Genomic DNA, 288358 nt, shown 5'->3' with positions numbered 1-288358 from the left:
TCAAGTCACAATGGACAACTTTAAAAGTGTCCAAATGAAGCTCAGCAATGGACTGACAGAGATCTGTTTTGTCACCCTTACTGTGTAATTTATACATCGCGGATCTACCTGGGACAACTTCACAGAAATTTGGTTACGCTGACGACTGGGCCATTGCAGCAAGACATAATAACATGGATATTACAGAAACAATACTAACGGATGACCTTGCCGCTATGGGAGAATAAGCCATCAAAAAACTCTCAGTTCACTTTGAAAATAGACTGCTTACTCATAACTCAACACCAAAATATATTGGGAGTGACTCTGAACAGAACATTAAGTTTTAAAGAACACCTACAAAGAACGGCAGGAAAACTGAAAACATGAAATAATATAGTCCAAAAACTACGTGGCACCACAAGAGCATTGTTGTAGTCTAACAGATGACCGGTGTTTTTATAGTGCTCGACTACTGCACAAGTATTTTTTTTCTTTTTTTTTAAACAACGTATCACACAGCATAAAAGTGATTGCAGCTTAGGAAAAAATACTTGTGCAGTAGTCGAGCACTATAAAAACACCGGTCATCCGTTAGACTACAACAATGCGCGTATTTTGGCACAGACTGAAAATTACAAAAGTAGGTTATTTTTGGAGATGTACCACATTAACAAAAATAAACAAACTTTAAATTATAAAACAGACACAGGGCAATTAAGCAACATATATTGCAATATATTGAACAAAATTTAAAACTACACTCACCTTAATGATACTAACTAGCCTTAATGATTAATAATTAAAGAAATAACATTTCTCTAATGTTTTCTTACATTGTTATTTTTTGCATTTTGAAATAACTTTTACTTGTTCCATCTTATTTATTATTAACGAACGAGCTCAGATATTTAAATTTTAACATGCATTTTATTGGATGTACATATACATCAGCAATAATGTTATTTTAATGTTCAATTTTATTTATGTGTTTTTTATTTTTATTGTTACTACTATCTATAAGGAAATGGTCAATTTCCATTATCGTGTGGGAAAGAACTGAGACTCCCGCGTGACTCCCAGCTCCCTCTCTGGCTTGGTACTTCTTTGCTCTTTGCTCGGGAAAATATCGCCGCTCTGCTCCCCGCTTCCACTCTGAACGTAAACTTAGAAATCAGAGCCCGAATTGAATTGAAATGACCAGGACAAACAAAAAATAAGGTACAATTTTGGGAAGTACTGAACAGACTTCCATTGGAAACATTAAAGATACTAGTTATATAGACTAAGGTTACAAATATCTTGAACTTCCTGTACCACCTCGTAATTAAAAAAATAAAAACTGTTTAAAAACCCGTTTGTGTATTCTTTCATCAATTTGTGAATAAAAATGTTGTTCCTCCACTAGGCCATTTTTTGGGCTTTTGGATATAGTGGTTGGATTTTTATCAACACATTTGGTGTTGAATATTTTCATTTAATACTTTCATTTTCTTAGGTTGTTATTTCACTCACACTTTTTAATAAGTTCGTACATATTACATACAGTAAGCCACAGAGTTACCTCACGAATTTGAGTTCTGATTTCAGTTTTAAAGGGAACATTTAGTTGTTTCAGTTACGTCAAAAAGCAAAGAATGCTACATGAGTAGCATTATGTAGTATGAGCCAGTAGTTATGAAATATCGAAGTTCAGAATCATTGAAAGAATTTGTAAGTAAAGAAATTATTCTTCTACTTTCTTGAAGCTCACTTTTTTCTTAGCTTTCTTCGTTTACCATACCTTTTGAATTTCATCACTTGCTTTGCTATTCTCCCATCGAGATAGAATCTATGGAGAGGGCATCACGTGACTAAAAACGACCTCGCTTCGGCCATATTGTTATGATCGTTGTGTCAGATCGTGTATGATTGTTTACGTTTGTTGTTTTTAGAATATTTTTTAGTTTTCATAGTAACTGTAATATTATATTGTGACAGTGCATAATAATAGTTTAGTTTAATAATGGTTTATCTCAACGTAGTTGCAGTAGCAATGTTGATAAAAAATCTTCAGGAATAACGTTTCATAGGTTAGTATACAAATATTTAAACAAAGTAATGGCCCGTACTTCAGAGAATAAATTAATAGTATTCATAAAAAATCTTATCAGTAACCTAGATCAGTTTTTCGATCAAAAATTCTCAAATTATTGAGAGTACTCAAATATCTTAAAATTTCAATATTAATTGAACTATTTTTGGTCTAGTATGTAACGAACTTTGCACAGCGTTCAAGTTAACAAATACATAAGTTGTAAAACGAACGTATTTCTTTTATCTCATATCTTTAGTTTACCCTTTAAAATATTATTTATATTATTATCTCTTTCAGGTACAACTTGTTACTTGATTGTATTAATTATTCTTCATATATTATGTATATATGCCGTATTTTTAGTGTTTACAGGCGGAATATAATTCTCTTCTCTAGTCTTTTTGTTCCCGTCTAGTAACATCTGTATCTTTCTCGTATTGTTTTTGTCTTATTTTCATTCCGTTCTCGTCACTTTATATCTTTCATGTTATCGCTCTTATCTAATCTTCTATCCATTCTCGTATTTACTAGGTTTCTATATTCCTTCAAAAATAAGGTGGTGTCCAAAAGTTTCTTCTCTTACGTGTATTTACCTCACACAAGATACCTCTACCAGACTGAAGCCCATACCGTAGTACCCTTATTTGCGTAACGGTGTTGCCAATGATCAGAGCATTTTCCATCTTAGATTAAGCACAATTCTCCACAGCCTAACAGTGGCATTTATTACGCTACACTTTTAATCAATGTGCATCTTGTATTCCTACGTTTTAATCAATTTGTTTCCTACATGTTTTGTACTCGCTCAGTTAGTGAATTTAGTGTACATCACATTTTTTAATAGCTACCCAATGGCAACCCCTTTAATTTTGATTGAATAAATCATAGTTTATTAAAAATGTATTGCACTTTTTTAGATTATGTTTAAATCTTTTGAATAACTAGTCATAATTGTATAGTAGTTTTAATATTATTGAGTCCGGCCCTGATCCCACCGCCATATTGGTATGATCGTTAACCACACCTTCTGACGCCGTTTTTAGTATATTCGTTAATATGCTCATAGCTTCTTCATAGATTCTAACTCGATGTATTTTCTATTAGTCCATTGTGTTAATGTTTCATCTAGGTTTTTTGTTGTTTTTGAACTTTTAATAATATCGATTCGTGTTTTATGACTTTTCTAATATCCACAATTCTGATTCGGTTCAATTTTGTTTTTCCTGCTCTTTTTCTTAATTGATTCATCTCTATCACATACTTTTACTTATCAGATCTCTTTTGACAATAAAATAAAAATATTTTCTTATTATAATAATATACTGTGTGCACTGGACGCGCAGTATACACATTCAAACTGTGTGTGCTTGTGATCTTGAACGGAGAAGCAACGAATAATATAATATACGTGCCACGCATACACAAAATATCAGTTTCGAACATATGACATAAGAGTCGTTTCACATAAAAAGTTCCAACAAACCTTAAAAATGATACAAGTACATGTATAAAAAGTAAGTTTATTCAAGATACTGTACTTCATGGGCCACATTTTCTTAATATATACAAATTTAACCTAATATAATGTAAAGAGGCCACTATCTGACACTAAAATAATAAATAGTTAAAATTACATTCTAAATGGTTTAACAAAAATATTCGTTTAATACCATTGGCTTCAAAATTGTCTTTAATAGAGATTTGGGAGGTTGATGGTTTCAAGAGGAATAATTACATAAATACTCTAAAGACCCTGGTCCGATATGAAACAAATATTAAATAAGGCCCCGTTTCTTTTTGTAGTCCTGCAGATTTAGGCTTCGTTTAGGTGCTAAATCTTTTGTCATTGTCTTAGGAACCACGTTTACTGGTGTAGCTGAAACATAATATTCAAGTTTTACTATTTACATTATAAATAACGGTATTTATATTTATTGTATCTAAACTATAATAATTATACTCATGATTAAATAGTTGTTCATGGGTATTTAAGGATAAATGATGCGTCACAGGTGTGAAAAATTAGAAACTCGTAAGCCCCACAAAACTGTGAAATGTATAAGTGGGAGCATTTACAAGAATAAACTGAATAAATCGACTACAGAAGGAATAAGGTAGTCGGTCAAATTAATGTAGAAGGGGCACATAAATAATTTATGTTTACCTGGCCAAAAATTTATTAATGACAGTAGTAATAAAAATGACAAATTTGTGGAAGTGTTAACTTTACACAAACCAACTAAAGTTCTGCAATGAACTATATGAATGGTCACATACTGACAACAGACAATTGGAAATAAAAATATTGGAGCAATAATCGTCAAAAAACACATATCTTTCCAATTTTTGAATTTGCATGTGGATACAAAGTTTTAAGACATAATTTCAGTGTTAAATTGAAATTAGTAACATAATATGTGTACAAAACTTTTGGATAAAAGCAAAGACTATCTGCTAAATAATCATCAAATTAGAAATTTGAAGATTTCTTGGTTGACGAAACAAAAATTCAGATTTTTGCTTTAATCTGTATCTTTTATAAATTGCAAGGCAAAACGTCGATCTATTATAGTTAAATACAGAATAATGCTTTATAAATACTTGTTTCTTTAATAGACATATACAGGGTGTTTAAAAAAGGTATGTCATAAATTAAATCACGCATTCCGGGGACAAAAATAGTTACAGCTCTTTGAAGTTACAAAATAAAAATTGTTTTTTTGCATTATCTCCTAAACTACTTGACATTTTGTAATAAAAATGGACATATTACTTTCTTGTTCTGAAAGCAATTTTCATAAAAAAAAAAACAAGAAAATCTAAGCGCACAGAAAAATTTTAAGGGGTGTATGCAGCCCTAAATCCCCCCAAACTTTTGAGTACGTTCAAATCAAATGAATTTTGTGGCATCATTGTTTTTAAAATTTTTTTGACTTTTATCACTTTTTTCAAAAAACAGTTTTTATTGAGTTACAGCCCTTTTTATTAACCTTTAAAAAATTACATGCAACCAAATAAATGGCTCAAATGAATTAACAAGTACAAAAAATATCTATAACCTCTATAAATATGATATTACAATAAATGTTCAAAATGACCCCCATTTTCTTCAATAAACATTCGGTATCGTTCTAATAAGAAAAACCGAATGCGTTGAAAAATCATATTTTGCTGACTAAATTGATTTGCAGCTTCAATTATTTTACCCTCAATTGTTGTTCGTCCTCTATTGTTACAAAATACACTTTCTCTTTCATAAACCCCCCAAAGCAAAAGTCCATGGGATTAAGACCTGGACTTCTGGGTGGCCAAGAAATAGGTGCGTCACGACCCCTTCAAATCCACCGACCAGGATACTGCCTGCAAAGGTATTCCCGGACTTCATTACTGTAATGCGGTGGAGCGCCATCTTGTAGAAACCATATATTTTGCCTTATTGCAATATTCACTTCTTCCAAATACTCTTGTAAATCGTTTGCCAAGAACTGCAAATAATTATCACCATTTAAATTGTTGGGAAGAAATACTGGGCGTATTAGATTGTTATCCACAATTCCTGTCCAAACATTAACTTTGAAAGTCCTTTGGTGATGAGTCGTTTTTTTGGCGTGAGGATTTTCGTCGGCCCAAATGTGCTCGTTATAATGGTTTGTTATTCCATTTCTACTGAAACAAAAACATTTCTAATAAAATTAACATTTCGACTGTTTTCCATTAACAACCAATCGCAAAATCCAATCCTTTTAGGATAATCTTCAACCAATAACTCTTGAACCGTTGTTAAGTAATAGAGTTGAAGCAGCTGATCCTTCAAACGCCTCCAAACCCTTACGTGAGGAACATTTGGTTGAGCAGCTATTACCCTTGTACTTGTTCCAGGGACTTCTTCAATGATTTCTAAAATGTCTTCATCAGTTGCATCCATTATTGGACGACCACTATTGCCAGCAACTTGCGGTTGGAATGTACCCGTTTCCCGTAAACGACGATCAATGGTCAGAAATAATTGTCTATCGGGTGTATGTCGATTGGGGTATTTTACTGCATAACGCCTTGCGGCTGCTGCACTATTTCCTTGACATTCACCTACGATATACCCGATAATTTGTTGAAATCATAATTTAATCTGATCCAACTTACCCAAAGTTAAATGTATATCTGCCATTTCCTGAAATGTGTAGGTCATTGTAATATCAAAATTTTTAATATTAATCTTATTCACACAATAAATGATAGCTTCATATTATTGACTATTATGGAACTGTTTGTAATTATTGTATCCGTAGAAACTAATTGTAATTTTATGGCCAACTACGAAAAAACTAGTTTTTCAAAAAAGTGATAAGAGGCAAAAAAGTTTTAAAATCAATGTGTTAAAGTAATGATGCCACAAAATTCATTTGATTTGAACATACTCAAAAGTTTGGGGAGATTTAGGGCCGCACACCCCCCTTAGAATTTTTCTGTGCGATTAGATTTTGTTGTTTCTTTTGTATGAAAAATGCTTTCGGAACAAGAAAATAACGTGTCCAAGTGTCCATTTTAATTACAAAATGTCAAGTAGTTTAGGAGATAATGCAAAAAAACAATTTTTATTTTGTAACTTCAAAGGGCTGTAACTTTTTTTGTGTACACTTTTGTACTAAGGTAAGTTGATTTCACTCAATTTATTTTTGTCCCCGGAAGGCGTGATTTAATTTATGACATACCTTTTGAAACACCCTGAATAGGCATATAATTATTTATTATAGGTCTGATAAAAATAGTTTAATTTGACTATTCTTTAACACTACATGTTCATTAACGCTTTAGATAAGATTTAAATAAACGGTAAGAAAAATAAGTGCAACTTTTATTTCATTTGCATGTAAATAATAACAACAATTACTTAATACACTTACATAAAAATTTTTCCTTATATATAACATGCATTCCCCTTAAAAAGGATGTTATATTATTGGCAATTTTTCGCACTATTACCTAATTTTCACTTTTTGCCGGACTATCACTTGCATACTTTTCGGATTTGACACTTTGTGTCCGCCGATTTTCACACTATCACATAATTTACTCACTGCATATTAACACCACCCTCATCTTATCTATAATCACTATTACTGTCATCGCTATCACTGTCAACCGTCAGATTTATTACCACAAGACCAAAATCGTCCATCAACCCGTCAATAACCCAAAATTTTTGTTTTTCCAGTTGTCCACTATTACTACACCAAATGCATGTTTTATTAATTGTTCCATTCCGGCGGTCTTACGTTCTTTGTTATACACACCTTTTCAATTGGATTCAACTCACAATGGTATGGAGGTAGTATCAGAACGGCAACATTTTCTCTTTGTACATCTCGTCGATTATATATTTTATGTATTTTTCATTGAATGTATTTACGACTTCGATACGCCCTGATTTTAAATAATCTTCAAAAAATTATCTTTTTCCAGCAACCATGTCTTAATTTGATCTTTATTAAACGCTTGTGTCGGAATCACTTCTTCTTTTCTCGAATGGTACGAGGCGTTGTTCACCACAACAGTTTTCTCTGAAAGATTAGGAAGCAGCTTTTCCTTAAACCATTGTTCAAATATAGGACCATCCATCTCATCATGGTAGTACTCTAAGTTTTTTTAGCTAACAGCCAAAAAGCAGCACATTCAACAAAGCCCAATTCCTTTTCCGCATGCACTATAACAAATCGAGGGCCTCGAGTTGTGTCGGCTTTTTTAGGTCTGCTGACAACCCCTTAACAAACGCGTCCATAACTGAAGTCGTTGAGTCTCTTTCCTTGCATTCTTTGGAAATGTCCGACATTTGCCAAAGTTTTATCCAAATAAACGACGGTGTATCCTTGGGGACGAAATTTTTTATCTCACGCAAATACTGATGTCTCCATTTCAGAATATCCGGCCGTTCCATCATGGTCGACTTTACTTTTCGTTTGCAAAAAACTAAGTTCATTTCATGGAGTATTCTCCACATTGTTGTGCGTGACATGTTTGCTAAATATTTGTCTTTTTTCACCAGTGCAAAAACTTTGTTCAATGTCGGCGGCAAATTTTTAAAGAAAAAACTATGCACGATGGTACAGAGCTGCGTATGAACTACTGCGTCGTAAGTAAACTTTCTGCTGTTCACTCTACTTTTGGTACGTTTTCTTGTTTTTTTTTTTTACGGGCCTTAGTCCTCGTTCCGTAGCTTCTTTCTGTATTTTAGAAGAACCTACTCTCCTCTTAGCACTTACTTTATCGATTAAACTTTTAACACTTCCACCACTCCACTTTATCACCAAAAATAATTTGTTTATTAAATGAATGAATTAAATCATTCATTTTAAATCATTTCTGTGGAAAAGAGAATACAAATACAGCCCTGAATGATGCTTGTGCTCGTCGTGACATCGGCGCACTTTTATCGTCCATAAGAAATGCGTGGCCATATCTACGCAACGTTCCGTTCTTAAAGCGAAACGCTCTTTAGAATAATTGCAACCGAAAATCAAATCAATCAAACAACTGTTTGTAAATATTTAAAAAAGAAAAATGGTATCCATATAAAGCACAATTGGTACATGAACTGAATGAGGCTGATCCAGATCGCAGAATGGAGTTCTCTGTAACACAATCTTAAATAGATTTAACACTAATCCTAATTTTTTTAACCAAATCCTTATTTTCTGATGAAGCTAATTTCCATTTAAATGTCACGGTCAATAACTAAAACTGCAGATACTGATCAGACGAAAATTCGCATTGGATGGTGGAGGCACATAAGAAATATCAACAAAAAATAATGTTTGGGCAGGATTTATTAAAAATACCATTCTTCTTCAAGTGCCATCTTCGTTCCGAAGGTTGGCGAAAAATACCATTATTGGTTATCATTTATGGTAGATCAATTTGGTTTCAGCAAGATGGAGCACCTCCTCACTATCTTCGAGGCGTTCGGGAGTTTCTTGACAATACATTTAAAATTGTTAGATTGGAAGAAGAAGAGCTATCGAATGGCCAGCAAGATCCCCGATTTGACACCTCTTGATTATTTTTATGGGGTTATTTAAAAAACAAAGTGTATGTAAATAGGCCACATACTATCCAAGAACACATCGAACACCACCTTTAACTTTTTTCTTTAGGTGCCTTTCTGTTTATAGAGTAATTTTACAAAATAAAAATGTTTTTCCTAATTTCTGCATATTCATGGTAATACTGATATCGACAATAAAACAGATTATATGTTGCATCGGCAATAAAAAAATTTTAAGAAAACATTGTAAAATATACGTGTGGTCCCAATGAAAAATACGCTCATTATCCGTATATTTCAGAAACTGTACATTTGGCAACGCCGAAAATATAAAATTTGAAATTGCTGGTCCATATAATATACATAACCAACATTTTGTTACTACATCATACGGGGTGACGGGTGACACAAATATCTTTATGTTTTCATACTTTATGGGCGCACTGTATAACTGATATTGTCACCTCTATTATTAACACTTACTTTGAGGAAATTGTTTAGGAACCTATTGAATCAGAAACCATATATTAAAATGTCTGAATTCCCAACAATGTAAAATAAACATACGAACTTGACACATATTATCTTCTATTGAAAGGTAGTTGAAACCGTGACAGATGCATTATTTTTCGACAACTTGAACTTATAATTCTTTTATTACCAGGCGAAAATAAAAAAGTAAATTATTATAGTAAAATAAATAAAATAACCTACCGGCCAGAGGTACTTCAAGATCAATTTTAATATCAAAGTCATGGGCAGAAAACAAGTCGTCTTGAGAAACTTGAGCAGGTTGAGCGGATTTTTTGGTTTCAAGAACTGCTATTTTTTCATTCTTTTTTCGTTCGGCAGCCAATTTTGCAAGTTCAGCTTCCTTGATGGCACGTGCCTCTTTTTCTCCTGCTTTGAAGTTCATCCTAGGTTTGGTCGATCGTCTGGTGAACGGATCATCAGCCTGAAAATTGGACATTTTGTCATTACTATTAATTTTAATATTTTTCTGAAGCTATTTTCTTATGGCATCTTAAGTAATTACTATTTTATGGGAATAAGCCACAATTTATGTTTAAAATACAGTTGGTACAGTATAAATCCCGATGCACGTAATCCGAGTCATAATAAGTGACGTAACATGAAACCAACACAAAGTATTTAAGTGGTAGGCCTGTTCCTTCTTAGACGTATGGTCATGTAACTTTTAAAATATGTACTTCCATATATCGACTGTTAATTAAAGTCACGTTTGATACAGAATATAGCCAAAATAGAAGGCTAAGAAATTTGGGAATTGAGTTAATAAAAGAATAAATGAGATTCAGAGCCTCGACGTCAGGTTTACACTCATACATTCAGTCTGCAGTTGCCAAATACGGCATCTCTAAAGATCTAGTAGCTTTAAGTAACGCTGTAGACAAAACGACGTGAAATTCGCCTTTTCTGTAGCAAAACATAATCATATGCACTCATTATCACGACAGTCGCAGCCGCTGCAATTTCCATGTCGGACATGTTGACTCTGGGAACAGTATGCCTCTAGAGGGAACATACTGATATCGCCCAAATACTCAACCCAATGTGTGGATGCCCCAACGAACGTGGGAACACAGTTGACCCAACGTCGGCGCCAACGTAGGATCCCATGTGTGGAGCCGGCCTTACAATCGGCGTATAATTATGCGGTTCGCGCATAATTCAGTTGTTGGCGCGTAATTTTCGCATCCTGCATAAAATTACCTAATTTTGCACAATCTAGCATAGCAAAAGAAAATAAACCAGTGACAAGTCGCAGTTTATAAAAAGAGCCCTTGTCTTCTTTTTTCTTTTAAAACGCTTATGCGGCCATTTAACACAGCATTCTTTTTAGAAAATAAAAATTACTTTATCGAAGAAAATTTCCATTCCATGATGGCATTAAAAAACAAATTTACATGTAAGAATTGATCTTCGGCCACTTGAGTCACCTCCGTTGAGTTGTTTAGGATTAACACTCCGATACAAGCTGGTGGACTATCAAAACGGGGTTTTTGCTCAAAAGGCTATTTCTTAGATAAATAAATAATATACATATCAGGTTTTTTCAGTACCTTTCAAGCACCCAAAAAAATGTACTTATCTAAATATTTTACAAAAATATACTTATACTTTTTAAAATCTAGATCATTTTGTCCTAATAGACCATTGTCGTGTGGTTATGAACTTTTAAAATTTTTACTTCCATATATCGCCACCATTTTCTTCGACGAGGAGGCCTTCGGTTTTTTGTAGCAAAATATAATCATAAGCACTCATTATAACGACAGTCGCAGCCGCTATTTATGTCGTACATGTTGACGTTGGAGCCAACGTTGGGTCCGACTGTGTTACCACATTTGGTGAGGCATCCACACCTTGGATTGAGTATTGGAGCGATATCACATATCAGTCCGTTCCCTCTAGAGCCAACGCCAACATGTCCGACATGGAAATTGCAGCGGCTGCGACTGCCGTGATATTGAGAGCATATGATTTTATTTTACTAAAAAAAGGCGAAGGCCTCCTCTTCGAAGATGGTAAATGACAACAATAATTCATAAACTGAGAAATCAGTAAGTACTACTTTAAATACTGGTTATCTACTGGGGTCTTATTTAGTAGCACAAAACAATTTAGGTATACCTAATCAATATTTTAGATATGACGGACGTCAATTATTGAATAACTTATTGCGAGAACGTTCAGTAGAATTTGATAACTTTTGTCGAATGTTATCGACCGATTTTGAATATTTCTCCAGCTAATTGAACCAATAATAAAGAAGAAACACACGCGATGGAGAGAAGCAATACCTGCTAAAGTACGTTTAGCTGTAACACCCCGATTTCTTGCCACGGGAGACAGTTTCAAGAGCCCGCATTTCCTATTCAAAATATCAAGCCAAGTTATATCGCTAATAGTACCTGAAGTTTGTAAAGCCCTATGTGAGGCTCTAAGCAAATATGTTAAGGTAAGTTTATAGCTAATGGAACGTTAAGCTTGTTACTGACGGGGAGCTGTACTATAATATATATAATATCTCATATCGCTCACTATAGTAATGAGTGAGCCTGCATACACGGAACTATAATAAATATTACGGTTCCGTGTATGCAGGCTAACTCATTACTATAGTGAGCGATATGAGATATAATTTATATTATAGTATAGCTCTCTATGCGTGACAAGCTTTACACGAACTTTCATTTATAAACAAGCTGTAATAGTTAAATAGTTTTATTATAAAATTTACAAAGTTACATACTTATTTTAAATTAACTGAAAAACAATCTGGAAATATCAATGATCTAACTTAGTACAGGTGTTATCAGCCATTACAAAAGCTTGTCGAATTACTTGTCAATTATTATCATTACCGGAATAAATAATCCGGTTGCGTTTGTCCGTACGATCTGATTGAACATTGAGATTGGGAATTTGCCGAAGGAGAATGTGATGGAACTAAAATTGTCCTCGACTTGCAAATAAACTTCGTGATAATGGCCTCGTGATCATATTTTCCCGACGTTCCTGTAGCCTCTTATGGTATATAAGTTCATCAATATCATGCATGATCTCTTCTCTCATTTCTGAAGAAAAGCTTTTAATTTTTGCTGCCAGTAGTTTACAAAATAAGTCGACTTCACTGGTCTCACAATTTGACTTCTCCGAAATAGCTTTTATGACTTCTACTGCTTCAACCATTCGTTTTTTAGCATGTGCTACATCTGCCGTTGCAGCAGCACATCGCTTTCTAGTAGAAGTAGAGGCAGTGCTAGTATCTGAGATAATATTGTATTGTTTTTCGGCACTTGCGTTTTCTTCGGTACTCAATTTTGTCCCTTCATTTTGGTCGGACAACGTTACAGCCTAAAATTAAAAGAATAAATTAAGTTATCATATATATCTTAGTTTTGTCTTTTAAATTAAATTAGTTGCTTAAAATATATGTATATTTTCAGCTGATTTCGACGACAGAGGCGTGACTTGAGGTAGCAAAAGGATTTGAAAACACTTGGCAATTTTTACACTATTCAGAGGCACTTGACGGCAAACACGTCACGTTACAGGCCCTGTCAACAGTGGATCAGAGTTTTTCAACTACAAACATGATTTTAGTATAATATTGCTAGCAGTAGCCGACAGTGATTACAATTTTTTATTTGTATAAATGATGGTGGAGTTTTTAATGATAGCTTACTGTACCAACGGATACTTTCAAACAATGCTAATTTTCCAGAAGCAGTTCCACTGCCTGGTAGAAACATATGGGTACCATATGTTTTCGTAGCAGATGCCGCCTTCGCACTGGCAGGTAGTGTAATGAAACCATATCCAGGTGTTTCACCCTATGGCAGTCGAAACAGAATATTTAACCAACAATTATCTCGAGCCTGAGTAGTCATAGAAGGTACTATTGGAATCATGACATCAGTATTCAGGGTGTTTGCAAACCCTATGCTGCCACCACCCGAAAAAGCGGCAATTATAACTTAAACTTGTGTAATTCTTCACAACTTTTTTAAAAAAAGTAAAGCTTCGAGAAATATGTACATGGCAGAAGGTACAGTAAACCCCATTTTAACTGAACAACATGTACTACCGCCATTACAGCAAACTCCAAGACGATCAACTGACAATGCTAGAGAAATCCGAGATGAATTCACTAATTATTTTTCACTCATGTACACATTTGTAATTTTTTTACAGTTAGCCTGTTTATCAAAACATATTATACACACTGCAAAACAATAACGTGTTTTATTTCACTTACCTCTGTATTTATTGTACTGCTATTTAACTTGTTATATACTGGGGCCATAAAACTATCCATGAATTCATAGGCAAACCAGCTGGTTTTATAAACATCATCTGCTGATGAACCTGACCGAATTGAGTCTTTTTATTTTATTACTGTAGAGCCGATATGTAGACATCAAAGACTCTCTTTTCTTTTTTAATTCGGCAACTGAATAATTTACACTAAAACTGGCTTGTAAACTTTGCCATACATCAGCAATTGCATTTATCTTCCCTGACGATTGGATTCCATAGCACTCGTTCGGCTTCAAAAAGGTCCAGAAATTCAAGCACTTTATCACTGTCCCACACAATCTCAGATGTAGAAGACATTTTCTATCAAATAATATATATTTTGATACAACACTATTTCACACCGAAGAAGTGACAAAACTGTAGACGAATAATTTATTTTTTTTTTACAATTTGTGCCCTGAATTTGTGAAATCCCCGTAAATATAAATGTGAAATACCTACCTACCCAAATCTGTTTGAAACCTCTACTTCAATGTGTATTGAATAAATGCGAAAACCTTGATATTTTTACACTTTTATTTCAAAAAATTATAAAATTTTAACACTTTTTATATTAGGTATGAGTAAAAGTATATATGATAACATTAAGAAACGTAAAATATAAACAAAATTAAAAAGTGGCGCAGAAAATATAGTAGCACAAAATTACATAATGATTTTACGTCATTTTGTCTACAGCTTTACTTAAAGCTATTAGATCTTTAGAGGTGCCGTATTTGGCAACTGCAGACTGAATATATGAGTGTAAACCTGACGTCGAGGCTCTGAATACCATTTATTCTTTTAACTCAATTCAGAAATTTCTTAGCCTTTTATTTTGGCTATATTCTGCATCAAACGTAACTTTAATCCACAGCCGATAAATAGAAGTACATATTTTAAAAGTTACATGACCACACAACGGTGGTTTATTAGGAGAATTAGGATCTATGTTTCAAAATTAAAAACATATTTTTGTAAAATATTTAGATAAGTACATTTTTTTTTTGGGTGCCAGAAAGGTACTGAAAAACCAGATATGTATATTAATACTATGGGTATGTTAATACTAAACAACTCAGCGGAGGTGGCTCAGGTGGCGGAAGATCGATTTTTACATGTTGTAAATTTGTTTTTCTTCGATACCGTAATTTTTATTTTCTAAAAAGAATGCTTAACTGTGGCTTGTCATTGGATTATTTTCTTTTGCTTTGCTAGATTGTGCAAAATTAGATAATTTTATGCAGGATGCGAAAATTACGGGCCAACAACTATGCACAAATCGCATAATTAAACATCGATTGGAACACTTCTGTAGCGCCAATGTGTGGTCGGTAACGCCAGTATTGGCGCCAATCACTTTGATGTGTACGCAAAATCCGACAGGCCACGGAAAACTCCCAACGTTGGAGCGTCATAAAAACGTTGGCGCCAGCATTGGCTCCAACACAGTTTTGTCGGTACACACATTGGACGAACGCTGTTGAGGCCAACGTTGGCCCTCATGTGTGGAGCTGTCGTGAGAATCTGCCAACTACACTGGAATTACAGTTACTAGACATTATTTTATTATATACGCTTAGAAATAACCTATGAAGATTTCTATTAATGTAATCTTAAAGAAATACACCATAACTTATTTCATTTAATTTGTAAAGTGGATTATAAAGCGTTTTTATGAGACACACTTGTCCGGATCACACTTTACTGTAATCAAACGTCGGTGACATTTTGGCATACATTTTTAACACTTAGATGATAGTTGCGATGTTGACACTTCAGATTTGTTTTTATTATTAACTATTAATTAAATTCAGTTCTTTTTAAAACAACATTAGTGTGATTTAATTCTTCTTTGATCCATTATTATGAACAGGAACGAGATAATAACGTGTCCAATTCTACCGTTGACTGCTGTTAGGAAAGTACATAATGTATTTTTTATATGTTTATGTAGATACTTAAAATATAAATTCTTGTTTTAGCATGTAGCTGCAGCTTTAAATTTACGTTATTTCAACTGTGAGTTCTATCTCTCAGGCCGTAAAAACTAATACATCTCTAACATAAATACTCAAAAAACGTACTAGGTCTAAGAAACTTACTAATACTGAAATAATAAATACAAGCGAAATTCGTAATTCTTAATCTTAATAGAGTGTATTAAGTTAAACAGATTTGTTTAACATGAAATCAAATTTAATTCTTTTCAGAACATGTGACTTTGACCTCTTTATGGATTCAATTGAAGGAAAAAGAACTATTTAGTGGTTGTCGTATGTCACTCAGCATTGTACTGAGAGATATTGGTTTTAAATTTAAAATTAAATTTTTAAAAAAGATAATCCCCGAGTACCGAAAACGGTAATATATTTAATTATATTTAAAACATATAGGTGTTGAAATAAATTTATTTTGTAGATAACATGATTCTTCATGCCGGTAAAGAAAATGACTTCATTGAGGGTGCAGAGGCTATATTTTTCTCTAAATTGGCTTTAATGGACGAGCATGGGGAAATGAATCAAGAAAATTTTTTATCGGGGTTTGAAAATCAACTATATAAAAGTTTGTCTGAACCGTTCCTAATTATTCGGACCGTGTAAGTTCGGAAGAGCGACACCTGGTGTCGTAAATCAGCAAAATTTACTGCGCTTTCATGTTAGATCGAGGTTACCGGATAAATGTCCAAGGAGGTAGCCCCAAAAAAGAATAAGAAGAAAAAGTAAGATTGAGGTTATGTCGGTATGTTATTAAAAGGTAAACGTTGTATGTAGTGTAAATACAAATAAATATATTATTAAATTACAGCATTACTGTTAATATGGATGCAATAAATTTTTTCAGGGGAGACAAAAAACTTTTGGAAATTTTTGTTTTAGCAAATAGAAAAAACCAAGATATACATTTGTGTAGATATAACAAATTTGACATTTGAAGATATTTTTAAAAAGTTATTTGATCTTTTTTTAATGGCATAGATAATAATCATTCAGTCAGTCACAATCAGATTATAGTGTAATTATTGAGTAATTGTCTTGTTACTTAGCTGAGTAAACTTAACTTATTTATTCCTCACATTAACGAACAAAGCTTAAAAATAATGCATAAATTAGAAGGTTAAGCCCATGATATCATCATATTGGTTTGAACAATTAATTCTTTCCCTGTAAACTTTTGGACAGCGAATATATCTTAATGCATCTTCAGAAAAACTTGAACTTGATGCATTTTTGTAAACTTCAAAAAAATAAAATTTAAACATTAAACTTGATTTTTGGATTAAAGTGAACTCTAAGTGAGTGTTATGAAACTAAAATTTACACTTAAAAGTGAAATTTTATTTATTATTTATTTCAAACTGACTTTAAAATCGGACACAAGAATAATGCATAATTTAGGTTATGTTACTTATGCTTTTTTATGATATAAATCCACTTTTTCTTTGTAGTAATTTGTGCTTCGAAGTTGGAAACGAATAAAACAAATTGACAATTTTTTGTTGTATTTTTACAATTTATAACACAGCATTTACTAAATCTCATTTTCTTCAGTGACAGAAGGTGTAAATAAACACGAATATGAAATATGACAATTTGACAATATGAATTTATGAAATCTATGAAATGTGCAGTAAAAAATGTAAGATTTCTCCGCTACTCGCGCACGATCGTTTCTCGTATCATATCCAAGTACTTGCACGTCGCCAATAATGGATAACGCTCTATACCATAGCATGTTGTTAGAGAAAGCACCAGATCTCTTCAACCAATACTGAAATAAAAGATTGGTTGACTAACAATAAACTGCCTTTTAATGAGACAATGTCGAAAAACGAGCTTTTGCAGATTATTGCGCAATAAGTACGGCTAATAAGAGTTTGTATCAGGTTATCTCATATTCAGGTACTCTCCACTAAAATAATTATATTGTACAAGCAGCAGGAAATACTTTCAGGATCTCGGAAATCTTTGTACGGATGCCTCCAAAATATTGATAAAAACTATTAATGGGAAGGATACTAGTTTTTTTTGTTGTTTAACTTCGCAACTGTAGTATCCACTGCGGTATCGAATACATAGATTTTCATCGCCAGCAGATTTTCTTTCATCTAGTTCCTTTTTAGCTGCCTTGTAAGCGTCTCACTCCATCTTTGTTTGATCCTTAGAGATTATATAAGCAATATTTCGAAGTTTATAATTAGACTTAAAGAGCCAGTTTCACCGTGTTAGCACTACATATGATTTTGAGTGGTCTAGCTTGATTGTAATTGGACACTTTGCCAACTCGGACAACATGTGATATGGTGGATTCCTCCTGCAGTAAGCCAAGTAAACGAAAGACAGAAAGATTTTGAGCTCTCGCTATACGTTGTTGTACTTCATAAAAAGACAGAATTGGCTGTGGTCTGTGAATTGCTATTTTCCATTTTTGTAATCTTTTCTTTGAGACTGGTGATTTCTTCTTCCAGCTTGGCAAATTTTCGCAAAAACATATTAACATTCTTAAATGCAAAATAATTGTCGCATGCTATTATTTACTTTTCTTCAGTACCGAGATCTTGGGAACAAGCGCTACAATTATTGGTAACCTCAAAATTATATCTTAAAATATTTCAGCAATCCTCGGCTTTTTATGAGTATACGTTTTGATAACCTAACCTTATAATATACTTTGACTGCTCGCGCCTTCCATATTGCTCACAACGCTATAATACGTGTTCATTGCGTCGATATTTAATGAAATAATTAGACCGATTTCAGAATTTTATCTCATACCGAAAGATGTAATATTTTACAACCTGTCTTCGTTGTCGAAAAAAACTACTGTGTAAAAAATGTAAAATATTTACAATGTATTTATGTTAGTCATGTCCTGTTTAAAATCCACAAGGAAACTAAGTTCCTGTGTTTGGCTGTATACCATATATTAAAAATTTTGAATAAAATCCTTTATAAAAAGGTATATAAAAAAAAAAAAAAAAAAAAAAAAAAAAAAAAAAAAAAAAAAAAAAAAAAAAAAAATCCTCAATATCCCAGAAGACGTTTCACTCATCCACAATATCTCCCAAAAAAATTTCCTCAAATTAGATTTATACGAAGATCTTGAAATTCTTAAAGAAAAACAAAAAAGCCCAAATTGCGTTAATCGCCATGTTTCATTCAATCGAGATTTTCTCCCTCTCCATCGCCAACTATTCTCCTAACCCACATTCCCAATTTACTTCTATAATTAAAAATCCATATTCATTAATAGTCTACCATCCTCCTTAGTTAATTCTAATAACTTTTCTTCCAATACACTTTACTCTCCATTTATCACACTCTTTTCTTTTCAAACCAAATTTCATTTCTTAACCACTATAACCAATACTTTACATTCCTCTATTTCGTCATTTCCAAATTCAGATCAGATCACCCGTCATCCCCCCACCCCTTCCTGACTATTAAATTCTTATTTTACTTCTCTACACAATTCCCTCAGGGTTTGGCTTCGGTTCTCTGGGACCTCAGCCTTCCGTAGTCTATCCGTTTATCACAATTCTCTCTAAAAAACACCTTAATTTTTATCCTCTCTACTCAAATTCTACAGAGCCACCAACAACAATTTCAGTTTACTAATATATTCAATATAGACCAATAGTTCATTCAACCCACCAACTTATAACTTAATCTTTTATTTTCCTTATGTACCTAGTGTTGCTTTATAACAGATAGGGCCTTTTCTCAAGTTATAAGTTGAGTACTTTATGACCAGCACATTATAAAACCACTTCCAACCATCAATTTTTTGTCCATTTCAGATACCTGTAAACACTTAAAATATAAATACATAACTCAGTTTGTTAACACCCAATCAGATATTACATTTATGAACTTGCAACTCAAGAAATTCTACATTTTCCAGGTACCAAATGTTGTTTTTTGACATACAGGGCCTAATATAATTGAGTTATAAGTCAATTTTTTACATCTATCTTATACTACAATAGTTTTATTTCATTCATTGAATAACATTCTCACATATCAAACATATTAATTCCTATACTTTTCAAGAACCCAACTGTCCACCTGTGTCTAGTTTCCATTTTCCAGGTACCAGATGTTATTAAAACATAAAGGGCCTTATATTAGAATCTTCTCATCTCACCACTTGACACTGCATAGTTGGTTGCCTAACTTTAATCACATAATTTTCTCACCATAACTTTATCTTACATACATAATTCACAACAATAACATTGATGGTTGATACTGTTATAATTTTATTTTATTTCAATTCATTCACAATTTTTAAATAACGTTGGCTTTTGTCTTAAATAGACATATATAGTTACACTGACAGCTCTGTCACAACTTCCGTCATAACCTGCTAAGATTGTCATTTTAATCAGTTGCTTTATTGAAGTCCTCGTAGACATACCGTCTCAGGACTTGCAACTTATTGCAGAGTCATATGTCACCATGTTACCAATCCAACGGTAACTTTACCATCTAAATTGTAAAAAAAAAAAAAAAAAAAATTTTTATATACCTTTTTATAAAGGATTTTATTCAAAAAATGTCCTGTTTACTTCGATAGCAAAACAACTGAATCCCTGAGTTGCCAGCTTTCGTGCACTGCAAGAATTTACTGCGTACAATTGTGATTCTCGATTATAAAAAGAAAACAATGTGAAATAAATACATTAACAGAATAGAAGAGGGAACACTGTAACAATCGCTCGTGATAAGAACGATCGCGGTACGAAATAAGAGCATGAATCGAGCACAAAAGAAGCAAAGTCATAATCTAAATATTAATGGGACAGGAGTATGAAGATAAACACACATAAGTTTCGTAAATCAAAGAGGAAGAGTTCGTTAAATAATAAACATGAGTGACAACTTACTTTTTTGCCTTTATTTGCCCTAACTTCCTCCATAATAGCCTTTTCGGCTTCTTCTACATTCTTTTTCCTATTTCTATCGTTTATGTAAGAGATACTGGAAATGGTTGAAGTACGTAATTTGTCTAATTCTGAAGCTCTTTCTTCCAAGTCGGATAGCTTCTGAGCTAATTCCCTAGCAACATCTTCATCGCCTCTGCTTATAGCTCCATCCCTTTCTTTCATCAGCTGAGTCTTCCTCATAGCGTAGTTGTAAGGGTTTGCTTTGAAACGAGACTTTTCTTGAATCTAAAAATGCGAAGTTTTATTTTAGTAAATTGTAAATCTGACAAAAAAGATAAAAAAAATATTTAAATATTGTAAAGGTTTATCATTTATCCATTAGCTTATCATGTGATGAAGTTTATTAACAAGGACACCTTCGTGTAAAGTTCAGTGTCCATTAATTTTCATCGAAGACGGTTTCACTGTTTTCCGCCATGAACAAGCAATAGCTATTAGATCTATAATCCATCATATTAATTGTAATTAAGAGCAATTGACAAATTTTGAAGATAACTTTGGGAAAATACTCGTATAGTTCAATATAATACTACAGAAATATGTAAAACTTGTAATGTGCGAATTTAAGTCCAAAAAAGACTAAAAATATCTAATTTTGGTAAAAAATGATAAATAAAACAAATAAAAAGAAATAACTAACTACAAGAGAAAAGAGAAAAAAAATCCTATTAAGTTGAAATATTGTTTTTGTGCAGTACTTGTACATGTGGAAATACTGCTTTACTTAAAAAAATGACGCAAACATGGAACCAGATGACTTGATTGGTCGCTTAAGCATCCTATAGTTGAACTGGAATCGGAATCAAGGATTAAATTGAAGTAAGTCCGACTTAACGTGTTAACTGATTATAAAAAATAACCGGACGGCTGCTGGAGCTGAGCAAGAACTGGAGATGGATTTACTTGTATGGTGTACGGTAGAATCCAACAACAATTTCTAGCGTCTCAACACCATCTGATCAATTAATAAGTAACGCCGAGCCTTAAGTTCCTATATCTTATTATCCTACTCAGACATCAGATGACCCTATCAAAACTGTTTATATCAAATCGCAGATTTGACTGACTGGACTGGAGTGTTATTCAAATCAGGTACCCCCAATTAAATGATTATTAAACTACCCACAACAAAACGAGGTCTAAGAGGTTTATATTATAAACGTATAAATTCTTAATTTTCTGGTAAGCGCCTGATTTCAAGCACAAACCCACTAAACTACTTACATCAAGTGTTCTAGACTGCTGAGCCAACGGGCCAATAGATTGGGAGTAACATGACCGAATATCAGACTCTTAGTAACCATGGTGTGCGGAGAATAAGGTTCAACCACGAGTTCAACCCACTATAGCAAATTATGCAGAAATACAAAGACTGCGCTGAAGATCGCCTTGGATGGATAAATGGAGAATACCTACCAGAAACCTTAATGGTACTATGGTGGGGCGTCGGTCAGTGGGAGAGTATAAAAAGCAGAAAGGCAAATTTTTTGTTTTGTAGCTTCCTCCGTGGTTGTTAGTTGTTGCCCTGGACACCATCAGGGTCTTCTAACTCTAATGGCACAGATTGGTCGCATTGCTCCTGTAGTGATCCTTTCCCAAGTTAACATGCTCCTTTTCTAACTTGGCTGCACCGTACTGAAGACAACCAATAGTCAGAAATACGTATATACGGTTGCCTTCCATCGATATACCTTTTTTGGTTTTCTGTTTTCTCAGACATGCCATTACATTTTACTTAAATTGGGAAAGATATTTTGTTTTTTAAAATACACAAGTTCCTGTAGCTGGTTGGTCCACAAAAAAATTATTTAAAAATCCTTTATAAAAGGTATATAATTAAAACACCCAATCGGGCTACATCACAAAACGTTTTCAGAAACTATATTCCATCATCAGTGTATCAAGTGTACATGTTTTGAGCCACTAAATATTTGAGTAAAAACACGTTAACAAGTCCTCGTAGACACTTTGTCTCAGGACGAGCAACCTCCAGTGGAGTCTTACGTTGCCATGTGATCAATTCCAATTATAACTTAAACATCATAGCATATAAGATCCAATAACTTAAATTCAAATTAAAAACATTTAACACGTTTTTACCCAAATATTTAGTGGCTCAAAACATCTACACTTAGACACACTGATGATAGAATATAGATTCCGAAAACGTTTTGTGATGTAGCCCGATTGGGTGTTTTAATTATATATACCTTTTATAAAGGATTTTTATAATTTTTTTTTATTTTGTTTTTTGTTTCTTGGGAAGAATTCTTCTAATAATTTAACTTTATCTGACTCATTCATATTGACAATTCAGACATATACTTATTATACATTTTAAAGTAGACGACTTTAAAAAATGATACTGCCAATATTGCTGAGTTGCGTTCCTGAGGCGACTTTATTGTAAGATAGTTCATTCGATTACATGAAATCAACTTTATCTTGAGAATATTCGTCAGAAAAATCATAGCAAGTAATTCGTCTATAAAAAGGCAACCACATGCCACGATGACAATAGAAACCAGGAAAGAACTATAATTTATTATTATACATTACGTAGTTTTTATTTATTACCTAACATTTAAGTCGTATCTATTTCTGAGAATATAAGCTGGCTGGAATTAATTATATTTATAACAGTGTAATATTATTTTTAAATATTAAAGCATGTATTCTGTTCTTTTCTCAATTAAAACATATGCAGTGTTTAATACTGCAGTTATCAAAATTCATTAGCACAAGTTAATTGTTTGAAATCATATTCATAAAAAATGAAAACCGAGTTCGGTTCTGCATCGATAACTATAATGTTGTATTCAATATGGGCTCCGAATATTTTTAACATTAACAAAGTTTAATGTAAGTTATAAATTGTGAATTTTAGTGATATATTGAAATAAACTGTAAGTGTACAAACTCTTTACATAATATCCAGTTAAATTAGCATTAAAGTCAGCAAATTGCAATTATTTGTTATTGTTGTCAATAAACAAATCCAGTTTTACCAGCAAATAACCGCTTTTAGTAAAGACCGATATACCTGTTTTAGCAGGTGTACAGGGTCGGACTTACTTTTCACAAACGTTTATCGGAATGAATTCAAACATGGAATCACACAACAGTTCTACAATACAAGACCATCAAAATCAAATAAACACATCACAGTCATACTCTTCGGCAGCGTCGAGAGTGGAATTTCCTTTAAAGTCCCAAGCAATTATTTTTAGTGCCTTAGAAAACACCAAACTTCAAGACTACCTTCTCCCACTTGGAAATATAATTCAACCAAAAAATATAATCTTCTCTTCTATATTATCTAATAATCGCATATGTATGTATTTATCCAATAAACAAATAGTGGACGATTTTATGAATAATCATGGTCAAATAGAAATACAAGGTGAAATTGTCAGAGCAAGGTTAGTTACACCAGCGGAACGACTTGTGCTCTCCGGCGTATGTCCTTCAATACCGCACAACTTGCTAATCAATGAGCTACAAAAAATCAGCATAGTTCCTGTCTCCCCCATGACCTTCCTCAAAATAAGTGCTTCTATGCCTGAGTACAATCACATCCTTAGTTTTCGAAGACAAATCTATATCAGTCCTCACAATCTAACACTACCAGAGTTATTTACTCTTGTTTTTGACAACACGACATATAGAATATTCATTTCTCAAGACAGTTTAGTTTGCTTTAGATGCAAAAAGCCAGGACACATCGCTTCATAGTGCTCCGAACCACTAGCTCAACTAAACCCCAACCAAAACAATGAAGCATCGGTATCCAGCGCAACAAATATATCCTTGCAAGCATCCAATGACACAAACCCTTCTCAGTGTGAACAAATGTCCATTTCTAATATCCCGGAGATACCGAATAAAATAGATGCATCAAATAAGGACAGTCACATAATTAATCAACCAAAAAGAAACTTTGATGAAATTATTTCACCTGAAGCAGATCCATCTTCAAAAGAATGTAACATTTTTCCACCACCTAAAGTTCAAGCAAAATCTAAAAAAGCTAAAATTAGTTCAGCAAGCACTTCTGAATGCTCATTTTCTCTCTTACTTGATCCTGCTAAAAACTTCATAGAAAATCACCCTCTACCTTTCCCTCTAAACGTTGATCAACTTAACATGCTCCTAATGAATATCACGGGGTCAGCAGATCGTATAACCACAATTCAAGAATATACCACAGACCTACCAGCTTTGTCCCATATGCTCAGTCAAGTTTATCTCCATTTAAAGGAAAGATCCATAAAACGTAAATTCATGTCCATAAGGAAAAAATCCATAATTATATTAACAGTGAGGAATCGGAAGCGGAAAGTGACACATTTCAGTTAAGCCAACATTAATTAAAAACATCCCTTGTTGTCTAGTCCTTTCTGACTCTCTCAGCGCAGTCAAAGCTATGCAAAATGCATACCCTAAACACCCCATTGAGAAAATTATCAGGGCCGAATTAATGAAAGCTCAAGAAAATTTCAGAAGAGTCCACTTCCTATGGATACCATCTCGTATAGGCATAGAAGGGAATGAAGAAGCAGATACTAGTGCGCGTAACGCTATCACCAGTGACACATCAGAAACAGAGTGTCGGAGTATCGCAGGCGATCTAAAAGTTTATTTCAAAAATAAGCTGTTGAGTGCGTGGAATCGAGAGTGGAATGACTATTTCGAAACTCAGAACCATCAAAAGTAATATTTTTTCATGAAGTACACAGCCAGAAGTAGAAGATGCCAAACTATTATTACACGTCTACAACTTGGACACTGTAGGTATACTCATGCCTATCTCTTCTCAAATAGTGAATTTCCAAAATGCGAAACATGCAATACAGTAGACAATATAAAGCACTTCTTGATAGACTGTCCTAAATATGTAAATCAAAGACAGTCTTACAATTTGCCAAATAACCTGAAAGCACTCCTCAACAAAAGTTTAGTTTCGAACAATTTATTAGGTTACTTAAAATGTATAAATATGTTACACAAAATTTAACTTAATTAATTGTTACAAATTTTCAATTGTTCACAAATTGTAATTAATTGTTACAAATGTTAAATTTAATATTATTACAAATGTTACAGGAATGTCGCTAATAACCTTTGGGTGGATGCGACTTTATTTCTTTAAATAAAATTAACAAAAAAAAACCTTCAATCACTGAAACACTAATTTGTGAGCAACAATCAACGTTGCGAGTCAATGTTTAACCCACAACAAATGTTTTTGTTAATTCCAGTCAGCTAGATTCTCAGAAATAGATAAGACAATGTACATTAATAAATAAAACAAACTAAATAATTAAAATAATAATAGTCTCCCTTTATACCGCTGGTGCGGCTATGGGATTATAACAATATAGTTTGCTATCTCTTGAGCCTACGGTATACAAGGAAGGTAACAGGACCAGTAATACGCTTCAACCGCCTATTAGTATCCCTGGTTTTACCCAAGGTATTCATTTTATTGAGGCAGGGTCAACCTGGGGCCTTAGATATTTTTAAAAATATCCAGATGTTTTCTTCGGAGCTGCGAATCGATCCCCGGCCTTCCGCCTGAGCTATCCGGCCAGAATATCTCAAGCGGTAATAATTTAAAAAAAAATCAATATTAAACAAAATACAATGGACAAAAAATCTTGTAAGGTCGGGTACTTTTGCGAACATAGGCAAATAAAGAATAAAGTAGAATAATATATTTATATAACTTACTGTTTTAAAATCGATAGGGGGGTTGGGCGATAGGCCAGTAACCTATTCTTGTAAAAAAGTACTACTACGAAACCTTCAGATAGGCCTCGGAATGGACGGATATCAAGACGACGACTCTGGCAACGGAATATGGAATTTACGCTGGGAACATGGAATGTCAGAACGCTAAATAGACCAGGAGCACAGAGGATCCTTCTACACGAACTGAAAAGATATAAAATAGGAATCACTGCAGTACAAGAGACTAAATGGTTGGGAAAAGGTATCCGGGACACTAAAACACACACTATACTGTATAGCGGTAAAGATGAAGGAAATAAAGAATTTGGAGTAGCCTTTATCGTAGATAATAAAATGAAGCACCTGATAACAGACTTTCAAGCCATCAATGAAAGAATCTGCAAGCTTAGGATAAAAACGCATTTCTTTAACATAACCCTTATAAATGTACACTGTCCCACAAATGAACAGGAAGAAGACACTAAGGTAGCCTTTTATCAAGATTTAGAACGAATCTATGACTCAATACCAAGAAACGACATGAAAATGGTGATAGGCGACACAAACGCCAAGATCGGAAAAGAAGAAGAATACACAGGGGTAATAGGGAAACATATTTTGCATAGAGACACAAATGAGAATGGTCAGTTTCTAATAGATTTTGCAGCTGGAAAGAATATGATTATCAGTTCGACATGCTTCCCACATCGGGACATACATAAGGGCACCTGGATATCACCTGACGGAAATACGATCAATCAAATAGACCATATACTGGCTGAAAAAAGAATGGCGACGAGTATATTGGATGTAAAAAGCAGACGTGGTGCAAGCTGTGACTCAGACCATCTGCTAGTACAGGCACGGTTTAGATGCAAAATCAGTCGACAGGTAAAGGAAAAATATACAAAACAAGAAAAACTAAACTTAGACAACCTAAAAGTCTCTGAGGTACAAGAAAGATTTGAGAGAACAGTGGATGAAAAATTACTAGAAGAAAACAGAGCAGACTCCACAATAGAAAACCAATGGAACACAATAAGCAGTATCATACTCAACACAGCGAAAGAAGTCTTAGGAACAAAGACACAACGGAGAGAAGAAACATGGTTCGATGAAGAATGCAAACAAGCTATACAGGAAAGAAATGAAGCGCATAAGAATTACATACTCAGACGTACTAGAGAGAGAAAAACAGAACATGAGAACAAAAGACGAAGAGCAGATAAACTGTGCAGGCAGAAAAAGAGAAAGTATGAAAACCAACGGATACTAAACATAGAGAGAGAGTTTAAGGAAAACGAAACACGTAGCGCATACCAATTTATCAAACATCTAAGACAAGGATACAAACCGAGGACTAGCCTCTGCAAAAATAAGAAAGGTGAAATCATTAGCGATATGGACGAAATTAAGAGAACCTGGATGACATATTTTAAGGAATTACTAAACAAAGGGACACAACTACCATTACAACAACAGTGGCAGCAGCAGGCACGACAGGAGGTACAACAACAAGAACTGGGGAAAGATGGAGAAGAAAATGAATTCACTAGACCCCCAACGCTAGAGGAGGTCCAAACGGCAATCCACATACAAAAAAGCCATAAAGCACCGGGAATAGATAAAATACCGGCAGAACTACTCAAGCAAGGAGGAAGGAATTTGACACAACAGATGTACCAGCTAATACGAGAGATATGGATAGAAGAAGAAATTCCCCAACAATGGAAGAAAAGTATAATCTGCCCTATTCATAAAAAAGGAGACAAACTGTTGTGTCAGAATTATAGAGGCATCTCTTTACTTTGTTCGGGATACAAAATACTCACAAACATCATTAATCGAAGACTACAACCTCTCACGGAAAAAATCATCGGGGAATATCAAGCAGGGTTTAGGCAAAATAGATCTACCATTGACCAACTATTTACAGTTAAACAAATACTAGCCAAAGCATGGGAATATGACATGGACGTTTACAATCTCTTTGTAGATTTTAAACAAGCCTATGATTCAATAGATAGAACAATTCTACCTAATATACTGAAAGAATTTGGCATACCATCAAAATTAATACGACTAGTGCAAATGACAATGACAGAAACAGAAGCACAGGTATGTATTCGGGGACAGATCACTGATGCGTTTACGATAACGCAAGGACTGAAACAAGGCGACGGACTAGCTCCAACGCTCTTTAATCTTGTTCTGGAATATGTAATTAGACGGTTGACGGTGAGCGGAAATAACATACTTACAAACAAGTCTACCCAATTAGCAGCATACGCAGATGACATAAACATAATGAGCAGAACAATGAATGCAGCGGAAGAAACCTACGTTGAGTTGAAACAGAGTGCAGAAGCAGTAGGGCTAGCAATAAATACAAATAAAACAAAACTACTCATACAAACCAGATCAAATAGACCGGTGCAACAACACTTTATTGACGATATAGAACATGTAAATAGATTCACATACCTAGGAATGGATCTGGTCGCAAGCAATGAAGAAGAACCGGAAATAAATAGAAGGCTTGTGCTGGCAAATAAAGCCTATTTCGCGATGGGTCACATATTCAAATCGCGAGACGTACACCGGAAAACAAAACTCCGGGTCTATAAAACAATAATCAGGCCCATAGTAAGTTATGGTTGCGAAACATGGGTGGTGACACAGAAATCTGCCAATGCATTAGATGTGTTTGAAAGAAAAATATTACGTAGGATCCTGGGCCCAATAAGTGAAAACAACAACTGGCGAATTAGGTACAATAGAGAAATATACGAGCAATATAGCGAACCAACTCTAGCACAACATACTAAACTGCAGAGATTACGATGGGCAGGGCACGTGGTCCGCATGCATGAGAATAGAATCCCCAGAAAATTATTAAATGCAAGAATGCAGGGAAAAAGACCTGTTGGAAGACCTAAAAAGAGATGGGAAGATGAAGTCGATGAGGATGCCAGGAACTGCCTGGGAACGCGTTCATGGAAAAGAACAGCGGTAAATAGAGATGGTTGGAGAAGCCTGTTGAAGGAGGCCAAGGCCCGATTTGGGCTGTAGCGCCATTGGATGGATGGACTGTTTTAAAATATACTTACTATTCGTTCTACGTCTTGTTCGTTAAATTCGTAACTAATCGCTTCTTTAATATCAGCCTGTTTCTGTTCGATCTTTCCCTTTGTCGGTAACTCGTTACTTGCAGCTGTACTTGCTTCTATCCACTTCTGATATTCCCCTTCTGTGAACTCTTGATTTGAGATGAATTCTAACCGGAAAACTCTCTCTTGGGTACCGTGTCTCACTTTCAATCCCTACAATCATAAAATAACTACGTGAAAGAGTACAGAAAACAAGTTTAAACATCTAACAACTATTCTTTAAGTTCCATCTTCTATCGAAGGTTAAAAACCATCAAGGCTTTGCAGACCTCGTTCACCACTGCTCTAAACAGCTTTGCATTCATGCATCTGAACAATTCCCTCGGGTTAGGGATACAACTCGTTACTTACTCTTCGTGTTTTTCGAATTTTGCCTTGGATATGGATATATAATAATGCTCATTTCTACCTTCTCATCACATGTCCTAAGTACTCAAGCTTTCTTATTTTGATTGGCACTTTATTTCTGGTTCATTTTTGATCCTAATAATTTCTTCAACGTTTGACGTTCTTTCCATCCATGATATTAGTGGATTCTTCTGTAATACCAAAATTCAAAGGCAGCTAATTTATTTAAATGTACTTTTTTTAGTTGTGATATTTCCATTTCATAAAGAACCGTAGAGAACAAGTAGCGCCGAAGTATTCTTAGGCACAGTTTTAACCTCATATCTCGACAACATATCTCAAGTTTAATAAATGATGTATGGGCTACTTTAATACGTGTTTTCATTGTATACATTAAAGAGCAAAGGGACGGTACGCAAACCTTGCGGACTTCTCTTTGGCAAACATTCATCAACCAGCCTATATTTGTCCACTGCTGAACGTAGGCCTTCCGTAAAAAATTTTCCAACGATTTCTATCTTGAGCTTCTTGCATCCAATCTGTAATGATTCGGTTTATATCATACGTCCATCTAGTCGTCGATCGTCCTCTGTTTCGATATGCCTCTTGTCTTGGTCAACATTCAAGAATCTTTCTGGTCCATCTGGCAACATGCCCGGCCCAAGCCCATTTATCATGGCTATTTTTTCAACTGCATTCGTCCGAATGTGCAAAATTAGCAATTTTCGTCCGTTGGACTCAATAGGAACATTCCTTACTTTGGTGCAGATAACTTTTAATGTTACTTTATCTGGTAAGCAACTTAAAAAATAAGATTTAACATTTTTATGTTCTTAAATATATGAATATATAAATTTATACATAATTATTTTCATTTCATTCACATGCAAGTATCTTTCGAAAAGAATGTGTTTCAGAACCTCTGGCAGCGACAGAAAGTAGATAATAAAATTCAATATTAAAGCTATTTATATTTACTATACTATAAATACGCATATTTTCTTAAAACCATTTTCTGATGAAATTTGGCATCGTTGTCGGCTATAAAAGCCCGTACTGTAAAGTCAAGGTGAGACGGCCTATAGGTACATAGCGAAAGGAATGTGGCAAACACGGAAGGGGCCATAATGGCAAATAATGAAAGTTTAAAAAAACAAAGCAAAATCATTAATTATTTGCAAGCGAGAAAAAATTTCAATCCGATAAATTCTGATAAAGAACAAGTATTAGTAGCGGTGAAAATTGGATAGCTAATACAAAATGCATTATTCTTTACGATAATGGCTAACAGTTGAAAAAAAATGGATACAAATAATTTTCACATTAATATCTAGTAAGTTGGTCTGACTTTATAAAACAACTCATATTAAAGCTTACCTTATTTGTTTTTGTATTTCCAAGATTATATATCTTGGCCGTCTCATATACCCCAATTACTTCTGCCACTCTATAAACAGGTGCATTATTGTGTTGGCCGATTCCAACTCTCACGAAACAGCCTTTTGCAATTCTATCGAAAAAGGGCATGTGAACAAACCTATGGATATCGAAAGGGAAATTAAACATCGCTATTTATTCACAATCATACATTTACTACCTTTCCAACTTGTGTCTAGACAGTCTCACTAAGTTGAGATCGCTTCTGGCAGGAATATAAGCGGATTTTCGGTCATCATCCTCCTCTTCATTATCACTGGAACTTGAACTAGACGATGACCTCGATTTGGACCTAGAGCGTGATCTGGATCTGACAGAATCTGCTATTGTGGGCCTTTGTGGCGACGATGAAGATTTTTCGTCGTCTGAAAATGGAATTATTCTGTGTGAATTCTAAGACAAAATCAAAAATCCCAAGCTGTTAATATTAACTGTTTTATAAATTCCCATAAAGCTTTTGATAGTACAAACATCAAAGACACACAAATATATCACGGTTTTTATTGCAAAAGATACAACGGTCTTTATACAAGAGTATATAATTACTTTAATACTCTTGTATACGCTGAATATGAATATGCTGAAAACCCAAACCACATGTTTTGGGTTTTCAGCATTTTACAATAGACAAAAAGTAATACAAAGCCATTATAGAAACACTAGAAAAAGAGATAGAAAAGAGAAATTGCAAACATGATGACGGCCAACGTCTGAATACGGACACGGCACCTAAAGAAGATGAAGAATATTTTCTCCAATAAGACATTTAGCACCCATAACAAAGCATTTTGTGATGTTACATTATCATCTTTGAGTTGTTTTAATAAGAATAAACTATGAATTATGCTTCGTCTACAGGGTATTCAGTGTTTTACCGCACAAATATCAACTAACAGTTATTATGAAGCTGACTTATAAAATGCGATTATCTCGAAAACGGTTGAATTTTCAGGTTACTAACAAGTATTCTTTGTAAAAATAATGTATCTTTAATATTTTTTACCACAAATAGAGCTAACTTAAAGAGCAAAAAAATTTAAGCGCAAATTTATGCCACACATGTGGCGCCCTCTATTAGTTACATTAAAGTATGTAACAAAATTATAATTTATCCTACTCAATAGCATCCAACTGTAAATCTTTGTCCAAAAATATTTACAAACGTACAAGTTATAGCAAAAAATAAAATTTTAAATTTCCATTTTAACAACCTGTATCTTTCTTAATATCAACATTTTATTAAAGCAAGTTGGCTTAAATCGTAATATTTTAAAGTGCAGAATCTACGGTTTCTGTTTGAACAATTACTTAACGACCACCCTGTATATATATATATATATATATATATATATATATATATATATATATATATATATATATATATATATATATACAACAAATACTGGATATTATTGACTGTCGATATAAACGAACAACACAGTTTATTAGGGCTGCAGTCAGTAGGTTTGGCCGGGATGTTATAGAAACACTCTTTTGACTTTTGGTCGAGCTTTCGGAATTCTTTTATTCCTTCTTCAAGATACTGTAATTAGAAGAATGTGTAAATATTTACAACATATCACAAATTGTCATTGCAACTTACTAGTCGTTGAGATTATTTGTGTAAAGCTATGACACTCAACATTAAAAACACACATATAAAATATAACATGTAAAATAATGGACATTCCGCCCATTTTTTTGCCCAAATTTTTTTTTACTACGCTCATGGCTAACAAATCCAAATGACACGTCACGCACCGATTTCTTAATCACTGAAAGTGGCCTCGCATTGTGTTCTTAAGGACCATATCTTCTAAGAATATATTCAATGAATTCTTTTCTTTTTGTCCATTTAAGAAAAACACATTTCCTAAATCCCTTTCGCGTTACATAGAATATAACTTTCTCTAAACGTCGAGTTTCTAAAAAAAAAGACCCGCTGACATGAAATGCTTCCCTGTGCGTAACGTAGGTTTAGGCCTATTCTCGAATACATTCGAAACTCCTACTTAAAAGAAAATCTATGCCCTCTTAAGAAATTATCAATGTTTACTTCACTTGTGTACCAGTTCCCGAATGAGTCAGTTCAACTTGGCCGGTAAGTCATTTACTAAATATCATTTATATTGTAACTGCCCCTCTAATTTCAATTATGTATTATTAATTATAGACTTTGATGTCAATTCTATTTGCCTTGTTGTCTTGCCGTTTGTTTATTCTATCACAAAATCATTACCTGTCGCCCACGAGCACTGTAGGGTACCTTTTAACTGCTTCTGTACCGTCCACGGCGCCCATGGGTACACGTAAACTCATCACCAATTACCATAAATACCCTTGTACATAGTACAAACTCATCACCGCCATAAAAGTAGGGTTTTCAAAATAGACCCTAAGAGATTGGTAAACTGATCACTGGCCTACCTGCAGCCTGGATCAGGTATAGACCATAAAATCCCAGCAAACGGCTAGTTTTTGGTAATTTCACAGAATAATCCAAATCCAGATGTCTTAAATGCAACTGCAATTTATTGGTTTTTGAAAAATGATGGTTATCAATAATTTCAAATTTCAATTGATTGCGAAAGACTCTAAAAAAATCGAATTGTCTTTTGTGGACTTGTGCGACGAAAGGGTGTAAGGCTAAATGTCATACAACTGGTGAGTAGAAATGTTATACCGTTTTTGTTTAGTTGTTTCGCACTGGTTTTCGCGAATCATCCTGATCAAACAGAAAAAAATCAGTGTAATTAAGTTCTTTAAGTTAACTGTATATGATGATGCTGTAGATTACCTTTTCTGATATTATATTTTGAGATTTCTAATTAAATTGTTAAAGTCACATTGTTGTATATATATATATATATATATATATATATATATATATAATAAATTGTTGGCGTTGGTATAATTAATTAAAAAATTCACTACTTACAAACTTAATGAGGTTGTATCAACGAAGATGTATTATAATGTTGATAAAATTTATCATAGTCTCTCATCTTTTTTAATATATAAAACCTATTTTTATGTTTAAAAATTTAAAAAATTACTGTACATCCAAAAACACTTAATTATTCTAAATAAATACATGACATTATTGTGACAAAATTCTTTTAAATGTCAATTGATAAATTATTGTTTGTGTTATTATTGCATTTATCTAGTAGTAACAAATAGGAGAACATTTCATTTAGATGACCAATATCTGTTCTATGATTCATTGCATTATTATTTTGGCAAATGTAGGCCATTTCAAGAAAAAGTCTTTTGGTGATGTTACTTTCCTGTTCTACTACTTGTATTTGTTGTAATTATGATAATCGTTGTGTTATTATAATCTATCTGATGATCATTTTTAAATACATGTTCACCCAATTACATCCCACAAGTCAGATAATAGACTGCATCCTGAAAAAAGTGCATTGGGTGAACATGTATTTAAAAATGGACATCAGATAGATTATAATAACATCAAAGTAGTAGAACACGAAAGTAACATCACCAAAAGACTTTTTCTTGAAATGGCCTACATTTGCCAAAATAATAATGCAATGAATCATAGAACAGATATTGGTCATCTAAATGAAATGTTCTCCTATTTGTTACTACTATTTGGTTTCAAATGAGTGTAGAGTAATAAATCATGAATTGTCATAAAATTTGCCTGAACTTCGGTGTCGTCATGGGCGTAGGCAAATGGACGGATGTCAACTTCGTCGTCAAAAATTGATGTACCTCAAAATATCATATTTTGGATATTTTGTGATAACCAATTTTATTTAATTTTTCGATTAACTTATTCTTCAAACTCGTATTCCATTATATGGTCATTAAAGCTAATTACATTTTTATTTATAAAAACAAATTCACTTCCTTACTGAACGAATAAAAGCATTAGAAGACCTCCTAATATTACTCTTCTTCTTCTTCTAATGGCGCTACAACCCTTTGTGAGTCTTGGCCTGCTTAACAATGTTCTTCCATTCTGCCCTGTCGGATACTTTCCTAATATTACTAAGAACTAAAATAAATCAACATGAAGACTAATAACGCGTAATGAGGTTTTACTTACACTTTCATTATAATCCCTCTTTTATTTTATTATTATCATTCGACATTCGACATTCGAGTTAGTAATTGTTACTACACCAATTAAACGTACAGTAATATTGTGATATAGAAATAGTGAAAAAGTTATAAAATGGCGACATTTACTCCAAAGAAAAGAGGTGTAAAAAATTCTCCGCTATCTGTTAGTGAAAAAGTTATAATTTTAAATGTATATGATTGCATAAAACACGATCACCCTAGTTTGTCTGTGCAAGAAAGTGTTGAGCGATGTGCCCGAATGACTGGAATTGGACAGTCCACGATTTTTAAATTATTGCGAGAAAGAAAGATATCAGGCCAGTTAAGTCCATGCAAGAGAAAATCAGGAAGACCAATAAAAATCTTAGGTGAAGACACCAAACGTGACATTCGAAGAAAAGTTCATTCGTTTTATTTTAAAAAGGAAATACCCACCCTTGACAAAATACTAATGGAGATAAGCCAAGATAACGATATTCCTTTGATATCCAGAAAACTTTTATGGAAAACTTTAAAAAGTATGAATTTTTCCTGGGAAAAGCACAATCGAAAGGCACTATTACTGGAAAGTGATGAAATCATTTGCTGGAGACGAAAATATTTGAGAACTATAAAACAGTACCGCAGAGAGCACAAGAAATTTTTTTATCTTGATGAGACGTGGATAAACGAAGGTTATATAGTCCAAAAAATGTGGCAAGATAAAAATGTAACAAGTGCTCGCCAAGCTTTCATAGAAGGCCTTTCGACGGGTATTAAAGTGCCTTCGGGAAAAGGGAAGAGGCTTATAATTGCTCACATTGGAAGCGAAGAAGGATTTTTAAAAGAAGGTTTGTTAAGCTTTGAGTCGTGTCGGACGGGAGATTATCATGAGGACATGAATTCGGATGTCCTCGAAGACTACTTCGGGGAAATGTTAAAATTTCTTCCAGCTGATTCGGTCGTGGTTATGGATAATGCAAGCTACCATTCAAGGCGCATAGAGAAGGTACCAACTTCAGCTTGGAGAAAGCAAGAAATTATTAACTGGCTGTCAAATAAAGGTATTCAGTTTGAGACGAATTCAATAAAGAAGGAACTACTAGCCGTAGTAAAACAACATAAATCTCGCTTCATAAAATATGCCGTAGAAGATGTAGCAGAAAAGTATAAAGTAACTGTGCTACGCCTACCGCCATATCATTGCGAATTAAATCCCATAGAACTTATATGGGCACAAGTTAAAGGATATGTTGCAAGGCACAATACCACATTTAAAATGAAAGATGTCAAGGTATTGTTTGATCAAGCCATTATGGAAATCACATCAGAAAACTGGCAAAAAGCAATCCAGCATGTTTTAAAAGAGGAAGATAAAATGTGGGAACTGGACAACTTGGTCGATCAGGTGGTTGACCCTATAATTATAACACCAAGGGATGATGACAGTTCTTCGGATGAAGACTATAGTGATGTAGAATTGTAATAACGTATCCAGTAAAGTTTTTGTAGTTTTTGTGAATAAATTGATTTAAACTCCCCACAAGTGTTTCAATATGTAAAGTTCATTCGTGTGTGTTTGTGAGTATTTCCCGATTTCGGTTCGTATATATTTTATTGTTACATTTTATATTTTTTTAATAACACTGTTCTGCTGTATTACATTTTTATTTCCTTTAATATGATTTTTAAGAATGCATATTCTTTTGTCAATTAACCCACTAGCGCGCCTCTGGCTCAGTGTTTATCTGTCGATAACAATGGACTAATCCCTTAAAACAGGGTGATACCTACCTGCTCTTTATGAAACGACAGAATTTTGCAATGCGGACGGAATTTATTGACGGATTATTGACGGATTACCCTGTAGCGCTTTTGAATACTTCATGAGATTTTATTACTCTACACTCATTAGAAATAGATTATAGATAAATGCAATAATAACACAAACAATAATTTATCAATTGACATTTAAAAGAATTTTGTCACAATAATGTCATGTATTTATTTAGAATAATTAAGTGTTTTTGGATGTACAGTAATTTTTAAAATTTTTAAACATAAAAATAGGTTTTATATATTAAAAAAGATGAGAGACTATGATAAATTTTATCAACATTATAATATATCTTCGTTGATACAACCTCATTAAGTTTGTAAGTAGTGAATTTTTTAATTAATTATACCAACGCCAACAATTTATTCATCACATTTGTAGCTCCCTGATGAAGGACATAACCAATGTCCGAAAGCTTGGAATAAAAATTTAAAAGAGTACACGTTTCATTTTTTATTGCTGCAAACCCACTATTTAACGTTTACTTTAAGTCAGCACCATATGTGAAACCTTTTTATTTTTAGTTCTATGAATTTTGTTATATAAAATAATTATGTTACATAAAAAGTTTTGAATGATCTAAAACCTAGAATACAATGATCAGATATAAAAATTTTTTTAGTTGTATACGCGGTTTGTCAAAAAAAATGAATTGTGGATATTCTCAAGTCTTAATAAAATTCATGTTGTTTAACGAACCGCGTAAATGACTGAAGAATACTAATATCTGATTCTGATGACTGAAATTCTAGATCATTCAGAACTAGAGAATAAATTTTTTTTCATAAAACTAAAAATAAAAAAAATTTCCACATGGTACCAACTTAATTGGACCCCTTATATATATATATATATATATATATATATATATATATATATATATATATACTGAAAAAGCGATAAACGCTTGTAGTCAACGCTGATCAGTTAGACTACAAACACAACTATATATTTGGGTGTGCAGCCGAAGATAGGACAAAGAAGTACTCTTTTTAAACTACCAAGCTTTCGCAAATCTCTATTTGCATCATCAGGGTGCTACAATAAACAAAATTAGTACAAATTACACAATAAAAATTATTTTGTATCTTACACTAATTGAGGTTAGTTGTCATGATGTTTATGAAATGAAATGAACAACTCATCTGACTCCTACAAATAATGGCGAAAACTAACCAAAAAATGTAAAAATATTGCTTTTAAAAGGACTCTAATTGTGGGATCTTTGTACAAGTCATTGAAAGATAAAGTACAGGAAGCTGTACTTAAGCATTTTGATACATTCTGTCATAATAAATGCATTGCTGATTACTTCAAATTTAAAAATTTCCGCCAATGATGCCATAAAATGTAAAGCTTTGCACGTGTAAAAAATTAGGTTTCCTTCGACTTCAATGCACTAATAGCACACTCAAGTTTTTAGCTTTTTCTATTTTTCAGATATTTTATATTTACTAACTGTCCAAAATCGTGTATTATTTTCAAAATAGTCAAATAACGCCAAAACGGTAAGACAGACCGAATGTATGCTTAACAAATTATCTCGAGAATTCAATGAGAAATATAAAAATGAGAAAATCAAATAGCGAAGTTGGGACTACTTCCGATATAAACAAAAATAGCACATATTGACAAATATTTTCATTTTAAAGTTCACTATCGAAATCCTATGCAACTAAATTTTTAGATCTCAAAACCATTTAGATTGGCAGATACGTCTAATAGGCCACACCGTGAGACATATTATTATCTCAGTTAAATTTTAAAGCAACTTACTTAAAATAATTTCTGAATTTATTAAATTATCACATAAACGAGAAGTATAACAGGTAAGAGGCAATCTTTCGCATTAGAAAAGAGGCAAAAATCCCGGTGATGAGTTTACCTATCTGCGGTGATGAGTTTACCAATCTCCAAAGGATGCCGGTGATCAGTTTACTATATCTCCGAGGGTCTAATAATTTTATGAGGGGCTATATAGTGATGAGTTCGTACACGTCCGCGCCCATTTGTAGTACCGAGACAATAGGTATGTTCCTTTATTTTCTAGTGTAGCGCTAGTTCCAAAAAAGTGTAGAAGTGCTACACTAAGTCGTTCCTTTGCAAGGTGTAATGCTACACCACTCTGTTCCATTGAAAAATGTTGCAAAAAAAGTCCAGTGTCGATAAATCTACACCTGCTGAATTTGATAACTGTGTAGTTGTCACATGAGTGTTTGTTTACAAAACAAAATCTTTTTCTTTTAGTTTAATTTAAATTTAAAAACATTAAAAAGCTTTTAGTAACTTTAAAAACTAAAGTAGCTACAAATTTTAATTTAATTTAATTTTTTATTTTGTTGTAATTGAGTTGATAATTTTATTTCATCACTCATTTTTATAATTTTTTTTTTTTAAGATACTTAGCTAATTATAATAAAGTTTATTTAAATTAACGAAGGAAAATCGAAAGTAGAAGAAATCAAAACAAAAAAATCTAAAGATAAACACGCCGTAAAATAATTGACTTAAATCGTAACACTATACCGTTCCTTCGTTTAGTGCCACAGCCATGATATTCGTTTGACACTAGCCAGTGTAGCTTACAATCAACTACACTCGAAAGTGCTACTCTAGAAAACAAAGGAACATACCTATTATCTACCTCCAGCCACCACGTGCCTGCTGTATTTGTAAGTACCTTTTGCCGTTTCTATTGTGACATTCGGCAGATATTAATTGTTTTTTTGCAGTGTTTGATTAAATTGCAACTATCAAATACATTAGCTGTAAACGAACGTTTATTTCTTTTATTCCATAACGTTTATTCATTTTATCCTTTAAAATATTATTTTTACTATTATCTCTTTCAGGTACAACTTGTTATTTCACTTTATTAATTTATCTTTACTGTCGTTATTAGTGTTTACCGAGGGATATAATTACTCCTCTCTACTCCTTTGTTACCGTGTAGTAATCATCTGATATCTTTCCCGTTATGGTTCTCGTCGTATTTCCTTTCCGTTTTCGTATTTAATAGGTTTCCCTATTTCTTCCAAAATAGGGTGGTGCCCTGTGACCTTGGAGCGTTATTTGTGTAACCGTGTTGCCAAGGATCAGAGCATTTACCATCTTAAATTAGGCACACTTCTCCACAGCCCATCCGTGGTAGCTATTTCCATATTACACAATTAAGTGGCGTTTATATGTTACACTAGGAAAGAAGACACCAAAGAAGATAATACCAACGTGCAATATCTGTTGGCCGTTATCCATTTCAGGAATTTACCGCAAGAATATATTCAGATGCGTTCAAAACAAAGAAAGGAGTTAGACAGGGCTGCATATTATCACCATTATTATACAACATATATCTTTTTAATATATAATGAGAAAAGTACTAGACGAATGGGATGGAGGAATCACTTCAGGAGGCAGAAAAATCAGTAACCTGCGATACGCAGATGACACACTTATACTAGCAGCGAATGAAGTTGACATGATTACCATTACCGAACGGCTATACGGCTATACGTTGAGAAACGTAGAGAAGGGGGAGGGGCGATTTGGCTTATTACCTTAGTATATGACAGGAGAGAGGGGGCATGAGTGTACATGTGACGTCGCTGTCGTTTGGTGTATTTCAATTTGTCGCTATTGTCTCTAAAAATATAATGTTTTACCAGTCCTTATAATATATTCTTAAATACAGTCTTGCATTTAATTTTTAAAAATCCAGAAATACCATTAAACTTTTTAAACAATTTACTGAAAAGGAGGGTCACTAGGGGGGTAATTGCAACGTCGGCATGAGGGAGGGTCTCGACTATAAATAACCCTTTACGACGAAGGGGGGGGGGGGTATTAAAAAGTCAACATTTTTTACGACGTATTTTATGGATGTTCCCTAAGCGAAGAATTCGGACTTCAGATCAAAACACCGGAGAAACAGAAATAATAATCGTAGACAGGCAACAATGGCGATTCCTCCTCATGAATCAAGCGTAGACTAACAATGGGCCGAACCACAACAGCTAAATTAATTAAAATATGGAAAGATCGAACAATATCAAGGAATACTAAGATCACGTTGTTCAACGCCCTTATTTTTCCCATTGCCTCATACGCAGCTGAAACATGTGACTCTCAAAAAAATCGATAGAAGTAAGATCCAAATGTAGGTCTATAGAAGAATTCTACGCGTGTCTTGGACAGAACATAGAACCAACCTGTCATTTCTGAAAGAGCTTCACATAAAAGACAGGCTATAAAAAAGTAAACCAAGCATACCTAAATTACCTCGGCGACTTAGCTAGAAGAACGGGGACCATGCAACTATTGGTAGTAGAAGGCCGAAGACCTAGAGGAAGATTTCCAACACGATAGATAGACCAAATGAAGACTCTGGTGGGAAGATCCCTATACGAAACCGTCCATATGGCACAGAATCCAACCAATGGAGACAGCAAATGAAGACTCTGGTGGGAAAATCCCTATATGAAGCCATCCATATGGCACAGAATTCAGCCAATTGAGACAGCAAGCTAACAATATTTAAAGTGTCACCACGCCCACAAGGGCTCAAGAAATGAGGAGGAGAGGATGATCGTCAATTACTTTTTTTATCGTTTTTTATATATATTTTATTTTCGCAATATTTTTCGTCTTTTTTGTTGATATTTTCATTTTGGAATTCTCATACACTAGATATAGTGTTTATAGATGCCTCTTTGTAGTTCACTTTCAGAATTTTGGATTATTAGCACCTCATCGGCAAAAAGTACGTTTTTTTTGTATACAAGGAAAAAGCATTACGGTTTTCTGTATTAATTTTAGCTGTTTGACACCAATAGAAGGTAAATATTATTTGTATATCACGATAATCGATGTTAAGTGATTTTAAAGTATCTAATGTTTCATATTTGACGTTATCGAAAGATTTACTATGAAGCTGGACGTCTTTTTTCATTTTGGCATATTTGGATCAATACACTTAGTGCGAATATAGACTGGTATCCAAACTACGTATCAGATGCCCACATCAGAGGAACTTATGTACCAAATTGCAAAGCTGTACGCCTTTTTCGTCAAGAGAAAGAAAAGGCAAGAGAATATGAAAAGGTTTGCCAGTACCTCTAAGAAGGAAATGGCAAGTTACACTTCATCGTGTCAATTCGAAGAAAACCTATTGATCCCAAATTGAAAAGATTTTTTACAACAATAGAAACCTATATACCAAATTTCAATACTCCAGAATTCTTCTTCCAAGAGTTATCGCATAGGACGATCGGACAAATGACTTTAAGTGGTCTTAAAGTGGTTAACGATAAGTGGACATGTAGTAGCTTGCTTCATAGATTTTAAAAAAGCTTTTGACAGAGTTCAACATGAAAAGCTTTTAAGTATTCTTAAGACCAAAAACATAGATAGTAGAGATCTACAAATTATATCGAATCTGTATCAAAATCACAAAGCAAGAATAAGAGTCGAAGGAGAACTGACAGAGGAAGTAAGTATACTTAGAGGAGTTCGACAAGGGTGCATACTTTCACCACTCTTATTTAACGTCTACAGTGAAGTGATATTTCAAGAAGCTTTATTGGATATTGTGGAAGGTATTTTGGTCAACGGAAATAGCATTAATAATATTAGATATACGGACGATACGGTCATATTTGCAAGTGACATGGAAGATCTACAGTACATAATACAACATGTATACAATGCATGTGAAAGGTACGGACTGCAAATGAATCTCAAGAAAACGAAATCAATGATATTCTCAAAAAAACCACAAAATGTAGATAACCTGATCATCAATAATACAACGATCGAAAGATTAACAACATATAAATATTTAGGAACGTGGCTAACCGAAGATGGAGATCAAATAAAAGAAATCAGATCTAGAATAGAAATGGCAAGAAACATGTTCATAAAATTGAAGAACTTACTTTGCAACGGTAACCTTAATCTAGAGATCCGCACGATAATGCTTCGTTGTTATGTTTTTTCTACTTTACTATACGGCATGGAAGCGTGAACAATAAAACAGTCTGAAATCAAAAAATTAAACTCCTTTGAGATGTGGTGCTACAGGAGAATCCACAGAATATCGTGGACTGAAAAAGTAACTAATATAGAGGTGTTACAAAGAATGAAGAAAGAATGTGAAGTCATAAAAACTGTTAAAATTAGAAAGATTCAATATCTGGGTCATATAATGAGGAGCGAGAAGTAGAAGGGAAGATACAAGGGAAGAGAAACCCAGGACGACGCAAAATATCCTGGCTAAAACATTTGAGAGAGTGGTTCAGTTGCAGCTCATTAGAATTATTCAGAAGCGCGGCCAATAAAATTAAAATAGCGATGATGATTTCCAAACTCCGATAGGAGAAGGAACCTGAAGAAGAAGGACATGTAGTTAAAACTTAATAACTAATGAAAAATCAAATAAGTTGAGTTGAGAAGTTGAGATCAAATTATTGCCAAGTTGTGTGATTTGTATTAAATGTATTCACATGACATTAACCGATTTCGTGTTGATCCCAAGTTGAATTTTTCCCCTCTTAAACTTCAGGTAGTGGCGTCACTGTGTGAAAGACCAAGTAGACTGTTTTTTCGAAGTCGGTAATAAACAAGTTATTGTTAGTAGTCGATCGTTTCAGTACCTTAATATATCGTTGTGACTGACAGTTACTCGTAGTGTGAACATCACATTGTTATGGTGTGGTAAGCTCTTAGATATTTGTACATTAATTTCTCCAATTTTAATTAAAAGATTGTTAGATTTTAGCTTTATCGAATGGGAGATTACGAACACACAAGCTTACTTTTGGAAGGCCTTACTTGCAAAAAATTTTAGAAGAATTAGAGCTAGATAATGCTGATACATCAGTGGCATACGAAGATGAATCATATAAAGAGGAACAGGATATTAAGGAAGTTATAAATCACGACAGTAAATCAGAACAGGAGATGCCAGATGTAGATGAAAGTGTTGTGGCTCTTCAATCTGCCCATCTAATCTATACAGGTATGTTAGCAAAACTAGAATATAAATTTTTACTGTTTTAGGCAAGAACCGTACTCACCGGAAGAAGGATTCTCCAGAGTCAAGAACCACTAGAACAAGACAGGATAACATAATAATTCGCTTACCAGGGCCTACAAAAATTATTACAAATTTAAAAGACGCTGTCGAGATTTGGAATTATTTCTTTGATGGCACAATAATTGGTATCATTGTGGAAAAGACAAATATTTGCTCTGATCCAGCCAACACAAAGATTTTTGGAGGAGAGGAAATATGACTCTTACGATGACTCTGGCACTGTTCCGATTTCTTGTTCGTTACATTAGGATTGATCATAAGGAAACACATGTAGAGCGATTAAAAATTAACAAACCAGCTCCCATTCGTGTGATTCAGTCACACAAAATTGCCAGAATAGTCAAGTATAATCATTCAGCATTTGTTACCATTGATGAGATAATCCTTGCTTTTAGAGGGAAATAGTTTTTCCGTCAGTACATTCCTTCAAAATCTAATAAATACAGACTCAAAATATTTGCGGTTTGTGATACACAAAAATTGTACACTTCATGTGGATGGAAGTCTATATGAGATCGCAACCCTATTTTCCTTATAAATTTTCTAACAACCCTAGTGATGCGGTTTTAAGAATCTGCAAACAAATTTCTGGTTCACGCGTTAACTTGACAATGGATGACTGGTTTACGTAAGTTCCACTTGTAAAAAAGTTGCTTCGTGCTTACAAAATAAGTACAATTGGAACGCTAAGAAAAAATAAAACAGAACTGCCAGTCGAGTTTTCAAAACCCACTAAACGTCGAATCCATACAAGCATACTTGGCTTTACAGAGGAAATCGTTATCATAATCGTTTTTATATCCCAAAGCAACGAAAAAAATGTGATTTTAATATCAAGCATCTACCATCATGATGATATTAACATAAAGAGTGGTGATAAATCTAAGCCAGTAATAGTTACTACTTATAATACAAAAGAGAGTGTCGATATTGTAGATAAGTTGTACGCTAGTTAGAACTGCTCTCGGACTAAAAGTAAAAATAGCAGGAGATGGCCCATGGTGATATTTAAAAATGATATATTTTATTTAAAAAGGAGAGCAACACTTAGCAATCTTCTGAGAGCGTTGAAGCTCAGACTTATGGAAGTAACTAGAAGTGAGGAACCAGAAAATTAAGAAATGTCATTACCAGCTGGAAAGTGAATCTCTTGCGGCTGGAAAAGGAACTCATTACATACATACAGAAACTCGTATTTTTTTTTTCTAATACAAATGCAATGCATTTATGTGTTTGAAGCATATCACAGGTATATGTCAGAACCGTAGGGAATTACAATAAAAATATATCGTTGTATGTGTTGTTTAGACAAATAATATATTCTCAAGTTTGCCTTCAAAAATTCAGTATAATAGAGTGTGAGGAAAAACGGTTCATTTGAAGTAAAATACGAGAATCTTAAAAAATATTTAAGTTTTAACACTACTTCAATCAGGCAGGAATGAAAATCGGTTAAATTATATTAATTATATATAGAATAAAAATAACTTGATTACATCAATTTAATCATCATAATTACAAAAAGTTTCGTTATTTAATAAAAAAAAAAACAACTAATCCAAAATATTCTCCCAAAAACAGATTTTCGTGGCTCTCATTTCAATCAATCGAAGTTCTCAAAATACAATAGCGCTGTTTATTAATAGTAACAAGATCTTACTACTTTTCCAAGCAATAAACACAAACACATAAAGATATCTAAAATTGTTGCTTATTCTTATATTTTGTATGTTACAAACTGGTATTGATTACTCTATTGATGACGTGTAACATTCCAATCTATTTAAACTTCTTGAAGTTCAATTTCCATCCAAATCAAATTAATAGCCACGTGTATAATAACTCTATGGAAGCATCTAGAGATCTAGAATACCTACTCGTCAAAAACAATCGATATTTTTCAACTTTTGTTTGAGCATGTTTTATATTTTGTTAATTTCAAATTAGGATAATTGACATCCTATAAAAATGTAATAAAAATATATTACCTGATCGTTTTCTTCTGCTATGAAAACTCCGCATTTTTTAACTATGTACAGCACTTATTACTATTATCAGGACCGAACAATGACTGTCAATGACTAATCTATAAAAGTCGAATGGTTTTCTGAATCAAGCGCTATCAACGCATGAATATAATAGGGACTGTTATTTGCCGATGCAGTGTTGTCAACTTATTTTTGCCAGTAAATATTTTGCAAATCTGGTTAGGTACTTCTCTGCGCCTGCTTTTAGTCATAACGCATTCTTCTCTTTTAGTTATGTCAGAATTGTATTAGCCAATGTGCACTTGTTAAGAAATTAAATTAGTATTTTATTGCAATTGGATTGGATTCAAAAGCAAAACTTATTTTTTTACACAAACAATTATAAATTGGGTTTATTGAAAAAAATATGTATTCCAAGTTTAATTCATCATCATTCTGGCTTTTCAACCCTGCGTGGGTCCTAGCCTCCTCAAGAATTTCTCTCCAGTCGTCTCTATCCATCGCCTTCCTCCGCCAAGCACGTATTCCCATATTTCTCATGTCTTCATCGATGCTATCAAGGAACCTGGTTCTGGGTCTTCCTCTTCTTCTCTAACCAATGAGTCTATCAAGGAGCGATTCTCTAGCTGGGGCATTTTGTTCTATGCGCATTACATGTCCTATCCACCTCAGACGTCCTATCTTAATATGTTCCTGGTATATTCTATAAAGTTTGAAGTTGTATCGTCTTCTCCACACTCCATTGTCATTGACTGGTCCATAGATTCGACTTAGTACTTTTCTTTCGAAACATCCTTACATGTTTTCATTATTTTTTGTTAAAGTCCAGGTCTCTGAACCATATGTTAGGACTGGGCGTATTATTGTTTTGTAGTTTTATTTTTGTATATATATATATTCAGGGATTCTACAGTATTCACTGCCTTCCCTCGCTCAACCATTTCCATCTCTCTCTGTTGTCCCATTCTCCATCGTTTAGGCCTCTCTTACTCATGGCGTCGTCTACTTCGTTCCTCCAGGATTTTCGGGGTCGTCCTCTTTTCCTCCTTCCTATGGGGCTCCATTCTGTTATTCACTTTATCTGCTGTCGCTAGTTCTTCTTATATGTCCATACCACTTTAGTCTTTTTTGTTCTATATATGTTAGTATGTCTGTTTCTATTGATATTCTTTGCTTTATTTCGTCATTACTTCTCCTATCCATTCTTGTTATTCTGCAGCATCTTCGCAGGCATTCCATCTTACTGCTGTTTTTCTTGTTTATGATCCAATTTTCAGCCCCATATGTCATAATACTTCGCACTAATGTTTTATAAATCTGTGTTTTTGTGTTCATATTTAGGTGTCTATCCCACCATACTGAGTTAAGTTGTCGGATTGCTGTTCTTGTTTGTCCCAATCTTTGTGTAATTTCTTCCTCTGTTGTTGCCTTTTCCGTGATTATAAACCCCAAGTATTTGAATTTATCCTTTCCTTTGATTGTTACGTTGTCATCAATCTGTAGATCTTCTATGTCTTCTTCACTTGTAGATAGGTACTCTGTTTTCGCGAGATTAATATCTAGGCCAGCCTTACTACAAGAAGAATATACCAAGGCTGTCCTAGATATTTATTTTTGTATTTCTCGATATAATCTGTTGGCCGTGCAAATTTTCTAAGTTTAATTACACAGTGAATAACAGAAATAATGTTACAGCTTAGGATACATAAAAGACCCAGACGAAGAATTTGCTATTCAAAGTATTGTCTAGAATGGACACGTCTATTCGTGTTACAAAATCTCATGAGCCTGACTCACCTATTAGTTGACGTCAATGTACGAACAAAACTATGAAATTCGACATTGCTGAAAACATGTAATTCTTTTCAGTGCGTTCTCATAGCAAGACAGAGACGAACTAGTTTTTGCATTAGTTAAATAATTGGTGTATAACAGTCGTTTTTAATAGTTTACATTAAGATACTGAAAATGTAAGTTAAATTATGTTTATCTTAATATTATTTGCAAATTTTTTTTTTGTCTTAAACATAACTGATATTTAATGTCCTATATATTATCTAAAATCAAATGGTTTTACAGGGAATGTAATAATAAAAAAGTGGTACATAGCCACAGGAGGCAAATTATCTTTAACGTTTATTTATTTATGAAACGGGAAAAACGTATGGTTTTTCCCGTATGGTGGAAAAACGAGTAGCTCAAGCAACGAGTGTCTCAGGAAGTACGGTGAAGGAAGGTGAAAACAAACCATCAACTTCAAAATTTGGTTCACTCAAAAGAAGCATTTTCAAACATTAGTTAATCTGAATCTAATATACTAGTCTAATATCCACAAAAGAAGACCATGACAATGTTTACGAATCTGTTAAAAACGAAGGAATTGTAACTGGTAAACCATCTCCTTTTAAAAAAATTGTGAAGAAATTAAAATCTATATGGAAAAAAGTGGAAGACAGAAAAAAGAAGGCAGAAAAATTTTGGTGGAAAAAATTGAATAAGGCCAAAAGAACAGAATTTATAAGAAAACAAAAAATACAAATCTGAAAGTAAGACATTTATTCATTAACATTATAAGTAATTTAAAAGTATTTCACATTTTTTTGTAGATAGAAATATTGTATATAGTGATGAGACTTACATACGTGTTCCCACTCAGTTCCAAAAGGTTGTGATGATGGACTAAACATGTCCTTAAAATCTCCTATATCTAAAGCGCAAGGACTGATCATTTTACATTATAGTGGTAAAAATGTATTTGTTGAAACCGCTGCTCTCATTTTCAAATCCGGACTAAAAACTGGTGATTATCGTGACGCCATGAATCACCATAATTATATTATATGAAATGGTTGAAAAACCATTTTACCTTCCAATTCAGTTTTAGTACTAGACAAAATACTTCATATTAGCTTCGAAAAAAGATGTCATAAGAAAATGGTTGACAGAAACGAATATATTTTTCGAGGAAAGTGAAACAAAGCCAGAGCTGTACAAAGGTACTTTGTGCTAAACTTAAAAACCCTGTGTATTAGCACAGTATGGTCACTTGGTTTTACGTTTACCCCCTTATCTTCAGGAAAACTCGATTGAAAAGATATGGGCTATTTTAAAAAATGAAGTGGAGGCAAGAAACAGCATTTTTAAATTAGCAGATGTTCAAGAAATAGCTAACATCAAGTTAAATGAAATCACGTCAGAGAAATGGGCTAATATTTGAAGGCATGTTGATAAAACTGAAGAAGAATATTTCAGCTGAGAATTCATTATGGATGAAGCGCATGATTTTATCATAAATTTAGAAGACGGTAGCGAGTCTGAAACAGAACTATCTAAATAATAGCGACGACGAAGACGATTACAAGGACCTATACATTCAAAAACATTTACTGAATTTCAAAACAAAATCCTATTCTTTTTCTATAATATATATATATATATATATATATATATATATATATATATATATATATATATATATATATATATATATTCACATATTATGTGAATTTGTTATTTATTTTCCCTCTAATACTTAAACAAATTGTAAATATTTTAATCAACATTATTAAAAAGAGTGATTTTTTTCCACGTCGATAACAGGAAGTCGTAAAATTTTATTACTACTTGACATCTTTCTCGGCGTGAGGGTTAAAATGATTGCGTCGCGCTGACTAAGGAATTTTCAAGCGAAAGGAGGGCATTCACGTTCCGATAGTTAGTCCGACTTGTGGTTCAACCTTCGAAGTTGGTTCCGATATCTGACCGTGTGTGGGCTTGCTGGATTGTTGTACGAGTCGGAACATTTAGAGGGACGATTCGAAATTACAATTTCCGACTGGCAACGGTGTGGGAGCCTCAGTCAGCAGATGACCTTGGGTACCTACTGCACGCCTTCGGTAATGAACAGTACAGGAATTTCTGAATTTATTGATATTTACAGAAATAGTCTCTGTTTGTGGGATACTAGTAGTGCTCTCTCTATCTCTATACGCGAACAGAAATGCGCAGAAAACAGCTCAACAACATCTGCTGAATGTGATGTTGAAGTACGAAAACACTGCCAACATAGCGTTCTGCGGTATTTTTTGTAATCATCCTCATCAATCATCATTCCTGTTCCGAGGCATAATTCTGTTTCTATGAGCTGTATGGTTTTGAAATCTATCAGTAGGGTGCTAACCTGGCCGTAGACCCCCTCCTTCTTTATCTGTACTTGGCACCGGCAACAGTTCTGTCGAGCTACTTGATAATCAGAGGATAAGTTTAGCAGATGAACAATAGGGTTTTCGTAGTGGAAGATCTTACAGGAAATACGCTGAGAGATCGAAAGAGAAGTGAAGATATTAGAAGAAAATGTAACGTAACTATTTACAGGAAATACGCTGAGAGATCGAAAGAGAAGTGAAGATATTAGAAGAAAATGTGACGTACAATGTATCAATGAATGGACACAAAATAGAAAAAAGACTGGAATAACCACATAAGCAGAATGGAGGAGACCAGTGTCGTCAAAATAGCAAGAGATAAATCGGCAGAAGAAGTATCGGACGACCGCGCAAAATATGGAGTAGCAACCTTCAACAGAGGTATTAATCCGCCAATGAACAAGCAGAATTACTTATAAAGACGAGGAAGAAGAAGATCTACATCAATGACATTGAGCAACTCCGTGTCACAATAATTCACATCATCAACGAATAATTTCTTCATTCAACATTTTCTTCCTTCTTTTCAAATAGTAATGCTAAAGCACAATGCTGCTGCCAATTTCTGCTCCTAATTATATTTTGCGTAGACTTTATTCGATACATTTTTTGGCTGACCGATGTATACCACCATGAAAAAAGACTAGGACTGAAGTTGGAGCGCTAGTTTGATAGCAAGTCGGAGCATGAGTAGAAACTCGGAACGTGAATTCCCCGCTTAAGATAAACATACGTATTTACTGGAAATACTAGAGATCAGTGCAGATCGGAGCCTGTCGCGCAATTCAGTATGACATTAAATAAAATAGTAGTTAATGTTTTTAGGTTTCATGTTTTGTTCGGGCATGCGTATTACCAAGTTTCAGGAAGTTTTGAATATGTCTATAATTTCCAGGTTGCCAGTGGCGTATTATTTTACGGGAATGTACATAAAAATCGAAGGGCAAAATTTTTGTTTTTATATTTTAATAAAAAGGTATATAGTTTTGTTGTTAAATTAACTGAAAAAAAAAAACAGTGCAAGAAAACGACTATATTGGCAAAAACGAAATCAAGCATTTAAAGACAAAACATAACGATTAAAAAATTTTAGAGTTCATTAGTAAAAACAAGGGCAAAATAAACTGTTAGGAATAGGAAGATATTTGCAATTATTCTGTTCTTTTGCATAATTAGAAACATATAGAGCTTTTAATACTGTAGTGACTAAAATTTACTAACAAAGCAATTTTTAAACAAAGTTAATTGGCTTCAAATTGTACTTATAAAAAAATTAAAATATGTAACCTTAATCAATGAAACTAATTTGTAAGTAACAGTCAACATTAGAAGTCAATGTTTAAACTACAAAGGTAGATAGCTTTTTGAATAGTTGTTCTGTTATGGTATATGCTTCCGTGTCATATATTACAATCGTGACTATGTAAAAATCCGATTTTTATTAGTAGTGAAAAGTCCCTATTAGCAAATATGTACTTAATCTAGACAAAAGTTGTCTTCACCTACTCAATTCTGGATTTAACGTCTAGTCAATCTGGATTTGATAATCAATGGGGTATGAGAAACAAATATGTAAGCAATAAAGGGAATAGAACTGGAAAAACAGTTTAGAAGAAAAAAGGTTAAAAAAAAAGGAATGAATCGAAGAGACACAATTTTTTGTAAAAATAAAGAATGGTTACTATTGAGGGATATAGCAGATAAACTAAACAGATCGGCTATATATGTCAAAGACATAAAACGACATAGAACAAATAACAATAATAGGAAACACAAAGAATAAAAACGAGATCAAATAATGTACGACCCAACAGCAGAAAAGGTAAAAGAAGTAATAAAAAAACTAAAAAATAATAAACACCCAGGGTAAGGCGCACTGTAAAAATATTTAAAGGAAAAGTAAGACTAGGAAAAAAAAAACGGGGAAAAACTAGGAAAAAAAGAAAAGTTTACGTTGTAACAACTTTATCGTGTTTTTATTAAAACAATTTTACTGTCAGGATCGCGATCATGAAGCTAGATTATGCAGCAGCATTTTCCTGCATGAATCGGTGGACGTGGAAATGCACCGTGGCCTCCAAGGTCGCCAGACATTACTCCTATGGATTTCTCAATCTGGGGCATGCAGAATACCAATCGAGTTAGACATCAATGAAGATCTCGCGATGCTTTTAAAATAATCTTTTTTGAAAACGAGTTCCGGAATACAAATCGAAACGTCAAACATTATTTAAAAATGTCATTACAATCAATATATAATTACAATCAATATTGGCTTAAAGCCATATAGACATGATATTTAACTTAGAAATGCGACAAAAAACAGTTTCAGAAATTCATGGTCGTTTCAAAGCAGGGACGACATCGAACAAGGCAAAATATTACCATAAATGACCATAAGTTCGAGGTAATCAAATAATTCAAACACTTAAAAGCAAGAATCACCAGCGGCACTATGGTAAAACGGGAAGTTAAAAAGATGGCCAATAGTCATATTCGTGGACATGTGGACACAAACAACTAACGAAATTAATAATCTACTGATGTGTGCAGAAAAAATCCATAGAGTTATATATAGCCCGACAAACGAACAGAGGCGCAAATACAACAACGAATCAGATACACTGCTTGAAAGGAAAATCTAGTGAGATAGGTACATAAAGGCCAATGGACTAAGATAGGCAGAATATGTAATACGGAGTAGTGTCAGCCGACTTAAAAACAATATATTTTGGAAAAGACAGTCTAGAAAAGTTGGAAAGAGAAGTCAGAGAAGATCTGGGAAAAAGACCTAAGGCAGTGGTAAATAATGGCAAAGGACTGATAAGAGTGGAAAGCAATATAAACACGGCAAATACTCACGAAGAACTGTAACGCCATTGATGATGATAATGACCTATCATACCAACACTCCTCTCACAGTACTGTACAAAAGCATGATGTCAAATGTAACAGAGAAATTATCAATTACATACATTCGAAAAATGTGTAAATGGACAACGAAATGAAATATGAGCTTACATTAAGTAAAGTCGATAAACAGTAAATCAATAATATTACATAATTTCTTTTTTTACTTACCATCGTTGTCTGAATCGCTATCATCTGAATAAATATCGGAAGCCTTTAACTTTGTTTCGTTTTTCTTACTCATTATTTCTTCTTCTTCGTCTTTCTTCTTTTGCTCCTCCTTTTTCTTTCTCTCTTCTTCCGCTTCCTCCCTCTTTATTTTACCCTCCCTTCGCGCTTTCAATTCCGCCATGGCATTAAATCTTTTGTTCTCAGTTTTCCCCCTATTTTCTTCTATGTTCTTTTTCCTCTCTTTACTTCGTTCTTTGTGATCGATAGGAATAAAATCATTCTGTACCTTGTGATTATTAACGATTTCTTTATCTTTATCTTTTTCCTTCGGTTTCGATGGTTTGTCTTTGGCACGTTCGGCCTTTTTCGCCTGTCTCAACTTCTTTTCTATCTCAAACCTAAAATAATAATTTATAATGATAAGAATTATATATTTGTATTTCAATATATATATATATATATATATATATATATATATATATATATATATATATATACATTGTTTTTTATATACATAATACACTTTACATAGACACTTTATTTTTATGTCTGCACTTTTTGCTAGTTTGCGTTGTAATGCAAAAGTGATATTTCACCCTAACATGGCAGATACTTAAAACTACGGCTGGTTCAGGGTCGTATTTAAAATATCTGCCAATGGTGTATTTACAAAACAAACTGAATTTATTCAGTTATAATATATATTAGAGAGATCTTTTATACCGGTCTTAAATAAGATATGTTTCTTTAATTATAAGACACAATTGCTATTCAAACAAGATAGCGCGCCTCCACATTATCCGCTCATACGTCCATTTGGCATCTCTGATTTCATTTATGTCCTGATCTAATCATTATATATAGATCTTAGCATATGCAGATGGCAAAATAATTTTGTATTTTTCGAGACTGTTCTGATTTAATTGGGTAACAGAAATCATTTGCGACCTGGTGTGTAATATCGAAATAAAAAAAAATTATTTAAAAAAATTCCTTTATAACAAATATATTGATATAAAAACAGTATCGGGTTACATCACAGAACGTTTTCGGAATAAATATTCCATCATCAGTGCTATCCTAAAATAAGTAGTACCACTTCAATTAAAATAAATTAGATATTATGCTCCCAGTACAAAACAATTTCCTTAATAAGTCACACACTTATAGTATATAATAGATATTTCTCAAAATAATACATGGAAGACTATACAAAAAAATAAAAGATATAGATGACACCCAGTTTGGAATCAGAGGAGGACTAGGAACGAGAGAGGCTCTGTTCGCTTTTAACGTTCTCGTGCAAAGACGACTAGATGTGAATCAGGATCTCTATGTCTGCTTTACAGATTATCAAAAGGCTTTTGATAGAGTACGACATTAGAAACTTGTAAAACTGTTAAAAGAAAAGAATGTGGATAGTCGAGATATACAGGTTATTGTCAATCTGTACTGGAATCAAAAAGCAAAGGTTAGAATCGAAAATGTCAATACAGAAACTATAGGAATCAAAAGAGGTATTAGACAGGGTTGCGTGCTATTCCCATTGTTATTCAATCTGTACAGCGAAGCTATTTTTAAGAAAGCAATATCAGAGAACCAACAAGGTATATCAATAAACGGAAAAATCTTGAACAACATCAGATTCGAAGATGACACCGCTCTTTTTGCAGACAGTCTAGAAGCACTGCAACGCTTAGTAAATAGATTTCATCAAGTCAGTATAAAATATGGACTACAAATGAACGTTAAGAAAACCAAGTGCATGATTATTTCTAAGCAACATACAGTAGGAAGGCTAGATATCGAGGGAAAACAAGTAGAAAGAGTGAATAACTACAAATATCTGGGAACCTGGGTAAATGAAAACAATGACCAAGGTAGAGAAATAAGAACACACATTGAAATTGCAAGACAAGCATTTATAAAAATGAAAACAATGTTTGTTAATTGAGACCTCTGGAGTTGAGGATAAGAGCTTAAGATGTTACATGTTCTCGACTTTGTTGTATGGAATGAAAATCTGGACACTAAAAGTGGATAATATAAAGAAGTTGGAATCATTTGAGATGTGGTGTTATAGAAGGATTTTGAAAATACCATGGACCCAACGAGTTACAAATGTAGAAGTGTTAAGAAGGCTAAAAAAGGATTGCGAGGTCATAAAGCACATCAATACAAGAAAGCTGGAATATTTAGGCCACATTACCAGAGGTGCGAAATATGAGATATTAAGGCTGATAATGAAAGGTAAAAGCAAGACTAAAAGATCCATAGGAAGACGAAGAATTTCATGGCTAAGAAACCTAAGAGAGTGGTATAGTTGCAGCTCAGTAGATCTTAGCAGCCGCCAATAAGGTACGGATAGCTGTGATGATAGCCTACCTCCAATAGGAGAAGGATCTACAAGAAGAAGAGGGTGGTTTAGTGATGAGGATATCATACTTTCACGCTCAAGGTTCGAATCCCGCATGAGATTTTCTTTGCAATAATTAAAAATTAAAATTTGAAATTATGCAGATAGCGTTTGCTTTGAATCACTAAACATTTATGTGACTTGATTAGAAGTGTTTAAAGTAAAACATGAAAATCTTATTGAAAAAACAATGTTGTACTTGCAAAAATAAATTAAAAATTCTACAAAAATAAAAAAAACGTTCTAAATAAATGTATTTACAAAAAATGTTTAAGTAAGTAAACATTCTACAAAAATAAAAAATATTCTAAATAAACGTATTTGAACAGAATAGTTGTTTGTGGACAGAATGTAACTTTTAGTTTAGAAATATATTTTAGTTGAGGTATTTTTATTATTAGTTTGATTTAGGCTATAATTAAAATGGCTACTAATTAATGTTTCTTTACTAGTATCTTTCTTAATTTATTCAATCATTTGTTGTAACATGGGAAATTAACATAAAATGTTTTTACATGTTATATGTATAATTGTGAATTAAACTAGCCACATATAAGAACTAGCTTTATTTCTTTATACCTCACAACTTAATATGTCTTCCATCTTTTGCGTTATTTTGCTGTATTTCAAATAAATAAAATAATTTCAAATTTTAATATTTAATTATAGCAAAAAAAATCTCATGTAGGATTCGAATCCTGAGCGTCCGCGTGAAGGTACGATATCCTCATCACTAAACCACCAAGCTTCGATAATTCTGTATTAACAAGAGTGTATGCGACGTCTCAAATTATAAGAAATTATTCTTGATTAATAATTTAATTTTGGATTAAAAATTACTACTAATTAAACTGTTTAACTTACATTTGTTTTATTGCCTTCAGTTTTTACTTTATGTGCAATTAAAAAAATGTTAATGTTCAATGTTATACCTATAATTATGACTGAAGTCAAATAGCTCATAAGCTAACGTCTAAAGGAGAGAAACTATCGATAGTCTTAATGTAATGTAAATTATAGGTTTCTATCAATAATTTCCCACCTCTACTAGTTTCATCTCTTTTTATTTCATATTATGTTTTCTATCTTTTGCGTTATTTTGCCAGTTCTTAAGACACTCATCACTGCATATACTATGTATCACTCTATATTTCACTCACATCTTCCATACTCTATACTTATCTGGGGTCATGCAGCTGACACACACAGAGTACATATTTGGTTTACACAGAAAGGCAGTGCTGCCGTAAGGATTATGAAAGACTGGGAATTCTTACTGTTCCGGAACAGTACATTCTAGAAAACCTTCGATTTATGAAGAGGAATATCAATCTTTATAAAAGTCACGAAGATCTGCATGATTACTAGGCACAACCAGAATATGATACCAGCATATTGGCGTTTTAAAAATTAAACAGAAACAATAAAAATTTTTAATGCTCTGCCTGAGAATATCAGAAACGTGCCTGAAAAGGAATTTGAAAATAAAAATATTAATAAAAAATTCCTTTTATACAATTCGTGAATATTTACAACATAATTGTAATTTCAATTCAATTTCAAGGTGTTGTACATATTTGATGTGTGTAAGATCTTATATTTATTTTATACTCAATAAACAGTATTGAGTATTTAGTGCTAGTAGTGAAAGTTAAGTTTATCAGGGTAATACTTATAATTGATAATTTCTAAATTCTTTGGTAGTGTTAACCTTTCAGAGTTAACGTGCAGACTGTGAGTCCGCTTGTCGAATTATTTCTCGATTTCTGACGATTAATTAGGATCTCGGTCGTGGCGTGCTCGCTAGCTTCAAGTGAGGTGATACTCTATTCAGTACGATTCAGTACAGTTGTGAGAGTTGTGTAGTGCATTTAGTTCCGCTGTTATATTGAACTGCGGAACGTGAGTCCGCACTTTATACAAATTGTCACAAATCTTCAGTTAAGATTAAATTTGAAAATATTTTATTTCTAGGGTAAATAAAAAATATTTGTGTAATTTATAATTGGGAGTGATCTACTGGTTATGTTTTCTGTATAATTGATTGATATAAACTTATTTTTTTACAGATTTTTCTAATAATGAGTTTTGAAAAGCAACAAGCATATCTTGAAAAACTTCATGAGGAATTTCTCTCTGATTCTGAATCAGATGTTGAACCTGACGATGACGATGCTAGTTTGGAAGGAGATTTCGAAGAAATCCAGGACCACGACACCGATATGGAAGAAGAAATTGAAGAGCCAATCTCAGAAGTCTTGGATGTTCCACAAAGAGTGCCGCATTTCATTGGTAAGGATGGAACAACTAAATGGAAGAAACATGTAGGAAACCGCCGAATACGAACTCGCAGTGACAATTTAATTAAGATAAAAATTTCTGGAGTAACTAGGGAAGTACGAGATATGAAAAGCGCATCAAAGATTTGGAATTGTTTTTTTACTGAAGAGATTTTGCAAACCATTGTAGACAATATGAATATCTTTATTGAACTGTGTTCTTACAATCTCAGTAATAAATCTGCAAGAAAACAGATATTTTAGAACTTATGGCACTATTGGGTCTTTTATATATAGCTGGGGTAACCAAAAATAACCACAGAAATGGAGAAGATCTCTTTAGGACAAACGGCTCACCGCCAGAGATTTTTAGATTGACAATGTCCCTTGCAAGCTTTTCGTGGTAGGTGTGGCTTTAGGGTATATATGCCCAATAAACCTAATAAATACGGTATAAAAATATACGCATTAGTAGATGCAAAGTTACAAAAACGTTATTTTGACTCTCAACGATGCATCACGACGATTTGCTAGACGAATTAACGGGCAAGCCAGAAATCATCATTGACTTATAATAAATCCAAAGGAGGAGTAGATTTAGTTGATAAAATGTGTGCCTGAATGTAGCTGGTATCAATTCATTTGTAATAAACAAATATAAATCTAATGAGATAGATAAAACGCATAAAAGACATTTTACCTACAAGATGGTATTTGCGAAGACAGCAGCGAAGATTGACTTATTTTCAAGTTATAAATTCATTCATGTATCTACTTTACGCAGCTCAAACATTTGTTTTTTATTTAGTCTTTGTTTAATTTCTTAGAAATAAATGTTTTTTATTTGTTTAATTAGTATTTTTGTGTTTTATAGTACTCAAAATGAGAAAAAGATATATCTGTTGACTTTTATTTTCAAAGCATGAGTTTAAATGCAAATTATAATAAATTTGTGTGTAAATGTTTTTTTTGTCTATTTTAACTATAATTTAAAGAATCGACCAGTTCTCAGACCCTTTTTCTGAAAATATTTGTTTTTTGGACCTTTTCTAGATTTGCGGACTGCTAGTCCGACGTTATACTTTATGTACAATCATGTCACGTTATCGCTGAAAGGTTAAGAGCAATGTTATCCATACCTTCGGCCTTTTTCTTTTTCATTTTTGGTATTATAAGTTTCTAGGTTAAGAGACAACAATATAATCTTCACTGTGACTGTCTTATGCCAGAAAAAAATAGATTTTTTTTCGGAAGCTGTTTGTTGTTATAACCAGTTATATTTCAGCCAATTGACTTATTCTATATCTTCCATTCATGTAATCTTCTCTCAGGCTTTAATGTTAACAACTACTTATATAGTTGTGGCTATATAAGTAGTTGTATTACTGGCTGGTAAGCCAGTACCCTAGGCAATGAGCTACAGCCGCCACAAGTACAGAGTTTAATGTGAACATTAAAACTTTGTGTATACTTCACGAAACAAAATGTTTTACGTGAGTTGTAGTAAATAAAATTGAAAATTCAATTTCAACAGAATAACAGAGATATTTCAGCAAAGAAATTGATGGGATGATGACTTGTGTGATTGATAAAAACCTATATTTCATCAAGTATTTTTTACTTCATTGCTGCATATCTGAGATCTATCAAATTCTCTATTTTTGACATAAAATTGATGTTCATTTATTTTAATATTTAATGGTATTGATGTTTTACCTAAATAAGTTTTTGCATTTTCAAGGTATTTTATAAATATATTCCTTTGTTCTTTCTTGTTCGTTATTAGGTTTGGTTTTAGATAAAATATATCTCAATGTTGTTTTAAATGTTCAAATGTTAAATTTATTTCCTATCCTTTTAAGATTTTCTGATAATGTGTGGTATTGTTATTTTCTTTGTATCATGTCTTGTAAATATTATAGCATCCCATTCTGTTGTGCTGTTGCATTTTCTCTATTCTGTAAAATTCCTTATTTACAAATAACAAAAGATACTCATTTGTTAATAAAACATATATGTTAACAAATTATTCTCGTTTAAGAACAAATTTTCGTTAAAAGTAATTTTTGCTTTATCATATAATGATTTAATTATTCCCTTAGAAGCTTAACAAAGAAGAATGCGGAATTATGATTGAAACTGCTGCCAATATGTATAAAATGATTTGCAGACCCATGGTGGATTAGGGTTCTACAATTTTCTATAACTCATAAGGTCCTGCTAAAAATAATATAAAAGTGGGTGAAACAGCCAGTCTTCGACAAATTACTAGAATGCGTCATCCTAATAACCCACTTCATAATCTATCAAATAGAACACTACAATAAAACAGATCCTATAAATAAGACTCAATATTCAATTTATGAAGATACCTGAAAACACACGGTAGATGTCTAGGGAGCCTATTTGAACTGAAGAAATCCCCTAAATATCAAAACAATAATTTCTTGTAGTATCTTTCCTTTTGTGGTTGTAACTTAATATTCTGACAATATTTAATTACCACTATTTATTTTTATTTAATTATTGTATTATATTTAATTTCAAAAAAAAAATAAAAAAATGTATCTATACTAATTCTGTAAATTAGCGGAAAGGCTTTGGTTGACGGCCTTTTGGTACATAGTACTATCATTATCATCTTTGCCTCAACAATCTTCTGTGGATCCTGGCCTGCTTTAAGATTTGTCGCCATTCTGTTCAGTTTCTGGTGATGTGCTACAACACTCTGATTTTTAGTATTCGTAAGTCAGTCTCAACTCCGTCTAACCACATAATTCATGGTTGGCCTCTTCTTCTTTTTCCTATAAGTGTTCCAGTAGTTAGATTTTTAGTAATTGTATTGTTTGGTATTCATATTATGTGTCCAGCCTATATAAGTCCCTGGTTTTAATGAACGTTATGACATCTGGTTCATTAAAGAGTTGGTATAATTCGAAATTATATCTTTTGTACCACTACCCTTGGTCTTTTATAGCTAAGCAGTGTTTTGTATATACATAATAATTTTAGTTCTTCTTTGGATATTTCTTGAGTGGAATTGTTTTTGGAGTGCATAGTATGCCCTATTTGCAGGTAGTAGTCACTAGCGAGCCAAGGTATGTGAAGCTGTCAACATATGTAACTGTTTCTGTTTAGAGTTTGATGTTAATATTGAAAGTAAACTAAATCAGACCAAATATTTACCATAACGAGATATTATCACAAGTTTTTTCCTCATGATTTACAATGGAATTAATCATAAGAGTGTAGTTGTCTTAACAAAAAATGATATGCTATGATTTTTCTGACTGGTATTCTCAAGTTAAAGTTAATTTCATGTAATCAAATGAACTATCTTGGCGGCTTTCTTATTTCTCAATTAGTGCAGACAGCTCAATTTGGTGTTATCTGCATATTGCATATGCTATCAAAAGTTCATTTCAGATAGGAGAACCTTCTGAAATAAAGTTTCACAGAAAAAGTGTTACAAGACATAATTTAAGTAAGTCTGAATTGTCAATATGAATGAGGCCAATAAAATTAAATTATTAGAATTTTTTGTATTACCAAATAACAAAACAAAATCATTTGTTTAATTTGTATTTTGAGAATGATTTGTATTTTGAGCACAAGAATGTCTTCGGAGGTGGAAATCAAAAATATTAAAATGACACCAGAAAATAGCTTCAGAACAATATATATTTTTTTGTACTGAACAAGTCCAACACAACTTTGTGCGTGGTATAATATATCTATGACAATCTATTTTCAATTAAAACAGATGTAAATACCAGCCTATTGTTAGGTTTTCAAATTTACTTTTGATCCAATTTGATGTTTGCTCATAAGACCATTTATTTTATAAAATTTTAAGTCACTTATTTGAGATAAAGTTTGGAATTGATTATAACAGATTTTGGGACCAAAACGTTGGAAATGTTATAAAGAAACAGTAAAACAGTACTCAATACTTGCGTTAGTTGCTAGTTGGGTAAATATTTTATTCATATAAAAGATAATTGAAAATAAAAAAAAATAGAATAAATAGCTAACCTTGTTTTCATTAATTCTCTTTGTTCAATTCTTTTAAAAATTTCTGTTTCACGTTCCTTTTCCGTTAAGGCAGCCAATCTTGCTCTATCTTCTTCATCTCCCATCAACTGATCATCATAACCATCGTTAAACTCTTCTTCAGAGCTTGAAGAATCTGAAACTTCACCTTCTTCTGGCTCTGATTTGTCAGCATCATCTTGTTTTTTAGCTTCCTCTTGCTCAGAATCTGAAGAGGAATCGCGTTTGGCTTTTTTCTTGACATTCTTTGAAGAATTGTCTGATTCTGAACCTGAGTCAGATGATTGAGGTGGTGGTGATTTTTTCTTTTTGTTTTTTGAAAGTTTAAGAAATTCCTAAAACAAAACGTGTTCGAATTAAAATTTTAATTAAATAATATTTGAGATATGTACTTGCATTTCGATTAAATTTAAAGTCGTAAAATAAATGACATTTTAAATGTATCAGCCAACTAAAAACTATTTTGAATTTTCAAAATGTTTAGTGCATAGGTTAGATGGTTATATTTATTAATATTGAATAATCCTTACTGAATCTAAATCACTCTCAGAGTCGTTACTGGAATCACTATCTATTAACGCCGCAGGTTTTCTTTTAACCATTTCAAACTGTATCAATAACACTAAAATTTGGAAATTTTGTCAGACCTATTCAACCTATTTTTCTCTATACCAAAAAAGCTAACCACCACCACAGAATCATTAAAAAATGACAGAGCTTGGGCTTGGAATACAATCCCAACTGTCATGCCATGCTTACGAATGAGCTGAGCTTGTACCACAGAATATCGTATATCGTACTCGGTGTCTGTACTCTGTACTATAATAATTTCTTGGTAGAATGGTGGTAAGCGTGTTAATTATAAAATCTATACCAATTTTTATTTTAAATTGCTCAAAAACCGAATTGGTCCTGCCAATGAGTCGTTGTAGACCCAAGTTGGAAGTTGGAAATGGTTGGAATCCCTAATCATAATCAACACCATATCACAGAATAATAAACAATAAGAATGCCCACTTGCCCACTCTGCTTGTAAAGATAAGTACGCGCATCTCGTTCGCGCAGACGGAATCAGCCATGTTTTAAACGGAATTGGTGCTGTTCATTGAAATTTTATCTGTTGTGCATAAAAAAATGAACCCGGTCTAATTTATTTACGGCAACCATAGACAATAATATGCACTATTTTATTCGCACCTTTAGTTGAAGAATAGATTAAATTATTTCAAATTTACTAAATTATTAATCTCTAAAAATTTAAATTACAGTTCTGTCATAGCCCATCACAAATTTCTCAATTCGAATCTACGTTTTCGTTTAAAATATGGCGATCGCGTGCTGACACACTTCAAAGGCGGCATCTAAGAGAGGATGCATTTTGATTGTTATTTATTCTGTGACCATATCATCGACGTATCTGATACTGTTGATATTTACAAAATTTACATTTAACTGTCCTTGGAATCCTTCAGAGTCTCTTTAAAAACAAACTCGGAATAAAGATTAAATATAAGGCTCTCCTAATTTTTATTTCTGAGGACGTGGAACCTTCGATCTCAATTTTGGCTTTTAGCTTCCAGTACAAGTTTTTTAGCAGTTTGCTGTCCTTCGCTTCTAAGCAGACTGCTTGCAAACATTCTAGTTCTAGAATAGTAGGTCATATTACTCTATCAAATGCTTTTTCAAATGAAAGGGAATTTTTTTCTATAAAGCATATATAAATATATGTTTCTGTTGGTCCATTTTTGGCACAGAATTACCATTACCTAAACTGAACAGGGCTTGTCTCGTTCCCATGAAGACTCTGAATCTAAACTGATCGTCTGTGATGATTATTTCGCACTTTTTATAGATTCGATTATGTACGACTTTTAGAACTTTTACTACATAACTCATCTCATCAGGCTTATCAGACGAAACTCGTTTCGGTGCAGTGGGTTTGGATGGGGTTTGGCTTTTTCGGTAGTGGGATGAATATTGATTCTAGCCAGTCTTGAGGTATATTTCCTGTATAATAAATGCGATTGAATAAAAAGACAAATATTTCGATGTTTTTTTCGCTGATTAATTTTAACGTTTCTGGGTATATTCCACCTGCACCTGGGTGTTTACCAATTCTTTTAGGGTTGTTTAGGGTCTAGGTTATTTTCTTGTTAGTCGATGTGAACTCTTTTACCTTTTTATGTATATTTAAAAAATTGTGCATTTGTTAACTACTGTTATTCCATTTCGACGCATTTTATTTTCTGCTATTTCTTTTTTGCCTCAGTTTTTTTTAAATTATTCTATTTAGTCTTATGTATTCTCCGTCATTGGATTAACTTTTCATTTGGATTATCTTCGTTTGTCCATTAATTGTAAAATCTCTCCTGTTATCCATTCCTGCTTGTTTTTTCTGGATATTACTTTGGATATTTTGGATGTTTTCCTGTCGTTCCTTACCCTAAGTTGGAAGTCTCCAATCGTTGTCGGAACCACCCATATCTGGAAGGCGTTCTATTATCCGCTACCATGCGATTGGTTATTATTTGCAACAGGGTTAAGTTAAAATATAGTTTTGAAAAACACGCCTTTTAATTTTTAGATTTTAAAAATTACTTTTGCTTTTTTTATACATCATAATTTAGCCTTTAAAAATAAACAAATTATTAGCTATATATAATTTTTTATTGGTACAGTTCATAATCTATGAATTCAATAAGCTGAAATTTAATGTATAATAACGTCTGTATACAACAAATACCTATATGTAGAAATTAAATGTGTCAGTAGGTGACATTAAACTGTAATAAATACAATCTCTGAAATCCATTTTCTTTTGAATTATTGGTTCGATAATAGATTAAGCTCCACTTAACATAATTGTTTTTCAACAAAAAAAATATCTTTAAACATCTATCTGAGAAAAATATAGTAGTCCAAGAAAAACCTATACATAAAATATACAATCAAAATTGTATATTTTTTTTATATAAGATAAACTTCTGTCCTACTGGTTGCTTGATCCTTTCAAGTTTCAAGTTTAAAATGTTGGTGATCATGGTCTTAAATTATTATTATTTCTTTTAACGGTGAGATGGCAGGAAAATCGACAAATGACGTCATAAAAAGTGGGGCCAACATTAAAATTCCAAACAAAGCCCGTTAACCTCAAAAGTGTTGAACAAACTTGAAACGTCAACATCTATAAAAAAACTAATTTATTAGTCATCCCACTTTGAATCATCTGTCGGCAAAATTCGGTGAATTTTAACAAAAATATTATATAAATAGATCGGTATCGTTCCAGAAGTTTGGAAATTGTGCTTTTCATACTTTTTGTATAATAGTCTAGTTTATATTTCTAAAGATGAGTGTACTAGGTTTTAGTGACATTGTTAACGGACCGTTAGCTCAATATCTGCAACTTTCCGCCCAAATTGGTGGAGATGTGGCAGAACATTCAAATTTGGTTAAAAATGCCTTTAACGCCCAATACAAATTCTTAGAATTGGCAAGTCAATCTTCCAAACCCGCACCAAACGATTTAAACAATTTTTTGGTACCAACAAGCGATAGTATTCGACAAATTCAAGAGTTTAGGGAAAAACATCGCACTTCCCAATATTTTAACCACTTATCAGCTATCAGTGAGAGTATCCCTGCTTTAGGATGGGTCACAGTAAGTCCTACACCTGGCCCTTTTGTCAAGGAAATGAATGATGCTGGGCAGTTCTACACCAACAGAGTACTAAAAGACTGGAAAGAAAAGGATAAGAAGCATTTTGATTGGACCAAATCTTGGGTGCAGACTCTATCTGACCTTCAAGCTTTTGTGAAACAATATCATACTACTGGGTTGGTATGGTCAGGTAAGTTTTTTCATAATTGGGTGGGGTCCAAACACTTTTGTTTCATACTTATTATATTGACAAAAGTACATGTACATAGTCTTATAAAAACATGTTTCATGTTTATATTTAATCTATTGTTGATTTGGAATAAAAAAGCAAACCTTTCTGCTTCTGACATTCTTAATTATTAACATTTAAAATTCTTTACAATGAAAACAAATCAAGATATCTTCATCATCAGACATAAACACATTATAAAATCTTTTAATTCAGAAATATCTGTGGCAAATGGACTTGTATCCAAGCCAAAAACTAGTATACACACATTGTACGGTTTTGTATTTTTTAAAATTAAATCACCTTTTAAATATATCAGGGAGTAGCAGTAACTCCCATAGGGTTACTCTAGATTTACCTAACTGAATTAGGTAGAATTTGAATATTTATTTTTCTGGTATACTCACACAATTTTATGCATTATGTAGATGATTTGATTTTAAAATTTGTATTTATAGAAAAAAGTTACTGTTTATTGACAAAGCTGAGAAAGTTAAGTAACAAGTGTGAATATCTTTTTTATGTATCACATCTAATTCCATTATTTTATTATCAAGATGAGGAAAGTGGTTAATTTATGTAGTAGTTAATCCTCTATGTTCCTGTCACCGTAAGTACTAAACACTAATTAACTAAAGTATTGGTCTTACAAAATTGTGTGAACCTGACTCACTCATTTGGTGTTGTCAATCTATGAACAAATCTGTGGAATCTCCTATTAATGAAAACATTTAATAGTCTGCATTGCCTTCTAATAGAATACACTCAAACTAGTTTTTGCAATACTAAAATAGTTGGAGCATTTATTGGTTTTCTTTGTTGTTTTTAATACAATATACTGAATTCAGTATGAAATTAAAATAGTTAATGTTTTTAGATTTATGTTTTTTTTCGGGCATGCATTTTATGAAGGTTAATGAAGTTTTGAAACACCCTTACATACTACAATAAATTACACACTTCCAAATAAAGGTCTACTATGTTAAATGATTTAATACCCATATAACTAGTGTTTGAATACTTGGCTTCCTGATTAGGTACTTACACTAAAGTGTAGTAGGAAATATTCCCCATATTATTATTTTACAAAAAAAAAAACAGGTAAAATAAACACTATAGAAATGTTATAAGTTTAATTCAGGCAACCACCAATTCAATATATAAGTACTTATAAATGGAAGCATGTGATCTATTTATTATTCATTATGAATTTTACTTATCTGTAATGTATTGCTATATTTTTATTAATCTAATTTATTGTCTTTATTTATTATCAAAGGTTCTACACTTATAACACTTACAAGTTTATTTAAAGTCTTTATTTGTACAATATAACTAATTTATTTCACACTAATAATTATATAATTTGTTTACATTTATTACAATACACGTTACAATTTGAAACTTGACACAATGTTCAAAAACTAACTGTCCCTTTAAATAAAATGTCCCATATATATATATATATATATATATATATATATATATATATATATATATGTATATAAAATACAGTTATTCTCGAAGCAGCATTGACCTTCCAGAACTTATCCGATCGTCTTGGACCAGAAATTTCTGCTGCAGGTATATGATCTGGAAAATACTTGAATGATAAAGGATGTTTACAGTTTAGATATTATGCGTCATTATTTATAGTAACAGTATTTTGAATCTCTTATAGCCAGGCCTGGCCTCAGAGTTTTGTGCACCCTGAGGCAAAGGATAAAAAAATATGTGTCATCCCCACAAAAAAACTTGTAATCAAAGTATTTTTTATTAAAACAAATACAGTCAAATAACAACATTAATCCAAAACCAAAAGTTATAAATATGAATTATAAACAGTTTCTACATTTATGTAAGTACCTGTAAGATATTGTAAAAAAATTATATGAAATTCAAAAATGAATAATTTAAACAGAGTATGCTTTATTTTAGCTATTGCCATTTTTTCACCATCTGTTATCCATAATATTTTTATTGTGTTCAATATGTCTTGTTCAATTGACATAAATGCAAGTGCCAGTCCCTGGAATATAGTTGAAAGTAAATAATTTTTAATTATACTTAATTTGGAAAAGGTGTTTTTAACTATCACAGGTATTGTTAGTAACACTGTTAATGCAACAATATGTTAAAATATGTGGCAGATAATTTATTTCTATTAATATAATTTAAGTGTCTTCTGGAGGTTTGTCACAATGTTTTTGATGTAACTGTATTTTCAAAACATTTAATTCAACAAATAAGTGGGCATCAATATTTTTTGGCTTTTCCATCAGCTAACAAGTTGTCAAGATCTTCACAAGGGGGAGAAATTTGTTTAGTTTTCAATTTATTAAAAGAATGCTTAATCTGAAAATGTTGAATATGTTGGTTTAACCGTTTAACATGTTGCCTGCCGTAGAGGATTTTGTAATACTTTAAGTTACATTAAAATTCTTGGTCTAATAAACCTCCCTGGAGTGCAGAGCAATTTTTTTCTCAGTCATATAGACCGAGACAGCAGGCAACATGTTAAATCTTTCTTTCAAAATAAAAAAATAAATATTCAAAATGGATGTATATATATATATATATATATATATATATATATATATATATATATATATATATATATATAATACAAAATTGATGTTACAGGCTTCTTACAATCTTTTATCATTAATATCTTGGATATAATTTATACTACAAAAATTGATAAAAGTAACAGTGTTCACAATTAAATTTTCTATCAAAAGCTACTTGTGCAGTCAATAAAAAAATTTCTATCATATAGAAATGAAAATTCTCAAAAAAAGTAACAGCAACACTTGCTGAAAGAAAATGTGATATATTTTTGTGTCACATAATAATTTTGCAATTCAACATTGTTACATGGAGAATTTTTTTGTTATATAAATAGTTGATTTTTTTTTCAAATGTGGTTGTAAACAAGCTTTCAATCCATCTTATGAGTAATTAAATGAACCCTAATATATTTTTCTTTAAATCCAGTCTAAAAAATTTTAATTTTATAATTTTTTAAATCATTTTTACCAATTTTAAAAATTTATATCAATGTTTATACAGAAAAATTTTATTTATGATGAATATTTTGATCATTCATAAAAATGAATTAAAAAAAGACATGATTTTTAAAAACCTTAAATTTATAACTGATTTCAATTTTTAAAGTGAGTTTTTTTTTGCATGTCTGATATTATAAAAAGTCAAAAGTTTATATAACAAAGAATTTTCCATATGGCAAAGTTTTGGTAATGTTCTAATTTTCTAGATGGAACTGGAAAATTATTATAAAACAGTAGAAGGATATTTTTTCTTTACGTTATTGTTTTATAGATGACTTCAAATTATTTGCACCAAATTTCTAGAAATTTTGGAAAACTGTTTTCATAATACAGGCAGCAGAAAAATTGAGCAAAAACTTCATTTGTAGCCCACATACTTAATACATAACTATTTTCTGGGATATTTTTAATATATTCAAATAATTTGTCCCAAACACTACTCGAAGAATTTAGCAAAAAAATATAGTTCTGATCTGATTTTTAATATCTGAATATTTCAAGTGTTATCTATAAAAGATAAAAGATCTAGAAAACAAACCTCCTTAAATGGTAGTAATGTTTTTGAATATTTACACATTTATACATTATTTCTAACAATATTATAAACATGCTAGTGATAAGTTTTAATAGCAACATTATGTAAATCATTTTGAAAATATAACCAAACCGTAACCTGATAATTAATAGATCTACATATATTTCCATTGTAATTATTTGAAATCTTTTATAAGCATGCAAGATTGCTTTCTTTTTTTAGTAATTCAACTTAATATGTATGTTTGACCAAGACAAATGGTTGGATTGAGTCCATCTTATGAATACAGTTATAGTATGTGCTAGAATACAGGGAACCAAAATATAAGCCTCATCAAATATAGATTATATAGTAATGTATGTTTGATACTTATAGTAAAGAAAAAAGAAGAGTTTCAAAAGTAAAATAAAAACAAATAATTAAAAATTGATTATAGATAATATTAAGATATTTCAATGTACTGACTCTAAATGTCATATCTATGGCTATTATGCTTATTCGGTATACAATTTGAAGAATTAGTAGATTAAAACCATCCAATTTAGACATTATTATTCATTATTTGAAATTATTCTCCAAAAACAGGCCGGTTATTCCAGGATATGACAGTAAAAATAGTAGAAAACCTATGATTTTTTTTTATATGCATCGATTTGCTTTTAAATTTTGACAGTAGTTAAAGAAATTGCTCAAAGATCAAAATCCACCTAAAGCAATATGTGCTTTTCCTCTTGGAGTGGTTACCACCCCAACTCGGGAGGTGGAAAAAATTTAACAAAAAAAATCTCAATGTTAGTTGCTAGAATAGTGAATTTTAAGATAAAAATGTTGTTTAGAGTTTTTTCGAAAAGTCAATATTTTTGAGGTATTTGTGACTGAAAGTTCACAAATTATGCTTCAAAAAAGCTTGTTTTTAAACAGGTTTTCTCAAAAAACTTAAAAAATTTAAATTTTATCAGGAAAACTGTTTGGATATTATAAAACAAAAAGATTCATTTTTTATAATTACCTTAAACTTAATATTAAGAAAGTTATGGCTGTTCAAAAGTAGACTTTTATTCATCAAATACAAAAATCTAAATATGTTAAATAACCGGAAAAAGTTTTTCATGGAAAACTTATAGAAACTTTTTTAAAGATCTTCAAAATACCTTTAAAATGCCTACTGGTAAAAGTGATTTGCATAAAAGTTTAGGTAAATAATAATTAAACTTAAGTCCGCTTATATTTTGTGTGCCGTAGAAAGTAACAAACTCACACCCGCCAAAACCACCCTGGTTGAAACTATTCATAGTTAATTTACAATATACTTGATTTATATACAGACATTACATTCTGGAAGTTTAACTGGTTTAAAGGTTTAGTTTTGAAAAAAACGGGAGTTTAAAGTAAAGACACTATTTTCGGAATTTCTCAAAAACCCCAATTTTCAAAATAACTCAGCAACTAAAAAAGTTACAGAAAAATGCTACGATTCAAAAAGCAGCTTTTTTTATTGAAATTTTGGTTTTTTTATTTCTATAAAATAAAAATTAAATGAGATATGATTGTTTAAAGTTTGTATTCACATCCTCACACGAACATCTTCATTTATCTACACATATACAGGGCTAGGATAAGTATTGAACCAAATAAATATATTTGATACAAAAAAAACGCTATTCATGAAACTTTGCATGTAAGACATGACACATAAAGCATGTGGCGCCATATTTTTTGTTACTGACCTGCTTCCTATTTCACCGAATTCATCGGAAATACACTCCGCTTATTTAATTTAAATGGGACATCCTATATTTTTTGCAGATTTTAAAAGAATTTGTCATTTCTAATCCATACATACTAAGTGTGGTAGGAAAACGAGAAATAAATCACTTTATAGTTAATGATTAGGTAAATTTATTTACTATGATCATCGCCGCTGATCGCCGTTCACCTCCTAACAATATGCAAGCCTATTATTAAATTCGTGAGTCACTCTTTCCAATACTTCCCCATGTATCAATTCTTTGTTTTAAATCTTGCAAACATGTTGATCGCCTAATGTAAATGTGATTTAAGATAACCCCAAAGAAAAAGATCCAACAAATTAAGGTCCGGAGAACGAGCAGGCCACTCTATGAATTCTATATGTCCAATCCATTGATTTGGAAAATTCGCATTCAAAAAGTTTCTAACCCGTCGATAATAGTGGGGAAGTGCCCCATTTTGTTGAAACCAAAAATTTTGTGGTAACTGACTAGTTAATAGCTAACTTGGTTGTTTAGTAATTTTAAATACTTGTATGGACAATGAACATTCAACTTTTTTGGATGCTCTTCTAACAATCTTTTTCACTTAACCCTCGTATGCCGGTGCGGGGTGCAGCTGCACCCAGATCTTCGTTTTCTCACCTGTCTTTTTTAATATTTTTTTTTTGATTTTTGTCCATTTTTTTATTCACATTAAATTTAAGTCTAAAGGCATTCCACCCATTACAGCATTTAAAAATGAAAAATCCAAATTACGATGGGAAACATTTACACATTGTGAGGATGTGAACTTTTAAGGGCATTATGAAAATTTGAAGTGATTTTTTTTTAAATTATTATTCTCATTGGTCTTGGGCAATAAATCAACCTATTATTTAACTGTAAAGTGACGTGACTAAACTAATAAATTTCTTCTAACAAACTTGGTATATCTGAATTAGGAATAACAAGTTTGTTTTAAATATATTAAAATATGCAGGGTTTCCCATTTAAGTTAAATAAGTTGATAGTATTTCCAGTGGTGTCCAAAAATATGGCATTAGATGCGTTAAAAATACTTGAATGCGAAGTTTCACGAATATCATCTTTTTCGTTTCAAAGGTTTACTTGGTTCCTTTCTTTATGCCAACCCGGTATATATAATAACATTTTTCCATGTGCTAGACGGGTAGATATAAACTGTGGATATTGTTAACTCTTACATAAAATTAATATTTTTTGACAAACTTTGTATATGACTAAAAAAATTTAATATTAGGTGATTGTATTTTAGGTTTTGGAACATGCAGAACTTTTTATATACAATAACATTTTTTCATAAAACTCAAAATATAAAAGTTTTCCATATGGTGCGGACTCAATCGTACACACTGTATATATATATATATATATATATATATATATATATATATATATATATATATATATATATATATAATAGACATAGACAACCTAATCTAAAACAGAATCATCCTTAATTTTTTTTTAATTGTCGAAATAGTAGCAAACACATTTATTTTGATATTGACTCATGTTTTTGAGAATAATTATTTACGTGTTTATTTCCAAAAAAAAAATAAATTCCTGAACTGAGTTGTAATTTTTACCTACATGAAATCACAGCTAAATTTAAATAATCTAAAATCTTTGATGTAATAGAACAAGAGAGATGAGCGAACACCGCAGGAAATATTTATCACGTCACTACCTATCGTTTAGAGGAAAGTAAACAAGGATGACGCACTATTATAATAGTTATTATTAATGAAGAAATTTTTATCTTATTCATGTAAAAATGGCGACATATTGATATTGTTTAATAAAAAAAATATAATAGAATACCGTTGAGAAATCGTCACAGGATTGTGGACTAATAATAATCTAATAAATTCAATCATATTTACTTAAATAATTGATCAAATGTACAAAAAATATTGTTCTGAAATTATGTATTACAGAAATACAAAAATATTTTTGAAGTGTATTAAATAAAAGTTAAAAAACCACAAATGCAGGGTTTCGGTAGGTACGCAGTATTTAAAAAAGGAAAGAAAGACTTACAAACTTATAACAAGAAATTGTAGATGTTGTGATGCAGATTATAGATGAAAAATAAAGAGGTTGTAGTGTTAAATCTCAAATTCTCTAAAGGTAAAGGTAATTAATATCATTTACACAAAAAACAAAACTAATATTACAATCGATAATGAACTAACACCGGACGTAAACAAAATCATAGAAGAAACTAAAAATGCAGAACAACGAGCTGGACAGAAAACAAAAATCCTTTATTATTCAACATTAAATGCAAAACAAACTATACAAAATAGTAATTAACGAACGACAAAATAATCGAACAAGTCTCGAGATTCGAGTATTTGGGAGTAGAAATATCTAAGTATCAGGATGACTCAGGAACGTCATATGGAGGAATCAGTGTGTGAGATTAAATGGGAAATATGCTTATATAAATTGTTTGGACGATAAGTAATGACGTACACGATAGAAATGAACTCCAATAAGATATATCTAAAATATTCGGGATATTGTACGATGTGAAAGACATCAAGATACGATGGGAGTAGAACTAGCATATTATACGAATGGATAGTGAGACAAGCCAGAATAGCAAGGAGTTTAAAATCAATAGGCACCAAAATACCAGGAAGATTCTTTGAAATATAGAGGTAAAACAGAACAGGTTTAAGCTCTAATAAAGAAAGAAGAAGAATAAGTGATTGAATGATGCAGTAATTGATTGACTCGTTCCTGATATATTGCATAAGAACTTTTAACATCATTCATATTCTTTAAATCAATTCATTTGACCATATCATGACATTTGATGTGCCATTAACGAAGAAGTAAAGAAAAAAAAACTTACAAGGAAGCGTAAAACTTCTTGTTGTGTAATTGATATATCAAATTAATAATAAAAGAAATACAGCAAAAACTGCTTATTGCTGTTATATTATATATATATATATATATATATATATATATATATATATATATATATATATATATATATATATAATATAACGTCTAATCCTTTAGTATATATATATATATATATATATATATATATATATATATATATATATATATATATATATATATATATATATATATATATATACTAAACGATTAGACGTTTGGAATAGCAGGAAGAGTTCAGATTTGGAGCCCCTGCTGATTCTAGCAGATATGGGAGCCCGGAGCAGCCTGTGCCCCAGAAACGCCTAAGACTAGGTCCTTCTGGGCTTAGTCCGTAAGATAGGGGTGATACAATGGACCTGTCTTAGGAGGTCTAAGTGTCTGAAGGGCCTACAAATGGTCCCTGCCCCGATTTACCATAACCACAACCATAAAGGTGTGTCTTGAAGAAAACGGTAAATCCTTCGAACATTAGTATGAATTGAAGACCTTAGAGCAACAACGGTACAAGCCACATTTATTCAAAAAATGAGTTATACACATTTTAGTAGGAAAAGGCACATAATAACTTACCCTATGAAAACTATCGCTATTGCTTTATAGATGACGCTACAAATTAGAAGAACCCTTATTCATTTAAAAAACACGCGTAATTCCAATATATAAAAGCAATAATTAAAAATGGAATATGTTAATAGATTTTTTTAATAAGGCTTAATTAATTTCAAGGAAACTTGACTTGCAGAAAGACATAAATAAATCGAAGACTATAAAGATATATATGTAATGTTTAGGTAATATTTAACAAAGTAAAATTTAGGTGTGCCTATGGTTTAACATCGTGCCTATTATTTAACACCGCGCTAGAAAGAGCAATAGAGAAATCGGGCATAAAAACCAGAGGTACGATCATCAATGGAAGTGTACACATATTGGCCTACGCTGATGACATTAACATAGTAACACGGACAAAAAGAGACCTGATACAGGCTTTTGAAACATTAGAAAAAGCCGCGAAAACAATGGGACTGCAGGTCAACGTATCCAAAACAAAATAAATGAAGGTCACGAACAGCACACAAATAGCGGCACCACAAGATCGGGTGACAGAAGCACACACATTCGAAGGGGTCTCGGAGTTTATATATCTTGGAACACAACTAAATAACAGCAACCTAGTAAGCGTAGACATTAAGAGAAGAATATACCTGGCGAACAGAGCTTAATCACACATAATTAGCAGAAAAGCCAAGATACTAATATATGAAACTCTTATTAAACCTGTCCTGACATACGCGTCAGAGACATTGACTATGGTGAAAAGCGACGAAGAACTGTTAGGCCGCTTTGAAAGAAGAATACTTAGGCACATATACGGAGGAGTACAAGAAAGCGGGATATGGCGCAGGCGCTACAATTTTGAGTTGTATCAATGCTATGAAAAATGCAACATCGGCAACATTAAAATTAATAGACTAAGGTGGCTAGGACACCTTGAAAGAATAGACACTGGAGACCCCCCAAAGACAGATATTATATCAAGAGCCAGTAGGAATCAGGAAGGGAGGCAGGCCAAGAGCTAGATTTAAAACTCAAGTCAAAGATGACTTGAGGAATCTAGGGGTCAGAAATTGGAAAGCCAGGGGGAATTGAGACTAATTCTTGAACAGACCAAGACCCACACAGGGTTGTAGAGCCAAAGATGATGATGAAAGTTTAGGTGTACCTAAATAAGTGTTTAGGTATTATTATTTTCATTAGTAGATCCTAAAATTAAAGTAAAATATAAGGTGTCCCATTAATAGAAAAATAACTTTTTATACTTGCTGTAAATTGGGACATCCTTTATATGTCTTATTAATTTTAGATAGTAGTCACTACCGATCTACGTATTTGTGTAGAAGGAATTTGAAATATTATGGGATACATATATGGATAATTAAAAAAATAATTATAATAAAATAAAAGTAAAAATTTATAATAATAAAATAAATAAAATTATTTAATACTTATAAATTTAAATTCATACCAGGAATGAAATATAATTTAAATTTGTGTAATAAATTCATTAATTTTACTAATACTTCTACAACGAAATCAACATTTGTGCAACTGTTCACTAGTGTTAAATGGTGTTGGAAATTTACCAAGAGAAAATGATTTCCGAATGACATAACTGTTTTGATCGTTTTCCAAAATTATCAGATCTAAATCTGTTGTCTTACTTGTTAAATAAATATTCGAAAAAGTAATGGTTGATTTTATTCGGATATAAACATCCCCTTTGTTTGTTTTTTTTTTGTATGCAGATTAAGCTTGATTATATTATAACTTAAAACATATCCACGAAAAAATCCCATTTTAAAATCACTTAAACCATTAACAAAATGTTGACTAGAAAATAGTATTTTTTTTAATTTGTAATAAAAAGAAAACTAAAGAAAATTTTTTTATAAACTTGTTAAGTATCTTTTGTGGTAATTCCAATTGTTCATTATTTTGATATATAACACATGGAGAAATCGTCAAATACACCAACAAATACAAACAAAAGTGGAACAGTAGGTGGTACTGGCGACTAGCGCGGAGCTTCATACTATTTTTAAAATTTAAATAATATATTTAAAATTAAATAAAGTAATTTTATTATTTATTTATTTTTATATTTTAAACAAATTCAATAAATTATTATATTTGCTCCTAACGCCACCTGTTATGGCGTTACATATTATGTATGTTATGTTGTATACAACGTATGCAACAAAGCATACGTTGTTTACTTATGCAAACCTATCAAATTCAGATCAAATAATAATAAAATGTAAATTAATAAATATTATTTTATTGTAAATTTAAATATTACTTATATAAACTAAATAATATGTTTAGAGGAAATGATGCAAATATGGGCTACCCATTTTGTATTTCTGTATAAAAAAAGAATAAAAATTCTATTTCAATTCCAAAGGTACGTAAGAATACCTATATTTAGTTACTTATAACCTGCTCAAAGTCCAAATTGATTAAAAAATATATAACTGTCGTAAATGTACAAATAATGAAAAATTGTACTTTTGCGTCGTTTGAATAATGATCCTAAATATGGACTACCCCGAAAAATGTGTCTTAAATTTGTGCGAAATGAGATAAATGTGTGACAAATATATTTTAATATCTAAAATACAAACAATATATCAAATAACTCATAGGCAATGACGTACGTGTTTGATTTTCTCAAGTTTTCTTTTTTTTTACTAGGAGAAAAACTATTTGCGAAAGTCACACACATATTCTTCTTTTTCGGCCCTAGCGCACTCGTTATGTGCCCACAAATGCCCATATTTCACCAAGATTATCCTCTGAAAAAAGTGCTTCGCAAAATATACACGTTACGTCAGCTGCGTTTTGTGGAGGCTGTGTAGAAGGAAACTCATTGTAATCGCTCTCATCATCTGCAGGCACATATTCCTCCTCATACTCGCTATAGAACCCGATTTCTTATTTTGGTTTTTTGTGACTTTCATAGCCTGCTTACGTTTTCTTTTTTTGATTTCTTTCCCTTTTCTTTTTTCTTTGTCTTTTCCTACTTCGTTTTGCCCCCTTTGTTTTTGTTGAGAGATTGGATCAATTCATTTGTGAAGGTGAAGAGGTTATTACTGAACACTTACTTGGCTTACGCCCACGATTGGAGGTTTTTTCTTCAGTAATGGAATAGCAGAAAGATCATATGGTGTTAGCAGAGATGTTCTTGAAGACCCAGATGTGGAAGGAATGGATGGAGTGGGCTTATTCTCAAATAATTTTCTTTTTACACCAAGCTCTGCACAAGGTCTTCTGGATTTTCTGTAAAAGCTTGTTGTGGGAATAGCGACAAGCTGTGAACTAGTTAAAGAAATAGCATCAAGGCCGAGATGGAAGAATGGGAGAATTAGATGATAAATTATTGTGGCTGAAACGACAATCTGGTGTGCTCTCAGAATTAATAGAGTTATCGTCAGAATTTGTAGGTTCATTTGAATTGACAGCAACGGTTGAAACGACGATCACCTTATCATCTTCATCACTCGCATCATCAGGTGCGGCTGTCGAACTATTTTCTGCTTCAATTTCAGCTGCCATGAAATCGTCATTATGTAAATATGTTTTTATTCAAGGGATAAATTCCTGTAGCTCTAAATCCATTAACGGTAATATCTCTCCAGTTTGGCATTTCAAATAAGCTCTCCAAAAGAGCTCTGACACATCAAATGCACTTAGTGGACGATTATTGTGGCGCAACCAGACCCTGACCTCTTCGCTGTAGTAAGCCTTTAGAACACCCATGTAAGTTTTGTCCAATGGCTGGAGTTTGTGGGTGCAATGGGGAGGCACGACAGTTATAGTGATATGATTATCTCTAGCTAAATCTATGACTTCTATATTACGTGTATGGCTGTAATGACCATCCATAATAAGTAGGACTGGTGATTTTTCTGTGGTTTTCACTGTGTCAATGAAATGTTGAAACTATCTTGTGAAAATATTGCTTTGTATCCATCCACTGGGATGTACTGCCATAATGGAACCTGGAGGAGCTCCTTTCATCAGTTGCTGGTTAATAATTTTACGTGGAAATACCATCATTACGTTTCCCTTTTCGGCCTACTACCTGGGCAATCTTGTTTTGTACAACCGTAAGACCTGTCTCGTCCACATTGAAGATACATTCAGGTGGGTAAAACCGTTGTCATATTCTTTTTCCAGAACATTGAAGAAGGATGCGACATTTTCTTTGTTAAAGCCTCTTGCTCGTGAATGTGATGTTCCCGTTGGTCGTCGTACTGATAATATGGCGTTGCAGGAAAAGCCTGAGCCAGGCTCTGCCTGCCGTATTACCTCCAAACGGATGTTTGTTATTGTTCCTGGAAGCTAAGACGTACGCCATCCTCCTAAGATCTTTTCTGGTTAATCCATGAATTTTAGCTTCCATTTCCAAAATATAATGAACTAACTCGTCCTCAAGATCATTCCCTAAGACAACTTTACGCCCTAACTTTATTTGAGTAGCTTCAATTGGCTTTAGTTCCAAGTTTTCTTGCAGAACGTTGCAACGTAGAACGTGGGACATTAAACATTTTTGCAGCTTTCTGCTTACCCATTTCGTCCTGCCTGTCAGCTATAATTGCACGTTCCATATCTCTCTCATCCCATTTTATTTTTTCTTTTTCTTCTTTCAGCTGTTTAGTAAAGCTTAGAGCTTAGAGCTGTTTAGACATAACCTCTTTTGTTGATTTGCACAACAAAAGAGGTTATGTCTAAAAGTAGTCAATTTGAAGAAAACTCATTAGCATATATCAAAGACTGATTATAGAGCTTCAACGAGACACATACGTTTTTTTTAAATTAGTTTTTATTTTCAAATATTGGAATTTATCAACTTACCGAAAAAGTTTTGACACTCACAACAACCGACAAACAATAATTATAAACTGGGAAATATCTACCACTGTCGCTACGGTGATAGTTTCACTTCGCCAAATACCGTTTGCAATAGTCTAAAAATGTAGAGATCTGCAACGAATAGAATTATTATAAAAATTTAAACAGATGATTCAATGTTGTTATTAATCGGATGACATTTATGACTTTTGTGAAATTTTGACAATTGTTACGAATCGAATCTTTTAGTAACAGATATTCTTTTAATTTTTTACTTCTCATTTAATGTTTATATTTTGTTAGTTATTTTTCATGCAGGTTTTAATTTATACCTGATTAGAGTAAATACACTGGGGTGGAAAATTAACCGGACACTCAGATTTTTTTGTTTTTTGTTGGTGTTTAGATTAAAACTTGTTTAATTTGAATTGTATTTTATGCCTTATTAGCGATACGTTATTTTATTGTTTGAACTTGTTTAGATGTTTTGTGCAAACAACACTTCTACACTTACATTTTGTTATTAATGTGAAATGGTGGCTTAGTATTAATTTAAGTTTATTGTGGTACTGTACCCGATTATAAGTTCCGCTGTAGGTTTTTGTATTGTCTCTTGCTTAAAACTTGCATTAAAAAATATGACACCAGAAGAGGTAGCACAAGCTGTTGCATTACAGTATGATGGGCGCAACATTCGTTATATCGCAAATGCTTTAGGGATTTCTCGAAGTGCAGTGTTTGATGCAATACAAATATTTCGGGAAACAGGACAATACACCAAGAGGCCAGGTCAAGGTAAACGAAGAACCACAAGTCAAGTTGAAGTTCAAGGTCAAGTTGAAGATCGCTTTCTTAGGTTACAAGCGTTACGCGATCGTATATTATCAGCACCAGTACTTGTTCAACGTTTAAATGATGTCCATAGAAACACAGTTTTGCGTTTATTCCGTCCGAAGACGCTTAAATGAATATGGATTAAGGTCCAGAATACCTGTCACGGGACCTCTATTAACAGCAGATCATCGGAGGCCACGTTTACACTTCTCTCACGAGCATCTTAATTGGCGTGTTGATTGTTGATGATTGGAGTACTGTGCTTTTAACGGATGAATCAAGATTTAACAGATACTCATCAGATAGACGGCCTAGGATATGGAGAAGAGCTGGTGAACGTTATCAGCAATGTTGTTTTATTCCGAGAGTTCAATTTGGTGGAGGTGGTATAATGGTGTGGGCAGGTATTTTCCTAAAGGCTCATACAGAACTTGTTACAATTCAAGTGGGCAATTTGAACGCTCAACTGTATATGCAACAATGTTTGCAAGATCATGAAGTGCCATTTGCCCCATTTGTTGGAGAAAACTTTCGTCTGATGCAAGATAATGCTCGTCCGCACATCGCAAGAATAACAGAGATTACTTGGATGAAGTTGAGATTCGTTTATTACCATGGCCCCCAAGGAGTGCAGACTTAAATCCAATAGAGCATGCATGAGATATTCTGGGACGACGTAACCATGGTGAGTTTGAAACCATGAATGATTTGGAGAAAGCAGTTCGTGATGAATGGGAGAAAATTCCTCAAGCAGACTTTGCTTCTTAATCCGAAGTGTGCTTAATCGAATGAGATCTGTAATTAGGGTTTGTGGAGGTAATACGCTCTACTAAATATCGTTTTCTATAAAAATATTTATATACAAAAAAAAAATTGTTTTTTGTTTGCAGATTTTCAAATTTTTTAAATTGTTTATTGTTTTTTCTGTGTAACATTCTTGAGTTGTAATAAATTTGACTTTTAAATTTTGTTTATTATTAAATACTCAATTGGGAACATAAACTTTTTTTAAACGCTAGGGAAAAAACTGAGTGTCCGGTTAATTTTGCACCCCAGTGTATACGATTACTAGAAACAAATTGATCGAGAGTAGTGAATCAGTGTAAAAATCCGCTATTCTATGACGCTACCCGTGACGACACCATCTTGTGGCGCTAGTTTCGTCACGCTCGCCTTAGCATTTTACTGTAGAGAAAAAAAGTAATACATCGCCAGTATAGAAACTTCGCTTCAAAAATAAGGTAAACAAAAGGGAGCTGTGATGGAAACTTTGCCGTAATGTTCATTAATTGTTTGGGGAAAGCTTATTGAATTCCTTTCCTCAGAGGGTATAGTACCAAATATTTTAGGACCATGAAACTTAAAAATATTTCTTCGATATAACTTAGGTGACCTCAAGGCATTGATTCAGTATTTGTTTGGTTTTCTTAAGTTGTACTTAAGAGGAGAATAAAGTGTAATCGATTGATATAACAGATTTAATATCAAGATAATATTTTACACAACTATTACGAAATAAAAGAGTTTTTTTTACAAAATTGTTCATTTATACTCGGTTTTGAATATCATGCGAAATAGCGAAAAAACACTGTTCACTGCATTTTAGAAGGAAAGCGTCACACATACTTGGCTTAGCGACTTGAGACCAACAAATAGGATAAAGTTTTAATTTTTTTTATGGTAAATCTTTGTAATTAGGTGAACCAAAAAAGTGGTTGAAAAACACACATTCAACAAAAAAACCTACGACCGTAGAAGCCATTCATTAATTTTCTTTAAAAAATCATATCTTTTTTGCTTATCAATGAGATTGTCGCAGATTGTCAATGAATAAGTATATTTTATGATGCAATTAAAAAGTATCGAATTTATGAATTTGAAATAAATAGTAGTCCTTTAACCTTCGAGTGGTAACGTACGGTCCTTGACACCGACGTAGTAGATTTTTCGCGCTAAAACTCAAATGCTCATATTGTTTTATCCGCGCGGCCAGGTAGCTTTCTAATCCTCATCACGCTATTCACTCTTGAAAACTCTGTGGAAAAGTGCGAATAGTTCATATGTTATTCGACCTGACGGTGTGAGCGACCGAGGTTACCATTTGTGTTATACTCAACGGTAAGTTTTTGTCGTTTTTGGTCCATAGTCAGTTTAAATATTAGATATTCATTTTAGGAGTTGTATGTGAATATGCTCAGCTCGTAGTGACAAACACCTTTTATGATCTTCCTCCAAGACGACTATATACGTGGAAATCTCCCCAGGATACTCCAGATCACACAGTACGAAATCAAATAGACTATATTCTTATTAACAAACGATTTAGAAACTCTATAACATCTGTTAAAGCGTACCCGGGATCCGACATAAATTCGGACCACAATCCACTTATCGCCAAAATGAAACTTAGTTTAAAGAAAGTTCAAAGACCAAAAATTATGAAGTACGATATTAACCAACTGAAAAATAAAACAGTAAAGGAAAAGGTACAAAAACGCCTAAAAGAAAAAACGTGGGCTCGTACAGAAAAACCATGGGCCCGTACAGAAACAGATAACACAGATGTAGAACTAGAAAATTTGCACAAAGTAAGTCAAGAAATAACAGAAAAATACTTAAAACCTGAAAGAACAAATAAAAAGGAATGGATGACGGAGGAGATTCTATGTATGATGGAAGACAGAAGAAACGCTAAAGATAATAAGAATTACTACAACAACATAAATAACGAAATAAAAAGGGCTATTAAAATAGCAAAAGAAAATTGGTTTAGCTCGAAGTGTACAGAGATAGAGTCATTACAACAAAAACCTCCATAAAAAGATTAAAGAAGCGGCAGGCTTATATAAACACAAGAACACTGGATTCCTGACAGATAATCAGGGAAACATAGTACTGGAAATAGAGCATAAAACAGATATTTGGATCAAATACGTGGAAAAAACTTTTGAAGATATACGAAGTAACACTGGTATTACAACAAACACCAATTGCGAATCTGGACCACCATTTACAGTCGAAGAAGTAAAATATGCCATCAAAAGCACCAAAGATGGTAAAGCAGTAGGCCCTGATAATTTTCACTCAGAATTCTTAAAACTTATGGACTATGATGGCATAAAATGGTTGACAAATATATTTAACAGTATATATGATACGGGCGTGGTTCCCCAAGAGTGGTTAGTGTCAACTTTTATAAATCTTCCAAAAAAACCCAATGCGAGAAAGTGCGAAGACTATAGAATTATAAGCCTTATGAGCCATTTACTTAAAACATTTCTAAAGGTCATCCACAAAAGAATATATACAAAATGTGAGGAACAACTAACAAGAACACAATTCGGATTTCGTGATGCTCTGGGAACACGGGAGGCCCTTTTGCTGTACAGGTGCTATTTCAGAGATGCAGGGATGTGAATTGTGATATATACGTATTGTGATGATTTTATTTCAATGTCTATTTAATTTATAATGTCTTGTTCTTATCTTAATTCATTAAAAAGCACAATAACTGATATTAATTTATTTATCACTAAATATACATAATTTATTAAAAAGCGAACGTAACATTTTATCGCGAGCGCGTCTTCAGAATTAACTGTTCTCTATTCTCCAAAAAGTCCTGTTATATATTCACTACTGTTAGACTAGAAACGTCTACGGCCTTCTAGACAGAGCGGCGAATTGTTCTCAGAACCGGTATGGTTAAATCGGCTTGTCTCCAGAAGGTTCGAATTGTTGTTTTTATTACAAAGGGGGACCCATCGTGTGTCAGGTAGGCATTACCTAAAAAATACGTGAATGAATGAAAATATTAGTAATAAATATATTTACGGTTTTGGGTCAGAATTTATCGTAACAGTATGCTTTATAGATTACCAGAAGGCATTTGACAGAGTAAAACATGACAAATTAATGACTCTAATGCAAGAAATTGGAATTGACAACAAAGATCTTAGAATTATCAGAAACATTTACTACAATCAAACGGCCAAAATCAAAATAGAAGACCAGTTAACTGATAAAATTGCAATAGAACGTGGAGTACGACAGGGCTGTATTTTGTCTCCATTGTTGTTCAATATTTATTCTGAATGGGTATTTAAGGAAGCTTTAGACGGTTGTGCGAAAGGAATACTAATAAACGGTGAATGGTTGAATAACATTAGATATGCAGATGACACTATAGTTTTTGCCGATAATCTGAATGACTTACAGATATTAACAAATCGCATAACAGAAGTCAGCAACAGATACGGACTAGCTCTTAACATAAAGAAAACCAAATTTATGACAATTAGTAAAAAACCAATGCTAAACGCTCAACTTACAATCAACCAACAGAATATCGAAAGAGTCGAGCAATATACATATCTAGGCACCAATTTAAATAGCCAATGAGACCACTCAACAGAAATTAAACAGCGAATAATAAAAGCAAAAGCAGCATTCGTTAGAATGAGAACTATTTTCAACAGTCGAGACATATCATTAAAAACAAAATGCCGTCTATTGAACTGCTACATATTCACAGTTTCACTCTACGGAATGGAAGCATGGACACTGACTGTTGCATCTATGAATCGGCTCGAAGCTTTCGAAATGTGGTTTTATAGGCGCATCTTACGTATATCCTGGGTTGACAGAGTTACTAATGTGGAGGTCCTGCGTAGAATGGGGAAAGAATGTGAAATTCTCATGACCGTCAAAACTAAAAAGTTGGAATATCTAGGTCATGTAATGAGAAATCAAGAACGTTACTGCCTTCTCCAGCTGATTCTCCAAGGGAAAGTAAATGGTAAGAGAGGACCGGGAAGAAGACGCATTTCCTGGCTTCAAAATTTGCGAAAGTGGTATAACACGACTACCACTGAACTGTTCCGCGCTGCAATAAGCAAAGTGAAGATAGCCGTGATGATCGCCAACGTCCGGAACGGATAGGCACTTTAAGAAGAAGATGTGAATATGGCTTACGACAGAGAACAAATCAGGTTGCAACAACTTTTTGACGAAATTGTTGCTAATTCCGAACCGAAACCAGAAGATGACGACGCAAGTTTGCAAGATGATTGTTCAAAAGTTCTAGAATATGATACCAATTCAGAGGAGGATTTCTGTGATGAAGAATATGTCGAAAATCATGTACCAGTAGAATTTATACCGCCCATACCACGTTTGTTTGGTAAATATGGAGCGAGTTGGAGGAAACATGAATTTAATCGTAACGTTCGAACTCGTACTGAAAATCTTCTACCCAATCTGTCAGGACCAAAAGGTGATATTAGGCGAAAATTGGCGATAAAAGAGAGTTGGGAATGTTTTTTCACTACAGATATTCTAGAAAAAATAGTAGAATGCACCAATAAGTTCATAGCATTGAAACTGTATGACACAGTCAATAACAGAACGGCTTGGCCAATTGATCTTATAGAATTAAAAGCTCTGTTTGGGCTGTTGTACATATCTGGCGCTAACAAAAGCAATCATCAGAATGCTGATGATTTATTTAGAACAGATGGAATGTGAATGGAGGTTTAACGCCTTACGATGTCGCTAAAGAAGTTCCAGTTCATTTTAAGACACATTCGGTTCGATGACGAAAGTACTAGAATACAAAGGCAAGAATTCGACAAGTTGGCCGCGATACGTAAGGTTTTTGAAGCTTTTAATTCTAATCTACCGAAGCATTACAATCTTTCAGCATATACTACGATAGATAAAAAGTTAGAAGCCTTTCGCGGCAAATGTTCATTCAGGGTTTACATACCGAATAAACCAAATCGTTACGGTATAAAAATATATGCTTTAGCAGACGCTGAGATGTATTATACGTCCAAATTGGAAGTATATGTTAGTAGACAGCTAGCAGGAAAATATTTTGTTGATACGTCTAATATGTCACTTGTACCTCGTCTGTGTGAACCGATTTCGGGAACGGGAAGGAACTTTATCATAGATAATTTTTTCACAAGCGTTCAGCTCGTGCGATTACTTCAACGTGAACATTGTCTAACTGTTATAGGAACGTTACGAAACAATAAACCTCAAATTCCTCTAGTGCTAACACAACAAAGGCCAGAAAAAACCAGTATGTTCGCATTTCACGAGAAGTGTACCCTTGTATCGTATGTACCCCGAAAAGGTAAAAATGTTTTAGTGTCATCTACTATGCATTACGACGACAACATTGATAATGCAACAGGTAAACCAGAAATAATCATAGATTATAATAAGACTTGCGGAGGCGTGGATGTCGTGGATAAACTTTGCGCGGCATACAATTGCGCTAGAGCAACCCGTCGCTGGCCAATGGTCATTTTTTACAGTTGTTTGAATGTCGCTGGGATAAATTCCTACATTATATACAAATCGAATACATACACACGCATTCCTAGACGAAAGGTTTTGGAAGACTTAGGTTTTCAACTTATTGATGAACATATTCGCAGACGAGCCCTAGAACAAAATATTTCAAGGACAATTCGTATGAGAGTGGAAATTTGTGGCATGCAGACAAGAAATCAACCTATGCAGAATAATGTGTATGGAAGATGTACGTTCTGCAGTGGTACGAAAAACCGCAAAACTCGGTTTTTTTGTAGGCAGTGTGGCAAATATATGTGTTTGGAACATTTAACCGGACTATGCGTTGTGTGCGGTGTAGAAGAAAATGAGGAGGCAAAATGTGTATTTTTTTCCCGAAAATAAATAAATATTGATCATTTCTTACTGTGTTGTTATTTAAATATCTTCTTCTAATGGCGCTACAACCCTTTGTGAGTCTTGGCCTGCTTAACAATGTTCTTCCATTCTGCCCTGTCGGATACTTTCCTTCGCCACTGCCTGATGTTCATGGTTTTAAGATCCCTCTCTACGTTGTCTATCCATCTTTTACGGGGCCTTCCTCTTGTTCTGTTTCCTTGGGGCTTCCATCTCTGGACTACTTTTACAGCTCGATTATCTGGCATTCTTTCTAGGTGACCAAGCCAGTTTAGTCTTTGTGATTTTACAAATCTGACAATATTTAAATATAGTTGTATTAAATATTTAGTCACATCAAAATATTAACAGAAAATCACAACCCAAGATATTCATTATTTAAAAAGTCGGTGTCGTAGACCGACGTTACCAACTATGTTACAAGAATTCACGTTACCGGCGGAAGGTTAAAGTGAAAGTCCCAGCGCACTGGGAAATTTGTAATATCTTCGACGAATTTAATGTAGAAATAAGCATTTATTAAACATTATATTAAACATAGCAAAAAAGTATTACTTTTTTAACTGCTTATTTTAAGACATTTTTTAAAAAATTTGTTTTTTATTATTCTCTGTAGTTTCAATATTTAAGAATCCATCCCTCTTTGTCAAATAACTGTAGAAGTATACCATATGCAGCAATAAATTCTATAAATTTTTGATATCTGGGATAAATATTTAACAACAACCGATCTATTTGCAATCCTCCATACTGAAATACACACATAATAGCCCTATTATCAAGGTGTTATTTGTTACATACGGCCAGTATTGCAAAAATTATTAACATTTATTAAACAGTACAAGAAAAATGTTTTTTGCAATTATATCGACAATTTATTGATTGACGTGAACTTGTAAAAATTCAAATTAACCGTCTCTTCATAACACAAGAGTTTTTCTCAATACAAAAAGTGCTCCTAATATAATCAAAAAATGCGACAGGTAAAAAACTACATTTTCGGACTTTGAACCTTGTTTATAATAGGGTCGGTCTGACAGTATCCATATGTATTTTTCATTAACTGTATCCTCCTTATGATTTAAATAGATCAAATACTTTTAATAAGTTTATTTTTATTAATTTTTTTATTAATTTATTTACTTAATAAAAATTTTCTCGTGAAATCGACTGGATTAAAATTCATTGCCACTTGCACAGAATAAAAAAATATGCTAAACAGATAAAACAAGCATGTCAGAATAAATATTATACCATGGCCTAGAGGTCAAGGTAATATAAACTATTCGCTATCTAATAATTGCTCCTCATTTAATCGTTGCTTTTTTCAGGCAAAGGAGCTCCACCAAAAGCTGGTGTACCCCCACCACCTCCGCCAGGATGTCCAGGATGTCCTCCACCCCCACCCGTCCTCGACTTGGCAAGTATGGGAGGAGCAGGAGATGCAAGTCAAGATCGTTCGGCTCTCTTTGCGGAAATAAACAAAGGACAAGATATTACCAAGAGTTTGAAAAAAGTCACTGACGATATGCAGACTCATAAAAATCCTACTTTGAGGCAAGGCCCTGCACCTTTCAAAGCGACAACTCAACAGACAAGCTTGTCATCTGTCAAACCTGCACAGGTAAGCCAACTTCGTAAATATATTGAGACCATAATGAAAATGATAAGTGTCAATAATGATTTAATTTGTTTTTTGAAATTTTAATGTAGTTTTGGTAATAATTTTTTCGGCTTGCTGTCTTTCCATATTATTTTTTTATGTGTTTTCTCGAATATCTATTGAGCCTAAGTTTCTATATAATGTTCAAAGATATTAATGATACTGTCTTCCCTCCCTCAACATTTATCTTTGTCGTTTCATTCCCTGTTTCTCATACTCCGCTTTGAAGATTTAGGATCTTCTTATTTGACCTCTCTTCCTTTTAGCTATGGGTTCCTATTAGTTATTTTTTTATCCATCTGTTTTCATAAACTCTTCTTATATGTCTGTAGGTAGTACTTCACTAGTTTTTCTTACATGCATTACATTGTGTTGTAGTTACCTTACTGCTATTCCTTTTATTATTATCCAATTTTTTGTTCATGTTATGATACTTCGTAGTAATGCATTAAATATGTGTCATTAGAGATATATATCTTGAATTTAAACTCGAGAGCTGCATTCTTCTTGTACCCTCTCATCGTGTAACCTAGTTCTTTAGAGTCTTGTATAATAACTACTTGATATATATACTAATTTTTTTAAGTCCAAATATATTTTTTATTTTATTAATTCCACATAAACATAACATCAAATATACATACTGTATCTACATAAACTGTTAAACAGAATATATTTAAATCTATCGGTTTTTCCGAAATTTTATTTGTTACTAAAAACAAGAATAGGATAAATTCAGCAAATAATGATGCGTAAATTTAGCTTAAATCATTAATTACAATGAAAAAAACTGCAGAATATGCAGAAATAAACTGCAGAAACTTTTTTATTTAAATCGTTTTCCATCAGTTTTAAACAAAGGTTTTTCGGTTTGATTAATAATATTTTCTTTCTGTATTTTCAATTGCATCCGAATATATCAAAATTAATGTTTCATTTGTTATTTTCCAGATTATTACTCAAGAAGCAATTATATAAATATAGAATTAATTACAAATTATTTCAAAAAACATTCGCTGAGAATTTTTTTTAACTTTATCTACTTAAAAATATATATTATATATGCAGCTGTAAACATTACTAATATTTATTACTATACTGACTATATTTATAAAAAGCAATAAGATACCAAATATATAAAAAATAAAATATATGTTGGTTAATAAACGATATCTCTCAAAGTTGGTACCGTTGATCTTTATCAGTGCGTCATCTGCTACAGCATACGAAATAAGTCCAGACATAATATCGTTTATTCCTTTACAAACATCATTATATATAATCATTCTCAGCGTATTCTACCAATTATGGTGCAGTCTCCGTTACATAGTCGTTCTCCATTTCTGCCCACGATTGACTAATATTCGCGTTTCTGTGCTTTTCTTAAATTTGGACGTCTTCTTGATGCCTCTTGAATACCACAGTTAATTCTAGTGGACAATCTATTGTCAGTTCTTCTCGCTAAATGTCCTGCCCACTGTCATTTTGAAGATTTAATTCTGTGGATTACATCAGTGATCTTGGTTTTCCTTCTGATCCATTCTATTATTTTCCGATCTCTCTTTGTTATACTGTTGTGAATTTATTAATTGTTATGTCTTTAATTTATAATGTCTTTATCAAAAGGTTCTTATCTTAATTTATTAAAAAGCACAATAACTGATATTAGTTTATTTATCACTAAACATACATAATTTATTAGTAGGCGAGCGTAACAACAATATCGCGAGCGCGAATCGTCTTTATTAACTGTTTTCAAAATAAAAGTTCCCTCATATTTATACGAAAACAGCTGCTCTAGAACTGCATGGATGTTGACTTCAATTGACCTGGTTTCGCCTCGAATGGACAGGCCTAATTCCGGAAGATTCGAATGGAACCAGTTTTTTATTACTTGGGGTTTATGGTTGAAAGGTCTCGTATAATCTAAAACATATTAGTGAATAAAAACATGTTTACAGGTTAAAACTATGACTCATATTTTTACGTAACATTGCCCCCCTCTCAAAAGATGGTTCCTCCTGGAACCTTGTCGGGACTAGAACTGGAACGGTATGCTGGTATCGGCAACTGGACTCTCTTTTACAACTTCCAGTTGTATAAAAATGACAAGGGACGGTTTTCTCTCCGCACCAGTAACTATGCGGATTGCAACAGACTAACACCTGGACTTCGGTCTCTTTAAAGATCTCCTCCACCATATTTCGTATAACCCTCCAATCTAATTGGCGGCACTCCAACTTTGGCATGGCTAACTTTTGCACGTCGGACTCTAGTACGTGCCCTCTCAATTGAAGTAAGGCTTCCCATACATCTCGGTAGGTAGGTTGGTCACGGGCAGTGTCTTTTGTTACCAGGTAGAAAAGGTAACGTGATGCATCTTGGAGTTTCAAGGTTTTACCGGGAGCTGGCACTTGGCATTGAAGTTCTGCAACTCGACCAAACTTCCTTCGAAAGACGGATGCCAACCGGTAAGGGCCAGCGAGTGGTCATCGGGGAGCGCGAGTAAATCTTGCTTTTCTTCAGTGGTAACACCATGTCTTGCTTTACCGGTACCTCCATAGGCACCCATAAATTCCTCAAACGTGAGGTCAGACACATCTTGGACTTGGTTTACTTCCACTTCTTCATCTACGTCGTGGTCACCTTCGAAAGATGCCAACCGGTTATGGTGTACTATCATCGGCTTTCCCCTCGGAATCTTGCTTATTCGGTAGATGACATCGTTGATCTTCTCCATGATGAGGTATGGATCTTCCCAAGACTGCTGCAATTTGGGAGAACAACCTTTTCGCTTCTTGGGATTATACAGCCATACTTTGTCGTTCTTCTTAAAGCAACCCTTTTCGGCTTGTGTATCGTACCGTTTCTTCATTCGGTCGCTAGCGATCTGAAGGTGGGAACGGACCAACTCATGTACATCGTCCATTCTTCTTCGTAATTCGATCACATAATCTTCACCTGCTACATCTTCTCCAGGTCGACACCCAAATTCTAGATCACAAGGTAGTCGCATTTCGCGTCCGAATAGGACTCTGGCTGGTGTCTGGCCCGTTGATTCGTTAACAGCAGATCTGTAGGCCATTGTGAAGAACGGAAGGTATTGGTCCCAGTCTCGCTGATGATCGGACACCATCTTTGTCAAATACTTGCCAACTGTCCTATTCATTCGTTCTACCATACCATCCGATTGCGGATGATACGCGGTAGTTCTTGTTTTCTTCATGCCTAGTCTATCACATATTCCTTGGAATAGATCACTTTCGAAGTTCCTGCCTTGGTCACTATGGATCTCCAAAGGCACTCCAAATCGGCTGATATATTCTTGGATCAACTTATCTGCAACGGTGGCGGCCTTCTGGTCTGGAAGTGCATAATTCTCGACCCACTTAGTGAAGTAATCCATTACTACCAACATGTACTTGCCCCCATTTTCACTTTCTGGAAATGGCCCTGCAATGTCCAAAGCTATTCTTTCAAACGGGCTTCCAACATTATATTGTCTCATAGGAGCTCTCCTTTTCCGGTGAGGCCCGTTACTCGTAGCACAAATAGTACATTTCTTACACCAGTCTTTTACGTCGTCGGAACTGTTCATCCAATAAAACCGTTCCCGAATTCGCTGAAGGGTTTTCCTTACACCAAAATGCCCTCCCGATGGACTGACGTGTAACTGACGAAGTACTTCGGCTATTCTGCTCTTTGGGATCACCAACTGTCTTCTTTTCTCTGAACCGTCATCATTTTCCAGGACTCGTTTGAGCAAGCCATCTTCGATGATAAATGAGTTCCACTGGGCCCAATACGTCTTAACTACTGAGCATAGGTTTGATATTTCCTGCCAAGGTGGTCGACGGTTTTCCTCTTTCCATTTTCGGATTTTCTGTATAACTGGATCTCTCTCTTGTTCTTCCCTTATCTTAGTAGGCGTCCAGTCGTCGTTGACAATCGTCGTTCTTAGCACTGCCGCTTCCTTGGATTCCGTTTTGTTGCAGTGGGAACACTCTGCTGGGCATGGCCTTCTGGAAAGAGAATCAGCATTTCTGTGGCTAACTCCGGCTCGGTGCTCAATCTTAAAATCGTATTCTTGGAGTCGTTCGATCCACCTGGCTATCTGACCCTCTGGATTCTTAAACTGCATCAACCACTTAAGGGCGGCATGGTCGGTTCGGATTAAAAACTTCCTTCCATAGAGGTATTGATAGAAGTGCTCTACTGATTTCACTACTGCCAGAAGTTCTCTTCTCGTGACGCAATAATTCCGCTCGGGTTTTGAAAGAACTTTACTAAAATATCCGAGCACTCGTTCCTGTCCTCCTTGAATCTGAGACAGCACTCCTCCAATTCCCACATTACTTGCATCTGTATCTAAGATGAACTCTCCTTCTGGCAGTGGATACCCTAAAATTGGTGCTGTTATTAAATGCTTTTTCAAGGTCTCAAAGGCATTTTGGCAGTCTGTATCCCAGCGGTAATCTCTTGCTTCCTCCGTAAGTCGCGTTAATGGCTTAGCGATATCTGCAAACTTCTTAATAAACCTCCGGTAGTAAGTACATAGTCCAAGAAAACTTCTCACTTGATGTTTGTCAGTTGGTTTTGGCCATTCCTTAATGGAATCGATTTTCCCCTTATCCACGGCCACTCCTTCTTTACTGACTATATGACCCAGATAATTGACTTTACCTTGAAATAGCTGGCACTTCTTGGGGTTTAGCATCAATTGGGCAGCTTTAAGTCGATTAAAAACGTTTTCTAAATTCCTCAAATGATCTTCGAATGTCTCCCCCAAGACGATTATGTCATCTAAATAAACCAGGCATGTTTTCCAAGATAACCCTCTCAACACATTTTCCATAAGCCTCTCAAATGTCGCAGGAGCATTACAGAGTCCAAATGGCATAACGTTGAATTGCCACAATCCAGATCCTGTGGTGAAGGCTGTCTTTTCTTTATCTACTGGGTCCATTTCTACCTGCCAGTATCCAGACTTCAAATCCAAAGTAGAAAACAATTTACTTCCAGCCAATGTGTCCAATGTGTCAATGATCCGAGGCAGAGGATAACTATCTTTCTTGGTAACGTTGTTCAGCAAACGGTAATCCACACAGAACCTCGTCGTTCCGTCTTTCTTCTTAACCAGGACCACCGGAGAGACCCATGGGCTCGTAGAAGGTTCTATCACCCCGTCTTTCTTCATTTCCTGGACAATCGTTTCAGCTTCCTCTCTTTTCGCCTGTGGTAATCGTCGAGCTGTTTGACGAATTGGCTTAGCATTACCAGTATCAATTTTATGCTTAACAACGGTAGTTCTTCCCGTCTTTCCTCCTTTCGGTACGAAAATATCACGATACTGCCGAAGAAATTCCCTTAATTTCCTTTTCTCCATCTGATTTAGAGACTGTCCTGCAACTGCAACCATTTGGTCGAATGTGTCGTTGGAATTATCAGATGTTGTCGCCTGACGGATTATGGATGTCACAGGTACACAAGTTCCTACTTTTGTCTTTCTTTATGGTCACTGGGTAGTCGTTGACATTGATAAGTCTCACAGGAATTTCTTTAGCCGAAGTCACCAATTCCTTTCCAATTATGATTCCACGGCCAACCTCATCGTCGTGGTTCCAAGGCTCCATCATAACAGGTCTCCCTTCATCTACAATTCCCTGTAGTCGCGCTACTATGATCGTTTCGCTTCTCGCAGGCACGACTGTATCTTCTGTAATGGCTGCTTGCACAGTGTTGTCATTATGTGGATGGAGAAATACCTCCTCGTTGCCAACTTTGATTACCTTATTCTTAAAATCCAATTGGAATCCATGCATATTCATTACGTCCATTCCTAATATAACATCCTCTTCGATGTCAGCAACTATAACAGTATGGACAAACTTTTCTGCCCCAATTCCCAATTGTACCTGGATTTCTCCATGAATGTTGGCATTTTCACCTGTAGCGGTCCGAAGTCGTAACCTCGTTGGTAACAGTTTCTTTCGGCTGTTTATAACTGTCGGGCGTATAATGGTTCTGGTCGCTCCGGTATCCACCAACAACGTATGCTTTTTACCATTTATGTCTCCATCTACATATACACTATCTTCACGACATTTCAAAGAAGCTATTAGTATGAGAGGGTCTTTGGAAAAGTTCTGGGTCGAAGCTGCCCCCCTAAGGCTGACCCGTTCTAGTTTTCCTGATGGTGAGTTTCTTGATTTGCGTCGTACCTAGGGTGTTTACAGGAGCTTCGTACGTGTCCTATTTCGCCACAATTCCAGCATCTGATGGTCTTCGTTTTCTTATATGTCATGCTTTTCATCATATTAACGAGCTGGTCCAGTTTATCTTCATCTCCTTCCTCTTTTACCGTCCTAACTTTACTGTACCCGCCAGAGGCCTGCGTAGCTGACTCGTATTCGAGGGCGGCGGATAGGACATCAACCAGCCTCTTGTGACGAGCTAATCGTAGTGTTCTCTGCATTTCATGATCACGAAGACCATCAATAAACGTTTGAACGGCCAACTTTTCCATCATGTCTTCGGGAGCTGTTGGATAAGCATATCGTACTAATCTGGCAATATCTACCTCATATTCTTGAAGAGCCTCCTCTTTCTTCTGTCTACGATTTTTAAGCTGTGACTGATATACATGCTCCAAATGTTCGTGGCCATATCGCATATTTAGCCTCTTCTTGAGTTGTTCGAAATCATCGGTCTCCTCTACGGCTATGGTCTGCAGCACATCTAAGGCATCTCCTCGAAGAGCGATAGTCAGGTTTACAGCCTTTTCTTTTTCAGACCATCCATTCGCTCTTGCGGCTGATTCGAACTGTTTCATGTAGTTGTTCCATGATGATTTTCCGTCGAAAGTTGGGACTTTAACATGAATAGAACCTCCACTTCCTTCAAATTTCGGCCGTGTCTCCAACTTACATTTCGTCTCGTCTTCTTTTATCTCCACTGTAATCGGATTGTTACCTCTCTCTGCTGTCCCTGTTTCCTCCATCTTCTTTTCCATCTCTTTCCATATCTTTTCTTCGAAGGCCAACATATCGGCAGCAACTTGGTTTTTTAACGAAGATATTCTATCGTCCAGGGCAGACATCTCAGAAGTGACTTTAGAGATTTCCGAAGAGATGTTAGCAGAGACTTTGCTTTCCAGCGAAGAAATCTCGTTAGAAACTTTGTTTTCTAATGAGGCGATGTCGCCGGAAACTTTCGAAATATCGCCAGAAACTTTGTTCTCTAATGATGCGATGTCACCAGAAACTTTGGCTACATCACCAGAAACTTTGGCTACATCAGAAGAAACTTTCGAAATATCGTCAGAAACTTTGTTCTCTAATTTCGAAATCGACGAGATAACAGCATCTTCAAATATATAAGTCTCTGGATCTAGTCCTTCTTCTAGCAAAGCGTTCTTTAGTCGTTGGACTAACTCAGCCTTTTTTCCGGTAGAAGCTAATTCTCTGTCTTCGAGATGTCTTCTTAAATTAGTCACTGTCAGCTCATAAATCGTCGTCATTTTCACAATTTATTTTATATTCACTTGTATTATTATTATAAGTCTAATTTATGTTCGATCTCACTTCTGCCACCATTTGTTGTGAATTTATTAATTGTTATGTCTTTAATTTATAATGTCTTTATCAAAAGGTTCTTATCTTAATTTATTAAAAAGCACAATAACTGATATTAGTTTATTTATCACTAAACATACATAATTTATTAGTAGGCGAGCGTAACAACAATATCGCGAGCGCGAATCTTCTTTATTAACTGTTTTCAAAATAAAAGTTCCCTCATATTTATACGAAAACAGCTGCTCTAGAACTGCATGGATGTTGACTTCAATTGACCTGGTTTCGCCTCGAATGGACAGGCCTAATTCCGGAAGATTCGAATGGAACCAGTTTTTTATTACTTGGGGTTTATGGTCGAAAGGTCTCGTATAATCTAAAACATATTAGTGAATAAAAACATGTTTACAGGTTAAAACTATGACTCATATTTTTACGTAACAATACCTAGCACGCATCGCTCTATTGAGCTTTGAATGACTTTGAGTTTCGCTATTATCTCTTTCTTTAGTGTCCAAGTTTCGCAGCCATATGTCATGATTCTTCAGGTGGAGTTGCATCCTGGATTTATATATAGCTGCATTTTTAACAAAAAAAGCCCAAGCTAGTCATTCTTCTGTTGATTTCTGGGAGTAAGGAGCCAGATTTAGGTATTATCTGTCCTAGGTATACATACTCGTCTACTGTCTCAAGTGCAGTGTTGTTTATTATTACATCTTGGACATCCACTAGCTCGTTGTACATGGTTTTTGTTTTGTCAAGTTCATTTTTAGGCCAGCTCATTGCTAGCTGCATTTAGATCGCTTATAAGTTCTTGTAGTTCTGCAGGATTATTAGCAATCAGAACGATGTCGTCTGAAAATCTTAGATGGCTGAGGTATCCTCCATGCATGGATAGATCTTTCTTCTGTCAGTTCATTTTGCTGAATATATTTTCTAGAGTTGCAGTGAAGAGCTTTGGTGATATTGCATCTCCTTGTCGGACGCCTCTGGTAGTGGGAAATGCTAGACTGTTTTCATAAATTTGTACTTTAGCTTTTGCTTGTCTGTATATATTTGATAAAGTCTCTATGTACTGTTTGTCTATGCCTTGGTTGGTCCAAGTTCCTATTACTACCTTGGGATATGTAGAATCGAAAGCCTTCTCGAAATCTATGAAGGTTAAAACTAGCGGTATTTCATATTCTTTAGCTCTACTCATTAGTTCTCAAAGCGTATAGATATGATCCATGGTGCTGAATCCAATTCTGTAGCCAGCTTGCTGTCTTGGCTGTGCAGCATCTAATGAATTTGTTAATGTGTTGTTGATGATCTTTGTGAATATCTTGTATGTGATAGGTCTGTAATTTTTGATATCCTCTTTGTGCTACCTTCCTTATGAATCTGCTGTATTCCGGTGGTATATCAGTTCGTAAATATGCCTGTTAAGATTTTCCAGATTTTTTGCCTGGGTAGTGTATTCGTCTGACTCCCTTTGGAGTGAGTGAATACTTATCTGAGGGTCTTGTGAGAGAAAATTATGGAGCCTTGACATTTCTGCAGTCTGTTCTATCTCCTTGCACTGCTTTCTCCACGATTCTCTTTTAACCTTATATTTATATATAGTTATATTCAGACAGAGCTTTACGATAATTCCCCCCTTCCCCACACCTGATCATTTGGCGAAATTAAATTTTAGTCTTCTCTCTTTTGACTTTCGAGGTTGTCAATCCTCCATGGCACTTTCTTGTTGTGTTGTTGCTAAACAACACTCGTACCCTTTTACGTCTAAGAAATGCAACATAAAGGAAAAAGATCATAAACTTTAAGTACAAATTTATTCTTCTCAATAACACCAATGTCGTATTTGTGATCCAAATCGTCAATTTGACATTCTCCTTGTTTAGCCTCTTCTAAGTTTGCTCGTTCTCCATCTTATTGACGATCATGTCGCAGATTTATGATAAAATAAAGATTATTTACCATATGATGTATGAAAAATCCTATGGTAAATTGGAGCAACTGCTGAAGATTTTAATAATTAGTTTGCTTATTGAGAGATCTTTTGTCAACAGGTACTGGCAATGGATCTAACAGGATGGCAGGCATTTTGAGAGCTCGAGTGGGCTTCACAGATAGCTCACTAAATTCTTCCATGCTACATTCAACCGCCATCTTGTAAAACAGGGTCATAGGTTTATCCTGTTAAAAATGTAACAATTGCATACTCTGTATTCCAGTCTTGAAGTGTGGTGCAAATGTATGAAAGTCTAAAAAATGGTCATTGTTCATCTGTACTGTAAAGAACTTAACTAGTTGTAGAAGTTACTAGCTCCATACAATATTGAGTATTGGTCCTTTTTGGCTTTTTTTAACTCTATGAGAATATATTAAAAGTGAAATTCTTTTTCTGTCTTAGTGTTAACTTACAAGTGTTAAGAGTACGAAATTGGAAAATTAGGGCGCAGACTACGAAGAAATGGAAGTTGATTCTGAAGCAGAGCAAGACCCACTATAGATTGTAGAGCAAATGATGATGAACAAGACTGTCTACAGACCAATTCTTCACTTCTTTGGGCAAGTGGGCCACAAGAACGAAAATAATTTAGAAATACTCCTGGTGATTGTCTCCGGAAATTTTCCAGGAAGGAGACCAAGGAGGCGGTCACTGACGCGATGGACTAACCAACTCTGGCATTCAATGGGCCGTTCATTCTGCGAAACACTAGGGCAGTTGAAAATATAAATCAATGGAAGTATCTAGTTGACTGTATTAGGGAAAATCACGATCCTCATTAATAATTTGATTCCCAGCTATTAAACAATAAAATTATATTTCCAATGTCTAATAGTTTCGCAATCACAAGTTGAGGAATCAATCGCAATATTTTATGATGCGTCAATGGCACTAAAAAAAGGTTATCGTCAACAAATAAAAATAGTAAATAATGTCAATTAAATCTTCGTTTTCTTTTCAGGTTGAGAAAGCTCCGATTTTCAACCAAGACGGTAAGAAATGGATGATCGAATACCAAAAAGGCAATCACAATCTATTGGTTGAGAATGCCGAGATGAATAATGTCGTTTACCTCTTTAAGTGCGAAAACTCTACTGTACAGATCAAAGGAAAAATTAACTCCATAACTTTGGATTCGTGCAAAAAGACCTCTGTGGTGTTTGATTCACTTGTGTCTTCCATGGAATTTATCAATTGCCAATCTGTGCAAATGCAGGTACGTAATCATAATTTCATATTGACTATAAAGCTACTCTATTAATAAAATATGTTTATAAAAATATATCTCTTTGCCTTAATGTAAGGCTTATTATTGGTACAAAGGTTTTGAATTGTGAATATATTTTAATAAAAACATTTTATGTTTATCGATTTCCATTCCGGAAATCGTTTTGAACACATTATTATAAACAGCAAACATATTAACCTATAGATTCTTATTAGTTGGCGCTATGTAGTTTCCAATTTGACAGTTAACTTACTTGACCTCGATCTTGAAGGCAAAACAGCCATGTTTTTACTTTAAATTCTGAGAGTGATGTTTTACCGCCGGATTGATATCAAATTCTGATTTTATCCATTAATGTTGGTATATTCTTATTGCTGACTTCTTTTAGTATTGGTAACTAGAGCCTGCTACATTCCGTTGATGAGTTTGCTACATATTTTTCTTCATTACGTAAGATGAAGGCTGCTTCTGCGATTTTTTTCTTTTTGCTCTCTGTTTCCTTCATGACTATTAATGGATCTTTTCATTGAACTCTGTACCCATTTCTCCAGGCATGTTGGCATATCTGGGATGTGTCAAAGTCTCTGTTTTTGATGTATGATTCATGCTCATTTATCCGGACACTTAGTGGTTTTGAGGTTCCTCCCACATAAAAATTGTTGCATTCCCAAGGTATTTTATAGATACAGTTTTTTATCTCTCGTATGTGTTCTTTAGACCCTTTTTTTAAAAATGATGTATGGTTAAAGTGATACTGGTAAAACCTATATTTATGTAACTTTGGGGTTAGTTGGTATATATGTATTTACTAATATTTCGAAGAAAAGAACCAAAAAAAAAACATTTTATTATTTAAGGCAACAACAAATAAACGTGATTTAAATAACTTTTTATCGCGTAAAACTTTATAAAAGGCATATGAACTAAAATTGAAGAAAACAGCATGTTATGTATTATAATTTCTGGGAAGTATTATTACATAATATATCCTATCTACGTGTGGCATCCGCTTTTGATGTCATGCACTGTGTTTTGAGGAAGTAGCTTAGTGATTGCTGAACGAACTGGTTAATTATTACATTCCTTTTCGCAATTGACCCTGGCGTGCCGATAATCACGAATGGAGACTTTCTTCCAGTTATTCTTGGTATAGTCCAGGCGGAATCTGTTTTGAATTGGATATTTTCGAATAAGTCTATTTTTTGCTGTAATCACTTCAAGATATACCTTGTATCAATAATCAGGATATGCACCAGTCGCAAACCTTGTGCTTCATTTTTTATTTGTCAAAATCTGAAAAAAATCGAAAATTGTTGCTTTTTGCGCCCATATTTTCGTCTATAACTATAACTATAGCAAGAGATATTGCTCCTAAAAAAAATTGTAGAGGGTAAAAGTTTCGTTTTTCAATTTTAGATAATACTTAACTAGCTAGGAATTGAAAATTTCATGTTTATTGTTTAAAAAATAGCAATAATTCAAGTAATAGCATAATTTATAGCCTTCATATTTCGCATAGAAAAACTTTACAATACGACTGAAACGTGTGCTAAATTTCGTTAGGTTCGGTTTAATAGTTTTTGCATAATAATTTTGTAATCCAAGGTCCATAAAAAAAATTTAAAATGTGCAATATTATGCTGGGCCCAAAATAAGCACTTTAAATAGTAGAAAATTTCCAATTTCTAGCTAGTCAAATATTATGTAAAATTAAAAAGCGAAACGTTTACTTTATATAATTTTTTTTGTAGGAGCAATATCTCTCGAGTTACAGGCGAAAATATGGCGCAAAAATTTTGGCGCAAAAAGCCAAAATTTTCGATTTTTTTTTTTTCAGATTTTGTTAAATAAATAAATTTTATCAGCTCACGTAATTGTTGCTTGGTTTCGGGAGTAAAATCAAATATCTCATGTTTCGTCGCCTGTAACAATGGAATCCAAAAATTCCTTCCGTTTTTTCTTCACATTGTTGCCAAAACTACTGGACACACACGACACGTTGCTGTTTGTGATGTTCTGTAGTGCAGCACGGTACCCACCGTGCGCACACTTTGTGGTAGCCTAATTTTTCTGTTAATATCTTATGAATTGTGGTGTGGGAAGTCTCAGGAATACGCAAAGCAAGGTTTTAATAGTGAACTTTCGATCTTCAAGCAATATTCTTTCATTTTTTTCGACAATTTCGTCTGAAACTGAAAGGCCTTGAACGATCTTCATCGTGAATTTCCGTTCGATCTTCACTGAATTCTCTACACCATTTACGAGCATATTGAACAGATATGCACTTTTCCCCATAATCTTCGATTAACTGACGATGAGTGTCAATAGGTGAAATCCATTTTGCAATTAAAAAACGTATCACAGCACAAATTTTGCGTCTGTCGGTAACGGCTATTGAGAGCTCCATCTCCTCTGAAGGCTGCTAGGCCGGCAGGGCACTGAGCAATGCAGCCATGCGAGAGTAGTGAGGCGAGAGGGAAGGAGAGTTTATGCATAAGGCAGTGTTGTCCGATTTCTCCCAGAACGTCTCATTCTTTCTCAGCGGAATAGGGAACCTTTTACAAATGATCCTCGTATATAACTGTGTTCTAGTAAAAATCAAGTTATAAAAACACAAATTTAATCATTCATTGTGGAATGTACAAATAACAATAATAAGTAACAATATTTATATAACTGACATTCTGAATTTTTTTTTGTTTATCGTACTTATTGTAAAATATATGTGAATTAATGAGTAGTAGTTGGAAAATATGGATTGCCAGTTTCTTGTACCATCGCAGTGTTTTGCGAATTACTGGATAATATGCCATTAGTTGGTCATGTTTAACTCCACCCCTGTATTTGTTATACATAGCAAGAGGTAGCGGCTTTTCCTAAATGAAAACTATTATAAAAATTGGGTGACCTTGATCCAAATAATCGCTCAATAAATGCATCATTATTTTTTTCTCATGGCCTTTACCACCAAGCACGTCGCGTTCATCTCCACAAACAACAAATTTTAAGATTAGCCCATTAGGTTCCGTCATCATACATAGTTTAACTCCGTATTTATGACGCTGATTTGGCAGATATTTTCTGAAAATAAGTCTCCCTTTCCATAAGATCATAGACTTGTTTCTTGGGTGAGTAAACTTTCCTCGTGATGTTGTTAAAATAGTCTACAACAGGTTTTCGCTTAAACCTTAAATCTTAAAGATGATCTTCGGGAATTTCCTCACTTCCCCTCTAAGTTTTAGAAAAATGAAGACATATCATAATTATTAAATACCGATGTTGATTCATATAGTTTGAAAAGTAAGTCGTTACTAACCTGTGTTTCTTCCAATAATCTTTTATCTCAGGAAGTTTTATAGTACCAGTATGTAAAATCAACCCTAAGAACACAAGACACTCTTTTAGTGTGTATACCTTTCACTTAGTAATTCTTGATCGATTGGATCCTTTAATGGCTAGTACTTCAATAGCATAGTTGTTACATTCTGTTATTATGGTTTCTAAAAATTCATCGTTAAGAAGTATTCTGAACCATTTATACGGTCCATCACCTGAAGGCTCTACTAAATATCTATTTGTTCCTGTAAAATGTATATTTTTTATACTCTTACCACAAGTCTTCGATGTGGATCTCATTTTTTTAACTGTAACATCTTTTGTAGAGTTTAATTCTCTCATAAAGTACATGTATTCCCGAATGTATCCCGAGTAATGTCTCTAGAGTTTTTGCAATCAAGTTAATTACCCTTCTTATTAATCGGGCATATTATTCCCCTTAGCCACTCTATAGTAAATTCGTTTTGCCATATAAATACTACTAGTTTATGGATTGCTGCCAAAAGTTGGTCACCACCTTCCTTATATATTTCAGAGCAGATTTTGTCGATTCCTGGAGCTTTATTATATTAATTTTTTGAATGGCATTTGACATTTCTTTTGTTGGTGCTTCAATATGTAGTTGCTGATGTAGATTTAGTTGATTTTCTGTTGGCTTTTCTGTTTTCTGTTGACATTCTGGTTGGTTTTCTGTCTTGGCTTAAATTCTTGACAATTACTATTGAGTTAATATTTTCTTGTTTCATTTTTATCAAATAAACTTTGTATCTCATTTAACGTTTTCTATGTATATTCCCTCTTCTTAAGTCGATGGATACGCTTTTCCTCTATTCTGAAGCGCATGTACTCTTCTTTTTTTTTCTCCCTGTGCAATCTGCTTCAAGAGTTTTTTGATATGCCGCGTTTTTTTCTTTGTTGCCATCTCGCACTCATTATCAAACTATACAAACTATTCTACCGATTTCTGTAATACAATACCTAGTATTTTTATCCACAGCTGGTTAATATCTTCTTCTGCTACCGTCTGTCCTTATTTTATCTTCTATTTGCTCCCTATATACATTTATTATGTCCGGATCTTTTAATTGGCGAATATTTATTTTTTCTCTCACTTTTTCCAATATCCTTTTTTTGATTGGTGAAATATTAAGAGAATTATTAAGCTTGCACTTACAGAACCTAGTTTATCTAGAAATTAGTTAATCCGGCTTATAATCGTTGAACGTCAACGATAGTGATCATCAGATTGATTAATTTAATGAAAATATCGTTGAAGTATGTTTATAATTTCTTTAATTTTTTAGGTCATGGGCAAAGTTCCTACCATCTCAATCGATAAGACTGACGGGTGCCAAGTATATTTGAGTCCGGAATCATTGGATGTTAACATAATCACTTCAAAGTCATCAGAAATGAACGTACTGATACCAAAAGGAGACGGAGATTACACCGAAATTCCTGTACCGGAACAATTCAGAACAAGTGTGAACACCAAAAACAACACCCTTACAACCGTCGTAATCGAAAACAAGGGATAAATTGTTCGTGTTTAATATTTATGAACTACATTTACGTCTAACAAATTTTATAATTTTTATTTTTCAGTATTCGTATCTCCGGCTTTGAAATATTTATTTTTACGCTTAGCTAAGAAAAAAGAGATTAGTGGTAATCATAGTATGTAAATTTCTGATTTTGCAGGAACAATGGGATTAGATTATTACAAAATATATGTTGATATTGAAATAGAAAGGAATAATCAATAACAACGGTAGCATTTTCTCCAACTCTTTCATTGCTTATATAATGGGCAACAAATAAGGTAATCGAAGATCAATGATGTTATGCAAATGTCATAAAAGGAGATATATCTACTTTTGTCATTAATTATAATCTTTTATTAACAATTGTTACTAACAGCATTCTTAAGTTAAGTACTAAAAACCGTTGTAGTAATTTTTGCGATATTATTAAGGCTGATTCCTATGTACATAAAATTTGTTAGTAGTAAAGTATCTGTTTAGAATAAATGATATTTATAATATTAATAACTTAAGCAATTTCATACATTTATAATCGATTAGATGAGTTATCGTCAATATCTGTTTAGAGCGAAACATATGATGTCACCAAAAGGCTGTAGCAATAATATTTCAAAATTTTTTTGAACATAATGAATAAAACAACAAACGCTGCAGGTATCAACAGTATTATATTATCCACACTAGATGTCGTTTGTTAATAGGCTACAAAAATACTTTCAGAAGTAAAAAATCTCTGATTTCTGGAAATTGGTTTCATTACAACTGCTCTTCCGTAGAAAAACATATACCACAATTACTTTAAACTTTCTTTTTGTGCACATTTAACATATGGTACAGTTTAAGTACATAAGCTGATCTAGAGAAAGCACCAATTTAATAGAATCTTGAGTTTTTTCAGTATGAAGTATACTTTTGCTTTTAATCGATTTCAATTAATTTGTTTAATAAACTTCGGCTGCAGCGAAGGTGATATGTCCAAAATCTGTTATAAATGTCATGTTTTGAAACTTTTTCTTGTCACATCCAAAAGTTATACACCAAAATTTTATTAAAAATTATTTATAGGTAATGTTTTAATGTTTTTTAATAATTAAAAGCGAATGATCAAGGAAAAGTTTGAATTTGTGTGATTGACTGTAATACTTAAGTAGTATTTTCATGGGAGTGGATTCATGTTTCATATCACTGTGTTAATCTATATTTTATGCATATATGCTTATTTTGCGCTACATATAACTTATCCTGCCATAAATTGTGCTTTTAATAAAATATAATAGTAAATACTGCATTTTTATTTCATACTAGGAAACAAATATATCCAATATGGCTATCAATTTACAGACTCGATACTAAAATTGCAAGCCTGTATTTTCTAAATTACAAAAACAATACGAACAATACTTAAGGCTATGGTTGTTCTTGGAAAATATAGGGGTTCCAAAACATCTAATTCTTCTACTTCTTAAACATTCGAAAATAGTTTCGGAAAAGTAAAGTTCAACAACGTTCTTTCCTCCTTCTTCTTTTTATATAGACATGACTGTCTGTTTTTTAATGTGCCTGCAGTAAGTTGTCGTTTCATCGTTTTCGCGGTCTTCCTACTGATCGTCTTCTAATTGGGGAACCGTCTCTTGTCGTCTTTACTAGTCTATTTGTTGCCATTCGGCTTATACTCCAGTCACTGTGGAGGAAAAGAGGTCAATACCTCTAAATTTTTTATAACTGAATCGATTTTGCTAATAATTTGGAATTAGGCTTATCTTACCTCCCTCTTCAAAAGTTATATATGCGATAGGTGAGCTTTTTATTTTTAAGGGGTGAAATCACCCCTTATTGAAAATATTGAAAAAAATTTATATTAAAGCATTTTATGGATTTAAATCGTGTTAAATTAGGCAATTGAAATATTGTCAATTATAATAATGGATATTGTGTACATTCTCAACCTTTAAATAATCTTAAAAACCACCCCTTTTAATAAAAATAATTGTAAAAAATCGTTTCAACAGGTTCAAACGCTTTTGTAGTGCATTTATATCATCTACAATGTAATTCTCTGCTTATATAAAATAATTTTGGTTGATTGCAACACTTCAACCCTTAAAAACTACCCCCTATGTCAAAATATATGAAAAAATCTTTTTAAACAACTTCAAAAGTTTTTAATGTACATTTATATTCAAAAATTCCTTTCTTATCAATAAAATATTTTTTGATTGGTTGCTTATTTTCAACCCTTAAAAACCACCTCTATGCTCACGAAACAAATTCCCCTTTGGTAAATGTCTAAATAAAAAAATTAAGTATACTCATGCTGTTTTTATTGTAAAAAATTATGCATGAAAATACTTTACATTAGAAAGTATACAAAATATATTTACAAAAATAAAAATTATTCACAATATATCAAATTATTCATTGTCTGAAGCGTTATTCTCGTCGTGTTCTAACTCCACCTCTTCGTCTATTGCAGGACAGTTTTGACAATTGTCGCCAGAGCATGTTCCACACGTAGCATTGCAAAATAGACCTAGTGTACGACAGCCACACGCTGAGCCGCAACCCTTTTTGCAATTGCAAAAAATCAGTTTCAATAGTTCTTCTGGTGCAGGTGAACTTGTCATTTTTATTGGTTGTAAAATATCATCACTCTTGAACCATCCCCAATCCGTTATATCAATCTTTTTGTTTCCAAGCCATATCTGAGTTTGTAAATAAACTCTTTTGACTCATTCAGGGCACTTACAGTTGGTACAAGAGATGATAATTTAACTGCACTATTTTTAGTTGTGGCTTTAATAAAGGATTCGTATCGCATTTATTCAAGTAATGATGAATAATCTTCGACCTTATTCATTTTGTTCATGTGGGTGTCTTTGGCAAGGCCATACAGCAAAATTGTACAGTATCTCCCAGCTTCTAAAATGTCTTCGAGATCTGAAGTACTCCTGTCATTGGCACTCATTGGCGGCTTGCCCACGCAACTTCAAAGGAGTGTCGGTTCTCTGTGTTCGTTAGTTCTCTGAAGCAAATGTTCAGTTTAGAGGTGCCTATATTATATACATAACATATATATGTATGTATGTATGTATTATATACATATTTGTGTGAGTGTTAGTGTGTCTGTTACCAGTTTTTCGAATATGGTTGAATAAAGCATTTATATATACAGAAAATCAGTTGATGCTCCAAAATATAAATAACATGCTCCAAAATTTTTTTAGAATAACTCCGTTAATTTTTAAACTACAGTGTCCATTAAAAAAATATTTTGAAGGTAATTTCAAAAGCTACAAGACTAAGTAGATTCAAATATGTTAAAATTCTTTCTTTTTAAATAGTAAAGGGCCAAAGTGCTGATTACAGGTGTGTCAGCCGCTGTATCTCAAACTTCAATTGGCTATATCTCTATTATTTTTCGAGCTACAACAAAAATAAAAAAATTAAAATTTTTTGTTAAGAAAAAAACTACATTTTGGTATAGAACCATTTTTCACGTATCTCTTATAGTTTTAGATTTATTTTGAAAAAATGTAAATTTTTAGATAATTAAAAAAAATATTTTTTAATTTAAACATGATTTTTTCAAAAAATACGCATTTTAAACAGGCTAAACTTTTAAAACTTATAAATAGCACTAAAATAAAATGAATTGTAGAAGGTATACGTTTGATTTCAATTCTGATCGAAATAGTGTTACTTATACTGCTCGTTTTTTTTTTAAACGCTAGAGTAATTCAAATTCTTTCCTTCGTATTTCGCTTTGTTTTAATCGAAATGGCTTTTAACATAGCTCATTTTAAAGGTTTTTTCTAGCTCTTTAAAAAGTGTTGTATGAGTTTTTATCAAAAAAGATGTCCATTTTCCGATATTTGATGTTAAATGCATCGAGTATAGTATCCCAAAAACAAAAAGTCATCTTCAAACAATTATAAATCGCTTAGTATTGTACTTATAAAACTTAGTAAAAAAACATTCTCTTTGTTTTTTTATAAGCTTTTTTTTTGCTCATTATAGATTTTTCAATAAAACGCTTTGTTTTTGAGTTATTCGTACAAAATCATTGGAAAACATGTTCTTTTTTGCGAAAAGTTTACTTTTTCAAGTGCGTATAACTCAAAAAGTATTAATTTAGCGAAAAAAATTTATATGACATTTTTTGTTTATAATTTGATTCTATATCAATTCCCGGGGTTATTTTGAGTGTAAAAAGTTCAACCTCCTAGATGGGGTGCCAACCACCCCAGGGGTAGAAGCACACATCGACACCATATAACTTATGTTTTTTGAGTAATTTACTACCCACTGTAAAAATTTCAGATAAATCGGTGCAGTTATAAAAAATTTAAAGGGAAAATGCCACAGTAACTGGACTATTATATGATCGTTCGTTCGTTATATAGAAAAAACTGTATTAGCCATTATTCATCAATTTGAAAAGTTTGGCTGTACTAATGGCAGATGTAAAAAATGCTGCCCATCAGATCAACCTCGCGAAAAGAAAATTTCTCAAGAACGAGAAATTAGATAAATTCAAGTTTGTGCATTGGCTGAAGCGACGCCGTGTTCAAGTAAACAAATTGCCGATGAAGTTGATTTGAATTCAAAAACAGTGAGGAATATTTTGAAAAGAAACAACTACCATTGTTATAAAATGCAGACAACTCAAGAAATATTTCCTGATGATAAATTTAAACGGATGCAATTTTGTGAAATTATGATGGAGAGATGCCATGCAAATAATAATTTAAAAAATATTTTGTTTACAGATGAGTCCTCCTTCGCAATTCACAAGAAACATAATCCATCCGTTGTACGTTATTGGTCTCTGGAGAATAAGCATTTGAGTGTGTCTGTGCGTACGCAGTATCCACAAAAATTGAATGTTTGGACTGGAATTTTGGCACACCATATTATTGGTCCTTTTTTAAACGCAGTCAGATGTCACCAATTACTGCAAAATCAAATTATTCCTGCACTTCAACGTCTTCAAATTAACTTCAACGAAATTTGGTTTCAACAAGACGGCTGACCTGCACATAATGCAAAAGCCGCTAGAGACTATTTAGAGTTAATTTTTGCTGAACGTGTCATTAGTACAGACGGTACAATAAAATGGCCCCCTCGGTCACCCGACTTAGCTCCTCTAGATTTTTATTTTTGGAGGATGCTAAAAACAAAATTGTACAAACATGAGTTCGAGCGAGCCACCAACTTGGAGGAACTGAAGGAGAAGATAATCCAACTTAGCCAAAACATATCGGCAGATGAACTCAACGCCACGAGAAATGCTTTGTATAATATATTACTTTTAGTTACAATTCGGTTGTTTGTTTGAACATGTAATTACCTAACCATTTGGTTTAGAATTTCTAGTTGTTTGGAATTATTTTTAATTTAAACAGTAGTGTTGGAATTATTTTTTATTTGATTTCATTTTTATAGAACAAATTTTATACTAATTATTTTCACACCTTCTACCTCCAAAAAATCTAAACGAAAATATGGTTTCAAAGATATTATTTGAAAAATACCAAATAATAGCTTATTTTTAATTAAAAGACGTAATTTTAGACGTAAATCTAGAAACAAAATTGAAAAATGGTGCTCATCCCAGGATTTAACAACTGGGATAAAGAAACTGAAAATGATGAAAAAAGCATCTTTAGGAAGGCAGGGATTGCCAATCACAGGGCCTATGTTAAAAGAAAAAGCCTTACACTTCAACAAAGAATTTGGAGTTGATAATGATTTCAAGGCAAGTGAAGGATGGTTGGAGAAATCGATACGGTGTGCGGAAGCTACAAATATGTGATGAGAAACTGTCTGCTGAACCCGAAATTGTCTTGATTCACCTTGATTGTCAAAATTGAAAAGTCTTCAAAAATACCTTGCACAGCTTACTAGAAGAGGAAGGAATTACCGGAGACCAGCTTTACAGTTGTGACCAAACAGGTCTCAATTATATATTGCTGCATACCTACACTCTGGCCTTAAAACAAGAAGACAGTGCACCATGATTCAAGAAGAAAAAGGAAAGAGTGACAATTTTAGTCAGCAGGAACGCTACAGGATCTCACAAACTCCCTCTAGGATTTATCGGAAAGTCAAGAAAACCTAGAGCTTTCAAAAACTTGAAGAGACTTTTCTTTCCTGCCAGTTTGGTACCGTCATCAAAAGAGTGCTTAGGTCAACTGTCTTCTATTCAAATACACAATCAATTTGTACCAAAGGTTGAAAAACATTTAGCAAAAAATAATCTACCGAGAAAGGCAGTGCTGCTGTTGGAAAACAGAAGTCATCCCGACCCAGAACTAAAAGATAGCGAAATAAAGTGTCTTTTTTTGTCCCTAAATGTGACATCCCTCTGTCAGCCTATGGACCAAAGTGTTACAGAATCTATAAAACGTATCTATCGACGAAAGTTACTGACGGCGTCGATTGCTGGAATGGATGAAGGAGAAAATGTTACAGAGACTCTAAAAAAAGTGGACATGTTGGATGTGGGTGGCCCAAGCATGGGATGACATAAAACCAATAACAATGGTAAGGTCATAGAGGAAGCTGTTAGACCACAAAGCATCTGATGAATGGACGGGAGAGAAACCAGAGGAAGGTACCAATGAAACTTCCAACGAAGAAGAGATTGCTAAACTGGTAAAGAACCTGCCGGGATGTGAAAAAATTAAGAAAGATGATGTTAACAAGTGGTTGAGTGAAGACGGACAGAACAAATTAACAGACCGCAATATATTAAACATGGTGTGCAATCCGGTCGTTATGAGCCACTCCGAAGCATTCAATTCGTTCGAGACTATGCTGTGCTACGTTTAAAGTCAAGAAGATACTTGTGCAAGTGACGTGATGTTCTTAAAAAAGATGAGAGACATGGCTTCAAAAAAACGTGTACAGTGTGGAAAGCAGCAGAGAATAACCAACTTTTTCAAAAACTAATGTTATTGTGTAAGTAACTTTATATTCTGTAACTTTGTTTCAATTACATATGTTCCTTTTTAATTTAAAGTAAATTTTCTTTCTAATACTATAACAGTAATGTGTAACTTTGTGTAAATAAATTTTTGTTGTATCCTTTTGTTTTTAGTAGGAGCATATTTTATGTACTAAATTTATAAACGTTTAATTTTTGTTTATAAGAATAGAAATACAGCTTGAAAACTCTATAATGTTTAGGTTTTTATTTTAACTTTCTTATCTATGTAATGTATATATGTACTGTATTTTACTCCTGATAGTAAATGCCTAAAACGCTATAAACTATTGTATAAATTTTAGTCCGTTTACAGCTACATATTTTTAAATGGTCTTGATATCCGGATCGGTTAGTCGCCACATTGATCCGGATGTGGCAGGTTTTACTGTATTTTACAATATCGAAAATTGTTATAATGAAAATTACTGATGCTTTATATAATTTTTATTTATTACAAATATGATAACTCTTCCGTTCAGATAAAAAATGATAAGGAAATTTTCACAAAACAAAATACATTAAAAATGTAATGAACATTGAAAAGTTAATAACTTTTTTTCTATAGGAATGGAAGAGTTATCATGTTTCTAACAAACAAAAATTATGTTCAGTAATTTGAGAAACATTTGCAATTTTTTTTTTAATTGGGAGGATGTAATTGCGTATTAAAACATAGTTTTTAATTTCACAAAACTTTTCATTATAACAATTTTCGATGTTGTGAAATATAATATAAAGGTACTTTAGTCTTGAGCGAAATTCATATTTTTTGGCATACCTCGTATAAGATTGATAAAATTTGACATCTAATAGTTGCATCTTAGGATTTAGACCATTCATAGCTTTTTATGAAGAATAACTTTTTTTCGTGAAACTAATAATAAAAAAGTTTCTAATACGATTATAACTTACATTAACATTGTATATGTCTCGTAGGTATATTGCAATGCCAAAAATGTTGTTTTGTTGTCAAATATAATTTTTTTATCATTTCATTACTTAGAAATCTTTCATTCTTGCTTTTGTCAAAACCTCTACGGTGATAACATGCTTTCCTTCTAATTTCAATTTTTATACCACGTCTATTACCTATTAGAAAATTCTCATCACAGTCGGATACGAACTCAATCTTAGAGGGTTTACGCTTAGTAAGTTGACGCTCTTATTACTGCGCCACCAGGGCGTTCTATTATTCTTTGTAAGCATTGATTTATTGCACGAACATACATATCAAAATATGTAAACCATGCAATTTTGGTTATATTCACATAATTCTTTGAAAAACAGAACTTTGTATCATCGTTTATGTATATAGACGTTTATGTTACAGTAATGCACCGCTGTAATACAGTTTAATAAATGAATACTACATCACTATTAACTATCTTATTTATTTATACAAGTGAAATAAATTTACAAATCTGCTCTAACACCTACTCCTGGACCTGGGGGCTCAGATTTCAAAGAGGTTGGTTCTCCTATGGGCTCCGCAGCAAATCTACCACTTCTATAAACAAAAAATCTAAATATATCATCAGAGATAAGCAAAAGATAAACATTTGGGAACAACATGGTTTGGATTTAATGGAGGAGATCATATAAAATTAATGTATACAATGACAGGAATAAATACATTATACTGTCATTGCTTAATATAGAATTAATATGTGATCAAGGTACATAAAAATAAAGCATGTAATCAATGTTCTTGTCAACACCCCTATAACATTTACTAATCCTAATAATCTTATTAATAGTTATGTACATCCATAAACATAGTCAATACTGACAAATGTAAAGAAAAACACTATTCTGACTACATTGGTAGCATGTTGGTAACTAAACAAGCTACGATGTTAGAAAAAGGACATTCATACATTCAATGCCAGATTTTTTTCATGACATGAGATAGCATGCTGATAACTGTAAGAGTCGCGGTGGTAAAAGAAGAGATATTCAGATGTATTTGGGATTTTAGAGGTTTAAAAGTAAAGTTAACATCCAAAAGAAGAGTGCAAGTTGCCTAGATACACAAGACAAAGTTTGTATGTAGACAAGTAACACTTCTAACACATAACTCAAAAAAACTAGTTTGTACATACAGGTTTATGATATTAATAAAAAAGAAACGTAAAGTAAATGTATCGAAATGAAGGAATATAGGAAAATTTAAGCAAAATAATAAATGAGGCGCTAGAAGAAATAATCGGATAACGTAAATCTGTACATAATATGAAAGTACTTAATGTAATATGTCTAATCATTAAGTCACATTCAAATATGAAGTCGCAAAAGCATCTAAAATTATTACAGTAATACCGCAAAAATTAAAACCCCGAACATCAGAAATTTCAGATAATCCTATGGTTAAAAAAAATCAACAAAATAAATTCTGAAACTATTTTCTTGTGGCATATTGTATAGTTGCTAAATCGAAATTTTTTCTTGTACCTCATCATCATCATCAGTAGCTCGACAACCCTTTCTGGGTCCTGGCTTGTTCTAGGATTTTCCGCCATTCTGTTCTGTTCCTTGCTTTGTTTTTCCAGTTGGTAATCTTAAGTGTTTTCAGATCTTGTTCCACTTGTTCCATGTATCTAAGTTTGGGTCTTCCCTTTGACCTTCTTCCTACTGGTGTTTGTCTCATAATATGTTTTGGTGTTTCAGTCTCCAACATTCGTTCAACATGGCCCATCCAGCGCAGACGTCCGATCTTTATGGATGTTATGATCTCGGGTTCGTTGTATGCTGTGTACAGTTCAAAGTTATATCTTCTGCGCCATATGTCATTTTCCTTTACCCCCTTATATATGTGTCTAAGGATTTTTCGTTCAAATGTGCCTAATAGGTTTTCATCGCTTTTCGATAGTGTCCATGTCTCTGATCCATATACAAGGACCGGTTTTATCAGGGTTTTGTATATTTTGCTTTTGGTGTTTCTTGTGATGTTGTTAGATCTTAGATGTTTAATTAGTCCATTATATGTTTTATTAGCGATATGTATTCTTCTCTTAACTTCTTCACTGACATTGTTATCTGCGGTAACTAGTGAACCTAGGTATGTAAAATTGTTCACGCTTTTGATGTTATAGTCTCCTATTGTCAGATTCTGTAGGTTTCTTTGGCCTGTCGATTTACTGACCTTCATGTATTTGGTTTTTATTTCATTAATGTTTAGGCCACTGTTTTGTGCCGCTCTTTCTATCGCATTAAATGCTTCTATCATCTCTCTTTCGCTTCTGGCTATGATATCAACATCATCTGCAAATGCCAATATTTGTACACTTTTTGTTATTATTGTTCCTCTGGTGTTGACTTTTGACTCCCTAATTATTTTCTCTAATGTGATGTTGAATAGAATACAGGATAGGGCATCTCCCCGTCGTAGGCCCGTTCTCACATGAATTGTATCTGTTAGTTCGTTTTGAATTCGAATTTTGCTTTGTACGTTAATAGTTTATTTTATGGTATCAATGAGTTGAGTTGGAATATTAAACTCTTTCAGTGCATGAATCAGAAATTCTCGATGGATGCTATCATAGGCACTCTCAAAGTCAATGAAAAGATGATGTGTGTTTTTCTTGTACCTATTAAACTATTATTTTATTTATTACTATTAAATATGCGAATTCATACACAAATTTATCTGCAGCGGCAAAGTCAGCAGATAATTTTTCTACTGCAACTGTTCCTATTGGATCACCATTCAACGTCTTATTAAGCTGTAATGATTAAGCTGTGACGACAACCACAAAAAATAGACTGATGGGACTATATGAACCCACAATTTGGCTACATATGTTTGGAGAGTTGTGGTGATAACGACGATGGCGTGACTAACTCCACATTAAGGTGAGTCACTACTCGTTACCCTAACCATTGCTTGCTATAACTCCCCAGTGTTTCACAATTTGGAGCATCGTATTTAAAAAAAGTTTGTTTTAAAATCCTCTTAATTTCCTTAATGCTTCCTTTACCTCTTCCTCCTCAATATTTATTTCTTCGTTTGTCATCACCTCTGGTGTTGTTGGTTCATTATCTTCACCTTTAGCAAACAGGGATCGAAAGTAGTGTACCCATGTTTCCTTCTGAATGTGTTTTGTTTTTATTAGTTCGTTTATCTCTTTTCTTTGTCCTCTGATCATTCTCCACATTTCTTTTTATGTTCCGTAGAAGTCGTGTTCCATCTGTTTTGAGAAGCTCTGCCAGTGTTCCCTTTTTATCTGTCTAACTAAAGTATTCGTTTCGTTTCTGATTCGTTTATAGTTATATGCCCGTTGTATTCTATATTGTAAATAGGTTTCCTCTTTTCTTCACATTTTATCTTCACTTCCTCTGTAAACCATAAGGTTAGTTCTAATAATTATAATAAAACTGGGTAAACAGAAGATTCAACAGATACAGATAGCAGATCTGATGAAGATTTTAAATAAATCGAATGTCGATCGACAATTTATTTAATCGATTTACCGTTTTTAAGTTATAATCCACCAATTGGCTTAAATATTTCTTTGCTATCGACGTCGTTTTTAGACAACCTAAATGTTTCCGAAAATTTCAATATCACTTTCGTAAATCTATGCTAGTTTTCAAAATCAAATAAATTGTATAAAAAATTCAATATTGGCAATCATACGTTTGATCTAATCGTTTTGATTTAATTCGTATAAATTTGAAAGCCATGTGTAAAGAACCAACGGGCCGAGTATAATAAACATATCTAATTAAACATCGCTAGGTGCTAGTAGGCAAGGCATGAGGCAATAGAGCAGTAAAAAGCCCAAAACCAATCAATTTTTTGCAGTTGGATGGATCTCAATGAAACTTGTTACATTCGATTTGTAAGAGCGTTAGGAAATGGGAGCGTTGTGAACTAAAGTGTAAAGTGATGATGTCGAAATGAAAATTACATTATTGAACTAGTAAAATGCGTTTTCCAAAGTGCATTTCGAAGTGATAAAAAATGATAAATTTGTGATTCGGAAATAATTTACGGAAATGAGTTCAATATTACTGCTCGGGAGTTTTTTGGGGAGGCTGAACACGAATATTATTAAGGAGATTTTCTCTGAGGCACCTAATGTCCAGGACTCGTCTACTCGAGTTTTATGGAAAGTCGATACAAAATCAGTGAAAATTCGTTACATGGAGGTTTTTGGGGTCGCTGAACGCGAATATCAAGACGGCGATGGTCTCCTAGGTACCTGTCCGAGGACGTGTCTCGTTTCCTTGAGTTTTATGTAAAATCGATACAAAATCAGTGCAAATTCGTTACTCGAGGGGTACTGTACCGAATATCACGACGGCGATAGCCTCCGTGGTACCTGGTTTATAGGGTGCATCTCGAGAGGAACCTCGTCTTTATTGCAGTTGGTAGCATTGCCAAAGTGCTACCATCTGTCCAACAGTCATGTTGCTCCTGCCTTTTAACTTTTAGTCGCTAACCTGTTACTTTTTACGTTGTAACACACGTTTACTTTCTCATTCTGTCCGCTAAATATTCTTAATATATTTATTATAAATAATTAAAAAAAGTAGTAATGTGTAAATCTGATTAAGTTTTTATTTAGTTTTGTGAAAAAATACTATTTATTCTTTGCTTGTTAGAAGACGGTTCAGTTTTACAATATTAAGCATTTTTGATAGTTTAGATATTGAAGGAAATTTCATTACCGACAGAGTATTTATATTCTAATTTTCAAAATTATTGAAGTTGTAAGTTTATACACTCCAGGGGTCGTATTTTCGAATATCGTTCGAGCATATTTCGCATACGAAATTAGAAGAAATTCGCTCGAAATCCAGTTTTTTATATTTTCGAATAGTGCGTATACGAATTTTTTCGTATACGACGACACGAATGGGTATGAACCATTCGAATTTCGATGCTAGTATACGACCAAAGTAATTTTTGTCATTTCAGTTGTCACTGGGCCCTTGTACGTCAGATAAAATTTCAGCTGATAGTTTTTAATCGTTGTTTTAGATTGAACAATACAATAAAATTTACATTAATACCTACCATATTTTTACATTAAACTTTGTTTTTAATGGGTGGTTTAAATAATTTTTTAATAGAAAGAAATAGTTAACGCCCTTGCCGAGGCGATAATATTAGCGGAACGAAAAGGCAAGTTTACCAACCCATTCTTAACCATCTAGAGGACTATTCGGATGTACAATTTCAAAAATTGTACAGATTAACAAGGCCCCTCACAATGGAGTTGATAGAATGGCTTTTTTTTGTTCGGCCGACACTGAACCACCATATTTCATGCCCTTTTTTACTTCTTGTTTTAGATAACAAATTCACCATAAACTAGGTTAAGTAAAACTGCCAATTATTCTTCTTTTTTTATTATTTAAGTTTTGGTTTTTTCGAATTTGCAGTGTTGCCGGTGCAAATTCTTTTAGTATACGTATAAAATTTCGAAGGACGTTCAAAAATACAGATTCAAATTCGTATACGAAATTTTTCATTCGAGTTAACTCGTATTCGAAAAAATTCGATTGAATTCGAAAATACGACCAATGGACAAAAATATCGAATATTTTGGAATTTTCCAATTTTTTTTTGTAGTCATTATTATTTCAAAATAATTTTAGATTACTGATATTACTCATATAGTAGGCTGATCTACTCAATTAGTTTGAAATTTTTTGACGTTTATTTTGACTTTCATTCAGCGTTTACTGTCATTCGTGTATTTTATCATAAAAAAACCTTCTTCACGTAAAGAAAAAACCATAGTAATTCGGTTATTTTTAGTTTAATTTAATAAGTTTAATTAAACATTGTTTTGATTTAACTAAGTTTGAAATAAGTATGCCACCAATTTGACACTGGGATGAAGATCAAGCAGCACAGATTGTAATTTTTTACGAGGAAGGATACACCCAAAAAAATATCGACGACGTTTCAAGAGAAGTCAATCTACAGTTTCGAATACTTTAAAAAGGTACAAAGAGACAGGAAATTTTGTACGAATTCCTGGTAAAGGACGCCCAAGATGCACAATCGCAATTGATGACCGTTTTTTGGTTCTTAATTCTACACGAAATCTACACGATGCATCTCAGAAATGAGCTACTAAATGTTAGAGAAGTTAATATGAGTTCAAAAACAGTTAGACGAAGATTAAAAGAAGCAAAACTTAAAGCCTAGACGGCCTGCAAAAGTTCCACGCCTTCTCCTAAATCATAAAGCTCGTCGTTTAGAATTTGCAAGAACACATATTCAGTGGAATATCGACTACTGGAAAAATGTTCTTCTCACTGATGAGACCTGCATCCTATTATGGAAATCAGATGGTCGAAACCACGTCTACAGAAGAGTTAAAGAACGATTCTGCAATCTCGCCCAGACCGTTAGTTTTGGAGGTGGTGGCATAATGCTTTGGGGAGCTTGCTTAGTTAGGAGGGATGCACCGCACTTGTGGAAGTGATTGGACAGATGACTGGTGACACTTACGTTCAAAACATCCTGCAAAATCATGTTTTGTCATATGTTGGTTACATTGGATACGACAGATTCATGTTAATGCACGAAAATGCTCGACCACATGCCGCTACTATAATGAGTAATTATCTTGATGATGTCCAAATTCAAAAATTGTATAGACCACCATTTAGCCCGGATTTAAATCCAATCTAAAGCGTTTTAGCTGTTCCCGTGAGGGATCAGCTAAAACGACGCATATGACAAAGAAATCCCGTTCCAAATACGATAGAGCAGCTTCGGCTTGTTGCACAGGATGAATGGAATGCAATTCCCCAAGAATATGCCCAAAAAGTTCTCACACTTATTTTCTTTCTTTCTCTCCCCGGCAAAATAATCCGAAAGAATTATATTCGTCTAAGAGTTTGAGCAAGAAAACATTTTATTGCTGCATGCAATGACATGTTACGATACGGTATCTACTACCTTTGGCCAAGGGAAAATAATTTTTTTTATTACCTTTCAAAAAAATCTAGACTTAAAATATTAAGACTATTAAGATATTAAATGCACAAAAATTTAAACAACGTGATTTACTAATTGATGAATTAATTGAACATGGTGGCCTACTACTTTTGACTGTACAATGCCTCATTCAGCTTTAGAAAGCCCAATATACCAGAGGAGTATAAATAGCAAAAAAAAATGAAAATTGTCCTATGCAAAATTATTCCAACAGTCGATGCAACAGAGCATTCGAATAGAGTACATCTTTAGGTGAAAAATTGGATCTAAGTAGAGCAAAATTGCTTAAACTCCACAGGCTGGGGATGGGAACTTAAAGAACAAACTTTAGTTCCCATAAAAATGATACAATTACTTGGTCCACCAAGAATCATGAACTTGATATTTTGCGAGAGCAAAGCTGATTACGGAAATTCAAGTGGATGCCGGAAACACGGATTGCATTGCAGCGTCGCATGCAAAAATTGTGCAGGTGTTAATTGTATAAATAACGAAAAATATGAAAATGAATCGATAGACGAAGAAAATGAGACAGTGGACCAAGAAGATGAAGACATTGCATTACAAATTGTGGTATCGGACTACTCCATTTTTTCCAAATTGAGTTAATGGTACAGTCTTATAGGATTTTTCACAAAGAATTCAAGTCTGAATTGCTTTAGTTTAGAAGCGGCTAGAAGATGCAAGAAATTGCATTTTAAAACGAGCATCTGTTTCAGAAACGGACAGCTCCAACTTGATTTTGTAGCAGAATAGGACAACTCCGTTACAGCCAATCGAAAGGTAGTATTTTCGTCAAGTTGCCATGCGCACTAGAACAAATCTACTGAGAGTGTCCATTGCGTTTCAAGTTTGCAACAGTTTACGACCTTATTTCAACCGTTTTCGTGTTTTTTTAATATTATTTGCGTTATTTTTCCGAAAAATGCAAGTGAACGTAGTTGAAGCAACTAAAAATGAAAACAGGAAGAGATTAATCGACAAAAATAATTGGAAATGGGAACAGGATAAGATTAAAAGGTAAGTTAGCATAGTTATTCTGCGAAATCATTAGCGACTTATCCGAATTGTAAGCATATAAGTAACAAACAAGATTGACAATTGCTAACTATAAGAGCTGTTTCGCGATTCCATTTAGCTTTTTACAACTTCAAGGAGAAGACAAAGCAAGATAGTTTTCTTCTCAAATATTGCAAGGAATCTGCCCCAGCAAGAATGCGAAATAAGAAAGGTGGACCTTCCAAAACATTTATCTATCATTATTTGTGTTAAATGAGACCCAAGTTCACACAGAGGTTTGTAGAAATACCTTTTTGCAGATTTTAGGGATCATAAAGCATCGGATAATAAGTGTATTCTAGCGTTTTAAGGATTTGTCTCTGGTGCCCCAGGAAACTCGTGGTGGCAATAGAAAAGAGTTATAAAATCTGTTACAAAATTTATTAAAAAATTTAAAGGAATTGAGTCTTCTTATTCGCCCCTTGCGTGACCATGGTAGGGCTACCTTGAAACGATGCCAGCGTGCGTAGCGGCGAAATTTGACAAAATTGGAATCATGGAATCTTTTTACGCATAAATTTTATCAAAAATGTGTGCAAATACATGTTGCGTATTTAATTGTGCTAATAATAGCAAAAATAGTAAGTGTAGATTTTATAGGTTAGCAAAGATTACATATAAATTAGAGAAAAGAAAAAGATGGATCCGTGCTAATAATATGAAAAAGTAAATATCACATAACCTCATTTTTATGCAATTGAAATAGGAAATATTTAAATAATTTACCTTAAATGATATTTTATAAGGCTTCAAGCTAACTGCAGAGTGCCTGATGACTTTAGCTTTTATATCATACCTTTTACTATTACTGTTTTTAATTATATGCTCTTTCACGTGAAAAACTTGATTTGCCAGTACTAGATTTTTCCCTTTCTTTTCCGTTTGGGGTTAAAAAGATATATTATGATGAATTTTGAGAAACCCAGTTTTTAATACTACATTTATTTTGTACATAAACTGAAAAAATATAATTAAAAAGTTAATTATTAATAATTGTCAATTTCGCCTGTATTTAAAAATGTCAAACATATGTCATATGTTTAACCTGAAAATTGGTAGGTCCAAAACAGTCAGATGAAGGCGGTAGGTGTCGCGTCAGTCACGCACGGAGCGAATAGTAGAGGTAAAAGTAAGAGAATTTACCTTAGTTCTGATTTGAACATCTGCGAACAAGGCTTCAAGCTAACTGCAGAGTGCCTGATGACTTTAGCTTTTATATCATACCTTTTACTATTACTGTTTTTAATTATATGATCTTTCACGTGAAAAACTTGATTTGCCAGTACTAGATTTTTCCCTTTCTTTTCCGTTTGGGGTTAAAAAGATATATTATGATGAATTTTGAGAAACCCAGTTTTTAATACTACATTTATTTTGTACATAAACTGAAAAAATATAATTAAAAAGTTAATTATTAATAATTGTCAATTTCGCCTGTATTTAAAAATGTCAAACATATGTCATATGTTTACCCTGAAAATTGGTAGGTCCAAAACAGTCAGATGAAGGCGGTAGGTGTCGCGTCAGTCACGCACGGAGCGAATAGTAGAGGTAAAAGTAAGAGAATTTACCTTAGTTCTGATTTGAACATCTGCGAAATATACGCTATGTATGATCAAAGCACATACGAAAATGGTTTAAAGGTAAAAGAATCTTACTTTAGACACATTTTTAACACACGTTTCAATGTCAGTTTTACGTCACCTCATACAGATGTTCGCTTAACCTGCCTTGAGTTTGAAGAGAGAGTGCAAAAAAATTTGCTACTTCCAAAAGTACGTGACCAAATGACATATAACAGTCGACAGCTGTACTGCTATAATCTTGCTGGCATTTCTGGTAATTCATCAACTTTACTGAATCCAGATTCTATCTAATTTATACAAGGTGTGATATGTAAAAATCGTCCAACCAAGTTGCCTCTGTGACTTTTAACGAGCTCTGTGAAAAAACTAGAAATGGAGATCTTGCAGAAATTAATGTAGTACGATTGGTTGCTGATGGTTGTGCGCAATGTGCACGTTTTGGTTAATTAACTATGCTCCTAATAATGTAGAACATGTAGAACTTGTATTCTCGGTAACTTGTCATTCTTTTCTTCCAGCGGACATAGTTATGGTATGCTAAAAAAAGAGTTTAAAACACTGACAACGATAATTGATGTGTCAGAACACTTGGAGGTGTTTTCCAAATATGGTTAAGTAAAAAAACTGGGTGAGAATTTTACTGCGCTAAAAAAGTTTTAAAAACCACACAGAGTGTTCACTTCGCCATTTTCAAGTGCAAACGTTTCCGTTATGTTCGCAATAAAGCTGAAAATAACGTGTTGGTTGCAGGAGAGCTGGCATACAATTGAGAAAACTAGCAAATTGTCGATCACAAAAAAAGGAAAAGTTACCTACTTCTCAACTTAATCCAGCTCTAATTACTCTGGGGTGTTCATTAAATCGGAAAAAAATGGCTGACGTAAAGATTCTTCTCACGAAACATTTTGGAAATAATTGGGAAGAGTTGGAACGTTTGCGTTGGTATTGCGATGTTACCAGTGGTACATCTATCACCGAACCAAATGAAGCAACTGCTGAAATAGATGCTATCAATCAAGAAGATTCCTGCGAATGTGAGGACCTGCGGGATGATACTCAGTACGGCTTAGTCCTTAATGTATTGTAATGATTTCTTTAATCTGAGCAATGAAACTTTCTTAAAGTAATTTAATTTTTTAAATAAAGATTTATGATGGAGCCTATTTTTTTGTTCACTAGTCTAAAAATGTATCACTAGCGTTATATTTAAAAACTGCTTTAAAACATGTTAATTACTTTAACAGTAGAAGTTTTCAGATGGATTGTTTGAAGGTATTCTTATTTAGGAATAGTTTCAAAATCGAATGTCGAAATGAAATATCAAATCTTTTTGAAATATTAAATATTAAAATTAATTGTATTTAAAAGAAGACTAATATGAAAGTTAGCTAATCCATAAGACTTATAATTTTATTTATTTATAATTTTTTAGTTTGTCATGAAAGCAAATTTTTTATTAATGAAAAATTGTTTATTTTTACTTAAAAGTACGTATAAAAAGTACCTGGCTGATGTATTTCCTTTAAGAAAGTTTTTGGGATTGGAATTGAATCAAAACACTGCAAACAACACATAACTGTGCCCCACACAAACTGGAATTGGTCTGGGGTGACCAGGGAACACAAAATAGACAAGTTCTGGGAGGTAGAACACTGATTGGGGCTTGAGATTATCCTGGATGACAACAAACTGAAATCTTTAAAATGCGGCCACTCAATTCCTTCTTTAAATAATGTGGACCTCTCAAATGGTTGGAAACGCCGTCTTACAAATCTCCCACATAGAGCACAGCACAACCAATCGGTGATTAACTCAACAAAAACTGACAAATTGTATTTTGAGCCCAAATTCACCTCTCAACTTGAAAAAAAATTGCCGGTTTTTGAAGACTACACGCCGAAAGCTATCTCTTCCGAATCTAAAATCTCTCCCTTCTAACTTTTAACTGCTACTACTATATTTCTACACTATATGTCCATGACAAAAACGAATATTCGAACAACATTAACGAATTTGAAGAAAATCCGGACTATCAATGAAACGAAACGCTTTGGCGTTCCATCGTAGAGTGACATCATTCGCCCAACCCGGTATAAACGTAAATATTCCTGTTTATTTGATGCGCAAAATCTCTAATAGGCGGAATCAACATCAAAAGAAATACCCATCTGTGTTATATAAACAAACTAAAAATGTTTATATTATCAATGTCAGCAACGCAAAAAGATTGAGAATATTTTTCGGTGTTTTAACATATATGAAAATCGAAATGCTACAGGTTCAAAAACGGACAGCTCCAGAGCTTGGTTGCAATATCGACCAACTCCATTTTCTTAAAAGTAAAGCTGCAATTTTTCAGCTTTCCTGAAAAAAAGTACAAAATGGAGTAGTCGGTCTTTGATACTCAGCTCTTCCACATTTCCACAAAACTCCAGGAGACGGAGCCCGTCGTGGGCACCAAGTAACGAAAATCGCCGAATAACCAGTGTGCGCTGATTTTATATAAATTTTCCATAAAACTCCAGAAGACGGGGCCATCGTGGACACCTGGTGCCTCGGAGACCGTCGCCGTCCTGATATTCGTATAAAGCGACCCCAAAACCCCCGAGTAAAGAGTTTGCACTGTTTTGTATCGATTTTACATAAAACTCCGGGAAACGAGGCCCGCCCTTGGACTGGTACCTAGAATACCATCGCCGTCATGATATTCGTGCAACCCCAAAAACCTCAAAGTAAAGAATTTGCACTGATTTTGTATCGAATTTCCATAAAACTCCAATAGACGAGGCCTGGACATTAGGTGTCTCGGAGACTATAGTCGTCATAATATTTGTGTTAAGCATCCCCAAAATCCCCGAACAGCAATATTGAACTCATTTACGTTAATTATTTCCGAATTACAAATTTATCATTTTTTATCAAAAAATTTCCTAACACTCTTACAAACTGAATGCAACAAGTTTCATTGAGATCCATCTAACTGCAAAAGATTGGTAAGTTTATTGATTCATTGCCTCGCCTATATGTGCTACAAGCTGATGTTTACATTAATTATTGATTAAATCACTGCATTTACATAACATATTAAACGTAAGAGTAATTATCAATAAAAATTATAAAGAGGAAAAGAAAGAAAAATATAAAATACCTTGGACCTGGTGCAGGTTTACCGCCACTTTTCAATTCATCTAAAATTTCATTAGTTGCTTCAACAGTTAAATCTTCCTGCAATTAAAAAAAAATATATTAAAACTCAATGACCACGAATGTAAAATACGTGTATTAAATATCTTGACAATAAGATGAATTACTTCGTGAAATGAACGGAATATGCTATCTGTTTTATTTATTTTTAGTTTCTACGCGTATTACTTTTATGCTTTGTTTGTTTCCAATTATATTCTTTTGGGGTAACCAGAAAAATGAAATACAAATATGAGTCTTGGCATGCTCTAAATTATACCTTCAAGTTTTTCCACTTGTTCTATAAGTATGGGCCTTTTCTTTGGTATTTTTCATAGCTGTGGCTGCTTAGTTAGTTTATTATTACTCGACCTAACCATCGTAACTATCAAGTTTTTATAAATGTAAATATGTTTGGTTCCATATCAACTGTATAGTGTTTAAAATTTTATCACCTACGTCAGACATAACTCTGATCCATACATGCTTAGAATTTTATATATTTGACACTTCATTCTTCTTGATAAGTAATCAGACCTCAGGTATTTAATCAGTTCATTGTATGCTCTATTCTAGTCGATTTTTGGGGTGTTAATGGAATAGTGAATAACAGCTTCTTCTATTCAACTGACAACCTCACTCTCTGTCCAAAATGGACTTAGTGCATCTTCTTCAAACAAACAAGGCAACGACGAACGAGTGTGGACAGTATAACCCTATTAATCAAAAATGGCAAAAATACCATTTTCATATCCCTAGTAGGAAGCGAAAGGTCGAAACATTCTAAAAATTCTCATATATTGGGAAAGACAAGAGAAAGCTATCCCAACTAATTGTCGCTAATTATATATCATTATGCTATGAATAACAAGCAAAAAGTTACTAATCATGGCTTTTGGAAACTAAGATTCGGTAAGGGAAGAGAAGAAAAGGAGAGTAGAGCTTCGTAAGTCGTAAATAAGCGAAATCTGCCTATTAAAGATATACAAAAACAGGAACAGAAAATATGCAGATTAAAGATCAATATACTTGAGATACAAAATGGATAAACTCTGGAGAATGCAATATAAAGCAAGGAAAAATCTATTATTAGGGAAGCACGGACACGCAGCATAGATATGGAGTCGCCATTATCATCATCATCATCAGCCCATAGTCGTCCACTGCAAAACAGCCCACTCTAGCAATGTGTCCTGCCCACGTCCATTTAATTTTTGTTATGTGTTTTATGATATTTTCTACACAACAACTTCAATTTCGACGTCTTCTACCTTTAAAGGATGGCTCGGAACTAAATTCGTCATCATTTTTGTCTTTTGGTAATTAATATTCAGACCCACTTTACGTGTTGCATCGTTGAGTTCATTTAACATTATTGGTAATTTTTAGGACATCTGAAATCAGGACAATGTCATCTGCGAATCGTAGATGACTAAGCATCTCACCATCGATATTTATTCCTTTATTTTCCCATTAAAGTAATTTCACAGCATGATCAAGTACAGTGATAAACAACTTGGGTGACAGAATCTCCCTGCCGAATATTTCTCCATATATCTATTTTAATGGTAGGAACGAGCAGATTTATAGTTGTTGTAGCATTCCTGTATATAGCTTCTATAATGTTGGTGTAAATATGATATTATACTTATCAAAAAAATAAGTAACGGGCTTCATTCCGATATTCAAAAGAATGATACTGTTGCAATTGATGACAACCCATGGGAAACTGAATTTAATACAGATGTATGCACCAGATACTGATAAGGAGGAAGAAGAAACATAAAAATTCTAGACTGAACTTGAAAAGAGTAACGGGCTTCATTCCGATATTCAAAAGAATGATACTGTTGCAATTGATGACAACCCATGGGAAACTGAATTTAATACAGATGTATGCACCAGATACTGATAAGGAGGAAGAAGAAACATAAAAATTCTACACTGAACTTGAAAAGAGGCTCACAAAATCTAGACACAACAGTAATCATGGGAAATTTTTACGCCAAAATCGGAGAAGGTAAATGTGGATCCTTAGCAGAAACATACACTGACTTGGTGTTCTCAATGATTGAGGTGATAATCTCATAAAATTCTGCTAGCAACACGACCTAGTAGTAATATACTATATAACCTTTTATAAATTACCTATAAGACACCTATATACGTGGAAGTCACCAGCAGATAAGGATAGCAGCATAGTCAGAAATTAAATGGACTAAATCTTAATAAAACATAGATACCGAAACACAATAGAGACAATAAAAGCATACACAAGTGCTGATGTACTTTCTGATCACCACAACAAGAATGTAAATATAGACAAGTTAAAGTCAAAATAAAATACAAAACGACTGAAACAAGACATCAATGACAACCTAGAAAGATGTGAAAGTTCATTTAGATTAAAAGATAACAACATAGAACATCGTAATGGAGCTACAAAAGTTGCTTACCACAACAACACACAAAGAACAAGACTGGATGACACATGAAATTTTGGAGATAATGAATGAAAAAACGAAAATTAAAGAAAAACAAGATCCGATACCATCGGTTATACAGTATAATAAAAATAAAAATAAGGGGAGCAAAAGAAGCGTACTATTCAGAAAAACGTAAAGAAATAAAAGACTCACAAAACAATATAACAACTTCAATTTGCATAAAAAAGTCAAATAACTAGCTGGGATAGGAAAATTCTTCTTTGGCGGATTAATAAAATACCTCTATGAAAGGTTGTCACTCCATCTTTTGCGCGGTCGTCCGATACTTGTTTTGCTGATTGGTGACTTATCTCTTGCTATTTTGACGAGACGAGTCTCCCCCATTCTGCTTATGTAGTTATTCCATTCTTTTTTTCTATTTAGTGTCCAATCGTTTATACCCTGTACGTTAAATTTTCTTCTAATGTCTTCACTTCTATTTCAATCTCTTGGCGGATTTTCTGTAATTCTTCTCAGTATACTCATCCGTTTCCAGTAGCCTTTGTGTTATGACTGTGTCGGGTCTTGTTTCTGAGGCAATTGTCATTATTGGTCTTACACTAACTTTATACATTCTTGACTTCACCTCAGTGTTAATGTGTCTGTTTTGCCATATACTGTTATTAAGGCATTTTATACTTGATCTCTCACTTCTTTGTCCAGGTCTCCATAGCTGGACAGTGTAATTCCAAGGTGTTTTATTTCCATTACTTGTTCAATACTCATGCCATCAATTTCTATTTTACATCTGGTTGGTTCTTTGCTGATTACTATTGTTTTAGTTTTCTGAGATGAGATTGTCATATCAAATTCTTTTGCTCTTATGTTAAATCTGTGGACCAGTCTTTGACGACTATCATCCCTCTCTATCTGAAGACAGAGAGGGAAAGATAATTATTGAAACAACAAAAATTATGCAGTCGGAATAAATATATAAAGGAATTATTTCAAGACAAGAGACAAGAAAATCCCTATATAAATAGTCTAGGTGGATATGTAAGACCCGAGAATACTCGAGCAGAGGTTATTTTTCAACACCGTGTCAACACCGGAACTGTCAAATAAGTGTTACCAATTTATGCCAAAATATCACCTTCAATCAATTACAGTTACAGTGTGTTCCTAACAAATGTTCTTCATAAAAACGCTTTATAATGCGTTTATACAAATTAAATGAAACATATTATTGTGTATTTCTTTAAGTTAACATTAATAGAAATCTTTAAATATTATTTCTACACGTATATAATAGAATATGTCTAGTGGCTGTAATACCAGTGTACTCGGCAAAGTGATTCTAAAAAAGAACACACCTACCGCCTAAATATTGTGTGTTGGTATCATGTGACCTGACGAGCTATGACGCGGATGACGTGCAATGGTAAGTAAATTAGATGAAGTATATGTACAAAAAATATAAGCAATAGCTGGAAAATAAGAATATAGAATACATAATTACAAAAACATTAATGTTCAGCTGCTGGTATATGAGGAACATATACAGTATTGCCCAAAATAAACAGTTCTGAAACTGAACCATAGATATCTATTTGTGCGAGTTGTCATATTCAAATTAACTGGTATAGACCTGTCAAGAAATCCTTAAACAATTAATTATTAGGACCTAATTGTTAAAAATGGTGTTAAGTACATATGAGAAAGTGTTTCTTGTGGAGCATGATCTTCGCTCACACGGAATCGGTCAATGTAATAGTGCAAGTCTACAATACATGTATGATCAATTTACACAACAGTTTAATAAACGTAGCCCAACACTGAAAGGTACAAATGGGTCTACTGATTAAGTAAGTAAGTAAGTTTAATAAACATTCTCCAAGTAATGCTGTAATTTTGAAGGTTGTTGAAAAGTTTAGAAATATGGGTAATGTATTGTGCCAATGAAAAGGAAACTCAGGGCATAATAGTACAGTTAACAACAATGATAACCATGAACATGTTTTTGAGTGAATCTTGGAAAATCCGAAAGTCAGCCAGTCAAGAACAGCATCTTGGCTTAAAACCTTCCTTGCAAAGAATCCTGAAGAAGCTGGGTGCATTTTCGTATGTGATTCAGGTACATTAACAATTACATCCCAGGGATTATCACAGAACAGTGGAATATTGTGCTAGAATAGAATTGACTTGAGACAACCTTTATTCCATAATATTACGAGAAATCTGGAATATCAGTATGTAGTCTGTCTTGAGAGAGGAGGAGCTCATTTAGAACATGTTATGAAATGTCAAAACTATGTATTTTTTAAAACAATAAAATAATTACAAGTTCAGTACTGTTTATTTTGGGCTATACTGTACTTTAAATTTTATCTATTCATCTACTTACATAGTAATCATCATTAATTTGTACCATGGGGGCATTAACACATGCTCCCAGACATTCAACCTCAGATAGGGTCCATAACATGTCTTTGCTTGTCTCTCCAACTTCTAACTTAAGATTTTTCTTAATAGCTTCAAGAATCTCATCTGATCCTCTTAACCAACAAGGAGTTGTAGTACAAATTTGAACATGATATTTACCTGTAGGTTTCCTAAAACAATAAAAAAACTAGTATTCACATGAGATATAATATAATAATATTCTAATCTTGAATGGAAAGAAAGTAGGTATGTATGAACAGAAAATATTTACTCCATTGTATGTTCTTAAATATGAATGATTTTCAAATACCTCATAAACATGGTGTAGAAAGTAGCTACTTCATACACCCTCATTCTTGGCAAGTTTAAAATTTCAGCAACTTTATGCATAGCAGAAATTGGTAACCATCCATATTGTCTTTGAGCTAAATCCAGTAAGGGAATCATTGCAGCCCTCTTGTGACCTTCTGGATATATGGCTAGGATAGCTTCAGCCCTCTAAAACAGAAGTGAAAATACTTTAATAAAATTTGTATGTATGGTGATACATTTAGAGGAAAAGTTTGTTGGGAAACTGTTGAACAATTTTGATGTCTAATGGAATCATCTTGAAAACAATAAATAAATACATTTTGAATTATTGTCTTTTGAATAACATTAAATAGATTCTAAACGAGTGATATACTGGAAATATAACAATAAGTCAAAAAATGATAAAAAGGTATTCAGGCTGCAACATTCAGAAATGAATGATAGCATTGAATTTTACATATCTAAAAGAAAAGATATAATAGAGGTTCTATCACAAAGTTTGCTCCTCCACTCAACTGTTAAAATATTCTACATAATATTTATTTGGAGAGACAAACCTAGCATTATCTTCATTAGACTGGTGTAAAATGCCATATCAAACAGAATATATATTTTTGTTAGTATATTTATACTTGTATTAGTGGCAAAAAAGAAATGTAAATGAATTTATTACCTCATATTGAGGAACTAATTATTGGAGCCAACTTATTCTTAAGTGGAAGGATTCAGAACTATTTCATTTTATTCAGAAACCTTTAAGTGGAAATGTCAAAAATAGAACAGCCTTGTTGTTACTGCTGATCCTTTCAATTTATATATCTCTTTTTAAACATCAAGATTCTAATTAAAAAAATCCATTAGAAAAAAAGCAAAAAACTTTTACTCTTTTCAGGATAAATTACCTTTTTATTTTCTGGGGTAAATTCAAAGACAATGTCTGGATTATCTTCAGGAGTATCTCGATGTACAAATAAGCTATCATGTTGTAAAGCGCAGGTGGTTTGAAGTCCCCTTTTGGTAAGAGATTTCCCCTAAAATAAATTGAGGTTATGTTAAATTACATAAGACTTAACTATAATGAATAGCCAATTTGAAGACTTAAGATTTAGCTCACTGTTACTAAAACTTACCACACTTGAAGATATCTCTTTTAGCAATTTCAACATATTCTCAATTTTATTTTTTCCAATTTAAAATTTTCTGACAGTAAACACTGACCTGTCACTGCAGTCAAGACCACAGACCACTTAATTGCACTAAATGCCATATGCCATTTACTTCACGTCAAAATTCGTCTTCTGGGTTTCGGCCAACTGCTTTTCACTTTCCATTTCCATGTCTAAAAGCCGTATGACACTATGCATTTTCTTGTATCATTTCTTATATCGTTTCTGATATAGAAAGTTATTTATGTTTTCTTCTATCGTTTCTTGCAAGTACATTTGTGCTTGTACGACACTATACAAGTTCTTTTACCGGAAATTGTATCTGATTCGGCACATGATTGGTCGAAATTTTGACACATATAAAAATAGAACTGCAGTACCTGAGGACCCCAAGCATAACCCAAGCCAGATGCTACTGATTATTTTTTAAAATACTGTGGTTCAAAAATGAAAGAAATAAAATGTCCCAATATTGAAACTAAATTGGAAACCACAATTTTTGAAGATATTCAACATGCTGTAATGGAAGACAGAAATAATAAATAATTTGGTTGTAATAATTTATTTGTTTTTTTTTTTACAAATTATGTGTTTGAATGGCATGCTCTTGAAATTCTACTCTCTCATTTGGAGATATATCATATTTTCAATTTGGCTACTGCTGTTCTAATCTTGGTTATTGTTGGTGGGCACTTTTCTCTGATGTCTGCTTGGTCTAACGAAGTTTTACGTTTTTGCGCACAAATTGGCGAATTTCTTGTACAAGAAACTGCAGCGGACACAAATTCTTGTATCGTTTCTGATATAAGAACTATATGCTTGTATGACACTATCCATTTTTTGGTTATTATCAGAAACGATATAAGAAATGATACAAGAAAATGCATAGTGTCATACGGCCTTAAGGCTTTTCAGGCATAATCAAACAATAACATAACCTTATAACATGAACATTAATTTGTATTCATAAATAATATGAACAGTAAATATCTTAATACTTTGATATTTTCACCTCACAAATTCACGAACAACAAATATTTGTTTTTGAAATCATTTTTAAATGGATAGTTTTTGTGATTTTCCAATCTCTACAATGAGCAGTGGCGGCGCCTAATGGAAAGTATAGGGAGTGCACAAATATTATAAATATTTATGAGATATAAACATAGATAACACCATAGGCTTCCACTTGAGCCCTATTTCCGAAGTCAAAACGTTTTTAAGAGTCGCCAAATTGTAAAATCAAAGGATCCTTTTAAGTAATTACAATAAATAGTGTATTTTATTAACTTTAATGATAATTTTTATTGAAAGTCAAGTCGCCTGTCTTTTTCTGAAATAAATTCCTTAATAACCAATTCATTAAAATTTAAAATTTCTTGAATCATTTTTTTTTTTCAATTGAAAATATTGCGAGTGCAATTAGTCGATCCTGACCCATAGTACTTCGAAGAAAAGTTTGATACGTTTTAATATAGATAAACATCGTTCTAATTCTGCAGTTGTCATTCAGATTCAGTCATTGGCATCGTAACAAGTACTTGAAGAATTGAAATTATGCCAGAAAAATCTTCTTGCAAATTATTTTTAGTAAAAAACTTGCGGCATTGGTTCGGATTGTAATCTGCTGAACTATTCAGGTCTGCCGCAAACAAAGTCAGAATAGCCATGTTGATTGCCAACGTTCGGAACGGACAAGGCACATGAAGAAGAAGAAGAAAAAATTTAAGGAAGTGGAAAGCCCCGGAAAGCTCTTTAAAATTGGATCTTTTATAAATAATTTCCAATTCAGTCCTTAATTTGTTTTTGTTTAAAAAGAGATAATTGCCAATTGCTGATTGCAATGCCAATGTAGGAAAATTTGAGCTGTATTTTTCTTGTTTCTATGAAAGCATTACTTTCTGTAGAACTGTTTTAGTAAAGAGTATTGATAGTAGCACACCAACACAACTAGTCAGTTTTTTCATAAATCTCGATTTTACTTGATAGTTTATAATCCCGACTTTTGCATGTCGCTACATTCATAATTAACATATTTTTTTTATGACGTTTCAATATTTAATTTTGAATTATAGTGAAGAAAATTTAATTGATTTTAAATATTCCACGCTAACATTCACAAATCCCTCCATTCTTAAATTATTTCGAACTTCATAAGCAATACAGCAAAATTTAAATGTATTATAGCGATGTACAAGTACAGCAGTACAGCATATCAACTGAATGTAATATACGTGCACGTGCAAATGTGCCCCTATGAAGGAATCGCCATTAAAAAACGGTAATATTTGGTCGGCGCAGCATTTGTGCAAACCACCAAATCAACAATTTATTCTTTAAACTGTTTCCTGGAACAATAACTGAACCGTTTGCATTGAGGTTAAACCTGGTGAAAAGCCATGGTGAAACTTGAATTTATCGATCCATCTCCTTTAAATTCTGCCTTAATGTTAATTTTTTATTAAGGAAGTAGTTTTATACATAATTTTGTAAAGAAATTATTTAGAGACAGAAAAACCCTGTTAACAAACCCGTTATAACTGAACGAAAAAGGAGCTATAAAAGTATTAATTTTATTTCTACCATCCACAATTCGCTACTACTGGGATTAAATTGAATCCTTGTCCTTGTCGTTGTTTTGTTTGGTTTGGCCGTCAGTTTTGTAAGGTTACTTTTAGAGGCCGTGTTAAATTGTGATAAATTTTATTATTAAAACTAGTGCATAAGCGAGTTACAAAATGGCAGCTAGTGACGAAAGTGTTGTTGGAACTCCTCCTAGTAAAAAAAAGAAAATTGTTTACCAACAAAAATATAAACTGGACTGGGAAAAAAAGTGGACTTGGGTCACGTCCAGTAGGTACAAAAGGTATGTTTTTTTTATTGAGTTTTTCTTGAAAAGTTTTTCTAATATAATTCTTATTTTGGTTGCAAAAATATACACGTAGTTTTTATACATCTCGTGTTTTTTTCTCATTCTTACACCCTAATAAAAATCTTTTATTGAATTCGGAAAATCTCACGATTTCTTACGATTTTTTAAATAGAATTCTGACGATTTTTCCTAGAGTGTTTTGGCAACGCTGTTACAAGGTTTTCGTTTCAAACTTCACACTGATAAAAACTTGCTTGTTCTTGTCAGTGTTGTCAGTTCTTGGCGGTAAAATAATTGCGGTATATACAGTCTTTTACGTCGTTAAGTTATAATTTGTAGGGGTTGATTTCTGATCTTTATTTGATAATTTGTTTATTTAGTTTGCAACCTAAGCAAAATGCGTTCGCCTCATACCTATAACATGTCAGAAGGTTCACTCCAGGTATGTTACATCTAAATATTATACATTATTACAATAATAGGTATAATGTGTAATTTCCTTCTAGATAATCATGTCTGGAGGAGAATTTCCAAATCCCATTATGCAAGTTTTGGGTAGCAAAAAAATAAATGCTGGATTAGGTGATAAAGAAAGAATTCGTATTTTACTGTCAGATGGAAAATACACCATTTCTTTTGCCATGCTAACAGCCCAGATTAACGATCGTCTAGGTCCAAATGGTGTGGAAACTTTTAGCATTATACAAATAGATAGATATGTTACGAGTATCATTAACAATTCGGGGAAAGGAGAAGCGTAAGTTCTCTATTATTTTACAGTTGCATTAGCTTATAGACCTAAAAAATATCATTAACATTGAAATTCCATGCTATGAGCACAATCCGAAAGAAAAATATGCCATACTGCTCAGTAGGAAAATCTAAAAGTGTTGTGCAACCTTAATACACTTTTTTATATTGTTAAGACAGAATATTTGACAATTTTATTATTGCCTTTTTTATTATATGCCGAAGATTATAAAATTCCTGACTTTTACTCTTCTTTGTGATATACAAATCGTTTTTGGTACAAATTCCTTTTTTTTTAATTTTGTACCGTAATTTTTGTAAATATACTTCTTTCATGAGAAATTTTGTTATGAATTTATACTACTACATAAATACGTCAATACCTATAATAATAATATGGTATTTTATAATGTAATGTCTTTGTCATTATGGAAATGTATATCCTAAAGTTGAAAATGTTCTAGGTACTATTGTTCTAAGTACTGTATATTGAATATAAAAGAAATCAGTCTATAATTTTTAACATTCATTTCAATACTGATTTTACAAAAAAATCTGATAGTTATTCAAATTAGTCAGGTATTATTACAAGTAATTTACCTACTGATGTTTTAGCGTTAAATTAAATTTTGAAGGAAAAAATCAATATCTATTTCATTACAAAATAAAAAACAAAAGAAATTAAACCATTTACGCAGAATGTTCAGTAAACTGTCTGGGAAATGACACCAATTATAAAATAGAAAACAAGGTTCTCAATACAAGAAATCTCAGTACTTACATGTATAAAAGGAAAGGTACAGGATTCCTAGAGCACCACTCAACTATTACTCACATACATATCTCAACCACTTTCTTTGAGGTATTTCAGTTTTGACAAAGTATTTAAGATACATGATGCATTAATATATAATTTAAAATCCTATTTATATAAATAGTACGCCCATATCTTACATATTTATCAAGCAGATTCTGCTAATTAAACAAGAAGAGCAATATTCTACACTAAAAAATCCAATGGCCTGACTTTACACTAACAATCTACCTCATTTAGAAGATATTAAAATTACCCCATTTGTTGATGATAATGCTGACAGTATGCAACAGTAACAAAGAGTAGGTGAAACAGCTATAGGCATTCATTAACGAAGTAACCCAAAAAATGTCATATAAAGCCATAGACATTAAAATCAAAGGATTGAACAAATTCCTGCATATATTAACAACCAACATGTGTCATACACAAATGAAACAAAATCTCTTAGCATGCCTCTCTACAAAAACTTTGTTAAAAAGTTAGAGCAAAAGAGAAAAGATGAGAGCTTGGTCTTAAATAGAAATAGAAAATTCTACTGGCTTATTGGTACAATTTCTACTCTGCTAACATACAACAAAACAATTTACACAAACATGGTAAGTGCTTATTGTTACAGTAGAAATGAAGATACTCATAGATAACTGGAATTTGAAATGATAAAGAAATCAGAAGTTGTAGGGAAACGTAAAAAAGTGTAATCAGACCAGCATTGAAGCTCTTCAACTAGTTAACAACACAGGCTTATAACAGAACTCAAAAGGATGAAGCCCTTTGATCCACTTTTGTGTCTAGTGTTAGATGTGAAAGCAGAATATAGTGCTTAATATTGTGCATGTTAATGACTAATGCAATAATTTATATTTCATATGAAATAAAGCAACACCGCAGATGTAGTTGTTAAAAAAAAACTGTTTTGGTTTTCTTTATTTTCAGTATACAGCAATCTTATAAGTTTTACATGTATAGACATGTATAATTGTAGTGAAATATTATTGAATACATGCATTATATTTTAATATTTTAGACGGGTACTTTTAATTCTTGACATGCATGTTGTTGTCCCTGGAAGCGAAGTTACAGAAAAAGTAGGCACTCCCATTCCCCTACCAACTGATGCTGAAGGGGCTAAAAGCTCTACTGCTGCTCCAGCTACAAACAATTCTATTAAGAATGTAACTGTCTCTAAACCAAACATCAGTAATGGCACAACTCCAATGGATACTACTAGTACTAATGATGATATATCCACACATATGATCCATCCTATTTCAAGTCTCACACCTTACCAAAACAGGTAAGTGCATGAGTATATTGTGGAAATACTTTTATTCAGTTTTAAATTTATTCGAATATTTTCAGATGGACTATCAAGGCGAGAGTTACTAATAAACCTCCAATAAGAACTTGGTCAAATTCTAGAGGAGAAGGAAAATTATTTAGTTTTGATCTGGTTGATGAAAGTGGTGAAATCCGCTGTACAGCTTTTAAAGAAATGGTTGATAAATTCTATGATTATCTTCAGGTAAATTTTAAATATCTTTTGACAACTAAAATTTAGATTTGTCAAAGAGCTCTAAATGGATATATTAGACTTTGTCATTCTATCTACATTAACCATTTCTAAAGCTTAGTAAATGATATTAGTAAAATATCTCTCTAAGATTATTTTATTTAGCTTCGTAAGTATAGCTAATCATCTACATACAGTTCACAGTTCTGTGAGAGATCCATCACTGGATGTTAATTAATATGCAGTAATGCATATTAATGAAATTTATCAAATCAATTTATTTCTAGATCATTTAGTTCTTTTAGCATGTTATGAACTTTTATTGTATACTAGTTGCTCTATTAGTTTTTTGGGCATTATAATAATTGTCTAGTCTCCAAAGTTTTCTCCAACCCCTTTCTAAAAACTACAGTTTGGTTGAAAACATACATAGTTATATTGTAAGTAAGAAAGAAATAAACTTAGAGGGAAAACTACAAAATAAAAGGTTTAATTTACTTATATTATACATACAATAAAATATCTCGAAATTTAAACTGAGACTGTGTAAAAAAGGGATATTTATAATACTTTTAAAAATCATTCATTTTAATTGTTTTAAAATTTTTTTGGAAAATAATATCTCATAATTATGAAAAATAAAATTGTTATTTGATGTAGTTAACAGTCCACAAGGAAACTAAGTTCCTGTGTTTGGCTGTATACCATATATTAAAAATTTTGAATAAAATCCTTTATAAAAAGGTATATAAAAAACCCAGTTGGGCTATGTTAAATTGGCAAAACGTTTTCGGAATAAGTATTCCATCATCAGTACCAAGTTAATACATGGATGTAGCCACTAAATATGGGGTTACAAACCCTTTAAAAATTGCTAATTGAAATTTAGTTTACATAATGTCTGTTTTTACAATTTAGATGGTAAAGTTACCGTTGGATTGGTAACATGGTGACATATGACTCTGCAATAAGTTGCAAGTCCTGAGACGGTATGTCTACGAGGACTTCAATAAAGCAACTCAAGTTGACATGATGACAAGACTTTTACATTTGAGATGTGCAAGATAAACAGTTTTCAGTTCTTTTTATTTATTATTATATTCTTTATACACACATTAATGTAATATATATATATATATATATATATATATATATATATATATATATATATATATATATATATTATTTATGTATTATATCATTTTAAGGTGGATAAAGTATATTACATCAACAAATGTCAACTTAAACCAGCCAACAAACAGTACAGCACTTTAAAACATGAGTATGAAATGACTGTTACCCATGATACTGTCATTAAAGAATGTTTTGATGCAGATTCTTCAATACCCACCGTACAGTATAACTTTGTTCCTATAGATAAAATTGCTGATAAAGAAGTAAATTCTGTTGTAGGTAAGTAACTTATTTTTTTTCCCTGAGATAACCCCATTAACAGTTTAAATTACAATATACAATATCAAAAAAAAATGAGACTAAAAATCTTACATACTAAAAATATAACAAGAACAAAATTCAACAATACCGATATACATAACACAAAGCAAGAGATCTGTTTAACTGAGTTAAAGTTATATTGAAAATATCATAATCGAGAATAGCCCCATGTATTTATTCAATGGTTTGTGAATACCATAGGTTGTTTTGTGGAAAGGAATATTGAAAACATTGTGGTAACATAGAGCTTGATGAGAAACATTAAAGTTAATTTGGCTAACAGGTTTGGTCAATCAATAAATCCATGTATGATCTTATATATAAATATAGCTCCTGACATATCACAATAGTTCTTGAGTGAGGGTAAAGATAATTGTTGTTCGATACAGGAATAATCATGATTTTCAATAGTAGTGTGGACATGGTAAGCACAATATCTCAAAAATTTATGCTGGACTCTTTCTAGGAACTAGGGTGACTAAATAACTGAACAGTATTCCAAAATAGCTCGAACTAAGCAACAATACATCACTCTTGTTGAATTAATGTTAAAATCCATGCAATTCCTAGTAACGAAACCAAGAAGCTTAGATGCCTTTATTGAGATAGATTTTATGTGGTTACAGAAAGTAAGTTTCTCATCCTGAATAGAAGAAACATAATTCAGTGGTTGATTATTAATAGTATAGCTTGTTTCAATTCTATTGACTTTACGAGAAAAACTTATAAAACAACATTTTTTTACATTATGTTTTAATCATGCGATGAAATTTAATCATAATTTAATAATATGATACAGATTAACTAAAAGATTAGACAAAAATAATTGTAACATTTGTTTAGAATACTAATTTATGTAGCACAAGTTATTAGCTTCTTCTTTCTCTATTTTAGTTATGCCATTCTGTTATGTGTGCTCATTTTTTTTTCATGAAAGCTATCTGTTGTAAACCAGTTGTACTACAGCCTTGGCTTATTATTCATCTTCCATTCACTGATGATACCCATTCCAGAATTCTGAAACTCTGTACCGAGCTTATACAGGTCTAGTAGATGGGTAAAGATCTTAACTGTCTTTTCTTTAAACAATTATTTATTCTTTAGTATCTGATCTTTCACCTCAATTGATCATTAAGATCATTCTGCTTATGTTATTTCTGTTGCTGTTTTCTCTATCTTGTCCAACTAACAATATCTTCTATATAAAACTCATGTGATATAAAACTCCTGTAATGGTCAATATGTGGATCTTTCAGTGTCATCATTCTTTTAATGTTCCTTAACCCTTCGTAGTTGACATGTTGTAGTTGGCATCACATACAGTTTTGGTCCTTGACATTGAGAAAATTTTACTTTTAGGTTTCATAGCACACTGATGTCTTTTAGGCGGCATGTGTCACTACCTGAAAGAAAGAAGAAATATTGAATGGTATCTTGTATAACTAAATGCCTATAATTTTTGTCTTTGCTATATTCTAAATGACACAAATAAAAAGTCAGTCATCACATGAAAAAACCAATAACAAATTTGCATTAAGTAACAAATTTTATAAAGGCGCATTGTAATTATTAAGACACTAGGTTAATGATAATGGATTACATTTTTTAAGGGAACACACAAATTCCTGTCTCGAACAAGGATTTGATCCATTCAAGGTTGTTGCCACTCACTTGATCAAATCAAGTCCTTGTTTATCATCGAGCTAGTGTCTTAATAATTAAAATGTTTATTACTTGAATTATTATTTATTTATTAATATACGGGGTCGCCCCTCATTACAAAAAAATATATGTTGTTAACATACAGTGTAAAAATCAATCTGTGTAATTGCCTACAAACTAAGTGAAATTAAGATCTTAATTATAAAAAAAAACAATATATTAATTATAGATGAAACAATATGAATTAAAATAAACAAAAAAGTACCTATAACTTATTAAGCTCTTTTTATCTGATTTTTAAATGAAGCCAAGGCGATAGTGAATGTTTCTAAATTGTTCCTATTTTATAATATTCAGTGTTCGCTCAATGGGCGAATGCATACCCTAATTTGTATACTGAAAAGGTATATAAAACAAATCAACATGTCTGATAGAATTAATTATGTAATTTAAGGGTCATCTGACCTCATTTTCTGTCCAATTACTTTATAGACTTTTTCACTGACGATAACCCAATAATTTCTAAAAATTTTTTAATAAATTTTATACCATTTTATGCAAGTTTTACTTTATAGTAAGTTTTTTTAAAAATATTGCATGTCAATTAAATTAAAAGTTTATTTATGAAATTTTATAGTCATTTATAAATTAGTATTTACAAATTAAAAGTTTTTAATGAATATACACTCCTGTTCTACATAATTTTTTATCATGCAGCAAAATTATCCATGTACTAAGCATTTCGCGGTTGTTATTTTGAATTTACTTTGAATAGTTTTTCAAAGACTTACAATATGTATGTTTCAGCATTTATTTAAGCGAAAAAAAAATTAACCAACATCTTCTTCCTGTGTCTCACACACGATTTTCTGAGCTAAAATTGTGTAAAAAAAAAAAATGAACAAACATCTTTTTTTTTTCCGAGCTGAAATTTTCTGTTACCCTCCACTCTCTGGGTAATATTAATTGCAGCTATTCTATGAATTGCTTTATTGTAACATAAGCTACCCATGTTTCATCGTCTCTGACAATTTGGTGTAAATAATTGTCACCTACAAGTGAAAAATCTGCTCAAATGTTTGTTATTGTGTATCTCATTCCAACATATTTGGTATCCATCATGATCACTTCTGTCATCTGTTGTGTCACTTTTTCGTTGACTTTCTGTACCAAATGTCAATAATGCAGACCTTCTTCAGTCATCTTTAAAATGCACTTACCCATCTGCGTACAATTCCATAATGTTTTGAATGTATATTATTTCACAATATTGATGAAGGACTTTAAATTTCTTTCAGGACTTTAGCTCAAAGAAAAGTAATAAAAGCGCACATTTCACAGTTGATGAGATTTTCAATTGACTGAGGATTTTAAAAAACGCAAAAGAAACGACCATTTGTTATAGAAAATGACGTCAACAAAGCAGTGAACGAATTTGTGTACCTGGGAGTGCTCGTTAACACCGTAAATATTACTACTGCAGAGATAAACAGCAGAATTTGCACGGCCAACAGACGCTATTTTGGACCCATTCTCCTTAAATCCTCAATTATATTGAGTAATACAAAAGTAAAACTCTACAAAACAATAATATGCCCAGTCCTAGACCCGGACTCTAACAAAAAGTAATGAAAACATGTTAGGATGTTTCAAAACAAAAATACTAAGGCGAATCTATGGAGCAGCGAATGACAATGGAGTGTGGTGAAGACAATACAACTTCAAACTTTTTAAAATATACCAGGTACCAGATATCGTAAAAGATTTGAGGTGTATAGGGCATGTAATGCAGATGGAACAAAATGACTCAACACTCCTGGATAGACCCATTGGTCAGAGGAGAAGAGGAAGACCCAGAACAAGGCTCCTTGATAACATTGATGGAGAAATTCTTGAGGAGGCTAGGTCCCACGCAGGGTTGTAAAGCTAGAATGATGATGATGATAAAAAGAAAATGTACAAACGACCTATTTGCTTTTGTAACTGGCCAACAGTAGGTGCACAATGCGCAGCAGTGCTACAGCGGCAAAATTTCAAAACTTTACTTACTAAAAAATGTCTCGTAGAAGAATGAATATATATAGAAAAACAACAATCTGATATAGAAACTGTTTAAAGTGGGTTAAATTGAGAGAGTGAATAACCAATTGAATGCCATTTGCAATTATGTGGGATTGCAAAGTTTAGGGTAGATCAAAACCTGGTGACAGATGACATTTTGCTTTGCCTCAGGAGATTCGTTTGAAAAATATCTCAGTATAAAAACTCTAAATTATTTTTAATATTTGATATATACATGTTTATTTTTAAAAGTCAAGAAATTTTTTTTATACTCCTAGGTGCCAAAAAATATATTTTACCCAATTTATTGGATAAGTAGGAGAACTACTTTGAGGAGAATTTAGATACCCTGGCTCATACATAACGGAAAATGGGACACTAGAACGAGAAATTGTCCACAGTATATAAGCTGGTTGGTTTAACTGGGCTGGTTGATCATAATGATTTTTTTCTTAGTAGAGATAGTCATGAATGTTTCTGTGTTCTTCTTAGATCTAAATTGTAGTTATTACAAGGAGTCTCCACCTTTAACTGACAATGAAAAATTGCTGAAAAAGAAAAATATCTTAAATTTATTTTCCAATCTGTTATGATAAGATGTGTTGTGTGTGTGCAATTATTTTATATGTTTTATGTTGTCTATTTCTTTAAACTATACCACTGTTTTTGCATTTCTGATAAAATTTATGATTAAATCAAGTAACGATTTATCTGAGGAAAACAGGAGACCTGTACTATTTAGCGGCAATGGAAACTCATTGTGAACTAGTTCTTGATACAAAATTGAAGAGAACCGAGAGTTGAGAGATATTATGAAAAGTTATAATAGTTATTTCATCAGTATTTTTTTTATTGTAGATGTAATAGGTATTGCTAAAAGTGTCAGTGAATTACAAACATTCCAAGCAAGATCAACAGGAAGAGAATTGAAAAAGAAAGAAGTTGTCTTGGTTGATCAGTCACAAACAGCTGTAAGTATTTTTAATTTATATTTTTGTTATTAAAATGGACTGTAATTATGTTTATTGAACAAATCTGTCTTTAATGAGGAGAGCTTGTAGTCCTGGCATCAAATCTGATAAAAAGAATCAAAACTGCCCCAACCAGTAGTTATATTACTACTTTGATAGATCGAAGCTAGACGCTTCAGGTAACTTTGGTGACCTGTAATGTATTGACCCCAAATTGCATGTGGTTTTTCCGTGCACAAAAGAAACTTATGTTGAAAGTTTTCATACTCTACAATTTTTTGCTAAAAAAAATCATATTGTCACAAAGATAAATGGAATGTCTTTAAGTACATATAAATTTAAATATGGCAAAAAAATTAATGAAATGAATGAATGGAAAATGAAAATATGGGAAATGTTACAGAGACAGTGGTAAAATTTAAATGGAAATTTGAAGTTCATACCATTCAAAAATGGGAAATTAGCCATCATGGAAATACAAGGGAAGAAGCGGAAGATGGAGTTGAGTGCTAACCTTAACAAAATGAGTCAAATAGCACATAATATATACTAGGGAGGGATAATAATAGACCAATGTTCAAGGAGTAATAATAATATGGTTGTTCAATAAGTTCTTAGAAAATCCAATAGCTTTATTATAGAAATTACTCATTTTTATTTGAGTGTTAGCAATGTTTGATATATTCATCAGTTTTAATTTTCTTGTCATTTGTTTAAAAAGCTATTATTTTATTTTAAAAAAAATGGGTTTGGGATATGGATTAAATAGTTCTATTTAAATGACAGCAAGACAGTTCAAAGCTGAGTTGGATGGAGTTCATATTAGATGTGCTCCAGTATATGTAACTGGTTATAATTGAATAAATGTGTAAACATGGCAGTGAAATAGTTGAAGCTGCAGTATAATGTAGTATTTTTAATTTCGCTCGAAAAATTGGGTGAAAAAAGATTCCGCCAAAAAAATTTATAAATATTTTTTGGCGTTAAAATATAACTTACCGTTAACAAAACATGGATACTTCTGAGTATTCTTCTATCTTCTATACTCCTGAGACAGAGGAACAATCAAACTAATAGGTTTGTAAATGCGAATGTGCTCCGAAGACGGTAAAATCACAATTACGGTATGGTAGCTTTTTGATACACGCGGAATTAATTACACAGAATACTTGTACATTGTTCTAAGAACTTGTCTAACAACCCTCAAGGAATCAAGAATAGCTTCACCTCTTGGATCTTTTGCTTCTTTGATAGCTTGTGGACTGTATATTTATTTCTTATATAAGGTTTTTTGAAGGTAACTATAGGCTCAAACGTCTAATTGGCTTACCTTCAGGGTTTGCTAAGTATTGTTTGTTTAATAATACTCACTACATCCCAAAGACCATAATATTGACACTACCTGGACTAAAATATGTTCAAAGTTAGTTACTAGTACATGATTTATTTACAACCCTCTTTCTCAACGTTCCGATTGCTTCTAAGCACTAATGAAATATGTCATGTAAGTGTTTTTAGTGCTCTAGCCGACACTTCTTTTACTTCTTGCGCTTGTAACATCCTGTCAATTAGCTTGAAAGCTATCATTTTCTGATCTTTCCCTTAGCATTGTTCATGCTACTTCGTAATTTGCGTCTTTTATATGCAAGTATTGTACCATTCTGTTGGATTCTCCTTTTAATTATTTTATGAGGTATTTCATCTTTTCCACGTTTGTTATCTGGTTATTTTCATGTACTAACTTCGTGAATAAATCGTAAAATGTCCTCCAAATCTCATATTTTCTGTCAAATACAGGTACCCTAGCTGTGGTAATGTTAGAGCCTCTCTCCTTTGTAGAGTTTCTGGCTTGCCTACTTTCTGCCGTTTCTTATTCAATATTTCTCTTACTTGATTTCGTAAGAAGTTTATTCTATCTATTTCTCTATCCTCCAAAGTATCTAATTCTTCATTTATGATTGCTTTCATTACTAATGTATTTATTTTCTCTATATTTTCCTTTAGTTCAGTTTGTATCTCCCCATCTTCATAACTGTCCTGTATTTCTTGCTGTAAGAATTCCTCGATTCTGTCTTTCCTTATCTGTATTTCTTTAATCCTTGGCGATTTGCCCTTTTTCAAATCTCTATTGCATTCTTCTAGTAAAGTTCTACCCTTTATGTATGCTTTGTAAATTTGTTCGTGATACTTTGTTTTAAAGTATTTGTCTTCTGTTATACCTCCTATTAATTTTTCGTGATTGTTGCCAAAGTTCTCCCAATATTTGTCCAGAAGTTCTAATCGTTCGTCTTTCTAATTTTCAGATATTTCTTTATATTTGTTGTAATTTTAACTATATCCGTTCCAATTATCGCTTGTTGGTTATAAACTTTGTCCATTTTCCTAATTTTTTAACTCTGAAGAATCCGTAAAGGGGTATACAACAAAAAATTGTATATTTTCTTATTTACCTAGAGTATAATTGCTGAATTTGCAAGGTCGTGGTTTATTTATCCTAATTCAGTTTTGTTTTAATAATATGTAAATTATATAATTGTTGAGTTTGAAATACTGTTTTATTTTAACGTAAAGCAATGATCTAATATGAAATTAATTTTAAGAATGATAATAAACATATATAGGACAATGATTAGTTTAGGGCACCCAACATAACCAAACTTATATTTGACATTTAATGTAAGCTTAAATGATGTCAGAGTTGCCATATCCTCAGTTATTTCATACTCTCACATTCCATAAAGATGAATTTATAAAAATTCATATATAATAGAAATACATTGAAATGATATAAAAATTCATAGTTTTTAATTAAATTAAATTACAGATAAAAAATGAAGATAAACTAAACTTAAATATATTTTAAAACTTAATTTATCAAAACTGAATTGCCACAAATAATTTACATTTAAAGTAAAAGAAAAATATTCATGAATGCTGTTTTATACTTATTCTAAACTTGTAGCTTGTCATAACACAAATTATAATTTCGTAAAAGTAACTTTATATTTTTTTAAACATTCATATACATTTTTTACAAAAAAAATATGGCAACACTGTGACGCGGTGCCTTGAGGACAATATATTTGATTATGTTGGGTGCTCTAAACTAATCATTGTCCAATGTATAGATTGTACTGTTTAATTGGAATATAATATTTTTAAAAAGTCTTACTTTTTTACTATTCTGAGTTGTTTCTATGCTTTATTAGTCGTCTCCCTGTTGTTTTTATATATTTCCCTTTTCCTGGATGGCTGTTTTGTATCAGATACCTTCTCTAAACGGAATAATGTTAATAAATATCTCTTCTGGATTTTTATTGGCGTTAACTTCGTCTCTACTTTGGGGTGGCTTATTCTTTGTATTGTCTCTGTCGAGATTATGTGTCTGGTCTGGGATTGGTGCCTCGGAGTTTTTTTTGCTTGATAGGTCGCTCTTTGGCGTGAATTTTTGATATCACCGTATCTGTTATTGTTTTGTTCGAATCGACCATGTATAAGATCGGGCAGGATGCTTGTGCTTAGGATTAGAAATAGCTTCACCCCCTGGATCTTTTGCTTCTTCGATAGCTCGTGGACTGTATATTTGTTTCTTTTATAAGGTTAGTTGAAGGTAACTGCTGGCTCAATCGTCTAATTTACTTAACTTCAAGAGCTGTTAAATATTGCTTGTTTCATTCACTCACCACATCGTAACGACGATATACCATCCTCCACGCGTTGATATGTATTGCAACGCGAATATCTACACACTCTCGTGTCTTATAGTAGGCCAAACGAGTACAAACATTATATTATTATAAACAAATTTACCACTAAAGGCCCAATTAAACACTCTTAACTCAACATATAAAATATGGCTATAATATAGCTGTAATTGTCTCTCGCCTTCATTAAACATAAAGGTGCCCATTTATATATAAAAAGATGACAATATTTGCTCTTTTTGTGTAGGCATGACTAGTCAACATCATTTACAAGTGGCTACTCAATCTTATTATTACTTAGACTCAAATTTTGTAGTTCGCGACATGTTAAAAATTTCGACTTGAGTTTGTTTTAAAATTTGATGAAGCACAAATGCTTATTATGTTACAAAGTTACTTTTTGTAGATAACGTTAACACTTTGGGGCCAAGATGCCGAAAATTTTGATGGTACCAACAATCCTGTCGTAGTTATAAAAAGTGCTAAAATTGGCGAATTTGGAGGTGGCAAGAATTTAAGTACTCTTGTTAGCAGCACCTTAAAAATAAATCCCGAATTAAAAGAATGTTACAGGATCAGAGGATGGTATGACAGTGAGGGTGAACATCTGGATGCAAAGAATATTAGTGCCAGAATTGGATCCTCAAATATGTCCGCCAATTGGATGACTTTTAAGGAAGTTAAAGATCAAAAATTAGGATCATCTGAAAAAGGTATGTTCTAGTGGTTACCGCATTTTTCGCAATTTTCACAGCATTACAAATATTTTACGTTTTTAGGTGATTATTACAAAGCTATTGCTACTGTCCTTCTTGTCAAAGCCGATAATATTGTGTACAGAGCTTGTCCGACTGCTGAATGTAATAAGAAAGTTGTTGATATGGAAAATAGTATGTACAGATGTGAAAAATGTAATAGGGAATTTCCCAATTTCAAATACAGATTGTTAGCCAGTGTAAGTATGATTTTTTGCAAATTCTCTTTGGAATATTTATTAGATATAATGCAGCAACCAACGTCTTTGTTGTACAAGTATAATTATTAATAAATGTGTGCAGTTATATCTCGAAATATAAGCTCGGCAATCAGTATTATGTGTTAAGAGACTCTTTTAGTATGTAATGTAGTTTATCAAAGAGTGCAGGTAATGGTACATTGTTTTCGGAATTTAGGCGTGGTCTGGAATTATTTCTTTCTGACAATTGGCCTGCAACTGTGTTAGAATAATAACAAAGTCGATTCGGCATTTTCAGTGGAATTAATATTTATCGAGTCATTTGCCAAAATACAGGAAAATAATTTGTTCTTAGTAAAGCTCTATATAACTGTAAGATACAGCAGAGTATATTAAAACAAATCTCAAGATTTTATTAAATTTGTTATTAAAAGACAGTTTGAAAAAGGGCTGACTTATTAGCTTCTAAACACTTATAATATCTTTGATATTTTTTATGTCACACGGTTATGAGTAAGCTCAATGAAAAGCTGGTGAAGCAGCACACTTAAAAAAAAAACAACCTTGTATGACCAATAACAAGAAACAAGCTGAGATATTGCAGCTGACAGTTCTCCCCTCTACTTTTCAGTGGCTGTATTTTACGAGTACCATCATTTTAACTGGTTACAACTTTTTACTTCTTCGCTGTGTACGGCATCTATCAGTTATATCATAAAATTTACATCTTCTTTTACAATTTGTTCAAGTTTCAACTCTTAATGTTAATAAACAATGAAAATATGGTTTTAAGAAAAAAACGCTGTCTGATTTCTTATTGGTCAAAGAAGGTTCGGTTTTTTTTAAAAAGTGTGTTTTTTCACCAGCTTTTCATTCAGCCTATATACAATTGTATGAGATAAAAAATGTAAAAAAAGTTATTATAAATGTTTATAAGCTAAAAAGTCATCCCTTTTTCAAATTGTTTTTTGATAAAAAATTTAATAAAAATTTGAGATTTTTTTAATATATTTAAAAAACGAAGCCTCAAACAATAAGTAAAGTTGTTTAAATAATCGCTGTCCGGAATAAACAGATTGAATAACATAAGCTATTTGGTCGGTACATTTGAAATTTAGCACACTTTAATAACTCATTAAATGCCACAATTTTTAAATTATATTACATGTTATTATGCAAAAAACAAAGTTATTAACATTTATAAATTACTGCAAAATAAGGGTTTTTGAAATTATCTGTGTCAATTCTTTATGTATTTTAATTTTAAAACTTTAATATTAAAAAATAATACAGAACTTCTTATGATCTATAACTTTTTTTTAACCATTTTCCTCTAAAATGTATAAAAAATGTTTTTTACGCAAAAACTATTTTTTTTTTCACCTTTTTCGATTAATAAAAAACAAAAGCAAAATTAGTACATCTTCACATAATTGTCATCAGCTATCCCTCATGTACCTTTTAGAAGATAGATTAGAAAGAAAGGATCTACCTTATACACTGTTCTTTGTTTCTTTCGCTCGTTTTGGATTTTTAGGTATTACAGTATATTCTCACTATCATTCAGTTGTTCCCCATTTTTGGGCTTTCTTTTCTTCCTTTCACAAGAAGCATTATTTTCCGGTAGGGCCTCACATACTTCAGATCCGCTCTAGGTCTTGAATTTATTTCTTCTGTCTTCAACATTCAATCTGACTAATACTGATATTTGATCAGTGGTCTTTCTGAACTTAAATTGTCCAAAAATCTTCGCCTTACATACTCTTACCTTCTGTAACTCTTTTTATTATTAATCTGAGAAACGTAGTCATCTGACAGCTTATCTCTCGTGCTTTGATTTCGTGATAATAGTTTGTGTTCGATATTTACTGGCTGTTTTAAATGATGACTATTTCAGGATCTGAGTCTGTGAATAGTCCAGTAATATGATCAGCTTATGTACTTGTAATATTTTTATATTTTTGTCTACTTTGTATATTTTATGAAGGATGCATGTATGATCATTTTGTATTACATACAATTTTTATTTAAATAACAACCTTTAGTGCTAAATTTTGTCAAACCTTGACCAACACCTGGAAATGATGCATCTGATTATTTCTTTTGATGACATCTGTTCGTAGTTGTTAAAGGACTGCAAATTGTTTTTTTAGATGAATGTTGGAGACCATACAGGAAACCAATGGGTTAGTATGTTCAGTTCAGAAGCCGAAAAAATTCTGGGGATGACTGCTGAGGAAGTAGGACAAACATTGGAACATAATAAAGAAGAAATAGCCAATATCGTAGATAGAGCTCATTTTAAAGTATTTACTCTTACTTGCAGGGCAAAAATTGAAACTTACAATGTAAGTATTGCTTGTTCATAACATTGTAATATGTTTCAAAAGATAAACAAATTAATCAAAACTTGTTTTCATTGATATTTCAATACATTTCAAAATATGTTTAAAATATTCATTATTTTCACGACACTGTGGAAACTGAATTAAACCCAATTTTTATTTTTCAAAATAACCACCAGTCTATTTTCATCTTCAATAAATTTGGCACTTTATTGCCAGCAGTTTTTATTGATTAATATCAAAAATGCCAAACAAGAAAAAAAATGATCTTTTTAAATCAATAACATCAATTTTTTATATTAATACAATCTACAGGAAACACAAACATTCGCTTTAGGAAACGCCTGGCTGATACTAATCGAAATAAATACAGTTGGTCCAGTATAAATCTCGATGCACGTTATTATCTACCTCAGAGAAAAATAAATATTTTTACATACATTACAATTGTGCATATAATGGTTTTATATAATTTGTGAACAATTTAAAAAAAATGTGATAAAAGTTGCACCAGATTTTAGTCTTATACTTTTTTCGTCCCTATTATGTTTTTTTTTTTATTTTATTTCGAAAAACTTTGTTTCATCATGAGTTTAAACCTATAAAAAATAAAACTTAATTTTAATGCTCAAAGAGCCATAAGACTCTTTACTTACTAATCACTGTCTATGTCACAGCTGCTACTGGAATCACTGTCACCGTTTATGTTAATTATAATAGATAGAATTTCCTGTCTATCTAATATAATATATTATGCTCTCGCTCATACCACTTTTTAATTACATTTTCTGTATGACTAATAGAATTTTGCCATATTTAGGGTGTAACAGTTTGTAGAGCTTCTTTCCACATGTTACAAGTATCACATTCTTTATAGCCATCTCTACCAATATGTCGGTTATAATAGTTTTTGGTAATTCCCCAGATTAATTCTATAGCATTGAAAATACAGTGGTATGGTGGCAGACGGAATACTTTATAGCAATATTGTTCTGCTAAATCATCAATAATGTATTTTTTAGGTGGCTTGTTTCTTAAAATAAATATTGATAACCTGAGCTAAACTCTCATTAGGCATACTTACTGCGCAACAATCTCGAAATATTGTTAGTTCATCAATCTTTTATTTCAGTCTTGGTTGTAGACATGTTTGGTGCTTTCTCCAATAACATGTTATGGTATGGAGCTAGCGGAGAGTTGCTATCTACAAGTCCTCACAGACACTTCATCTAAGGACTAGCAATCCCAGTGGAGTCCTATGTTACCATATAGCAAATTCCGTTTATAACTTAAACATCCTAGTTTTTTAACATCAAATATGTAATTTAAAGTTAATTTAACTACATTTAAAGGGCTTTTACCCATGTATTTAGCGGCTTCAAACCAGATAGCAAATCCAGATAGCACTGATGATGGAATAGTTATTCTGAAAATGTTTTGTGATGTAGCGCTATAGGGTTTTTATATTAATATACCTTTTATAAAGGATTTTTTTTTAATAATTTGTTTTTTTTCTTTGTGTGTGGACGAAAGTACTGACCAACCTGATATTAGTCAACTTGTAATGTTTGTTCAAACTATTCAAGACGACTTCACTGTAACAGAGGAGATGCTCAGTTTAATTCCATTACATGGAACAACCATGGGAATTGACATTTTCGATGCGGTACAAAAAGCCGTACGTCAAACAGATGTACGCCATGAAAACTGCTATTAAAGTCATAAACATTACTAGATGCGGCAATCGAGCACCCACTCATAGAAAGTTTCGTGATTTTTTGGTTGAACTGGATGTGGGGACTTATTACAGACAGAGATTCGTTGGTTAAGCGCTGGAAACTGTACGCAAATAAATCGTCCTTTCCTTTTCCTAATAAATAAGTAAAGTCCAACACTACGGAAGTCGAAAATCAAATGGAAGAAGCAAATTTCTTGTCAGACCTTGCATTTCTAACCGACATGACCTCTCATCTGAATGAATTAAATTTAAAGCTTCAAGGAAAACAACAGAATAGTGAGAACTTGTATGGTCATATAAAATTATTCAAAAATAAAATTAAGCTCTTTAAGTCACATTAGAGAAGCAAGATATCACATTCTTTCCAAACTCTAAAAAGGGCATTTTGAAGAAATGAAGGACTTCAATGAAATTTCATTTTCAGCCCATTTTAATTTAATTTAAACGCTTATAGAATTTGACAATCGATTTGGTGACTTCAGGAAAATTGAAGAAGATATTTCACTGTTTAGTCAGCCGCTCACTATCTGTGTTGAATATGACCTTCAACTTCAACTGGAACTGTGTGATTTGCAGTCAGATCCTTTTTACGAGGGAAGACCTGAAAGAGGATTGGATTTTTTTAAATTACTACCGGAGGAACGTTATTCCAATTTAAGAAAATTTGGTCTTAGAATGGGTTCCATGCTTGGAAGCATATACCTTTGTGAATGCATTTATCAAATCCAAATACAGATGTTCGCTCTCTGATAAATCACTTTCTCAGTTGCTTCGTTTGTCAACAACAAATATTGAAATTCATATTAAGACTCTTGTTGGTGAAAATCAGCATCCACCAACGTCTCAGTAAATTTAGGAGTATATATGTTTTTTTTTTATATGTGCAGTTAACCTTGTAATGTAACTTAGCTTCTTAGATAAATAAAAATGGATATCCAAAAATATAAACAAGTTTTATTCATTATAAATCATTTACCAAGTCGCATATAATGCGGCCCTCACATTCTTATATGGTAGCTCCCAAACTACTTGAAGAGCTCTGACTTAGAACATCTAAAATCAAAATTTACAAAGTAGTACTAAGACATGTATGGGGCAAAAACTTATACAGAGAAAAGGACACACTACGTATGTGGGAGAGAACAATTTTGAAACAGGTCTAAAATGTCCCATATATATAAATAACCGTTAGTTCTAGAATTCCGGCGATTCCCTTCGAATAGACGAGAAGGTCACTCGGGCTGGTCTTTCAGCTGAGCGGCGAATTTACTAGAATTCGGTCGACGACCCTTGCTGAATGATCTCGGAACGCCATGGAACTGGTTTTAGCGTAGGGGTCCCTTGGATATTGCCTACTAGAAAAATACTTATTAGAAAAACATGTTTACAGTTTTGAGTCCTATTATGCGTCATTATTTATCGTAACACTTTTATGGACAGGTGACATAGAAATAATATTTTACGTGCGATCGGTTAGACTCTACTGAGGAATCCCTGGAGACAAATAACATTGAGAAATACCTTGTCTTCATTTTGTCTGGATAGACGGTTTTGAAAAAGATTGAGGAAGCTATGAGTCAGGGTGTACCTGAACACTTACTAGCCGACTGTATCAAGATAACTTGGCATACAATTTCAATGGACGGCTGTCCGTTTCATGAATGCATTTTGCAGAAGGGAGTACGTAGGAATAATCTGAAAGTTTCGGCAAGAATTCTAGATTAGAACCCTATTATGTGACCATTTTGTTTAAGAAGAATCCTAAATATTGAAGGATATCCAAATGTGTTGCTAAATCAGGTTATTCCACTGTGTATTTCAGGTGTACTGGCAGTTTATGGATTGGTAGGAGACTTCACACAGAATGAAGACCCAGAGGAAGGAGCTGATGTAGGCTAATAAATAATCACTGATGTTCTTCAGAATGCAAAGGCTGAAACAAAAACCTACTGCTTTATGTGCAAGTTATTTAAACACAGTTTGAACATTTAATAAAGTGAATGTTTCAATATTACCTTCCAGGTGTGAGGAAATAGACAAAATAAATTGAGTGGCATACGAATAACTCGGCACAGCGAAAAACGATACATAAGAACTATCCACCATGGTAGACAACAGAAATAAAAAAAATAGTGAAAGATAAGGAGAAGACTTTCCGAGACGTGGCTCTCAACAAATGACTCGGGGGATACAAAATGCTATGTAAAGGCCGAGGGAGAAATAAAGAGAGCAACTAATAGAGGAAAAAAATAAAACATGGGAAAGAAAATGTGTCAAATTATGCACGAAGACAAGAGACAAGCGTCGGTCGACTACCTACACGATGGGCTGTCGATTTAAAAATGGTAACTAAAAACTGGATGAGATCGGTTCGAGATATGACGGGATTGGAAACAAGAAAGAGACCTATGGTCTCAGCAATGGACTTGCTGAGCTTTAGAGGCTGACTGATACAAGAAAGCGGAACGAAAAGACTATAACAATTGTAGGGTACACGTGTAACGAACTTCCTATCACTGGTATATGGTAAGATAATTAAGAATAAAATAGATAGGGAAGTGAAAGATGTTGAAGAACAAAATGGATTCCGATCAGGTAGGTCGAGTGTTAAAAGTATTTTTAGCCTCAAGCTAGTGATACAGAAAAGATTAGCCCACAACCAGCAAACTCATGTGGTGTTTGTTGATTTGAAAAAAGCATATGACAGTGTACCCTTCAGATAACTATGGCTGTCAATGAAAAACCATCTAATATAAACGCGCTGTACAACAACTTTATAATAGTGACAGCATATATTAAAAGTGGCAACAAAACTACAGAAAAACTTCAAATTAGTAAGGGCTTAAGAGTGTAGGCGCAAAACTTCGGGCCAATGCTTTTTAAATGCATTCAATTTTTCCGAATCCTGAGAAAACTAATAAGTATTTTTGAAAAATTTAAACGCAGAATGAAATATTACATTATTATCGAGGGCCGAAAGTCACTAAAAACTTGTATAGTGTTTATTGTAGTAAGTTACAAGGGTGAAAAAGAAGAGAAAATAAGTGTGATTTTTAATTTCAAATATCTTTCAAAAGAAACTTTTTGTTTATTCTAAGGGACTTTAGGTCCTCTGTAATAATGTAATATTTCATTCTGCGTTTAAATTTTTCAATAATATTTATTAGATTTCTCAGGATTCGAAAAATTAATGCATTTAAAAAGCATTGGCCGAAATTTTGCGCCTACGCACTTAAAATAAGGATGTTGTAAGAAATATTTAAATGAAGCCCTTATCACATGTAGGAGGAAATGCCAAAATATTGGTATATCAGGACACAATAACAAGATTTTCATATTACATTTTGCAGACTATCAGGCCGTCCTAGCTAAGGATGAAGTGCACATATAAATGCTTAGAAAATTGATCAAAGAGTACAATCTTATGGCTTACAATAAATATGACAAAAACAAAGTATTTGGTTGCGCGTTGATGTTGAGCTAAAGGCCAAGATCTTTATATATGGACAGACAAAATATAAGCTACAGACTTTACATAGGTGTTGATATGAAAACCGATAATCTTCTAAAATTCTTGGGAGAGACGGTACCCGATATTACTTTTAACTGCGTGGAATTGAATAGAACTGACAAATACTATACATATAAGGTATCTTTCCCTTTCGATAAAATTAACGAAGTTTACAGACCTAATATTTGGCCCAAAGAAGCTGCAGTTAGGAGATTTAACTTAAAAGAAATTTTCAGCATATCAGAAGACGAAAGTAGAAACCTAATAACTTCTAGAAATTTGTATCAAAATAACCTAATTTGACAAGGTACAGTAAGCATGTTTCATGTAAATTTGCAGTGTATTTCAAATAAAGCCGATATGATCAATGCTTTTCTTGCGGATCAAAATTTATCTGACGTCATATGTTTTTCGGAGCACTGGCAAGTGAAGAAAATTTAAAATTAATTAGCATCTTCGGCTTTTCATTAGCTAATTTCTTTTGCAGGTAAAAAAGAAACAAGGTGGAGTTGCAATTTATTAAAAGAAAATCTTATGTATTCTTCTCTTAATCTAAATGAAAGAAGAACATTTAGGCACATATACGGAGGAGTACAAGAAAGCAGGATATGGCACAGGCGCTACAATTTTGAGTTGTATCAATGCTATGAAAAATGCAACATCATCCGGTCTATTAAAATGAATAGACTAAGGTGGCTAGGACACCTTGAAAGAATGGACACTGGAGACCCCCAAAGACAGATATTATATCAAGAGCCAGTAGGAACCAGGAAGAGAGGCAGGCCAAGATCTAGATTGAAAACTCAAGTCTAAGATGACTTGAGGAATCTAGGGGTCAGAAATTGGAAAGTCAGGGCGAAAGATAGGGTGAAATGGAGACTAATTCTTGAACAGGCCAAGACCCACACAGGGTTGTAGAGCCAAAGATGATGATGATGATGGCAAACAATATTTCTAATTATTAAGTAGTTCAATAAATAAACTCTTAACTCTACATACTTGTGGCTCAGACATGTGCAGCCAGGAGACAGCTATACAGTTTACTATGGAGTAGACAAATAAATAAACTAAAATTTGTATGTTTAAAACCTTTATAGAAGGGATTAGTATGTATGGTGCAGAGATTTGGGGGATCTACAGACACAAAACATCCAGAATAAATGAAATGGAAATGTACTACTGAAGATGGTGCTGTAGAAAGACCAGATAAGATAAAGAGAGAAACGCACACGTGACAAGAGAAATGGGAATAAATGTAACCACTATATAAAATATTTAAATAAAAACTCAATTGGTATGGTCAGCTGAAAAGAATGACTGATGATAGATAGCCACGAAAAATATGGGAGCCTCCGGCAACTAGAAGAAAAAGAAGAAGACCAAAACGCTGATGGAGAAATTATGTAAAAGAGGCCATGGAGAGAAGACATCTAAGTCATCAAGACTGCTATGATGGCAAAAGATGAAATCTGGAAAGGAAAATTAAATAACATCACTCACCTGTACTTATTTGAAATTTTTGGAATAAGGTAGAAGTTGTTAGATGCATGGTTGATTTTTTAATTGAATTTGTGTCTTTCTGAAAATCCAAGTTGATATTTTTCGCGTTTTTAGTCCCAATATCAACGGCCACTTGATTTATTTTCACTGTTTTATTGTCATATAGTGATCCTTTTCCAAGTTAATGTTCTATTATAAATTGGCTGCACAGTACTGAAGACGACCAATTTTCAGAAATATGTATATACAGTTTCCTTCCATCTTAGAATATACATATTTTACTATTGTTTTTTGCTAGTTGCAAGCTATATCGATACATTCTATCTTTATTATATAATCATATATTTTGTATATAAATATATATATATATATATATATATATATATATATATATATATATATATATATATATATTATTACATAATTCTATGTTTTTAGGATGAAGCTCGCTTAAAAACTGTTTGCATAAGAGTGGATCCAATTAATTATGAGGAGTATAGTGCATTGTTAACAGAAAAAATTCAGCAGTTGACTGGCGAAACTCATGATTAGATCTACACTAACGCTACAGCTATTCTATTATTTCTAGTTCTTTTTTTATTAGAAAATTTAATTAAGAAACCATCTCTGTGTAATGTATTTATTTTTTATAAACAGTGAATCCTCTAAGATTTTATTAGATCAAGGTACTTTATAAATAAAAATCTGTATGTTTACAATATTTTTATTTAAATATACATTAGTACAAAATAAAATATATATTCGTAACACTATATTATTGTTTATGTTTAAGCAGCCCCATCTGCCCCATCTGAAACAACAAAAAACGAATTTTTAAGTTTAATATGCAGTGGAATAGAATAATTTATACATTTTTAATTTTTGTTTCAATAATATACAAGATTATTCGATAATAAACAAAGTAGCTAACTACAGTCAAAGTTCAAAATATATGTATAAGGGCAATTAAAGGTCCAAAGATTGAACAATATTATCTTCCAAAAAGTAAGATTTAAGTATCTAGGTGTAACAATACACACCTCAAATGACAGAAGCGCAGAAATAACCAAAAGAGTAAAAGCGGATATAGAGCATACTGGAAATACCAAAACTAAAAGACAAAGACATATCAGCAAAAACACCAAAATTAAAATATATAAAACAATAATCAGCCCTGTCATAACCTATGCAGCTGAGACAATGTGCCTGACTAATAGAGACAAAGAGATGCTAAGAATAATAGAAAGATAAATCCTCTGAAGAATGCTTGAGCTAAAAAAGTCCAAGAGTCCCAGAGAGTTAGATGATTATTTAACAATGAGATAAATGGAGAAAATATAGTCAGACATACAAATGCTCAAAGGGTGAGATAAGAAGATAAATCATGAAAGAAAATATTAACATGGAAACCTACAAATACAAGACCTAGAGGGAGACCTAAGTGCAAATAGGAAGATCAAGTATATATATATATATATATATATATATATATATATATATATATATATATATATATATATATATATATATATATAATATATATATAATATATATAATATATAAGTATATATATATATATATATATATATATATATATATATATATATATATATATATATATATATATATATATATATATATATATATATATATCAATGAAATGAAGGTACCCAATGGACAACAAAAATAGAAAGGAATTGAGCTTAATCACCTATCGGGTGAAATCATACAACAACCTGTGAAGGAAGACTGCAGAAAAAAAAAAAGGCGGATTGATCCCCCACGAAAAACAAATCGGAAGAGATCATATTAATCGGCAGCTTATAGTCCTGCCCAGGAATGAAAGGCCCAGGTAATTAAAGGTTCAAGCTACAAGAGTGATTATTACCTATAAGAGCAGACATAATATTCCTGGTGAGGGGAGAAACCAAGTCACAAGTACATGGTGTCCCAAATTGGTATGTTCAGGCAATTATAAGACAATTCTATTGTATATATATATATATATATATATATATATATATATATATATAAATACAAGAAATACTGGATATATATAAATATATAAAAAGAAAAGAAATTTAATCTTTGCAGATAAGTTAAATAGTAAACTCTTAAATATTGGGGAAATCTGCAAGAAAGACTCTAATGAGTATCAATTGTTTCTCCGAACGTTTTCGCCAAAGAGAATTAATTTGGCTTCTTCAGGGCTGAAAGAGAATAAATTATAATTAGCTACCATATATTATCTATTAAGAACATTATTGATCTTACCGTAACTTAGAATTGTAAGAGTTAGAATATTAAAAAACTTTGCTAGTAACATAATGGTGTTTTTTGTTACTATGTGCAAAAAAAAGTTTTTTTTAAGGTTTGAAATGTATGGTATCTTTGAACTTAAAACGCAAAGGTTTACCCAAGGTTAATCGAAAAACCCAAATGTAACTACACATTGATGCACATTGTAGTAACATTTTGTTTTGATTATTTTTAAGTCTTATCTAATAACACATTTGTAAATATGTATTATGTCAAAACTTACAAAATATTTGAATTAAATTCCAATAGAATGATTCCCAAAGTGGAAAACTTATTTTCAATTTAAATTGTGGCAAATTCCCAACAAAAGTAGTAATTGTAGTATTATTTGCCTGTCAGAATTTTGCTAAGTAACTAGTTCCCTTAATCTGTATTATTCTTAACTTTTGAATAAGGAATAAGTGAAAGGATCCCCCCACCTCCAAAACAAATAACGGGCTACGTCAGAGGGAGACCCACTCTCCTGTATACTATTCAATCTAGCTCTGGAAAAAGTAATACGTACGTCACAAATCACAACTACCGGTTCAATATATAACAAATCTGTGGAAATCTTAGCATATGCTGATGATATCAATATTGTTGGGAGAACGGAAAACGCAGCACGAGAGGCGTACGTAGCATTAAAGGAAGCGGCTACAAAAATGGGTTTAATAATAAACACCAATAAAACAAAATACATGAAAATAGGTACGCAACCACAACACTACGGCCACTTCTTATAGAAAATGACGTCATCGAAGCAGTTAAAGAATTTGTATACCTGGAATGCTCATCAATACTGAAAATGACACTTCTGCAGAGATAAACCGCAGAATTTGCACGGCTAATAGATGCTATTTTGGGCTTAATCTCCTTTTTAAATCTACAGTTATATCAAGAAATACAAAAGTAAAACTCTACAAAACAATAATACGCCCAGTCATAACATATGGTTCATAAACCTGGACTAACAAAAAGCAATGAAAATATGTTAGGATGTTTCGAAAGAAAAATACTAAGGCGCATCTATGGAGCGGTAAATGAAAATGGTGTCTGGAGAAGACGATACAACTTCGAACTCTATAGGATATACCAGGAACCAGATATCGTAAAACACATAAAGATAGGACATCTGAGGTGGGTAGGCCAAGTAATGCGGATGGAGCAAACCGACCCAGCTAGAAAAACGCTCCTTGATAGACCTATTGGTCAAAGAAGAAGAGGAAGACCCAGAACAAGATTCCTAGATAACATCGATGAAGACATGAGAAATATGGAAATACGTGCTTGGCGGAGGAAGCTTGTAAAGCCAAAATGATGATGATGATCCCCCCACCTCCAAAAAGGTCCAAAATTAAAGAAAGACTATTATTTATGTCTTTTACATTGTTTGGGTTTATCTTTTGGTTGGTGTTTCATGGGAAGTCCCTCCTCCCAGTTTTAAGTTCCCCTCCCAAGGAAAATGTCTAGATCTGCCACTGCTATTAAGGCAAAAAAAGTATGTTTTACCAATATGTCATTGAGTTTTGACTATATAAACTTCCCCACTTTCAATGATGGGTTTGTGCACTTTTCAGTGTAGCCAAAACATTTAATTTTTTTTGCAAAATATGTCATACAGATGTTTCAGATTTCAGCAGATATCCCAGTGTGCTTATACCATATGCAGTGTCTATAAGCAACCAATTGTACCAACTCAATAGAGAGGGGGAATGGGGAGGGGTGCAGAGAAATACTTTACCAGGTTGGCTACCAATGATACTGTGATGATTCTGTGTCATGATACCATATGTATCACTGGTGATCAACTTTCTTGGTTTATTTCTGGACAATGTGTATCATCCGTGATACTGTGTAGAGTATAGTTTAAATGACCATTAATATTGTTGGTATATAAAATCAGGCAAACAGAGTGTGCCAGTGGGAAGTAAGTGACCTAATAATGGGCATCATAGGTGATTCATCTTAGTCAAGTTATAAAAGTAATAAAAAAACAGCAAGATCTGACAGAAAAAGTTACTATTATTAAAACAATCATACATTATGTGCCTTGTACTAATAAACCTAACACATCTCTTATCTTTCCAGTTTCTAATAGCCCTACCAATACTTTCTTTTCCCTTGATATTTCCTTTTTTCATGTTCTTTTCATCCAAAATTTCTCTTGGTATCCAATTCACATATTTTGAATCTACCTAATCTAAATTGTTGTAGTAATTATCTGCATATAGAGTATGTCCACTATTAAGATAATCATTCATCAAATTAAAAACAATTGTATTGCTTCTTCATTCTGCAGTAACCCTGTTACTCTTTCCTTTATAAATTTCGGTTTCATACATATATCCACTTTCGACACATAACTTAAAAATTTTCACACCATATTTTGAAGCCTTTTCTGGAACTTACTGCCGGAACAATAACCTTCCTCTAAATGGAAAGATAGATTAATCTATGGACACTATCTCTGCGGGAACCTTTAGTTGCTATAATTCTTGGTGAAGGCATCCGTGAGAGGTTTTATTTTGTAAAGATAATCATCTTTATTTGCCGTTTAATTATCAACGAAATGCATAGAGCGTAGTATGGCCTGGAATATATTTCTACACCCCAAAATTTTTTTTGTTAGTTTACCAGCTGACTTATGGCCCCTGTACAATATTTTAGAAAAATTTTTATGATCGAAACACTGTTACAAACAACCCATACCAGTTAAAAAATGCCATAAAAACTGAATAGCATGTAAAATAAATGTATTTAGATATAAAAGAAAATATACTGAAAATACCGGAAACACAGGTTTATCAGCTATATAAGTGATAATCAATTTAAAAAAACGTATAGAAATTATATTTACAACTAATGTACATGCAATTTTTAACTAAATAATTACCACAAATATATAATGTAATAATTTTATATTCTCGGTAAAGTAATAATCATGTCTTCCACTTACCAATTAAACAGGTTCTAAATGTGCTTGCTTTCTTGCATATGCACCTAAACAAGCTAGAATTATTATTACACTCATAAATAATCCTAATAATAAGGCTAAAGTATCACCAAAATCGAACATTTTGCTATATTATTGAGTGATTAAATAATTACATCAAAAGAAAGTGTTTTTTTAACTTTTGCTTATATATTTTTATTATTTATTTACCTTTTACTTGTCAATCAGCTGTCTATTTCTTCTTTTTAATTAATCTCGTTAATATTTTTCTGAGCATTGTTTACAAAAAATACTCTCAAAAATAATAAAACTTTAAATATGTTATAAAATAACAAAAATAATGTGACGATTCCATCACTAAAAACATTCAAGTCATTATTATATATAGTCCTCTCAACGGTGTAAGTATATTAACATCTTTGGGTCATCTCTAAGGAGGGCTGTAGATCCCCTTTGTCATCTCAAAAAGTGTTAATTTTGATATTTTTCTTCTTTTTTTTTAAATAAACGTCTTACTTACTTTATTATGCAGCCCTTCCAGCTGTAAATCATATATTTTATCAAGTGTCTTGACGTCTTGTGAAATTTCAATTTCAATTATCTATGTCTATTTAGAAAAATAATATATTTCTACTTATGTTTAATTTTATATTAATTTATATTTTCCGAGTTCATTATACTCGAGATTCGTAATCCTCATTATTAAATGTGAAGTTAAATACAATTTGTTAAGAGTTTAAGAAATTATATTTTTTAGGTCACAGATTGAGTATTATAGCACAGTTTAATGATTATAGCTATAGCTAATGAATTAAAGTGCATCTAACATTTAAAATATGAATTCAAGCTTTGAAGATTTGCTTAAAGTACTGGGAAAAGAACAGAGCAGCAAAACTATTTATAAGGTCTTGTACAATGTAAGGAAAGAAGTTGAATGGCCTAAAAACAAAGAAAATATTAATAAAATACACGAAGAAGGAACAGTTATTTATTTTATAAGTAATCTTCAATCGTCTCATAAACATATTGTTGATTTATGTCTCAGTATATTGGGAAACTTGTTTTTGGACAAAAATTGTGCTGAAGATGCAGTAAGATTTTTTTCATGTTTAACAGTTTTTATTTCATCTTAAACTTTAATTATATATCGGTCGATAATGCTATACTTTTTTTGGGGAATACATCAAATCCTTTATAACTTGCACTTCCCAACTCTTTATCTCGTGTTGGAGCCAATTCAGCAAATCATTTTACATGGCTTTTCTTTTTGCACATATGCGTTGTAGTCTACAGCCCTTGGCGTAGTTTAAGAGCACATAGTACATCAATTAAAAACCAACAAAAAAACATCTTGCATAAATTTGCATTAAAAAAAATCCATATTGAGGGTGTTTCATGACAAGCTTACATTATCTATATATTGGAAACTACTTACATGACATTTATGAAAATTGGTTTATGGGGGTTACAGGTTAAAAAGAACTTTAAGAAAATATTTTGACAGGCATGCCACTTCTGGCCCTGACAACAAATTTGTTATTTTAAATGGAACATCTCTTATATTATTGCATTTCTAGCAATATTTTAGACAAAATTTGTATAAGGGACCATAGGTCAAAACTTTATATTTTTTGAGATATTCATCTTTTTTCAAAACTTTTGACAGAGACATACTTTTCAAAGTTAATACCTTATCCATTTACAAATGTAATATATTGAAAACTTTTGCACACAAAGAGTAGGTAACATTCATTCAGTCTTTACATCGAAATTGCATTTCTAAATACAGGGTGTTCACAAATGATATGCCATTTATTTAAACTTTAAACCACAGTAAGACAAATAATTTTAAATGAAACACCCTATATTTTATAATTTTAGTGAAAAAAGCAGTCAATTGTCTTTCAAATAGTATTAGGGTTCCTTTTACCTAAAGTTAATACTTTTGGAGATAATTGTGGTTTAATGTTAAAGATAAGATTTTTATTGTTTAGATAAAAGAAGATAAAATTTACTTTTAGTATATGGAGGATGTTACAGAGTTATTACTGGAACATGTGCGAATTTCATTTGCCAAAAGATATTATAAAACGACCACGAACCTCCCATGACACTGTAAAGAGATAACTTAAAAATTTAACACATTTTGGTTGTTTCCAACAAGAAGTTAACAAAGCAAAGCCTATTTTTGATAAAATAATTTTTGAATTTTGAATTTTTGAAGAATATTATATGGTGTGTCGAATCAAAATTTACAAAAATGGAATGTTAAATACACACAATGTGCATTACTGGAGTGAAGTAAATCAACATTTAATTGTGGTTTTCAGGAGCGATGGGAGTTTAATGTCTTTTGCCATCAGAAACAACCAGTTTGTAGCTCTCCACTTTTATGATGGAAACTTAAACTACTTTTTTTAAGTGAAAGATATTGCAATTGATTTAAAGGAAATTTACATAATCTTCATTGTTTAATTCTAAACAAGCCATTTCTATGACTGTAAAAAATTGCACAGTATCAAAAATAATGACAATTATTCCTCATCCTCATACACTGCCTAGTAAAATAAATCAATAAATATCTTACCTTTAACATTAAACCACATTTATCTCCAAAAGTCTTAACTTTAGGTATAGGCAACCATAATACAATTTAAAAGACAATTTCTTTTTTTATTATAAATATAAATCAGGGTGTTGTATTTAAAATTATTGACGTATCATTGTTTGAAAATTTCCTTTGATTTACTTTGAACAGTGTGTCTCTATCTGTCAAAATTTTTGAAAAAAGATTAATAACTTAAAAATATGCAGTTTTGACCTATGGTATCTTACACAAAATTTTGTCTAGAATCTTAAGCAGAATCTAAAAGTGCAATAATATACAAGGCACTCTATTTAAAATAACAAAGTTGTTGCTCACCTCTGGTATAATCAGAAGTGGCATGTGTGTTAAAATATTTTCTTTAAGTTTGCCATAACTTGTAACCCCCATAAACCAATTTTCATAAAATCATCGAAACATCCTGTATAATAAAAAACATTAAATTTATACAAAAATTAATAGTTTGGAAACACCAATAAAGTAAACAATTTTAAAAAGTAAATAGTAAAATATCAGTGTAAAAAATGGATACAAAAAGCACAAAAGAGGATAAATTCTAATTGTTTTTAAATAAGTTTCATTAAATTAATAAAAATCTTTCTATGAAAGTGATATTTTGTATTTTTATATTGTATGTTTATTGAAGCAATAGAAAAGAATAAGTTGTAACTAAGTATAGAAGCATAAAAAAATAAAAAACGGATGTGGCAGTCCAGTGGGACTGCCGGTAGAAGTTACACTTCTATACACGCATTCGCCGTTACAAATTTATTTGGGAGTCAATCTGCACAATCATTACATATGTAATGCTATAAGTAAAACATAGCAGAAAGAGAAACAGAATTAATAACAACTTACTAACAATCAATAAACAACATTTGACCTGTAATAGGAGTATAGTAAATGAAGGATTGAATCAATATTTTGATGAAAATGTATATTTTTATTTTCATATATGTATGAAAGGAGTTGAATGCAAAAATTTTTTTACACATACTCTGCAGTAAAATTCATTGTTTATTTTGTTATTAATATAAAAATACAATACAATACACTGCAACATAATTCAATATAATAATACAATACAAATTAAAATCCAATATTCATAAGTATTTAAAAATGACAATAATATACATAAAAAAATGCACTACAATACAGTGAAACATAATTCAATAATTATACAATACAAATTAAACTGCAATATTCACAAGTATTTAAAAATGACAATAATATACAACTTTTCTACTTTCTACGCATGTTTAATTTACCATGTAATAATATTAATAAAAAAGTCCTCCTAAAAAGTAAAAAAAGTATACAAAAGGAACATTTTTATATTCGAGAGAGGAAGAGAGAGAGAGAAAATATATCTTCTGTCTCTCTCTTACTCATTATCTTACATATGTAATGATTTCACAGATTCACTCCCATACAAATTTCCAACGTGGAGCACGCGTATAGAAGTATAACTTCAAAAATAATAAAGTAAATTAAGTAGTTACCTTCATGAGCATCCATTATTTTTTTAGTTGAGTATCCAGTATTATAGATTATTTTTCAATGATTGTGATAATACTGCACATATATTTATATATGCACATATGATCCTGAAGTCAGGATTTGTATATAAATAACTTAAGTTTGTTATATTAAGCAGGAATTTAAATTTTTATAGAAATGTCTCTAGAAAATTGTTTTTAATTACAAATTTTGATGTATTCCAGCTGGAAAATTTGTAAAAAATCAGAAATTTTTTTTGTAGAATAAAGTAAACATTCTTTATCTATCATACCACAACAGTAGTATAACTAAAATAAAAATAAAATCGAGATAAAATTGTTTTCAATGAATTTTATTACAAAAATATCCTTAAGTATGCAATTACTAAAAAAAATCTAGTCTTTAAAATCCAGAAAAATTGCAGAAACAAATTTTGTAAAAAAATGTTATTTAAATCACTGATTTTTTTTGTATAAGAGAAAAAAACTTTCAAACCCATTTTGAACAATTATAATTGTTATTAACAGCAGTCTGGAAAATTTTGTGAAGGTGACATTAAAGCTATATTTTTTTCTATATTTCAATTTATTTTAATGATTAAAATGTTTGTAATTAATATACCTAATTTTTATGTATAAAACTTGAAATATATATATATATATATATATATATATATATATATATATATATATATATATTTAAAATTGATTGTTATTACTAAAAAATAAAAAAAAAACATTAATTCTTTGTTGATTTACAATTTAGTGTATAAATGAGTATAAAAAAATTAAACATTGTTTTTTCATTAAAAAAAATCAATTCAAATCATGAAAATTGTAATACTTTTCGAGATATGCAGAATAAAAGGTTAAAAAACATGAATTCATAACTTTGATTTTTAGTTCTAAATTTTTTTCTGATTTTCCCACAAATGTTTACATTGCAGGAGGTTAAAATTGGAGGAATCTGGTTAGATACAACTTTTCCAAGACATTTCTTCTAAAATCTATGTTCCACTTCACTATATCCAACCCTAAAGAGATCTGATCTGGGTTAATATTTTTCTAAGACAATGCATTTTAATTTAGAATTGAAACGTGAAATATATTTTGTATGATTTTATTTTATATAAATTCATTCTGTGCTAAAACATACTACAAGAAACACAAATATCAACAATAAAATTCACTTTATGACAAAAACAACTTTATACAACATGGAGGACAACACTATATTACAAAAAAGTGATTCAGACACAAATCAAACTCTACAGGAGAATAGGTTTAGCAAAGACATAATTTGAGAGAACATTATAATAGATAGATAATTATAATTATTACTTGGTCTATGTAATAAAATAAGTAATAAAAATAAACAAAACTTTACAGAAGAATAGGTCTAGCAATGACCAAAATATTTCCTCCATCGAAATATACAGAGCAGATATTCTAATGCTCAGCTGACAATGATGTAGTAAGTAGGTCGTGGAACTGGATATGTTAGAAATGAGAAAGAAATACTAGGCAGTTAGTATCATACAGTCTTGTCAGTTTTGGGTAACTTTTTCAAGATATATTTCATGACTTAGCCACAATGGACGAAAATGGGGAATGATGGAATATGTACACAGGAGATGCAGGAATTGAGAAAGATCTAAAACAGGATGAAACGATTAATCATAACGACCAACTAAAACTGCATTTGAATATTTTTTATTGACCAAATGTTTTAATGAATTCATTATTTTTAGTTCCTGAGATTTGAAGTGTTACCAGCTTTGCTAAAGGTCTTAAAACGTTATGCCAAGGAGGATAGTATAATTGGAAGATCATATAAAGCAATAGGCAACCTATGCCAACAAATAAATGACAGTGCAATTACAATTGTTCATGAATCACTTATTATAATACAATTGTCTGAAGTATTAGAATCCTTTTCTAATGAAGCAGAGGGTAACAATTTATATTCTGAAGCTACATTAACAATGGCCATAAGAGCATTAAGGTAATTTTTTCAGTTATTTTATTATTTTATTATATACGTTATAGTATTTATGTATTACCAATAGTTTTGTTTAAGATTAAATTTGGATGATATTTTTACAATCTCAGTGAGTTTATAGATTATAAAGATTTTACTAGCTTAATATTTATATTTTTTAAACAATACTATAATACCAATTTATATTTTATATTTATTATACCAATTTATATATTTACAGAGATTATCTATGCTAAGCAACGAGTTTAAGTAATTATTTGAATAATGATTTTTTGAGATCCTAATCCTAACCTCACTTTTTGTCCAATTGTAAATACACATTTACTGTTTTAAATCTATAAATTGAGTGTTTTTTTCTTTTTCTAATTCTACTTTAATGTCATTAAGAAGTAATATTAACTGAATTTTTCTTTAAATTTTAAGACTAAAAATATGGAATTATTGGTACATATTTTCTTGAAAATTTAAATATTTTGAAGCTTTGATGCTGCAATTCACATTGATGCTTTTATGTCATAGTTTTAAATAATTATATGAATAATTATATGTTTTAAACATCTTAGTGTGATGACAAATTTAGCCGATATGACCCCTTTAAACGTGACGTGTATCTCTACCCATCAGCTGCACAGAACTAGTAGAGCAAAATTTAAACTTTTTTCGGGGTGGTGCTCCTGATGCTTTTTTTTTGCTTCAAGATGTGCATTTGCTCATCGGAGCAAATGCACCACATCTTGAAACCAAACCTCACAGATTTATTTCTAATGAACATCTTACAAGGATGGCATCCAAAATATGGCACCATTTCTTCATCAATTGCTAAGGTATTAGCAAATACGCCATATCTCCTCCATCTTTTCTCCTTCGTAAGGATGTAGTGGCGTCATGTAATTTGTTTAACTATTTCTGTCCAATTATCTCTATTCTGTGCGTGTTGTTTTGGAGAATGAGTAACCAGTCATGTCCTTTATTTGGTCCGACCATCGTACTAGAGATCTTCCTCTGGATCTTTTACCCGCTACGTTGCCTTCAACTATCATTCGCTCCATTCCTTTTCTTCTTCTAGTTATGTGTCCAAAATATCTCAGTATATTTTGGTTGATAGTTGTGATGAGTCTAGTAAGTTCTGCTAGAATTGAGTTATTTGTTGCGATGGACGGTCCATGGTATGTGCAACATTCTACGGTAGAACCACATTTCAAATGCCATTATACGCTTTGAATCGGCTTTTTTTATTGTCCAAGTTTCTGAAGCATAAGTGGCAACAGGAAATATCAATGCTCGAACAAAGGCGTAATTTTCTGTTTTTTGTAATGTCAATTTTCTTCCAAATTTTTGTGAATTTGGCTGTTGCCGATCTGGCCATTGTGATGCGTCGACGGATCTCGTCTTCGCATCCTCCACTGTTAGTAATAACGTAGACTAAGTAATTAAATTGCCTGACCACTTCGTAACCTGGTATGTAACCTGCACATCGATATTTCCTGAAAAATAATGAAATCTAAGAATATTGCCACATTTTCCTATTTATTTATCTTACTTCTAGAATCCTCCTTCAACTCTGTAACATTTTCTCCAGAGCTAATTGAAGTTCAATTTTCGTTAAGCTTTATTCATATTTATAAAACAAAATAAAACGATTTGTTTCACACTATAACAACGTTACACAAAACAAGCGGCAGGACTGACTGGCAACTTTACTCATCCCTTCTCATATTTGAGGCGGATACACCAATAAAAAACGCACAGTAAATATTTCAATTATGGCGGTAAATACCAACCAGAACATAATAGATTTTCAGGTCTGGCCCAAAAAACTTCGTTCTCGATTATATCACTATTTGACCGGTGATACGTTTACGCAACACATAAGTTTGAAATTGAGTAGAAAAAAGTTCTTTCTTGTATATACACTTATGTATATGAAACACATCATTTTATCAGTAAATAAACCCAAATAAAAAATACTTATTTATTTTACAGAATAAATTACGCTTATTTGAATTTCACATGTTCAAAAGTTCAAATTATTTCCATTGTTATGAAAATATATTCTATACAAATTTAAAAAAATATAATATATAAACTCTATTAGTTTTTTAGTAAAGGGTAAACCTTAATTTTTTGAAAACTACTTACATTATCCTCGTGAGTGGGTTATGCCGAGTAAAAAAAAATAGAAGCGTTGTATATTTTTAATTAAATAATGGAATTGTGTATTAAACGATACAAAATATATTAGATAGACCAAATTAACACACTTAGAGTAACCACAGAACAGTCGCAGGAATGCAATTCCCTAGTATTCATGTGCTTTGTGGACTTCAAGAGAGCCTTCGACACGCCTGCACATATGGCCATACGGAAAGCACTAAGGAAAATGGGAATACCAGAAAAAATAATTAATCTCATCAAACAGCTCTATACATATACAGAAAGCAAAGTCCTAGGAACATAATTATATTATCATCCAATATACAAGCAGTCAATTACATATCGCTACCTTAGAAGAATACCGTCATATCTGAAAAAAGTGAAAAATACATTGTTAGTGAGCAGAATTTAAATATTCTATATTTTTTTGTGTCATAACGTTATAAAGTTAGTTTATGCCTATGGCCATCAGATGGTAAAAGTGTCGTTATTATTAATAAGATAAATAAGAATCCCTATGACTCAAGGATTTAGGGGTAGACTTAACTAAAGTTCTGTCAAAACAATGAAGAGAGTGTATTATGGAAATTTAAAGAATGACTTTTCAAATGAAAGCAAGTTTATTAACTATAATTTACTGCAGAATGACAGTATTTTTTTGTTTTTACACTATAGCGTCTTTGTTCTTATTTTTATGTGACAAATGTACATTTATAAAAAAACACGTAAAACAATTTTCATAAAGAAGTAAATTATCTCGAAACACCGAAACTCCCAAAGCCAAAATATTAGTTCGCTGTTATGGATAAAGTTGTATGATATTTTTAAAATTCACCAATTTTTTAAGTGGCTATTTTGGAAAATAATCACATTTTGACATATATGACGGTATTCTTCCAAGATAGAGATATATATTTAGTAAGACCACTATTCTATAATAGGTACCATAATATAACGACTACCAATATTATATAGGATTGATATAGCAGAAATAAAAACATAATTCCATTTTATACCAATTTGTAACATTGAAAATATTTCTTCTTTTGGGTGGATTGCATATTTTGATTTTGAAGTATTTTTAAAACTTTTTTTAGATGCCTTACCAATCCGTCAACTGCGAGAGTCCTAACAGAAAGATATCAAATTTTGTCCGCTCTAGGTGGCGTTCTTATAAAATTGTGTAATGAGTGGACAAAGAATAAGACTCATGAAAAACTTTTAGAAAATATCATTGATATACTTTACGGTTTTTCTAAGTATAAAGATTACAAAGTTATAAATGATTTAAAAAATACAAAGAAAGGAAATGCAATGGAGAAATTGGCCGATTTATTAACTTTGAATAATAAAAAGATAATGAAAATTATTATGAATTTTATTAAGATTAGTAAACTTAAGTCTGATCTCCCGGTACCAGAGATTGTTAATAAGTTTGTTGAAGAAGTATTTGGAAAGTATATTGCTCCAGAAAATGCTGGTATGTATATTTTCTCTAATTAAATTTCAGAAGGTCATTATTTATAAGTGGTTTTGCCTATAAAAGACAGACTAAGACTAAGACTTGATTATTTATTTTTGTTTATTTTAATATCTATATTTTTTGCCAATCCGTTGGCTAGGTGGGCCAGCGCATTGACTTTAATGAGAGAGGCTAGAAAACCGAAATACACACACGCGCATATACAGATCACGACATTGTTTTATTAACTATACAACACAATGGCAATCGCTGTGACATGTTACACGTTTCCACCTCTATATTCATTTCACAGTAGGTACGAATTGTCGTAATTGTCACTTGTATTAAAAATTTCAAACGAATTTCTAAAAGAATAAACAAATAATTAATAAAATGCCTATTACGTTGTATACCGTCCAAGAAAAAGTGCAACTTGTAACATGGTACTTTCAGGGTCATTCGATACGCGAAGTAATTGATTTATTTATTGTTACCTTCGAAAATGGACCCCACCAAGTGTTACAACAGTTAAAAATACCATTAAACATTTTCAAACTTCGGAATGTGTAAACAGTTGTAAAAAGTGCCATGAAGTGTAATGAACCACGTGTTAGACCTGTCGATGAGGAGCGTCAAAACAGGGATATTGATATTTGTGCTTTTGTAGAAGCTAGTGAACCCTGTAATAGTGTACAAATTGCTAGGGAAGTTAACGTGAATGCTCGAACTGTTCAGCGAGTTCTCAAAAGGAATGGGTATCACTGTTTTAAGATACAACCAACACAAGAACTGTTTCCGGAAGATAACTTTAGGCGGATGGAGTTTTGTGAATTTATGTTAGATAAACAATGAAAATGTACACTTATTAAAAAATATTTTATTTTCTAACGAATCTTCATTTTCATTACATAAAAAACACAATCCATCCGTTGCAAGGTATTATTCTCGGAAAAAGAAGCACCTCAGTGTTGCAGTGCGAACGCGGCATCCGCAAAAATTAAATGTTTGGACTGGGATGTTAGGCGACCATATTGTTGTCCATTTTTTATCGATGAAAATCTAAACGAGCCCAAATATTTACAACTTACAGAATGAGATCATTCCGGCAGTTCGACGCCTTCCCGTTAATTTTCAGGAGGTTTATTTCCAACAGGCTCACAACTCTAGAGCAACTCTTGACTTCCTCAATCAAACGTTTCCTGATCGACTGATAAGTACACGTTGTACAATTAAATGGCCCGCTAGATCCTGTGACATAGCGCCTAACGATTTCTTTTTTTTTGGGTTTTCTCAAAGAAAATATTTATAGGGATCAGTTTGAAAGGGCCACAAACCTAGTCGAATTAAGGGCAAAAATACTTCATTTCTCTGCAAGCATTACACGAGCCCTACTCCAAAATATGAGGAGAAATCTGTATGACAGATTTGGTTACTGTTTAGCACAATGAGGTGAATTATTTGAGCCCTTAATTTATTAATCTGCTTTCCTAATTTTTATTTTTTGTTAGGTACATTTTACGAAGTTTGTAAGTTCTTAATTAGGTAGTATTTTTTATGTTTGTTTTATGTTTAAGTTTGGAAGAATTTTATTGTTTTTTTTTTATTTAAAAGTACAAACGATTCTTATTCTGATTTTTTTTCTTCTTTCTTGTCTTATTGTTATAAGCTTTGTCCATAAAATATGTACAATTTTCAGTGACAATAAAGCATATTACTTATTTATTTACTTATTATATATATATATATATATATATATATATATATATATATATATATATACATATATATATATATATATATACATATATATATATATATATATATATATATATATATATATATATATATATATATATATACACTCGCGATCATAAAATCCGGGTCACCTTGAAAATTTCAAGTTTCTGGAATATTTTTGCCTCTGGTGAAGTAATAACCTTTTTTTAGGTTAACGTATTTTTTATTTGTCATCAATGTTTGTTTTGAAAGAAAAAAAAAGGTTTTTGATTGTTTTTATTGAAAAAGCAGAAAACAAACCAAATTGTTGATAAAACAGGCATACGAAAAAAATGGAAAATACAGAACGTGGGAAAATGTCAGTGAAATTTCAATGACTAATATCGTGTATTGCCTCCACTTGCTCTAATGACCTCTTGCAGAAGACGGGGCATACTCTCAATTTTTCTCCGGAAAAATGTTGTGGTATGTTATTCCACTCTCTCACTAACAGATCCTTAAGCTCCTGTCCGTTGTTAGGAGGAGATGTTAGGGGTTGAATACGTTTTTTCAAATCGTCCGAGATATGTTCGATGGGATTCAGGTCCGGAGACCTAGCTGGCCAGGGTAACCTCGTAATTCCAACCTCGTCCAAGTATAGCATACTGATCGTGGCAACGTGCGTTCGCGCGTTGTTCTGCATAAAAACGAAGTTTTCTCCAAGCCTTGCCATGGTATGCATAACATGTTCTTCCAGAATCTCCGTAATGTCCCTTCGTGCAGTTAAGGACCCATTTTCGATGAAGGGTAATTCTGTGCGGAAGTCGGAAGATACACCTCCCCAAGCCATTCTTGGCGCATTGGCCAATGGCATTCTTGGAGCAATGCAAGCTTGGGAAAATCATTCACCGGTTCTCCTCCAAACTCTTACACGTCCATCGGATCCAGTTAGGCAGAAATGGAATTCATCTGAGAATAACTCTTTGCCCCAATCGTTAATTCCCCAATGCGCGTATTGTCGAGCAAAAGCTAGTCGTGCAACTCGATGCGCCAGGCGAAGTGGCGGTCCTGTAGCCATTACCCGAGAAGATAGTCCAAAAGAACGAAGTCTTCTCCTGACTGTTGCAATGCTAACATTGCCATTTCGTACTTCCTGTAGAAGATTTCGATGCATAATCGCAGTTGAGGTCCGGTTTCGTAAAGCCTGATACACAAGAAAACGATCATCTCGTACCGTGGTCATTCTTCTTCGTCCAGAGCCAGGTCGTCTGAATAGCAAACCCTTCTCCTGAAAGCGTTGAAGCACTCGTTGAACCGTAGAAAGGCTTACGCCAACAGTTCTTGCGACTTGCCGTTGAGTGTGACCGTCTTTCACAAGCGCAACAATTTGTGCCGTTTCAACAACAGTCAAGGGTATTTTTGGCAAAAAATAAACAATAATAAACACTAATAATGGCACTAATAAACACTAATGGTGGCAATAATAAACGTTTGTTCGTTGCGTTTGAGCAGAAAGTCGAAGCACAAATGAGACATTTAAAACAAGCGGCAGTTACAGGTACCGTTCATTTTGGGAAGTGTGCGCTTTCCCGCGAAATCGGCACTATTGAAATTCTTTGTTGCAAAGGAAACCGCTAAGACTACAACAATTCCCAGAAACATGCATTAGTTTGTATTTGGGTTATTATTATTTACGATAAAGCTCGTTAAAAATGAAATATCGGTGATTTTCAAGGTGACCCGGATTTTATGATCGCGAGTGTATATATATATATATATATATATATATATATATATATATATATATATATATATATATATATATAGTTTGTTATTTCCTGACCGTGAATATTTAAATAGAAACTTTGTATCCTGGTTTTGTCGGTCTGATGTAAATAAAACTATTTAAATTTTGCTTAAACGTTTCGGCAAATTTGCCATTTTCAATAAGCACTTATTAAACTTTAAACCTTAGATTTTACAATTAAATTTCATGTTTACACTTTTTTTAAAACGTTTTTTTTTTAAAGTTTAACATGGATTAAAAATTGGTATCTAAACATTAACAGATAACATCTGGCAGATATCTTCAAATAGGAGTGGTTCAGGGTCATATCTTAAATATCTGCCCTAGTGCATTAAAAAAAAACAACTCAATTTATTAAATTAGGTATGATACATATTGGAAAGCTCTTTGATGTCAGTCTTATTATTGATGGAATTTGGATCTTTTTTTATGCGAATCATCTCCAATATGCATCTTTTGTTGTAATTTTGATCTTTTTTCAAAATCTGTACATTTTCAAAATCAAAAGAAATATGGCTATTTTCTAGAGAATGTTTGGCTAGGGCTGTTGTGTTTAATGCCTTGGTTAGTACACTATGTTTGTGTGCAACAATTCTTCTATGTAGTTATTTGTATGTTTGTCCAATATATGTTGATTTGCATTGTAAATACTGCCGGATATTACGGTATATCACAAGATTACTCACGTGTCTTGATTTTTCAAGTCACGCTAAATAGAACTTCGGGCCCGTGCAAAACATCATACCAAGCGATAAGAAGTATTTACTTCAAAAATATATAATTGTAAAGGGGAAAAAGAAAAAATAAAAAAGACTTACAATTGGCTTATTATTGTAATTACGATGACAGTTTTCGATCTTTACAAATACAACCCATTATCAGGTCCAAACGTTCTCTATAAGCTGAAGTGTTCGTACCGTTATGTAAGTATACTCACAATAAGGTTATATTAACATTTGTTGTCCAGTAACTCATTAAATTTGAAAATCCGTGAAAAGTTTACAAGATGTTACGTGTGGTCTGTACTTTTGTATGGATGTGAAACTTGGACTTTAAACGCCGATATCATGAATAAAATCGAGGCGTTTGAGATGTGGTTGTATCGAAGGATACTAAAAATTCCATGGACTAGCAGAACCAGAAACGAAGAAGTTCTTCGAAGAATGGGACATCAACGAACTCTATTAAATATTATTAGGAGACGTAAACTAGAATATCTTGGACATATAATCAGAGGACCAAGATATGAGTTCCTTCGGCTAATTCTCAACGGTAAAATCGAAGGAAATAAATGGATAGGACGGAAGAAACTCTCTTGGTTGAGGAATTTGCGGCAGTGGACAGGTTTGACAGCGGACCAATTGCTACACGTAGCGCAAGACCGAGATCAGTATAACAATATTATAAGCATGGTAGTCGCCGACGTTCCGTAGGGATATGGCACTCTAAGAAGAAGAAACATTTGTTTACTATAAGTTAAGTATTGAAATAATTTCTATTTTACCAAGCAACAACAATTGTAACATTATCTCTTTTCTTTTTGTAGTGATAAGTAATTTGTTTAACGTTTGGGCCTAATGATGGGCTATAGGCTGTATCTGGAAAGCCCGAAACCGGTCGTCGTAGTTACAGTAATAAACCAATTACTATTTAAATGGGAATAATAATAATTAAATACAAGAAAATAGCTTCAGAACAATAGTAATAAACCAATTGAGAGTAAGTCCTTCGTATTTTTTTACTTTAAATACGGACTCATATTTCACCCAATTCATCATTTGTATAATTTGAACTATATTTTGTTTTCTAGAGCTTACCACTGAGTCATTTCAATATATCGACTGCCTTTGTTTCCTTTTCGAACATCCAGCTAACAGAAACGCTTATCAGTGTGCCAAATTGATTCCTCTTTTAATTAAAATACTGGAAAAGTTAAATTCCTTCAATAGTTCAACGTCGGTGCTACATGCAGCTAACATTCATCTTCGGTTCTGTATATTGATAGTTAATACCTTAAACAAGTGCAAATATGAAGAGAACCTACTACAAGAACAGTTAAAATGTAACACTATAGATATTTTGATAAAAAAACTACAGCTATTAGCCACAGAAGATTTTCATAGGAATCATAAAATAATTAATATAAAAAGAAGGTCTCCAGAATTAGAAGACGACCAAAAAGAGAGTAATGGAAAAAGGAAAAAAATAATTTGTACATATTGCTCAGAAGTTCGTTCGTTCGCTCAAAGGCCTGTAAGTATGCTAACTTTAAAGTTTAAACTACATTTAAGAGCGATCTTTGTGTGGTAGTACACCAATTTTTATTTAACAAAAACCAAATTAAAATTATATTTATTTTATTATAAAACTTTATATAATAAAAAATTACTCCATTTTAAATATTCTATATTCTTATGGATCTATCTTAGTTAATTTTCCTACGGATCTTTTCCAAAAATTCATTTCCACGATCTTTAAGAGTTTTTTCTGCTTTCGTAGCCATCTCACTATTGTATGGCTATGCTTAATAATTGTTGCATTTCCTCTAAAGAAATATATTTAGTTTTTTGTATATTTACTTCTAAGTCCCACATCGCATATTCATCGATAGTCTTGCGTACCATATTTTATACTTTTGATGTTGTAGTAGTCTTACGCTAACACTAATTGGTCATATGCGACGTAGAGTATATTGTTATATCATATTATTATATACTGGGTATTCTCATTTTTAATAGTAGTATCTATGTTTTCCAAAACATTGCACCTACTTCAACTATATTTTAAACCAATTTCGTTTCAGACTTTCTTACTTCGTATTTTAATCTGATCAGAGATATTCTTATATACATTTTGCGTTACTAGATTGACACTTATGTTAGATTTCTCAAGAGCTTCCCAAAGTTTTGTCAGCGGAACGGTATTGTAAAGGTACATTGTTTAAGTTGATATATACTACATGTAGTTATTGATTATAAATAATCTTTTCAATTTTTTGTAAATGTTATCGATCTGATCTACCCACTCGAAATTGTGCCTAACTAATTGATTTTGAGGTGTGACCTGGCATCTTGTATCTAAAGCACGTACGGCATTGTATTCCCTTAGGGGTGTTCATTCCTGATGTCTTTGAATATTTTGATTTGCTCGGGTCTTTTCGTCGTCTATGGCTTCATATTGCTGGGCCAAGTCTTGTAATTCAGTTCAATTTTCAAAGTCCCAGTGGCGAATATAAAGCTTATATTCCGATAGCATATTCCTGTACATTCGTTCCAGTTCTTGATCTTTGGAAAAAGATCCTTCTCGCCTAATTAATGTTTGAATGTTTGTGATATATTTATCTGCTGACTCGTTTTGCTTTTGCTTTATTTTTTTGATCTGCTCCTCCACTTGCAGCAAATATCCTCTGGGATAGAAAACTTTCTTAAAATTTTCGCTGAAGTCTGTCCAATCTGTCTGATTTCCAATTTTTGCTGTTGTTTCGGTACCATACTTACTCATGGTCACCTAGCAATTCTGGCAAATCTCCTAGAAGATCTTGTTTATCGATCTCGTAGACTAGGCTTAATTCTTCTATACTTTCTATAAAGTCTATTGCGTCCGAACGTTTTTTATCGAAGTGCGTGTTCTACTTCCGTACTTGGAGTAATAACTCTGCTTGCGACGTTTGTCTCGGTATGGTTAGGTCTTGTAATTGTCTTCTGATAATTGATATTTCTTGGGTTAATACGTCGGGTTCAGATTTTTTGGAAGACTTGACTTTTGGGATGATACCTGTCTGTTCTCCGCGATATTTAAAAAAGTCTCTTAACCTTGCTCTTAGATTCTCGACGGTTCCTTTGGAATCTAAGCTAATCTTTTTGGACTCGTGTCGTAATTCCTCTTTGGACAGGCGGTATATCCAACAGGTACGTCCTGCAACTGAGTCTGCCTCTGTCGTTGCTGGACGAAGCGGCATTTTTATTTTTACTCGGGCTAGCTTTTGCTATTTTTGACGAAATAATAAAATAAAATTATATATGATATGTATAAAATTCAAATGCCAATCCTACGGCGACGGTTTTGATATTAAAGGACATGTTGTATCAATATGATAGGAGACAGTGTTCAAAAAAGCTCTATATGCATCATCTACATCATTTGAATATGTATAAACATTTTCGAAATTCTCAGAATCAAGACTCAACAAAAGATTAGACAAACAATTCTTTGATAAGTTTCTATAAGTAGCTATCTGGGATGTTGCACTCTCAGATATGTTTAAACTAAAATGAAGTCCTAGATGATCACCTAAATTGTAGTTCACGACAGCCTCATTGTATAATTGAGGAATATTGGTAAGAAAATAATCTAGTTTCTTCTTCTTCTTCATGTGCCTTGTCCGTTCCGAACGTTGGCAATCAACATGGCTATTCTGACTTTGTTTACGGCAGATCTGAATAGTTCAGCAGATGACAATCCGAACCATTGCCGCAAGTTTTGGAGCCACGAGTGTCTTCTCCTCCCTGGACCCCTTCTGCTGTCTATTTTCCCTTGAATGATCAGTTGTAGTACTCCTATATTTATTATGTCTCATAACGTGACCCAAGTATTCCAACTTTCTTTTCTTTATACTTATTCCTACCTCTCTCTCGTAATCTAGTTTCGATCGTGAAATTACACCGTTTTTGTTTGTAAATATTCTAGTTGGTTCAGTATTTTTACAGTTAAGTCCAAAACTAATCATGACATCCATCAATATAGATTTTTCCCTTGACTCTTTAAGATAATCGATGTTAAGATCACCACAAAGAATAACATAATCATATTTAACGTAACAAATATTAAATACATGATATAATTTATGTATAAAAATATCAATATCCCCATTAGGGGAGCGATACACATTAGGTAAACAAAATTTTTTTGAGTCACATTTAAAACTAATACAACAACATTCAAAGTTAAAATCTTGACAGATGTTCGTGAGAAAACTTGGAATATTAAATTTAAAATTAACCTTTACAAATACAAGTACACCACCATGTATATGATCACTTCGATTATAGTACGAACCTAAGAGATAATTAGGAAGATAAAGGGAATTTATATTGTTGTCACTACACCATGACTCAGATATACACAGCAAATCCGGACTTTCAGTTGCAAGCAATAATTCGATAAGACTTATTTTGTTTATAATAGATTGAGAATTTATACATACGATCTCTAGTTGATTGGTTCTGCCTCCAAACTTATTTTTAGCATCTAGATTGCCCAATTCCGGATTCGTAACAATCATTTCTGGTTTTGCTGGGGACCGCGGCTGGCAAAATTCTTGTATTTGAAGTTAAAATGGCGGATCATCGAACCCTCAGGCCAGATGCTGGGGTTGAAGAATTCATCTTTGTAATCTAATGGATATGAAACTTTGAAACTAGCCTGGTACTCGGTAACCTTTATCTTCTTGCAGTAGAAACTGACATTTGGAGCATTTACCTTTAGATAATTAGTCAAAGTCTTCGGTTGACGTTTCAGGATGCAGTTGATAGACACTTAAAAATCCAAGTTTTGGAACTGTCTTCACTTCTGTAGATGAATTAGAGTTAGAAGCTGTTCCAGTAATGGGTTTGTTATACATCTTCGCTGCTTCAACTGCACCTCGCACTTGTTCATTAGTGATTATATTTACCTTTGTATTGAGGTTAGAGTTGTCATGACGTCGTTCATATCTGCCACTGCCACTCTTATCATATACAGGTGTATGTTGTGTTGTCGATTCTGAAGGCATTAAGTCTGTTGATAGTTGGCGCGCCACCTGTTCCTTTTTTGAGATGCCAATAGAGGAATTTGACGTCTGATCTCTTGATGTTTTTGTTGATTTTTTTTTTCATTAAGACATAGTTGCAATAATTCGATTAACGTTTCTTGTTCATAAGCCCTTTTCTCGAGGTGATGAATCAACTTACCCTGTGATTCTTTATCTTGGTTTAGCAGCCTATTTTCTATGTATAAGCTGTGGGTTTCATTGCTATTTGAAATAGCCTCGTCGATAGTTTTTTCTTCACGTTGTAACTCGGACTTTTTACACTTATTACACACTTTTTCACTTAAAAAACTTTTAATTATCACATTATTAATGGTATTAGGTAGACACTTTAATTGGTCATTTTTCCCCTGGGCTAGTGTGCATCGACCCTAGCTACTTGAAACAGGGTTAAAGATGCAATTGGCGTCGGAACAATCCGAAAGGATCTCCCCGGCAAAAAAGCCATACGATATTATTATTATTATTATAGCTGTGAATGTTTTCGTCCTATCTTCCACTCTGCGGTATATGATGTTAATGTCATCGGCATAGGCGGCAACTTGTACTGATTTGATGAATAATGAAAATTGTACTGATTTGTTTGTTATGAAATTGGCTCTGACGACATTCACCTGTCTTATGACATAGTTTAAGTTTAGTTTAATTACTCGTTATATAGTTGTTAAATAACGAAAGGAGATTCTTTACTGGAAGAAGATCCTACATGTTATGTACATAAAGATACTAAAATTACTTATTATCTTATATTGATTAAACTTGTTGATATATTTTAATTATAAATGGAGTTAATGAAAAAATATATTACAATAATAGTACATACTTTTAGCATGATTGCGTATTTTTGCCATTTCGACAGTATTCGCCTGTATCATCTGGCTTCAGTGATTATGAACCAAATAATCGTTCTGCTTTTAGCAGAAGCCCCAGTCCCTGTTCAAGTTCCAGCAGTGGACTGTCTTGGCCTTCCTCTAACTCAAGGTAAGCTCTTTGGTTTTTTATAAATTTATTTAACAAGAACTGGTTTTTTAATATAGAAGTAATTCAGTGATGGATTCGACCGTTACTTGATGAAAATTCATTTTATTTAACAATAAAACACTGAAAACTTGTTTTCAACACTTCCACAAAATTTATTATAATTTATTATCACTACAGCTATTTGAACAGTGCCTCTCTCAAGTGATCTATTTTTGGTATGAGTTTACACTTTATAGTATTTAACTGGGTAAGTTGAGGAGTTGAGAACTTTTTGTCTCAAGCTGGTCATTCAGAATTTTGTCTGTATTTTTCAATTTGTTAATTTCCATAGATTCTAATTAAAATAGCTTAAGGCCTTTATTTTGAATGTGAAGAATTTAAAATTCGCCATTAAAAGAGTGATTATGATGTAGAAGGTGAAGTGCGTACGTAGAATATGGTTTTCTGTTATTGAAAGCCCTTTTATGTTCTGCTATACGTTTGTTAAAAGTTCTACCAGTTTGACCGATGTAAGTTTTTGGGCAGTCGCCACATTTAAGTTTGTAGTAATTTGCAATAGTAAAAACCTAATATTCATTATACAAAAAGTTTTTCGAGTCATAATTTTTTTCAATACATTTATAATTTTAACAGATACTAAATTTAATAATAGCGAGATACAACTTTTAGAGAAAGGATTTAAACACAACTTGCCTCAACGTAACAATAAAAAAACTTTAGAATGTTTAGGTGTAGTATGTGAAGTAGCATAAACAAAACTGCCAATAATATCGTAAAAAGTTCCATTGCAAAATATATTACCGATGTGTGTAGTGAAACTAAGAAGTCCTGTTACAAAGAGAATCAAACAGCCATTTCAATTAAAAATAAATCAATAGAAAACAAATGCCGAATTTCAAATTCTTGACGTTCAAAATAAAGGCCTTAAGTTATATTTATTAGAATATATGGAAATTACAAAATACAGACATAATTCTAAATGATCAACTTGAGTAAATTATAATAAATTGTGTGGAACTGTTGAAAACAAAAGTTTTCAATGTTTTATTGTTATATAGAATTAATAACTATCAACCCTAAATATGGCATATATACCACGATGATTGTAGGCTGCTATAATTCTCACTTGAGTTTTGATAAATAAGTGTAGATTTCTTGAACTTCAAATCAACGTCAGCTCCCTCGGAAAGAAACAAAATTAAAATTTCTCTTCTGAAGAAGCTGATACGTCAAGTAACTGACATTTTGTGAAAATAAACATTATTTTATTCTTTTATTTAACGTATGGCGTATACAAATTACCCATACTTAAAGTAAGACTACAATGGCAAATAAATATATAGATAGTCATTGCCGAATATTCAGGTTCTCTTTGTGGTCAATTGCTCCAGGCGTCACGTCCAGGAAGTTGGCCACTTGGCCTCAGAGAGCATTCTGTCACGATAGGATGGATTGTTTGTCTCTCTGCAACGCAGTCACATTTTGGGGAAGAACCTCTGCCACATTAAATCAAAGTGTCCTTACAGCATTTATGTCCCGTGCTGATTCTATTTAGAGTAGTCCAGGTTTTTCGAGGCATATCATTGGTACCAGTGAATTGGATTGTGGGAGGACCTGTTATTCCCATGCTATTTTCCAGCATTCAACAAGGGAGAAAGAAGTCTGAGAGCTGGAAATCTGGAGTGCAATATATTTTAGTCAATTCCTCTATTCAGAGTATGCATAAGAAGTTGCAGGTTGTTTTGTAGTTTTTGATACTCCCTGACGAGGTGAATTATTCAGAAGCGCGGCCAATAAAATTAAGATAGCGATGATGATTTCCAACCTCCGATAGGAGAAGGAACCTGAAGAAGAAGAAGACAAGCAGGTATGGTGGCGCTATCAATAAAAATATATCAATAAAAACTGTCAATAACATCATAATAAAGAACCTGATAAATTATTCTGCAGAATACAACAAACGACTAGCACTAATATTCGTGGACTACGAGAAAGCATTCGATACTATTAGCCAGCAAAAAATGTTAACAGCATTGACAGAATGTTACATAGACAATCGCTAAACATAATCCAACATATCTATCAAAATGCCACGGCTAGCGTAAGACTGTCTCAACAAGAAACAAATAAATTCTGTGTATAGCCAGGAGTACGACAAAGAGAAACCGTTTCTCCAAAGCTATTCACGACACTTTTAACACATACTTGTAAGAAGGCAGATCTGAACGAGGATGGTATCAACCATATATAAATGGAGAGAAGCTCAGTCATTTGAGATTCACAGATGACATCATCCTTATAGCCTTAGAGTCAATAGTATTGATAATGCAATAATAATGTTGGGAAAATTATATTACGCTTCCTTGGAGGTCGGACTAAAGATAAACATAAGCAAGACGCAAATAATGACTAATCTAATGCTAAATCGTAATATTGCTGTTAATGGAAAATATATTGAACATACTGCGTGATATAAATACTTTCGACATGAAATTCGGTTAGGCAGAGATAGCCAGACATGTGAGTTCCCACGTCTTATAGAGCCACGTTTAGTAAATTAAACTGGTATTTAAATCGGACGTACCCGCCGCGCCCTGAACAGCGTTTGGTAAATTGAACTATGTATTTAAATCAGACCAACCTATATGTCGCAAAAAGAACATCTTTGACCAGTGTCTGTTTCCCGTACTCACTTATGGAGCGGAAATATTAACACTTACAAAAAAGGTAGTAAACAGATTCGTGTGACTCAGAGGGCCATAGAGCCACATATATTGGGTGTCTCTCTGGGAGACCGAATCACAAAACGAAGAAATATGTCGTAGAAACAAAAACAATAGACGCTATTAAAAAAATTACGTCGTTAAAGTGGAATTGGACTAGAGACGGCACCAGATTATATAACAACCGATGGACAAGACTTATTGTCAAGCAGAGGCCAAGAAAAGAAGCACTACGTTGCAAAAGCTTCCAACCAACCAGGTGGACTGACGACCTGAAGCGTGTTAGCAGTAACTGGATGCAAGCCACATGGAAAGAGCTAACGGATACCTATGCCCAGCGGGGAGCGCGTAAAGGTTGATGATGATAATCATGATTATTTTATTATTGAAATTATTTTTGTTGGATATTATAAACATTTTTTATTTTCAAAATTATCTTCTTATCTTTACTATATTATATCTCTAATTGGATAATATTGAATTTATCAATAATACTGTGTAATATTGGAGAGGAAGAGTGGTATACACTAGAAAGGAGGAGAATTTATTTAATTTTAATATTTATTTATAATTTATTTTAGAATTTCCTTAAACGTTAACACATCATTTTCCGATTCAGACTATTACTCTCCAGTTTGTAGTGAAGACGAAGATGTAGAATTTCCTGAAAGTTGGACTTCAAAGGATTTTGTTGAAGTATCCCTGCCTGGGAGACTTGAGAAGCAAGAGGAAGATACACTCGGTAACGATATAGACAATTAGACAGTTCGTCCACGAAGCAACTGATGTGTGATGTTACATATCGTCCATCAAATTTTAGTTTTATTTGGGTTATAACTCAGATAACTATTTATAACTAACGATTTTAATTATGTCGTATACACAAAGCTACTCTTCACTTCACCAATCATTCCTTACTGCTGGTACTAATCGACAAATATCTCTTTGCGAGTAAACCATAAATTATAAAATATGTTTTTGATGATTCAGCGTTCGGTCAGTTGTTTTCAAAACAAGCAATTGGACTTCGTAAGTCGTAGGTTTTCACCTAACGTCATCGGAAATAGAACCTGAAGTCGATGTTTGAACTCTTCTTGTAATTCGATTTATATATGATTTCACTAATTTTGAGTCATGTCTGCCAAACTTCCGGTCATAATTTTTAACCGCAAGTGATAAAGGTTTTTCCCGTCTTGTTAAAGGACGTCGAATAATATATCGCTTGTACTATTTCGGCGACTTTAAAACAGTACTTACGATTGCAACTCTGGTACCGGAAGTTGGAGGTCAGATTTCTCATCATTAATACCATCTTTGGGTTATAATCTCTCATTCCATACTTCATTTGTCATTTTATCTCTTCTAATAACGAGGGAGTTGTGTTCACGGACAGATAGACATGGATAATTCAAGGTTGTCACTATTTTTATTCACAAGATATTTGCTATAATAAGTTTAAAGGGATGTAACGTAAAATACAAAATTCTTTTTAATTTTCACAGAATAAATTCAATTTAAGATGTTTCACTAAACTATCGATTCTATTACAAGTTTGATAAGTTCAGAATAGGTTGAAATTAGAATTATTTTGATGAAGGTGACGCTGACGTTTCAGCGAAACATGTTAATTGTATTCACTATATTCTGTGTAAATTGAAAACCGGTGTAGTGTTTTAGGATTTATATTATATTATTGAACATGAATTTCTGTCAAGTAATCGCCAATTCCACATATGACTTAAAGGAAGAGAAAAAAGAAGATAATTACACTTATTCGTAATTACAATCCTCGAGCAGTTTCATTATAAATCAGTTGCTTCGTGTACGAAGATAGTTAATTTTAATGGTTTCCACCGATATTGAATGGCACAGGGTATGACATTTTCATAATTTTATACTCTAAGAACGATTTTGAGTTTAAAATAAAAACGTCAAAATAAAAAAACAATTATGATTACAATCATTGTGGACAAAGAGCATGCCAGTAAAGGAGATTTATTTTTTATTTATATATTTTTATAAAAATATTTTTATAAAAAATTATAAAATATTACTCTCCTTATCTCTTCAGTTCGTTTGTTTGAATTCTTTTCTGCTTTTGTTCAGTTTCTGGTAAAATTGTCTTGTCCCTTTTGGCTTACTTACTTCTTGTAGTTCTTTGTTCATGTTTTCTATTTTTTCTGTGGTGGATTTTCTTTTCTTCTTAACGTAGTTATTTATATTCCTCCTCTGTTTGTCGGTTTCTTTGCCCCTGTTGACTCAGTAAATATGCTCTGTTTTTTTGCTTTCTGTTATAACCTGACATTCTTTATCAAAATAGTAATTTGTTTTTGTTTTCCTTTGTTTACCTTCCATGCCTAGTAATTCTGCAGCTGCTTCTTTCATGATGTTTCCGCATCCTTCTTACCCTTCATTTATGTTTTCATGTTTTAGTCTGTTTTCTAGTTTGATGTTTATATTCTCTATTTTTGTTCGTATCTTTGAGTCTTTCTACATTGTGTAATTCATGTGTAGAACCTATTTCTTTTTTTAAATGTTTAAAATTCTGGACCTTACCGTACTTTCGACCCAGTAGGGATCAGAATCCGCATTTGCTCCTCTTCTGGTGCTGACGTCTATTATATTCGATTAGTGTCTTGAGTCTACAATAACATGATCTATCATATTTACTGTAAGTCCGTCTGGTGATTTCCACATGCCTTTGTGTATATATATTTTCAAGCGAAGTTAAAATTATACAATAGATTCCAAAAAAACTACTATGAAAAAAAAGACATTTTTGGAATCAAGGATCAAAAATATTTAAAATTCGTTATTTCTTAGGCACCAAATTTTTGTTGCTTTATCATTCCTGTTCCATACCATGCAAGTTAAACGTTTACTTTGTATTCCAGTTGAATTGAAACTATCTGCTTCTATGTGCAGTTGCAGCAACTGGCGATTTAGCTGCTAATTCAACTGTTGATTCACCTATTATGTCTTTATTTTGTTGTATAAATAAATTTCGTCATAATGTCAGGACATTGAATAATTCCGCTATTAAATAGATTAACTCGGTTATTTTGACATTCAAGAAAATAAAATTTTTTTGAGAAATAAACTTCGAATCTTACCTTTTACCTGAATCTTACCTGAACACAGGCCCGTTCCTCGTGTTTTTAACTCCGTCTATCTTGCGCCACTCTCATCCAGTTTTTATTTTATCTTCTTAAATCGTCAGCCTATCGTGCAGGTGGTCGACCGACGCTTCTCTCGTCTTCCCTTGGTCTTCATTTAAATAACCTCTTTGTCCATCGCCCATCCGTCATTCCAGCTATGTGTCCTGTTATCTCCGTTTTAGTCTGGCTATCCTTTCGATAACGTCAATCACTCTGGTTCTTCTCCTGACCTCTTCGTTTTGTATTTTGTCTCGTAGTCTTATTCCTAACATGGATCGCTTCATTCTTCTCTGTAACTCTCAGTTTGGTAGCCGAGGCTTTTGTTAAAGTAAGTGTTTCCGTTCCGTATGTCAACACTGGGAGGACGCATTAATCAAATACTTTTCTCTTCAGGCATGTGGTTAGCTCACTTAAAAATTTCTCTCAGTTTTCCATACGCTTACCCCTTTCAGGACTTCCCTATTTTTTCTCCCAATGACACATAGACGATAGCTTTTAGCGTGCCTTGTGCACGGATGGCATATATATATATATATATATATATATATATATATATATATATATATATATATATATATATATATATATATATATATAGGGAAGAAGTCAGAATAAAAAAAGGAAGGACATGTTTAATAACAGTCTATTAAGTAAAGACATACATATTTTGTTATTTTAAAGGATGTTTTATATTATACCGTTTTTAAATAAAACGAGCGATTCTTAATTTATATAAATATATTTATTTATAAGTTTACAGCACGAAAATATCTTATCAACTAACTTAGCTAATATCGGAGCTACTTATATATACAAGTTATTAGTACTAGAATATTCTGAAATAGTTCTTCTCGTTCGAAAGCGCATCGAAGACGGTCGCTATTGAAGTGCCAACACTTATTCTAGATTATAGAATATTCTAGATTTATCCTTCTAAGAATTGTGTTAGATCTGAGCGTCCCGATCAGCAACTCTAGATATAGGCCCAGGTTGGCGGAATTTACAGAATTCTTCAGCTCTGCGTGAACCCCTCAAGAAGAAATAACAGTCTACTAACTTTGAAGGACACGATCTCTTCGGGTTAATGCAACACACAGTAATTCGTACGCCGGTTTTCTCGGAAGATCACTGCAAACATACTTCTGACAATCTTCCAATCTAAATTATCTAGTGCATGGCCTATCATGGTTAAGGCTAAATTCTTGATGTCATAATTGCACACGAGTTTCTTCAAATTAATTATGAGTACGCCATATATCCTCGTAGCTTGCCCTGTCTGTATACGACTTCCTGGTCACCATATACAGCAAATATCGAGAACAATCTTCTAATCTCAGTACTCTTCCAACTTTAGGCTGCTGATTTTTTAACTTGTCCAAACGACCGAACTTCTTATAAAATACGGATAAGATTCCTTTAGTCATCTCAAGATGTTGTGCAACAGAGTGGGCTAGAGAGACGTTATGCGGAACACTAAAAAGATCCTGCTGAACTTCTATGGCCGAATCTAGCACTCTTTCTCTCTGCGTAATATGACATAAATTCATTAAAGCTTGGTCGACGGTCATCTTTGATCTAAGGTTGAAGGTTGCTTCTTCTGTTTCATTTGAGCCAGCATAAAGTGCAAGAAGATTTATGTGAACTACTTTTGGTTTACCTTTTGGCAACTTCTTAATTCGGTATATTACGTCATTTATTCTCTTTTTAATTTCATACGGACCTTCCCATTGTCTTTGCAGTTTAGGAGACAAGCCTCGACGACGTTGTGGATTATAAAGCCAAACAAGATCACGTATTTTATAGCTTTCATTTTTGCATCGAGAATCATATTGAACTTTCATTCTTCTGTCACTGGCTAACTGGATGTGTTGTCGGGCAAGTTCATGAATGTTGTTTATTCTTAACTTCAGGCGGTCGACATAATCTTCGCTTGCAACATATTCTTCGGAAGGTCTGCAGCCAAACTCTAGCTCGCAAGCAAACGCTCTTCACGACCTAACATCAGGCAGGTTAGAATCTGGCCTGTAGTTTCATTTACGGACGAGCGGTAGGCCATTAAGAATAAATGAATGTGCTGGTCCCAATCTCTTTGATGTTCTGATACAACTTTGGACAAATGTTTACCCATCGTTTGGTTCATCCTCTCGACCATTCCATCTGATTGAGGATGCAGGGGTGTCGTTCTGATCTTATTGACACCAATGAATTTAAAACGTTTTGGAAAATTAATTTGATAATTTTTTTCAATTTCTAATGTGAATTTTAGTTTTTGGTGAAAGTTATTGAATTCATTTAGTAAAATATCCATTTTATCCTCTGGTGCTGCGCTCAAGCAGTCATCTATATAGCGATAGAAAAAACCTTACTTTTTTTCATATACTATAAAACAAATTTATTGTTTTATACCGAACTGCTTACAATTGTACATTACTTGTTGATGTCTCAATATCGTCTCTCGTTCTCTCCTTGGCGCGCACTCTGCTCGCTGAAGTAACGCTCTGTTGCCGGTTGTAGTAAAAAGTCTAAAATAATTGTTTGCGGCGCAAACATTGACTATTCGTTGACAACAACGTATTTGTACAATGGTCTTCTGTATATTGTTTTTACTTATTTTTTTTTATTATTTTTAGATCAATCATCGAAGGAGGAAGGTACTACAAATGTGCTAGAAAGACGGTTGATATTAGCAATAACAAAATTAATCAATTCATACGTGAAACTGAAACCTCCTGTATCTCAACTAGGATCTGAAGATCTTCTTCTAGCAATCATCAGTCTAACAGAATTTTACATTGATCAAAAAACTTACAGCCTAGATAACTTAATTGATACGGTCTTAGCAATTCTACATTCCCCTGTATATTTATTGCCGCTCATGAAAACTTCATTTATCGAAAGAATAAGCAAGCTGACCGAGTACATTCACTCAATAGATTGCGAGATCTGCTTCCGTTTTAGTTTTGTAGCAAAGGCCGTATTAGGACGATTAACCGAAATTGCAGAAAGCGCTGTTGGAAAGGGGAATCTGGCTCATGAATTACTAAGAGGAAGTGATGAATTCCGGACGCAATTGGTATTAAGCATTATATATGTTGTAGAGTAAGTATGATTGTGCTTAAGTTTTTTTCCCTTAATAATATTCGTATACCATTACTTCGCATCAATTGAAATGGAACACTAGAATAAGTATATGAAATTTGTTCCTAATTTTGCCACGTTCGTGTTTTTAGGATATATAATGAAATCTTGAAGCGCTCATAAATATGTATATTAAAGCTAAACCAATATTTTTATTATTTCAAACCAATAAGTAAGAATATAGTTAATTCGTGTAGATTTTTTTTTTCATTTTGTAAAAATGTAAAAAACAAATTAATCGTAGTAAAAACCATAGTCAAATAAAGAGAGCTACATTGGAGATTTGTGCATTCTTAGTTTTTATTTTGTTTTAGTATTAGGTTAGGTTTAATATGAGTGGGCGTTTAACCACCCTTCCACTCGGTCTAAGAGGTCTATTGTGGCTCATCCCTAGTTGAAAGTTGTCCCGTCAACCTATCCTTTTTAAAATTCTACGAAGTGGTAGGGGCTCGAGTTAATAATGCTCAAATGTATTGAGACTTATTCTAACCAACCCTGAGCGGTTGCACAGAACATGTTCCACCATATCGTCATCAGTCTGACAGAATCTGCATGTCCCTTGAGGTCACAGTGTCCTGTTAGGAGATCTACGATAATTTGCAGATCATTCCTATTCACATCTAGTAGATTTTTGGATCTCGTCTTCGAAGGTATATGTTTAAAAGCCTACGAATGTTTGAGACCCGTTTGTTCGTACCAATGCAGTGGTTACGTTTCATCCGTTCCACCCAGTCCAAATTTGTTCTTTTGGCTGTGTTTCATGCTATGCCAACGAAAGGTTGGCATTAATGGCTGGTTGGCGTAATATTACTAGTGGATATTTGACCTCATTCGCCTCTTTGACAGTTTCTCCATACAGAGCGGGCATCTAGATCTCATCTAAGTTCCGTCTTATTGTGGAACTGACTACTGCTGTTTTACTAGGATTGATAGAGATTTTTGTCCTGTCGTACCAGGAGTAAGCACCCTCCTCGTGGGCATCCTTTAGCTGTTTTAACCAAAATCTTCTCTCCTTGCAGGTCTGTTAGAATCAGCCTATTTTGCAGCATTGCTTTGATCCCGCGTACGGTTACGGATATCCCGAAGTGACTGATTTTTTTTACTTCTTTCTCCATTGCTGTTTTTGTTGATTTTCCTTCTTTGTATGCATGCTGATTGCCATTGGAGGGATGATCCCTTAATAGACTCTCCTTAAGGTACTACGAGTAGTATAGATTAGAAGGCTAAAAAATGCATATTTTCAAAAAAAAAAAATTTCTCAGCTCGTTTATTAGATACAAACATGATTTTTTTTAAATATTATTTTATCTTAGAGTTAAACAAAAAAAATTGTTTTGCTTTTAGTTGCCATGAATAACCCGTTTTCTAGAGGGTGTCTAAGTTAACATATCAGAAAAACAGTATATCCATAACTGCCCCTTTCACAAAAATCACTTGAATTATAAAAATAAAAAAATAACAAATCGTACAAGAAAGTATAGTAAAATCTCACAATAAAACGCAGCCAAACGTGTTACGAAGTGGGTGCTGTAAAATTTGTTTGGTAGGACTATTTAAGGTAGGTGTGGTACCACGTGACGTCACATATAGCTACCTGGTTTAGGGACAAGAATGCGAAATGCTAGTTAGGGTTTAGCGCGAAATGCTAGTTTTTCAAAGGTAGACTCTGCATCTTAAGATGTTATATATGGCCCGTGATAACACCATAGACATATATATTAACATAGACTGAGCAGTCTGTAGACCTAAGTGACGACACCATCTTTTTTTTTTCGTTATTCGTTGTGTCTAAATCAAGTAAGTATCGTAGCGTCTCTTAATGGGGTCGAGAGAGAGAATGAAGAGTTTGAATGCGTTAGAGAAAAACAGATCGAGAAACCTCAAGAGATCCTGTCGTCAGTATGCTCGGTCTATGTTAATATATACGTCTACGGATAACACTCGGGGTTGACGCATGATCTCTCAAATTAAGATAAATGAATCGTATAAAAGTATTCGAAATGTGGACATTGCGTAAACTATTATTATTTCATGGGTTAATCACGTGACAAACGAGGAAGAACAGTTGAAACCGAACGTGAACTGTTACGAACTACATATATAACGGTAAATATGAGATATTCAAGATTGATTTTAATGGGTAGGATAGAAAGACGAAGAATCCAATATGGCAACAGTACGACTAGATCAGAGGTTCGCAAGCTAATGCAGAGCAGTGAGAGAGGGGTTAGGCAAGGATGCGTTTTGTCACCTGACTTATTCAATATTTATGGTAAACATGCCATGAGGAAGGCTTTAGAAGGACGGGTCGGTAGAGTAACGGTGGCTGGTAGAAAAATCTCCAATTTTAGATTTGCTGATGACACTACACTTATAGCAACAAATAAACAAGAAATGCTAGGTCTCTTGCGAAGAGTTGAGTTGAACAGCATTAAAGTTGGTCTTAAAATTAATAAAGATAAGACGAAAACTAAAGATAAGATACTAGATAGTAGACAGCTTCAACTATCTGGGATCTAGTATAAGTGACGTAAAAATCAAGATGAGATTGGTGAATGCACTTGTATTTTTAATATTTCTATACGGGGCAGAAACTTGAAGCCTTCGAGATTTGGTGTTGGAGAAGAATGCTGCGCATACCTTAGCCAGCTCATCGGATAAACGTTTCCATTCTTAATGGACTACCTCTTAAGATGTGACGATAATGGACTACCTCAGCTCTGACGTCACAATGGGCGGGGCTTAGAAAAACCTTCCAAACATTTCTAATTTGTGGGTATTTGTCCCATAAGAAGTTGGAATATTGGTTTTTTTAATTGTTTGTAGAATAAATAAGGACTTTTAGTTATGAAAATTCATTCTGTGCGATTGGTATTATTTGTTGTTCGTGAATTTGTGAGGTAAGAATATCAAAGTATTAAGATATTTACTGTCAATGTTTATGTTTTAAGGTTATGTTATTGTTTGATTAAAACTTTAATTATTTATTGCTGTATTTCAAGGTATTTTGTTGTTGTTTTTATCGGGGTTGTTTCAAAATTAATCAATAAATCATTGAATTTATTTACAATGTTGAAAAATATTACAATTAATTTTTTATTCTTTTTTAGGTGCTAGTGATTTTATCCCGTAAAATATTAAATATATTTGTTTTCTCGTACTTTAAGTAGTTTAATAGTAGTTTTGTTATCATTACTGAAAAACTCAGTAATATTGGATATCTTCAATACATGTCTACTAGCCATTTTATGCCCAGATCTAAAAAATAATAAACTCAAAAACTATTACAACATACAAAAAACAGTTTTTTAAACACTCACTATGGGAATTTGATGGAAAGGTTTCCACAGAATGTTATATTACAACTAAAAGTCGTTATTCACTACTTAAACTACGAAAAAACGAATATCTTTAGTCTTGTTAACGAAAAAAGAATAAAACATTAATTTAAATATTTTTCAACTTCGTAAATAAATTCAATGATTTATTGATTTCTTTTGAAATAACCTTGATAAAAACAACAAAATACCTTGAAATACAGTAAAAAAAAAATAATTAAAGTTTTAATCAAATATAATATTTCCAACTTCTTATGGGACAAATTCACACGAATTAGAAATGTTTTCAAAGGTTTCATAAGCGCCGCCTATTGTGACGTCAGAATTAGGTAGTCCGTTTAGAGAGAATTGTTTCGGGAAACAACAATAACCAATGAGATGGTCCGACCAAATTCAGCATTCAGCTGGCCACCCATCCTGCGTAACCAGCTGAATATAGAGACCAATGGAGAAAAGTTATTTGGAGTAGTAGAGGAAATCACGTTTCTTAGTAGTCTGAGTTTAAGATCTCGTGAACCCCACTAACTCATTTGGTAACGTCAATCTACGAACGAAACGGTGAAATCAGACATTGCTGAAAATATTTAATTCTCTTCAGTGCTTTCTCATAGCAAGAGAGAGTCGAACTAGTTTTTGCATTAGTAAAATAGGTGGAATGTTTATTATTTTTCTTCTAATAGTCCTTTCTAATATTTTATATTGAATTTAGTCTGAAATTAAAATAGGCAATGTTTTTATGATTCATTTTTTTTTTCGAGTTTCTTAAGGTTTTGAAATATTTCTAGTGGAGAAATGACAAGAGAGAGAGAGAGAGAAAGAGTGAGAGAGGGGGGAGAAGTTTTGCCAATTAATCCAATTGGAGAAGTAATTGCCAATGTCTAAAACTGTTATTAACTACAATAATTATAAAATAAACAAAAGAAAACTGTAATGTCTGGCGCAAATTAATTGGACTAAATATTTAATCAACTTTACCACTGTGTGAAGTCACCTCTACGTTTTAAAATCAATTCATGAATTCTCAATCAAGCATCAATTCTTTTTCGCATAGTGTCTACTAATATTTGGCAGTAATCTAGTTAAAAGTTATTCCAAATTTCCTAAATTTTATCTTTATCTTTAATTCAGGAATTGTGCGAGTTGGTGTAGTTCGAAGTGCTTTTTTCATCTGATGCCAAAGAATCTCTATAGGGAATAGATCAGTACTACATGAAGGCCATTTTAAAACAGGAATATTAATTTCCTGCTACCGTGATATTACGGATTCCGTTGTATCACAGGTTGCGCCATCTTGTTGAAATATGAATCCCCCTGTGACAGTTTAATTTCATTGATGGAAGGCAATTCTTCTTGTAAAATACGTTCGTACTTTACAGCATTGACAGTGTCATCAATGAAAGGGACTACAACCCCAGACCATCACAGATACTGGGAAGTTAACCTATCTTTTGAAGCAATCTTTGTGATATTCTTTCCCTGGCATTCGAATAACTCTTCTTTATGTATCGCCAACACAGACCTCAAACTCACTTTCTGAGATTCATCACTTCAAATAACTAAATCTTATTGACGTGGAACAAAGTTTCATGCTCTCTTGCCAATAAAAAAGATTTCTTTTTAGGTAAAGTGATTTTCCTTTTCCTAAAGTGATATGATTAGTTTGAATATTTAAGATGATATCAAAGCTGATTGTGAAAACTTCTTGGTAGAATCCATATCCCATTTTTTCATTCCTCTAAAAGATATATATCGTTTGAAATTGGTCTACCAACCTCATGGTCCCATTTTACACTAGAATACTCCGAAGTATCCGAAGAGCACGCTTATCTCTTTCGATAATTTTTGAAGTACGACCAGTTTTAACTTTTGTTTTTACATTTCCCGTTTTTTAAATTGTGAGTCCTTTGTCATGGGGCCGCAACAATGAAATTTCGTAAAATAAGCACTTTCCGTGAACCATTTTGACAAGCAACTAATTTAAATCACTGAACTTACCTTGCAATTTATCTCCTCAACGCACACTTAATAATATAATTTAATATATATATATATATATATATATATATATATATATACAACAGATTTTATTGGATAAATAAATATTTATCACTGATTGGGTGATGATCCAATTAATTTGCGATAGACATTACTTTTTCTTTTCGTTTATTTTATAATTATTGTAGTTGATAAAAGTATTAGATATTATTGATTAATTGGCAAAACCACATAGTATCAAATAAACTCAATCCTATCCATTTAATTTATAATAGTAAAATAAATTATATTTTAGAAAAATAAAATTGTGTTGCATATTGGTTTTGCCAATCCAACAAAAACATTACATACATTTTTGAAAAGCTGTTATTGGCTTTTCAAAAATTGATAAGTTCCCCTCGTTTAGATTTGTAAGTAATTGTTAAATATAATGTCGGGGAATTGGGTCATTAGAATTGTTGCAACCGCATACAAAAATATAAAAGTTTTTATCTCACTTATTATTTTAACAAACTCTTTATTGTTGAAATAATATTGCACCAAAAACGTTGGTATAAATCTCTTAAGTGTGCAACGAGTATGGTGATGGTACGAAGAGATTGGTCTGCTTACTCAAAGACCTGGTTCAGATCAAGGTAGAATTACAACAGTTGGAGGTGACCGCTTTGTCGTTTTTAGTGCTTTGAGAAACCGAACGGTTACAGCAGTTACCTTTCGAAAATATCTGCAAGAAGTTAGAAATGTTAAAATGAATGGACAGTTATGAGGCGACTTCATGCTGCTGGTTAATCTTCCCAAACAAGAGTAACTGGACTGCCGCTTTCCCGTGAACACGCGAAAAAAAATTGAATTTTGCACTTGGCTTAGACAATCAAAGATTGGAGTCGTGTATTGTTTTACGATGAATCGAAATTCTGTCTTACGGGCTCCGACAAACGTATAAGAGTGTGTTGACATTTAGGCGAGAGATATGCTGAAGCGTGTATTGCCTAGCGACTTCCATTTGGTAGAGGGTCAGTTATAGAATGGGGAGGCATATCGTTTGACGCTCGCACGGAGTTCAGTCAAACCGTATACAATAATTTCGATTTTATGTAGTCGGGAACATATTAAAAAGATAAAACAAAAGCCTAGAAACGCCTAATTGTATCAATAAATTTTTTGATTGAAACTATGTACAAATAAATTTGAACGTAATAATTAAAAGTTTACTACGTTGCTAAATTAATGTGTAAACCTAATAAAGTGTTCTAAATGTCATCTGTTTTTAATTTGACAGTATCTTAAACGATGGTAGAATGCGTTTATTACATTTCTTCATGTTTCTATAGAAATTAATATGGATTCATTGATAATTCTTTGCCTTAGCTCTGCAATAATTGCTGGTTTAGTTTTATAAATTCTACTTTTCAAGTATCTGGATTAAAAATAATCTTGAAGATTCAAATCGGATGAACGAGAAGGCTATTCAATACTATCTAATAGTATTTTAGATTTTTAGAATTTTCAGGGCAAGTACAATTTCATTTCTAATTAGCATTTCATAATTATCGTTCCCACTGTGTGGGATTTACATTCCCATACAGTGTAAATATTGCTTTGTCGAAAAAAAAAATATCTTGTTAATGAAGTGATTGTCAGTTACAATTTTATTCATCATTTTGGACCATATACTTAAGAGGGTATATATACTCTGCATATAACGGATTTTACAGATACCGCCGTCCCAGTTTCCATTTTTTTCTATTTAAGGTACCATCCTCTACCAAGTTTCTTACCCCATAGCTTCATTAACTTCATCTCTCCAATTTCGGCACGGTTGACCTCTTTTTCTTCGTTCTGCATATATCCATTCCAATATTTTCTGGGATCATCTGTCCTCTGGCATTCTCTCAAGATGGTCAAACTAAGTTCATTGTCTTCTTTCAATTTCTTCTTGTATATTTCTGTCCATATACATTTAATTTCTTTCAAATTCTCTCTAATTTTGATCTACGACAACTCCCTCTAAAAATCCATTTTGTTTACTTAGAGCTTGTTTCTGTTAACCATTGTTACATCGCAAACTTCTGAGCCGTAGAGGATAAAACTTTCAAGAAGCTGTTATAAATGTGTTTTTCTGTGTCTTTTATTGGTCTGTAGAAAAGAGAATTTAGTGTTCGGATAGTCTCTCTGCCTTTGTTAATTCTACTTTGTACTTCGTCCTCTCTATTTCCTTTTTTATTAAAGGCTACTCCTAGATATTTACTTTACATTTTTTATGCTTTCTGTATCAAAAATTAGATCTTCTATTTCACTGTTTCCGACCACCAGATACTCACACCTAGATATGTTCCTGTTAAGGCCTGCGGCCTCGCATTGTTCTTTTAGTTTTCTTATTATATAATTTATCCGTCGCCCCGTTTAGTCATCCGCAAAACAGTGAAAAGCGTTTCTGTTTAATCCTTAGTAAATTTTCTCGTGTTTATGTCAATTTAGTAAACAATTAGGATTTTTTGAAGCGAAGCTTCTATCCAATTCGTTCATAGTCATCATATATTTACTCTAAGCAGGTTTAAATTAAAAACGGCGTGAAAAATAAATACAAAAATAAAAATAAAATAAAAATAAAAAACAAGATACAGATATTAAATGAGAAGTAAAAAAACTAAAAGAATATCGGTCATTAAAAGATTCGATTCGTAACGATTGTCAACATTTAATAAAAAAGTCATAAATGTTAACCTATTAATAACAATATTGAATCATCTGATTAAATTTTTATAATTCTCATTTTAAAATAATTTCATATGAATACAATTAGTTCTAAATATATTATTTAGTTTATATAATAATTAAATTCACTGTAAAATGATATTTATTTATATTTTATTATTAATATTTGGTCTGAATTTATTACTTAAATTTTAAAAATACAGAAAACATAGTATGAAGCTAAGCGCTAGTTTACAGTACCGAATACTGTTTCACTTTTTTTGTAATGCTCTTTGTAACATAGAAGTCAATCAGGTCAGGGGTTGTGTTCCCATCAATATACGTATGTCAAGAATAAAATATGTTCCACTACGGAGTAGATAAGAATTTCTTTACATGATGCTTCCCAATTCGCTTTATATTGAAATAATGTAAAAAGAGTAATATTCAAGCAATTGTAAGCTGTTATATTTATAAGGTCTAGTTAATATAAAATGTTTTTTTTTTCGGGTTCCATCAGAACACACACACAACGCAAAAGTCTAGGGATATTTTTATAAATAGACGTATTTTGTTTATCTGTAATCAATTTAAAAAAGTAATACAAAATTTGTAGTTTAAATTGTTGTTTAGTATGTCAAATACCATAAATTGCAAAAAAAAACAGAAAATTGGAGCAAAAAAAAATATATTGCGAAAATAAAATGTCAAAAATACGAAATATAAACTTAAAATAAAGTATGGCCACCACGTTGGTTTCTCACAGCTCTACATCTACTGTTCATGCTCCGAATCACATTGTTAATGTCTGCTTGAGGTAGTTGTGTCCATTGTTCTCTGAGAATCTCTTTTAATTGAAACTCATTGTAGATATTCCCCATATGTGGAGTAATTCTTCGTTGGAGCATGCCCATACATGCTCAATGGGATTCAAGTCCGGTGATTGTGCTGGCCACGGCAATACATCATTACCTTCGTTATCCAACTAGTTTGTTACAATATGCGCAACATGTGGTCGAGCGTTATCATGCATAAAGTAAAAATTTTCTCCAATAGCAGCAGCAAACGGGCGCACAACAGGTTCAAGAGTAGTGTCCAAATATTGCTGACTTGTGAAAAAGCCACGTGGGAAAATGAGGTCAGTTCTTCCGTCAATCACGATTCTCCCCCATACCATTAATGTACCACCTCTGTATGCATACATTTCTTGAAGATGTCGTAATCGTTCTCCATTTCCGGGTCGTCTCCAAACTCTTGTCCGACGAGAATCTGGATGAAATCCATATCTAGACTCGTCACTAAACAAAACTGTGGCCCAGTCATTGTCAGTCCAATTCTGAAACTCTTGACACCAGGTTAATCTTGCAACGTTATTGCCTCTAGATAGAGGTGGAGATCTCAGTGGTCGCCGACTACGAAGATTGGCTTCATGGAGACGATTCCTCACAGTACTGCTGCTAATTGTTACATTCTGTGCAAGCTGTAATTCATTAACCAGCTCGGGTGCTCTGATTGTTGGCTGCCTTCAGGCATTTAAAATTAAATATCGGTCTTGAGCGACCACGTCCTGGATGTTGCTCGTCTGGACTCCCAGTGTCTCTAAACCGACGCCACAAACGACTTACGATGCTTTGGGAGACACCCAGCTGGTCAGCAACTTGAGTTTGTCGCAGACCAGCTTAAAGGAGACCCACAGCTCTATTCATCTCGTCCAACGTTAAATGTTGTCGTTGCATGGTAAAAAGACAATATCTTTAACTCACCTATTAAGCAAGAATGGTATAAAGAAAGTGACTAAAATTAAAAATAAACAAAACATAAAAATGTCGATTTTTTGTCCCTTATAAAAACATTCTAAAACACGTATTGCTATCAGTTTTACAATTTTTTTGGTAAGAAGTGAGTGGTTGTATTAACAATTATAGTACAAGCAAATTTATATGGTCATGAAATTTCTGTCATTGGTATTGTCAAATTATTAAAATATCCTTAGACTTTTGCGTTGTGTGTATATTCCAAGAATTTTCCGTAACTCAATTTAAATTTTGCAGAATCTGACAAGAATATTGTTTACACATAATGCTATGTAATGAATTGTCGAGTACAATGTCTACTATGTATCACAATTTGAAATTACAGTTCATATTCTTTTTTTTTTCTTTCAGAAACAAGCCAATCCTTTTTAAGCTACTCCTCAATTGTGGAGGACTAAATACCATCATGAGTGTTCTGCGAGGAGATTCGATTTTCAAGAACCAATCCATAAAAGGCATTTCTATTCTGGCTTGCAAACGATTAAAGATAAAAAATCCCAAGTCGATGGATATTAAATTAGGATTCGATGTAAAAGATTCGATAAAACCGTCTGAAAACCCAGTCAATATTGTAACTTTCAAATTAGATGATGGAATTTGTATCAAAGCTGATAGAGATTATTTGACGAATAAATCAGATTACTTTAATAGGCTGCTTACAGGTCACTTCAAAGAAAGCAGCGAGGATGAAATATACCTACATAACGTAAAATCGCAAACTTTGAACTGTTTGCTACAAATATTCACTCATAAAGATAGATGGTACAAAGCTGATATTGACACTTTACTGGACGTCATTGCATTAAGTGATGAATATGTAATGAATGACTTAAATTGTTTTGTTACCAACTTCGTAGAAAAACACAGAATGAATTATATTACAGTACCGAGAATTTACAGGTGGTCCTTAGAATCCGGTTTAAACTTTCTCAGAGTAGAATCGATAGCTTATGCACTTGTAGTTCAAATTCCTGATGTTAATAGGTTTAAGATGTTCGATGCCCTATTCGCTCTTGGGTATTCAGATGAACTAGTAGATGACATTGAAAAGCTCCTTCTTAGATACTTGAATTCGTTTCAAAAATAATTTTGTGATATTACTTGTAAGAATGATATATGGACTGAAAATAATATATTTATATGTATAACTATGAATGTATAATTAAATAATCTGAAATAGGTTTAGCCTCCTTTTCTTTAATTGTAGTTTAGTACCCGATTTTTTTTTATTTTTACTTCTGAAAGAAAAACAAACATACATAGTTTTTAAGTAAAATAAATATTTTTTGTGTCTGGAGTAATTTCTTCCTGAAGTTTGCCTCAAAAATATATCAAATTTTTTTTCAGTTTTGTATCTTCAGAATAAAACTTCTAATTTATATTTCTGGAATATTTACATTTATGATTCCTATAGGTAACATACCCTTAATTAGTTAATCTATGGATCCCGGTGTAAACTCCTTCGCAACTCCTTGTTTCTCCATTATTGTAACTGTTTCTTCTGTTTTTCGATTCGAACTCGAAATTAATTTCGTCAAATATGTAATAATATTCACATATACTTTTCAAAATAATCTGATTCATCATTTTTTCGCCTGTGTGCGTACTTAACATCTTTTTTTCTCTTACATATAAATACAATAATTGTAGGGAATCGTTCTTCATTGTGACAAACTTCTTTTTCAATAATTTTTGGATTTACTTCATTAAAAAAAAATCATAATTCCAAATTTGTTTCGCAATTTTAATCCATCCTGTAGTTACTGTATTGTGCTGGAGCCGCAGGATTCGTAGCGGGTTGGAATTCAAGTACCACCCTAGCTGATCTCCTTAGCAGCCTCCTGCTTGACGTAGGTTCCAACCCTTAAGGTCAAACCATATCCAGTCTGCCTACATTCCTGGGAAAAAAATCTACTTCAGGCACTGGATTCGTATTCGCATGCGTTGCAAAATATGCTTCCGCTATGCCTTTATTTCTGTGGCATCTCACCTGTGTCCATTGATTATTCTTTCTTCTTCTTTATGATTGCCATTCTCCTCTGTTTCTATGAAATCTATTACGATATATACTCGTATCATGCTTTTCATATTCACTTATATTTCTATAATTTTTATTCTTTTCTTCCTTCGAAATTATTTTTATAATATCCATATATTACATTCTTACCTTATTTCCTTATATCAAAATCGATCTTCTATTTCCTTGTTGATTCGCTGATGTATCGAGCTGGGAACTACTACTCTCGTATTAACTGCTTGAAACGAGCGCAAAACTCTATCCCTGATTCTGCCAAAATATTTGTTACATCTCTCTTTGTTTGTCCATTCATGTCTCCCAACTTTTCCTTATTAAATTGATGAATTTATTGTATAATTCGACTAATTGTGTCGTTATATCTTCTTTAACTTCTTTAGCTTTAGGTACGTGTTTAGTCACGACCCCTTTGCTTTGCTTCAATACTTCTTGTGTAATTTCATCAATTATTTTGACGAAATCTTCCCAACAAACCTTGTTGCTACCAATTTATTCATGAGAATTTTCATTTGCGTTATTCTTGTACTACTATTTATTATATAAATATAATAAAACCTAATGGTACAATGGACCATGAATTCATTGTACCATGATAAAACAATTGTACTTGTTAAACATTGTCAATAAGAGACTAATAGTAATAAAATAGTCAAAGATAATGATAATAATAAAATAGATAAATAATAATAAATAAATAGATTAAAACCATGTCAATAACATGAATATCTTGAGGTAATATATAAAAATAGAGGTCATATACTCTTATTAAAAATTAGTGACCTAATCGTATTAAAAAAAATATGTATTATATTATTCATTCATAAAAGTGTGCAATAAATCGTGCAAGGAAGTATCATAAAAACAGATAATACAGACTTACCACTTTAAACGTCTAGATTTGCCGTTGATCTTGCTACTATGCCTCGATGGATGCCCCTTTTCAAATTCCTCCTGTGCGCCTTCCATACTGACCATACCAACTTCAATATTAGAACTGCCGTGATTATATATAGCAGTACTTTCAGCTCCATATCTGGTTTGACATCTTTGTTCTTTATTCCTTATTCTTACTATGTTCTTTATTCTGCTCCATTTCCGTCTGGTCTAGGATCGCCATATAATATTGTTGTATATTCTTATAATGTTGATTAGATTGCTTCCATCAAGAGTTCCATATAGTGGAACTCTAGGGGTAGTTTACCCCCTGCATGAGGTTGATTAACTCGAACTCACTGGATACTCATAATTACTTTATTGGTTCTCTAAGTACGATAAGAGGGAGTACCCAGTTTCATTTTAACATGACAATCTTTTGGATTATATCTGAACTTTTGGATTACATCGTCTTCTTATTTCTTCATTGAACTTGCGATACATGAGGTTCGTTTCATAGCTCTCTGAGTTAATTGGAGTTTGTTCACTAACACTAGCGGTAGAGAGAATAATCTGGGCACCCCTTTCTCTATTGCCTCCTTATTTTGACCTCAAGATCTCTATACTTGGCGATTTTCTCATTTTAATAAAACGCAGATTATTATTGTTAGGTATGACCACATTGATAGCATTGTTTCTATGCTTTATTCGTTCACTAGTATCAGATCTGGCCTATTGTATGCAACTGGCTGGTCTGTGAACACAAAAAGATTTAAGCCATACGTCTCGCAGTCCCTTTAAGAGGAAAATTCATTCATTCCAGATATCTAGAGAATTCTTTTCATGTTCAAGCCTTTTGTGACCTGCTACGCTGAAGTATTGCCAAAATTTTCGTACACATCAGGACGTGATCGTAGTATCTCCTTTTGTATGCTTTTATAGGTATTCACTGAGACCAAGGTAAGAGGTCCATCCATTTCGTCATGATAGTCTGCTGTATTTTTCTTTGCTAAAAAGTTAGTTCGGCTCCATTAATAAAACCATCTTTACTTCCTGCATGCAGTAAAATGAAGCGTGGGCCACGTGCAGTAGGGGATTTCAACCCTGTAGTGAGTCCACGAACAAATGCACCCCTGTGTGATGATACGGAAGTGTCCTTCCATTCATAATTGACACTGACCAATATTTACCCATGATCGTCCAAATATACATTGTCGTAGTTTTGTTCCCGAAATGTACGAATTTCTCGAAAATATCGATGGCGCCAATAAATTATTTCGGGTTTTTCTATCAACATTGACTTTCTGTCCCGTTTTGTGTACACAAATTCACAATGCAGTGTAGTTCTAGAAAAATTAGGTAGATGTTCATTTTTATTTACTACTGCTAATAGAGAATGTAATGTTTGGGGTGTATTCTTACGAAAAAAATCATGCACTATTCGACGAATGCTACTCTTTGTTCCTTCATCATAAGTTTTATTACGCGATAATAAAGTTAACTTGTTCTTGGATCGTCTCTTTGCTGGTTGTAATCCAAGTGCCGAGGAATTTTCTTTTCTTACAAAGTAAACTGTTTTTTCGGAAATACCGGTTTCTAATGTCACTGTTTGTATTATTTTTTGGAAGTGAATCGTATCCTTGATTTACACGATAATTCGCCATGTTGACTAAGATTTGTTTCTCCCCTAATGACAATGCCTTTCCCTGGGGACGTTTCAGAGTACTGTTCTCCATTAATAAATTCAATCGTTATAACACAAAAAATCCTAATAATAACTATAGTCGATATGAACTTCAACGAATCAAATGAACTAACTAAAATTAATTTCAAGTTTAGAATTTATACTAAATTTTAATGATGGTGTAAACGTGCTGTAAACACATTAAAATTACATTAATTTCAGGTTGGAAATCAGTCGTTAAAAATAACAAAAAACTACAATTAGAATCCAAATTTTCCAAATAAGCAATGAGTTACTCAATACAATGTAATAATTATTAGCTTGTTTGATATTCTTTGTTATAATTTAATTTAGGTGAACTGACCATCGATAATTATAATTTATCTATTCTCAACTGTAGGACAATATAAAACTTTACTTAAACTTCTATTCTAGACTGAAAATCTATTTCATATTTTTCTTGACATTACTTCAGAACTGTCTATACTGTCAATACATAAAGTAACAGAATGACGGTATTAGATTTTTGTTTTGATACAGTGCAGCGACAACCGCACAACCTGTGAATTCCATACACGCAACCTAACCCAACGACGCTTTTATATTATGCGATGAGGGTTGCACACTATAGAACCCTTAGATAAGGAAAGAGAGAGGACAGGTAACACTCATTTAATAAACCTTCGAAAAGTGAGGCCAGCTTCAGTTTCGATGTAACTGCCATGTTTTGGTGTCTGTACGTTGCCCATTACTACCTCTCGCAGGGTTACCAGGTCTACTGATTTACCGATTTACTGAAACACTATATCGATCTACTAAAAAATATGTAATGATAAAATCATGTTCAAAAAGTGATCATTATGTCAGTGTTCAATTATAAATTTTGAAAAAAAATTATTTATTGATATATATCAATTATTTTCAATCTACTGAAGAAATAAAATATGACCTAGCAACCTTTCTGGTGCCGGTTTAGGCTTCAGTCAATTCCACACGATTACGCGTCCCCTCTCTTTCCTTGTCTAAGATAGAAACTATTAAGTGGCGCATTCTCTCTTGAAAAACGAACATTTCACATAAATTTGGGTTTCGTAGGTACAGTTGTATAGTCAAGGTGGTTTAGGTGGCAACATTTTGAAAATGTACCAGAAATGGTAAATTGTATTTTTGTACAAATATTTAATAATCAAATTGGTACAATTGTACCAGCAACACTGGAATCGGCTAAAATCCTTTGTTTTTTGTGTTTAAGTGGCTATAGGAGCTAGGAGCTGTCTGTTTGGGAGGGAACATAGTTTGTTCTGTTGCGGGATTTTCCACAGATAAATAGTTTTGATCGCTTACAGATGATACGGAAGAGCGTGGCCTTTTTTTGTGAAAGTGGTAATGTAAAACATAGTTTATGTGATTCGTCAGATAGTTTCGTTTTCGCAATTTTCTAAGGAGAAACAGAGATAGAGTAAATTGGTTTGAAAGGGACATGGTTCAATATGTGGGGGAAGTTGTATGCTCTGTTGCTGTGGCGTTGATTAGGCAGAGGGAGTTATATCGTGAGAAAGTTTAGAATTTTGAGCTGACAGAAGATGAATTACAATTGGTGCAATTAGAAGCAACAGGTCCTGACTGTTTGCACATGTAATATGACATCTTGTGCGTAGACAGGAAAAATTATATTATCATTATCTTCAAAAAGAATTAACAAAATTATCAGGAGAAAAGGTATATACCAAGCTGAGGCTATGGGAGTATTTATCAGCTGAAATTGTTTGCTTTCCTTAAGGTTACGGAAGAGGTTATTTAACGATTAATTCTCTTAACTATATTTTCTGCCAGTTAAGATTAATATTATTTTTAAAATTTAAAAAAGAAATTCCCAGTGGTTGGCTGTATACCATAGTTTATTCGATCCTATCAGGTCATTATCAGTGAAAAACGTCTATAAAGTAGTATTAGAGTAACGAACATTAGAATTCCTAAGACACTAGGTCCATGATAAAAGATTAAATTTTTTAAGGGAACATACAATTTCCCAGCTCAAAAAAGGGTCCCAGCTAGTGACTTAAAAAATTATAATGTTCGTTACTCTAATTATGTAATTTAAGGTCCATCTGACCTCATTATGTGGCTAGTTCCAACTACGTTAAAGACGTTTTTCACTGATGATAATCTGATAGGATCGAAAACATTCTGAAAATTTATAAATCCATTTTGGATAATTTTAAAAATTTTATACTATTTTACAAAAGGAAGTTTTTTTTAATATTCTTTTCGTTGGGGATGCAAGTGTGCGGATACTTAACAGAAGAGGTTCGATTTGAATAGTTGGGTGGGACTTCAGAAGTTGATCAACGAAATTTGGGTTCGCTAGATATACGCAAATTCCATCATTGAAAATTCTGGATAAAAAAGGAATATTTTTTGATCCTATGCACTAGTCACGTAGTATAGAAGTTTAAGGTTTTGACTGTTTGGAGAACAGAACTAACCTGTTCTTTTTTCGGTGCTGATCTTGCAGCGGCTACGTATGACACGAATGCAGTTGCTGGATTGTAGCTGTTTATAGCCTTTGAAGGGCCATGGGTAAGGTAGAAACTGTAGAAGTATTGTGTGTATTTGTATTGCTCATAAGCAATAACTTCGTATTATGATTTCTTCTTTAACTAGCTTCGCTATCCAGTATTATATTTTAAAGCCATTGGGTTGGACGGATAAATAAACCAGCAGCCTGGGAAACCAGTATCTGGTACGTACTTTAAATAAATTAAATATAAACTACAATGATTTAATAATGTAGTAAAAGCGATTTTAATTATACTTGGCACGTCTTAATCGTATGAGTGCTAGAACGGTAATTCCTAAGTAACTTATTGTTTAGGTGACATAAAGCTTCTGGCAATAGACAAAATTAGTTTTACTTGTGACCTAGCATGTCTTTTTTATAAATAATAATTGAAACTCTGACTAGTCATAGGATAAATCAGCAGTATCGGGTGCTAGCATAGTTGAAAATTTGTGAAATAGATACACTAAGGTGACGATATTGTCGCGACCAAATAATAAAAACAGTGCCCTTTATTAAATATATGGTTTATTTACGTCAGAATTATTCATTGTATATACAAAAAAAGAAACATATAAACTACTGGTGATAACTAATTATACAAAATAGATAAAATTTCACGAAAAATAGGTATACAGATACGATCGATAATTTATTATATGACAATTTGATAAAAAACACAATTAGAAAAATTATGCAATAATGGAATACGATAAAAATAAAATACGGTAAATAATATAAACAACCAAAAACGTTTGATGGAATAATTTCTTTAAACTTTTATTGAAAGTTTACGGTGGTACCTATAAAATACGTCAAAATAATTGTCGACAAGTCAAATAAAACATATCCATATCCTTCGAGATTTAAAATTTACTCCGAGAAGGAAATGGCAACGACTGTTTGACTAAAGAAGTGTAAGATGTTGCACATAAAACAACTTCTAAAAATGCGATAAAATAAAACAATAATAACCAATCTTCTAAATTCTAATCAAGTCCTAACGCTGGAACTGAATCTTATCAATAAAAACATCGAGTTACAATTTCCCGATTTAATATTGTAACTAAAAATAATGAAAATACATGGACATCACTCAAATTATTCTTTAAGAGAAAGTTCAACAATTATGAATTTAAAAACCACAATTCTGATAAAAATATTAGCCTTAAATCCTAATACTGCGATTTGCTGCCAAATGACAAAACTATAATTTATTTAACTAGGCAACAATATATTGGGTACCGAGGATTATAGTTAACAACAGATTGTAGAATGTCTATGAAGCCAGCCTAGGTAGCCAAATCTGATTTGTTGCCGTGTTAAATATATAATTTTTTCTCCGATCGTATAAATATATTTTGCAAACTCTTAAAATAACCATTTTTTCCGTTACAATTTAATAAAAATTCAATACAATCCTTAGTTGTGTTGGAGATATGAAATGTATGTCCTATAAGAATAATTGTAATAATAAATTACGAAATATATAAATTCCTACCAGTTTCCATAAAAATGGCAATATAATTTTTATTTGGGGTAATTTGGGTTCTTATATACTCAAAAAATTAAGTATAGCAAGCAAGCTCCAAAGAAGGTGAGGTGTGCCAAATATTTTCGCCTCGAGTCGAACCGACCGGCGCGGCGAAACGATCGGAAAATCGACATTCATTCAGTGTCATATTTGCAAACAGATGGTTATTGGTTAGTTTAGTCTTATTATTTCATTGCCACAATTTATATAACAAATGACGCTACCACGAGACTTTTTAAAATCTGCGTCACAAAATACGAATGAATACGAATACTAACCTAATATTCTTTCGACAAAAAAGTTAGTTGTAGTTGTTGAAATATTCGAACCTAATAATGGTAGTTTTAAAATATTGGTATAGCAATTCAAGTTGTCTGGAGAATACGAATGTCTATGAATAATGGTTTCATAATAAATAGAATTGTGAAAGGCATCAATAATAATTGTATAGTCATTATTAAGAATTTAACGATAGATAATAAATATTATGAGATCTTGTTTCTTTTGTTTACAAGTCGTGAGAGCTTCAAAATTACTAGAAAAATTGACAAAATCTTGAGAAATCAATGTTATATGAGTTAAACTATTTGCTTTTTATAAAAAGAAATTGCAGAAGTAATTATCACCTTAAGTTTAAAGAATATATATTTTAGAAACTGCTAAAATGTTACTATAGTTTGTAAAGAGTTATAAAACAAGGAGTATGTTAACTACTCCTAACTACAGTATATATTCAATGCAATACTTTAATACTATTGGCTCAAAGCACTTAAAAACGTCATATCGTACTGTCTGTCAGCTTATTTATTACCAACAACCTCAAAGTTGCTTGAACGACTTATCTTAAACAGTATAAATGTAGAAAAACATGTCTATAATGCAATACCGTCTCTGTGGAGGCATTTTTCGTGACGCGAATACGAAATCTGTGCTCTTCTTTAAAACACATTTTGACTTTTTTCGATATTATACTCTGATCAAAAGATATAGAATTTTTACCGTCCAGTTGATACAAATTTTATTTAAAATTGATTTCGGGCGCGTAATACATTCAAAATTGCCGGTCGCTTCAAGCGTTGTATCTGAGAGAACGGTTCATTTTACACAAAAAGTGCTAATAAACAATTTTGTTTATCATTATCTCAGCTACATTTTTTATTTCAAACATTTTCTTCTAGGGCGTACAGATTCTTGGTAACTCGATTTTTTTCGTTTCTCCCTTCGAGGTGGCGTTTTAGGGGGAAGCCGGAGGGTAGGATTGGTAAACTTTTTTGCATCTTTTTTAAGGCCCCAAAATCGACATTCTCATCAAAATTCAGCTTGTTTTTCAAGTTTTTTGAGATCAATTCTCTGACGACTGGACTACAAATGTTTTGATTAAATCGTATAAAAATGAATGATAACGTTTGTGCAAATACAGAGTACCAACTGTACCATCAAATTGACTTATAAATCTTTTTATCACTGTATCAATAAATGGACAAATAAAACTGATGTATGTTTACTGATGATATCAACTGATCGCAGGTGACATGTTAGATATTGAAAAAGTAAATCAACCTTTGCAAATGCATAGGTAAGTTGTGAGATTATTGATTGTTAAGAGTAGTAATTGTTTAGTAGTCCAGTCGTCAGAGAGTTGATCCCTAAAAATCATACGAACAAGTGGAATTTTGCGGAGACTATTAATTTGATTACCCCCAGGCTTCCCTCTAAAAAAATGTATAATCTTTAAAGCCTATGACATGAAATTTCAATTGTGAGTTGTGGAACAAATATGAGGCATTTGAAATAAGAATAAAAAACGTATTTACGAAGACTGTTTTGAGTGTAGTTTATTGAAAAAATTTTGTTCTTTTGAAAAACGTACCAGTGTAATTAAAAATTTTTTTTTAAATGTTTTAGATTTAGATCGAATGTTGTGTGATAGTTTAAATCCAGCGTTTTTTAAACATATTTCAAATGCCTCACATTTGTTGCCAAAACTCAAAACTAAAATTTCATGCTATGAGTTTTAAAAGATAGGCTCTAGTAATCGAAATTTCATAGTGACCAGTCAATGAAAGGGATATATCGTATTCATCGCATTAAAACGCATTTTGATTTTTGTCAATAGGCCACTTGAATCAAAAGATATCGAATTTTTACCGTTGAGCCGATACAAATTTTATTGAACATTGATCTCGCGCGCGTAACTGACATGCAAAATCGACGGTCGCTTCAAGCGTTGTTTCTAAGAGAACGGTTCATTCTACACAAGAAAATGCTTATAAACATTTTTGTTTAAAATTATCTCAGCTACTTTTTTTATTTGAAACATTTTTTTCTACGGTGTACAGATTCTTGGTAAATAAATTTTTTTGCGTTTTTACCCCCTGTGAAGCGGGTTTTATGGGGAAGCCCGGGGGTAAAAGTGGTAAACTTTTTTGCATCTTTTTTGTGGTTCCAAAATTAATATTCTTGACAAAATTCAGCCTGTTCGTATAATTTTTAGAGGTTCAGTGGCATTTTCTCTGACGACTGGAGTATAAATGTCGAAATTTAATTATTTTTTCATACAATTTTCGTATGTTAGGTAGCTTAGATAGCAAGTTTTGTTAATTTACTGTCTAGGCTGGTAAACATACTTTTGGGGATTTATATTTGCCTGCAAAATTAGTATTATCTTATCGATCGGAGAAAAGATAAAGTTTTAAGAAAAAAAATCACTCATATCCTAAAACGAAAGATACTGAAATTAATTATATGAAACAGGTGGCATTTTAATAAATATGTTTTGTTTATCAACATATTGAGGAAAATGCGTCTATTAAATATGTTGTTCTTTCTTTAAAAAAGATAAAAGAAAGCTTTGGTTTTCAGTACCCTTTGAATTAGCTAGTATCGCTCTTTAGGTACCCACCGAAACTTCTGTTATCTGTGAATATTAAAAGGCTTCATTAAATTTCCAGACGTAAGATATACACCCGAGATTCGATGCGACAATCTATCTTATAAATACTCTTATAATATCAAACACACAATTTTGGAATTTAAATAAAAAAATAATTAAATTAATTGAATATTAACGTTGTAAATGTATGATGCCAATTAATTGGGATTATCACGACCGTTTGGTCACTGCTCAAAACCTTTGTATACATATTCCAAATATTAAGTAAATATTTATCCAAAATCAACCACCAAGTTAGGAAAGGAATGTTCAAAATATTGGGTATCTCAAAATTCACAAGGCGTCTTTCTAGTATAAAATAATTTTGAAGAATATTCTTCACTAATTCCATATAAGATAAATGAATACATTATGGCGTCGTATAATTATCGACTCGTTGTAATTTTCCTAATTAAGTCGAGATCGGCTCATTGCTCTAGTTCTGAATGCCCCAAAATTCCACGCCATACAAACTGGATCCATGGTATTGAATGCATTTTGGTTGCAATTGTACCTTCTCAGGTTGTATATTCTTATATTAGACGAGAATCAAATCAGTTTTGGGCTAAATAGTGCATGTGTATTGACCATATTAATACCTTAAAAACCATTTTAGAGGCAACAGCCAAGTTTGCAGCATTTTCTTTTTCATAAAGTAGGTCACAAAAATCAATATGGTTAATACATTGTTGTATTTTAAAAATAGTAGTTTAAACCACTAAGAGGTTTTGTTTACTTTAGCCGAGAGTTGTTTCCGAAGGGGAGAACTATTTACTTGAATAAAATTTGACGAAATGTAAGGTCTTCGTACTACGTTTTAGAAGATCACTTGACGACACTGAGTTTATTTATCGTTGCTGTAGGGAATTTGTGAACTAGGGGACTTCTCGCAGAGACATCACCGAAAGAGGTGGTGAGCGGTCGATCGCCGTGGGCCGAAGGCCCAGTGACTTGACATCAGACAAGAGGGTGGAAGAACAAGCCGCTACCTGAGCGGACCCTGCATCAAAAGATAATACCGGTGAATTATTAGTGTACCATAAAATAAAAAAAGGTGATTTAGTTCTGGATTCTCATAAGGATAAGTTGGTAAGCAGAGCAAGCAGTCTAGTTTGCATAAGCAGAGAAAACAACAATAACTTCAAACTGTAAGTCATCTCATTTATTATTCCATTTTTCTGATGAAGCAAATTACTCACGTTATGCTGAATTTTTCAATGATTCAATGCTGCAATGTAGATTAGAATAGAGGTAGATAGTATTGCTGTTGCCCTTAAACCATAAAAATAAAAAACTTTTTTGTACAATTTGATTAAATGTGTAAATTTTGTATGTTCAGCTATTTTTGTAGGTATATTTTACTGGATTTTAAGTTATCATACCTAAATATGATATGCTCATAACTGAGGTAATGTCTTGACATTTTTTTTATTTTCACTATTTAACTTGAGTATCATTTTATTTAAAACGAGATTAAAACTTCAACTTTACCCAGTTATAAAGGTATTCCCCATGACTCTAAAAATATTTGTTTAAAACCGAATTTGTTTTAATTTACATTTTTGATTTTGCTATTTACATGTTTGGCTTATGTCTACTTTGTTAAAATGATGATATTTTAATATTAACTTTTACTACCATACCATTTCTACCATATTGGAAATAAAAGTTGTTAATTAGTAGCAATTATTTATTTATTACTCTCTCATTATATTACTTTCTTTTGGAAAATATGAGCATAATTCAAACATGAATGTAGACCGACGTATAAGGTAAGTGTATTTGTTTCTTTTTTGACTATATATGCATATTTTTTTTAAGGAGAGGTCAAACTTATTTGTCATTTTTTAATATATTTTCATATTTCAAATTTCGAGCTTTCCTTGTCTCTCGAAAAAAGACAAGGTGGCGCCCTTTATTTTTCCCTTTCTTTTTATACCAAATTGTGTATATTTCTATTGGTACGTTCAATCAATTTATCTTTATCCAAATATACTCCATACTAGATCTATAGACCCACGTCTTTGGGACACGTTGGGTACTTCAAAACACCTGAGCACCGGTTTGCAAGGTGAACACACTTGTTCCTGGAGTTCTTCTTTTCTCTTTTAATCCCCACTTCCCATCCAGTCTAAGTTATGTTACAAGATGAACGATATTTATTTGAACTTTATTGACTAAGAGGACGAACTACATACACCTTCTACTTCCTTTATATAAGCAATTTTGCTTATTCATTGGCGGGATGTTGTCTCTATCATCATCATCATCACTGGCTCGACAACCCTTTTTGGGTCTTGGCCTGTTCTAGGATTCTTCTCCATTCCGATCTGTTTCGTGCTTTTTTTCTCCAGTTTTTTATTTTTAAGGTTGTTATATCATTTTCTATTTGTTCTAAGTATCTCAGTTTCGGTCTTCCTCTTGTTCTTTTTCCTACTGGCATCTGTTTGAATATTTTGTTGTCTCTATGGAAGATTGTTACTTCATCTCTTGTGGGATCCGCCGATACTTCTATCAATTGATTTGTCTCTTGCTATGTATTTTAACAACTCTTGTATTTCCGCCATTCTACTGATGAAATTGATCCATTCTTTTTTCTGTTTAGTGTCCACTCTTTTATACACTGTACAGTGTATTATGTTCTGATCTCGTCACTCCTTATTCGGTCTCTCAGCGTCTTTCCTATAATTCTTCTTAATATTCCCATTTCTGCTGTTTCCAGCATTGTTTCGTTATTGGTATTACATACGTCAACTAGTATTCTTATACTTATCTTCTTGATTCTGTCTGTTTTCAATGTGCCTACAGTAAGTTGTCGTTCCATATATTTCGTGGTCTTCTTACTGTGGAACCGTCTCTCGCCGTCTGTACTATTTCTTGTCATTCGGTTTATATGGTCATTCCATTCTACTGTTTTTTTTTTACCAAATCCTTAAGTTTTCCACTTTGCGTGTATCAGTACTTCTAGCTCTGTCCCATCAATTTTTCATCTCTGCTGTTTCTAACAGTATTTTTGTCCTCTTATTTTTTGTCCTATTATTTTTGTAAATTCTACCTTTCATTTCTCTCCCAATATCTTTCCTGCTTCGAGCTTTCCCTAGCTAGATACTCTCGTGCCTAGATATTTAAACTCCATCTCTTGTTCTATTATCTGACCTACTAGCTACAATTTACATCTTAGTAAATTTTGCTGTTATAACCATGCATTTTGTCCTTTTTGGGGAAATTAACATGTTAAATTTTCTGGCGGTTATATTAGATTGGTGCAGCATACGTTGTGAATCATCTTCACTTTGAGAGAGCAGTATTGCGTCGTCTGCATAGCAGATTATTTAAAGTTGTTTTTTTATCCTTTTTAGTTCACATTTTTTAATATTTCATCCATGATCAGGTTGAACAATAGAGGACTCCGGGAATCTCCCTGTCTTATCCTATTGCCTGTTTCATTTGGCTCAGTTAGTTTTTCTACTTTACTATGTTGTTTTGGTAGACATTTTCGATCGTTTTAATTATTAGTGGATAATCAATTATTTATCCAATAAGTGGATAAAGTCTTTAATTAGACCCTGTCAAATGCCTTCTGAAGGTCCACGAAACACAGATATGCCGGTTTGTTGTATTCTAATGATTTCTCTTGCACTTGCCTCATTATAAATATAGCGTCGATGAATGATCTAACCTAACCTAAAACCTTGTTTTTCTGCTAGTGTTATAATTTCATATCACGGTGGTTGTTAATTTTAGTGTTGTGTTTAATAAATTAATTCCCCTGTAATTTTTCGGGTCCGATTTATCTCCCTTTTTGAAGAGAAGTGCTCGATCTCCATTCTTTTGGCATTCTGTTTTGTTCTATTATTGTTTGGATTAGTTTTAATAGTTGTTTGTTTTTTTTTTAATTTCCTAAATACTTCCTTTATCTCTTCCTCTTCAAAATTATTTCGTTATTTCTTCATTTATCACCTTTAGCAATAGGGATGGAAAATAGTCTCCCCATGTTTCCCTCCGAATGTGTTTCGGAAACAAAATTTTAAATCCAAATTTCTTCTTCTCATTGCGCCGTCTCCTTTCGAAGGTTGGCGATCCAAATGGCAATTGTAGTTTTGGAAACTGCTGCGCGAAAGATCTCTGCGGATGAGCGGTCGAACCATCTCCTCAGGTCTTTCAGCCACGAGTTCTGGCGTCTTCCTACTGATCTTTTGTCCTATACTTTTCCTTCCAGTATAACTTGAAGTAATTCATATCTTTCGCCTCTCAACACATGACCCAAGTATTGCATTTTCCTCTCTTTGATTATTCTTAGTAATTCTTTTTGTTTACACATGCGACGAAGTACCTCAAAATTAGTAACTCTTGTACCCATGGAATCCTCAACATTCGTCTGTATATATAAGTCTCAAAGACATCCTATTCTTACAACCAAATTTAGATACAAGAAAAATGTTTCAGCTATATAAAAATTCCAACACGAAGGTTCACTTCCAAAAAAAATATGTATTATGTATGCTTTTTCATATATTGCAAATTAATTTTTATTTTAAAGCACCAGTTGAAGACCCCTGCAATATTAGAAAAAGAGCTTCACTTAACAAAGGCAGAACTAGCGAGAAAATTATTAAAACATAAACTTTCTACTAATGAAACTATCTATATGTAAATTTGATCTACAAAAACTTCCATTTTCAAAACTTAGCAATTGTGATGCTTATATGGTAAAAGGTGGTAACTGAAGAGAGAGAGAGAGAGAAAGACCGCTAATAGGGTTCGTCTGGGTGGGTAATTTTCATTTTTATTTTGACACATCCAGCCCATCTAAGCCTACCTATTTTTATGAAAGATATTACATCTCTACCATTAACTATTTCTTTATACTTCTCGTACATTTCAAAATTATATCGCCTTCTCCAAATACCATTCTCAAAGATTGTGCCCATTATTCTTTTAGTATCTTCCTAATACGAGAATAAAATAATATAAGAATTATATAAAACCGCTGTTGGTTAATATTCCTTTTATAGATTTTCAAAAAATTGAAAACGTTTACATGTTGTATAACAGACTCTACTCATCGCGTAAATAGATTCTTTCAACTGTTTACAGCGCATCTTTCCTATGAAGCTTGTATCGTGTCGCTTCTTCAGAATTTTACTATAGAGAAAAAGTAATACAACGCCAGTATAGCAGTTTAGCTTCAAAAATGGAACAGAGACTTCTTGACGAAGAAAACAAAATGAAAAGTAAAAAAAATAGAGAAAAGAAGAAAGATAAGCTATGGCAATTAAAAAAAAAAAAAAACGTAACGTCAAGACCCAAATTTCTGGCAAAATTATATCAAGCTTTTCGGAAGGTGATGAATATTTAAGTGATTGTAGAAATTTCAACCAGTCTGTGAATAGATAAATAAACGAACTAAGAAAAACTAAATATTATGTTTATGTAGAATTAATTTGGTTGTAATTATTGGTTGTAATGAAAATAACATTTGTAACTAACTTAAGAAAAACGACTTTAAAATACATGTAATCTTACAATTGAGTGATTGAATTCTGGTAAAATTTTCCAGTAAGAAATCAAATAAATATTTTGTGGGGAAAACGTCAAATAGATGGTAAGTCAATCGTACTTTTCAATTGTCAATCTAACAACTTTGTTTCAATGCGCTCTACAGCAGTTTCCGATATTGTTTCTGTCTTTTCATTACCAGATTTTATTCGTAAAGGGGAAATTAATTTCCAGGTAGAATTTCTTGTTACATTTATACTTTTAATAATAAAGTTAATTTGAAATTTATTTATAATTTCTTGTCAGTTCTTTACTTTTGCAATAAAAAAAAACAAACACACAACACTGTTTTTTTAATCTCCACCAAATATCATCAACTTAATATAGGTTAGGTTAAATTTCAGTGAGCGCTTAACCACCCTTCCACTAGACCTAATAGTTCTATAGTGGCTTATCCCTAGGTTAAAGTTAATGACCAGAACTCGTCACAAACTCTATTATGACCTTATGGGACACTTAAACGAAATCGCAGGAATCTATTTAATATTGTTAAAATGTATTGAGCCTTATTCTATCCAGCCCTAGGGAGTTGCACAGAACGTGTTCCGCCGGCTCGTCATCAGTCTGACAGAATCTGCAATTTGTACTTTCTGTCAGTCCGATTTTGTCCATGTGCTTTCCCTTGAAGCGACAATGTACTGTTAGGAAACCTACGGTAATACGCAGATCACTACAATTCACTTTTTGTAGATCTTTGGATCTCTTCTTCGAAGGTTCATGCATAAAAGCCTTCGAATGTTTGACACTCGTTTGTAAGTACCAGTGGTTTCGTTCCATCCGTTCCACAAAGTCCGATGTTGTTCTTTAGGTTGTGCTTTTTGCTATGCCGACGACAGGTTCTGGACCTGTGAATGTTTCTTTTGTCCCTCCCCTGGCAAGTAGGGTCCGCTTTTTCGTTTCCTTCAATTCCAGTATGTTCAGGCACTCAGACTAAACTTACTTTGTTACTTTTTCCGATCCGAATCAGATTCTGAAGACAGCTGCAGATAATTTCAGACAATTTTATCACATATAAACTATAACATGACAACATAAATAATAAACATGAATAAAACAACCAAATAAATAAATTCCCAAAAACCAACATATACAGATACTACAATTGATAACCGATCCATTCGACCATATAAACAAAAAATGACCGCACGTAACAGTATGATATACAGGTCGATAAATATTTCTATTTCACAAGGTAATTATAATACTGAACTCTGCGGAATTAAGCGAATAGCAATAAAATTAATAGACACCTAACATATTAAAAAAATATACAACCAAGCTATTAGTTATATCTACCTTGATACGCCAGACAAAAAATAATATCACAATTCGTTAACATTTATAGGTGTAAACTTCTTCAAAAAAAAGCTCTAAAATCCAGCAATTCTTGGATAAATATATAAAACACAATAAACATAGACATTGTAGAAACCAAAGTTCAGGACAGAGAAACCACCAGAGTTTTTGTCAGAATCATCTCTGACAACTATCACCATAACATTGACAACTCCATTGACATTACCAAAATCAAAATGAAGTACACCTCTGCAAAGAATCAGCAGAGAACCAAATGAGCACATAGTCCTCAGATCCCAGGAATGCAACTACTAGTAGATTTTCCACACTCAAAACACGGAAGCGCACCATATGCCAAAATAAACATCATTGCAACCTCAGTCGGTACTACAAATCATAGTATCATAAAAATACTAACAGCAGAACTAGGAGAATATAACATGACGCCCATATATAAACCGCCAGGGGTGGTCTTCGATTTTATACCGCCAGATAACGTCTGGTCTAAAAAACAAAATTTATTCTGGGCAACTTTAACAGCCACCATATCCGATGGAAATACAACAATACCGTTCTCTTTAAACAGTAAGATTTGGAAAAAGTTTTATAACAATCGTTCCATTTAGAAGAAGGTTTAATTTGTAGACAACTGTAGACAATACATCCCTGGAGTCACACAAGCTATTGCGGTACGATCGAAGAACTTCAATAACATCGAGGAAAATCTCGAAGCTGCCCTAAACAATATGTCTAAATATTACAGAGAAAACTACCTTAAGCCAAATCCCTCAAAAACACAAGTAAACGCCTTTTACCTAAATCGGAACTAGAAGTCACGTAGGAGGGAAAGGTTCTATAGCCCACAGACAAACGTAAGTAGCTCGAAATTTCGTTCTTTAATATAATGACCAAAGTCATAACACAAGATAAAAGGTTACCACCAAAAACGCCCTATTATGAACATTGTCTGGAAGTAGTTGGCCTGACACAATTGTCTTGACACAATGAGAATAACAGCATGAGCAATGTGTTTTTTAACATGAGAGTATGCCTGCCCAGTCTAGAATTGATCAGTTCAAGAAAAACAAGTTGATGTAGCCTTGAATGATATGTAGGTTAGTAACCAGATGTATGAAACCTAACCCACTCAACCTCCTGTATAAGGCGGCAGGTTTCTCATCACCCAAAGCACCTGCTGAATATGAAGAGAAATTTAAACAAACCTTCGATGAACGCCACCCACTCTACAACACGGAACATAACCGTTAGAGGCTAAAATCCAGAAAAAGCTTCTTGCGTTGTGTGCCAGTCGGCCCACCAGAAAACTACCCACCATCCCAAGAAGAGATGTCGTCCGATAGTAGACTCAACTGGAAGACCTAAAGGACATTAAACTGTATTAGAACTGGCGTAGCTCCAGTAAAGTCCAACAAAATAAAGCTGCAAACTACTAATAGCGATCTGTGCGAATGTGGATAACAAAATACAGAGCATCTTCTGTCATGCCCTAGATGTCTCTCCACGACCTATGGTTGGTCAGCGATGCAGCGATCAACGTTTCCCGTTACTGTACCGAGAACCTCAACTAGAATTAGATGGGAGTCTGGACTCGAAAAAATAAAGTATATGCCAAAGATACATGTCAAAATATACATAGGTCACGCAGAAAGAAGGTTTAACAAATGGATAACGCCGCACAGAGAAAGTTGACGATATTCTGTGGATATTTAAAAACTTTTGGTTTATTATTGAACATGATTTTCCATCAACTATCCGCCAAACCTATAAATAGTTCCTTGGTTTTGTCTTAAGTATTATTTTAAAACTAATAATATTTTATATGAAGAATACGTAATATTTGCTTTGGTTCTATGTCCGGCATTTAAGAATAATACAAAGCAACAGCATGATACAGACTTGCATTTACAACTATGCTCTTGCTCCATTTCGTTGGACCAAATGCGTAATATTTTATGTAACAAAATTTCAAATCTTTTTCACAGAACGTCAGCACCAAATATAGTTGAACTTACAAATATTTGCTCCGCACTTACCGCCCCTTACCTTGTAAATAAATTCTATTAAATATAAGTTTTGGCAGTGTTCAAACGTTCTGATACTTTTTTCAGGCAGTTATAAATAATTGGTTTCTCTAACGGTTTCACAAATTTTTCTGGTATTAGGTTGCGATGCAACTGTCTACTTTTTAAACTCTTAATTTTTTCTGATCAAGCAGATTAGGAACATGAAACGACCAGAAATTACTTTTTTATATGAAAAAAATTATACCAAGCCGTTAATTTTTATATATAATATGACAGCAACCACACATCAGAAAAATACTAGAAACCCTTGTTTTAACTTCGTGGACAAGGGACTAAAACTTAACATTATTCGGGGTGACTATAATATATATGTGAACTATACTCTGCTTCTGTTCCGAAGCGTTTTTTACAAAACGGACACGGTAACCGTGATCCTTCACATTGGTTTTTCTTATGGAAATAGAGGTGTGACTTGTTAGCGAAGGCTTCCCAACAGGATGAACATTTGTATGACCTAAAAAACAAAAAAAAATGTATATGAATACAAAGATTTTAAAGTGCATTTGTAATCACTGAATTATTTAAAATATCATATTTGTATGGAATTAAAACACAATTATTGATTGTAATGAAAATTACATTTTATAATTGCTTTGAAAACGATTTCCACTCCGGAAATCGTTTTCAAAAAAGATTATTATAAAATAGTACGATGTTTTTACAACCAAGTTGTTTGGCAGCTATTGTTTTATAACATTGACAGTTGACTTATTTGGTCTCGATCTTGGAGGCAAATATCTATGATTTTAGTTAAAATTCTGAGGGTGGTGTTTGTCCCTTAGGATGATATCAAATTCTGATTGCTTTGAATGTTTATGTATTATGTGTTTATCCATTATGTGTTTATGGATTATGTGTTTATGTATTATATGTATAGTATTGTGTGTTGTATAAATATTATGTATAATTGTAGACGATGTGTCTCTGACTTTTTATTAATCCGCTAATGTTTGTTTGTCCTTGTTGCTGATTTCTTCTTTTAGTATTGGCAATCAGAGCTAGCTGCATTCAGCTGATGGGTTGCATCTATTGCTGACTATTGTTGCATATTTCCATTATACCCTGGGCTCATTGTCATAGGCATGTTTATAAGTCTATGATTTCTCAAAGTCTTTGTTTTTGGTGTATGTTTCATGCTCGTTTATCTTGCCACTTAGGTCACAGAATAAATAACAGTCAGAATGCCCACTCTCAGATGCCACCTTTTGAAGTTTGTCAGCTCGCGAACGCCATATTTTAGACGGAAACATAGACGCGAATTGAGAAATTTGTGACAAGCTACGACAGAACTGTAATTTAAATTTTTAGAGATTAATAATTTAGTACATTTGAAATAATTTAATCTATTCTTCAACTACTAAGTACATATAAAATAGTGCATATTATGTCTGTAGTTGCTGTAAATAAATTAAACCGGGTTAATTTGTCTATGCACACCAGATAAAATGTCACTGAATAGCACAGAGTGGGTATTCTGATTGTTTATTATTCTGTGTTTAGGTGGTCTTGCGGTTTCTCTCACATAAAAATTGTTGCTTTTACGGGGTATTTTATAGATGTAGTTCTTTGATCTATCTTGTGTTATTTTGGTTGGTTTGGGACAGAATAGATTTCAGTGGTACTTATTTCCTATCTTTTTTAATATTTCCTATAAGCCCTTTATATTATGGTATTGTTGCCAACTTTGAATACCTTCTTATGGACGTTTCTGGATTACTTATGGTGTTATGTTGTTTCTTTTCTCCAATCTTGCGAAATAAATCTTTATTTATAAATGACAACGGGTAATCATTTTTTGTTAAAATCTTTGTTAGCAGGTTTTTTCTTGCTGAAATGCTTTTTCAATAGAACAGATGTTTTGTGCTTATCATATAATGATTTGAAAATACCTTTTTGACGTTCTTTGTTTGCATATCATGTATCCTCTTTTGTAATTAGCTCATCCGGAAAAGGAAGTGAGGAAGTTTTCTGTTTCCTTGGTGAATTTGATTAATTCTTCTTTACTATTGATGTTCATCAGAAAGGGCATAGCCGGATATGAATGTCAAAATTGCCCCGGCGGGAAACTTGACCCCAAATTTTGGATTAGTGTTCGGCATTACAAAAGATGAAGATTCGCCAAATTTTAGCCAAAAATATTGACACATAACCTCGAAATCCATAAAACATCAAAAATCTTTTATTGGCCATAACTTGCTTAATTTTTTACCAAAATAGATTTTGGTTTTTTTGTGCTCTACAAAACTATTTGAACAAAAATGAGAGTTGGCGGGAAATTCTAATTGATTTGAGAGTTTAAAAATTTTAAACGTCTATACAAAAAAATAATAAAAAATATTATAAGGTCACCAAAACTATGTTCCAGAATTTTTAAAGGGGTAAAACACAGTTAAAAATCGAAAAAAATCGTTTTTTGCCGTTTATTGAGTTACATTTTTAGTTAGAGATGCGCTACTATTTTAAAAGTTATTTTAGGAAATAGCTGACATCAATAACTTTACTTTAGACCCCATATGAAGCATTTTAGACTCTTATACCCAAAGTTACGGTGATTTAAAAGACGAAAATCTGATAGAACCGTCGCGTCGGTTCTGGACAGTTCGACATCGGACTGGAGTTTGATTATTGTCATCTTCTCTCTCCATTTGTATTTTTGAACATACTCGTTATATAAATATTTAAATTAAAAAACAAAAAAAATGACAACTGAAGAAAAATAAGCTAAAAATATAAAGAAAATAAAATATTTTTGATAAAATCTACAGTAAAGGCAAAAAACAAAAGATTTAAATACTCTATGAATAACGATACGACACGAATAAGGATTAAAGTAACTGTTATCTTACTTTTTATAGAATAGTCTTACCTGTCAGGGTCGGGTAGATTACCTCCACCCATTTGTTGGAACTGGCTGGTACCAGCAGCCATCTGATTCATCTGCTGCATTTTATCCGACTTTTTAATCGAAAGCTGCGGATTGTTTTGAACAATTTTCATAACATTAGGGTTTATTAGAGGTGGCTTCTGCTTAGGATTCTTGCTAATGGGTGTAATACTGACTGCGCCATCTCCCAACGTATCTGAAAAAGAAGGATAATCTACAAAACTTTCGAGCTAACATGTCAAAGAAAAAAACGCACAACTGCAACTTAAGAGAATTGTGTGTTTATTTAGTAAAATTTACTCTGTTTAGTGTTTTTTAATTTATAAAATTACTTATAATATAAAAATTACCTGGAAAGTTTTGATCCATTCCACCGGCTTGTTCATGAATCTCAACCATGGGTTCCATCGTCGCAGGATCCATTGGTTCTTGTTTGATAACAGCGTCCATAGGGGGTGTAGGAAATTGTTGCATAGGTGGGCGGTAATTCATTTGACCCATTTGATGATTAGGGGCAGGAGGAAAACGAGGGCGATTAGGTGGTGGATAAGGAGGAGCTTGCGTCTCTCCTTTATGGATACGCATGTGACTGTTACGGGAGTAAATAGTAGGGAAGGGTGTGTTGCAGATAAAACAAACGAATGTCTGTTGTTGTGATGAAGGTTTAGGATCTTTTAGGATATGATCTGGTAGATATACCTGTTAAATTATGTGACTATTAAATAATACCTATATTTTATATATGTAATTTTATAGTATACAGGATTGTGCGAATTAACGTGAATACATATTTTTTACATTCTTTACTTTTTTACTAGTTGGCAACACGTTTGTGTTTAAGTAGTTACAAGTTCTGATAGTGTGTAGGAATGACACACATGTTGTATTTTTGTTGTTTTAAGAATTATTGTGTTTTTCTGAGGTAATATGAATAAGGTTATATTTTCATCTTAATTTTGAAAGTGAAGATTAGTCACAAAACGCGCACGAATATTATTGCTTTGAGCGACCATACATAAGTAATTCAAACATATATTGTCAAGGTATATGGTGTAAGTTTAGGACCTATAAACAAGGTTGTAAAGCAAAAAAGGGACACTTTCCAGATGGGAGAAAATAATCAGACCGCAAAAACAGTTACTGACTGCTACCATAAGAAAGAAACGATATATTTGTTTCTTTGTCTGGTTCAACAGCCCTCAATGGGCTGTTCTCAACACAATACAACATCCTACTACACATGGGTTCCATAGACTATCCGCTGGCAATTTATGTCGGCCCAGAATAGGAATAAGATATTCCACTCTCATTGGTGATATTTAATAGAAATGATTTAATGGTTCACACAAAAGACGATGAAGCATTTAAAACAGAGGTCCTTGTCACGAAAGAAGAGGAATGGGACAAGGTGGTCCTATCTCACCGAAACTTTTTACTACACATTGTTTACGAACAGTCGGAATTTGAAGTTTTTAGTAATAATTTAGGTTAGAAAATATATTATGTAATGTTCAAAAGTATCTTATTGGCGTTTAAAAAAAACTGGAATTGGAAAGAAAAGGTCTTAATACCTACAGAAGCTTTCTTGACCACTTGGGATTCGCAGAACATATTGTTTTGATAAGCACACATAAACGAAAATATTAAGTAACAGTATGAATAATATCATTATTGACAATACAACAATAGAAAATGTCGGACACTATACCTACCTTGGATAAATTATGTTGGGCAAGAAAAACCAACGGTATTTAAATTTTGTAGATAAATCAACTTGCATAGCCTGCCTTTCGTAAACTAAACTTCATATTTAATAATAGGAAAATTGGTCTCCTTCCGTATTATGCGTCTGTGTTCAGACATTAGCTATCATCATGTCAAAACTATCATGGATTTCTCTTTCTCTTATGTTACGTAACCAAGATAGTTTCTTAACATCAGAGCTTATATACTTTCAACCTGTTCATCGTTGTTGATTTTAATCTTTAGGTCCTATATCTGAACAGCAAGACTGACCAAATATAGCATAAGACTTCTTCTAGTCTTGCGAGATATCTCAATTCTAGAACAAAAATAGCCTAGAGTCACTGTTAGTATTCAACCAGTTCACAAGGTATTTAACATGTTCTACACGTCTAACGACCGCGTCGTTATGCGCGAGTTTATTTTGACTTACATGCATTTTCTCTACTGCCATCCATTAAGTTTTCGTGATATTAATATTAAGGCCTATATGGCGACTTTCTTGGCTAACCAGATTAACAAAGGTCTAAAAATATTTAGAGCTTTCAGTAAATATTGCTATGCCGTCGGCGTACCTTATGTTATTTAATACTTCTCCGTTTTTTTCACACCTTCGTGAATACCTCTTTCGAGCATGCATTGAACAGTTTTGATGGCAGAACAACCCCTGTCGCAGTCATAGTTTTATTGGAACCCCTCTAGCACATACAATCCACTTTTAAGCCTATGAGAAATCTGATAGCTGAATAATACTAGTGGTCACATACGGGCTAGAAAATATGGTCCTGACAAAGAAGCCATCAGAGAAACTAGAAGTGACTTACGAGACAAATGAAACGAGCAATATTAGGAATATTATTAAAAGACAGACAGAGCATTTGAAAATTCTTTGGATATGTATTGAAATCCCCTCGTATTTGCTAAAGCAATCGAAGAATAATCTTAGTGTATTTCTGTTTCCTTTCGTACGTATTAAAACACCGAATTTTTCCAATTCGTCTTTACGTCGCCGAAGTTAATATAAACCATTTTATAGTTTGTTTATATTTCATAAGATGCGTATTTTGTCGGTATTCTTTGATCGAAGCCTCTTTTAGGATATTTTGCGTTTCAAATAAATATTCCAGTTTATATGTTTTGTTTATACCAAGATTGTGCGAATGAATTTTGAAAGTAAATGTGCACTCTCGGTAAAGCCGGTCGCTGATTAAGGCGTGCTTAGTTTTGTAGGAGTCCGAATTTAGCATCAAATTCGTAATCTTTTCGTTTTCCTTTTTTTTGTCATGGAAATGTAGAGAAAATGACAGTAGCAGTTAAATGTTTAGTATTGAGCAGTCAATAGTTACAGTTTAAGTGAGGTTCCAGAAGGGAGGAACAAGAATCGTTGTTCCCATCCTCGTTTTGTTTCTCTCTGGTTGTCATCCCAGGCTTTTTGGCAGTTTGGAGATGAATTTGTTCCTGTTCAGAAAATTCCAGTATGATTCCAGTTTCAACCCTCAAAAATCCCCCTTGTTTTGTTGAAATCAGGTAACTTTTGGGCTAAATTCTAAAGTCAAGATAGACATGACATTTAAAAAAAATAATAATAATTGCTTTAAATAATTGCAATAATTTTTTATTTGCCACAGTTTATAGCTCAGTAACATTTGTAAGTTTTGTAGCAATAGAGTTTGTAAACGAATAAGACATAATTATGTAAGTTTTTTCTTCTTTATTTATTTTGGTATGAATCTCTGTAACTAATACTGTAATTTTTTGTGCCATCTTTATTTTTGTAACTGTTTGTGGTGAGACACAATAAATGTTTAATTTTTTGTGAACCATTTTGTTTGTTTATCTTGAGTAACTCTTTTGCCTTTTTTTTTTGTTTTATTTAAAAAGATACATTTTTTATGTTTAATAATTATTTCACTAGTTACAACTAGCAGTTGTAATGGTTATAATTTGGCACCTCGAAACGGCGTCCTTTTTAAATTGAGGTATTTCCTATTTTCTTTTGTTTTGTTTGTCCCAAGAGATTCACGTTAGTACCCCTTTGTTTAATTTTTTGTAGTTGCCCCAATCACCCCTTGCCATTTACTTATCCACGACCCCAGCTCTCCAAACAAACCCTGAGTGCCGTTCGCACAAGTATCGATTATTTTGCTTGCCCTATCTCCGCCCCAATAATTTCTGTCCCCAGTTTTCGAACCCCCTATAATTATACCCTATGTGGTAGGCAAAATATTTCGTTATAAGACTAAGAAAGTTAGATCGGAAACAGTGGAAATTGGCCGGTCGTGTAGAACATGGACAGGTGAACAATTAGTCAAGGGAAAGGGATCACGATGGGTGGATGATATTCAATAAATAGTTAGGAAAAATTGGATGAGATGAAAATCGCAGAAGAGAAGCATGGAAAAGTTAGGAAAAGGCGTATATCTAGCAGTGATTGGACGAAAGAAGTTGCTCTCAAATGAGAGGATTTTTTTGATGCAATTATAGCGATCTAATTTTAAAAGAAGTCACAACGAAAAATTTACAGATAAATTGATCAAATCAAGTTAAACATACGTTGAAGATGTCCTGTCTGTCAAGCAGTCCTGAAACTATTGCTTGTGGCACTTTTGAATGAACCATATTTTTAATTAAAAACACCTTATATTTGTCGTTGCAATTTTCACTTCGGAAATCGAAAGCATCGAAATCAAGAAGTATTTCAACAAGATTCAGCTTCATCTCACGTGTAAAAAATCCAGATGAAATATTTCAAGGACAAAAACATATGCCTTAAAATTCACAGAATCTTAATCCATTTCAAAATCTGTAAACTATTAACTATAAAACTACAACCAATACAAACAAATATTAGAAAATCATAAAAAACTTTTTTATTCTATTCTAAAGCGTGTTCAAGAAGTTATAAAATTCAAGTACATACTTTATATTGTTACGATAAAATTATGATTCATATGTAACTGTAAACATCTTTTTCTAACAAGTATTTTTTAGCAGGTAATAGTCAAACGGGTTCCCTCTTATAACTGCGATTGGAACTCTCCAGAAAAGGGTCAAATAAATTCGTTGGCGACAGAAGATCAAAGAAGATTCGAGACAATTCAGGTCAACATCCGCCTGCTTCGAGAGATTCCAGGCTAACGGCTGTTCGATATAAATAGAGGAATTCTCATGGTATTAGGCAGTCTGAAGATAATATCGCGTCGAGTATTAAAATGTAACGCGCGTATTGTAATAAATGTAAATAAATTATATAATTATTAGTGTGAAATAAATTAGTTATATTGTACAAATAAAGACATTAAATAAACTAAGTGTTAGAATATTTTGATAATAAAGAAATACAATAAATTAGATTAATAAAAATACTACAATATTAAAACAGTTTCGAGGGCAAAGCGACTTTAAATTACATTGTTTTGTCTTTTTTCTTCGTCTTTTCTATTATAATAATAGATAAATAAATATAAGTAAATAAATAAATAAATTCCAAACTATCACTTGTGTTTACATTACTTCGCACAACACTGTATCTTTTAATATTGAATTGTCTTTTCACGGTTGTTGATGTATGTGCACTACATTTTTTAATTCAATCAGAGACATTAGTGTAGCAGTATAAAGTAGAATAATATGTAAAACTGCGGACCCAAAACGAAAAAGAAAGCAATAAATAGATATTGTTAAAGATTTGCTTTCTGCTGGTATAAAAGAATGGTGAAGAGTATACAAGAAAACTACAGAACACAGTAATATAGAACATTCTGTAAGAACTGAAATTCATAGTGAGTTAAATCTTCGTTTTTTTTAATGACTTTGGACTGTTCAATCCATTCAGCCACACCAAATTAGAAGTACTCTGTACTGTTTGCAACAATATTAAACAGAGGAAAGAAAAAATCACATTACACGTGTAAACATTAAATTGACGAGTAAGTATACTCATCATTCAAGGCCGTAACCGACTTAACAAACAATAAGTTAGACACTTTTCACGCTAAGGTACTGATAAGTTATAAGAAAGAATCTATTAAAATTAAATTATCTACAATTTTCCAGCTTAATATAATTAGGAAATAATACAACCAAATGAAATTAGATATCCTATTAGATAGATTGTAAGTTAAAGTGTTCTTATCCGAAAATACATCGACAATAATATATAATTACATATATATATATATATATATATATATATATATATATATATATATATATATATATATATATATATATATATATATATATTGGTATAATACTGTCCTGCTATAAATATCGATACGCAGTGTAAAACGCAGCTTATACGGCTAACAAACCGAACACAGCCAAAAGTTATGTTAACATTACTGACATCTGACATGTACACTATACACACGCCAAAAAAATTCAGTCTAGTTTGAGCCGTTACGATGCAGTGGACAGACAGAGCTCTTCATAAGAATATTTTCTGATATTTTTAAATTACTAAAACTGTTTAATATTACTCTTGTTTTTGTGTATCGTACTGATAAGTGTACTTATCTTATGATACTTAAGTAAGTTATTTTGGGATACGGGAGGAGTAAGTAACCGTAAAAGATTCGACCGGCCTCGCGTGGCTCGTACGCCAAGTTTTATTAAGGCTGTTAGGTCAAGCATTAACCGAAATTCTGACCGAAAACAAAAAAATCATGGCTTGGGAAATGGATATTACAATGGGAACCATGAGTCGCATTATCAATCCAGACTTGGGACTTTCAAACGACAAACAGGACAACGCCGTATTTTTACATTAAAACAAAATAGAAAAAAAAAATCAAATAAAGAGCGTAACAAAGAAATCATCTTTACAGATAAAAATTTTTATGCACTGTCATAAAATAAAGCCCGCGAACTGGTGCCAATGATCGAATGAAGTCATTATCCTGCCTCAGTGATGGTTTGGTGGGGACTGTCCTATGATGGCATCACTTCTTTACATTTCTGTACGAAGGGCGTTAAAACAGCGCCAGCGACAAGAAATGTCCGGCAACGGGTCATGGGTCATTTTAACAAATTTAGTGGAGCCCCTAAACCCCACTATGTTTCAAAATGGACCATGGATAGACTAAAAAGTGTCTTAAAAATCATGCACCCAAATTTATTAGTACCATTTGCCGCCAGCTAGCCCATACCTTAATCCACTAGACTACAAATTGTGATCAGTTGTAGAGGGCATGGTCTGTACAAGACGACACCATAATTTAGAGTTCTTAAAGTCCGCGCTTTAAAGAAGGGCTGCAAAACTTAATGAACAAAATAACGGAAACAAGTAGAACATATGAACTGGATATAAACACTAAACACCAAAAAAACCAAGCTAATGATCATCAGCAAGGAAAACATAACTGTAGCAAATCTGTATGTGAACCAAATGAGAATTGAACGTGTCTCACAGTACAACTACTTGGGAACTATAATCAATGAGTCGTGTCGTCAAACTTTTTTAAATCAAACCAGTAGTATACTTTTTTTATTTTTTTAGGTAAATACCTAGTTATCATAATTTATGACATGACTATGTATATATATATATATATATATATATATATATATATATATATATATATATATATATATATATATGTATTGGACTAATCCGGCCGGTTCTCACATGTGACTTTTAGCAGTCGCTAACAGATGGCGGCGCATGGTGTTTAATTTGTGACTGATTTCTGCTGAGAAGCACGTGGGAAGCGAAACTTCAAAATTGTTTTTCCATACAATTTTTTGTTGTATTATTTATTTATATTTATTTATTTTATATTTCTTGAATTATATTTTTAGTTTGGAAGAATTTCGTTGTTATTGTTCCAAAAAATAAATCACCAGAAGGCTTATTTTCATATTCTTTCGATTAATTACGTATTGTAATGTACTATAAAATAATATATCGCCTCGAAAATATGTTTTGTTTATTAAAATAATATAAAGTACAAATATTTTACAATACAAACTTTTTAAGTATCATTAATAATTGACGCCTTTTGTGAAGTTACAATAGTATATTAAATTAGAATTGTTTTTGTGATAGGTGTTACGCGCAAAAGAATATCAAAACAAATCCATAGCATTGTGATGTTTTAATACAAATAATCAACCTACAGTGGACTCAATTGTCAATTAAACTAACTAAACAAGTTTTTGCTTATTTACTTTCATGAACTTTTTACTTCTCGGCGTAACAGTGCAACAAGGGGAGGGCTCAGGACTGTATCAGCTCAATGTGCCCGTGAGTGTACAAGCGTGGCGCTTACTATATATATATATATATATATATATATATATATATATATATATATATATATATAAAGAAAATTGTACACGAATATGGACAGAAAATAGTAAACAACAGTACATCAGAGGATTCCAATGATTTGTTTATAGGGTATATGAAAAATAAAATAACTTACATCATCCTTATATGGACCAATTTCCTTAGCACAATTCCTAACAGGTCGACCAGCAGGCGAAACATCGCCATTTTTAGCTGGAAAGTTCTTAGCGGGAGGAGTAGCAGCAGCATTTCGCATTTGAGGAAACTGGCTAAAATCACAGTTTTTGCTATGGACGTTAAATTCGTCCAATTTAAAAAATACCTTGTAGCATTTACGACAAAAGTACGCCTGGTTACCGGTCTTTGACTGTGAAGTTTGGAACTCCTAAAAATATAAGTGTCTGTTTATTTGTCCAGTAAATGATTTATGAAAAATGAACAAATTTATTTATTACGTGACAATATAGATTAAAAAAACTGTATTTTCTGTAGCTTTTTAATAACAGATAAAAAGAAAACCATCTTTTTGTTGGAAAAAACTTTAAAAGTAGTTTAATAGGAAATCCCATGCGGAATCCGCACAGGCTAATAATATTTTAACATACATGTATTTTGGAACGTAACGTACATGGAACGTACTAAGTTGGTATCGACCGGGAATTTCCACAAGAGCAATAAAACAGCTGGAAGAACTACAATACGATGTGACTGCAATCCAAGAAGTCAGATGGACTGGGTCTGGGACAATCCAAATGGAGAAATCAATAGTGTTATGGTCTGGACATGAAACACGTCATGAAAGAGGGTGTGGTTTTGTAATAAGCGAAAGGATTAAATCTGCTATACTAGATTTCAAAGCAATTAATGATAGAGTCTGTAGCATAAGAATAAAGGGCAAATGGTTCAATCTATCGATATTCTCAGTGTATGCACCAACCGAAGAAGCAGCAGAGGAAGAGAAGGAAGAATTCTATGACTCCCTAACCCGATTATACACGGAAGCCCCAAAACATGACATCAAAATAATATTAGGGGACTTAAACGCAAAAATAGGCAAAGAAGAACACATAAGGCCGGTAGCTGGAAATCAGAGTCTACATGACATTACCAATGACAATGGTTCAAGGCTGATTGAGTTTGCAGCAGGGTGCAACATGATTATCAAAAGCACCCAATTTGCCAGGAAAAACATATATAAGGTAACATGGAGATCAAATGATGGAATAACGAGGAACCAAATTGATCACGTATTAATTGATGGGAGGCATTCCAGTAGTATAATAGACGTAAGAACTAGACGGGGACCAGATAGTGATACAGACCATTTCCTAGTAAAGGCCAAGCTTAGAACTAGAATCTCAACACAAACAACAGACAAACAGATGAAGATCGAAAGATGGAATGTGTCTAAATTGGAAGAAGAAGAGGGAAAGAGACAATACCAACTAGAATTGAGAAACAGATTCCAAGTGTTGGAAACGAAAGAAAATGAAAGAGAAAATATAGACCAGAAATGGCACTCCATTAAAACGATCATTACAGAAACAGCAGAGAAGTGTATAGGTCGGAAGAGAAAAGCAAAAAGAAATAAATGGTTTGATGAAGAATGCGAGGATACCTTAAAAGAAGCAAACAAAAGAAGAATCGACTACCTAGCAAACCCGACGGATGAAAAGCGTGAACAATACAATAGAGAGAGAGCCTTAGCCAGAAGAACAGTAAGGAGGAAAAAGAGACAACATTTACAACAACAAATTGAAAAAGTAGAACGTGAACACAGAAGCAAGCAAAATAAAAAATTCTACAAAGAAGTAAGACAACATAAGAAAGGTGCATATATAAGAACACCGAACTTTGTGAGAGATAAAAATGAGCAAATGATTACAGCTGAAAATAAAATAATCGAAAGATGGGCTGAATACTTTGAAAGTCTTCTAAATGTCCAGGTAGACGCGGATGGAAATAAAGCAAATTGTGAGTACCAAACGGCCGAGATAGAAGTACCCCCGCCAAGCCTGGAAGAAATTATCACGGCGATAGAAACCCTAAAAAATGACAAATCCCCGGGACTAAACAATATTGATGCAGAACTGATTAAAAAAGGAGGGCATGAACTTAGAACTAAAATACACCAATTAATGAAAGAAGCCTGGGAACAAGAAATAATGCCAAAAGAATGGAGTGGCTGTATTATCGTGCCAATACATAAAAAAGGCAGAAAGGATACATGTGGCAACTACAGGGGAATCTCACTAATCGGTACTGCATATAAGATATTAGCTTCAGTTGTACTAAAACGATTACTGCCATAGACAGGAAATTATTGGCGATTACCAATGCGGCTTTAGGCCTGGAAGATCAACAATCGACCAAATATTTACTATCAGACAAATGCTAGAAAAGTATTGGGAATATAATAAAGAAGTACACCAGATCTTCATAGATTTCAAACAAGCATATGATTGCATAGATCGCTTAAAACTGTGGAGTGCAATGATGGAGTTAGGCGTACTAAAGAAGCTGACCATGATTGCGCGAATGTGTGTCAACAATTCTTTTGCACAAATTAGAATAGGAGGCAAAACTTCAAAGGCTTTCGGCATGAGCACCGGACTCAGACAGGGAGACCCGCTGTCCCCATTACTATTTAACCTAGCATTGGAATATGCAATGCGAAAAATCTATACCAGAGTCAAACCAGACATAACTGCCAGAGGAGCAAAGATTATTCTCGCATTTGCAGATGATGTAGATGCAGTAGTACAGACAACACTGGAAGTTAAGGATATAGTATCGAACTTTGAAGAAGCAACACTAAGCATAGGCCTGAAAATAAACGAAGAAAAAACTAAATACATGGTCGTATCAAAAAAGGAACGACAGCGAATAAGACAAAACATTAGCATAAACGATCATAATTTTGAGGTGGTCAAAGAATTCAAATACCTAGGAGCAACAATTACCAGTGAAAACACAGGAGAACGGGAGGTTGAAATACGAATACTGGCAGGGAATCAATCATTCTTTGCCATTCAACATCTAATGAGGTCAAAGCTTCTGTCAAGGCGTGCCAAAATCCAAATGTACAAAACCATAATACGACCAGCAGTGACATATGGAAGTGAAACATGGACATTGAGAAAGAAAGAAATCAATAAGCTATTAGTATGGGAACGCAAAATCCTGCGAATTATATATGGTCCTTGCAGGGACAGCGTGACAAATGAATGGAGGAGCAGATACAACAATGAAATAGAGACTCTCTTCGGGAAAGGAAATATCGTAAGATACATAAAAGCCAATAGATTAAGATGGGCAGGCCACGTGGTACGGAGTGATGACGACAGACTGATTAGCAATGTGTTTTGGGAAAGACCAGATGGTAGAAGATCGACAGGAAGGCCTAGAAAAAGGTGGAAAGACGCAGTCAGGGAAGACCTGGAGAAGATGGAAGTAAGGCCATGGGAAATAATAGCACAGGATCGGAATCAATGGAAGGCAATAGTAAACGCGGCAAAAACTCACGAAGAGTTGTAAAAGCCAATGATGATGATACATGTATTTTGGGGTCAACTGTATCTTTTTCAGTTGAATTAACCACATAAGGAGGTTTTGAAACTGTTTTCTTGTGACATGTCTAAGTTAAACATTATGTTTATATGAGATTAAGCCACAATTGATTGTAATTAAAATTACATTTTGAACCAATATTTCACCTCTGGAAATCGTTTTCAAAAAAGTCCACAAGAAAATGAAATTCTTGCAGTTGGCTTTATACCATAAATCACAAAAGTTTTATTTAAAAATCCTTTATAAAAGGTAAATAATTAAAAAGACTCTTTTGGGCTACATCACAGAACATTTTTGGACTAACTCATGATGAAGTTGTTAGTCCGAAAACGTTCTGTGATGTAGCCCGAAAGGGTTTTTTTAATTATATACCTTTTATAAAGGATTTTTAATTAAAACTTTTTCAAAAAAGATCCAACAAGTTATTGAGCGGGTTATGTAGGCAACAGCCATGTTAAAGTTGAAAAAATTTGAGGGTGGAGTTTGTGCCCTCTGGACATTAAGTTCTTATTATTTTGTGTGTTTCTGAATTATTTGTTTGTGCATTAAGTGTTTGTGTATTGTGTGTTGCATATGTATTAAATATAATTGTAGATTATATATGTCTACGACTTTCTCAAGCCGCACTTTTGGCATACTCGTATTGTTGATTTCTTCTTTTAGTATTGACAACCAAAGCCAGCTACATTCTGCTGATGGGTTTGCTACACATTTTTCTTCATTGGGTAGGATGAGAGCTGCTTCTTTGATTTTTCTTTGATTTTTCATACCAATTTCTTTCATGATTATTGATGCATCTTTCCACTGTACTCTGTGCTTATTGTCCCAGGCATGTTTACATACCTGTGATTTGTCCAAGTCTGTTTTTGAGCATGATGTATTTTTCCCGCTCGTTTATTCTGACACTTAGGGGTCTTGTTTTTGGTGAAAAGGCTAAGTCTAGTTTCGACCGGATTCTTTTTTCAACACCGTAATGCGTCCTATCACTGCCAAAACTCACTAGCATTTTTGAGAAAATTGGAATAACTTAATCACTAACTGTATTTTAAAGCAAAGAATCTATGGAAAAATTCATTAACTACAATTTGTAACGTTATAGGGGTTTTTCTTACACTGAATAGTCACTAAGTACAATTTGTGCAAAATATTTTAAAAGCAAAACTAATCAAGTCAGTTAGTGAACTTCACTGAAATCCAGTTTGACAGTTGTCGGTGAAATCGTAACTGTAACTGTTGATTTACAGAAAGTTCTTCAGATTCCGTCTGCTAGTGAATCTCTTCTTTATTATTGTCGTAAACTATGTATTTATAATTTTACCGTTTATGAATCCAAGTTTCCTAACGATGTTCACTGTATAGTATGGTCAGAACTAAACGGAAAAAGAGGCAGTAATGAAACTGGAATAGCTATAGTGCATTGGATTAATCAACTTCCAGATACAATTAAGGAGATTTCAATATTTTCGAATACATGTGGCGGACAAAACCGCAACCAACATCTTGCAGCTTTATTCCTCTACCTCACTCAAACTACACATTTAAATGTTATAGAGCAAAAATTTTTAGAGTCAGGTCACTCGTTCATGGAAGTAGATAGTATGCATAGTGCCATAGAGAAAGAACAGCGTTCTGTGCCGGTCTATTCAGTATCTGACTGGATGAACGTTATGAGAAGAGCAAGATCAGCGAGAAACCGTTCGACTGCAAGTCCCTACAAAGTGCATCAATTAACATTTTCCGATATTATGGTGAAAATGGAAAAATGGAAAAAATGATTTGCTGAAGCTCTGCCATAAAGGAATTATACCGCAAGAATTACACTTACAGTATGAATCTCTACCTGTAGATAGCAAAATAAAGGACACTACTGCTGAACCAACAGTAGGTGAAGAGTGTGAAGATTCCGATGAAGATTAATAGAACTAAGTATTAGTTTTTTGTTTCAATTTTTTATCAATAATTAATTAGTTTTTGTTAATTAGGTATCGTTTATTTTACATTTAGGCTGTATTACTTAGGCAGACAGTTGTTAATATACTATGTGTAACTGCAAATGTGCTTATTTTTTTTATCGCTAAAATTCACTAACTACCTTTTTTTAAATTTTTGTTGTTGTAGAGTATTGTGAAATCTATTATATTATTATAAACTGATACCTAACAATATTACTTACATCACCGTATAACAATAAACTAATTATATTTCAATACTGATTTATACACTATCATTAATCTTAAGACGCGTTTTTCTCCAAACTACCAAAATGTAAGTTAGTGAGTTTTGGCAGTAATAGGACGATTGTATCATTTTATCACAGTGTTCTTGTAAAATCTGCAAACAAATTGGTTGATTGGTCTTTAATATTAAATTTTTCTTAATAAAATTATAAATTTTAGTATGATAGCTTAAATACTAACATTGGAGATGATAAAGCCAATTCTACCTAGTGAAATAGTTTATTTGTTGATGTTTTGTTGTTCTGGAATACTTTTAACGTTTTAGGTGCCAAACAATTTAATTTTGTTAGTGTTGTATCTACAGATTAGATCAAGGTTAAAATTAATATTACAATCATTAATGAAACAAAATGAGGACGATTTTCCAGAAGGAAAAAAAAAACTATTTAATCTAATATAAAACTATTTCATCCGCTTTGTAACTGTATTTCTATAAGAGTGTAGACTGAGTTCTAAATCTCGTGAACCTGACGCACTCATTTGGTGACGTCAATCTAAGAACGAAACGATGAAATCAGATATTACTGAACACATTTAATTCTCTTCAGTGCGTTCTCATAGCAAGACAGAGTCGAACTAGTTTTTGCATTAGTAAAGTAGTTTGAGTATATATTATTTTTCTTCTAACAGTCGTTTTTAATTCTTTATATTGACTTCAGTATGACATTTATAAGAGGTAATGTTTTTAGGATTCATTTTTTTTCGAGCATGCGTATTTCCAAGGTTCTTGGGGTTATGAAGTATGTTTACACTGTATGTGTATAACTGACAGTTAAATATCAATGAGAAGTGAACAAAAATAAAGGCTACAGAATGATTTAAAGTAGCAACTCTTGAAAAACTTACCTTCATATTATTATCCTGCGGTTCCTCTTTGATTTGTAAATTGGGTTGCAGCGTTTTTCGTTCCATAAAGCTTCTCTTAGGCTGAGAAGCACCTTGTAGATAAGGACTGAAATTGTTTGGAGCCTGATTAGGTCCGCTAAAGAACTGATTATTGGCCGCTATCATCTCTGGAGGTGGATTATGTTGGGTAACTACTATCCTTCTTGGTTTTGGAGGATGGATTACCTTGAAAAATACAATTAAATTGAGAAGTGACAGCCAAAATACCTTGTCAATTGATTCTTAAATAATAATTCCACAATTCAAAAACCCAAAAAATACTTGATGAAAACTGTTTTGAATACATTTTGTTCGCTACATACAAGTGTTTTAAATGTGACCAACAATATATAAAAGAATTTTGTAATGAATTGCATAGAAATGTATAACATAATAACGATTACTAGTCTATAAGTTAAACCACAAATTGTAAAAACAATATTTACTTAATAATCCAGGACGCGTTTCGACACTACTGTCATCAGCTTTATAAATAAGGAGAAACTAAAGTCTAATTTAAAGAAAAGTGGCTAGGTTGCCAACGTCATAGGAAACATTCCAAACTACACAATTACTATGTAAAACCATTTAATAGTGGGTTATTAAAAAAATCCAAAAGTCTCATTTTTCTCCTACGGGTACCCTGATAGCCTAGAGGCGAACCCTGATATTCCATTAGGCCAAGTAGACAACAGAAAAAAGAGTTTAACAACAAAACCCGAGATTAGAGCAGCAGTAACAAATTAAAGAACAATAAATCATCGGGATCAGATCAAATAGCATCGTAGATACTGAAGGAAGGAGAAGATGCATTACTAAAAACAATATAATATGGTTGAATAAGGTACCATTTCATAAAAAAGGAAACCAGTTAGAATTTGAAAACTACCGTGGATTCACGCTGTTGAACGCAGCATACAATATAATGTTCAACGTCATTACATAGTTGACAAATAACAATGTGGATTCTGCAAGCAGAAGTCAACAATAGACCAGATATATGTTATACAACAGATCCTCGAAAAAACAAGTGAATATAACATCGACACATATCATCTCTTCAGATTAGAATGGAAAAGGACCCTGAAACAGGCCAAGACCCAAAAATATTTGTCGAGCCAGTGATGATGATGGGTAATAATAATAACATAGTGTAAAGTGTTGTTGGAATATAATATATGGAATTTTTGTTGGGATTGGAATTAGAAGTTAAAAAATAAAAACTATTAAATATTGCTTAATATGGCATATTGAACAATATACTATTTTAAACTAAAAAATATATAACACAAAATATGCTAGGAATTTGAAAAAAAAAAAATTGGCTATTGACCCAAGATCCGAATCGCTGATTCAGGTCTCGAACTCTTAACTGACCAGACTGGTTTATTCCGATCTTTAAAAAGACGTATTTCCCATGACTATACAAAAAATACTAAAATCCAACTTACCTTCGGTATAATGTTACTTAGTTTACTAGCAGCAAATATTTTTTCCGAAATCTCGTCTTTTTTCGTTTCATGTTCTTCACAATGTTCCTTGAATTTGTGCCTTTGTTTATTAAAGCGCATACCGCAATAGCGACACGTATAATAGCAGGCTAAAGAAAAGTAGTGGCTCTCTATTGCCCAGTTGTCTTTGAAGGTGTACCTGAAAAAAAGAATCACTTGTGAAGGTAAATGAAGGATAAATCACACGAAGAGTTAATACATAAACTCTGTTCCTGATCTAAAACTCTTATACTGGTTGAAAAAGAGCCTAAGGATGTATCCTAGAGCCAATTTTGTATCTATTATACACAAGAAGTTAGTGTATTCACTAATAAAAGGAGTCATTACATCTCAGTCAAAATATTTTTTTAATATCATTTATTCGGCAATCTGTCAATAATTCTTCTTCTTCTTCAAGTGCCCTCTCCGCTACGGAGTTTGGCAATCATCATTGCTATTCGTATCTTTGAAGCTGTTGCTCTAAATAATTGGTTAGAAAATAAGTTGTCAATAATTACTAGGTATAATTACAATGAAAACAATACAAACATTACAACTAGGTACAACGAAAATAAGCGTTTTTAGTAGCAAGCATATGATTTGTACAGATTACTTCATTAGGCACTCTATTTTATAGTGTGGCTATTGCTAACTTCATGAGGTTACCTCTAACATTTACAATATGTATGATCCATACAATACAAATTTACATTATATCTAATTACTTAAACCTATTAGCCAAGTCTGTTGGTTTGAATTTTTTCACCCTTCTTTCTTCTTACTGGCCCTTTAACAACCATTTGGCTAACCTATTAGGGTGCACAGACATTCTGCCGCGATATGTTAAAATATATTCACTTATTACTTCCCTTACTGATGGAGTTGATGTATCTAGTTGAATCACTGAGTTGGGTACATAGTACGGAGCGTTAAGAATCATCCTTATCATCTTTTTTTGGAACCTCTGTATTATATTTATATTGCTGTTAGAGACGACTCCTCAGAGCTGGATGCCGTAGGTACAAACTGGGTTTAAAACAGCTTTGTAGACTAGCAGTTTATTCTCTTAACAACATAGAGTTTCTGCCGATGATCCAGTATAGACAGATTAGCTTTAATCCTAACTGCGTGCGTTTTGTGAAGATATATATACACCATGTTAGTCTACTGTCTAGGTGGATTCCCAAGTATTTTACATCTTCGGCTTGACGTAAATTGTTTTTGTTTAATTGTAATGATGGACGTCTCTTTATGGAGCGTGAATCTTACTTGGGTGAACTTTAGTTCATTCGCTATCATGCGCTATTTCGACAGCCATGTCTGAATCTTGTTAAGACAGATTTGTAGTTGCTGTGATGTCACTTTTGGGTTTTCACGTGAGGATAGAACAGCTGTATTGTCTGTCAACGTGGCTACTGTAATATTTTAGGTAGTAGGGAGTTTTGCCTGATAAGGAAGCATCTATTGGTTGCTTGCTAATTTAAGTAGCAGGAAATGATGGTATGGGAGTAGCTTCTTAATTTTATAGCAGAGTCCAGTATGTCAGACCTTGTCAAATGCTTGTGAGATATCAATGAGTGCAGCAGAACAGTATCGGTTGGAAGTCATCATGAATCTTGTTTACGATTCTGAGTACTTGCTCTATGGTACCATGCTTGTTTCTAAACCCAAATTGATAGTCTGGAATTAAGTACATAATTTCTGCTATAGATTTCAGATTTTTAGATATATTTTCCCAAAGACTTTGAAGATAATTTTAAGCAGACTAATCGGTCAAGAGAAGGTGACTTGTAATTTTTTGCCTGGTTTAGGAATCATTATTATTTGGTGGAAGTATCGAAGTTTGAGGACAGTATTGAATATATATGTCATTAATTTAAAACATTTTTGTGTAGATTCCTGTAGCACTCTACCTGTGATAAGATGATATGCCGGGGCTTTCTTAATGCTGAGTTTATTCATGATTATATTTCTGGTTTCACTTACTAGAATTTTTTTAACGGCAAGTCCATTTGGAATGGTGCATTTAGTGTTTCTTCGATTTCTTTATTTTCTGAGTGTTGCTCTGGATCATATGGATGGTATACTTTTTTAGGTGTTCAGTAAAGACTTCTACTATTTCTTTGTCATTTCTTGTCCACGTTTTTCCATTTTTGAATGGTGGATTAAACTGGTGGGTGTTTAAGCTTTTTTGTGGCCCTCCATAGTGCATAATCGGAGGCTTCCGTTGCGGTTAAAGATTCTAGATAATTCTGAATATTTTCGTTTTAACAGTTAGATAGCACCGGTTTTAACTCTCTAGTTGCTCTATTATATTTGTTTCCATTTTCTGTTGATCTGTTTTTTATCCAGTATTTCCTTAGTTTTCTCCTAATTTGTATTTTCTCTTTAATTGATAGGGGTATTTCGTTTATTTCATCTTTGTGACATTGTTGGGGCTGTGTTTCACGCTGCTTGTTGTATTTGTGATGTTATATCCTCAATCGCTATGTATATATTTGTTGTAAGTGGTATATCCAATGATATTAGGTTATTTAAGTTATTCCTGTAATCTTCTCAGTTGGTTTGTTTTTATATAACCTTGGAGGTGTATCTTTGTTTAAAATTTTTGAATGTACTGTTATTATTATCGAGGAATGATTAGAGGACAGGTCATAAGATCCGATTACCTTGCATTTTTTTGTGTCTAGGCCTTTGATAACTACGAAGTCCAGCAAGTCTGGAAGTTTATTAATATCGGATGACCAGTATGTAAGTTCACCAGTAGGAAGGTACCTGAGGTTATTTGCATTCATGACCTTTAGTAGTTCTCGGCCTTTAGTGGTTGTTATATGTGACACCCAGACATAATATTTTGGCGTTGTAGTCTCCGCCAGCTAGAAATTTATTACCCAGTCTCTGGTAGTAGTCTCCGCCAGGCTAGAAATGTATTACCCAATGTCTGGAAGTACTCTTCTTATTGCGTTTGTTTATTGTTGTCTTTGGGGGAGCAGTATAGTGAAAAGATGGTTAGTGGACTGGATTCGTTGATTATAGTTATGCTAGTGGCTAGCAGATGTTCTTTAGAAAATTACAGAATAAATGATGTTCAGATTTTGCAAAAGATTGGAATTAAATACTGAATTAAAAGCTTTACTGGCTGATTTAACAGTCAGTACAGTGATATATGACTATCAATAAAATTATATGACATATTTAAGACTTCTACAAGCTCTTTTTTAGACAAATTCTTTAGCCTAAAAAACTACTTTGATTAGTTAAAATGGCACAAGGAATTCTGACAACAGCCCAAAAAATTTATTTTTTATAAATAGATGTTTTTATACTATGTGACATATAAATCGGGACACCCATTCTAAATTATTATATTTTGAAAATATTTTGTATAATTATACACGGCAGCAAAATAAACACATAGTCAACATTTCAATATTATTAAAACAACTTGCAGGGGTAAATCAATTAATAATGTGTTGATACACCTCGTGAGCAACACACGCTTGGAAGCGCCTAGGCTCGCGTCTGATTAGGTGGTCAATATCCTCTTCGAATATCTCGTTCCATGCCATAATTAACTCCTCCTAAAGTTTGAGGAGGATCCTCTAAATTAAGAAGTCTTCGACCATCATGTCCCACACATGTTCAAATGACTCCAGCCCGTTTAAAGAAGTCCCTAGTAACTCTTACAATGTGTGACCTTGCGTTATCATTGAAAAATTGTATGTTGCAGTGTCTAAAGGTAGGGTAAAAAATTAGGTTCTAGAATTTCTTCTATGTATATCTTAGCTGTCATTTTCCCTCTGACGAAGATTAGAGGTGACCTTGAACCATAAGCGATGACACCCGACACGATAATACCAACAATGCGTGCCATTCGACAAAAAACTGTGGATTTTATCTTACACGAGTCGTCTTCATCTGACTCTGGCTCGGGGGGCATGGATCCCTAAACAGAATCGACATTCATCACTAAAGACAACTCTATTTCATTCCTGGTTCCAATCTAATCGTTCTCTGCACCATTCAAGACATGTGACAATTTGACCCAGTGTGACCGAAATGAAAAAAGGCCAAAACTACGAATTCGTTGATAAATTGTTCATATCCCAATTCGTCCTCCATGTTCTGCAAACCATTGATTTGCAATAGATCTGGTAGTGGAGAAGTAGTCTCTTAAGAGCCATCGACCTTAGGCGACGATTTTGACGCTCTGGTGTTCTTCAGCGCCGCATTGTGCCCCTCGATCTTCGTGATCGGTCTTCTTGATGTCATGCCCAATAATATCTTAATACAATATCTAAACTTCTGTGAATACTCTTCGCAATTTCCCGAAAAGAAAGTCCGGCTTCTCGTACGCTAACTATCTTCCCCCTATCAAACTCGCTCAGTTGATGGAAATTTTCTCATCTTCATGACTTGTAAATGGCTTTCAAAAACACTGCTAAATTTTGATCGGTATTAAACTTAAAAGTTAAATTTTTTAGTAGTTGGCAAATTTAGAAGAAAAGAAAATGAATAAAAAACAAAAACCTAAACTGGTATGGCTGAAATTCCAATCTTTTACTGTTTTTGGCAAGATAGGTCTGTACACCTAATTTTATTAAATTAAAACAATTTATAATGGGTGTTCGGAATTTTTTGTCACTTAGTATACATTAGTTACGTATCAGCTCTAAGAAAAAAATCTATATTAAATATAAAAAATCATTACCAAATAATTAATCTGCTTAATTTCTGTTATTTCTTACCTGCAAAGGGGACAGAATTTTTTATTCACTCCTTGAATTCTCATTGATTGATACAGTAATTTCCTATCATCTTTAGAAAAATCTCCTAAATAGACATCATTGACCATAGGCTGAGTACCGACTAGAGTAATCTTCTCATCTCCAGTCAGTTTCATACCACTGGAATCTCGATTTTTTTCTTCGATAGGAATCAGCAAGTCACTGTCCATCACATCCACAACTATATCATCGTCTTCATATCTATTGGTAGATAAGTAACAGTTTAGTAAACAATTTATGGAACATTACTATAAATGTATTTATAGAAGAGATGCAAGACACCTTTGTATAATGATTATGATAGGAAAGTGTGAAAAATATTTTGATAAAACTGTGTACAGCCCAACTGAGTCTGTTTAGATTTGAATATACTGAGTTGGACCTCAGATATAAAAATGTCTCCAGATGTTTGTTTATTACCAGAATTTGAATATGATCCAACCGAAAAAGTTGAAAATCCAGGAAACAATTTAGAACAGAAAATCTTGAGGTTCTGAAACTATTTTGTTGTGGCATGTTTAAGTTAAATATTGTATTCATTTGGGGTTAAACCACAATTGATTGTAATGAACTTTACATTTGTTTTGATGTTTCGATATCCAATCAGGAAATCGTTTTCAAAAAATATTATAAATTAAGACATGGTTAACCTATGATGTTTACCAATTGGTGCGTTGTAGCAGCCAATTTGACAGTTGACTTACTTATTCTTGATCTTGTAGTCAAATAGCCATGTTTTTGAACTGCAATTTTGAGGGTGATGTACCCTCAGATTTATATCAAATTTTGTTATTTTGTACTTATCTGTGCTATAGCTTAGATAATGTGTCTCTGGACCTTATATTGACCCATTAGTGTTGGAATATTCTTATTGTTGCACACACAATATAGATCAAGGAACTGCATTTATAAAATATCGTGTACATACAACAATTTTTATGTGGGAGATACCTCAAGACTAATAGGTGTTAGGATAAAAGAGCACGAATTATAAATCAAAAACAGAGACTTTGAGAGATATGAAATTGGGACAATCAGCAAAGGGTACAATGGAAAAACGCATCAATAGAAAGAAACATACAGCGAAAAGAAAAAAAAACGATACATTATCTGCAATTAACTACACACAACATTACAACAAAACAATTTAAAAATAAGTTATATTTTTTAATTGGAAAATTGGATTTCCTCATTGGAAATCAAAACGTCAAAACAAATGTAAACTGTAATGTTCCTTACAATCAGTTGTATTGTGTTATATCTTATATAAATACAATTTTTAATTTTATGTTGAATATTACAAAAAGATTAATATATAAAATAAAAATAGAAATATAATCGTTTGCACCGTTTGCAATTAAATGTCCTATAAAAAGCTGCCTGTGAAATTAGTAAAAAAAATGTTTCCATTGCGTAAAAATCAAAATTTTGAAAAAATATGTAGAACTAAAGTTTTAGACATTTTACTAAGGGAAATGGAAAACTCTGAAAGGTCGGGATCAAAAAATTATCTTCAAAACATGACATTAATAAAAATGCTACAGTTATTTCTGTTTTTTGATTACAGCTCTGCCCAAAAAATTCGAAAATTTTTAAAAACTTTGTGTGTGAAAAATTCTTTGTTGTATATATCACTGATTTTTGTACGGAAGACCAAATAAGCTTTCAAACCGATTTCGGAAAACTAAAATCAGTTAATAATATGAGTCTTGGGAATTCTTTAAGGAGGTTACAAAGTTATATTTTTTGGTTTACTCAAATTTACGACCAAAATATTGATAATTCAATATAATTATTCTGTATGAACAATATAAAGTTTTCAAATTAGCCATTGCTAAATATTAGCAATTTAAAAATGATAAATTTAAGGAACAAAAACTAAACTATTTTGTTTTACGTTAAATCATTGATTTTAACTTTTTCAAAATCAAAAAAAAACCGAATATTTTATTTTCTGCTGAATATTTTAAACTGAAAATTTTAATTAAAAAATCCTTTATAAAAGGTATATTTATTTAAAAAAGCACTTTCGGGCTTCATCACACAACGTTTTCGGAATGACTATTTCATCATCAGTGCTTTTACTAGATATTCATGTGTGAAGCCACTGAATACACGGGTAAAAACCCTTTGATATCTATTAAATTAGTTTTAAATTACAGTGTTGCTGATAATATTATAGGATGTTAAAGTTTTAAACATAATTCATTTCATGGCAACATAAGACTTCCAAATTTAGGTTGCTGGTCCTGAGACATAGTCTCTATAAGGACCTTTATGTAGCAAGTGGATTGCGAATTGGAATTGGAACTGAATTGCTACCTAAAGGTCTTTATAGAGACTACCAGTAACCACAGTTTGGGAATCTCACGTAGCCATAAAGTGAATTCTGATTAAAACTTTAACATCCTAAGATATTTTCAGAACAATGTAATTTAAATCTAATTTAACAATTTAATAAGTTTAACATTTGTTGGGTTTTTTCAACATTAAAGAAACTTTGATGGTTAGAATGCTAGGAGTAATTTATCATCAGTTGGCGCTACAGCCCTTCGTGAGCCTTGGCCTGCTTCAAAACATTCTTCCATCCTTCCCTATCGAGTGTCTGTCTTTTCCAGCCCCTCACTCCAATCTCCCTCAGATCTTCCTGTACATCGTCCAGATATCTGAGTTTAGGTCGCCCCCTTCTTCTTCTTCTTCCGACCGGCCTGTTTAGCATAGTTATTTTAGTGGGATCACTTTCATCCATCCGCATAACGTGGCCCACCCACCTTAGGCGGTTTATTTTGATAGTCTTCACAATATCTGCATCACCAAAAAGTCTATAGAGTTCTATAGAGTATAAGTCATATCGCCTTCTCCACAGACCCTGTTCGTTTACTCCGCCATATATGGTCCTCAATACTTTTCTTTCAAAGACTCGCAGTAACTCTTCATCTCGGGTCGTCATTGCCCATGTTTCCGATCCGTATGTGAGCAGTGGGTGTATTATTGTTTTATAAAGTTTGCACTTTGTTGCTATTGACATACTTCTCGCTCTTAGTTGAGGGCCCAGGCCAAAATAACAGCGGTTAGCCACGCATATTCTTTTTTTTATCTCGTTGGATGTGTTATTTTTGTAGTTTACCAGTGATCCTAAGTAGCAGAATTCTTCTACCATTTCTATCGTTTCGTGTTGCACCTCTAAGTTATTTTGTTGAATTCTTGATAAGGCCGGCATATATTTAGTGTTCTGGATGTTAATTAGAAGTCCGATGTTTTCTGCGGCATTTTTGATACGTGTGAAAGCCTCCACTGCTTCATTTTGGGTTCTTCCAATTATGACGATATCATCAGCGTATGCCATTATTTGTATACTACGGGTATATATCATACCTTTTAAGTTTATTCCCGAATCTCTCATAACTTTTTCTAACGCTAGGTTGAACAGCGTGCATGATAGCGCATCTCCCTGGCGCAGTCCTCTGTTGGTTTTAAATGGTTTTGAAACATCCCCTTGTAGGAGTAATTTAAGCAACTTTTATTTCACAAACTTTTCACAAATCAAAACCTTTATTTCACAAACATAATTTACACGAAACTGATTGGATTCCCAAAGGGAAGAATCGCTTATATTTTTATACAACTTATATATAATTTTTTACTATCTAGGTACAATTTTTTATTGGACTGACAAGAAGACATCCTTTCTGTCCAACATTTTATAAAAAACCCTTTTGTTTTTTTAACAATGAGCGTGTGTTGGAACTCAAACTTATACATAGGACACCTTGTGTCACACAAAACATAAAGTATGTTAAAGCAATATATTCTTTTATTGTTTTGGGAATTTATTTCGCCAACAACATTTAAAGGGTTTTCACCCGTATATTTAGTGGCTTCACACATGTATACCTAGCAAAAGCAAGGATGATAAAATAGTCATTCCGAAAACGTTCTGGGATGTAGCCCGAAAGGGCAATACACTTTTTATAAAGGATTTTTTAGTTAACATTTTTGTGATATATGGTATACAGCCGACTATAGGAAATTCATTTTGTCATTTATACACTAAATTGTAAATTAATAATGAACTAATAATTTTTAAATATAGAATAAAATAAATGTTTTATACAATAATTTTTTAAAAAAAATTTGCAAAACTGAAAAATTTATATTAACTTTTATGGATATAAATAAAAAAAAATGTAGGAGTACTTTAATTCAATATTTTCAAAACGGATTTGAAACAATGTTGTCTCTTTATATGTATAAACAAAATATCCACACAGCAAAGTTTTGAAAATTTTCGAATATTCATGGCAGTGCTGGATTGCAAAATTACTACGAAGAACAAAAAAAGTATGATATACATTTACGCCACTAGTTTGGGAATAACTTCAAATTCTTAAACCAAATTTATAGAAATGTTTCAGAGAGGTTTTCATGGAAAATTTTAACTATGTCGTTAATTTTTGTTTCGAAACTTTTTCTGAATTTTGCACAACTCCCCAGCTGGAGTTTATCGAAATTCTAGTTACAAGCAAACATCAGGAGACATTTCTACAAAAAATCTAAGGTCCGTCCCACTACAACCAACTTAAATATTTTTGTACAGATCCCAACTGGACTAGCAAGAAAGCAAGAAATATTAATGTATATAGCAACAATATATTTACCCATTTTCATCAAAGTAATTCAACCACTTGTTTCTTACTTCTGCATCTTCTCTAGAGTCTGGCCATGGGATAGGATTGTCTATCTTTTCGCCTACCTCAATGTCCATGTGTTTCTGCTCATGAATGGAGAGCACTTTGAAGTTGCGGAATTGCTGATTACAATGTTTACACTGTGGCACTACTGTCTCTTGGTAGAAGTCATATGGTTCGTACTCGGGAACATTGGTTTTATTGATTATATTTAAGGCGAGTTGTAGCAAAGACATTGGTTGGTACCTAATGATAAATAATATTTACAACATTAATTAATAATTCACACAGTAATGATTAGTAAATAATACAACAAAATTCTATCATTCATCATATCATATGTACTTGTTTCTCCTCTCTCCTTATCGGAATAAATTATAGGACGGGTTTTCAGTTTGGTTTTTCAAAAAATTTAATCTACGCACCAAAAGGCAAAAAAAAGTCAAGCGAACGAGGGGACATAAAAGTGGATACACAACCCCCACCCTGGCTCCTAGACTAGTATGCTTCTGGATAAATATTTGTTAATCTTCACTGGTTTCCGCCATTAATACCGTATCGTAATATAAAGTAAATTGATAATCGGCATTCCACTTAAGACCACACCAGGAAGCTCTACTACACTGAAATCCTCATTAGACAGGTAGAAAACCAAATTAAGCATTGCAAAAATCCAAACCAATTACTACAATGGACGATATGGCAATAACAATAATTGTCATTCAGTCAGAACGGAAACTCAACATTAGAAGTGGGTGTTTTATTGAAGGATGAAAATTTTACTATTGTCGAGTCGGGAATTATCGCAGATGAAATACGGATAGAAACTTATACATGTCATATCGGACTTGCCTGTCCGAACTACGACTACATCTAGCGCAAATACTTGGAGAAAATCATCAGCGGTTGGGGGAAACGATATGAAATCACGTCACGTCCGGTCACGCACTGGATTTGACAATATCTGCCGCAGTTGCTGACGAACCGTCAGGAATTAACAATTACAGAACACCTCATATATATACCGATAACAGTATACCTTTACAAAATAAACAATTACGGAACACGTCCTTCTTGATAATTAACATTTGGTCCAAAAATCTTATAGTAAAATCAAAGGACACTGTACTTTAAAATAGATCACTGAAATAAATATTGCTTTGAACGACTGGACTTAGTGAACCTAAAGATATCTTAAGATATCACTGTAAAACTTCAAAAAAGACAGAGTAGAACTAACTAACTAGTTAAACAGTTAAAACTACCTCATATGTTAGAACTATTTACTTACAGGATTATATTGAAGCAAGTTACAAACATCAAAAAACATATGCAAAATACTTAAGAACTTAATATATTTTGAATAAAAAACTAATTTACCTATGTTCTTCTTCTTCCATATATTTATCAATTAAAGTACTTTCGTCCTCCTCTTCTTCTTCTGGTTCCTCCGCAATGACTGGCTTTTCACGCTCAAATTCAGTAATTCCATTAGATCTTTCATTTTTTTCTGTACGGTCACTTTCTTCATCTGATTCTATTATCCTCCTTCGTTTTCTTGGCCTGAGTTCTTCAATAGAATCATCAGAACCATCAATATCACTGTTGTCTTCTTCATACATTTGCGAACCTGAGGAGGAATAACTATTAATAACACAAAAAGTATTTTATTTAAATATTATGTAGTATATTATGTTCAGTAAGGCTTCCTTTAATACATCTGTGATTCAGGATAGATACAGATACAGTAGGATAGATTGTTTCTATTATTGGACCATACAATATAGTATACCAGAAACATACTATGTTTTAATTGTCCAATACGCTAGTTTTAGTTTAAGATATTCACTTATTTAGACTGAAAAGATGACCGATAAAATATGTTTTTAATACTCAACTACCGACAACAAAGAGGTACAATTAATTCAATTGTTCTATTATTTAAACTCAAACTTAATCTTATTAATCCAGCACGATTAAAACCACATTATTGGAATGTTCAAATAACGAATTATGAAAATATGCGAATGTTTTGTTGGGCAACAGTCTCCAAAATAGATTACTTTCGTCTGCATTATAGATTTGATCAGGAACACGGCCCAGGTCTTCCACTTTGACTTTAAAATGTTAGATTAATCGCTGCACTGCAGATTCTTTGCTTGACAACTTTTCCTCCGATATAGTTACCAGAAAAAGAATAACAAATCTCTTTTTGGTTGTCACTTTTTTTTATAAAATTCGATTGCTTTTAGAATTTCTCTACATATATGAATATGCTTAGAATGCTCTTACATGAACCATATGTAGAGAGCGTTTTCCATCTTTCGATAGTCACCTACTCTTAATGTTTTACGCTTTCCTGGTCCAGATTCCATCGTTTTCACGTGGTCCACTGTATTTTGTTTTTTTTAAGATTGTGTATAGTAGCATGCCTAACTCCATATCCTTTTGCCAATTTCCACATGTTGTCTCCACTATCTAACTTCCTTAGAATGTACATTTTATCTTTTAAAGCGAGAGCCTTTTGTTTCCGTTTACTAGACATTTTTAACTAGGATGTCCTCACTTAAAACAGCAGATAAATATGTATGCATTATAGACATATACAGTGATGAGTGTCTTACCACCCGGCTTTTTAACGTAAGAGATAGAAAACACAGTTACCTTGTAAAATAAAAAGAGATGAAACTCGTAGAGGTGAGAAATAATCGATAGAAACCTATAATTTACATTACATTACATTACCACTATCGATAGTCTCACACCTTTAGACGTTAGCTTCGAGCTAAATCACCTCGGTTATAATTATTATGTGTAACGTCGTATGCGTGACGTATTTCCATTTTTTAATTTCGCATAAAGTAAAAACTGATTGACCACAATAAAGCAAAAATTTGAATAAAATAATTTAATTAATAGTGATTATTTAATCTAAAGTTTTAAATTATTAACCAAGAATAATTTCTACTATGATTTGAACAGCAGCAGAACAATAACCCAAACCGTCACTAAATAATTATAAAAGTCTGATGGATCAGAGTTCAAGGCACGATGTTCTCATCCAGGCGCTCAGGGTTCGAATCTAACATGGAGGTTTTACTTTTTTAAAAATTAAAATTTGAAATTATGCTGATATTATATCGTTTTGCTTTAAATCACTAAACATTTATTTCAGTCTTTATTAGAAGTGTTTATAGTAAAACATGAAAATCTTACTGAAAAAACAATGTCGTACTTTCGAAAATAAAGTAAAAATTCTTCAAACATAAAAGAACGTTCTAAATAAATGTACTTACAAAAAATGTTTAAATAGGTAGAAATTCTATAAAAATATTCTAAATAAACGTATTTTATTCTAATGAAATGTATTTACAAAAAATGTTCGAATAAGCCTCCATTAGCAGCAGAACAATAACCCAATCTATTATAAAAGTTTCGTCTAACATTAGTTAATGTTTCTGGACTAATACCTCTCATTGAATCAAAGATCTTTTCTCTTAATTCTTGGAGATAATTAGGCTTATCGTCTTCAATTCCATATAGTTTGGACTTGATATATCCCCACATAAAAAAATCACAAGGTGCAAGATCAGGTGATCTTGCAGGCCAAAAAATATCTCCGTGACCACTAATCACTAGATTAGGAAAAGTCGCACTGAGATATTCACTGACGATGCGAGAATTATGTGCAGGATAACCATCGTGTTGAAACTATATGGAATCGAAAGGTATTGGTAAATTACGAAGGGCTGGGACAATTTGATTTTGCAGAAGTTCCAAGTATTTCCGCCCAGTCAACATACCGTCTATAAAAAAAATGGACCAATGACATGATTCCCTATTATGCCTCCTCAAACATTTACTTTTCGAGGACGTTGGGTACGAGCGACATAAATCTGAAAAGGATTTCCTCGAGAGACCAATACCGAGCATTCATTGAATTGTGACGGCCATGCAATGAAAACGTACATTCATCGGTGAACAAAACGTTCGCTAAAAATGTTCATCTTGATGTGACATTTCCATTGCAGTTAGACAAAATTCTAAACGTCTATATTAATCCCCAGGGAATTGTTCGTTGGATTTATGAAGTTTATAGGGACGGTATCCATGTCTTTTCAAAATTTTACCTACTCTAAATCTTGAAATTCCATATTGTTCTCCGAGACGAGACGTTGATTGGGTAGGATTTTGCTCAATACTTGCACAAATCAAAGTGTTCCTTAGTTCCAAATCTGGATTTACCTCCTTTCGTCTACGAACTCCTATTGGAGCGAACACTGATCCATAAGTAAAAAAAAATTACGTATAATAGACTGAATTGTTGATCGTGCTGATAAATAAACATATTTACAAATTGTTGTCTAATCATTTTGTCTGATAATCCATTCACATGCCAGACAACAATTTGCACTTTTTCCTCGACCGTTAAAACCATTTTTACGAATTGTTTTTTCAATAAAAAATTTCTGTTTACCGTGCAAAAACACTTCTCGATATGTTATTATTTGATGGCTGAAGGCTTGATGATTTGGTTAGCTGTAAAGCAGGCAGCTGTTCGCGCGCATCCATTCCAATGTTGTCAATTGTTTTGAAAATCATTACCTGTACAGAGGAATTTATATTAACACTGAGAATTTAGCGATGGATTTGACATTAAACAGTCTTCACCGGATTATTTTGCATTCACAACTGAAGACTGTAAAACTGGAATTGAATTTGAATTATTTTGTATTTCTATTTTATAACATTGGAATAAGAATAAATTGTAAATAATGAGTTTTTCGAAAACTCGTTACCTAATATGTATAATATTTTTTATTATTTTTTGATTGAATAAAACAAAAATTTTATCCTTGGTGTGAATTGAACCCCAACCTTCTTGTCAATAGACCACGTCTCTAACTATTACACCAATTCCACCTACAATAATTGTTTTCGGACGGAACATACCTAACTTTAGTTTAGTCAAATATTTCAGTTGAGTTATTTTTATTATTAACTAACTTAAAGATTTATAATTTAAAATCGCTACTAATTAATGTTTTTTACTATAATATTTCTTAATTTATTTAATCATTTATTCTAACATCAGAAATTATTAAAATAAAATATTTTCGAGGTCATCCGTATAATTATGACTGAAGTCAAATAGCCAAGTCTAAGAACTAGTTTATCTCGTACTATCTCACAACTTAATCTATCTTCTATCCTTTCCGCTGTTTTGCCGGGTGGTAAGACACTCATCACTGTATAAATATATTTTGCGTTTCATCGGGCAAAGTGAAGGGTCATCTTTCTTAAAGTTTTTTCATCTGTCTCGTCTGTCTGTTTGTACAGAGGGGGGAGAATTAAAGTGGTTATAAGCATAGAGTTAAATATAAAATTTACATCAAGACGAGAGAGGGAGAGGGTAAAATAAAATAACGAGCTAGAAGAAATGACTATCATAGACATATATAAAAGTATATGCCCCTCACACGCTGCTATTCCCACTTAACATCAAGACGAGAGAAACAGAGGATGAAATAAAATAACGGAATAAGAGATAGAGGAAATTAGTTGAGAGATCTTGTTAACATTGGAAAATGCCGACTTGCTCAACCTTTTTTATATATAAGTCTAGGGTACGAACGTGCACCGGATAAGATTTGAGGTTAGACTGTTAGACGCGACTGGTCGCATACGCGGGGCAGGGTGTAGGAAAGAGCGAGATAGTCGCAGGCGGAGGGTACCGGATCACTGACCTGTCGGTTCATTGAAGTGTCGGATTCTCCAGTTTTGTATTCGAAAAATATATGTGCACAAATTTACAATCCTTGTTTTACGAGCTTATTATTAGTATTAGAATATTTTGTGGCTAACCCTTTTTTGATTTTTTGTATTCTGACAAAAGTTGCTTCAGCAACTTTGAAAAATGGAGAAAAATTTTGATTTCGTCTATACCGCTATTTATAAGAGTTTTTCAAACAATTTTGAACTCACTGGCAATAACGATATTGGCCGATATGATGTTACCTCATTTGGTGGTTTCCCAGGTTTTGCTATCATAGTTATTTCCGCTACTTTGCAACATATTGGGAAGTATTTAAGTCTAATCAACGCATTAAATAGATTATACATATATCTCAACTATTGCTGCCTGGGCAATTTTTTCAAGATTTCTCCTGTTATGAGGTCATATGCCCTGGTGCCTTTTTTGGATTGATGTTTGTTAGCATGTAATTGCATTGTCTCTTTAATATTTTCATCTATTATTGGAAAGTTGTCAATCTTAGACTGCATATCATGTGGTTTAAAAGTATTTTCCAAATGATCAACAAATATGTTCGCTTTTTCTTGGTGACTTTTAGCCCATACAACATCAGATTTTCTAATCACAGAATTCAACACATCATACATCATCAAAATATGGCTTAGAATACATCACAAACTACGGCCTAGAATTCAAATTAAAAAATTATCTTTGTTACAGAACTGAAAATACAATTTTTTACTCAATAATCTACAATATCTTGTAGAAAAAGCCCATAGTTTCTATCGATATTTATAATGATTGTCGAATATCAGTAGGTGTTACTTTTATTCACTAACTTTTTGAAAATACATCATATGACATAATAAATATTACCTAAATAAAACATTTGAAAATCTCTTACCTTCAGTGTTATGTGTAAACTCAGTCAAACTGCTACACAAAGAGTCATCTAATTCATGATAAAAAGGAACTACCTTTCTTCTTCTAAGTGACTTCTCAGGATTCTCAGTCTTCACTTTGTTTTTGGCCATAGATTCAGCTATGGCCAACTCTAGTTCCCCATTAATTGTATTACTCTCCAAGATCGTTTGCTTACAATTGTTGCAAAATATATTAAGATCATCTGTGGAAGTACTTCCATCCTTAAGCTCTGAAGATTCCTCCTCGTCCTGAAAGGGGATGGGTTTTTCTGACTATTGGATGAGAAAAAGAAAAATGAAAGCTGTTAGATAGATTAAAATAGTTTTAGTAAATAATCATCAAATCTTTCTTAACAGCAAAAAGATTAAGGTTGTTAGAACAAATATTAGAGAACATAATCTTAAACTACTAAGAATAAAGCTTTAGTACAGTATCAGTACAGAAAGGTTAGAACCCCATCAGGTGACAGCCACACCCTCCATTTGTTTAAAATAGCAAAATTTCAAAAATATATTACACTACAGTCCAGTCGTCAGAGAGTTGACCCCTAAAAATCATACGAACACGCAGAATTTTGCCGAGAATATTAATTTTTGGACTCCAAAAAAGATGCAAAAAAGTTTACCACTTTTACAACCGGGCACCCCCCTTAAATGCCCCTCGTAGGGGAGTAAAAACGCAAAAAAATCGATTTACCAAGAATCTGTACGCTGTAGAAAAAAATGTTTCAAATAAAAAATGTAACTGATATTTTAAACAAAAATGTTTATTAGCACTTTTTGTGTAGAATGAACCGTTCTCTCAGAAATAACGGCTTGAAGCGAGCGTCGATTTTGAATGTGTTACGTGCGCGAAATCAATGTTCAATAAAATTTATATCAGCTCGACGATAAAAATTCGATATCTTTTGATCCAAGTGTCCTAGCGACAAAAATCAAGATGCGTTTTAAAGTTAAACAGTGCAGCTTTCGTATGCAGTTTTTGTATTTTGCCGCGAATAAACTCAGCTTTTATAAAGGAGTTATATAAATAAACGAGGCGCAATTTTTGCCATTTTTAGAGATCAATCTTTAAAACCTATGACATGAAATTTAAATTTTGAGTTGTGGCAACAAATATGAGGCATTTGAAATATGAATAAAAACGCAGAATTTAATGCCTCACATTTGTTGTCAAAACTCAAAACTTAAATTTCATGCTATAGATTTTGAAGGTTAGGCTCTCGTGGCCTTCGAAGGCTATTATTGATCTCGTGAGAGTCATAAAAAATGGAAAAAGTCGTGCCACGTTTATTTATTTAACTCCTTTTTTATCGTCAAGTTGATACAACTTTTATTGAACATTAATTTCGCGCGCGTAACTGACATTCAAAATCGACGGTGAGAGAACGGTTCATTCTACACAAATAGTGCTAGTAAACATTTTTGTTTAAAATTATCTCAGCTACATTTTTTATCTAAAACATTTTTTTCTACAACATACGGATTCTTGGTAAATCGATTTTTTTGCGTTTTTACCCCCACAAGGGGAGTTTTAGGGGGAAGCCCGGAGGTAAAAGTGGTAAACTTTCTTGTATCTTTTTTGGGGTCCCCAAATTAATATTCTTGACAAAATTCAGCTTGTTCGTATGATTTTTAGAGGTTGAGTAGCATTTTCGTCCCTGATGACTGGAGTACTAATATTTTTTACTTATTTATTAACCAATTAAATAATAAACATTTTACAATTGTTATGTTAATAAATTTCATTATTACAAACTCAAAATTTTAGTTTAGTAGGTGTTCACAATTCTCCTAGATCATCCAACATTCTGAAATATTTCTGTAGTTACCTTGTTACATTCTTGTATAAATCTCTGACTTATATCAGCAAATTTTTTTAGTCACAATAAAAAATATAATGAGGTAAGAGTTTGGTGGCCACTCTATAAGTCCACGTCGTCCAATCGAACGTCCAGTAAAAACTGTTTTGGAGAAACTTGACTGTAACTACCACGAAGCCGTCAAGATTTTTAATAAAAGATTTCCTGGCCGTCAAATTAATAAACCTTATTTTAGATCCATTATTTCTAAACTGTTTGAAATTGGCAGCATACAAAAAAAGAATTTGTCTGATCGAAAATCCCCTACAGAAAACCCACAGATAAATGTTTTGGTCACAATTCGTTGTAGATTCATCTATATCAAGCAGGAGTGTACCTCGTGATTGAGAGTCAAAAAACAACTTTGAAAGCACTTAAAAAATAAATTACATTTATATATGAATTGCAACTGGTTCACGAACTAACAGTAGATGATCTAAAATATTCTGAAATTATTGCCACCACTTTTGACCAAAATCCCTATTATTTGAAGCATGTTTGTTTTAGTGATGAAGTTACATTTTATTTGAACAGTCAATGTTCACCATTAGAAAGTCAGGTAAAATTATGAGTTTTCATTATTGAAACTTATTGCAAGCATAGTTTTCTTATCGCGTTCTACAGACGGAATTCATTGATCGGTGTGGTGGATCGCACAGAGGTAGGAAAAAATAAAAACGACTGTAATGAAAGATCATGTGACTACACTACTTGAAGTAGTATGTGCAGTCCCATGCCGTTTTATTAATAAAATTAAATAAATCAAAATAAATTAGAATAAAACATACCTTTTTTATCGCGGGCTACGGACGGAATGCATTGTTCGGAGCGATGAATCATGCAGATGTAAATAAAAACGACTGAAACGCAATAAAACGGCTGTAACGAAAGATCGCTCGACCACACCCTATGTGGAGTACTAAACGCAGTCCCATGCGTGCTGCTTAATAAAATAAAATAAATTAAAATAGAAAAAATGGGATGTGGCACTCCAGGAGGGACGAGGAGGGGAAGCATGGCTTTCTTATCGCCTACGCACGGAGCAATGGTTTTTAATTTAATTTTATTTCATATTCTTTTATTTTAATTTTATTATTATTTTATGTTATTTAAATTTAATTTAATTAGCAATAAAATATGCTGCCAAAATGATCCCTGTAGCCTTTTTCATTGCCGATATATAACTATGACTATGCTGGTTTTACCGTAAAGTTAGCATAACCATTGTTTCTCGGAGACAGTTACAGCAATAAATTGTTTCTTAGCGTAAAACTTTAGTAGGATTGGCTTAACTCAACATTTGTTGCTATTCCTAAGAAGCCAAATGCCAAGATTTGCAAAGAATATAGGCTTATTAGTCCCATGAGTTCTTAAGGCATTTCTTTTTGTTTTATTAACTACCAAAAGACTTTGATAATGTAAGCCAGTCTTCTTATGTCCATTCTACGTAGCACATGTGTCGCCGAAAAACACATTCAGTTTATTAAATCCCTCCTTAAATTGGAACCAGATGTCCAAACTTAAAATTAATAAATCATTATCTGCAGAGCATGTACAAATAGTGAAAGGTGTTAGACAGGGCTGTATGTTATCACCAATGCCTTTTGCCATATATTATGTTTAACAAGTATTTCAAATTTCTCTAGAAACTATTAAAGTAAATGGGGTCATAATTAACAATCTTCTTTACATGGACAACACAGCTATTCCCGCAGATAAGATAGATAATCTGCATGCATTGGTTACAAGTATTAATCATACAGGAAAGGAACATGGCTTGAAGCTGAATACCCAAAAGAATAAATTTATGATCATTAGCAGGCAGCAGCACAAGCAAGTACACATTCTCATAGATGATCAACAAATTGAAAGAGTTGAAAAATTTAAGCATCTTGGATCCACTCTATCAAGTGAGTGGGAATGTCCTGAAACAATTAAAATAAAGAATAGGTATGGCCAAAGCAGCTTTTTTTTAATTCCAGAATGATCTCATTCAGTCAGAGGTGCTTTAAAAACTTAGATTTTTTGTGGTGAAGTGTTATGTGTGTCCAATATTATTATATCATGCAGAGACATGGTCACTAAAAGTAAAATCAATAAATATAATTGAAGCACATGACATGTGGGGTTTTGAAAAGACTTTAAAAGTTCATGGATGGGCCGAGTTACAAATAAGGAGGTGTTGTGACGAGCTGGAGTAGGCTGAGAACTGTTGAGTGTGGTGAAACAGCACAAGGTTTCTTATTTGGGACACATATTGCATGGATCAAGGTAATCCCTCTTAAAACTTATACTCACGGGCAATATTGAGGGTAGTTCCAGGAAGAAAATTATATTCCTGGGTTAGAAACATACAAAACTGGTGTGATGTTCCGAAGATTCTGGATCCATTTTCCGAATCACTAGCTGAGGAGGAAAACCTTAGAATATATTAGGACAGCAACTGAAACACCTACTACATATTGCTAAGCATATGGCACAAGACGAAGATATATGTTTAACATAACTAATAAACTATTAAATTGTTCAGATTGAAATATTGCATAATTAGATTTACCAATAATGGCTTCATGATCACTATGTTATATGACACTTGCAAGTCATTATTGCAAAAGTTAAGTTATTTAAAAATTTTAATTTCAATTAAAAAAAACAAGGTTTTTTCCTAAGCTTATAGATCTACCTATGACAGTTTGATGTATTTCTGTTAAACCTAAGAATTTTCTATCCAGCCTGGACTAAATATATATAATATATATTTTGAATTTCTAAGTTTTGAAAAAAAAAATTAAATAGATAAATAACCATTTCATTTCATATTAATACATAAATTTAAAAACAACAGGCAGTTACATAGGTGAAAATGACAATGCAAGTTAAGATATATGTTCTCAATTTCTAGATACTTTTTCATTCATTCTAATTGTGCCAAAAAAAGTCTTTCTCTTCCATTTGATGTGTTCTTAAATTTGTTAAGGTATATGAGTTTGAGGGTCAATAAAGTAGAAGCCATGTATGAAGACTGGTTTGCTATTTAATTCTGGTAACTTTATTACTAGTGGATCAAGTAAGCAAATATATCTATTACATCTTTATGTATAACATTTTACTGCTTTATTGTGTCAATCAGCGCTGCTTAACAAGTTTTCAGAATGGTACGGAATATAATATCATACTTATACAGTGAATATATTACCAGACATGTTTTAATGATTTTTGTTTAATTTCGTGTGATGTATAATGTAGGTTTACCAAATAATCAAAGTTACGCCATTACAAGAACATATTATTAGAAAAATAAGATTCCATCCACATAAATACCATTGAAAAATGATTCATGTTATCTAAAAACTGTTATTGACAAAGAAATATGTACTGTGTTAGTGATATCTGTGTAGATTGTATTAGCATCAAATTCATACTTGCAATTTATTACATTTGTGTTGTTGATTAAAAACTAAATGATCTGGTATTATTTAATATCTTAGTGAGAATTATATAGTAGGTAAATGGTCAATCGGCATCTCTTTTAAAATGTTATTTAAAACCATTATTATTATATTTTTTAACTTTACATCAATCTGCAAATGCAAACATCAAATGAAATATTAATAAATAAAACTGATTAAATTATATTTAAGTTTATTTAGTAATCTTAATTCAGAGATCCACTGATCCTCTGTTAATTGCTTATCAGTCTTTACATAATATGGCTTTTACTTTATCTAAACATTTGATTCCCTTTTTAAAAATCTGCATGTTAATTGATTTACCTCTCAACATTTTCAGGTGAGTTCTCAGTAGATAATGCCTTGAATATTTTTGTTATAAAGTTTGAAGCTCATGAGACCATTAGTTCTTTTCTAGTTCTGGTCTTACTAGAATTTTTGATTATCTCATTCCTTACACATCAGATAAAAATAAATTCTTATACCTAACTTTTTTTATAATTTGTTTTAAAATTTGATAGTTGGTAATCTGACAAAAAGTCAATCTCTACTCATTTTTTTGTTAGTTTGTCTCTAACTTGTTTGAGATCCTTTCTAAAAGATATATAGATACATACTGTATAAAGGACTAATTGGGATACCTTTCTTAATTCATTTTATCTTCTAAGTTTTCTGGTTAAACCATGAACACAAAATTTTAGTATTTTACTATTTGACATTATTGCCATACTAAATTTAATTTTTGTACCATTAAATTTCTGCTCACGTATGTAGATAAAAATCTCCTTGTGCAAATTGATTATTTTTTTGAAGAGCTTATATACTAAAAAAAGCAGGCTCATATCATTATCTTTTGTATGTGTAATAAACAAAACAATCAAAAATGATTTTAATGATTTTTTAACACAAGGTACTGAATCAAAACTATGTTTTGAATCTAAAGAAAAATAAATTCTATAAGGAATATTATATTAACATGTTTTTTCACTGAAATTAATTTTAAGAAGCACCAAAGCATGTTTTATTCTAATGTATAAGAAAAGTTTGATTGCACATTTAAACAAATTTAATTATGCATTTATTAAAAAATAAAATTTCAAACAAAACTCCATGAATAGATCAATATTAGTAATGGTTTATTAGGTTTTTGTACTAATAACAACTACCCACAAATTGATGATTGAACTTGTCCAATGAACACCTGTTCAATATATAAATAACAAAAAGTGGTACATTACCTTTTCTTCTCCACATGTCAAAAATGCCTCATATTTATTATCTGGGTCTTCTTTAAGTTTTTCCTTTTGCTTCTGCGAAATTTCCTCGCAGTTTTTCTTAAAACTGCTTAGAGAATTAAGGGTTTCAGAGCAACTTTCACATATTTGCTTTGATAATGGATCAGTTCTATAAATCTAAAAGGTGGTTGTTAAAATTAAAACAATGATTATGAACATTAGGCAGTTTAAAAGGATCGATAAGAAGTTGTTTTATACTTACGACGATGGGCAGGCAATCTTTTATCACTTGAAGAATTTCAATGCCTTCTTCATTTTTATCAAAGATGCTTAACATTTTCTCTGCTGTTTCATCGCACAATCGGCACGATTCTTCCGTTTTTTCGCTCTCCTCCATTTTATTAAATTAATTTCCTAATTAAACACTAAACTAGAAGGCTAATAGTAATCGAAAATTGTTTATTTTGATAGAAATTTCAGCTTTTACATAAAACGCCGACTACTTGACATGTTATTAATATATTCCGCCATATTAACATTGTTTCAAAGAAAGTGCGCAAGGAGGCGCTGGTCTCAACACAGAGGACAGCTTTCCAAGCTGTTGTCCAGAGCCGACTTTAGATTTAAGGGCGCCTTTATTAAAAAATATAGGGTGTTTCCAAAAGAATGGGAAATATTCGGTGGGCGATTGTGCATTCAGTTTTAAGATTAAACGTTCCCATAAACATGTGTGATAAAAAAATGTTATTTCCGATATTTGCTATTTGCAACAAAAGTCTGCAAATATTTAGTAAATTTACAAATTGTGATTTGTAATGTTATTTGCCATTGGACTTTTGCTAAATAAGTATTTGTCTTAATCTGTACTTATAAAAAGTTTTAGAATAAAGATTAAGTGAAAATTATTTTGAAAAAGAAAAACCCCTTCATCTTACAAATTTTCAAAATAAATGTTGGCCATTTATTTTTAAGTACCTACGTTTTATACCGGTGTCTTATGAAAATATCTGCTTTTGATAATATGTTCGAATTTAAATTTAATGTAGCTACAGCAGTTTTGTTCGCTACTAGATCTTTAATTTCAACAATTGTGAACTAAGAAATTCGTGCAGCCACTAGATAAAAAATCGATAGGGTTTAAGTCTGTTGACCTTGATGGCCAAAATTGGTGTTCAAGTCAACCCATATATTTTTCTTTAAACTTATATCATGATCATAATCATATCATCTCTAGCACCTGCAGCAAAATGAAAAGATGCTTTATGGGGCATAAAACATATATGCACTGTCTAACGTCTACTGCGACAATATGTATATAGCAATTTAATTCAATGAAATAATCTTCAACTATAACACTCGTATATTCACTAAAATTTTATGTTGACTGCCCCGTTCATAAACAGAGCTCGGATTTTTTGTTCATCACAAACGAGACTTATTCAGAAATTAAAAAAACATCGCTTGGGCACAATATAAATTTATATTTTCATAGAAAATAGATGTGCAGACTACTACAAATACATTTGTATTTATAGGTTATGTAGAATTCAACTGTTATCGTAGACATAATACAAATATACTGACTGTTGCAATACAGGCCCATTCTCCCAGTGCGACAGGAAAAACTGAAGTAAAGCAGTCCCTGCATCTCTTTCTAATGGGCCGGGTTTATCAACCACGTGACCTTCTCATTGGTCATTTAGGTCACGTGGTCAGTTTTTGTCAGTTTTCTCTATCGCACTGGGGAAAATAGCATGTATTGGAAACAGTCTTCCCGATTGAAAACCGCGTCGATTATCAACAGTATCATCAACAGTATCGTACGCTGCGTTATAATCTACGAAGATGTAATGGCAGTCTACGTCGTAAATTTTACTTACTAGAGGTTGTATATCTAATATAATGAGAATTCCAAACCTAATAGAACTTAGTTGTATTAACTTTGATTTAAACAATAACTAACTTGCTTAAACTGTAGAAATTGATGACTGAAAAAAAGTCTCGTTCCACTAACACAAACATAAAATAAAAACATATCTTTTATTTTGTGAAATTTCACTCTGTTTTTTTTTTAAATCTATTGAACCATTTGTTTGAAAAAATTTTAGTTTTGGTTTTCAGTCAAACTATGTTATAGTCCGTCAAAAATCATTTTATTGAAAATTTTGCCTAAAAAATATTTGAAATCCAACCCTGTACAAATATTTAAATATATTTAATATACGGTAATCCTCAAATTGAATCCTTCAAAATTGTTTATTTCTAAGAAGAAAAAAATTAACGGACGAAATTCTAAGAAATTGAATACTTGTTTTTACCCTAAGTCATAGAAATAAATAATAAAGTTATTTTTTATATTGATATATTTCTTTTCTCCATAACCTTACAATAAAACGTGTGTAACTGATGGAAATGCCATTCGTAAGGGGTGTATAACTTCGGACAGGTAGCTCGAAGGCACCATCGAAGGTGAGATCTTCTTATTCGTCTGTTCGTCTGTTCTCTGATATTGCTCCTATATAAAGAATTCTTTTAGCAGTAAACTGTGGTACGATCGTGTGTGTACTATAGACGACCTGGTTTGATGGTATTTAGGATTGGGAACAATATTCGATGAAAAAAGAGTATAATAAGTATTGGGCTAGCAACTACTCCTTTAGTGGCTTTAGTAGGTGTTTGAAAGAGTAGTTCTTCTTAGGAAGCAATATTATAGGAGGATTTGTAAACGGTTTGTAAAAGATTATCTAAAAATTTTATTTGATAGTATATCTCTTAGATCCTGCTCAAAGCCCTAAGAGTGCGTTCATTACGGAGACCATGGCATGGTATCCTCGCCTAGAGCATAGTACTGACAGTGAACGCTCGCATTTCAAATAATGCATTTTTTTTACGTGGCGATGAAAATATAATACCATCCAATGGTCCGATCGAGGGTCGGGAACGCGCACTAAGATCGACTCAGTATGAGGTGAGTATCTCGGATCATAGAGAACTTAAACAAGTAATATCAGGTAAATTTGAAAGTTTTTGTGAGATTTCTATAATTGCTTCCATAGTAGAATACCAATAGATAATAAAACAAACACGAAATTTCTATAATTATTACTTTCGTAAAGTATATTTCACGAATATGCGACTTTTTGTATTATCACTAGACACTCGATAGCCAATGGTCCACTCTACTGTACAGCATAACAAGTATGAAAGTAAATTGCTCTTGTAGGGAAGTGTGCCTATGTTGGATCCCTGCCTATGATGGACCCCCTGCTGTAATTTCAAATATGGCGCGGTTACATGCACATCGCCCCTTGCCGCTTGCGCACGAAGTTTGTAGTTTAGTATTTGCAAAGTTTCAGACCCGTGGCGGTTATAACAGTAAATTTGTGAAATAAAATTAAAATTGTTTTGTATAAAATGACTACACTTTCTTTGTCAAATACTATACTTTGTTTAAGGTTAGAATGGTCAAAAGGAAAGTAACAATTAAATTGACTGTCTTGTCTATTTGCCTATGATGGACCCCTTTGTCGTTACCTACGACGGACTAGGGGTTCACCATAGGAAAAAGGAAATAAGTTGCTACTTAACGATTAACATAATACATTTTACAGGGATGGATCCTCATAAAAGGCAACAGTGGAATGCAGCAAGCTTTAAAAAGCATACAAGAAAAAACTATTGGGTAAGCTGGCAGCAAAAACATTTAACGTTCTAAAAACGACTTTGAAAAGGCGCTTTAATAAGCAACAAGGAAGTACCAAAGGTGATTTGAGAGGACGAAGACCAATATTTTCCACTGCTATTGAAAAGAAAATTGCTGACCATATTATCACCATGGAAGCTCGTTTTTTTGGCCTGACCAGTAAAGATTTACGAAAACTTGTATACGAAGTAGCTAAAAGAAATAATATTAGCCACAGTTTTAATAAGGAAACCAAGATGGCAGTCTGGAAATGGGTCAGAGGCTTTTTAAAGCGAAATCCTCGAATATCATTACGAACTCCAGAAAATACTTTGTTGGCAAGGGCTCAAGCTTTTAATAGACCAAATATATGCGTCTATTTTACAGCATTAGCATATATATTAGACGAGTTTCAATTTCCACCGGAAAACATTTATAACATGGAGGAGTCCGGTTTGACAACTGTGCAAAAGAAATCGCAGAAGATTTATGCTAGTAAAGGTCGCAAACAAGTTATTGCTTTAAGTAGTGCAGAGCGGGGTCTACATGTTACGGTCGTATGTGCAATGAATACAATTGGAACATATGTTCCTTCTGCTTTGATTTTTCCTCGACAGAGAAAGAAAGACGAACTTATGATCGATGCACCTACTGGAAGTGTAGCCTTCGCTCAAGAAAAAGGATGGATGACTTCCGACATTTTATGTCTCTGGCAGCAACATTTATTCAAAGGTTTCTAAAACCAACCAAGTTTTGTTGTTACTTGATGGTCATGGTAGTCATAAAAGTGAAGCTTTCCAGTTTGTAAAAGAAAACGGTATTATTATGTTTTGTTTTCCTGTTCACTGCTCTCATCACGTTCAACCCTTGGACGTAGGATTTTTTAAACCACTTCAAACTTACTACGGCCAAGAAATTCAATTATGGCTGCGACATAATCCAGGTAAAACAGTTACCCAATTTAAAGTAGCCAGTATCTTTAATAGAGCATATTTAAAAAGTGCTCTTCCATCAAATGCAATAAATGCATTTAAAAAGACAGGAATAGAACCGTTCAATCCAGATGTCTTCGAGGATTGGCAATTTTTGCCGTCTATAACAACAGATAGAGAAAATTATGAACAAAACCCACTATAACCTTATACCAGGATGTTCTGACGAGAACTCACTACCGGAACATCGGAACCAAAATGTTTCTTCGATTGTCGGTCGAAGATATTTGTCCTTCTCCTTTAGCTGGAGTATCTGAAGTAACTCAGAAAAAGGGTAGAAAACGGGGTAAAACAGGATATTTAAATTCAACGCCAGAAATTGATGATATAAAACAAAAAATTGCAGAAAAAGAAGCAAAAAAAAGAAAACAAGACGCAAGAAAAGTGAAATGGCAAGTTCGTGTTTCAACTACAAACAGTTCTGAAGACGTTTGTGAATCTTCTTTTGAAGAAGACGACTCGGACGATGCAGCTTGCATTTACTGTAACGAACTCTTTTCGCATTCACGATCCAAAGAAAAATGGATTCGTTGTCATGTGTGTAAGAATTGGTGTCACAATAAATGTGCAGATGTAAATCCTGGACGTAAACAATTTGTGTATGAATTGTGCATGTAACTTTTTTTTTAAAATACCTATTTGTAATATTATTTATCGTTTAGAATATCTTTTGGTTTAATAAAATAATTTGGTATTTACTTATTTTATACAAAATGCAACGGGTCCATCATGGGCTTATTAAAGGGTCCACCATGAGCGCATATATGACCATGATGGATCCTTAACAGGATTTTCGTAAACTATGAATATGAATTTTTATCAAAATTTGAAACATTTGCATATTTTACAAATAACAAGACGTTATGTGGTCATATTTAAAGCCTGCTAAGTAAATAATTAAAATTATTATGGAGCTTTTACCTTAAGGCGTCCATCAGAGGCACATTTCCCCTAATGAAAATATGAAACAAATTATTTCAAAATTGAATTAAAAAAATCTTTTTTTAATCTTTTTTTACAGTATTTCTCCTTTTGATAGAGGAGAAGGTGGTAATATGGAACCCCATTTTGTTTTTCCTACGTAAATTTTTTAGTTTTTTCTGGATCGTTAAAAATTAAACATTAACTCGTTGTGTGATTAATAATTTATTGCATTTTTTATTAAGGAAATTAACATCCTGAGAATAGTTTCAAAAAGAAATACAAAATTCTGAAAAAGTGTAATTTTCGCTCACCGGAAAAGGTGATGATAATATGGACTCACTGAAAGTTGATCCACATTATCATCAAAAAGATATAGATTCATACTTAAGTCAACAAAAATTAAACTGTCGACAAAATCACAAACGTAATTGGAATCCTCGGAAAATTTTTCGCAGAAAATACAAATTGTTTTTTGTCCGCTTTTGTTAAGAGATGTTATCGCCAACCCAACTTGCAAACCAGAAGTGCTAGGTGGAGGAATCTGCTCTTGGTCAAGACGAGTATCGATAGACAAAATTATCTCTGGTGTTGTACAAATTTAAAAGGGAAGTGAATTACAACCAGCCGGTACACGATTCTCTACTTCATCCGAAGCTGTTAATGGCTCCTTTTGCAGTTCAGCTCCAATGAAATCAACACTTGTGCAAATTCCCAGATTGCAAGGAAACATTCCGCTCTCAGAAAAACCATTGATCGCTATAGATCCAGTTTGACACTGACCGTATAACTGGTTGAATAGCTCTGCGATATGATAGGGTCCTAGCTGCCGCTCATTCTGACGCATTCAAAGGCGAATAGCTCCACTGTAATGAGTTTTTAGTGCCCACATAAACGTTTTATCCAAAGGTTAAATTTTGTGTGTTGTATGCGGTAGTATGCATACTACGAGTATGATGACATGATTTTGCCGGGCTAGTTCTATAATTTCGATGTTTCGTGTATGTGAATAGTGTCCATCAACAACACCGGGTACCCTGCATATGCCTTAAAATGTTCAATAAAGTGTAAAAACCTATCACGAAATAAGTTGCTTTGCACCCAATCCGAAGGATGGCATTTTCCTACTGAACCAAGTGGTGCCTTCCTCATAAGATTATTGGACATGCTTTTGCTGGAGAATATAAGATTAGGCGGTATGAATCTGCCATCAGCACTCATTCTTCTTCTCGCATCCCTTATGCCCTATAAGAGCCTGGGATTACATGTTAACATAAGCTTATTAAGTAGGTCTATGGTTTTTTATTTTAATTTATTTAAGCATCTATAATAATGTAATAGTGTCTTGAATCTGACAAGAATAATGGAGTCTCTTTGCCAACAGTAATAACTATCCAAATAATGAGTTAACTTTCTGTAATGCGTACGGCCGCCAAAGCAGGTGGCGCCTTTGTAAGCTGTGTTGTAGTGAAGTTTTGGGAGACATTCCTTGGACTTTCCGAGTTTGAATTTGTATCAGCCCAAGTGTCTGATGAGGCTGGGATAGGCCGAAATGATCATAACACTTTATTGATACCGATTCGAGCACGGGAAGTTTAACGAATTTGTCCTCCTAGGATATGTCCTAGATATTTGGCCATTTAATTTAATAAAGCGATAGCGGCTTTCGCTAAAAGATTTCATCTTTTACACACACATATATATATATATATATATATATATATATATATATATATATATATATATATATATATATATATTTATATATATATATATATTTATATATATATATATATATATATATATATATATATATATATATATATATATATATATATATATTATATATATATATATATATATATATATATATATATATATATATATATACAGTGTGACCCATTTAGATTGGAAACACCTCTATAAAATTTGAAGTTGTTAACCGATTTTAACCAAATTTTTTTTTAATGTCATGTAATAAAAGGTCTATTGCGCGACAAAATATGAAATATTTAGTTAAATTTTCACGGCAGTCGACGATACTTTTTCTTCGTCGAAAATGGAGAATTTTTATTAGCGATTTTTTTATTAAAAAAATTTCTACGCCACTGGATTTAGAGTGGCTTTAAATAGCTATGACAAAAATTTCATTAAAATATATTTATTAATAACGAAGTTGTGACAACTTAAAATTTTAAAACTCACTAAGAAAAAATTCTGTATTAACGTTAAAAAAACACTCTGTATTAACAGAAACATGGAAACATAATTTTAGTTTAAATCCTAGTTGCCTTTACCAATCCACCATCTAATTGGATACATTTGTCGTAGCGTTTATGAATATTTCTAATTACATTTCTGAGTTGTTGGGGAGTAATTTCTGCACATGCCTGTCGAATTCTTGTACGAATTTCGTTTACGTCTCTTGCACGGGTTTGGTAAACTTTTTGTTTGATAACTCCCCAGAGAAAGAAGTCTAAAATTGTGAGATCTGGAGATCTGGGTGGCCAATCTATCAACGGACTACCCCGGCCTATCCAACGGTTCGGAAAATTTTCATTTAGCCATTGCTTCAAGGTTCTGGCGTAATGAACAGAACACCCATCTAACTGTATATACAAATTTAATCGTTCATTAATTGGGAGCTCATGAAGAGTATTCTACAAGTCGGTGTTTAAAAATTTTTAAAAGTTCTGTGAGTTCAAGTTTTCTTCAAAAAAGAAAAGACCAATAACTCGCTCGTTCAGTATACCACACCAGAAATTGATTTTTTGAGAATACTGGCTTTTACAGTTTATTACCCAATGGGGATTATCTGCTGTCCAATAGCGACAATTCTGTGATGATATTACTCCATTTGTAGTGAAAGTGACTTCATCGGTAAACAACACGTTTTTTAGAAAATTTATATTGTTTAAATATTCCCCTTGGGCCCATAAACAATATTCTAAACGTTTTGCTTCGTCGCCTTCTTGTAATGTGTGTAAGAATTTTGGTTTGAAAGGTTTAATATTATTTACCTTAAGACATCGCCAAATACTCTCTCGAGGCACATTCAAATATAAACTGGCATTCCTTAAACTGGCATTGGGGTTATTTTTGAAATGATCTAAAATGATTTGATCATTTCCTCTTCTTCTTTGTAACGGGTTATTTTTTAAAATTAGTTTTAATACTGCACCATATTCATTAAATATTCTATTTATTTTGTTTACCGTACCGCAACTAATATTAGGACGATCCACATGTCTGTCATTAAATATTGTACAAACTTCCCTGGCACTTCTATCGTTATCTCCCAAAAGACGTATAATTTCAATTTTTTCTCTCAAACTTAATCTTGCAGCCATGACACAAAATATTATTAAAAGCATTTGAAGTAAATATTGTTGCAGATATTATGGATAAATTTATGCACTGAAATTTGTATGATTTTGTATACAGTTTGTATACAGTAATATCGTTGTCATGGCAACTGGGATTTAAGTTGTAGCATGTAAAGTTAATAATAATGTAAGTGCGTTACTTGCATTAAATTTGTATTACATTTTAAACATTTTTTTGTTTAGTAGTGGTTTATTATTAAAATTATTTGAAAAATAATTAGTTTTATAGTTATCTGTTGATACAGGGTGTTCTTTTTTGACTCTTAGCTTAGTGAGTTTTAAAATTTTAAGTAGTCATAACTTCGTTATTAATAAATATATTTTAATGAAATTTTTGTCATCGCTATTTGAAGACACTCTAAATCCAGTGGCGTAGAAATTTTTTTAATAAAATAATCGCTAATAAAAATTCTTCATTTTCGACGAAGAAAAAGTATCGTAGACTGCCGTGAAAATTTAACTAAATATTTCATATTTTGTCCCGCAATAGACCTTTTATTACATGACATTAAAAAAAAATTTGGTTAAAATCGGTTAATAACTTCAAATTTTATAGAGGTGTTTCCAATCTAAATGGGTCACACTGTATATATATATATATATATATATATATATATATATATATATATATATATATATATATATATATAATGAAAATTACTTAGTTCTCGGGAAGAACCGCGTTGAGAATTTATTACTTGACGTTTCGGCACCCATTTTGGAGCCATTATCAAGAGTGAACGGTTCGGTTCGAGTTCGGGGTCTCAATCTGCCTACTCCCCTCAGTCGAGACGTACCAGTATCGTGTTCTGTATTGCAAGAACTGTCTCTCGACACTGAGGTCTCAATCTGCCTACACCTCAGTGTCGAGTGACAACCGGTCTTACCCTGTGTGGCTGCTTTTATATACATGCTGTATGCGCGGGAACGGTATGCACTGACGTGGTCTGAACTGACGTGGCCTGAGCGGTGTGGGCGGGAGGTCGCTGAAGCAGGGGTCGCCATGTTGCCGGCAATCGTTTCGCGTCATCGCGCGTGTTCAAGCTGTTAGGCCGTTTTTCGATTTCGATAAGTTCTCGATTTTAAGGAGCGGATGGGGGCGATGGTTTTTGCTTTTTCGAAATCTATTTTGTGGCCTGTTTGAATATGATGTTGGGCTTTTTTTAAAGCTAAGGTTGGGCTAAAGATTTTATCTTATATATATATATATATATATATATATATATATATATATATATATATATATATATATATATATATAGTGTGAGTTGGTTTTCGATACACTGTATATCCAATGTTGCCGTTTTCTTTCTTTATTATTAAGACGTCTAGGAAAGGTAGTTGTTGATTACTCTCTAATTCCATCGTAAACTTGATCTTGGGATGGATACTGTTAATGTATTCTAGAAATGCAGTAAGTTTGTCTACTCCATGTGTCCATATGATGAAAGTGTCGTCCACATATCTAAGCCATAGTTTGGGTTTATATTCTGCTGTTCTTATTGCCCGTTCCTCTATGCCTTCCTCTAGGCAATAAGAACAGCAGAATATAAACCCAAACTATGGCTTAGATATGTGGACGACACTTTCATCATATGGACACATGGAGTAGACAAACTTACTGCATTTCTAGAATACATTAACAGTATCCATCCCAAGATCAAGTTTACGATGGAATTAGAGAGTAATCAACAACTACCTTTCCTAGACGTCTTAATAATAAAGAAAGAAAACGGCAACATTGGATATACAGTGTATCGAAAACCAACTCACACTGACAGATACCTACATGCAGATTCACACCACCATCCTGCACAATTGAATTCAGTCATAAAAACTCTGACTATAAGATCTGAACGACTAACAGACGAAGAACACAAGAAAGAAGAAATGCAGAAAGTTACAAAAGCGTTAAAAAACAACGGCTTTTCCACACACAGAATCGAAAAGGCACGAAGACCACAAAAAACAACAAAAGAAATAAAAGAAGACGAAAAACCGATTGCCAAAACCACTCTACCGTATATTAAAGGCACAACAGAGAAGATAAGCAGGGTCCTGAGAAAACACAAAATAGAGACTGTCTTCAACACCGACAGAAAAATCGCAAACATATTACCATCTGCCAAGACAAAGATTCCCCTAGAAAACCAAGGAGTATACAAAATTCCCTGTGGAGAATGCGATAGAGCCTATATTGGACAGACAAATAGAAGGATCCAAGTAAGACAAGAAGAACATCGCAATGCCATCGAACGAAAAGAAACGACGTCATCCCTAGCCCAGCATTCTTTAGCTACAGGACACAAAATTGACCTCAAACATACGGTAATGTTAGCGAATGTCGAAAACAAGAGAAAACGAATTATCAGAGAAGCAATAGAAATAGAAAAACAAGAAAATAATTTAAATTCTCGAGACGATGCCCAAAGATTGCCAAAAACATGGAAAACAATTATCCCGAAGAATAACGCAAGAACGGAATCGACCAAGACCCCGCCCACTGACCTGCGCACCGGACCAATTACAAGAGCGCGCGCAACACGCAGTAACTACAAAAGCCAGCTGCCTAACACCCGTAGCGTCACTTCCACTCGAACATCGACAAGAAGCAGACCATCCAGAGAGACTTGAAAATGGCAAGTGAGATCTTGCCGAAACGTCGTCAAAATGGTTTTTATCAAAACCAACAACATTTAACGCGGAGTCAAACCCGGAATACCATTGATATAACATACAGCTCCCGCGGAAATATCAAAACTAACATATTTCTCAAGCGTGCCTTAAACTATATGGTATGATATAAAGTTTAACTGCGAGATTTATATCACGTATGACTATAACATGTTAGGGTCATCCGTGTTTATATTAGCATTGTTTAAAAAAGTATTGTTTAAACAATGATATTAGATATCTATTTCTCTAATTGTTTCCAACGCGAATAAAAATAAAATGCTGGTTTGTTGTTCGCCGTGGTAAAATTTTGTTGACCTACATCTCGTGTTACCTGTGTCTATGGAATTAATTGCTGCCTATATCCTCTTTTTTCTCTTTATATCCCCGGTATTCCAAGTTCCAATGTATGTAGGTAAGGTATACGTTCTAATATGAAAGGAGAGGTGGCCTGGTGCCTCTAGTATACCGTTTGACCGTTCGTGACAGTTCATTTTAGACATGCAACACGCAATGGCCATACAGGTTAGGACACGGTACAATATGCCTTTACCTTGCGTGTTGCACGTAGTTTTTCTCTGTAACTCAAATAAGGCATAAGAACAAAATAAGCGCCGCTGATTGGCTCGGAGAGTGGTTAAAAGATGCGGTTATTTAAATTTAAATTTTGGAATTAAAATTTAAATCCAGAATAGATAGAATTATTAGAATAGATAAAAATTATGTTATGGTAAATGAAATAAAACATCACACAAAAACTATCAAATATTTTACCAGTAACTGGAAAAAATCTAAAAAAAGTAATCAAAACTTATAAAGCAAGGAAAAACCTGTTGTAGAAAAAATTAAATTATTGATTTCGGTAAAAAGTTTAGATAAGCCCTCTAAATAATATCAAATACGATCTATCCGTATATTTGATAAGAAGAATTAAATCAATAAACAGATTTATATACCTTAATTTCGTCAATACTTTTTTTACTTTTGCGTGTCTGGAAAACTATAATTTCTGAGCCCAGTATTAGGCTGTGTCCGTGTCCGTAAGTCTATAAGTTGCCTGTCCATAAGTCATCGACAGTTTGGGTGCGGACTGCGGACAGTTTGAGCATGCTATAGTCCATTTCCATCATATTGATAGCACATTATGTATGCAAATCCCTAAACTGTTGATACGGGTGACTCAATGAAAAATAGATATTTGTCAACAAGTTTACAGAAGTATATAGGAAAACAATTTTAAATTGAGTATGACCACCAGGTATAAAGGTTGAAGCAGAATAGAATACAATAGTTTTGAGGGTTACTAATCCCTAAATAAAGTTGCCAGTGTCGGAGTGATGGAGATTAACAGGTACTAATGAATTTGCAAGAAATGTAAGATGTTTATTTTATTGGTTATATATAAAATAATTTGTGGCCGTAACAGGGACCGATTTGTAAAAAAATGAATATTATTTTAATCAAATTCCATTTGATGCTTTATGTTGCCTTACAATAGGTAATAATTCCTTTTTTGTCGAATTCTCCTTGTACTGAATTGCGTGTTTATCCAACCATTCGATTATCTCTCCTTTTTTCCATGCCGTTGTTGGCAATTTTTCTGCTAGTCTTGAATGGTAACTAGCATTATCCATGACTATGACAGAATTTTTTGGAATTAAATCCAACATTTGCTCAAAATATTCTTCAAAAACGTCAGCAGTCATTTCCTCGTGGTAATCTTTGGTTGATTTTGAGGCAAAACTTAATAATCCACCATTGACAAAACCGTATTCGTTTCTAATATGGGTTATTATGAGTCTGCTTCCTTTTCCAACGGGAATATTGTTTATTCCAGTAGATACACCTTCGATGAATGCCTGACGGGAACTTTTCACATTTGTATCAACCCATAGATATGGTACAGTATGACCTTCATTTAGCCAAGTCTCGTCCAAATAAAAAATTTTCCCTTCTTCTCGGTACTTTTTAATAGTTCTTAGATAATCTCGTCTCCAACATACAATGTAATCTTTTTCAATTAAAACGGATTTTCTTCTATTCTTTTGCCAACGAAATCCCATCTCTCTCAATAGTCCCCATAATTTCTTGTTGCTTATGATTGGTAACTCTTCGTTTTCTCTAATTAATGTTTGGATTTTGTCCAATGTTGGAAATTCTTTGTTAAAAAAAAATGAGTGGACGCTGCGTCTTATCATGTTTTTATGTATTTCTTCAATTTCCAAGGGTTTACTCCCTCCACTCTTCTTGGGAGACGAAACAGTTCCTCCTTTTCTTTCTTTTAGGAATCTATAAATTGTTGCTTCTACAACCCCTGTCATATTTGAACACATGTTAACGATTTCACGAACATTACTTAAAGGGCGTTGATGTACAAGTGCATCGTGTACATTTAATATTATATTTTTCTCTCTTAGACTAAAGGCACCTTTAAAACTACACTTAACCGGGATAAAACCTGTTGTCGACGTCATTTTTAAATGCAAATAACAAAATATCGACACCAAAAACGTAGGTAGGTAAGACATGAACAATGTACATCTACAAACTAAATGGAAGATGCAAACAATTTCTAATTTATATTATTGGCATAAGCTGTAATGTGGCATAAAAACTACTTAAACTATCATTAGTGAAGCCTTATCAGTAATTCCAGGTAATCGTTCAAAGAAGGTATTCTTTTTGTGTCAGGCGATAACTTGTATAGAAAACAATAATCACCTTTAAATTACTGTTTACATTAATTTATTTCGTGAAACATTGAATTCTCTCGTTAATCACCCGTGTATAATTAACAATAATCGTGTGGCATATATACCGACGTTTTTTACGCACAAAAAAGGTATAGTGAGATTAGTGGACACTTATTTTACAGAAGATTTTTTAAAAGATAATGACTTGTTGACAGCATCTTAAAATATTAATTTTATTTATTTATTTCAAAACAAGTATAGGGTGACGCCTATGGTTTTTTGACCTGTTGAGGATTTGCATACATAATGTGCTATCAATATGATGGAAAAGGACTATAGTAGATGTTTCATGTTCTGAATTGCCCCATAGTCACACTTGTCGTTATTTTTGTTCAGCAGCCCCATTTGATATGGTTTTCCTTGGTCAGTGCCGGTTCAGCATGCGCCGTGTCGACCAGTCGCTTGAAATCCCGCTTTGTCGAGTTTTTGTTAATGAGTAACAGGCTAGTGGTTCGTCTAGCTAAGGAAGTTGCTTTATTGGTTTTATTCTGCCAGTATACGATTCGTGATCAAATATAGAGTCGCGGTTGTCGAGGGTTTATTTGGATCTATCGGTGAATTCGTGTGTCGTCCTACGGGAGTGGATCCGAGAAGCCCGAAGCTTTATAGAGCAGCCGTATTAGTAGCTGTAGATGTTTTTGCACAAAAACCATACTGAGACTCTGAGATAAGTTTACTGGACAACCAAGATAGGTGTTTAGCTATCAAACTATCGAATAATTTAGGTATTGCAGACTGAATGCGTATACTTCGATCATTTTCATTGTTTCCTTTCTGACCACATTTGAATATCGGTACAACAAAACTCTCCTTCCAAATATCAGGAAATGAAGATGACTCTAATGAGTTATTAAATAAAGTATGTAATGGTATGGTAATAGTGCAAACACACTTTTTAAAAAGAAAATTGGTAACACCATCAGGTTCAGAGGTAATCGTATTAGGAAGAGAACTTATGCAATCAAAAATATCAATTAGAATGATTTCAGAGACATTAAAATTTGTCAAAGAATGGAAGTCTTTTCATTCATTTATTATTGTTACGATAAATATACTGGCCTAACTTTTATGACTAATTATTCTGTTTTATTGTAGAAATTTCGGTGGAAGTCTAGATTCAAATTATGGTGAATTCTCCAACTTGATGTTCTCGACTATTCCAGTATATCAGGATTTCGTATATAAGTACAACATTTTTATATGGAGGGTCAGTTAATTCTGAACCCGCGCTCGCGAATTTGTTACGTACGGATATAATATATAAATTATTGTCAGATAAGTTAATATAAATAAAGAAATAAATTAAATCCGTAAGTGTTATAAATATTGAACCTTTTAATAAATTCACAACAAATGGTGTCAGAGTGAGATCGAACATAAATTAGACTTATAATAATAATACAAGTGAATATAAAATAAATTGTGAAAATGGCTACGATTTATGAGCTGACAGTGACTAATTTAAGAAGACATCTTGAAGACAGAGAATTAGCTTCTACCGGAAAAAAGGCTGAGTTAGTCCAACGACTAAAGAACGCTTTGCTAGAAGAAGGTCTAGATCCAGAGACTTATATATTTGAAGATGCTGTCATCTCGTCGATTTCGAAATTGGAGAACAAAGTTTCTGACGATATTTCGAAAGTTTCTTCTGATGTAGCCAAAGTTTCCGGTGATATCGCATCATTAGAGAACAAAGTTTCTGGCGATATTTCGAAAGTTTCCGGCGACATCGCTTCTTTAGAAAGCAAAGTTTCTAACGAGATTTCTTCCCTGGAAAGCAAAGTTTCTGCTAACATCTCTTCAGAAATCTCTAAAGTCACTTCTGAGATGTCTGCCCTGGACGATAGAATATCTTCGTTAAAAAACCAAGTTGCTGCCGATAAGTTGGCCTTCGAAGAAAAGATTAAAGAGATGGAAAGGAAGATGGAAGAAACAGGGACAGCAGAGAGAGGTAACAATCCGATTACTGTGGAGATAAAAGAAGACGAGACGAAATTTAAGTTGGAGACACGGCCGAAATTTGAAGGAAGTGGAGGTTCTATTCATGTTAAAGTCCCAACTTTCGACGGAAAATCATCATGGAACAACTACATGAAACAGTTCGAATCAGCCGCAAGAGCAAATGGATGGTCTGAAAAAGAAAAGGCTGTAAACCTGACTATCGCTCTTCGAGGAGATGCCTTAGATGTGCTTCAGACCATAGCCGTAGAGGAGACCGATGATTTCGAACAACTGAAGAAGAGGTTAAATATGCGATATGGCCACGAACATTTGGAGCATGTATATCAGTCGCAGCTTAAAAATCGTAGACAGAAGAAAGATGAGGCTCTTCAAGAATATGAGGTAGATATTGCCAGATTAGTACGATATGCTTATCCAACAGCTCCCGAAGACATGATGGAAAAATTGGCCGTTCAAACGTTTATTGATGGTCTTCGTGATCATGAAATGCAGAGAACACTACGATTAGCTCGTCACAAGACGCTGGTTGATGTCTTATCCGCCGCCCTCGAATATGAGTCAGCTACGCAGGCCTCTGGAGGGTACAGTAAAGTTAGGACTGTAAAAGAGGAAGGAGAGGAAGATAAACTTGACCAGCTCGTTAATATGATGAAAAGCATGACATACAAGAAAACGAAGACCATCAGATGCTGGAATTGTGGCGAAATAGGACACGTACGAAGCTCCTGTAAGCACCCTAGGTACGACGCAAATCAAGAAACTCACCATCAGGAAAACTAGAACGGGTCAGCCTTAGGGGGGCAGCTTCGACCCAGAACTTTTCCAAAGACCCTCTCATACTAATAGCTTCTTTGAAATGTCGTGAAGATAGTGTATATGTAGATGGAGACATAAATGGTAAAAAGCATACGTTGTTGGTGGATACCGGAGCGACCAGAACCATTATACGCCCGACAGTTATAAACAGCCGAAAGAAACTGTTACCAACGAGGTTACGACTTCGGACCGCTACAGGTGAAAATGCCAACATTCATGGAGAAATCCAGGTACAATTGGGAATTGGGGCAGAAAAGTTTGTCCATACTGTTATAGTTGCTGACATCGAAGAGGATGTTATATTAGGAATGGACGTAATGAATATGCATGGATTCCAATTGGATTTTAAGAATAAGGTAATCAAAGTTGGCAACGAGGAGGTATTTCTCCATCCACATAATGACAACACTGTGCAAGCAGCCATTACAGAAGATACAGTCGTGCCTGCGAGAAGCGAAACGATCATAGTAGCGCGACTACAGGGAATTGTAGACGAAGGGAGACCTGTTATGATGGAGCCTTGGAACCACGACGATGAGGTTGGCCGTGGAATCATAATTGGAAAGGAATTGGTGACTTCGGCTAAAGAAATTCCTGTGAGACTTATCAATGTCAACGACTACCCAGTGACCATAAAGAAAGAGACAAAAGTAGGAACTTGTGTACCTGTGACATCCATAATCCGTCAGGCGACAACATCTGATAATTCCAACGACAAATTCGACCAAATGGTTGCAGTTGCAGGACAGTCTCTAAATCAGATGGAGAAAAGGAAATTAAGGGAATTTCTGCGGCAGTATCGTGATATTTTCGTACCGAAAGGAGGAAAGACGGGAAGAACTACCGTTGTTAAGCATAAAATTGATACTGGTAATGCTAAGCCAATTCGTCAAACAGCTCGACGATTACCACAGGCGAAGAGAGAGGAAGCTGAAACGATTGTTCAGGAAATGAAGAAAGACGGGGTGATAGAACCTTCTACGAGCCCATGGGTCTCTCCGGTGGTCCTGGTTAAGAAGAAAGACGGAACGACGAGGTTCTGTGTGGATTACCGTTTGCTGAACAACGTTACCAAGAAAGATAGTTATCCTCTGCCTCGGATCGATGACACATTGGACACATTGGCTGGAAGTAAATTGTTTTCTACTTTAGATTTGAAGTCTGGATACTGGCAGGTAGAAATGGACCCAGTCGATAAAGAAAAGACAGCCTTCACCACAGGATCTGGATTGTGGCAATTCAACGTTATGCCATTTGGACTTTGTAATGCTCCTGCGACATTTGAGAGGCTTATGGAAAATGTGTTAAGAGGGTTATCTTGGAAAACATGCCTGGTTTATTTGGATGACATAATCGTCTTGGGGGAGACATTCGAAGATCATTTGAGGAATTTAGAAAACGTTTTTAATCGACTTAAAGCTGCCCAATTGATGCTAAACCCCAAGAAGTGCCAGCTATTTCAAGGTAAAGTCAATTATCTGGGTCATATAGTCAGTAAAGAAGGAGTGGCCGTGGATAAAGGAAAAATCGATTCCATTAAGGAATGGCCAAAACCAACTGACAAACATCAAGTGAGAAGTTTTCTTGGACTATGTACTTACTACCGGAGGTTTATTAAGAAGTTTGCAGATATCGCTAAGCCATTAACGCGACTTACAGAGGAAGCAAGAGAATACCGCTGGGATATAGACTGCCAAAATGCCTTTGAAACGTTGAAAAAGCATTTAATAACAGCACCAATTTTGGGGTATCCACTGCCAGAAGGAGAGTTCATCTTAGATACGGATGCAAGTAATGTGGGAATTGGAGGAGTGCTGTCTCAGATTCAAGGAGGACAGGAACGAGTCCTCGGATATTTTAGTAAAGTTCTTTCAAAACCTGAGCGGAATTATTGCGTCACGAGAAGAGAACTTCTAGCAGTAGTTAAATCAGTAGAGCACTTCTATCAATACCTCTATGGAAGGAAGTTTTTAATCCGAACCGACCATGCCGCCCTTAAGTGGTTGATGCAGTTTAAGAATCCAGAGGGTCAGGTAGCCAGGTGGATCGAACGACTCCAAGAATACGATTTTAAGATTGAGCACCGAGCCGGAGTTAGCCACAGAAATGCTGATTCTCTTTCCAGAAGGCCATGCCCCGCAGAGTGTTCCCACTGCAACAAAACGGAATCCAAGGAAGCAGCAGTGCTAAGAACGACGATTGTCAACGACGACTGGACGCCTACTAAGATAAGGGAAGAACAAGAGAGAGATCCAGTTATACAGAAAATCCGAAAATGGAAAGAGGAAAACCGTCGACCACCTTGGCAGGAAATATCAAACCTATGCTCAGTAGTTAAGACGTATTGGGCCCAGTGGGACTCATTTATCATCGAAGATGGCTTGCTCAAACGAGTCCTGGAAAATGATGACGGTTCAGAGAAAAGAAGACAGTTGGTGATCCCAAAGAGCAGAATAGCCGAAGTACTTCGTCAGTTACACGACAGTCCATCGGGAGGGCATTTTGGTGTAAGGAAAACCCTTCAGCGAATTCGGGAACGGTTTTATTGGATGAACAGTTCCGACGACGTAAAAGACTGGTGTAAGAAATGTACTATTTGTGCTACGAGTAACGGGCCTCACCGGAAAAGGAGAGCTCCTATGAGACAATATAATGTTGGAAGCCCGTTTGAAAGAATAGCTTTGGACATTGCAGGGCCATTTCCAGAAAGTGAAAATGGGGGCAAGTACATGTTGGTAGTAATGGATTACTTCACTAAGTGGGTCGAGATTTATGCACTTCCAGACCAGAAGGCCGCCACCGTTGCAGATAAGTTGATCCAAGAATATATCAGCCGATTTGGAGTGCCTTTGGAGATCCATAGTGACCAAGGCAGGAACTTTGAAAGTGATCTATTCCAAGGAATATGTGATAGACTAGGCATGAAGAAAACAAGAACTACCGCGTATCATCCGCAATCGGATGGTATGGTAGAACGAATGAATAGGACAGTTGGCAAGTATTTGACAAAGATGGTGTCCGATCATCAGCGAGACTGGGACTAATACCTTCCGTTCTTCACAATGGCCTACAGATCTGCTGTTAACGAATCAACGGGCCAGACACCAGCCAGAGTCCTATTCGGACGCGAAATGCGACTACCTTGTGATCTAGAATTTGGGTGTCGACCTGGAGAAGATGTAGCAGGTGAAGATTATGTGATCGAATTACGAAGAAGAATGGACGATGTACATGAGTTGGTCCGTTCCCACCTTCAGATCGCTAGCGACCGAATGAAGAAACGGTACGATACACAAGCCGAAAAGGGTTGCTTTAAGAAGAACGACAAAGTATGGCTGTATAATCCCAAGAAGCGAAAAGGTTGTTCTCCCAAATTGCAGCAGTTTTGGGAAGGTCCATACCTCATCATGGAGAAGATCAACGATGTCATCTACCGGATAAGCAAGATTCCGAGGGGAAAGCCGATGATAGTACATCATAACCGGCTGGCGTCTTTCGAAGGTGACCACGACGTAGATGAAGAAGTGGAAGTAAACCAAGTCCACGATGTGTCTGACCTCACGTTTGAGGAATTCATGGGTGCCTATGGAGGTACCGGTAAAGCGAGACATGGTGTTACCACTGAAGAAAAGCAAGATCTACTCGCGCTCCCCGATGACTACTCGCTGGCCCTCACCATCCCGGCCAGTATCAAAGACGCACCAGGGTTGGCATCCGTCTTTCGAAGGAAGTTTGGTCGAGTTGCAGAACTTCAATGCCAGGTGCCAGCTCCCGGTAAAACCTTGAAACTCCAAGATGCATCACGTTACCTTTTCTACCTGGTAACAAAAGACACTGCCCGTGACCAACCTACCTACCGAGATGTATGGGAAGCCTTACTTCAATTGAGAGAGCACGTACTAGAGTCCGACGTGCAAAAGTTAGCCATGCCAAAGTTGGAGTGCCGCCAATTAGATTGGAGGGTTATCCGAAATATGGTGGAGGAGATCTTTAAAGACACCGAAGTCCAGGTGTTAGTCTGTTGCAATCCGCATAGTTACTGGTGCGGAGAGAAAACCGTCCCTTGTCATTTTTATACAACTGGAAGTTGTAAAAGAGGGTCCAGTTGCCGATACCAGCATACAGTTCCGGTTCCAGTCCCGACAAGGTTCCAGGAGGAACCATCTTTTAAGAGGGGGGCAATGTTACGATAAATATACTGGCCTAACTTTTATGACTAATTATTCTGTTTTATTGTAGAAATTTCGGTGGAAGTCTAGATTCAAATTATGGTGAATTCTCCAACTTGATGTTCTCGACTATTCCAGTATATCAGGATTTCGTATATAAGTACAACATTTTTATATGGAGGGTCAGTTAATTCTGAACCCGCGCTCGCGAATTTGTTACGTACGGATATAATATATAAATTATTGTCAGATAAGTTAATATAAATAAAGAAATAAATTAAATCCGTAAGTGTTATAAATATTGAACCTTTTAATAAATTCACAACATTATAATTTGTGTTAACATTTTTATTGATGGGGATATTGGGAATCTGAAGGTTATTGACCCCAGCTATATAGATAGATTGAAAAAAGTCCTTAAACAAATTAGCAATTTCTTGCCCATTGGAAGCAGACAGATCCCTGTAAAACATAGCATTTGGTAAACTGTGACTAGAACGTTTATCATTACCATATTTCCAAAATGATTTAGGATTTTTCAACTGAGCATCAATACCTGTAACATATTGATTAAAGCATATCCCAGACAAACGTTTACATTTAGTTCCTAGAAGACAAAATTTACTATAAATTTACTATATATTTCATATACAATGAGTGAGCATACTGAACTATTTTTATAAATCTAATTTATTGTCTTTATTTATTATGAGTTTATGAGTTCATTTACATGCACTCAACACTTTATGAGTTTATTTACATAAATTTATTTATTTAATCTACATAGAAAACGCTTAAATATTAATTTATTTACACTTATATAATTTATTTAAAACATTCACACCGGTTACAATTTAAATAGCCGCCAGAAAACATGTTTTCGACTGTCCTTTTAAATCTCAAATTGTCCGTTTTATACCTGATTTGTTTGTCTAGAAATTTCTGCCGGTTTCGATCGGAACGCTGGTGTATTATTCAATCCTCATCTCGAAAGTTCCAATAGCAGGTATAAGCGGGGAGCCGGTATGACTCACATTTATCGTAACAATACCTTTTCTCACATGTCAAAATTCTAAGTTCATGGAAAAACCATTTAGAAAAAGTTCATGGAAAAATCACGTCGCATAGAATTAGCCTGGCAGCGTTAGGTAAATTAAACTATGTATTTAAATCGGACCTACCCATATGTCTCAAAAGGAAAATCTTTGACCAATGTGTGTTACCTTTACTCACTTATGGAGCGGAAACATTAACACTCATCAAAAAGGTAGTGAATAAGATTCGCGTAACTCAGAGGACTATGGAGCACCAGATGTTGGGTGTTTCTCTGAGAGACCGAATCCCAAATGAAGAAATACGTCGTAGAACGAAAACAACAGACGGCATCGAAAAAATGGCGTCGCTAAAATGAAATTGGACAGGACACGTCACCAGATTATAAGACAACCGATGGACAAAACATATTGTCGAGTGGAGACCAAGACAAGAAGCACTACGAAGCAGATGACGCCCACCAACTAGATGAACTGACCACCTGAAGCGGGTTAGCAGTAACTGGATGCCAGCCACACAAGACAGAGAGAGAGAGAGATGGAAAGAGCTGAGGAAGACAGATGATGTTCTGTATCTCTTAAGAAGTATAAAGTAGAACATTCCTTGTAAAGAATTTCATACAAAATATTAGTTGAAACATTAAAAGCATTGTGAGCCAAGCAATTCTGCTAATTAATAGAGCCCAAAAATTTATTAAGTTCAGTGTAATTGCCATTTTTAAAATCATAAAAAATTCCTCATAAGCTAATTTTTACGAATTAGATATATTTGAGATTGTTAAACAATATGCATAGGCAATATGATGTAGACTTGAGTTCAGTAGATAATCACTAGCTTTTACAACATTCAGTCCCCTATTGATGAAAAAAAAAACAAATCCAAAATACATTTTTTTCGTTTGATATAGAATTATGTTGAAAAAAATTTAAATAATCAAGTGTTTGAGCAATATCCACAGCTATGTCTCTTCTTGGACAGTGATCCAATACACCATAATCATCAATAGACCATGAGTTCAGTAAATTGTGGTCACCAAATATATGGATACTGAACTGAGAGAAACAGCTGAACAATATTTTGAACGCAGTGGCAGTGTTGGATAAAAAACTCACGAGAAATTTGTGGTGAAATGTAAACACCCCCTATAACAAATTGAAACCCATAGACCTAGCACAAAATGTAGCTGTTCTAATGCGAGCTTTAATAATAGAAATAAATTGAGATTTAAAATTGTTATTAATGAATATTAGAACTCCACCACCACTTAGTTTCTTATTCGTTCTACTGTTTATATCACTCCTATAAATGTTAAAATATTTACAATAAAATATTTACAATTCACAATTCACTATCCATTCGGATT

The 288358-nt window shown here is 33.1% G+C and overlaps 6 protein-coding genes and 1 long non-coding RNA gene across 11 annotated transcripts; 3 read left to right on the top strand and 4 right to left on the bottom strand.

The window, feature by feature from the left end:
• Nucleotides 1-3560: 3560 nt before the first annotated feature.
• Rtf1 (RNA polymerase-associated protein Rtf1) lies at nucleotides 3561-63334 on the bottom strand. Of its 2 annotated transcripts, none has more exons than XM_072526461.1 (9): nucleotides 63119-63334; nucleotides 62571-62923; nucleotides 53841-54238; nucleotides 31723-31927; nucleotides 31503-31662; nucleotides 29718-29930; nucleotides 20815-21099; nucleotides 9810-10050; nucleotides 3561-3932 (listed from the first exon to the last, which is right to left on the bottom strand). In XM_072526461.1, exons 1-9 carry the CDS (start codon nucleotides 63188-63190, stop codon nucleotides 3832-3834), a joined length of 2028 nt encoding a protein of 675 aa, XP_072382562.1. In that variant the 5' UTR covers nucleotides 63191-63334; the 3' UTR covers nucleotides 3561-3831. The 2 variants fall into 2 exon arrangements, with proteins under 2 accessions (XP_072382562.1, XP_072382563.1); XM_072526462.1 differs by lacking the exon at nucleotides 63119-63334 and adding an exon at nucleotides 62981-63062.
• Nucleotides 63335-65732: 2398 nt separating this feature from the next.
• On the top strand, nucleotides 65733-106366 carry capt (adenylyl cyclase-associated protein 1). Its single transcript, XM_072526463.1, has 4 exons — nucleotides 65733-66439; nucleotides 89076-89368; nucleotides 99939-100193; nucleotides 104846-106366. Exons 1-4 carry the CDS (start codon nucleotides 65938-65940, stop codon nucleotides 105077-105079), a joined length of 1284 nt encoding a protein of 427 aa, XP_072382564.1. The 5' UTR covers nucleotides 65733-65937; the 3' UTR covers nucleotides 105080-106366.
• Nucleotides 106367-113447: 7081 nt separating this feature from the next.
• On the bottom strand, nucleotides 113448-132331 carry ND-24 (NADH dehydrogenase ubiquinone). Its single transcript, XM_072526460.1, has 6 exons — nucleotides 132178-132331; nucleotides 131950-132078; nucleotides 131046-131233; nucleotides 130698-130905; nucleotides 125833-125909; nucleotides 113448-113583 (listed from the first exon to the last, which is right to left on the bottom strand). Exons 1-6 carry the CDS (start codon nucleotides 132211-132213, stop codon nucleotides 113490-113492), a joined length of 732 nt encoding a protein of 243 aa, XP_072382561.1. The 5' UTR covers nucleotides 132214-132331; the 3' UTR covers nucleotides 113448-113489.
• Nucleotides 132332-135342: 3011 nt separating this feature from the next.
• Nucleotides 135343-158837, top strand: RPA1 (replication protein A 70). 2 transcript variants are annotated; one of them, XM_072526459.1, is made up of 10 exons: nucleotides 135343-135527; nucleotides 135592-135842; nucleotides 137677-137946; nucleotides 138012-138174; nucleotides 139371-139575; nucleotides 144199-144311; nucleotides 148422-148728; nucleotides 148795-148970; nucleotides 151124-151318; nucleotides 152448-152817. In XM_072526459.1, exons 1-10 carry the CDS (start codon nucleotides 135483-135485, stop codon nucleotides 152457-152459), a joined length of 1737 nt encoding a protein of 578 aa, XP_072382560.1. In that variant the 5' UTR covers nucleotides 135343-135482; the 3' UTR covers nucleotides 152460-152817. The 2 variants fall into 2 exon arrangements, with proteins under 2 accessions (XP_072382560.1, XP_072382559.1); XM_072526458.1 differs by lacking the exon at nucleotides 152448-152817 and adding an exon at nucleotides 158503-158837 and having other exon boundaries at nucleotides 135344-135527.
• LOC140437128 (uncharacterized) lies at nucleotides 158775-163764 on the bottom strand. The gene is made up of 2 exons (XR_011950350.1): nucleotides 163322-163764; nucleotides 158775-158875 (listed from the first exon to the last, which is right to left on the bottom strand). It is a non-coding gene; the product is annotated as an uncharacterized lncRNA (long non-coding RNA).
• Nucleotides 163765-163865: 101 nt separating this feature from the next.
• On the top strand, nucleotides 163866-203391 carry Rnb (BTB/POZ domain-containing protein Rnb). Its single transcript, XM_072526457.1, has 8 exons — nucleotides 163866-164409; nucleotides 169174-169427; nucleotides 172676-173058; nucleotides 178374-178816; nucleotides 183199-183350; nucleotides 186655-186815; nucleotides 191862-192330; nucleotides 202562-203391. The coding sequence occupies exons 1-8, from the start codon at nucleotides 164155-164157 to the stop codon at nucleotides 203295-203297; spliced, it is 2853 nt and encodes a 950-aa protein (XP_072382558.1). The 5' UTR covers nucleotides 163866-164154; the 3' UTR covers nucleotides 203298-203391.
• A 6491-nt stretch (nucleotides 203392-209882) lies between these two features.
• LOC140437124 (uncharacterized) lies at nucleotides 209883-265120 on the bottom strand. 3 transcript variants are annotated; one of them, XM_072526454.1, is made up of 12 exons: nucleotides 264851-265120; nucleotides 264592-264765; nucleotides 258024-258315; nucleotides 252745-252994; nucleotides 251335-251610; nucleotides 246638-246877; nucleotides 241851-242049; nucleotides 240361-240585; nucleotides 233844-234092; nucleotides 226023-226371; nucleotides 225655-225886; nucleotides 209883-223242 (listed from the first exon to the last, which is right to left on the bottom strand). In XM_072526454.1, the coding sequence occupies exons 1-12, from the start codon at nucleotides 264983-264985 to the stop codon at nucleotides 223074-223076; spliced, it is 2790 nt and encodes a 929-aa protein (XP_072382555.1). In that variant the 5' UTR covers nucleotides 264986-265120; the 3' UTR covers nucleotides 209883-223073. The 3 variants fall into 3 exon arrangements, with proteins under 3 accessions (XP_072382555.1, XP_072382556.1, XP_072382557.1); XM_072526455.1 differs by having other exon boundaries at nucleotides 225655-225868; XM_072526456.1 differs by having other exon boundaries at nucleotides 258024-258291.
• Nucleotides 265121-288358: the final 23238 nt, after the last annotated feature.

This window comes from Diabrotica undecimpunctata, chromosome 3, assembly GCF_040954645.1.
Source record: "Diabrotica undecimpunctata isolate CICGRU chromosome 3, icDiaUnde3, whole genome shotgun sequence".
Classification (NCBI taxonomy): domain Eukaryota; kingdom Metazoa; phylum Arthropoda; class Insecta; order Coleoptera; family Chrysomelidae; genus Diabrotica; species Diabrotica undecimpunctata.
This window is presented reverse-complemented; position numbering and strand designations above follow the sequence as displayed.

Bases quoted from the DNA above. Each gene is read 5' to 3' on its own strand.
- RPA1 (XM_072526458.1), top strand. From the start codon at position 135,483: ATGCGTTCGCCTCATACCTATAACATGTCAGAAGGTTCACTCCAG. The intron at 138,175-139,370 runs GTAAATTTTAAA...TATCATTTTAAG, and splicing joins AATTCTATGATTATCTTCAG to GTGGATAAAGTATATTACAT. The intron at 148,729-148,794 runs GTATGTTCTAGT...TTACGTTTTTAG, and splicing joins ATTAGGATCATCTGAAAAAG to GTGATTATTACAAAGCTATT.
- ND-24 (XM_072526460.1), bottom strand. From the start codon at position 132,213: ATGTTGAAATTGCTAAAAGAGATATCTTCAAGTGTG. The intron at 130,906-131,045 runs GTATTTGAAAAT...TTATTGTTTTAG, and splicing joins TTCTACACCATGTTTATGAG to GAAACCTACAGGTAAATATC. The intron at 113,584-125,832 runs GTATTTTATATT...TTTTGTTTATAG, and splicing joins AAACCTGCACCAGGTCCAAG to AAGTGGTAGATTTGCTGCGG.
- LOC140437124 (XM_072526454.1), bottom strand. From the start codon at position 264,985: ATGGAGGAGAGCGAAAAAACGGAAGAATCGTGCCGATTGTGCGATGAA. The intron at 251,611-252,744 runs GTAAATTAGTTT...ATTTATCATTAG, and splicing joins ATGGAAGAAGAAGAACATAG to GTACCAACCAATGTCTTTGC. The intron at 242,050-246,637 runs GTAAGAAATAAC...TCTTTTTTTCAG, and splicing joins AAATTCTGTCCCCTTTGCAG to GTACACCTTCAAAGACAACT.
- Rnb (XM_072526457.1), top strand. From the start codon at position 164,155: ATGAATTCAAGCTTTGAAGATTTGCTTAAAGTACTGGGAAAAGAACAG. The intron at 183,351-186,654 runs GTAAGCTCTTTG...AATTTATTTTAG, and splicing joins TGGCCTTCCTCTAACTCAAG to AATTTCCTTAAACGTTAACA. The intron at 192,331-202,561 runs GTAAGTATGATT...TTTTTCTTTCAG, and splicing joins AGCATTATATATGTTGTAGA to AAACAAGCCAATCCTTTTTA.
- Rtf1 (XM_072526461.1), bottom strand. From the start codon at position 63,190: ATGGTTAAAAGAAAACCTGCGGCGTTAATAGATAGTGATTCCAGTAAC. The intron at 31,928-53,840 runs GTAAGTAAAAAA...TTCCATTTTCAG, and splicing joins TAGCGATTCAGACAACGATG to ACGACGAAAAATCTTCATCG. The intron at 3,933-9,809 runs GTAGGTTATTTT...ATTATGTTTCAG, and splicing joins TCTTGAAGTACCTCTGGCCG to CTACACCAGTAAACGTGGTT.
- capt (XM_072526463.1), top strand. From the start codon at position 65,938: ATGAGTGTACTAGGTTTTAGTGACATTGTTAACGGACCGTTAGCTCAA. The intron at 89,369-99,938 runs GTAAGCCAACTT...TTTTCTTTTCAG, and splicing joins CATCTGTCAAACCTGCACAG to GTTGAGAAAGCTCCGATTTT. The intron at 100,194-104,845 runs GTACGTAATCAT...TTAATTTTTTAG, and splicing joins GCCAATCTGTGCAAATGCAG to GTCATGGGCAAAGTTCCTAC.